Below are 237,157 nucleotides of genomic sequence, written 5' to 3'. Positions count from 1 at the left end.
GTGTCCCTGTGTAAGAATTTCCTCAACTAACCTATGCTTAGTCTAATACAGTGACAACTAAAAGATACCAAAAACAATTTAGTCCAATCAACGTAAGCTAAATATGATGTGGTTCCATGGTTCTGATTTCTGTGTGTGTGTGTGTGTGTGTGTGTGTGTGAGTGTGTATGTGTGTGCGTGTGTACATGCTTTCGTGCAAGTAGAAAAAAACATGTTGACTACCCCTACCTATAGAGAAACACTGATGCCATCCCCCTCTCTTTCATGTTGACAAAACAGTCTATGACTCTGTCATACAGTATACACTTTTATTTTTTGTTGTCCAAGGCTACCTGGCAAAAATGCTTGCTTGCTAGCCTAACTTCCTTTCATGGACAACATTAACTAGTTATTGGATCTGAATCGGCAGAATCGCCATTATAATCATTGGCCAGTACGGAGAATTAAGTAAAAGTCCAAATCCTTATCTCCATTTATGGTTAATTTAGGAAAGGGACAATTTTAGCTACCGGAGGACAACAACACAACGAGATGCAACAATTCAAGTTGTTTCTGTCAATTACATATTGCTCTCGATGTGATGTGATTGGAGTGAAGCCTAATCCAAACTGGCTTCCCTTGGCACTTTTCTTGTTGCGCCCGGACCATTCACAGTTGAGCTCACTCAGTTCACCTCAATTCTGATTGGCTATTATTTTATTTAAAAAATGTATCAAGGGAAGCCAAGTGCTTGCTGTGTTCCCTTGAATTCAATGCTACAGGCGGCAACAATGTCATAGTCTTTTTGACCAGACAGCATTAGATAGATATCACTCAGATGCTTTTTCCGGTAAGAAACATTCAGCCTTTTGCGAATTGAATTTCTTTTATAAAACACAGATAGAGGAAAAATGCATTATTTTCTATGTGTTTTCTTTTTTTTTCTTGTTAATTTCTTTGGCTTCCCTTGGCATCCATCAATACATGCCACTGACAATAAAATGTTTCAGTTTAATACAATACGCAAAAAAACAAGATAATAACAATATCAATAATGGCTGTTGATGCCGAAAAGTCTTTTGACCAACTTGAATGGCCTTTTCTATTCAAAACTTTGGAAACTTTCAACTTTACAGCTTAAATAATACATTTAATAAAAATATTGTATAAATGTCCTGAAGCAAAAATATTCACAAATAATACATTATCTGATGTAATTGCTTTAGAAAGGGGCACAAGACGGGGATGTCCCCTCTCTCCTCTCCTGATTGCAATGGCAATTGAACCGCTGGCAGAAAGAATTAGACAGGACCCAAAAGTAACAGGTATCAGTGTTGGTAAATATGAATGTAAACTAAACTTATTTGCAGATGATCTCCTGATATATTGAAAACTCAATTACCCCTTCACAAAAAAATTATTCAAAATGCAGGATATAAAACGAACATGAAATAAATAAATAATGGCTATAGGACGAAAAACAAATTACTCACAGCGATCCTTTAAGTGGACAACCATTTAATTTTTTTAATACTTAGAATGTTTAATAAGTGACAAAAAACAAATATAAAAAGATAACTTTATTCCATTACTCAACAAAATGTTAACAGATCTAATTAAATGGAATAATTTTCCCATAAATCTTACAGGTAGAATATAATTGTATTTTTTTTTGTGCTAGATCAGCTTAAATATTGCAGATAGAATATAGCTTCCATCAATGTAATTGTCTGCATAATTTCCAATCCCCCATATATTTTTGTAAATGTTTAATACTGTATATAAAATATCTTTAAAATATATTTTCCTTTATTATTTTCCTCTAACTCTACCACCCCTTCCCTAATTGGTGTACACTAATGGACAACAACACTTAGGCTTCTACTTCCAGCTTATAGAAACTCCATACATTTTATGAACACAATGTATTCTCTGAAGACTATGCATATATTTGCCATATATTTGTATCTGTTCTGTTTCACAAAAGTTCTGAACCTATATACATTTTACAGACACAGTATATTTTACATTAGTTATCTTGTTTTTTTTTGTCCCACGCTTCAGCTCCACTCAACCACTCCCATCTATCGCTTAACACCATTCATTTTTTATTTCTATTTGCCATATATTTTTTTTAAACTGTGCTGTGATGTTTCACAAAAGTTCTGAACCTTTCTATTCTCATAGTGTCACAGATTGGAAATTAAAGATAAACATTTTTGTTTAAAGCACCCCCCAAAGGTGTCCGGCCGCAAAACCTAAACCTATAGGGGAGGGTCTGGGTGGGTGTCTGTCCGCGGTGGCGTCTCTGGCGTGGGATGTGGACCCCACTCCACCATAGTCCTTCTCCGCCTCTTTACCCGCCTCCGTGGCCTCTTTAACGCGGCGACCATCGCCGCCAACCTCGGACTGGGGCCCCAAGCCACGGGTCCTGAATGGATGGGAGATTCCGGCAGCACCGGACAGGCGGGAGACTCCGGCAGCTCCGGACAGGCGGGAGACTCTGGCAGCGCCGGACAGGCGGGAGAACCTGGAGGAAGGAGACGGAGACACAGCCTGGTGCGGGGGGCTGCCACCGGAGGGCTGGTGCGTGGAGGTGGCACCGAATAGACCGGACCGTGAAGGCACACTGGAGGTCTCGAGCACCAAGCCTGCCCAACCCTACCTGGCTGGATGCTCCCCGTAGCCAGGCCAGTGCGGTGAGGTGGAATAGCCCGCACTGTGCTGTGCTGTTGAACTGGGGACACCATGCGTAGGGCTGGTGCCATGGCCTGAGGAGACGCACTGGAGACTGAGGTTCATGGAACCTGGCTCAATGCCCAACCTAGCCCGGCCGATATGAGTCGCTGCTATGTACCGCACCGGGCTATGCCTGCGCACCGGGGACAACGTGCGCCTCACGGCATAACACGGTACCTGCCCGGTCCCTCTCTCTCAAGGGTAAGCACGGGGAGTTGGCTAAGGTCTCCTACCTGACTTAGACACACTCCCTGTGTGCCAGCCCCCCAATACATTTTTAGGGCTGCCTCTCTGGCTTCCAACCGCACTGCCGTGCTGCCTCCTCATACCACCGCCTCTCGGCTTCCGCTGCCTCCAGCTCAGTCCCTTGCCGTCCAGAATCTCCTCCCATGTCCAGGAGTCCTGTGATCGCTGCTGCTGCTGCCCGTTACCACGCTGCTTGGTCCTTTGGTGGTGGGTGTTTCTGTAACGCTCATCCTCTTCTTCTGATGAGGAGTTGCAAGGATCGGACCAAAGCACAGCGTGGTACGTGTTCATGACGATATTTATTCAACTCAGAACACTAAAACAAAAATAACAACGAGAATGATACGAAACTAAACAATCCTGTCTGGTGACATACACAAAGACAGAAAATAAACACCCACGAAACACAAGTGGGAAAATGCTACCTAAATATGATTCTCAATCAGAGACAATGAATGACACCTGCCTCTGATTGAGAACCATACTAGGTCAAACACAGAAAAAGAACATGGACTACCCACCCCAACTCACGCCCTGACCAACCTAAAACAAAGACATAACAAAGGAACTAAGGTCAGAACTTGACACATAGTGGCAAAATGTCAATTTAGCAATTAAACACTGGAGTGATGGATGTGCAGAAGATGAATGTGCAAGTAGAGATACTGGGGTGCAAAGAAGAAGAAAAAATAGGGGGATGAGGTAGTTGGGTGGGCTATTTACAGATGGGCTATGATCTGTAAGCTGCTCTGACAGCCGATGCTTAAAGTTAGTGAGGGAGATATGAGTCTCCAGCTTCAGTGATTTTTGCAGTTTGTTCCAGTCATTGGCAGCAGAGAATTGGAAGGAAAGGCGACCAAATGAGGAATTGGCTTTGGGGTGACCAGTGAAATATACTTGCTGGAGCACATGCTACGGGTAGGTGCTGCCATGGTGACCAGTAAGCTGAGATAAGGCTGGGCTTTACCTAGATAAGACTTATAGATGACCTGGAGCCAGTGGGTTTGGCTACGAATATGAAGTGAGGGCCAACGAGAGCATACAGGTCGCAGTGGTGGGTTGTATATGGGGCTTTGGTGACAAAACGGATGGCACTGTGATAGACTGCATCAAATTTACTGAGTAGAGTGTTGGAGGCAATTTTGTAAACGACATTGCTGAAGTCAAGGATCAGTAGGATAATCAGTTTTAAGGAAGGTATGTTTGGCAGCATGAGTGAAGGATGCTTTGTTGCGAAATAGGAAGCCGATTCTAGATTTAACTTTGGATTAGAGATGCTTAATGTGAGTCTGGAAGGAGAGTTTACAGTCTAACCAGACACCTAGGGATTTGTAGTTGTCCACATATTCTATGTCAGAACCGTCCAGAGTAGTGATGCTAGACGGGCGAGCAGGTGTGGCAGCGATCGGTTGAAGAGCATGCATTTAGTTTTACTTGCATTTAAGAGCAGTTGGAGGCCACGGAAGGAGAGTTCTATGGCATTGAAACTTGTCTGGAGGTTTGTTAACACAGTGTCCAAAGAAGGGCCAGAAGTATACAAAATGGTGTCTTCTGCGTAGAGGTGGATCCGAGAATCACCAGCAGCAAGAGCGACATCATTGATGTATACAGAGAAAAGAGTCGGCCCGAGAATTGAACCCTGTGGCACCCCCATAGAGACTCCCAGAGGTCTGGACAACAGGCCCTCCAATTAGACACACTGAACTCTGTCTGAGAAGTAGTTGGTGAACCAGGTGAGGCAGTCATTTGAGAAACCAAGGCTGTTGAGTCTGCCGATAAGAATATGGTGATTGACAGTCGAAAGCCTTGGCCAGGTCGATGAATACAGCTGCACAGTATTGTCTCTTATCGATGGCGGTTATGATGTTGTTTAGGACCTTGAGCGTGGTTGAGGTGCACCCGTGACCAGCTCGGAAACCAGATTGCATAGCAGAGAAGATACGGTGGGTTTCGAAATGGTCAGTGATCTGTTTGTTAACTTGGCTTTCGAAGACCTTAGCAAGGCAGGTTAGGATAGATATTCTCTTCTCATCATTCATCTTGAAAAAATGTATACTAAAAACGTAGAAATCAATCATTCTGCCATCATTAAGACAATGGAAAAATCTAATGATTTATTATTCAAATATTTAAAGTGCGTGGGCTACGAGAGGAACAAAGTGGTCATGTGGAGGAAAGTGATGCAGGCCTAGAGATGGGTGTGTGTGCGTGTGGGTCTGGGTAGGTGTGATATAGTTGATGTTTGTATGATGTTGCCGTTTGTATGTGTATTTTTTGTATTATTTATAAAATATAAAAGAAAATCAGGGCTCTTTACTTTAACAATATTGTGTTTTGATATATTTCTAATACCTTCTAACACTTTTTCTGTTCGATGTTTTCTAAGACCCCTTTCCATGCCTTAATTGAAATAAAATATAGATTTAACTTTCATTTGAGTCCCAATTTGACATTCTCTTATTAACCTCAAATTGCTGCTCATGGGTCCTTTTACATGGAAATGACCTAGTCATGGTGCAATGAGATGGGCTTTGAAATCAGAGTATGCACATCATTCACTGAGTCAGGGCCATTCATATTCAACCCATAAGAGCTTTGGTCATCCACGAGTATATACGGCATTCCATGAATGGCATCCACAGATGAGTGGATGGAGAGGGAAATAGAGGATGCTACAGTGTATAACTAGACTACTACAGTGTTAACAAGACCACCACGATGATGATTAATTTAAAACCAGCCAGTTAACAATAAATAAGATGCTTGTAATAATTTCACTAGTTTGTTCTCATACAACACCAAGACAGCATCGCCCCTTATAATCCCAAAAGACACACTTCCTGCCTGCCTGCCCAGCCAATCAACACCTGCTCTGGCATTCACAGTCTGACCGTGTCTGTCTCTATGCAGCCCACAATCAATAAGGCCAACAGAAAACGTACATGGCATTTTCTCATCATCACTCGAGAGAGCAATGAACCGGACATTAAATCAATGAAAATGAAGGAGGCCACAGCACATCAGAATGAGAGATATGACAACTAGGCATCACACAATCACTAGTTCTCATTACAATAACTAATCTTCCCATCGAATTATTCAGCTCGCTGGGACCAGATAGTAGACTTGTGTTTGGAAAGTTTCCATAATTATCCCAATCTTTTATTAGCAATTTTGAACTCCTCTGTAATTGTTAAAATGGCAACGGAGAGGAAGGCAGATGTTTGACATGTCCCCAACCGATTGTGTTTTTTGTTCGTTTATTTGCGTTGTTTGTTACTTATTTTTTTACTTATTTTGTACATAATGTTGCCGCTACCTTCTCTTATAACTGAAATACCTTCTAGACATCAGGACTGCGATTAATCACCACGGACTAGCAGAAAATGTTTTTTTCTTTCACGAGTCTGACGAGCCCAATGCGAAGCATATACTGCTTTCTCGGGAACAGACCCAGATCCCCGGGATTTGTGTGAAGAGGAGGCGGAGAAAAAGGGTCCGAAGGGTGGGCTGACTTCTGAGAATTCGTAGGCGATCGAAGAAACCCCCACTTCCTTCCATGCTGCTAGCAAACATGCAATCTTTGGAGAATACAATCAATGACCTATGCGGAAGATTTAACTACCGAAGGGACATTAAAAACTGTAATATCTGAACAACGACACTATCAACTTACAGCTGGCTGGTTATACGCTGTACCAGCAGGATACAACAGTGGCGTCTGGTATGACAAGGGGCAACGGACTCTGTTTTTTTCCAAATAACAGCTGGTGCACAATATTGAAGGAAGTCTCGAGCTATTGCTCGCCTGAGGTAGAGTATCTCATGATAAGCTTTAGACCACACTATCTACCTAGAGAGTTTTCATCTGTGTTTTTCGTAGCTGTTTACATACCACCACAGTCAGAGGCTGGCACTAAGGCAGCATTGAATGAACTGTATTCCTCCATAAGCTGTAACGGCTTTCTTCTATCTCCTCCTCGGACGAGGAGGTGTAGCAAGGATCGGACCAAAATGCAGCGTGGCTATTGCAATCCATGTTTATTCAATAATAAAGAAACACGAACTATACAAAAACAATAAACGTAATGAGAAAACCGAAACAGTCCTATCTGGTGCAAACACAAAGACAGGAACAATCACCCACGAAAACACTCACAGAATATGGCTGCCTAAATATGGTTCCCAATCAGAGACAACGATAATCACCTGACTCTGATTGAGAACCGCCTCAGGCAGCCATAGACTACGTAGACACCCCACAAAACCCCTAAGACAAAAACACACCACAATAACCCATGTCACACCCTGGCCTGACCAAATAATTAAAGAAAACACAAAATACTAAGACCAAGGCGTGACAGAACCCCCCCCCCCTAAGGTGCGGACTCCCGGACGCACCTCAAAACCATAGGGAGGGTCCAGGTGGGCGTCTGTCCATGGTGGCGGCTCCGGCTCGGGACGTGGACCCCACTCCATAAATGTCATAGTTCCTCCCCCTCGCGTCCTGGGATAATCCACCCTCGCCGCTGACCATGGCCTAATAGTCCTCACCCAGAACCCCACTGGACTGAGGGGCAGCTCGGGACTGAGGGGCAGCTCGGGACTGAGGGGCAGCTCGGGACTGAGGCAGCTCGGGACTGAGGGGTAGCTCGGGACTGAGGGGCAGCTCAGCACTGAGGGGAAGCCCAGCACAGCTCTGGCTGCTCCATGCAGACTGACATCTCTGGCTGCTCCATGCAGACTGACATATCTGGCTGCTCCATGCAGACTGACATATCTGGCTGCTCCATGCAGACTGACAGCTCTGGCTGCTCCATGCAGACTGACAGCTCTGGCTGCTCCATGCAGACTGACAACTCTGGCTGCTCCATGCAGACTGGCATCTCTGGCTGCTCCATGCAGACTGACATCTCTGGCTGCTCCATGCAGACTGACAGCTCTGGCTGCTCCATGCAGACTGACAGCTCTGCCTGCTCCATGCAGACTGACAGCTCTGGCTGCTCCATGCAGACTGGAAGCTCTGGCTGCTCCATGCAGACTGGCAGCTCTGGCTGCTCCATGCAGACTGGCAGCTCTGGCTGCGCTGAACAGGCGGGAGACTCCGGCAGCGCAGGAGAGGAGAGAGGCTCCGACAGCGCTGGAGAGGCGGGAGACTCCGACAGCGCAGGAGAGGAGAAAGACTCCGACAGCGCTGGAGAGGCGAGGCGCACTGTAGGCCTGATGCGTGGTGCTGGTACTGGTGGTACTGAACCGAGAACACACACAGGAAGCCTGGTGCGGGGAGCTGCTACCGGAGGGCTGGGGTGTGAAGGTGGCACAGGATGGGCTAGACCGTGAAGGCGTACTGGAGATCTTGAGAGCAGTGCTGGCACAGGACGTGCAAGGCTAGGGATGTGCACAGGAGGCCTGGTGCGTGAGGCTGGCACCAACTTCACCAGCTGACTAACACGCACTCAGGTCTGACTCCTGACTCTGACACACTCTCCCTGAGCCCCCCCCCCCAATACGTTTTTGGGGCTGACTCTCAGGTTTCCTTCTGCGCCGTCGTGCTTGTCTCTCCAACTCCATTCTCCTATAACCTGCTTCGCACTGCTCCAGCGAATCCCAGGCGGGCTCCGGCACTCTCTCTGGGTCGACCGCCCACCTGTCTATTTCCTCCCAAGTAGTGTAGTCCCGATATTGTTGCTCCTGCTGCCGCTGGTGCTTCTCCTCATACCAGCGCCTCTCAGCTCTCGCCGCCTCCAGTTCTTCTTTGGGGCAGCGATATTCTCCAGGCTGATCCCAGGGTCCTTGTCCGAACAATTCATCCTCCCATGTCCGTTCCTCATTTCGCTGCTTCTGCTGTCGCTTTTGCCTGTTACCACGCCACTTGGTCCGGGTGTGGTGGGTGATTCTGTAACGGCTTTCTTCTATCTCCTCCTCGGACGAGGAGGTGTAGCAAGGATCGGACCAAAATGCAGCGTGGCTATTTGCAATCCATGTTTATTCAATAATAAAGAAACACGAACTGTACAAAAACAATAAACGTAATGTGAAAACCGAAACAGTCCTATCTGGTGCAAACACAAAGACAGGAACAATCACCCACGAAAACACTCACAGAATATGGCTGCCTAAATATGGTTCCCAATCAGAGACAACGATAATCACCTGACTCTGATTGAGAACCGCCTCAGGCAGCCATAGACTACGTAGACACCCCACAAAACCCCTAAGACAAAAACACACCACAATAACCCATGTCACACCCTGGCCTGACCAAATAATTAAAGAAAACACAAAATACTAAGACCAAGGCGTGACATAAGCAAACAAGAAAATGCTCACCCAGAGGTGGAGCTCCTAGTAGCCGGGGTCTTTAATGCAGGGAAACTTAAATCTGTTTTACCAAATTTTATTAGCATGTTAAATGTGCAACCAGAGGAAATACATTCTGGACCACCTCTACTCCACACACAGAGACGCATACAAAGCTCTCCCTCGCCCTCCATTTGGCAAATCTGACCATAATTCTATCCTCCTGATTCCTGCTTACAAGCTAAAATTAAAGCAGGAAGCACCAGTGACTAGATCAATAAAAAAATTCAGATGAAGCAGATGCTAAGCTACTGTTTGCTAGCACAGATTGAAATATATTCTGGGATTCCTCCGATGGCATTGAGGAGTACACCACATCAGTCATTGGCTTCATCAATAAGTCCATCGATGACGTCACCCCCATGGTGAGCGTACGTACTGCGGCATACAGCAGGTCAGCCACCAGGGGGAGACTCGTTGAGGCCTGGTGACAGACATGAGGCGATGGCTCCATCTGCTGGACGTGTCAGGTCTCGACGGGATCACCGGCCAGGACTAATTGGGGCTGATTGGGGATTGGTGAGTAATCAAGGGCTGATTGCTCACCAGCTATACAAGTCCCATAAAGCTGCCAGAAGGGCAGCACACAGGGGAGAGACTGGGGGAGGAAAGGACTCCTGTATAGTTGGGGACGGTACCAGAGGTAACAGGAGGGAGTACAGTTTTTGATCCCCACAGGATACAGCAAGACCCGAAGCCCAGAAGACGGTTTCCCGGAGAGGGTCTCTTGGGGGAGACCTATTATTTTCTTTTGCACTATTATTTTAATAAACACCTTTGAAACTGAGCTAATCCTACTCTGTCCGTGTCTGATCTGTGTAAACGTTTTGACCCAACCCCCTGGTCTGCCACAAGTGGTGGAGAATGCGGGCACTCTGACAACGTTGTCAGATCAGGGTTGACATTTACGCAGCATCAGCATGGACGAGTTGATAGCTCAGTTCATCCGGGCCCAACAAGCCCAACGGGCAGTGCAGGAAGGAACGCTGGAGGAACAGCAGCTACAAAACGTCCGCCTCATTGAGGAAATCAGGAAGCTACAAGGAGGAGCGTCTACTGAATCACATCCAAACCAGTTTTTAATCAAGCTAACAGAAGATGATGACATCAAAACCTACCTCTGTACTTTTGAACGGACAGCACTACAGGAAGAATGGCCAAAGCAGAAGTGGGAATACCCAAAAGACATATTGGGACCTGAACGATGAACAGGCGGCTAACTACAACGGATTCAAACGGGAGATACTCAGCCGCAATGGGTACAGCCTGGCACAACTGGTGGAATACTGGTGGAGGTTCGTAGCCGACGCATCCCCCCGAGCCCAGACCAGTGACCTACTATGCGTCAGCAGGGGATGGCTCCTAACTGACTTACCCACCCTCTCCATCCTACACAAAGTGGTCCTGAATCGCTTCCTATGGCACTACCCCACGACATGAAGAGGGCAGCGAGTCTATGTGCGCCCCAGACCTTGGAGGGCCTCCTGGAAGCAGTGGAGAGACGGCTGGGTTAGGGCCGACCCGCCACCGTCAACCCCAGGTAGATGGAGACCAAAGGAGGTGTTTTGAGTATGGCGCCCGGGGGCACATGGCCTGGAATTGCCCTGCTCGAGAGGAGTCATTGCCATCAGCAAGCCCTGGAAGCGAGATGGGTCACGCAGTGAACTACATCACCTCCTGTTGGGCACACCACAAATCAACTGCACCCATGGTCTCGGTGAAGGTTGACGGACACGACACAGAAGCTCTATTAGACTCCAGAGGTATGGTTACTCTCATAACCACGAGCCTGCTGAACCAGGAGACTGAACGGGGTAGGGAGATGTCCATTCCCTGTGTTCACAGGGACACCAACCGTATGGGCCAACATCATGACGCCACAAGGGAACTGCCAGATGATGGTGGGTGCAGTACCAGAGTTGCCAGTACCTCTCCTAGTGGGACGAGATTGTCCACTGTTCGCGGCCCTGTGGGAGCACGAGCTGAGGAAGGAGGTACGAGCCATCCGAAGACGAGAGCAAGGACAACCCATCGCCTGTGCGGCCCAGAATCAAACGGTTGACCAACCTGTATCTATGGGTCCGGAGTTGGAGGGGGTGCCGGAACCCGACCCCCCTGGGGAACCACAGGAGGAAGAGCCCAGTCTTCCCCTGCTAGATTTTGAAGGGCCAGTCGAGACACGCCCTGGGGGCCAACTGAGGGGACAATTTGAGACAGCCCAGTGGGAGGACCCTAACTTGAAAGCCGTCGCAGCCCAAGTGATAGTAGTGGATGGAGAGCTACTTCCGGGGGTGAGTGACTGGCGATATCCCCATTTCCAAATCAACAATAACCTTTTGTATCAGGTGTTGCGCCAACAGAGGGAACTTCGAGAGGTATTGTTCCTGCCCAGACAGTACGTGGGAACTGTTGTTCAGCTGGCCCACACCCACCTGTTGGAGGTGCATCTGGGAATGGAGAAGACCTGGGAACGGATCCCCGCCCAGTACCACTGGCCCGGGATGAGGAGGGCCGTGGAAGACTACTGTCGCAGCTGCCCGGAGGGTCAAATAACTGCCCCAAAGGCACACTTCCGAAACACACTGGTCCCCCTACCGATCATCGGGGTGCCCTTTGAACGCATGGCCATGGACATAGTGGGACCCCTGGTAAAAACAGCACGAGGACACCGGTACATCCTGGTAATCATAGACTATGCCACCCTGTATCCCGAGGCCATTCCCCTACGGGCAGCGATGTCCAAGGGAATCGCCCGGGAGCTGTTCCACCTCTTTAGCCGGGTGGGCATCCCGAACGGGATCCTGACAGACCAAGGTACTGAGTTTATGTCCCGTCTTTCACCCGCAGACAGATGGGCTCATCGAGCGGTTCAATACAACGCTCAAACAAACGCTGCAGGAAAATCATAAAGCAGGACAGGAAGAACTGGGACCAGCTACTACCCCACCTAATGTTCTCATTCCGAGAAGTACCCCAGTCCTCCACAGGGTTTTCCCCTTTTGAACTCCTCTATGGGAGGAGGCCACGCGGCCTACTGGACCTCGCCAAGGAGATGTGGGAAGCCCAACCGACCCTCTTACGCAGCGGGGTAGAGCACGTGGAGACGATGAGGGAGCGGATTACAGCCTTATGGCCAGTCATGAGGGAACAAATGGAGAAGGCCCAATGCGCCCAAGCCCAGGTCTACAATTGGGGAGCCCAGCCCCGAGAATTCCAGGTGGGAGACAGGGTGTTGGTCTTGATCCCCACGGCCGAAAGTAAGTTCCTGAAAACATGGCACGGGCCCTATGAGGTGATCGAGAAGCTGGGACCTGTAAATTACCGTGTACGGCATCCTGGGAGACAGAAACCACACAGATTTACCACGTGTTGAAGAAATGGCACGAGAGGACATCCTTGGCCATGTTATGGTCGGGACCCAGGACGCCAACGGTACCAGTGGTGGTCCCGAGCAATGAGGACCTCGACCTGGCCCAAAAGCAAGAGCTCAGGGAGCTAGTAGAACGGAAAACGGCGGTGTCCTCCGAGAAGCCTGGCCGCACGACTCTCATTGAACAACACATCCATACCCGGGCTGTGGAAACGGTACGAAAGAGGCCATATCGGATTCCGAAGGCCGTAAAACAGGAAGTGGAGGCTATGCTGAGGATGGGGGTCGTTGAAGAGTCTCACAGTGCATGGTGCAGCCCCATCGCATTTGTGCCCAAATCAGACGGTAGCCTGCGCTTCTGTAATGATTGGGAAAGGCCCGGTACATCAGCACCCTAGACCTGACCAAAGGATATCGGCAGATAACGTTGGCAGCCTCCTCCCGGGAGAAGACGGCGTTTTCGACAACAGACGAATTGTATCAGTACCAGGTGCTCCAGTCCTGTCTCCACAGAGCCCCACCCACATTCCAGCGATGTGATGAACAAAGTATTTTGACCACACCAGCATATTTGGATGATATCATCATCCACAGCCAAGGTTGGGAAGAGCACCTGACGTGCCTCCAGGATGTCCTGGATGCGCTCAGACAAGCCGGGTTGACCTCGGACCCCAAGAAATGCAAACTAGGGTTCGAGGAGGTGGAGTACCTGGGGTATTTGATCGGACGGGTAACCTCAAGCCCAGGAGAGGAAGGTTCACGCAATACGTAATTGGCCTGTTCCACGCACCAAGACACAACTGCAACTTTACAGGGAAGTTAGGAACCAATATACACAGGCAGTTAGGAAAGCTAAGGCTAGCTTTTTCAAGCAGAAATTTGCATCCTGTAGCACAAACTCAAAAAAGTTGAGGGACACTGTAAAGTCCATGGAAAATAAGAGCATCTCCTCCCAGCTGCCCACTGCACTGAGGCTAGAAAGCACTGTCACCACCACTAAATCCACTATAATTGAGAATTTCAACAAGCATTTTTCTACGGCTGGACATGCTTTCCACCTGGCTACCCCTACCCCGGTCAACAGCCCTGCGCTCCCCACAGCAACTCGCTCAAACCTCTCCTACCTGACTTTGCCACACTCCCCGTGTGCTACCCCCCCAGTAAATTGTTGGGGCTGCCCCTCGGGCTTCCAGCCGCGCTGCCATGCTGCCTCCTCATACCGCCGCCTCTCAGCTTTCGCTGCCTCCACTCTGCCTTGGGGCGGCGATATTCCCCAGCCTGTGCCCAGGGTCCTTTGCCTTCCAGGTTCTCCTCCCATGTCCAGGAGTCCTGAGATCGCTGCTGCTGCTGCGATCAATGATAAACAATGATAAACAGCTGCCTCTGATTGAGAACCATACCAGGCCAAACACAGAAATCCCAAAACATAGAAAAAGGAACATAGACAACCCATCCAACTCACGCCCTGACCATACTACAACAAAGACATAATAAAAGAACTAAGGTCAGAACGTGACACCCCCTCTATATAGTCTTGCTATTTTTGTTTTACTGCTGCTCTTAATTACTTGTTACTTTTATTTATTATTCTTATCCGTATTTTTTTAAACTGCATTGTTGGTTCGGGGCTCGTAAGTAAGCTTTACAATTTGATTTGACTTGATTTGAATTGGGTTCTGAGAATGTAATGTTGGCAAATACCTTTCTAGACCTATTATTATAACATCATGCATAATGCCTTACTCAGTACAGGCTGTGATTAGGCATAGACCGGTTTAGAATAAATTAGCATCTCTAAAACATTGGTCATATGCACGCTGTACTGTTTCTACAATATGAACAAAGGAAACATACTTATACTGAACAAAAATATAAACGCAACATGCAACAATTTCAATTATTTTACTGATTTACAGATCATATAAGGATATCAGTCAATTGAAAGAAATGAATTGGGCCCCAGTCTATGGACTTCACATGACTGGCCAGGGGTGCAGCCATGGTTGGGCCTGGGAGGGCACAGGGCCACCCACTTGGGAGCCAGGCACATCTACTGGGGTGCCAGGCCCGGCCAATCAGAATGAGTTTTTCCTTACAAAAGGGCTTTATTGCAGAATGAAATACTCCTCAGTTTCATCAGCTGTCCGGGTGGCTGGTCTCAGATGATCCCACAGGTGAAGAAGCCGGATGTGGTTGTCCTGGGCTGGCGTGGTTACATGTGGTCTGCGTTTCTGAGGCCGGTTGGACGTATTGTCAAATTTTCTAAAATGATGTTGGAGGCGACGTATGGTAGAGAAATGGAAATTCAGTTCTCTGGCAACAGCTCTGGTGGACATTCCTGCAGTCAGCATGCCAATTGCATGCTCCCTCAAAATTGAGACATCTGTGGCATTGTGTTGTGTGACAAAACTGCACATTTTAGAGTGGCCTTTCATTTTTTACAGTTGCACCTGTGTAATGATCATGCTATTTAATTAGCTTATTGATATGTAAACACATTTGTGCACAAATTCGAGAGAAATAAGCTTTTTGTGGAACATTTCTGGGATCTTTTATTTCAGCTCATGAAACATGGGACCAATACTTTACATGTTGCGTTAATATTTTTGTTCAGTATACATGGGAAAATCACCAGCTTAATTCAGTTAGGAAGCAATGTTTCCCCCGTCTATTGACAAACTTTCAGATTATTTAGATGTGCCATCATTATCTGAGGAAAATAATATTGAGATGTTTTTATCTCAAATATTGATCAGAGTATTTGAGTCTGGCAGTTTCATCATAACTTGGAAACATGGTAGATTCTGTTTGGTATCAGGGGATGCACTGTATGTGCAAATAAAGGGAGGGAATTAGTTTAATATTATCTCAATGAGCTGTCAAAAGGAAAATTCTAACTCCCAAAAACAATACTTCCTTTGTATAGTCTGGCACCTTTCCCAGTAGATGAAAGCACTACAGGGTGATTTGAATGAGGTCAAATAGAAAGAATTCTGATTGATTTTACCGTTGTTTTCTTCTGCACATTTCTTTAGTGTCTCAACACTTCAGCTGGAGCGCTCACTAAACAGTTCTGACGCTCTTCCTCTCTCTCTCTCTCTCTCTCTTCATCTCTCTCTCTCTTCATCTCTCTCACCCTCTCTCTCTCTTCCTCTCTCACCTGCTCTCTCTCTTTCTCTCTCTCTCTTCCTCTCTCTCTCTCTCTCTCTCTCCCTCTCTCTCTCTCTCTCTCTCTCTCTCTTCATCTCTCTCTTCCTCTCTCTCACCTGCTCTCTTCCTCTCTCTCACTCTTCCTCTCTCTCTCTCTCCCCTCTCACTTGCTCTCTCTCGCTCAGTTGTTCTTGATATGATTTTTGTACAAATATGAATTTGGACGAGTGATTTTTATGTTTCTGCACTTGCATCAGTGGAGGCTGTTAATAAACATCCGTTTTAGAGCCTCAATAGAGAGCCTCAACAAGAAAACCATGAATGACTATTATTGACCTGTTTCTTTACTCTCCTCTCTATTTTGTCTACCAAACGCAGCTAACTTCACACAGTTGACTGGGGCGTTGTGAAATATTTATCATCATCATGGTAACTACCCCTGCTGAGCTTGTCATCCCTTCACAGTGGAGAGGAGACATGTTTTATCTCTTTATCAGCAGTCTCATACACTGAATTGGAAACGGTTTACACACATACTTATAACAAATAAACAAGGCCAACAAACAACATACAGAATCTATCAAAATATTATTTACTAATCTGCAAATTGCTAAATTATTACAATGCAATGAAGCTCACTGAGATTCTGTGAAATTAGATGGCTGGTTTTGGCTGGTTATGTGTTCACCTTGATAACACGTTGCCTTCATTGCCTTCATTGCCTCTTCACGTCAACAGTGAAGAGGATTCTGGCCTTCTATGCAGAGTTCCTCTGTCCAGTGTCTGTGTTCTTTTGCCCATCTTAATCTTTACTTTTTATTGCCAGTCTGAGATATGGCTTTTTCTTTGCAACTCTGCCTAGAAGACCAGCATCCTGGAGTCGCCTCTTCACTGATGACATTGAGACTGATGTTTTGCGGGTACTATTTAATGAAGCTGCCAGTTGAGGACTTGTGAGGCGTCTGTTTCTCAAACTAGACACTCTAATGTACTTGTCCTCTTGCTGAGTTGTGCACCGGGGCCTCCCACTCCTCTTTCTATTCTTGTTAGCGCCAGTTTGCGCTGCTCTGTGAATGGATAGTACACATTGTTGTACGAGATCTTCAGGTTCTTGTCAATTTCTCACATGGAATAGCCTTCATTTCTCAGAACAAGAATAGATTGACCAGTTTCATTAGAAAGTTATTTGTTTCTGGCCATTTTGAGCCTGTAATCGAATCCACAAATGCTGATGCTCCAGACACTCAACTAGTCTCAACTAGTTTTTAATCAGCACAACAGTTTTCAGCTGTGCTAATATAATTGCAAAAGGGTTTTCTAATGATCAATTAGCTTTTTAAACTTGGATTAGCTAACACAGTGTGCCATTGGAACACAGGAGTGATGGTTGCTGATAATGGGCCTCTGTACGCCTATGTAGATATTCTATAAAAAATCTGCCGTTTCCAGCTACAATAGTCATTTACAACATTAACAATGTCAACACTGTATTTCTGATCAATTTGATGTTATTTTAAAGGACAAAAAGAAATGCTTTTCTTTCAAAAACAAGGACATTTCTAAGTGACCTCAAACTTTAGAACGGTAGTATAAGTATAACTCAACTCAAATAACTCAATAGGTCTGCTTCAATAGCATTCTCCAGATTGACCAACAACCCAATAGTGAGATATTCTCAATTGGTACTTGGCCATTTCAGAATGCATCTTTGAGAGGAAAACATTCCTGAGTGTCTGACTAGCTAGTTAATCCACAGGGACAAAGAATGACTTGCACCCCAAGGAAATGTTGATCTGTTGTAAGCTCTTGTATTAAGGGTCCACTGAGATTTTGCTTTCTAAAGTCATTATGTTTCTTCTTTGTATAAAATTGAACTCCACTCAACTGTGAGGCACAGAGCAAATTGACTGAAATATACACATTCAATCATAATGATAGATTGTGCAACACCACCTCCATTCTCAAATGGGAATTATAGTACACGTTCATTTTGGTTCCATTTTTAACATATCAATCCAAAAGCAAACTGTTTTTCTCAACATTGCTTGGTCCCTCCCTAGATCAAGTTATGGGAGTTGTTTCTTGTTCTGGTACTACTGGTGATTGCTTTTGAAAGGGGGTTGCCTCTCTCTGGGGTTTTTGTCTCTCTGTCACTCTGACAATGTGACAAAATTGTGAGACGTCTAAAACATGTCAAACTCAACACAATTTAAATTGAATTGAACATGTCCTTCCCTCCTCAGGGAAGTTTGATGAAATCAATCTTTAGCACCCATGCTATGGATGAATGTTAAGTTGGTGATGCGTCTTGCTTCATATTTCCCCAGTGAGATATCAGGTCCCAATGGAACATATTGATGAAGCCCCTATGCCCATCTCCCTCTCTATCCCTGTTCACGTGTGCGTGCAGCCATTGATGATTGATAAAGCAATTATAGTTCAATCTGAACGATCCATCTGCCATACAAAAAAATTAAGAATAATCTTTCCAAAAAAAAGTAATGTAAAGTCACACAAAAACATTCAAGTGTAACAGTCTGTGATATGTGCGCTGTGTTGGAAGTGGATGGATTGGACAGTAAATTATGCCAAATGCCTCTAACTTATCCTAAACATGAATGACCTCATCTACAGCTGATGCTATATGGCATAAACACAACAGTCACAGACACTAAGTATTAGGGTTGAATATTTTCCTGGTACAAATGTTCCGAGAACAAACCGATAGTGTCATTCAAAAGCATTATAAAGCATATACATGTCTGGATTTGACTAGAGCATTAAAACCTGCTGCTACCTGAGCCTGATGAGACCTATATCAAATACTGTTATGAGCCCTACATTAACAACATTTTATGAGTCCTACATTAACAACATTTTATGAGTCCTACATTAACATCATTTAATGAGTCCTACATTAACATAATTTAATGAGCCCAAGTCCAAAAAAGCCCAAATGATCGTGCTGTTATCCAATACATGTATGATATAGGCTACTGCACTTTACGCACTACAGAAAAACACAAGAGCAGAAGAGAACATGCGATTCTGTTGCAGCACATGCGGCATACATAGACGCAGCTAGCTTCAGTTGAAGTAGGAGGTTTATATACACCTTAGACAAATACATTAAACTCAGTTTTTCACAATTCCTAACATTTAATCCTAGTAAAAATTCCCTGTCTTAGGTCAGTTAGGATCACCACTTTATTTTAAGAATGTGAAATGTCAGAATAATAGTAGAGAGAATGATTTATTTCAGATTTGATTTCTTTCATCACATTCCCAGTGGGTCAGAAGTTTACATACACTCAATTAGTATTTTGTAACATTGCCTTTAAATTGTTTAACTTGGGTCAAAAACTTCAGGTAGCCTTCCACAAGCTTCCCAAAATAAGTTGGGTGAATTTTGGCCCATTCCTCCTGACAGAGCTGGTGTAACTGAGTCAGGTTTCTAGGCCTCCTTGCTCGCACAATCTTTATCAGTTCTGCCCACAAATTTTCTATTGGATTGAGGTCAGAGCTATGTGATGGCCACTCCAACACCTTGACTTTGTTGTCCTTAAGTAATTTTGCCACAACTTTGGAAGTATGCTTGGTGTCATTCTCCATTTTGAAGACCCATTTGCGACCAAGCTTTAACATCCTGACTGATGTCTGGAGATGTTGCTTCAATATATCCACATCATTTGTCTTTCTTCCTGAGCGGTATGACGGCTGCATGGTCCCAGGTGTTTATACTTGCGTACTATTGTTTGTACATATGAACGTGGTACCTTCAGGCGTTTGGAAATTGCTCCCAAAGAATGAACCAGACTTGTGGAGGTCTCCAATTTTTTTCTGAGGTCTTGGCTGATTTATTTTGATTTTCCCAAAGAGGCTCTGCGTTTGAAGGTAGGCCTTGAAATACATCCACAGGTACACCTCCAATTGACTCAAATGATGTCGATTAGCCTATCAGAAGCTTCTAAAGCCATGACATAATTTTCTGACATTTTCCAAGCTGTTTAAAGGCACAGTCAACTTAGTGTATGTAAACTTCTGACCCACTGGAATTGTGATACAGTGAATTATAAGTGAAATAATCTGTCTGTAAACAATTGTTGGAGAATTTACTTGTGTCATGCACAAAGTAGATGTCCTAACTGACTTGCCAAAACTATAGTTTGTTAACAAGACCTTTGTGGAGTGGTTGAAAAACAAGTTTTAATGACTCCAACCTATGTGTATGTAAACTTCTTACTTCAACTGTATATGCTCTCTTGGTTCAATAAATTAAACTTGCTCCAGTAGGCTTATCTTTTTGAGTGTATTACTGTACTGTATTGTATTATACTGTGTTATATGGGCTGGAATTACGCACATTGTTTAAACCATGATTAAGCAGAAGAGAACATGCGATTCTCCTGCAGCACATTCAACTTTAATTTCAAAATTTAATAGGGCCTATTTGTATATAAATTGTAGGTTGATGCATATATACCTTTCATAAAACTTCCCCTAATATTATTAGCCTCCGTTTCTCTCTGTATTGTTGCTTCATTCTTCCTCGCTTTCAACAGTTAAATAAAATACGCTTTGTTGTCCTTGTCTTAATCATTCTAATGACATCCTTGAAAAATATAGGACTAGAATTATATGAAGAAGGCTTTCACTTCTCCACGAAGATTGACTGGTTATGGGTCTGAATAAATAACTGCTATAGCCTACCACCATCGCACATTCACTCTCTTTCAAACTACCCATGAGTTCTATTGGCTGCTGGATTTAACATTCAGCAAAAAGAGCTTGCGTCCCGCTTCCAAAAGTTTACTGGTTTAACAAATGCAACAACAACAAAATGTCCAACAAGCTATTCTAGTCTAGCTTTTCCTGTATGGGACTCCAAGAGCTAAAGAGCGTTTTTTAAGGAGACACCAGCTGTGCACAGCACTCTTGCATATTGGGCAAGAGACAGAGGCTATAAATTAGAAGCTTATTATGCATAACCAGGGGCGCCACTTTGGCTTTAGAAGTGGAGGGGACATAATATATATATATTTTTTATCCAGTGAATATGTACAAAAAGTATTTCAGCAGATTTTGTGCATTTTTGTGTGGCATAATTCGTGTTAAAATATACACGTTTTGTGCTACTTAATTCGTAGAAAAATGCGTTTTTCAGGGGCAAACTTCGGAACAATCATTTCGAAAGTTATTGGTCAATGCATTTTGGGCAATGGTGTTCTACATTGTCTTTTTTTGTGTCACACATTTATTTATATAAAAACAAATGTGTTAACAACCCAATATTGTTAATCAACCAGGTTGTCACCGAAATACATAATATAATAATATAAATACTTAATATAATAGTAGCCTTAAGTTTTTATTTGTTATTATCAATGTCAATGCTGTTTTCTATGCTTGTTTTCGCGTAATATTTTGGAATACTGGTTCTATGTTGGATTTTATGAGGGTTGCAAGAGTGGAGTAAAAAGCTGTATTTGCCTGTTGTTTTTTTGTGGTATCAATGAAGGAATTTGACTGGAGAATGGGGATACATTTTCATGATGGCAAATTAATTCATCAATAAATGTGGGAAACAGAAGACTGTTTAAATTCCCCTGGTGCAACTGCATGGTATTTGCAACTATAACAAGTCTGGATTATGATCAATTAAGCCATATCAATGCAGTTAAACAGGTTCATATAAAATAATGAATTATGTTGGCTTACATTTATGGCACTTCCAAGGCCATTTCATGATAATTATTACGGTCATATCAATCATGTTATGTACTTAGGCTGTTGTAACAAGGCATATGCCAGCATTGTAGGCCTACTGCCTCTGCCCAGAGGCCGACTGGGCTTTCATGTCAATGGCCGTTAGAGCTCACTTTGCTACGTATGAGCTCTGGTTAGAGTCCCTGTTGCAGATTTCACTTTCTTCCGCTACATTGGTGGAAGTGTTGGGATCACGCCTAGCTCATGTCTAGTTATGTGATCTAGTGGTGGGAAGCGTTCTGTTTTTCAACATTGTGTTGGGTTTAATTACATTGATATATCTAGTGAACAATGGATAAGAAACAATGGGCATGACGGATAGAAGTAGTCACTACAGGTGTGATCAAGCCTTACATCAAAGTTGCCTGAAGCTGAATGGAAAGTGGTATGCCCTGACCAGTTATTCAGAAGAAAATCCTCTGTGATTGTCTAATTTACATAGTTAATTAACATACCAGCGTGGACCCAAAACAAACACATTCTACACATTTACAAACAATCTGTTTAAAGTGTTATTACAACCATGGTGTTCTTTTGTTACTGAAGCTTATACATCTAATAACCTGACAATGATCCACATCATATGGGTAGACAGATAATGTAAGTGTGTTACGCAGCAAAACACAACTAGCCTTTTTTTAGGATGCAAACCAGTAATATGTTGTTACACAAACATACAATCAAACAATCACCGGCAAGGACATGAGGGGAAACAGAGGGTTAAATACACAACATGTAATTGATGGGATTGGAACCAGGTGTGATGGAAGACAAGAAAAATGGATCAGTGATGGCTAGAAGATGGATGATGTCGACCCTCCTCCGAACACTGAAAAATGGGCCTTTCTGACTACAGGTGCACCGGTATCCCAAAGTATTAAGAGAAAACAAGCAAAGAAAACAAACATGGGACACAATAAAAAAGCCAGTGTGGCACACCATTGCTCGTTATGCATTGCTCTAATAACTTTCAAAACATTGTTCTGAAGTTTGACCCTAAAAACATTTTATTTTCCAACTAATTAAGTCGCACAAAAATGCGTATTTTCGCACGAATTAAGCCACACAAAAACGTTTGAAATCTGCTGAAATACTTTCTGCACAGATTTGCAGGAATTGAGTGTGAGATTGTGTTGTTGTGTGACAAAACATTTTAGAGTGGCCTTTTATTGTCCCCAGTGCAAGGTGCACCTGTATAATGATCATGCTGTTTAATCAGCTTCTTGCCACACCTGTCAAGTGGAGGGATTATTTTGGTAAAGGATTAATGCTCACTAACAGGGATATACAAAAATGTGTGCACAAAATTTGAGAAAAATAAGCTTTTTGTGTGAAAAGAACATTTCTGGGATTTTATATTTCGGCTCATGGGACCAACACTTTACATGTTGCGTTTATATTTTTGTTCTAAATATGAATATATTACCTGAAAGAAGTATGCTAGGAAATCTAGGCCTATATATAGGGCTATAGTTTATTGATTATCAATCTAGAACACGATTATCTATTCTGGATGCAATTTGAATGGAGATGATGGAGAGAGAGAAAGACTGCGAGAGAGTGCTCACACGTGCACTGATTTAAAGCAACCATATTCGAGTGATAGGCTGTTTTAAAACTCTACAGCTGCAAGGAAAAAATAATCTCTACAGTTAAAAAACAAGGTGACCCCCGAAAACCAGATGGAGGTGGATAAATTAGACGCGCATTCAGTCTTTATATTAATGCAGCATAGGCTATGCTGCATCAAATCTAACCTACTTGTCACAAGAAAAAAAGTTATCATGAGATGATAGGTCTACATACTGTACATTGTGAACTGCACGCTCCATACTGTGATGGGTCTGTCCCCACAAGTTTTGATTCATCATGCAGAGGCCATAGAGAAGCCAGATTTAGACATCGCATAAAAGCTGTTTTCGAATACTCATACTAACCGTACTATTTGTGACTTGAATTGCGTATACTGTATACTGTATGGATATTGTTAGTATGCCAAAAGTTCCCAGATGTTGTACTAAATTCGCCAAAATATGAAGTATACAGGCAGAGGACACTATTTCCATACTTTAGGGCCCATAATGCAATTCTTCAGGAAATGGGCAGGGTTCATAACGTTTTCAGATTTGAAGAAAATGGCAGAAAATATGCAGCTGAAGTACAACGAGAGCAGATACAAATTCATTGCTTTAACTAATAATGACAAATGTTAAGAAAATGTTGAACAATGTAATACAGTAATGACTTAAAATAAATTACCTTACACGTTATGTTGGCTGACAATTTGATAGCTACGCTGTCCTTACAAAGCACATAGCATATAATTACAGCAGTACCGGTATGTTAGCTAGCTACCTAATGTTAGTTGGCTACTTATACATCAAACTTGCCAGTATATTAACTATAGGCTATCTAATTACCCAATGTTTATCTTATCTTAGCTAAATTGTATAGTTGTTGTGCGTTCTCAATGGACATTCGGGTGCTTTTGTAAAGATCAGAATATTGAATTTACAGTGTGTCAACACCCGTTGAAAGAGGCCAGTGTCAGTAAATGATGGCAAAAAAAGCGAAATTAAATTGTTGCCATTAGCACAGTTACAGTCACCAACGCTCTGGATAACATAAAACTGCCTAACCAGCTCTGCTAGGGCGAGTAAAATGGTCAGAGTGGTCTCTTTTGTGTCTGGAAGTAGCTTGCAAGCTAGCCAACTTTAGCTTGGATGCTTGACTGCCGTTGTAAGGCCAGAACACTCAAATCATCCCTTCTCCTTGGCCCAAGTGTCCCGAGAGCGAAACTCTCTGAATTTACAAACGGACAATCTGACAATGCTCTGAATTTACAAGCTGCCTCTGGCACCCCACATTGAATTTAAGAACACACCCGAAGTTCTAAAATGTCTAGCTAGTAATTTGTTATGCTAACTAACTAGCAAGAGGTTGCATAGCAGCAGCATCAACTTCCGGTAGACAGGCGAAGAGATAGTACGCTCAACTGAAAGCATACTGTTCATTTATAGTATACTAAAATGAACTAATAGTATATGATATGTAGTATATACTCATGAAGTATGTAGTATACAGTATGTTAGTATGGGTATTCAAACATAGCTATAATTTAACAGTTCCATTTCACGCCATGCTGTTCGTATAAATCATTTATTATAATTGACAGGTTTCTTGCAGTTATTCATCCCGGGGAAAAGGGAGTTGTTTTGGGTAGTAAATCCTGGTACATATTGTTAACCGAGTTCCCGCCATTCAACCCTACTAAGCATACACAACCACACAATACTGAGTTACCATATTGCACCTGTAATTACATCCTTTGAGGCGCTACCATAGAGAGCTCCTTATAAAACAACATTATCAATTGATTTGACTTGAAGATAACCTTGAGCTGCTCTGTGGCTGTGGCAATGTTCCTTTACTTGAATGGAAATGTAGGGGAAGATTTCAGAAAGGGACAGGCATGCACCCCCTAGATAAAGGTGACCTCAATGTATTAACTAAATTAACTTATTATTATAAGTAAACTATTAATTAGAAACATGCTTTGCTTTAAGGTATGTAATTGTTGGCTGCCCAGACTCTATTCCCAATGGGAAGACAATAAAATGCATTTAAATGCAAATTAAATGCCTAAGTTAATCAGAGGTATCCATGGTTAAGACCAAAATAAGCTGCACATTTTTAATTGCAGTTTTTACAACTGGTGTTAAAACTTTAAAACATAAACCTACAGAAGATCAAAGCATTCTGAGTTTAGTCTTAACATTCTGATAACACAAATGTAACCTTTATTTCAGACTGATAATTGATTAATTATTTGTACAACAGATATATTAATCGGTTGAATTTCCAACCATCTTTATGTTGTTCTGGTTTACTAGTGTCCCACTTCTTATTGGGCTATATTTTCTCAGAATTTACTTGTCTATTATCCTAATAATTGTACAAGCCTTATTCTTTCATTTATCCATTATAAAGGTACTCACAGCAGATCTTAAGTATTATCATTCAATCTGAATAGCTAAATATTGACTAATATGAAACATCTTTATTAAAAACTGCACTGTCCCAAATGCCACCCTATTCGCTATGTAGTGCAGTACTTTGACCAGGGCCCTGGTCAAAAATAGTGCACTACATAGAGAATTGGGTGCCATTTGGGATGCAATCATGGATTTCTGTCAAATCTAGCATTTTTCCTTTCTCACCAGTCTCTTATTAAGTCTCTCTGTTAGAGTCTGTCACTCTTATCTCATACGAGACCAGAACTCAGTGATGGACAATACTGATAATGACACATCACAGGCCTCCTATGAGCCTCCTCAGTTGGTTTCAGCATATTCTCCATCCTTAATATCTGGATTCTTATCCGTAGGATAATGGTTTTGCCTGTATTATCCTGAATGGGATGAATCTGATGAGAACTGTCTGTTTGCAGCTCTGCTGATGTGTTGTTTAGTATACTCTCAGTCCCAGCCACTGATGAGAAGCTCTGCTCTACAGGTTATTGGACCACACAGGGATGAGAAGTACTTCACAGTCACATACTGTATATATCATTTATTTTTGTAAATAATTGAGAACATGGTCAAGGGAGAGATTGCCTTAATCACTCTCTTATTACACACTACCAGTTCAGCTAATTCTGTTACCGTACAGTTGCCACATGAGAATATGCCATTGCACTTCATCAGTATTTTACACCCATCGTTCTTCATCAATCTCTCTCTCTCCCATCTCTCTCTCTCCCCCATCTCTCTCTCTCTCTCTCTCTCTCTCTCTCTCTCTCTCTCTCTCTCTCTCTCTCTCTCTCTCTCTCTCTCTCACCTAAGAGCAAATATGCGCCCTTTAGTGTTCAATATGTTGAGGTTCAGTTTTTCTCAATTGCTAAAACACAATTTCTGAAACCTTGCTCCATTTCCTGAAAATGTTAAACACAAAACATCATTTTCAAGCACTATTTACATAACCTCTGACTCCTCTTGCAAAATTAAACATTTGCCTCAAAACAGTTTTACCTGTGTTCATAATCAAACACTGCTCTCAAATCATAAACAAAGTGATCAAAATGATATACACTCTCAAGCAGTCAGTAAACAATACACCGAAAAATAGAAAATACATTGCTCAAAACATACAATTCTCAGGGAGAAGTACATTTTTAATCTAAAAAAATATTCATATTTTTCCGTCATTGTCTTTTGATGAACGAAAACATGTTCTATCATAGTAGCTCAAAATTGATCAGAAATTACTAATCTGCTTTGCTCTTTGCAATTTTGTTTTTTGTTCTTCATCCTCCTTGTAACCCTATTTTTACAGTACTGTACCCTGCATCTCACAAACTTGTCCTTTGTCTCTGTGATACTGTAATTCTTGTTCTTTGTTGATATGAACCTGCAACCAGTCAAAATCTATTGAGCAGTCAGTACTGTTAATAAATGGAAAGCACAATGTTCAGGGCCATACAATCTGTCCATTGTACAGTATACAGTCTACAATGCACTGTACTACAGTATCCATTCTCAGACTTTCTCCTTCCCACCTTCAACAACCTGTTTGCTCTCTGAACTGGCTTATATTGTTTGTGTCGCATCATTTGAAACAGGTTAAATCCATTTTGAGTGGTTGTGTTCAATCAATGACATATGTTCTCTATTTGTATTTGATTGTTGCCACTTGTGTTTACCAGTATGGATGACATGTGCATTAGAGTGCAGAATGTGTTTTGAGAATGAGAATGTGTTTAGAGTTTTGCTGAGAAGTCTAAGTGAGATCTGCAAATTGTGTTTTACCATGTGAAATGGTTTAAGGTATTGACAACAGACTGCATAATTAGCCTAAATGAGTCCAGGCAACTGAGAACTTTGTTCAGCCAATGGGTTTTAGTGTTTTAGTAATTGAGAAAAACTGTAACAATATTGGGTTGTTAAAATATATTTTTATTTATTTATTTAAATGTGTGACACAAAAAAGACAGTGTAGAACACCATTGCCCATCATGCATTGCTCTAATAACTTTCAAAAGATTGTTCAGAACTTTGCCCCAGAAAAATGCATTTTCCTGTGAATGAAGTCACACAAAAATGTGTCTTTTCACACAAATTAAGCCACACTCCCTTATCCCAAATCAACTTGCAGTCATGTCATGAGTGAATACATTTTTTAAGACTGTGTGGTCCTGGGAATCAAACCCACTATCCTGACATTGCAAACGCCATGCTCTAACAACTGAGGTACTGAGGACCTGTGTGTGTGTGTGTGTGTGTGTGTGTGTGTGTGTGTGTGTGTGTGTGTGTGTGTGTGTGTGTGTGTGTGTGTGTGTGTGTGTGTGTGTGTGTGTGTGTGTGTGTGTGTGTGTGCTTGCATGCGTGCTTGCTTGCGTGTGAAAAGTTACATTGTTTCAAATGTGTTAACTTGAACAGAACCCCTACCTAATGTGTTATATTTTTATGTATTTTAGTTCATGCTGCATGATGACACATTAGCAACATCAGTGGCTGGATATTGGTTGGTCATGGGTAATTTCTCTGAAAGCATTGTCGAACACTAAAAGGAATTCATTATTTGGAGGCGAGCACTATGATCAAATCTCTTTGTTTGAAATGTTGAAACAGAGAGGTCAGTGAAATCAGTACCCATTTCAAAAGTATTAATATAAACTTGAAGTCAGAAAAAGACTGCTTTTCTTTTAAGTGATCCTGTAAGTATTTTATGTAATACTTGATTACGTTTCATTTCCCAGTGAATGGATATTGGACATGGACAAAGTACTTTATGTGTCACTTTGCTCTTGGAATGTCACATTCTGACCCTAGTTCTTGTGTTATTTGTTTGTTTTAGTTGGTCAGGGCTTGAGTTGGGTGGGCATTCTATGTTTTGTGTTTCTAGGTTGACTTTCTGTGTTCGGCCTAGTATGGTTCTCAATCAGAGGCAGGTGTCGTTAGTTGTCTCTGATTGAGAATCATACTTAGGTAGCCTGGGTTGCACCGTTGTTTTGTGGGTGATTGTTTCCGTGTCTGTGTTTGTTCGCCACATGGTACTCTTTCGGTTTTGTTCACGGTTATTGTCTTGTATTCATTGAGTGTTCAGTTTATGTTTTTAAATAAACAACCATGGACACTTACCACGCCGCATCTTGGTCCGATCCTCTTCAGACGAAGAGGAGGAAAACCCTTACATTGAAGTCAGCTAGCTACACCATCTTATGTCAGCATATCCACATCCTCATCATCCTCACATGCATTTTGTAATCCAATTGTTTTATTTTTGATCTTATCCTATCAGGTGTCTGCCTATACAAATATCGTCCTCTCCATATAGGCCTATAGCAAATGGATAAAAAATGTCAATCACCTCCATAACGAACAGTAATAATACAAACAAATCGCTGATGCTGTATTTTCTAATGAGAACTCATTGTCTTCTAGACCTAAGGTGTGTTCTAGAATTTAGCTCTGTCCCCATCAATTATGTCTATCCAGCCTTTCATGCTTTTTCTGAGAAATTCAATGATCATCACAGAATAAAAGACTAAACTATTTCTAATGTCCTGTCAGACAACTTCAATTACAGTTTTTTTGGATTGCTTACACACTAAAATTAAAAGTAGTACACTATTAGCAAAACCTTACACTCAAGAAGCAAAACATCAGCCCATATTTGCACAACTATAAGCACATTGTCAACCTCACACTTGTTGCAAAACTCTACACACAGTGATTTGCAAAACACTAAACACACTTAACATACATTACACACAAAAATCTATCATGAAGTCACATCCTTGCAATACCAAAGCACTGACTGTCAGATTACCACACCCTCCAACCTATTGGTTCAACACAGTCATCAGGTGTGCAAACACTTGTTTGCTTAATTGTAGACACACCAATCAGGTGTATTAGCACTATAAAAAGCAGCAGGTGAGTTCATCGGCCTTCAAGCACAATGGAAAGAGTCAGAGAAAGAGGAGGAGGAGGACGAGGAGGACGAGGAGAACGAGAAGGACGAGAAGGACGAGAAGGACGAGAAGGACGAGGAGGACGAGGAGGACGAGGAGAACGAGGAGAACGAGGAGGACGAGGAGGAGGAAGAGGAAGACAAGAATGTGCTCAAAGAGGACTGAATCTGACAAATGAGATCCGCGCAACACTGGTTGACCACGTTGTCAACCACGGCCTGACGCTGAGGGAGGCTGGACTGCGAGTACAGCCAAATCTAAGCCGATATACAGTGGCAAGTGTGATGAGAACATTTAGACTGGAAAATAGGTATTGTAAAAATATCATCATATCAAAAACATCTGCACGGTTTCAGTAACTGTTTACAGTACTGTATTCTATGCACTATCAGCACTTCTGTTACCTTTTCCTGGGAAATTACTGTACTATTGTATACAGTTTTTTTTCTACATAGGATTGAGGGTCAGGAACAACAAGGGGAAGGCCTCCTATGTTCACAGAACAGCAAGAGAGGGAGATAGTAAACATGGTTTTGGCCAACAATGCTATAACACTCAAGCAGCTCCAAGCTAACATTGTCAATAACCACGCCATTTTCAACGACATCCATCAGGTCTCAACATCAACACTGGCACGCATCCTAAAAAAAAAACATATTCAAATGAAGCAAATTTATCGAGTGCCTTTCGAGCGCAATTCCGAAAGGGTGAAACGACTGCGGCATGATTATGCAGAGCTATGTATTCACTTTAGCAGTGTGATCTTGCATACTGTCTCATAATCTTTTACTGTAATATAATATGTATACTAGATCTACACTGAAATACACAATTTTGCCTGACATTGTTTTTCAGAGAGTTTTACGAATGGATGGAGAGGAGATCCAGCATGAGTTCATTTACGTAGGTGAGGCTGGGTTCAACCTGACGAGAACACGAAGGAGGGGAAGAAACATCATTGGCCACAGGGCTATAGTCAATGTCCCAGGGCAACGTGGGGGTAATATAACACTCTGTGTAGCCATTACACAGAATGGGGTCCTCCACCGCCATGCCCATATGGGCCCTTACAACACAGCACTCATACTTACATTCTTGGACCAATTGCACAACATAACAGCAGCAAATCAAATCGATCATATGCAATACATTGTTGTCTGGGACAATGTGTCTTTCCACCGCTCTGGTCTGGTTCAGATCTGGTTTCAGCAACATCCACATTTCACCGTCCTATATCTTCCACCATACTCTCCATTCCTCAACCCTATAGAAGAGTTTTTCTCGGGATGGCGGTGGAAGGTATATGATCTCCATCTCCAGGCTGAGGTACCCCTCATCCAAGCCATGGAGGAGGCCTGTGACCAGATGGAGGTAGCAGCAATGCAAGGATGGATTTGTCATTCAAGACGTTTCTTTCCAAGGTGTCTTGCTAATGACAACATTGCCTGCGATGTTGATGAAATTCTCTGGCCAGATCCAGCTAGGCGAAGAGACAATGTCTAGTTGTTTAAAAAACATTTTTTTATCTTACAATACGTAAAGTGACGTTTGGTTACAGTATTATGAATCTCCATCGTTAACGTGTTGAGAAATAAATGAGTTTCTTCAGTCTGCAACATTGGTCTTGTGTAGTGTTTGGTGAATTGACATTATATTTGTACTTTGTTGATAGTAGCCTACTCTAATCATAGGGAAGTAGAAGTGCTAAAAGTGTTTTAGGTTTATCACAGCAGAGTGTAACTCGTGCAAACAGAGTATAGTAATGTGAAACGTGTGTGTTTCATATGGTAACAAAGTGTGGTTTTTAAAAAGAAGTGTATAGTTTTTACAAGAGTGTTTAATTTTGCAAAGGATCTGTAGTGTTTTGCTAATTGGTTGTGCTAATTGTGTGTAGTGTTTTGAAAACACGGGCCCTGTTTTGAAAATCGTGCTTAAGCAATCAAAAAAAACTGTAATCAACCAGGTTGTCACAGAATTACTTATAATGTAATAGTAGCCTTTTGTTAATGTCAATACGGTTTTCTATGCTTGTTAGTTTGAATACTTTTGGATACTAGTGCACTTGTAGTCACAAAGGCCCTTTTTTCATGTAGGCAACAGCAGGTCGACACGATTTTCTTCATAAACTATTTCATATTTCGTGGAGCCTACATTACACAATTTTCTTTATAATGCATTTAATATAAGGCTATGTCGAATTTTATGAGGGTTGACAGATTTTGTTTGGTATCGATGAAGGTATTTGATTGGGAAATGGGGATATATTTTTATGATGGGAAATTATAATACACACCATAATACACACATGCACACAAACACTTACACACATATTCACACACTCACTTTGTTTGTACTCATGTTATAGCCTACTCTTGACTTTTGTATGAATTCATTTTAATAAAACATTTGTATTTAGTTGTCATGTATTCATTATCTTCAAAAGGTGAAATGTTAGTAGTTTGCATGTTTCAGTAATGATTAACATGGTTAACATGGCTTTTGGTATATTTAGCACATTTAGCATTTTTATACATATTCTGTATTTCCACTGAAGAAAGCAATAATTTATCAATACACTACTGTAAAACAATTGACACTACCGGTTATAAAATGGAAATTTCTCTCTGTAAATAAATGGTGAGAAATTCTGTCTGTAGCCACTCGGCTATGTGTTTAACAGCCCTACAGTTGCGACTGTCACACCAGCCTGCACTTTGGCTCCCCCTCCTGTTCATGACTGAGGGTGATCTAGTTTATTTATTTATAAGTGGTGTTCTAGTTTATTTTCTATGTTGGTGATTTGTATGATTCCCAATTAAAGACAGCTGGTAATCGTTGTCTCTAATTGGGGATCATATTTAAGTAGCTGTTTTTCCCACCTGTGTTTGTGGGATATTGTTTATGTGTAGTTGCATGTTAGCACGTCATTGTCGTCACGGTTCGTTTAGTCTTTATTGTTTTGTTGTGTGGTTCACTTATATCTAAATAAAGATGTGGAACCCAGATCACTCTGCACGTTGGTCCGAGTATGCTTCCAACGAACGTGACACTGTCCAGCTCAGGCATTCCCCTCATAATTTAGCCTACTGTTCTGACTTGGTGGTGCACATGTAGCCTATAGCCTGTTTTAGAGAAACGGAATCATTGAATATTGTAAGAGCCTTCATTGTCTGCTTATATGCCCCCTTTATTTGTCCTACGGTTCTGGCTTGGTGTAAAGGGAGAATACTGTAAGAATGGCCCATGTTCTGAATTCTGTTGCTGTATATTTCAAAAGTGCTGAACAAATAATTATATTGATTACGTTGTTCTAGCTTGTTCATTAATGTCTTAATCGAAATTACAGCTTGCCTTTTATCCACTCGTCATCCCCTTATGCCATAGTTTGTACATCTCAATTGTCAGTAGATATCACATTTGTTTAAGCAAGTCAGCCATATCAGCTATGTTTTTTTTAAAGGCAGAAAATGAGGCTGAATGAACTGCTTCGCTGCCAGACAAGGCTCCGCTGATATCCAGGTATAGCAGTGGTAAGATGTTGGGACTGCTGTTGGGACTCTGCTGTTGGGACAGCTGTATGTAGGCCCTGACAGTTTGTGGGAACCGCTTGTCACCGTTATAGTCCAAATAATGTATTGTTTAGTACTGTGTTGTGTTGTATAGTGTCTTTGCTAGCATGCGTAAAATCGTGATTTAAAATGTTAAATCATCACTGCAGCCCTATAATAATTATACAAGTAGGAGAGTCTGAAATTAATTAAATACCTTAACCCTAAGCTATGTTCAATGTCAGCAGCAATTCCCAGTGAGAAATGCTCAGTCTGAAGCCATTTGGCTATGGGTTTCACAGCCCAATGATAATGATGCAAGTTCTATCACCTTATAAAAAGGGTTTTATTTATAACCTCTGGGGTATAACATGTTGGGCAAAGTGGTATAGGAGAGTCTGACATATAACCCCTAACCTGAGTTCAGTTTTAGCCAACCAAGAGGGGCCTAGCTTGGTCCTTTATGACTGGGAAAGAACTTGATTCTAGGCCATATAAAATCCTACATCCATCTCATTAGATCAGAACAGGATGGACCAACATATTACTGCATCCTAAAAAAAGGCTAGTTGTGTTTTGTTGCGTAACACACTTACATTATCTGTCTACCCATATGATGTGGATCATTGTCAGGTTATTAGATGTATAAGCTTCAGTAACAAAAGAACACCATGGTTGTAATAACACTTTAAACAGATTGTTTGTAAATGTGTAGAATGTGTTTGTTTTGGGTCCACGCTGGTATGTTAATCAACTATGTAAATTAGACAATCACAGAGGATTTTCTTCTGAATAACTGGTCAGGGCATATCACTTTCCATTCAGCTTCAGGCAACTTTGATGTAAAGCTTGATCACACCTGTAGTGACTACTTCTATCCGTCATGCCCATTGTTGCTTATCCATTGTTCACTAGATATATCAATGTAATTACACCCAACACAATGTTGAAAAACAGAATGCTTCCAACCACTAGATCACATAACTAGACATGAGCTAGGCGTGATCCCAACACTTCCACCAATGTAGCGGAAGAAAGTGAAAGCTGCAACAGGGACTCTAACCAGAGCTCATACGTAGCAAAGTGAGCTCTAACGGCCGTTGACATGAAAGCCCAGTCGGCCTCTGGGCAGAGGCAGTAGGCCTACAATGCTGTCATATGCCTTGTTACAACAGCCTAAGTACATAACATGATTGATATGACCGTAATAATCATCATGAAATGGCCTTGGAAGTGTCATAAATGTAAGCCAACATAATTCATTATTTTACATGAACCTGTTTAACTGCATTGATATGGCTTAATTGATCATAATCCAGACTCGTTATAGTTGCAAATACCATGCAGTTGTGCCTGGGGAATTTAAACCAAACAGATTGTTTTTCCAGGTCTTCTGTTTCCCCACATTTATTGAGGAATTAACTTCCCATCATGAAAATGTTTCCCATTCCCCAATCAAATACCGTAATCGATACCACAAAAAGACAGACAAATACAGGTTTTCAATACAATCTGGCAACCCCCATAAAATCCGACATAGCACGAGTATCCCAAAGTATTAAGTGAAACAAGCATAGAAAACAGCATTGGCATTAATAAAACAATTCTATAACGTAAATGTAATGGTTTTCTTCTATCTCCTCCTCTGACGAAGAGGTGTAGCAAGGATCGGACCAAAATGCAGCGTGATTGTTATTCATGATATTTAATGAAGAAAACTATACATGAATAAACTAACAAAAACAATAAATGTGAGAAAACCTAAACAGCCTATCTGGTGACAACAAAGACAGAAACAAGGACATAAGGACAATCACCCACAAAACACTCAAAGAATATGGCTGCCTAAATATGGTTCCCAATCAGAGACAACGATAAACACCTGCCTCTGATTGAGAACCACTCCAGACAGCCATAGACTATGCTAGATACCCCCACTAAGCCACAAACCCAAATACCTAACAAAAACCCCAAGACAAAACACACCACATAAATAACCCATGTCACACCCTGGCCTGACCAAATTAATAAAGAAAACACAAAATACTAAGACCAGGGCGTGACAGTAAAGCTACTATTATATAATAAGTATTTCGGTGACCACATGGTTGATTAACAATATAGTTTTTTTTTATAGAAATCCATGTGGAACACAATACAAGTCAGTGTGGGAAACCATTGCCCAAAATGCATTGCTCCAATAACTTTCAAAAGACTGTTCCAAGTTTGTCCCCCCAAAACGTTTTTTTCCTGTAGTTGCACAAAAATGTGTGTCTTTTCGTATGAATTAAGTCACACAAAAACATGCATATTTTCACATGAATTAAGCCACACAAAAACAAACACAAAAACAAATCTGCTGATCATTTTTGTACATATTTGCACAAATTGTGTGAGATTGCGATGCAATACTGCATCTGCTAAATAGAATATATTAACATATAACACACAAGATCATGGTATGCATTTATCAATAATGAAGGTATCAACCGGAGCCCGCATTCCCACACATAAATCCAGTCTGTCAGATTGTTTGAGTCATGTTAAACTTGGTTCGACTTTTGTTTATTGTGTTCTCACAAAATATTGCAGTAGTAGAAAAGCACAGAATTTTTTTTTTTTCAGAAGAAAGATGAGAATTGGAAAAAAGAAACAAATGATATTTTTACCTGCCCACAACATATCACACAATCAATGGAATTGAACAGAGGAAAAAAGAGGTCCCTTCAAAGTCTGGCTTATGCTGTTTGTAGCCTTTATTCTACTCTGAAGACTAGAGTTATGCCAGGGCACATGAATGAGTCATCACAAGCTTGTCTCTGACTTTTGAGTATGGGTATGGTTGAGCATGTATAACGTGTCTTCACATTCCCAGATGAGGCCTATCAGGGTTGGATTTGGTTGCTTTCTAAATGTAATACGTTACAGTTAATAGTTACCTGTCCAATGTTGTAATCAGTAATGTAACTTTTGTATAACCCAAACTCAGCAACGTAATCTGATTACATTCAGTTACTTTTGGTACCTTCCCCTTAAAGGAAAACTCCACCCAAAACTATATTTTGGTGTTGGTTTCCTTCGTCCATGACATAGTCCCAAAATATTTTGTTTGTCAGCAATCAAGTTTTCAAGATATGTTACTTTCAAAATACAGAACTCCTCCACATTTGATGCATTTTGCACGTTTGCGTCATATGATGCAAAATGGATGATGGATGATTTCTGTTGTTGATTTCTGTTGTTTTGAGGTTGAAATTTCAACCACAGAATTATGTCATAGTAACCAATTTTCAACATAGACAAACCTTGTATAAAATATGTTGAATTTGTACCTTTGAAACCACAAGGGGTTGGTGGCACCTTAATTGGGGAGGACGGGCTTGTGGTAACGGCTGGAGCCGAATTGGTGGAATGGTATCAAAAACATCAAACACATGGTTTCCAAGTGTTTGTGCCATTCCATTTGCTATGGCCATTATTATGAGCCTTCCTCCCCTCAGCAGCCTCCACTGTTTGAAACAACATCAGATCTTACCCATTATATCCACTATCAGAAAAAAAACAATAGGCTGGGCAGCACCTTCTACTGGAGAGTTGATCTATATACAGATATCCATTTGGTCTCCCATCCAGGGTTTTAACCAAGCGCAGACCTGCTATGATACTTGTCTTTGACTACTACCACTACCAATGTGCTATCGTGATAATCATTGCTGAGAGATCTCTTAATAACTAAATAGATTCACTGTTGCCATCAAATTCAAATCAAATCAAACTTTATTTGTCACGTGCCGAATACAACAAGTGTAGACTTTACTGTGAAATGCTTACTTACAAGCCCTTAACCAACAGTGCATTTCAAGAAGAAGAAAACATATACCAATTAGAATAAAATAAAAAGTAATAATAAAAAGTAACACAATAAGAATAACAATAACAAGACTATATACAGGGGGCACCGGTACCGAGTCAGTGTGTGAGGGTACAGGCTAGTTGAGGTAATCTGTACATGTAGGTGGGGGTGAAGTGACAATACATAAGTAACAAACAAACAGCGAGTAGCAGCAGTGTACAAAAGGGAGGGGGTGAGGGGGTCAATTGAAATTGTCCAGTGGCAATTTTATGAATTGTTCAGCAGTCTTATGGCTTGGGGATAGAAGATGTTGAGGAGCCTTTTGGTCCTAGACTTAGCACTCCGGCACCACTTGCCGTGCGGTAGCAGAGAAAACAGTCTATAACTTGGGTGACTGGAGTCTCTGACAATTTTATGGTCTTTCCTCTGACACTGCCTATTATATAGGTCCTGGATGGCAGGAAACTTGGCCCCAGTGATGTACTGGGCCGTTCGCACTACCCTCTGTAGCGCCTTGCGTTCAGATGCCGAGCAGTTGCCATATCAGGCGGTGATGCAACCGGTCAGTATGCTCTCGGTGGTGCAGCTTTAGAACCTTTTGAGGATTTTTATTTTATTTTTTTATTTCACCTTTATTTAACCAGGTAGGCTAGTTGAGAACAAGTTCTCATTTGCAACTGCGACCTGGCCAAGATAAAGCATAGCAGTGTGAGCATACAACAAAGAGTTACACATGGAGTAAACAATTAACAAGTCAATAACACAGTAGAAAACAAAGGGGGGGTCTATATACAATGTGTGCAAAAGGCATGAGGAGGTAGGCAAATAATTACAATTTTGCAGATTAACACTGGAGTGATAAAAGATCAGATGGTCATGTACAGGTAGAGATATTGGTGTGCAGAAGAGCAGAAAAGTAAATAAATAAAAACAGTATGGGGATGAGGTAGGTGAAAAGGGTGGGCTATTTACCAATAGACTATGTACAGCTGCAGCGATCGGTTAGCTGCTCAGATAGCTGATGTTTGAAGTTGGTGAGGGAGATAAAAGTCTCCAACTTCAGCGATTTTTGCAATTCGTTCCAGTCACAGGCAGCAGAGTACTGGAACGAAAGGCGGCCAAATGAGGTGTTGGCTTTAGGGATGATCAGTGAGATACACCTGCTGGAGCGCGTGCTACGGATGGGTGTTGCCATCGTGACCAGTGAGCTGAGATAAGGCGGAGCTTTACCTAGCATAGACTTGTAGATGACCTGGAGCCAGTGGGTCTGGCGACGAATATGTAGCGAGGGCCAGCCGACTAGAGCATACAAGTCGCAGTGGTGGGTGGTATAAGGTGCTTTAGTGACAAAACGGATGGCACTGTGATAGACTGCATCCAGTTTGCTGAGTAGAGTGTTGGAAGCCATTTTGTAGATGACATCGCCGAAGTCGAGGATCGGTAGGATAGTCAGTTTTACTAGGGTTAGCTTGGCGGCTTGAGTGAAGGAGGCTTTGTTGTGGAATAGAAAGCCGACTCTTGATTTGATTTTCGATTGGAGATGTTTGATATGAGTCTGGAAGGAGAGTTTGCAGTCTAGCCAGACACCTAGGTACTTATAGACGTCCACATATTCTAGGTCGGAACCATCCAGGGTGGTGATGCTAGTCGGGCATGCAGGTGCAGGCAGCGACCGGTTGAAAAGCATGCATTTGGTTTTACTAGCGTTTAAGAGCAGTTGGAGGCCACGGAAGGAGTGTTGTATGGCATTGAAGCTTGTTTGGAGGTTAGATAGCACAGTGTCCAAAGACGGGCCGAAGGTATATAGAATGGTGTCGTCTGCGTAGAGGTGGATCAGGGAATCGCCCGCAGCAAGAGCAACATCATTGATATACACAGAGAAAAGAGTCGGCCCGAGAATTGAACCCTGTGGCACCCCCATAGAGACTGCCAGAGGACCGGACTGCATGCCCTCCGATTTGACACACTGAACTCTGTCTGCAAAGTAATTGGTGAACCAGGCAAGGCAGTCATCCGAAAAACCGAGGCTACTGAGTCTGCCGATAAGAATATGGTGATTGACAGAGTCGAAAGCCTTGGCAAGGTCGATGAAGACGGCTGCACAGTACTGTCTTTTATCGATGGCGGTTATGATGTCGTTTAGTACCTTGAGTGTGGCTGAGGTGCACCCATGACCGGCTCGGAAACCAGATTGCACAGCGGAGAAGTTACGGTGGGATTCGAGATGGTCAGTGACCTGTTTGTTGACTTGGCTTTCGAAGACCTTAGATAGGCAGGGCAGGATGGATATAGGTCTGTAACAGTTTGGGTCCAGGGTGTCTCCCCCTTTGAAGAGGGGGATGACTGCGGCAGCTTTCCAATCCTTGGGGATCTCAGACGAGATGAAAGAGAGGTTGAACAGGCTGGTAATAGGGGTTGCGACAATGGTGGCAGATAGTTTCAGAAATAGAGGGTCCAGATTGTCAAGCCCAGCTGATTTGTACGGGTCCAGGTTTTGCAGCTCTTTCAGAACATCTGCTATCTGGATTTGGGTAAAGGAGAACCTGGAGAGGCTTGGGCGAGGAGCTGCGGGGGGGCGGAGCTGTTGGCCGAGGTTGAAGTAGCCAGGCGGAAGGCATGGCCAGCCGTTGAGAAATGCTTATTGAAGTTTTCGATAATCATGGATTTATCAGTGGTGACCGTGTTACCTAGCCTCAGTGCAGTGGGCAGCTGGGAGGAGGTGCTCTTGTTCTCCATGGACTTCACAGTGTCCCAGAACTTTTTGGAGTTGGAGCTACAGGATGCAAACTTCTGCCTGAAGAAGCTGGCCTTAGCTTTCCTGACTGACTGCGTGTATTGGTTCCGGACTTCCCTGAACAGTTGCATATCACGGGGACTATTCGATGCTATTGCAGTCCGCCACAGGATGTTTTTGTGCTGGTCGAGGGCAGTCAGGTCTGGGGTGAACCAAGGGCTGTATCTGTTCTTAGTTCTGCATTTTTTGAACGGAGCATGCTTATCTAAAATGGTGAGGAAGTTACTTTTAAAGAATGACCAGGCATCCTCAACTGACGGGATGAGGTCAATGTCCTTCCAGGATACCCGGGCCAGGTCGATTAGAAAGGCCTGCTCACAGAAGTGTTTTAGGGAGCGTTTGACAGTGATGAGGGGATCCATGCCAAATCTTTTCAGTCTCCTGGGGGGGAAAAGGTTTTGTCGTGCCCTCTTCACGACTGTATTGGTATGTTTTGACTTTGATAGTTCATTGGTGATGTGGACACCAAGGAACTTGAAACTCTCGACCCGCTCCTCTACAGCCCAGTCGATGTCAATGGGGGCCTGTTCGGCCCACCTTTTCCTGTAGTCCATGATCAGCTCCTTTGTCTTGCTTACATTAAGGGAGAGGTTGTTGTCCTGGCACCACACTGCCAGTTCTCTGACCTCCTCCCTATAGGCCGTCTCATCGTTGTCGGTGATCAGGCCTACCACTGTTGTGTCGTCAGCAAACTTAATGATGGTGTTGGAGTCGTGTTTGGCCACGCAGTCATGGGTGAACAGGGAATACAGGAGGGGACTAAGTACACACCCCCTGAGGGGCCCCAGTGTTAAGGATCAGCATAGCGGAAGTGTTGTTGCCTACCATCTGGGGGCGGCCCGTCAGGAAGTCCAGGATCCAGTTGCAGAGGGAGGTGTTTAGTCCCAGAGTCCTTAGCTTAGTGATGAGCTTCGAGGGCAATATGGTGTTGAACGCTGAGCTGTAGTCAATGAACAGCATTCTCACATAGGTATTCCTTTTGTCCAGGTGAGAAAGGGCAGTGTGGAGTGCGATTGAGATTGCATCATCTGTGGATCTGTTGGGGCGGTATGCGAATTGGAGTGAGTCTAATTGAAGTGTCCGGGAGGATGCTGTTGATGTGAGCCATGACCAGCCTTTTAAAGTACTTCACGGCTACCAACGTGAGTACCATGGGCGGTAATCATTTAGGCCTAAATAGCATTTGCGAAGTCATCACCAGCTGTTGTTTCAATTCATCCCAGGGTTCAACTAAAAATAGACAATACATTCATGCCTCGGGTTTCAAGCTTTGGTTGATGTCAAATGTAATCTTCAAGTTAATAACGAATATGTTGGATTCGCATCTTAATTGCAACCGAAAATCTAAGTTAAAGAACAGGACAAAATGAAATATAAACTTTATTTAAAGTGAATTTAAAGTTTGATCTGATTTGATTTAGTCCTAATAACCATGTATCTGGTCTAGGAACAGATTTACCTACTCTGCAATCCCATCTGCTATCTTATCCATAGAGATGAAATGTTGATACAGTGGTTGCTACAAATGTGAAAGGTTGCTTTAAGATTTTGGTAAATACAATTCAAGAGCAAGCATGTAGCTGTGCCCAAAGGCATCATGCCCATAGGGGGCAAAAGGGCACCCCCTCACATTTGTCCTGTTAAAGAATACATACAGTACCAGTCAAACGTTTGCACACACCTACTCATTCAAGGGTTTTTCTTTATTTTTTACTATTTTCTACATTGTAGAGTAATAGTGAAGACATCAACACGATGAAATAACACATATGGAATCATGAGGTAACCAAGAAAGTGTATTTTAGATCTTAGATTCTTCAAAGTAGCCACCCTTAGCCTTGATAACCATTTTGCACACTCTTGGCATTCTGTCTACCAGCTTCATGAGGAATGCTTTTCCAACAGTCTTGAAGGAGTTCCTACATTTGCTGAGCATTTGTTGGCTGCTATTCCTTCACTCTGTGGTCCAACTCATCTTTAAACATCTCAATTGGGTTGAGGTCGGGTGATTGTGGTCAAATACCCCTTACACAGCCTGAAGGTGTGTTTTGGGTCATTGTCCTGTTGAAAAACAAATGATAGTCCCACTAAGCGCAAACCAGATGTAATGGCGTATTGCTGTAGAATGCTGTGGTAGGCATGCTGGTTACGTGTGCCTTGAATTCTAAATCACAGACAGTGTCACCAGCAAAGCACTCCCACACCATCACACCTCCTCCTCCATGCTTCACAGTGGGAACCATACATGCAGAGTTCATCCGTTCACCTACTCTGCATCTCTGCGTTGGAACCAAAAAATCTCAAATTTGGACTCATCAGTCCACAGGGCAGATTTCCACAGGTCTAATGTCCATTGTTCGTGTTTCTTGGCCCAAGCAAGTGTCTTCTTCTTATTGGTGGCCTTTAGTAGTGTTTTTTTGCAGCAATTCAACCACGAAGGCCTGATTCACGCCGACTCTTCTGAACAGTTGATGTTGAGATGTGTCTGTTACTTGAACTCTGTGAAGCATTTATTTGGGCTGAAATCTGAGGCTGGTAACTCTAATGAACTTGTCCTCTGCAGCAGAGGTAACTCTGGGTCTTCATTTCCTGTGGCAGTCCTCATGAGAGCCAGTTTCATCATAGCGCTAGATGGTTTTTGTGACTGCACTTGAAGAAACTTTCAAAGTTCTTGAGATTTCCCATATTGACTGACCTTCATGTCTTAAAGTAATGATGGACTGTTGTTTCTCTTAGCTTATTTGAGCTCTTCTTGCCATAATATGGACTTTGTCTTTTACCAAATAGGGCTTCTGTATACCCCTCCCTAACTTTTCACAACACAACTGATCAAACACATTAGGAAGGAAAGAAATTCCACAAATTAACACATTTAACAAGGCCAACCTGTTAATTGAAATGCATTCCAGTTGACTACCTCATGAAGCTGGTTGAGATAATGCCAAGATTGTGCAAAGCTGTCATCAAGGCAAAGGGTACTCTGAAGAATCTGAAATATAAAATATATTTTGATTTTTTAACACTTTTTTCGGTTACTACATGATTCCATATGTGTTATTTCATAGTTTTGATGTCAATCAAGTTAGAATAGCTACCATAGTATGAATGTAAAATAGTGCAATAAGTGTACAAGCATGTAAAGTATTATTTGCACATGTAAAATATGAGTTGCACCTGTATAATCAGTTTTGTAGTTGCAAAAAAGATTTGCAAACATATATTTTCTTTTGAGAATAAATGCAACAACACTTGCAAGCACATAATGGGATGTGTGAAGAGGATGTGTGGACCAGGCAAAAGAAGATTCACAGAAGACGATTCACCAGTCACAAGTTTAGTAAATTAGTTGCATTCCTTCACAAATGTAGTTGCCTGCTTGTAAATCTTTCTGAACTCATTTACATATACACTTACATGTTTGCAAGTTACTTACATGTTTGCATTTATTCTCAAAAGATGATACATGTTTGCAAATATTTTTTGCAACTACAAACTGATTATACAGATGCAACTCATATTTTAAATGTGCAGACCATACTTTACATGCTTGTACACTTAAGGCACTATTTAACCTTCATAAGATATCTTAGCTGGCTTGCAATAAGTAAATGTATTGATATTCCTTTCAATCTTTTCCCCTATTTTACCAGAGATGCAGAGAAGCATATTTGATTTGTTTAAAGAAATAACCACCAGTCAGGAGGATACAGACAGCTCAAGAGGTATGCTTATAAATACAGTATGTTGAAAAATACTGTATATATATATTTTTAGATATAATTAAGCAATTGATTACAGCTCTAGACTGCAAGAAAAAGCTGTTTCATGTGTTTGAAAAATGCAAAATTCCCCAATTCACGCACTTAGTGCCCTCTCAGATTTTTGGGTGCATGACACACCTGGCTGTGTCTCAACGTTTGTGAATGAATTACCAGTATTTGCAATGTAAGAATAAGCAATCAGCAAACAAAAATACCTGCTGAGCATAAATCAACATGAGAAACATTAAAACAAAGAGATGAATTTAAATTAAGTGAGTGGCTTGTCATACATCAGGAATAAACTGACAATCCCAGACAACATTCTGGAGAGATTGAAGACGTGAAACAAACATAATGACATTGCACATTAGCTGTGAATACTGAGTACAAATACCATATTTCTGAGGACTGTCGCATCTCACCAAAAAAAAAGAAGATAAACTCCACTGCATTGTCCGTTAATCAATAATGTCTGTTATGTCCTTCATCCAGCTAGATCGGATCATTTGGATGCTTATGTTTTGACAGATGTACGATGCTAGACAGTTCTTCACCACCTGTTCAAACAACACAGCTGTGATGACGCCATTTTATGTCATTATCAGATTGTAATTTGGATCTGTATTTCAGTTTGTGTAATTTGGATTTATATTTCAGTTATCCATCACAATAATTGAGTGGCAAAGAATTACTTTTTTTTCTCCTCTGGTATGGCTGCTGCTGTGTGAGTGAGTGACTATGATTGTGTGGTAAGAGTGTTTGTGCTGTATGAGTGTGTTTGATTCAGAGGCACTCACAGTAAGTTGTCCTGTATGGCTCAGTTGGTAGAGCATGGTGCTTGCACTGCCAGGGTTTGATGTTCACTTCAAGCGGCCACCCATGTGTTAAAATGTCTGCTAAATTGCATATATCATTATGAGGATACTACATATGGAAACGTGAGAGAGAAATTAAGAAATTATTTTTTATATAATGACATTGTTCTTGTTGTAAGGGGACAATGCACTAAGTGTATTTTTGTATCAGAGAAACCTTGATATTGAATTGAATTGAATCTTGGCTACACTCTTGATAATCTGAGGTAGACTTGTCAACGAACAGCAGTTATGTCTCTTCATATTCCACTGATTAGTAATTGGATGAAAACAATGCACATTTTCATTAGCTTTTTAATTTATGGACCCTATGATGGTGTCATGCGTTTTATTGTTTTGTTTTCAGGCCAAATCAATGCTGCCAGTTAATTCAGTAGCACAGTCTCTCTCGCTCATTCATTTGTCACTCCAAAGTAATTATTTTTTGGTAAAGCACGATAAGATTGCAAGGTTGTTTCAAACAGAGTGTGTCATTTATTAAATGGAAAATAGAATGCATTATCAGAAGGTAAGCTTTTTAGTCTCTCTTATTTAGAGTGCCATTTTGTCTCTCACTCTCTCTCACGTGTGTGTGTGTGGGTGTCAGACAGAAGTGGATGTTCATGTTGTTGGGATTTTTCAGATCCAGGGGTAAAGTGTAGAACCAGAGATGAGATCAGACAACATGAAAGAAAGAGTAAAGATTTAATGCATGGTAATGGAGAAAGTACATGGAACCACTATCTTTCAAGACAGCAGGGCTGTTACAGTGGGTGGGTCTACAGTATATTTGTCTATGGATGTCTCTGTCTCAGGACTGCCCTAAATGTACCTTGTATTTATCATTGAAACCTATCCGTTTTCTATAATGAAAGTGTAGACAGCTGCTGCCCCCAAAAGACATCAAGGCAGCATTGCAGGAACATTGTAGATCCCTGCTGAATCCTATGGAAGCCCAGAGAGGACATAACAAAACAATTCCCTTGTTATGTCGAGATCACTAATTATTTATCTCACGGTCACTACATAACATGACAAAAGTTGTTTTGTCGAGCTCACAATATAAACTTTATTGGATGTACTGATGATAGATCGACAGTATGGCTGAGGCAGCTGAGACCACGGTAGATTAGCACATACGTTTTATTGATTGCTACACTAAGGGATGGTACATTTCATGTTAACATTAGGCATTCATTTGTATTTATCAGTTTATAAGTTAGAATGTTAGCAAGCTAAATGTCCCCTACCTTGAGCTAAGTGTTCATGGGACAGCTAAGCTCTTGTGGGGCATTTAACCCCTGACACTGCCTGACGGGCAAACCAGTCTCCCAGGCTGTGTGCCACCCCCAAGACCACTTCCAATCGCATGCAAGCAACAACTCAGCTAACTTGGTAAATCTTGTGAGTGAGCGAGCTAGCTAGTTCGTTATATAGTCTTGTTATCTATTCTGGCTGTTTGCTTGCTTCACTGATATGTGTATAATTTACAGTGGGTGAGCTCCATTCCTGACAGGCAGATCAGATTCAATAGCAGCCTCAGAGGCTGATAATTCACCATGCTGCCTTGTAGGATGTTTCATATGTAAAGCTCCTTGCATGCAGATTGGGACTCAGTGCATTATGTATATGATCAAGAGAGGGTGTGATCTATTCCTGGCAGATGGATCAGACTCAATAGCAGCCTCAGAGGTGGATAAATCAGGATGCTGCCTACTGCAAGGAGCTTTACCTATGAAACAGCCTAAAAGGCAGCATCCTGACATCAGCTTTTTGAGGCTGCTATTGAATTTGATCAGCCTTCCAGGAATAGAGTTTACCCCCTGGATCATATACACATCTGCCAATAAAGCACTCTGACAGCTAATCTGCCTGCAAGGAGCCTTACCTACGAAACAGCCTGCAAGCATCCTGAAATTGAAGGCTGAAATGTAATCTGATCATCCTGTCAGAAATGGAGCTCACCCACTGTGAATGCAAATATTATCCACAAAATACAAAGTGACACATATCAGTTATGCAAACAACCAGTATAGATTTCAAGCTAGCTTGCTAGCTAACTAGCCAACAAGACTACCTAGCTAGCTCACAATAGCTGCGATGTGCCTTGCATGTGATTGGCTGTGGTCTTGGTGGTGGCACACAGCCTTGGAAACAGGGTTGCCAGACAACGCTACAACCATTAGGCTGAACAAATGAATGGCGGATGACAACTTTTGTTATGTAGTGATCATGAGATAAATGGGTCATGATCTCGACATTACAAGGGTATCGTTTTGTTTATATGTCATCTCTGGACTTCCATAGAATCCGAGATTCTCGATATGTTTATTTTCTGCAACAACTTGTGTGGCATTATACTACCACTAGATGGTAGCAGCTACTCAAAATGATATCTAAGTTCTGTTGAGTCGAGTGAGATGCTGGCTCAATAGTAGTTCCTCGGTGCCTCTGTCCTCTGATTCTTCCTGTGCAAGGCCTGTCATATTTTTACGAGTTTTAATTAGGCTGAAACACAGAATTCAGACACAAACAAGAGAGTGGATGAAGGGGGATATAGTTTCAGTTGAATTGCCTTCAGATGTCTCATAGGTAGCTAGCTACATTGCTTTAAGATATTAAGATATTATATTAAGATATAACAAACAACAATGACAATCATAGCGGCAGTCTACTGTTTGGTGTAGCTTACAAAGTAGGGCACTGTATTTGGAGAAGGCCATAGGATGTCGGGACCATGGGCGTGATGAGGTCTCATTCATTGCATTATGCTATGGGCATATTAACACAGTACCAGAAAATAAACTAATACAAAGAAGCTCATAAAAACATGAGATGCTCAAAGCTGCTAAGAGAACAGGTAATCTAGGCACTGAAAGATCAACTTAATCATCTCTCTGTTTTGCCAGATTTGTTAAATGTTTCCCATATAGATTTCATGTAATGAAAACATGCGCAGGGCAGACCACACCAGTTGATGATTTCACATCGAAGTACCATAGGGTTATCAGTAAACTCTCAAAATAATATCCAAGCTACTTCACCAGTTCTGGATCGAACTGTAATGCATGCTTTTAACCTCTGCATTAACTGTGTCATGGGAGCCAAGCTTGTGTGCAAGTATTTTGGGCAACATTCATTATAAATGTAGGATAGAGCAGATTGGTTCCATAGAGGTCTATCTACAGCCTGTATTCAAATGTAAGAGTGCTGATCTAGGATCAGGTCTCCCCTGTCCATGTAATCTTATTCATCATGATCCAAAAGGCCAACTGATCCTAGATTAGCACTCATACTTACGGCGCTTTATGAATACGGGCCCTGGCACTGACCCTTTCACACAGCATCCATAAAGACAAACCCATGCTCTGTCTTCTAAGACGTCATCTTACCAACGGATACAATAGCTCTGGTAAGATGTAAAGCATTCACAGAATATCTGAACTGTTCTTTACACAACAACCCCAAACATGCTAGATAGTAGCAAAGGTGATGACATGTTTGGCATCATTATGGCTGACCAGTGAAACACTGGCCAACTATGTAGTGTAACGACTGGGGTGATAGCTCTGGTAAGGGTTATCAGTAGGTAGCTTCCACCCGGTTACGTAACCCTGCAGCTTAAAAGCTGCTACCCTATATACATAGACTTGTAATCACTAGCCACTTTAATAATGGAACATTAGACACTTTAACATGAAAATACATAGTATAACCTCTAATGACATAAACATATATAACTCCTTGAGCTAGATACGACATCTCTAATTTGATGGTAATAACAAGCCAGTTGCAGTGATACCAGCTTCTCATTTCCTTTAAAGACTTAGGAGAATTGCGTTTGTGTTTGTGTGTGCATGCACGTCAGTGTGTGTGTGTGTGTGTATGTGAGACACAAGCAGTCTCCTCCAGTTCTCTGCCTCACCAGATTAATATCAGGCCTGTACAAAGGGGCCCTCTATGCCCCGCAGGACGACTCCCAGGACAATGACTCCACTGTCTGACAACACCATCGCTAACTCCTGCTAACTGATACATGTGCCGATATCGCAGCTCTGAGATCACAGGGAATCTTATCCTTCAATTATACCTGTTCTTCCTGTGATACATAGTGATAACAAGGTTCATGATGATGGCGTGACCAAACCTTTCACTAGCGTATCAATTAATCAATTCGATTTGACAACAATACACGGAGCAAGTTGAATTATAGCACTTTGTGACATCTGCTGATGTAAAAGGGGCTTTATTAATACATTTGATTGATTGACTTTCTTTTTCATATGTATTACTGGTGCATTGTCTAGAAATATGAATTTTGAGGTGGAATAAGAGATGTATTCTGTTTTCTGTCAGAGATGTATTCTGTTTTCTGTCAGAGATGTATTCTGTTTTCTGTCAGAGATGTATTCTGTTTTCTGTCAGAGATGTATTCTGTTTTCTGTCAGAGATGTATTCTGTTTTCTGTCAGAGATGTATTCTGTTTTCTGTCAGAGATGTATTCTGTTTTCTGTCAGAGATGTATTCTGTTTTCTGTCAGAGATGTATTCTGTTTTCTGTCAGAGATGTATTCTGTTTTCTGTCAGAGATGTATTCTGTTTTCTGTCAGAGATCTATTCTGTTTTCTGTCAGAGATGACAAAGAGAAAGACTTTGACTTCACAGATGGAGATAAGATATGTCTATCTAACCATCTGATCTGCTTGAACTTCAGCTGCTGTATGTATGCCTGCTATGTTTAGGCTTTTACAGATGTTTTATTTTAATACAGCAGTCGTTCCCGAAATCAACAGTAGCTGTTGGAGAACGTGTGACAATCCTCCTTGTCTGCTCAGCAGCAGTAGCCTACACCTGCACACAAATATACAAGAAATAAAGTGCATGAACTCAGAAAGTGTCAGTCTAGATCTTCCCTCTGTTAGCATCATATCGCAGCTTTGTAGTTTGATTTGAAATGGATATTTTGAATACGTCAAAATGTTGAATAATGGAATGCTGATTCGAATAGACGTTTAGTTTATGTTCGACCTATTTTGAATAAAAATGTAAGGTCCACGGACTACTGCGCATAGCGCACTATTTTACAGCAAATCCTTGTGATTCAGATTGGGCGGATTAATTCATGTGTGTATGGAGGCAGTGGCTTTGTCACTCATTCGTTGAACAGTGTGTTGGCGCAGGTCTTCTGCCGTTACTACATCGATAATAAACTAGAAATACTACCAATTTGCCATACAAAAAAATAAATAGCTAGCAATATGGGAATGTATTGTTTTTGAAAACATCAAGAACAACCACATACTACAGGGACCACATTCTTTATTAAGCCATTTGCGTGGTCTAATCAAGGAGTTGCAATGATCCACGCGAAAGATATCATTTTAGCCTTCCTTCTCGTGGGCTCTACAGGTAAGATGGCTAAGCTAATGTTACTGTTTTTCCTAATGGCTGCTATTCAGGCCAGGTATTTGATAAAATACTCGAATCAGGAAAAAGGTGGACTGTGCGTCCATGACAATCCCCATCCATTGAAGGACTGTGTACAGTACATGTCCCTCCCTCGGCAGTAGCAGGTGGATGGATGAAGGAAGATTGTACAATACAACGTTTTTGAATGAGATGCTATTTTAATGTGAATTGGCTGGTTAGCTGCTGCCACGCAGTTAGGGATGTTGTTAACATATTCTGCCATGGTGTACACGATGAAACATTTTCTTAGTTAAGAATGCATGACTTTATTTGATATATAGCTGGTTGTTTTATCATATTCTTAGGACAAGTGTAATTTTCACAACTGTTAGCTAACTAGCAACCCATCAGCATTGCTCCTTCCAGCAAGGCATTTACATTCTGCTAAAACAATTTGGCATGCACGTGTGATAGGTTGAAGTTAATCTCATTACATTAGGGTTTATCTTTTATCGTCATATCACTGGTAATTGCATTGATATAGAATACAGTATGGATGTGTCTATTGGATGGATAGCGTTTAAGACACTGCTTACGTGCGTACATCAATGCATATGTTGCTACTCAGTAACTCTCCTCCTGGTCTTCTCTCCCAAACATCAGCATGACTCTGGTCCTCGAGCCTAGTATCCGTCCGTAGGCGGGAGAGCGACTGCACGCAAATTGAAATTTTGCCATCCTTGAAGGATTGTGTGAAATTGAGATTAAGCTACTGTCACAAGTGTGGCTACTTTCACTCGCTAACATTTTATCAGCATCCATTTAACCTATGGTCCAGATCCACACCGGTGTGGTCCAGCCCTATCAGCAGTTTTAACAACAATTTCAAAGATTTACAGTTCATATAAGGAAATCAGTCCATTTAAAATAAGTAATTAGGCCGTAATATATCGATTTCACATGACTTGGAATACAGTTATGCATCTGTTGGTCACAAATACCTTAAGGTAGGGGCATGGATCAGAAAACCAGTCAGTATCTGGTGTGACAACCATTTGCCTCATGCAGCCAGACACATCTAGTTCGCATAGAGTTGATCAGGCTGTTACCTGTGGCCTGTGGAATGTTGTACCACTCCCCTTCAATGGCTGTGCGAAGTTGCTGGATATTGGCGGGAACTGGAACACACTGTCCTACACCTCAATCAAGAGCATTCTAAACATGCTCAATGGGTGACATGTCTGGTGAGTATGCAGGCCATGGAAGAACTGGGACATTTTCATCTTCCAGGAATTGTGTACTTATCCTTGCGACATGGATGGGGCATTGCATTATCATGTTGAAACATGAGGTGATGGTGGCAGATGAATGGTACAACAATGGGCCTCAGGATTTTGTCATGGTATCTCTGTGCATTTAAATTGCCATCAATAAAATGCAATTGTGTTAGTTGTCCGTAGCTTATGCCTGCCTATACCATAACCCTACCGTCACCATGAGGCAAACAGCGCGCACAACACAACGCCATCTGCAGATGAGCATCCCTGAGACGGTTTCTGACAGTTTGTACAGAAATTCTTCGGTTGTGCAAAGCCACGGTTTCATCAGCTGTCTGGGTGGCTGGCCTCAGACGATCCCCCAGGTGAAGAAGCCGGATGTGAAATGATGTTGGAGGCAGCTTATGTTAGAGAAATGAACATTCAATTAAAAGGAAACAGCTCTAGTGGACATTGCACGCTACCTCAACTTGAGACATCTGTGACATTGTGTTTTGTGACAAAATAGCACAGTTTAGAGTGGCCATCTATTGTGCCCAGCTCAAGGTGCACCTGTGTAATGATCATGCTGTTTAATTAGCTTCTTGATATGCCACACCTATCAGGTGGATGGGATTATCTTGGCAAAGGAGAAATGCTCACTAACAGGGATGCAAGCATTTGAGAGAAATAATATTTTTGTGCGAATGGAACATTTCTGGGATCTTTTATTTCAGCTCATGAAACATGGTGCCACTTTATTTATTTATTTATTTTTATTTAACCTTTATTTAACCAGGTAGGCAAGTTGAGAACAAGTTCTCATTTACAATTGCGACCTGGCCAAGATAAAGCAAAGCAGTTCGACACATACAACGACACAGAGGTACACATGGAGTAAAACAAACATACAGTCAATAATACAGTATAAACAAGTCTATATACGATACTTTACATGTTACGTTTTATATTTTTGTTCAGTCTAGATTGTGAAGAAAAAAATTGTACTTCAATGGGTTGATATCACTCATGATGGTCAAGCAGAGATAACTCTTTCGATGTTACTGAGCTATGAATCCAGCAAGGCTTCTCATTCTCAACAAAGCAAAGCCCCTAAGATTATGATTAAGATCACTTAATAGGTCAATTGCACGCACACAAGGTCCAACAGAAATTTGACTTCAGCTTTTAACACACCCCCTCAGAAAGACACACATACTGTACACTACCGTTCAAAAGTTTGGGGTCAATTAGAATTGTCCTTGTATTTGAATGAAAAGCATATTTTTTGTCCATTAAAATAACATCAAATTGATCAGAAATACAGTGTAGACATTGTTACGGTTGTAAATGACTATTGTAGCTGGAAACGGCAGATTTTTAAATGGAATAACTACATAGGCGTACAGAGGCCCATTATCAGCAACCATCACTCCTGTGTTACAATGGCACGTTGAGTTAGCTAATCCAAGTTTATCATTTTAAAAGGCTAATTGATCATTAGAAATCCCATGTTTGAAAACTGTTGTTCTGATTAAAGAAGCAATAAAACTGGCCTTTAGACTAGTTTAGTATCTGGAGCATCAGCATTTGTGGGTTCGATTACAGGCTCAAAATGGCCAGAAACAAAGAACTTTCTTCTGAAACTTGGTAGTCTATTTTTGCCTTACAAGTCCTTAACTGGCAGCCTCATTAAATAGTACCCGCAAAACACCAGTCTCAACGTCATCAGAGAAGAGGCGACTCAGGGATGCTGGTCTTCATTCAGTGGGGTGAAAATCTGTTCAAGTTAGTATACAGACACCCTTGTATGTTTTTATAGCCTACCCAATCTATTGGTGGTGCATAGGTGCAGGAATCCAAGTATTTCCCTACTTAATTACAAAACATGGCCCCTATTGTCTTGTGTTATAATAAAACATAGGCCTATGTATCGATAAATAGGCTTCTTATCTTGGGAATCTGTGATTGCATCTCTCTTTGTGTCTCACTTTGGCTATAAAATCATGTTTATGATGGTCATATACATGTAGCTAGAAGTGTAATAAATGCTTAGTGAACATACTAGATCGTTACTGAAGGTTTCAGTGGTAATGCTCACTCAACAGTACACGCTGTGTGTGACTCATCTCTGTGATGTCACCTCCTGATATGGTGACAAGTTACGGTCCTCAAGATTTAGCTGGGATGGAGGCTGAGCCTGCTAATAATGCTGCATTCCTCCCAGGAGCAGAACACTGTGTTACTCCCCTGAGATTCTATAGTAGTGCGAGAAGGAGATGCTAATTGGAAATAGACCTTTGCTTATCATGTCAACAAGCAATGCTGTTGTTCCTCTCAACATATCCGCCATTTGAATATACATTTTGGCTAGAATATCCTCAAATGCTGTTAACTTTACTGTATCTTAAAAAAGTAGGCCTTTTGACGCTTTTCCACACCTGTCGATGGTTTTATATCAATCTAATCTCATAAACGTTGGAATTAGCTTTAATTGGATTTTTGAACGATGAATTATGCATGGTTACAGGGTTAATTCCATGTGGTTACAGGTAGGGATGCACGATATTTTTATTTTATTTTTTTATTTTACCTTTATTTAACCAGGTAGGCAAGTTGAGAACAAGTTCTCATTTACAATTGCGACCTGGCCAAGATAAAGCAAAGCAGTTCGACAGATAAAACGACACAGAGTTACACATGGAGTAAAAACAAACATACAGTCAATAATGCAGTATAAACAAGTCTATATACAATGTGAGGTGAGAAGGGAGGTAAAGGCAAAAAAGGCCATGATGGCAAAGTAAATACAATATAGCAAGTAAAATACTGGAATGGTAGTTTTGCAATGGAAGAATGTGCAAAGTAGAAATAAAAAATAATGGGGTGCAAAGGAGCAAAATAATTAAATAAATTAAAATTAAATACAGTTGGGAAAGAGGTAGTTGTTTGGGCTAAATTATAGGTGGGCTATGTACAGGTGCAGTAATCTGTGAGCTGCTCTGACAGTTGGTGCTTAAAGCTAGTGAGGGAGATAAGTGTTTCCAGTTTCAGAGATTTTTGTAGTTCGTTCCAGTCATTGGCAGCAGAGAACTGGAAGGAGAGGCGGCCAAAGAAAGAATTGGTTTTGGGGGTGACTAGAGAGATATACCTGCTGGAGCGTGTGCTACAGGTGGGAGATGCTATGGTGACCAGCGAGCTGAGATAAGGGGGGACTTTACCTAGCAGGGTCTTGTAGATGACATGGAGCCAGTGGGTTTGGCGACGAGTATGAAGCGAGGGCCAGCCAACGAGAGCGTACAGGTCGCAATGGTGGGTAGTATATGGGGCTTTGGTGATAAAACGGATTGCACTGTGATAGACTGCATCCAATTTGTTGAGTAGGGTATTGGAGGCTATTTTGTAAATGACATCGCCAAAGTCGAGGATTGGTAGGATGGTCAGTTTTACAAGGGTATGTTTGGCAGCATGAGTGAAGGATGCTTTGTTGCGAAATAGGAAGCCAATTCTAGATTTAACTTTGGATTGGAGATGTTTGATATGGGTCTGGAAGGAGAGTTTACAGTCTAACCAGACACCTAAGTATTTGTAGTTGTCCACGTATTCTAAGTCAGAGCCGTCCAGAGTAGTGATGTTGGACAGGCGGGTAGGTGCAGGTAGCGATCGGTTGAAGAGCATGCATTTAGTTTGACTTGTATTTAAGAGCAATTGGAGGCCACGGAAGGAGAGTTGTATGGCATTGAAGCTTGCCTGGAGGGTTGTTAACACAGTGTCCAAAGAAGGGCCGGAAGTATACAGAATGGTGTCGTCTGCGTAGAGGTGGATCAGGGACTCACCAGCAGCAAGAGCGACCTCATTGATGTATACAGAGAAGAGAGTCGGTCCAAGAATTGAACCCTGTGGCACCCCCATAGAGACTGCCAGAGGTCCGGACAGCAGACCCTCCGATTTGACACACTGAACTCTATCAGAGAAGTAGTTGGTGAACCAGGCGAGGCAATCATTTGAGAAACCAAGGCTGTCGAGTCTGCCGATGAGGATATGGTGATTGACAGAGTCGAAAGCCTTGGCCAGATCAATGAATACGGCTGCACAGTAATGTTTCTTATCGATGGCGGTTAAGATATCGTTTAGGACCTTGAGCGTGGCTGAGGTGCACCCATGACCAGCTCTGAAACCGGATTGCATAGCAGAGAAGGTATGGTGAGATTCGAAATGGCCGGTAATCTGTTTGTTGACTTGGCTTTCGAAGACCTTAGAAAGGCACGGTAGGATAGATATAGGTCTGTAGCAGTTTGGGTCAAGAGTGTCCCCCCCTTTGAAGAGGGGGATGACCGCAGCTGCTTTCCAATCTTTGGGAATCTCAGACGACACGAAAGAGAGGTTGAACAGGCTAGTAATAGGGGTGGCAACAATTTCGGCAGATAATTTTAGGAAGAAAGGGTCCAGATTGTCTAGCCCGGCTGATTTGTAGGGGTCCAGATTTTGCAGCTCTTTCAGAACATCAGCTGAATGGATTTGGGAGAAGGAGAAATGGGGAAGGATTGGGCGAGTTGCTGTTGGGGGTGCAGTGCTGTTGTCCGGGGTAGGAGTAGCCAGGTGGAAAGCATGGCCAGCCGTAGAAAAATGCTTATTGAAATTCTCAATTATGGTGGATTTATCAGTGGTGACAGTGTTTCCTATCTTCAGTGCAGTGGGCAGCTGGGAGGAGGTGTTCTTATTCTCCATGGACTTTACAGTGTCCCAGAACTTTTTTGAGTTAGTGTTGCAGGAAGCAAATTTCTGCTTGAAAAAGCTAGCCTTGGCTTTTCTAACTGCCTGTGTATAATGATTTCTAGCTTCCCTGAACAGCTGCATATCACGGGGGCTGTTCGATGCTAATGCAGAACGCCATAGGATGTTTTTGTGTTGGTTAAGGGCAGTCAGGTCTGGGGAGAACCAAGGGCTATATCTGTTCCTGGTTCTAAATTTCTTAAATGGGGCATGTTTATTTAAGATGGTTAGGAAGGCATTTAAAAAAAATATCCAGGCATCCTCTACTGACGGGATGAGATCAATATCCTTCCAGGATACCCCGGCCAGGTCGATTAGAAAGGCCTGCTCGCAGAAGTGTTTCAGGGAGCGTTTTACAGTGATGAGTGGAGGTCGTTTGACCGCTGACCCATTACGGATGCAGGCAATGAGGCAGTGATCGCTGAGATCTTGGTTGAAGACAGCAGAGGTGTATTTAGAGGGGAAGTTGGTTAGGATGATATCTATGAGGGTGCCCGTGTTTAAGGTTTTGGGGAGGTACCTGGTAGGTTCATTGATTATTTGTGTGAGATTGAGGGCATCAAGTTTAGATATATCGGTGAACATATCAGAAATGGCCAATATTAGCTAAAAATGCCAACATTGGTATCGGCCGATGTCTAGTTTAACGCCCCGATGTGCAAAACCGATGTCAAAGCCGACGTAAAATTTTGCTCTATATGTGCAACACAGCATTCCTAAACTAGGCCACAATGTCTGCTGTGTGGATCGAGCAGTCAACAAGTCAAGCAGTCATTTGAAAGAGTAAGAACGTTTCAGCGAGACAACTCAAAGGTGAAATCCGTTAAAGCCAAGATAATGGAATTCATTGCCCTTGACAATCAACCGTTCTCTGTCGTGGGTGATGTTGGCTTTCGCCGACTGGTCGAGCACCGGTACACACTACCAAGTGAGCTATTTTTCAGATGCTGCCCTACCGGAGTTACACAGTAATAGCGTCACTGCTATTAGCTTCACGACATACATACTATGGTACGCCATTTGTGTCTTTGCGTGTCAAAAAAGATACAGTAGCACTGTCAAAGCTGTACAAAAAAGTCTGCAAACAAGCAAACACCGGCCACGAATGATGTGTATACAATACCGCATTGGTAATAAAGCATCATTTGTTTGACCGCAACTTCTAGGGTAGCTAGTTTTAGCTTGGTACCTAGCTAGCACCAACACAACCAGCCTGAAAACAATGACCAGTGGAACCTGCAGTCATTTTCATTATACTTAGCAATGATTTAGGAATCTTCATGAGTAAGTACTCACAAAGTACTCACTTCAGTTCATGAAAATAAATAGCTAGTCAGCAACTTAACCCTGTTGCCCAAAGCTAACGTTATAAGCAGCCAGCTAGCTTCATCTGGCTAGTGAGGCTCGACCGCACTGGGTTTGTTGTTGTTGAAGTAAGCCACAATAAGGGTTAGCCACAATAGTGGTTTTTGCAGTTTGCCTTCAAAATAAAAGTATGACATTGACAGTGATGCAAATGAATACAAATTGTAGAATAATGCCATACTTTTATTTTGAAGGCTAACCACAAAGTCCACTATTGTGGCTAATCAAATAAGAACTGTCTTGTAAATTAGTAGCTATAGTTAGCTAGCTAACTATAGCTACTGAAACAGATGTTGTGTTATGTTGCATCTTTTTTGACATGCAAAGACCCAAACAGCGTTTGGGTCTGCATGCATGCAACTGAGGTGTGGATCTTGTGAGGCTGGCCAAATAATCCACAAGGAAATCCTGGTTGAGATTGAAACGACTGAACAAATGAACAACGAAACGACACACCAAGTAAGTGAAATAAATAGGTTTTGATTATGTTTTACTGGTAATCGGGACATACGTGAATGCCAACAAAATAACTTTTGGTGTGTGTGTAACCTTTATTTAACTTGTCAAGTCAGTTAAGAAAAAATTCTTACTTACAATTGATGGCCCGGACGACGCTGGGCCAATTGTGCGCCGCACTATGGGACTCCCAATCACGGTCGGATGTGATACAGCCTGGGTTCGAATCAGGGACTGTAGTGACACCTCTTGCACTGAGATGCAGTGCCTTAGACCGCTGAGTCCATGTGTGTGTTAACTATTTAACCGTACTAGAATGCTTAAAAGGCTGCTAAAATTGTAAATATCGGTAAATCGGCGAGGAAAATATTGGATATCGGTATCGGGCAAAAATGTCATATCGGTGCATCACTAGTTACAGGGTTAATTCCATGTGGTTGCAGGGTTAAAACAGAAACAACTCAAAAGGTTAAGTTTAGGTATTAATTCCAAGTGGTTAAGGTTAGGGCTGTGGTTTGGGAAAGGTTTAAAACAAAATAATTGTTTCCATTAAGTACCATCAAGTACTTTCCCTGCTTGCTAGGGAGAGTGACCATCGGGTTCTTGGTCACCTCCGTGACCAAGGCCATTCTCCCCCGCTTGCTCAGTTTGGCTGGGAAGAGCTCTAGGAAGAGTCTTGGGGGTTCCAAACTTCTTCTATTTAAGAATTATGGAGGCCACTGTGTTCTTGGGGACCTTCAATGCTGCAGACATTTTTTGGTACCCTTCCCCAGATCTGTGCCTCAACACAATCCTGTCTCAGAGCTTCTACGGACAATTTCTTCGACCTCATGGCTTGGTTTTTGCTCTGATATGCACTGTAAACTGTTGGACCTTATGTAGACAGGTGTGTGTCTTTCCAAATCATGTCCAATGAATTGAATTTACCACAAGTGAACTCCAATCAAGTTGTAGAAACTGCTCATGGATGATCAATGGATACAGGATACAGGATGCACCTGCGGTCAATTTCGGGCCTCATAACAAAGGGTCTGAATACTTGTGTAAATAAGGTATTTCTGTTTTTATTTTTTAATACATTTGGAAAAAAAATACCAAAACTTGTTTTGTCATTATGGGGTATTGTGTGTAGATTGACGAGGAAAAATGTTTACTTAATCCGTTTTAGAATAAGGCTGTAACGTAAACAAAATGTGGACAAGTCAAGGGGTCTGAACACTTTCCGATTGCACTGTAAGATGGAGAGAGGAGGTTGGAAATGACAGAAAGAGTCAATACGTAACCTGACTCATAATGCTTTTGGAGAAACATCTCCATTTCGAGGTTTGTGTTTAGATAAATCAGCGGTATGGAGGTTGATGATTACAGTCCTGAACTTGGTGATGCTGGTTAGCCTTCTCTCTATCCAAGAAAGAATATCCAAGAAGTAATATCTCAAAGTAGAATATTGGCAGAGGCAGACACAGACGTAGGCTATGCCTCATCTCTCCATGGACAATGTTAGTTCCTGCTGTGACTGTCTTATGAGTGGTGATTATGACAACAACAACACTACAGCCAATCATGTAGGCCTAGGTCTATGTTTGTATTTCTGCTGGCTCCTGTCATAGGATGGTGACGACCCCAGCCAATCATGTGAGTGGATGTTTTTCTCCAATCTCAGTTGCCAGGGAATCATAGGATAATCTTTATTCAGATCATAGCTGACCACTTACCAGCATTATCTACTAAAGCTGTGTTTGTTTGTAAACACACTGACATCAGGACGCAATGGCCAGTGCTCTTTCTTCATATTGAACAGCATGGACATACCTGCAGTGAGCTTTCACCCAGGGCTCCTCCATTACAACCTTCTCTGAGAGGAATAAGCATATGTACAGAACGTTATAACACACTTACTAGCCTACACTTAGTTGCTGGACTGCTATCTTTAGTTCAGCTGGTGTTTGAATAGCATGTGTTACTTAAGCTGTTTATGGCTGGGATCCCTCTCAGACCAGCTGGTTGGCACCTTGGAGCACTTAGCATGTACAGTGAAACCTCTCTTTCAATATGGCTTTTAAGTAACGTTTATTCATCCTATTTTATGGCTATATTATCAATATTCCTTAATAACTGTATATTTTATGTGTTGTGGACTAAGTTGTTGGATCAAGCCAAGATTCATATCTGCATTTTATCCTTAAAGTCCAGTTGGCATCTGCCTTTACTCATCCTCAACCCTGTATAGGCAGCTGTGAGTGTGTGTGTTTGTGCGTGCGTGTGTGCAACTGAGGTGTGGATCTTGTGAGGCTGGCCAAATAATCCACAAGGAAATATTTACCAGTACAAAATGATGATGATCTCAGATTGACGACCAGACCCAACTGGGATCATGGGGTGTTTGAATTCCTCTTGGATGGAGGAGCTACAGCAATGTATGGATATGGATGGAGGATCTAGGAGGACTGTATGGATGAAGGATTCATTAAAACCAGAGTATGCACTGTTTGATATTCTGGATATCCAGCAGAGCAGAGCCTCTCTCAGAGGGGTAGGAGAGGACTGCTGCAGCCTTCCTCAGCCTCCCCTTTGATGGTGAGTGGAGCAGACAGATCCGGGCCTCTGAGAGATGAGAGATGCTTGGCCCTAGGGGACTAAAAACATGACGTTACACATGCACACTAACTCAGTGTTCTGACTAACTCAGTGTTCTGACTACACACAAAACAACACTCACAGTGACTAGGGCTGTGATGGTCATTGGATTTTGGATGACAGTTATTGGTCAGTCAAATGATCGCGGTCACCGTTATAACCGTTAGAATAGCAAAGACGCACATTTTATCCTCTCCTTCGCTCCTGACTGCATATGCTGCTGCAGGGAGTTTTTTTTTGCCTAGGCAACCAAATACTCATTTGCTACAATACCTTGCTTGTTTCAGCAAGGAGCAACAAAGTTTCATCACGTTGTTAAGATTCCATGTCAGCTGTTTGTTTCACAAAACAATATATATATATATAATAGAGGTCGACCGATTAATCGGAATGGCCGATTAATTAGGGCCGATTTCAAGTTTTCATAACAATCGGTAATCGACTTTTTTGGACATCGATCATGGCCGATTACATTGCACTCCACGAGGAGACTGTGTGGCAGGCTGACTACATGTTATGCGAGTGCAGCAAGGAGCCAAGGTAAGGTGCTAACTAGCATCTTATATAAAACAATCAATCTTAACATAATCACTAGTTAACTACACATGGTTGATGAAATTACTAGTTTATCTAGCTTGTCCTGCATTGCATATAATCGATGCGGTGCCTGTTAATTTATCATTGAATCACAGCCTAATTCGCCAAACGGGTGATTAAACAAGCGCATTTGCAAAAAAAGCAGTGTCGTTGCACAAATGTGTACCTAACCATAAACATCAACGCCTTTCTTAAAATCAATACACAAGTATATATTTTTAAACCTGCATATTTAGTTATTATTGCCTGCTAACATGTATTTATTTTAACTAGGAAAATTGTGTCACTTCTCTTGCGTTCTGTGCAACAGAGTCAGGGTATATGGAGCAGTTCCTAACAAAGACAGCCAACTTCGCCAAATGGGGGATGATTTAACAAAAGCGGATTCGCAATCGTTGCACGAATCTACCTAACCATAAACATCAATGCCTTTCTTAAAATCAATACACAGAAGTATATTTTTTTAAACGTGCATATTTAGTTAAAAGAAATTCATGTTAGCAGGCAATATTAAACTAGGGAAATTGTGTCACTTCTCTTGCATTCATTGCACGCAGAGCCAGGGTATATGCAACAGTTTGGGCCACCTGGCTCGTTGCGAACTAATTTGCCAGAAGTTTACGTAATTATGACATAACATTGAAGGTTGTGCAATGTAACAGCAATATTTAGACTTATGGATGCCACCCGTTAGATAAAATACGGAACGGTTCCGTATTTCACTGAAAGAATAAACGTTTTGTTTTCTAAATGATAGTTTCCGGATTTGACCATATTAATGACCTAAAAGCTCGTATTTCTGTGTGTTATTATATTATAATTAAGTCTTTGATTTGATAGAGCAGTCTGACTGAGTGGTGGTAGGCAGCAGCAGGCTCGTAAGCATTCATTCAAACAGCACTTTACTGCGTTTGCCAGCAGCTCTTCGCAATGCTTCAAGCATTGCACTGTTTATGACTTCAAGCATATCAACTCCCGAGATTAGGCTGGCAATACTAAAGTACCTATTAGAACATCCAATAGTCAAAGGTATATGAAATACAAATGGTATCGAGAGAAATAGTCCTATAATAACTACAACCTATAACTTCTTACCTGGGAATATTGAAGACTGTTAAAAGGAACCACCAGCTATGTTCTCATGTTCTGAGCAAGAAACTTAAACTTTAGCTTTTTTACATGGCACATATTGCTCTTTTACTTTCTTCTCCAACACTTTGTTTTTGCATTATTTAAACCAAATTGAACATATTTCATTATTTATTTGAGACTAAATAGATTTTATTGATGTATTATATTAAGTTCAAATAAAATTGTTCATTGTTCATTCAGTATGGTTGTAATTGTCATTATTACAAGTATATATATAAAAATCGGCCGATTAATTGGTATCGGCTTTTTTTGGTCCTCCAATAATCGGTATCGGCGTTGAACAATCATAATCGGTCGACCTCTAATATATAATGGTTATGGCGGTTATTTTATTTTCATGATGGTTTTCATCCAAAGTCCTCGGTTACACTTTTATATGGTAATTGTGCCAGTCCTAACAGTGACCCTCTCAGTAGTGATGGGGGAAAATAATGGATTCTGTTACATATTGGGATATTATTTTTGATGATATATCATATCGTTTTGACAATACCACATAATAATGCTTGTGCTAATTGGCTGTACCGGCACCAAAACAGTATTTTTCCATCACAGCTTGTTCTCCATCTTCTTTAAGTAGGGAGCCAATTTGTTTTCAGCACTTTTATTTCCATGATTGACCAAAACTAGTTTTCTCAAGGGTCTCTCTTGTCCTTCTGCAGCAGATACAGTGCATTTGGAAAGTATTCAGACCCTTTGACATTTTTCACATTTTGTTACGTTACAGCCTTATTCTAAAATTGATTCAATTTAAAAAATCCTCATCAATCACACAATACCCCATAATGACAAAGAGAAAACAGGTATGATGTTTCGTTAGCAGAAATACCTTATTTACAGTGCCTAGCGAAAGTATTCGGCCCCCTTGAACTTTGCGACCTTTTGCCACATTTCAGGCTTCAAACATAAAGATATAAAACTGTATTTTTTTGTGAAGAATCAACAACAAGTGGGACACAATCATGAAGGGGAACGACATTTATTGGATATTTCAAACTTTTTTTAACAAATCAAAAACTGAAAAATTGGGCGTGCAAAATTATTCAGCCCCCTTAAGTTAATACTTTGTAGCGCCACCTTTTGCTGCGATTACAGCTGTAAGTCGCTTGGGGTATGTCTCTATCAGTTTTGCACATCGAGAGACTGACATTTTTTCCCATTCCTCCTTGCAAAACAGCTCGAGCTCAGTGAGGTTGGATGGAGAGCATTTGTGAACAGCAGTTTTCAGTTCTTTCCACAGATTCTCTATTGGATTCAGGTCTGGACTTTGACTTGGCCATTCTAACACCTGGATATGTTTATTTTTGAACCATTCCATTGTAGATTTTGCTTTATGTTTTGGATCATTGTCTTGTTGGAAGACAAATCTCCGTCCCAGTCTCAGGTCTTTTGCAGACTCCATCAGGTTTTCTTCCAGAATGGTCCTGTATTTGGCTCCATCCATCTTCCCATCAATTTTAACCATCTTCCCTGTCCCTGCTGAAGAAAAGCAGGCCCAAACCATGATGCTGCCACCACCATGTTTGACAGTGGGGATGGTGTGATCAGGGTGATGAGCTGTGTGGCTTTTACACCAAACATAACGTTTTGCATTGTTGCCAAAAAGTTCAATTTTGGTTTCATCTGACCAGAACACCTTCTTCCACATGTTTGGTGTGTCTCCCAGGTGGCTTGTGGCAAACTTTAAACGACACTTTTTATGGATATCTTTAAGAAATGGCTTTCTTCTTGCCACTCTTCCATAAAGGCCAGATTTGTGCAATATACGACTGATTGTTGTCCTATGGACAGAGTCTCCCACCTCAGCTGTAGATCTCTGCAGTTCATCCAGAGTGATCATGGGCCTCTTGGCTGCATCTCTGATCAGTCTTCTCCTTGTATGAGCTGAAAGTTTAGAGGGACGGCCAGGTCTTGGTAGATTTGCAGTGGTCTGATACTCCTTCCATTTCAATATTATCGCTTGCACAGTGCTCCTTGGGATGTTTAAAGCTTGGGAAATCTTTTTGTATCCAAATCCAGCTTTAAACTTCTTCACAACAGTATCTCGGACCTGCCTGGTGTGTTCCTTGTTCTTCATGATGCTCTCTGCGCTTTTAACGGACCTCTGAGACTATCACAGTGCAGGTGCATTGATACGGAGACTTGATTACACACAGGTGGATTGTATTTATCATCATTAGTCATTTAGGTCAACATTGGATCATTCAGAGATCCTCACTGAACTTCTGGAGAGAGTTTGCTGCACTGAAAGTAAAGGGGCTGAATAATTTTGCACGCCCAATTTTTCAGTTTTTGATTTGTTAAAAAAGTTTGAAATATCCAATAAATGTCGTTCCACTTCATGATTGTGTCCCACTTGTTGTTGATTCTTCACAAAAAAATACAGTTTTATATCTTTATGTTTGAAGCCTGAAATGTGGCAAAAGGTCGCAAAGTTCAAGGGGGCCGAATACTTTCGCAAGGCACTGTACATAAGGTCCCACAGTTGATAGTTCACGTCAGAGCAAAAACCAAGCCATGAGGTCAAAGGAATTCAAATCAAATCAAATCAAATTTATTTATATAGCCCTTCGTACATCAGCTGATATCTCAAAGTGCTGTACAGAAACCCAGCCTAAAACCCCAAACAGCAAGCAATGCAGTTGTAGAAGCAGGAATTGTCCATAGAGCTCCGAGACAGGATTATGGAAAAAGTCAAGTGGTCTGAATACTTTCCGAATGCACTGTATATGATGAGCAATATGTTTGAAACATCGAATCTCAATAAAATCACAGTATCGGCACTTAGGTATCGTGATAATATCATATTGTGAGGTCCCTGGCAATTCCCAGCCCTACCTCTCAGACACTATCAGAGGGATGACTTCTGACCCCCAGGGTTGCTGTGTGCTACACAGTGCCTGCTGCTTTTGTCACTGAATAGAATCAGAATAGTCTAATCAGTGACTAATCCCCTGTCATTTTCATTAATAATATTATAAGGGCTAGTTTTCCATTGATCAGCAGCTATTATAAATACAGTTTCTTGTTGTACTATTTTCTACCTTTCTACATAGTTGTCTTGTTTCACTGTTTGCCCTTCAGGCTGAAGGGAACATAAAGTATATAAAAGCTGTCTGACTTGGTCGATGTTTTGTCAAAGCAGCAGCTGGCTGCCGATATAGTCTAGTTGGAGCACAGATTGGGTTTTAGCGCTTCAGATAATACAATTAGACATAAACGTATAATGGTATTCGCCATTTCACAAGTAATGGTTACCTTGGTATTGGCAGATCATTTGGCATTAGATCAGGATTTCTAATCAGACTTGGCAATGGGGCGAAAACAACCTGTCTTTTCAGAATAGCCACTTTCTTATTACCTGTTTGAGCTGTTGATTAGATGGTATTCTTATCTGATGTCAACATAACTCATTGACGGTGTCAGTCAGATTGGTCATGTTCTTGAGCTTTGGGTTAGGGTCCACCACCAGCTCTGTCCTTTTGCGGCTTGTTTTGATGAGAGCATCCCATTAGTCCATAGTACATAATCGTATGATGATGGTTGTTATAGAGGAGCAATTAGAGAAGTATGGGCCATGATTAGGGCTGTTGCAGTGACCGGGTGGTGGTGACCGTATTACCGGTGCACCAGCAGTCATGAGTCATGACCTCAGTAAAATTCCACGTGACCATTGAGTCATGGTAATCTCCTTTTATGCACTCTGGACATGCTTTGGTAGTACACAACTAGCTAACTACCATCAGGTCCTAATGGCCTGCTACTCAGTTCTCTATTGTCCCTCTAACCACTCTGACATCAATGCAAATTAAATGGAAAATCACATCAAACACTTATCATCAAAACAGCAGGCCTATCAAACTCACCTCACTGTGTTGATCAATTTGAAGAAAGCAGTTCAAAAGCAGGTTTAAATGTTGTGGATGTATTTTCAAACCACAACCCAACGAAATGGACAACGCTTTCTAAGGTGATGATTATTTCAAAACACCCACACGCATATTAGAGCTTATGCATAGGCTTATGATCCCAAGCCCCCAAAAATGTCCCTGAATTAAAATTAGGATTGTGCCCTTTTACCATAAATAACCTGCCGCATATTGCGGATGGCAGAAAAACATAAAACAAAACTGATTTAAGAGGTATTTGGTACATAATTAGTCTAGCCTATACTCTAACATATTTTTGTTGTAGTAATTGCCTTTGAGTGTGGACTGTATTATTATGTACACTGGATGGACTGGTTACCTTAAGCTACACTCCAACATTTCTATCCATGAGTCTGGGAGAGAACGTATAGCCCTAAGCGATGCTGTTGGTTCAAATTTGTATTTGATTTTGAATAGCCTAGTAATAGGGATTTAAAAAAATATTTTAATAATTAATTGGGTGACACATTACCTTTAGCTATACAGAATATCTCAACACTGTGCATTTCCATCTCCTCTCTCTCCTTTATTTATATCCCCTGTCGGGCAGTGAGAGCATTCTCCTCAAACAGGAATATCCCCTGTCGGGCAGTGAGAGCATTCTCCTCAAACAGAAATATCCCCTGTCGGGCAGTGAGAGCATTCTCCTCAAACAGAAATATCCCCTGTCGGGCAGTGAGAGCATTCTACTCAAACAGGAATATCCCCTGTCGGGCAGTGAGAGCATTCTCCTCAAACAGAAATATCCCCTGTCGGGCAGTGAGAGCATTCTACTCAAACAGGAATATCCCCTGTCGGGCAGTGAGAGCATTCTCCTCAAACAGAAATATCCCCTGTCGGGCAGTGAGAGCATTCTCCTCAAACAGGAATATCCCCTGTCGGGCAGTGAGAGCATTCTCCTCAAACAGAAATATCCCCTGTCGGGCAGTGAGAGCATTCTCCTCAAACAGAAATATCCCCTGTCGGGCAGTGAGAGCATTCTCCTCAAACAGAAATATCCCCTGTCGGGCAGTGAGAGCATTCTCCTCAAACAGAAATATCCCCTGTCGGGCAGTGAGAGCATTCTCCTCAAACATAAATATCCCCTGTCGGGCAGTGAGAGCATTCTCCTCAAACATAAATATCCCCTGTCGGGCAGTGAGAGCATTCTACTCAAACAGGAATATCCCCTGCCGGGCAGTGAGAGCATTCTACTCAAACAGGAATATCCCCTGCCGGGCAGTGAGAGCATTCTACTCAAACAGGAATATCCCCTATCGGGCAGTGAGAGCATGCTCCTCAATCAGGAGTATTCCCTGTCGGGCAGTGAGAGATTTAAAATATAATTAGGCAAGCCAGTAAAGAACACATTCTTATTTACAATGATGGCCTACACTGGCCAAACCCAGACAACACCCTATGGGACTCCCAATCACAGCTGGTTGTGATACAGCCTGGATTTGAACCAGGGTGTCTGTAGTGACACCTCTAGTACTGAGATGCAGTGTCTTAGACTGCTGCGCCACTCGGGAGCCAAGCAGAGAGGAAGTCCAGTCCAAATCTCAAAGTTTTTCAATAAAAACTTCAGCGGCAGTCTCTCAGTTTCTCTCTGAGCTGACATAATAATGACTGTGTGTCTCATCTGAGCTAAAATAATCCAGTGGGCTAATCTCCAGGTTGATGATGAGTGTTATGCGTCATTTATGTGGTGCTAGGTAGGGCTGGGAATTGCCAGGGACCTAACGATACTTAGGTGCCGATTATGATAGTATTGCGACTCTCAAGATTCTATAAGTATTGCGATCAAAGTTCCCTCAAATTTATTTCGGCACTGAGCCTAATGTAGGCCTACCAGAGTGGCCTAACATCAAAAACAATGGAGAAAATGCATCCCATAACCTTTTAACATGGAAATAGCTGTTCTAGCCATTCAACCTACAGTAGCCATTCAACCTACAGTAGCAGCAAATGTGTGGTGCTCAATGTAGGCCTATATGCCATGAGACTTTGGAAAAAAACATGCAGGGCTTGACATTAATCTGTTCATCCCACGTGTCCTTCAGACAAGGAGGTGACAGAAAATGTAGTTGTTTGATACAAGAAACCAGTTTACAAAATAAAGTGCATTATTATTCCCATACCATTATTCCAGAGAATCAGACAAATTATGCTACTCTGCCTATTAAAAAACGTAGATTATTCAAGCCTGTCTCAAAATACAACACTGCCGCTTTATGACAGAAAAAAGCTTTTTTAACTGACTTGCTTTTCAAAGATGTCTAGAAATATACACGCTTTGTGCTGTAGTAGGAAGCAATCCCTCCCCAAATGATCTATAACTGGGATAATAACTCACTAACTAGCAAAAGATATGAAGAAATATTTGCACGTGGCTACATGAAGCTCTCGCTTTGATCTCAAAACAAGCGCATCTTCTCAAGATCACAGCTGTAAACACAGTCCAGTTCAAAGTAAATGGCACAGATCCATATATGTCAATGGTCTATTTGTATATAGGCCTACTAGGGTTGCCCATTTTGGGGAATATTCAGAGGTGGAAACTTTCCGTGGGAATTAACGGGAATATATGGGAATTAAATTGATTATATGGGAATTTACGTGAATATATTGGAAATAACGGAAATATATGTAAATGAATAATAATTCTATTGAAATGTTCATGTTTTTTTGCATTGGATATATTTACCATATCATATGAAGACAGAAACATAATTAATGATTAAATTCTTCCAATAGAAATTTTAAAAACAATTTAGTTACGAATTGAACTTCAATTAAATGAGTTGACTCTTCACAATGGATGATTTCACTGAACAACAAAATAAAATTAATATTGAATGATCCCCAATGATCCATCGCATCTCCCCCAAAAATGTTTTTAACATGAAAACTAAAATGAAACTAAAGAATCTGAAGCTTTGGTTGTCTTCCTCTCAGGCTTCCATGTCTTCTCCCTGGACCTCCTCAATGTCCACCTCTTGAACATCAGACTCTGAGGCCTCACCTTCACTGTCCCTTTCCAACCTTTTTGAGGATGGCTCGTTGTCATGCTCAAAAAGCCTCAAATTTGCACTGATGGCCACCAATTTTTCAACCCTTGTATTGGTCAGCCTATTGCGTGCTTTGGTGTGTGTGTTTCCAAACAAGGACCAGTTGCACTCCGAGGTGGCTGATGTTGGTGGGATTTGGAGGATGATGAAGGCAACAGGGGAAAGAGCCTCAGATCCAAAAAGTCTCTTCCACCAGGTGGCTGATGAGATATGTTGGCACGACTGCCATAATTGCATCTCCATCCCAAAGCCCTTGCTTGGAGGTGTACTTCGCCAGACTGCCAAGAACCTTGCCCTCATGCAAGCCAAAGTGGCGAGACATGGTAGTGATGACACCATAGGCCTTGTTGATCTCTGCACCAGACAGGATGCTCTTGCCAGCATACTTGGAGTCCAACATGTACGCTGCAGCATGTATGGGCTTTAGGCAGAAGTCTTCACGCTTTTTGATGTATTTCAGAACTGCAGTTTCCTCTGCTTGGAGCAACAATAAAGTGGGCAGGTCAGTACGGTTTCTTCTCTTACATCTGCAAGCAGAGTCTGAACATCAGACAGGAGGGCATTGTCTCCCTCAATCCTTGCAATGGCTACTGCTATAGGTTTCAGGACTGTCAAAAATGATGACAACGTCATTCTTCTCACTTTGCTTGGTGAGGTAGATTGCTGCTATAACTGGATGACCCTTCATATACCTAACCATTTCCTTGGCTCTCTTGTAGAGTGTATCCATTGTTTTTTGTTCCATGATGTCCTTGAGGAGCAGATTCAATGCATGAGCAGCACAGCCAATGGGTGTGATGTGAGGGTAGGACTCCTCCACTTCAGACCAAGCAGCCTTCATGTTCGCAGCATTGTCTGTCACCAGTGTAAATACCTTCTGTGGTCCAAGGTCATTGATGACTGCCTTTAGCTCATCTGCAATGTAGAGACCGGTGTGTCTGTTGTCCCTTGTGTCTGTGCTCTTGTAGAATACTGGTTGAGGGGTGGCGATGATGTAGTTAATTATTCCTTGCCCACGAACATTCGACCACCCATCAGAGATGATTGCAATACAGTCTGCGTTCTCTATGATTTGCTTGACCTTCACTTGAACTCTGAACTCTGCATCCAGCAAATTAGTAGATAAAGCATTTCTGGTTGGAGGGGTGTATGCTGGGCAAAGAACATTCAGAAATCTTTTCCAATACACATTGCCTGTGAGCATCAGAGGTGAGCCAGTAGCATGCACAGCTCGAGCAAGACATTCATCATCATTTCTCTGACTACGTTCCTCCATTTAGTAAAAAAACTTCTGATTCCAGGAGGACAATGAGCTGTAATTTTCACCTCGAATAGAAGTAGAGTGACTTTTTTCAGAGGTTGCTTGTTGTGAGCGCTGAGGGAACTTTTTTAAAACCCTAGAAGAACAAAACCAACCCTAGATGAACAAAACTAGAATACCCACTCTAGTCACACCCTGCCCTAACCAAAATATAAACAAAAAACATAAATATCTAAGGTCAGGGCATGACAGCGAGATCTTGAGAATCAGCTGTGCATGTGATGGAAGAGTGCACTGTGCATGCAGAGGGTTGCAATTCCATTGAATTGGGATAGTTTAACCAAAATATGCCACCAGACCTAGAATTGCCTTGTGTATCCCACAAAAAAAGGTTCACTGTTATAAGATAACTTTTTTGATGAATTTAAGCCGAATTCCCATAGAAAATGTCCATCTGATTGGTTATGCCGCACTGGTCTGTGTAGAATACGGGCTGAGTCGTGCACAAAATAATCCTACTCCGGTGTGTTCTGCCTACCACAAAATCTCTTGAAATGTTGTTTTGTTTTGGTACAGTGATTGCTCCACTAAATGTTTTGTGATTATGCTGCGGTACTTAGAGGTAATTTGTTGTTTAGTACGGTACCCTGCATCACCACTTCATTGCTCCAGACCAGCGCAAGGGGTAGTTAGAGCTCTGATTATGCTTTTGGGTCCTACTGTGTCTCTAACTGACAATGAATGGGTGACATAAACCTAAATGGAAACTGATAATTGTGCACGACTTCAGTATTACTTACTGAAACTGTTGTTACACTAAGGTTTTTTGTGTTTTTTTTTGTTAGGATTATTTTTCTCTTACTGTAGTACAGTAGCCCACTCCCGATGGGTCACGTTGTACAGCAGCATACCACCCTGCATACCACTGCTGGTTTGCTTCTGAAGCTAAGCAGGGTTGGTCCTGGTCAGTCCCTGGATGGGAGACCAGATGCCGCTGGAAGGCACTCTTTCCTCTGGTCTTAAAAAAAACAAAAACATATTCCAATTCCCCAGGGCGGTGATGCTGTGTAGGGTGCTGTCTTTCGGATGGGATGTTAAATGGGTGTCCTGACTCTCTGAGGTCAATAAATATCCCATGGCACTTATCGTAAGAGTAGGGGCGTTAACCCCGGTGTCCTGGCTAAATTCCCAATCTGGCCCTCGAACCATCACGGTCATCTAATAATCCCCAGTTAACAATTGGCTCATTCATCCCCTGTAACTATTCCCCAGGTCGTTGCTGAAAATGAGAACATGTTCTCAGTCAACTTACCTGGTAAAATAAGGGATAAATAAATAAACAGTGACAGAGGGTCACAATGGTCTAAGACACTGCAGAGTGGTACAAGCTGTGTTGCTACAGATGCTGGTTCAATACCTGTGCTGGCCTTGACTGGGAGACCCATGAGATGACTGGAGGGTTTTGGTTTCTCTCCCTCTAAAGACATAAATAAATTATTCTAAATAACAAACTGGTTTGATTTACAAATTAGAAACAATGTCTCACCCCATGTTCAAGAATGGCCTTTTTCTCGCTCATTTGACATTATTTGAAAACAAAATAATCTCCAAAATATGATTCTTATAAAAAAAAAACGATATTTATTATTATTGTTATTATTAATTTAGAATGATATAAAATCCCCTTGGATATTCTCACAGATATATTATTAACCCTGTTATTAGCATGATGGGAATGCCTTGCAGTTCTCCAGCTGTATCCAATGAAAGTGAGCAAGGATCAAGGTACAAGGGCAGGGGGCACGGGATGGGCCGCAGAGAAGACAGACTTAGCCCATGGGAAACGGAGGAGGAAGGGAGGGGGTGGACCCCCACCCTGCCACACTAGGTAGCACAGAGCAACACTTTAAGGGGCATTGCACTAATAATGGAGCTGACTAGGGAAACGTTCCCGCTGCTCTAGCAGGTAGCAGGACAATATGGTTGATTGATTGGGAGTCCCATAGGACGGCGCACAATTGGCAGAACAAAAATGTTTTGGCCTTTATTCAGATTACAATCGCTCACATTCATAAAAATTTTTAAAAAGTTTAAAAATACCTAACATTTTATTACAAAAGTAGTTTGAAATATTTTGGCAAAGTTTATAGGTAACTTTTGAAATATTTTGTAGTGACGTTGCGTTTTTGTAAGCTGTTTTTTTCTGGATTTATAAATGGACATTTTCAATATATATGGACGGAATTAATCGAACAAAAGGACCAATTGTGATGTTTATGGGACATATTGGAGTGCCAACAAAAGAAGCTCGTCAAAGGTAATGCATATTTTATATTTTATTTCAGCGTTTTGTGTAGTGCCTGCTATGCTAGCTCCTTTGTTTACTGCTGGTGTAGATGGCGCAGGCTATCAGATAATAGCTTCTTATTTTTTAAATCTGACATGTTGGCTGGATTCACAACGATTGTAGCTTTAATTGAGTATCTTACATGTGTGATTTAATGAAAGTTAGAATTTTATAGCATTTTATTTGAATCTGGCGCTCTGCACTTCCCCCAGCAATTGGCCAGTTGAGACGCTAGCGTCTCCCCTATCCATAAGAGGTTTTAAGAACAAAGTCTTATTTACAAGGACAGCCTACTCATTCCTCCCCATCAGGGAAATGAATCCCGGTCTCCCGCATGCCCACGTACGATACAGGGATTCTTTGGCTAAATAGCCCAGTACTGTGTAGCCTATCCCGACCGTCACGTTGTACAGCGCCATATTTTACGTTCCATCCTAACGGAAACCCAGAGAGTTTTTCGTTTTTCATGGAATAGAAACACCATAATATTAATCAAATGAATTAAGCAAAATGTCTTAAAATCAGTCCCCTTATACTATGTTCTTACAAAAAAGGTTTTAAATTCTCAAGTACAGCCACTACTGAAGGCTATCAAATGCTTCTCAAAGATGCCCTCTGATGGTCAAACTAGCACCAACGAGCATTAATGGTACCAGTGGTTGGCACTTAAATAACGTGCCATAGAATTCTGTGGCACCACGCAAGCTGTGCTGTGGTACGCTGCAATATTTAAAGGATGAAACACTGTATGTTGCATTGGAAGTGGCTAATATTGCTTTGATTCCTTCAAAACTGCCTCAGTAAAGGGAAACGTTTATAGTGTTAACTAACAGGGAAAACTCTAGAAAGTTAAGTGAAGTTCTATCTTGTGCTTCTCTCCATGGGCTGATATTTGTTCGGAGCTCTGCGGCAGTCCTCTGAGGGAGCTGCGTGGCTGTCTCTGGCTACTGTGCATGTGCAGCTTAGAGGGAACATTGATTGCGATTCGATACTGTGATTTTTTTGCGATTCGATGTTCCAAACGTATTGTTCACCATGTGTCTGCTGCTGAGGGACAAGAAAGATCCATGAGCAAATTGGCTCCCTATTTAAAAATAACATGGGAGAACAAATTATGAAGGAAAAATACTGGAGTTTTGGTGCAGGTACAGCCGACTACTGTCTTTTGTATTCATGCATCCATGCACAATACTGCTTTTCTGCATTTAATAATAAAACACTATAGAAGATAGTACTGCCAGCCCAGCTGCCTGTACACAGGAAACATGGAAAATAGGGATTGTTTCCCCTCAGGCAGTTACACAGCAACATCCTACCCATCATCCCAGAGCTAAGATTAAACCTTTAGTCATCCCTTGTCAATGTATATTTCCTGTATATATACTGTAAACTAGCCATCCTAAACATGTTCAGGATTTTGCAAAAGGCTTATGCTAAACCCTGAACATGTTTAGCATGACTAGTACAACATTAGAAAATCAGTGAAGCTGAAAGCGCATATTAACTAATGGAAAATAACAGTGTATGTGGGCGATGTTGGGCCCTAATAATTAGGGTTTATTAGAGCTGCTGGGGTCTGGGAAGGCCATTCTAGGTGTTGACAGACAGGGCATTATCTCCAGAGGAGCAATAGTGTAGAGACTCTGCCCATCATTAAACATTAAAACACAATTATCCTGGCACACTAGTCACTCCAGCTGAATCCTAAATGAGTGTAAAGCTTAATAAGAAATTGCATTAACATTAAGCCTGGTGTCTTGGAGAGACTTGGCAACTAATAATCCTGAAAATCTTAGCAGGTCAACTCCTGATTTAACTCAATAATAACAGTGAAATTAATGATTAGGCCCCCCAAAAAATGGCACAGTAATTTATTCACAGTTTAATTATCCACACGTTTCAGTAAAACATTCTTCAGCATTTGGTCAAACTTCATCATGACATAACACAGGGCCACCGTAGACCTTCAGGGTCCACTTTGCCCTTTTTCGTTTCTAAAACACAACCATGGCTGTTGTGTTCCCAATGAATAATGAATGACTAATGAAACGGTTGTGGTCCTTCTCTCTCTCACCACCACCACTGTTTGCCTCTGTGCTTGACCACTCTGCAATGCTCAGGAGAAATACTGCTGTCACACTGAAGCTGTACGAAAGCCCTGTTGTTACTCACTGCATGTTCATTTCTCATGCAAGCCAAGTGTGTGTATCAGCGTTTAATGCTCTTAGGAGAGTTGTGTAAAGCTAGGTGCCAGAGAATAACAAGGTCCCTAAAATAAACGGAACGTTACCTTGCGGCTGTACGCTGTGGCATTTCATATTTGTGCTACATCTGACCTTGCACACTCCATTAACAACATATGACATTGTTGAGGAGAAAGAATGGCTTTGAATAAATGAAACGAACAAATGGAAAAGTTACTTTTTTCCATCCGCCTGAAAATTGGATGTCCATGTGGAGGCTTTGTAGGGCTGATGAGGTGTTCATAGTTCTGCTCCACACACCCATGTTTGGCTGAGTCAACCTTTCATTTGGCAGCTGAACCTCATGAATTATGAAGTGATGCTGGAAGCTCATGGCAGCTAAATGAAAGGAGAGAGGGAGATGTGGGAGAGAGACATAAGGAGAGGGGATGCTCTCAGAGAAGGATAAGAAAGTGGTAAGCCCTACACTGGTAAACCAGCTAGCATGGAGTAGATAGATGGAAATCTTCTCCAATCCAATCTTCTCAGACTTCTGATATCTCAACCAACCGGAGGCTATTCTAAACTAGCATATTATGTTGTATATGCTTACAGTACTGTGGTTTGTGTGATACAGTACACAGCATTTATTTGACAGGAAAAGCATAGCATCTTTTAATGCCTTTTTAACTCTGAGAAATACTTGCTTAAACTCTGGAGCAGACATCCTCTACTTAACGTGGGTTCTGGGTTTTTGCTGTGTAGATGACAAACGCCTGCAGCATTCAAATCGCCGTGCAAGAAGTGGAATGTGATCTCTCATCTGAGTCATACAGGGCCAATAAATGCAGTATCATTGTCTTATCGCTAAATGCCAAACATCTAACTTAACCTTTACTTTCATGTGTATATTTATTGATTGAGTACAACTCCCCTGAGAGGTATTTTTAAGTTAATATATGCCAAGTCTAGAGTAGAGCATCAAAGCATCTTGTCTATTAGTTATTCATGTTAATAACACATCACACAATTTGGTTCCATGCAGGCTTGAATGAACTGTGGTCCCCCAAACTAGATTAAAAAAGCTTTATCATGATGACCAAACCGATGTAATATTCTCTATGAGGACTAGGTTCCATAGACTTGAACACCAGCAGCCCAGTGACTGAGATGATGTCTGAGAGGTTTTTAGTGAGACTGCTTGATGGGCATTAAAGTCAGTTTTTTTCTGCCTGATTATAGGATGATTCCATGTTTTTCATAATACTTAGTTCCCTATTTAGACTAAATAAATTCTTTGTTCAGCTGGCATGCCTCATCACCCCTCTTTTCCCGCTCTCTTCTCGCTCTCCTCTTGTCTTGCTCTCCTCTCGCTCTCCTCTCACTCTCCACTCCTCTTCTCTCCTCTTGCTCTCCTCTCGCTCGCCTCTTCTCTCCTGTCGCTCTCCTCTTGTCTTGCTCTCCTCTCACTCTCCACTCCTCTTCTCTCCTCTTGCTCTCCTCTCGCTCTCCTCTTCTCTCCTCCCGTTCTCCTCTTGCTCTCCTCTCACTCTCCTCTTCTCTGCTCTCGCTCTCCACTCCTCTTGCTCTCCACTCCTCTTGCTCTCCTCTTCTCTCCTCTCCTCTTGCTCCCCTCTTGCTCTCACTCTTCTCTCCTCTCCTCTTTCTCCTCTCGCTCTCCTCTTTTCTCCTCCCGCTCTCCTCTCCTCGCTCTCCTCTCCTCTTTTCTCCTCCCGCTCTCCTATTCTCTCCTCTCGCTCTCCTCTCTTCTTCTTTCCTCTTGCTCTACTCTTCTCTCCTATTTCTCTCCTCTTCTCTCCTCTCGCTCTCCTCTTGCTCTCCTCTCCTCTTGCTCTCCTCTTGCTCTCCTCTCGCTCTACTCTCGCTCTCCTCTCGCTCTCCTCATTTCTCCTCTCGCTCTCCTCTCACTTTCCTCTCACTCTCCTCTTTTCTCCTCCCGCTCTCCTCTCCTCGCTCTCCTCTCGCTCTCCTCTCCTCTCGCTCTCCTCTCTTCTTCTCTCCTCTTGCTCTACTCTTCTCTCCTATTGCTCTCCTCTTCTCTCCTCTCGCTCTCCTCTTGCTCTCCTCTCCTCTTGCTCTCCTCTTGCTCTCCTCTCCTCTCGCTCTACTCTCGCTCTCCTCTTCTCTCCTCTTGCTCTCCTCTCCTCTCGCTCTACTCTTCTCTCCTCTTCTCTCCTCTCACTCTCCTCTTCTCTCCTCTCACTCTCCTCTTGCTCTCCTCTACTCTTTCTCTCCTCTTGCTCTCCTCTCCTCTCGCTCTACTCTTCTCTCCTCTCACTCTCCTCTCGCCCTCCTCTTCTCTCGCTCTCCTCTCCCTCCCCTCTTCTCTTCTCTCCTCTCGCTCTCCCCTTGTTCTCGTTCTTCTGTTCTCCTGTTCTTCTGCTCTTCTGTTCTTCTCTCCTCTTGCTCTCCTCTTCTCTTCTCTCCTCTCACTCTCCTCTCGCCCTCCTCTTCTCTCGCTCTCCTCTCCTCTTTTCTCCTCCCGCTCTTCTCTCCTATCTCTCTCCTCTCCTCTTGCTCCCCTCTTGCTCTCACTCTTCTCTCCTCTCGCTCTCCTCTTTCTCCTCTCGCTCTCCTCTTTTCTCCTCCCGCTCTCCTCTCCTCGCTCTCCTCTCCTCTTTTCTCCTCCCGCTCTCCTATTCTCTCCTCTCGCTCTCCTCTCTTCTTCTTTCCTCTTGCTCTACTCTTCTCTCCTATTTCTCTCCTCTTCTCTCCTCTCGCTCTCCTCTCCTCTTGCTCTCCTCTTGCTCTCCTCTTGCTCTCCTCTCGCTCTACTCTCGCTCTCCTCTCGCTCTCCTCATTTCTCCTCTCGCTCTCCTCTCACTTTCCTCCCACTCTCCTCTTTTCTCCTCCCGCTCTCCTCTCCTTGCTCTCCTCTCGCTCTCCTCTCCTCTCCTCTCGCTCTCCTCTCCTCTTCTCTCCTCTTGCTCTACTCTTCTCTCCTATTGCTCTCCTCTTCTCTCCTCTCGCTCTCCTCTTGCTCTCCTCTTGCTCTCCTCTCCTCTCGCTCTACTCTCGCTCTCCTCTTCTCTCCTCTTGCTCTCCTCTCCTCTCGCTCTACTCTTCTCTCCTCTTCTCTCCTCTCACTCTCCTCTTCTCTCCTCTCGCTCTACTCTACTCTTCTCTCCTCTTCTCTCCTCTCGCTCTCCTCTCCTCTCACTCTCCTCTTGCTCTCCTCTACTCTTTCTCTCCTCTTGCTCTCCTCTCCTCTCGCTCTACTCTTCTCTCCTCTCACTCTCCTCTCGCCCTCCTCTTCTCTCGCTCTCCTCTCCCTCCCCTCTCCTCTCCTCTCGCTCTCCCCTTGTTCTCGTTCTTCTGTTCTCCTGTTCTTCTGCTCTTCTGTTCTTCTCTCCTCTTGCTCTCCTCTTCTCTTCTCTCCTCTCACTCTCCTCTCGCCCTCCTCTTCTCTCGCTCTCCTCTCCTCTTTTCTCCTCCCGCTCTTCTCTCCTATCTCTCCCCTCTTCTCTTCTCTCGCTCTCCCCTTGTTCTCGCTCCCCACTCCTCTTGCTCTCCTCTTCTCTCGCTCTCCTCTCACTCTCCTCTTCCTCGCTCTCCTCTCACTCTCTCGCTCTCTTCTCCTCTTCTCTCCTCTCGCTCCACTCTTCTCTCCTCTTGCTCTCCTCTCGCTCTCCTCTCACTCTACTCTTCTCTCCTCTCCTCTCGCTCTTCTCTTCTCCTCTCCTCTCGCTCTTCTCTCCTCTCACTCTTCTCTCCACTCCTCTCGCTCTCCTCTCACTCTACTCTTCTCTCCCCTTCTCTCCTCTCGCTCTCCTCCCACTCTCCTCTTTTCTCCTCTCGCTCTCTTCTCCCCTCCTCTTCTCTCCTCTTGCTCTCTTCTCCTCTCCTCTTCTCTCCTCTCACTCCACTCTTGCTCTCCTCTCACTCTCCTCTCACTCTACTCTTCTTTCCTCTTCTCTCCTCTTCTCTCCTCTCGCTCTCCTCTCGCTCTCCTCGCTCTCCTCTTCTCTCCTCTCGCACTTCTCTGTTCTCGCTCTCCTCTCGCTCTCACTCTCCTTTTTTTTCGCTCTCCTCTCACTCTCCTCTCGCTTTCCTCTTCTCTCCTCTCGCTCTCCTCTTGCTCTCTTGGCCAACATTAACCGGATGTGTCATGAACCCCATTGTTCTGCCTTTGCACAGATGCCATGGAGTGCAAGATAGGCTGATGACAGCTGACAGCCAGGGCCATCTGAGGAAAATCAAACTATCTTACAGACAGTCACAGATCAAGCGACCACTGAGAGATGCCAGGGTCACTGCCTTTTGTCTTAGACGAGTGGAGCTCAACACAGTGAGCCCTAGTGTTACTAAGGCACTCTGAGATATGCACTAAGTGGGAAAGTTTCCCACAAGTTTCCCTTTTTTTCTCCTCCTCACATCTTTTATTATGGAAGCGAGTTGGTTTGAGGGAGCTGTATGCGGCAGTCACAAATGTGCTTCTTGGTCTGCTGCCAGCGTAGTAGGAAGCCCTTCCATTTCTATGAATGGCCACCCGGAGGTCCCTACATCCGCTGCCACGAGAGGTTCCTTGGTTCATCAGGACCAACCCACATCCCCATCAAGAGGCAGAGGGACAGGAAGTACCCACGTCAGTCCCTTTCTGACCAGATCTAGTACAGCAGTCAGAGCACAGTGCTGTTCCTTCTGCCTCACTGCCCAGACTTTTGCACAGTGGAAACTTAATATAACTGAACAGGATCAACTTTATTTCTCCTTGACTAGAGTGTTGATGATGTAGACAAAATGTTGGGCATGGTTTATGCTACTGAAATGCTATGAATTCATATGGAGTAGGATGCATTGTGTCTGTAATGTGGCTATTTATAAGTCTAGATGCATTTGGTCATTAAACGCAATGACAAAACCCTGGCATCACAGCATGAATGCATTTGAGGCATATGCTTGAGACCAGAGCATATATGTATGGTTCTACTTAAGACTAGCTTCTGTTGTGACTATCCTGCTGGGTAGAATCTCTCATGTATATGGAATATTGTCTAGATATGGGACATTTTTCAGCTACCAGACCCATGTGACAACCACGACCCTCTGAAGGCGCCTCTCCTCTCCTGTATAGAATCTGCCTGTCTATGTAATGCAGTGCGGTCATTATACATGGCACCATACAGTCATGCCAAATGCCAGGATTTACTGTGGTACCATATAAGGACATTTCTGTACTGGTGCCCAGGTACAATGCTGTGCCAATGTGGGAAGGAATTGAAAAGGATTCTCTCTTTGTGGCCCAGACTCATGATAGTTGCTGGGGATTTTAGGTTGGTCTTAAAAGGGTCTGTGAGGTGATTGTAGACTGCAGTTTGTTTGATGTATGAGGACTCTGTATGAAACTTCAAAAGCAAAGCTTCACATCAAAGTCAAAATCAAGTAGCAACCAAGAGAAATTGGGGAGGAAAAACCTGTTTAAATGAATATCTTGCTACATGATGCGTTGGTTATTTGTTGTTTTTCACAGCTGAATATGGAAACAGGCTCTGAGATCCGTCGTTTGATCGAGGCAATTACAAAAATCACTTCTGAAATGGAACAGAACTTCAATTTCCAAACTTTGTGTTGTTGACTGATGCCTCCTCATGTTTCTTTACCTTCTGATGTTTTTTAACATGCAGCCCATGACTTTTTCCTTACCCACCTGCTTTTCCCTCTCGCTGTAATGAGCTCAGAATGTGTGTGTGTGTGCGCGCGTGTGCGCATGCATCCTGGCGTGCATATGATCTCTGCTGTGGGCATTGTGTAATCCTCCTTCTCAGGCACATCTTTTTCTTATTCTGTTTGATCAGTTTATATTGGCTAGCTCCTACAATAAGCAGAGCAGACCCATACTGCTGCTATGAATCCTAGCAGGCAGCAGTCTAATCCAGGGATAAAACCACCTCACAGACCTCCCCACTAAGACCTCCAATGTGTCAGTTGAGTCATCACGCTGCTCTGTAGTAGGCTCACTAGACTAGTCAGTCAGTATTAGACTGATGTGCAGCTCAAATGGCACCCTATTCCCTATGTAGTGTACTACTTTTGAACAGGGCCCACAGGGTTCTGGACAAAATAGTGCATATATACTGAAGAGTAGTGATGCACCGATATTATATTTTTGGCCGATACCGATATCCAATATTTTCCTTGCCAAAAAAAACGATACCGACATTTAACATTTTAGCGGCCTTTTAAGCATTCTGGTACAGTTAAATAGTTAACACACACATGGACGCAGTGGTCTAAGGCACTGCATCTCAGTGCAAGAGGTGTCACTACAGTCCCTGGTTCGAATCCAGGCTGTATAACATCCGGCTGTGATTGGGAGTCCCATAGTGCGGCACACAATTGGCCCAGCGTCGTCCGGGCCGCCATTGTAAATAATAATTTGTTCTTAACTGACTTGCCTAGTTAAATAAAGGTACACACACACGCACACAGACACACACACACACCACACTGACCAAAAAGTTATTTTGTTGGCATTTACGTACGTCCCCATTACCAGTAAAACATAATCAAAACCTATTTCTTTCACTTTCTTGCTGTGCTGTTTCGTTGTACATTTGCTCAGTCGTTTCATTCTCAACCAGGATTTCTATGGAACGCCGTTTGGGTCTTTGCGTATCAAAATAGATATCAAATAAGCTTGTTGACCAATCAGGACCTGAATATGACTGCACGTCACATAATAATTTGACGCGTTCATACATTTTTACGTAGTTATTACACATTGATTACACTATAACTCGTATTGTATATGTCACAGCGATTCATCGATACGTATGCTATGATGCTGGTAAAGTTGTCTCGCGCACCTACAGTGCTGGTCATAAAAAAGCTAGCTAGCTCATAGATGCAAACAATGTTCTTCCCCAAAAACATAGCAAAACTACATAATCTAGGTGTCGTCATCTAAAATAACCCTAATTTATAAGACAGTTCTTATTTGATTAATGGTGGCCGGACCCATCTATGTGAAGCTAGCCACAATAAGGATTAGCCACAATAGTGGACTTTGCGATTAGCCTTCAAAATAAAACTATGGCATAATTCTACTATATGTATTAATTTGCATCACTGTCAATTACATAGTTTTATTTTGAAGGCAAACTGAAAATTCCACTATTGTGCCTAATCCTTATTGTGGCTAGCTTCACAACACATAAACCGGTGCGGCCGAGCCTCACTAGCCAGATGAATCTAGCTGGCTGCTTATAATGTTAGCTTTGGGCAACAGAGTTCAGTAGCTGGCTAGCTATTATTTTCATGAACTGAAGTTCAATTTCAATAGTCGAACAACAAGTGGCAACCTAGCTAATACTTACTCACGAAGATTCCTAAATCATTGCTAAGAATAAATGAAAATGACTGCAGTTTCCTGGTCATTGTTTTCAGGCTGGTTGTGTTGGTGCTAGCTAGGTACCAAGCTAAAACTAGCTACCCTAGAAGTTGCGGTCAAACAAATGATGCTTTATTACCAATGTGGTATTGTAAACACATCATTCGTGGCCGGTGTTTGCTTGTTTGCAGACTTTTTTGTACAGCTTTGATAGTGCTACTGTATCTTTTTTGACACGCAAAGACACAAATGGCGTACCATAGTATGTATGTCGTGAAGCTAATAGCAGTGACGCTATTACTGTGTAACTCCGGTAGGGCAGCATCTGAAAAATAGCTCACTTGGTAGTGTGTACCGGTGCTCGACCAGTCGGCGAAAGCCAACATCACCCACGACAGAGAACGGTTGATTGTCAAGGGCAATGAATTCCATTATCTTGGCTTTAACGGATTTTGCCTTTGAGTTGTCTCGCTGAAACGTTCTTACTCTTTCAAATGACTGCTTGACTTGTTGACTGCTCGATCCACACAGCAGACATTGTGGCCTAGTTTAGGAATGCTGTGTTGCACGTCTAGCGCCAAATTTTACGTGGCATCATTATGTCATGTACCTACGTTATGTAGGCACGCACGATAGCTTTGACATCGGTTTTTACATTGGTGTTAAACTAGACATCGGGCCGATACCGATGTTGGAATTTTTTGCGAATATCGTACGATTCCGAAATGTTCACGATATATCGTGCATCCCTAGTGAATTTTATTTTTTTTATTTTTTATTTCACCTTATTTAACCAGGTAGGCCAGTTGAGAATACGTTCTCATTTACAACTGTAACCTGGCCAAGATAAAGCAAAGCAGTGCGACACGAATGACACACATGGGATAAACAAAACGTACAGTCAATAACACAATAGAAAAATCTATATACAGTGTGTGCAAATGTAGTAAGATTAGGGAGGTAAGGCAATAAATTGGCCATCGTGGCGAAATAATTACAGTTTAGCATTAACACTGGAGTGATAGATGTGCAGAAGATGAATGTGCAAGTAGAGATACTGGGGTGCAAAGGAGCAAAATAATAAATAACAAAATGGGAATAGGGTACAATTTGGGACGCACCCTCAGACTTTTTAGTCAGTGACTGGAGAGACAGTTGATGTAGATCTGACTACAGACACAAGCCCAGTGGGACCTAGAGTGTAGCCTACAACTCTCTGGAGGAAAGCCTTGTTCCCATTACAGACTATTTTTATCGCCCAGCTTCTGATTGGTCAGTAAGGTGTGTGTGGCTCATGTTGTGTGATGAGGTGCTTCTCTGCCATCTGTCGTCCTGCTCTCAGCCACACTGACAACAGACAACATGCCTAGTCAGTCAGTCTCAGGCCTGCAGGGAGGGCAGGGAATCTTTTTGGGTTTCCCTTGTTACTTGTTACAATCATTGTATTAAGAAGAGTGTAGAACAATTTAGTATTGTAACGCTCATGGCAAGGTGATGAATGTTACAACCCCATGTCACTCAATATCATGATATGTTTGGCTTGACAATAACAGCAATGGAGTAATCAAGAGCAGGAAAGATCTGGGACCAGGCTAAGGTTTAGCTGCTTATTATAAGCCAACCTGGGGTTTGTTTGGCAGTGACCTTATATTACAAAGTTACAGTAGATGTCTTACATTATACTACAGTATGTCTAATCCAGACAGGGACAAAGAAACCTCTTCTCAGTAGCACTGCATTGATCTTTAGGGTTGCAGATGAAGTGGAGGGCAAGGCAAGCCATCTGGTGCACTAACAACAGAGCAGCTCAATATGTTCCATCTGTAGCATGCTGCCATTTTGTACAAACAAAGGGATTAGAAACCTTAACCCCAGCATGACTTCACTGAATCTCTATCACAATGAAACTATTGTTGCATTCTAACCAGCAAAATAGATACACATGTTCTTATCCAGAGCGACTTACAGTAGCATTTAGGGTTAAGTGCTTTACTCAAGGGTACATTGACAGTGTAGGCCGTCATTGTAAATAAGAATTTGTTCTTAGGGCTGCAATCCCGTTAACGGGATTGATATGACAACAGCCAGTGAAAGTGCAGAGCGCCAAATTCAAACAACAGAAATCTCATAATTAAAATTCCTCAAACATACATGTATTTTATACCATTTTAAAGGTAATCTTGTTGTTAATCCCACCAAAGTGTCCGAACAAAGTGTCCCGCCAAAGCACCACAAACGATTATGTTAGGTCACCGCCAAGTCACAGAAAAAGTCAGCCATTTTTCCAGCCAAAGAGAGGAGTCACAAAAAGCACAAATAGAGATAAAATGAATCACTAACCTTTGATGATCTTCATCAGATGGCACTCATAAGACGTCATGTTACACAATACATATATGTTTTGTTCGATAAAGTGCATATTTATATAAAAAATCTCAGTATACATTGGCGTGTTACGTTCACTAGTTCCAAAAACATCCGGTGATATTGCAGAGATCCACATCATTTTACAGAAATACTCATAAATGTCGATGAAAATACAATTGTTAGACATGGAAATATAGATACACTTCTCCTTAATGCAACCACTGTGTCAGATTTCAAAATAACTTTACGGAAAAAGCAAACCATGCAATAATCTGAGTACAGCTTTCAGACGACAAAGCAGCCAAAAAGATATCCGCCATATTGGGTAGTCAACAGAAGTCAGAAATAGCATTATAAATATTCACTTACCTTTGATGATCTTCATCAGAATGCACTCCCAGGAATCCCAGTTCCACATTAAATGTTTGATTTAGTTCAATAATGTCCATCATTTATGTCCAAAGAGCTACTTTTGTTAGCACGTTTGGTAAACAAATCCAAAGTCATGAAGCGCGCTCCCAAGTTGCAGACGAAATGTCAAAAAGTTCCGTTACTGTCTGTAGAAACATGTCAAACGATGTATGGAATCAATCTTTAGGATGTTTTTAACATAAAACGTCAATAATGGTCCAACCAGAGAATTCCTTTGTCTGTAGAAAAGCAATGGAACGAGAGCTAACTCTCTCGTGACCTCGCCTCAGACCCTGTGGCAATCTGCCAGACACCTGACTCATTCCTCTCTCATCCGGTCCCACTTCACAGTAGAAGCCTGAAACAAGTTTCTAAAGACGGTTTACATCTAGTGGAAGCCTTAGGAAGTGCAACATAACCAATCCCACTGTGTATTCAATAGGGGCTGGGTTGAAAATCGACCAACCTCCGATTTCCCACTTCCTGTTTGGATTTCTTCTCAGGTTTTTGCCTGCCACATGAGTTCTGTTATACTCACAGACATCATTCAAACAGTTTTAGAAACTTCAGTGTGTTTTCTATCCAATACTAATAATAATATGCATATATTAGCAACTGGGACTGAGGAGCAGGCCATTTACTCTGGGCACCTCTGGGCAACTTTCATCCAAGCTACTCAATACTGCCCCTGCAGCCATAAGAAGTTTTAACTGACTTGCCTAGTTAAATATAATTTTTTATTTACAGATTTTTCACTTAGTTGGCTCAGGGATTCAAAACAGCGACCTTCTGTTTGCTGGCCAACCACTGTAACCGCTAAGCTACCTGATGCCCACACACAACACAGCAGCTCTGTTGACCCAAGCTACCTACGATTAAAGGGATATTTCAGGATTTTGACAATGAGGCCCTCTATCTACTTCCCCAGAGGCAGATGAACCATGTTTATGTATCTGTGTGCAATTTGAAAGAAGTTGCTAACTAGCTCTAGTGCAATTAGCAGATTAGCATACCCATGCCAAATATTTCCAGTCATTGCACTAACGCTAGTTAGCATTGACTCACAAACTACCTCTAACTTCCTTCATACTGGACACAGAGACAAAAATTGTATCCAGGAGTTCAGCTGACTCTGGGGAAGTAGATAAAGGGCCTCATTGCCAAAATCCCCAAGTATCCCTTGAAATGGGCAATCTGCAGTTGCCACGTCCATTATTCAAATCAAATCAAATTGTATTTGTCACATGCGGCGAATACCACAGGTATGGTATTCACTTTACAGTGAAATTCTTACATACGAGCCCCTAACCAACAATGCAGTTTTAAGAAAATACAAAAAAAGTACGAGATAAGCATAACAAATCATTAAAAAACAGTAGTAAATAACAATAGCGGGGCTATATACAAGGGGTACCGGTACAGAGTCAATGTCAATGTGCAGGGGCACTGGTTAGTCGAGGTAATTGCGGTAATATGTACATCTAGAGTAGAGTTATTAAAGTGACTATGCATAGATAATAACAGAGAGTAGTAACAGGTTCTGGGTGTGGGGGGGGCAATGAAAAGAGTCTGGGTATCCATTTGATTAACTGTTCAGGAGTCTTATGGCTTGGGGGTAGTATCTATTTAGGAGCCTCTTGGACCTAGACTTGGCCTTCCGGTTCTGCTTGCCGTGCGATAGCAGAGAGAACAGTCTATGACTAGGGTGGCTGGAGTATTTGACAATTTTTAGGGCTTTCCTCTGACATCGCCTGGTATTGAGGTCCTGGATGGCAGGAAGCTTGGCCCCGGTGATGTACTGGGCCATTCGCCCTACCCTCTGTAGTGCCTTGTGGTCGGAGGCCGAGCAGTTGCCATACCAGGCAGTGATGCAACCCGTCAGGATGCTCTCGATAGTGCAGCTGTACAACCTTTTGAGGATCTGAGGATCCATGCCAAATATTTTCAGTCTCCTGAGGGGGAATAGGTTTTCTCGTGCCCTCTTCATGACTGTCTTGGTGTGCTTGGACCATGATAGTTTGTTAGTGATTTGGACACCAAGGAGCTCTCAACCTGCTCCACTACAGTCCGGTTGATGAGAATGGGGCGTGCTCGGCCCTCCTTTTCCTGAAGTCCACAATCATCTACTTTGTCTTGATCACGTTGAGGGAGAGGTTGTTGTCCTTGCACCACACGGTCAGGTCTCTGACCTCCTCCCTATAGGCTGTCTCATTGTTGTCGGTGATCAGGCCTACCACTGTTGTGTCGTCAGCAAACTTAATGATGGTGTTGGAGTCGTGCCTGGCCGTGCAGTTTTGTACTTAAATTAGTGGTAGGGTTAGGGTTAGGGTTGGGCGGTATCTAGACCCTAGGGTTGGGCGGTATCTAGATTTTCATACCATCATACTGTTTCTGTACCATACTGGGGTATACAGTATTAAGGGAAGTGCACACAAGGGGCGCTATAAAAAAAACAGCACCATAATTTTTCTCCTAGTGTTAGGCAACAGGGATTTAGGCAACAGGGATCTTGATCCAGGAGGGGATTGAATGTCTCTGCTGTGACCAAGAAGATTCATCTTAACATTTACACACTTACTTAGCAAGTGGGCAAACCTGAGCTGGATATAATTTATTTGACACATTTGACTTTTCTTATAGTTATACTTAACTTATAGTTATAAGAAGTGGCGTAGTACTGTTTTTATAAATCAAATGTTATTGAAAATCATACCGTCTGTATTTACAAATACCTGGGTATACGGTAAAAATGGTATATGGCCCATGCCTAATGTACCCATTGCTAATGTACCCATTGATTCTTAAATAATCTATTTTACACTATAATATACACTGAGTATACAAAACATTAAGAACACCTGCTCTTTCCATCACATAGGTTGATCAGGTGAATCCAGGTGAAAGCTATGATCCCTTATTGATGTCCCTTCATTCAGTATAGATGAAGGTGAGGAGACATGTTAAAGAAGGATTTTTAAACCTTGAGACTATTGAGACATGGATTGTGTATGTGTCAGATGGTGAATGGGCAAGACAAAACATGTAAGTGCCTTTTGAAGGGGGTATGGTAGTAGGTGCCAGGTGCACCGGTTGTGTCAAGAACTGCAACGCAGCTGGGTTTTTCACGCTCAACAGTGATTGTACTGTATGTTTTTCAAGGTGACGCCAGTGTCACTGGTGGCTAATCAGTCCGAGCTCAACACATTTTTGAGGAGCATTGCAAAGTGGCCTAACAGCACACATGGCCTGCTGTTGGGGATTAGCATAATGAGATGTGGCGTGGATTAATGAGGGTTGTCAAGGACAGGCTCAATTAATCCAGTGCAGGCAGCAGGCTAAGGTAACATGCTAGCTACAGTGTCACTCCAGTAAAAGTACAACAACACTAGAAGACATAGACATTAGCTGATTCATAGCACAGAATAGTGTAGTAATCAGTTGGTGTTAGCAGCAGGCGAACATGCTACAGTAATAGGTTGCAACATGTATTACAGTACAACAACACTAGGGCTAACCCCAATTACTCAACTGGTCTATTGTTTGGTCGACCAATATTTATTTGGTCAAGCAGTAGCAAATATATTTATTTTTTTATGGCACTTGAGACACTTGTTTGAATCGTGTCCATCTCAGTCAACTAATCCATTGCGGAGACCGAGACGAATCCATTGCGGAGGCCGCTGGGATGGCACAGTCCAAGCAGAATGGGAGTGTGGCTAAGATGTACAATGCACGTCTCTCTCCAGAATGTGCTCTCTCCCGCTAATTTGTGCACATTCATTGTTTCATAACTTCATTGTGTGAAGTGTTTGCGTATTATTGTTAGTGTCTATTAATTCCCTGTTACATATATCACTAGCAGTACATCTATCATTCATTCCTATCATTTCTAATCTACAATGTTTGTTTGGTTACACAAATGTATGTTAATGCTTCAGTAAATTACTATTTCAGTCTTTTGCAGTTCTCATGGTCTGATTGGACATGTTGTTTTCAGAGTGCACAACCTATGCTTGTTGGAAACACGTTTTGGTTTATTTTATTCCATTTACTAGTTTTGTCCATTTAGTCATTGTCTTTTGTTTGGAGCGCTCCTGTCAAGGACGTGCATCTGATTACGCATAGAAGTAGGTATATAGGCTACCTGGCTACATGGCCATTTATAGGCTACCTGCCCATTTAGGGATCTGATAGTATTTCTGATTGGCTTAATGCACCACCACTAATGAGCTGTGGAGCACCTCAAAGTAATGTTTTCTTCACCTCAAACAGCAAGCAAACAAAGTCTGTTTTTACATCCATTGAGAATGACAATAGTTCCTCAATGTATTTAAAACATCTTTCAAGCTCTCTCCCTTTCGATAACCACTCAGCATGAATGTGAAAAACGTCATGCTCTGATCCAGTGGAAACGTCATAAAATAAACCTACCTTGATGACGTCTTATCCCTTGCGCAAATAGCCGAGAAACTCTGGCCCAGTCTAGACTTGACAGTTCATGCAGATTTTGTATTCTGATCATAGAGTTCTGATCATGGAATTCCGAATGAGTCATGCATCTTAACCTACATTTAAATCTGTCTACCATGTCCACAGTGTGTCCGGATTCCCCTTTTCCCGTGCTATGTTCATATGCATTCTACAAATGGTGGAATAGGCTAAATGTGATAATAACAACAACAACTGATAGCAGTAGCTAACTACTGTAGCTAACTAGCCAGCTAACCTCTGTAGCTCCAGCCAAACATTTTTTTTATTCAAAATCTTAGCTAGCTGGCTACCATTGTTTGAGGCCAGCAAACACTTTCCTCACACACTATGAACGTATTTCCACCAACATTATAATGGGACCTCTCGGTCCCAAACACACAAGTTTTCTGGAGACTTGTGGGAGGAGTGCTGATGATGTCATCCACTGTATACTCTTTCGGTAGTCTGAATGCGTCCAGACTGAGGATAAATCCATACACAATGCATCCCTGACCACCTCCTGAAGTTGTCAGCCAGATCTGAACACAATCAGACCACAAAGCGACTTCTGCGTGTATAGACCCGTCTTTTCAATGCGATCTTCATATTCTGATAGCAGAAGTCGCATGTAAGTGTAGACATGACCTCTGACTGAAGGCCCAGAATATTTCATACAATGTTACAAGTTTGCTAGTGCAAATTTCCAGCCAGGCCCAAGTTGATAATTGATACAATGTTTAAAGTTCATTGCAGGCAGGCCATGCGAAGCCAATGTGATTTATAGGATATATTTTTTTATCTGGATATTTTCTACCTGCGGGCTGCAATGTTTTTATTTGTTGGTTTTATGTCTGCTATTTTTTTTACATAGTTGTCAATGGCAATAGAAGTACTTTTTAGATTTGTATCATTTTAATTTAGATTTGGATCGAATTTTGATTAAAGGAAAGTTTCACACATTTTGAGTGTTATATTGTTTTTGTTCATCTCTGAGTGATGTTCTATCGATTCCCTGTTTCATTTCATGTTTTCATGTGTATCTGAGTTATTGTCGTTCAAAGCAGGCAGAAATCCGTCTGGTATGACTTAGCACTGTGATAACATCGCTCTCACTACACTGGAAGTTATTAGGTATATGACTTTTAGATCTTGAAAACGTCTTATCATACATGTCTTCTCTCGAATGAGCAATTGATCATATTTTTGTGATATTCTTACCTCGAGAAATGTGAAATTTAATGGAGAGTCTAGCACATTTTTCCTATTTGTCTGCCTCTTTAGTCCAGGATGCATTGCATGGTGCCATTGCCAGAGATATTATAGAAAGGAGATAGGAATCCAATGAATGAAGGAACTGATAACGCCCCACCCAGCAGACTGTCGACCGATTACGTTCACGTTGTCAAACTGCGTCACGCGGTTGCTAAGCTAATCGTCATGCAATCCCTTCTCAAAGTCAGTGTATACAGTGCCTTCAGAAAGTATTCAGACCCCTTGACTTTTTCCACATTTTGCCACAGCCTTATTCTAAAATGGATCTAGTAAAATCAAAAAACTCAGCAATCTACACACAATACCCTATAATGACAAAGCGAAAATGGTTTTTTATTTAGCAAATGTATTAAAAATAAAAAACTGAAATACCTTATTTACATAAGTATTCAGACCCTTTGCTTAGATGCATCCTGTTTCCTTTGAACATCCTTGAGATGTTTCTACAACTTGAGCACAACCAAGACATTGCAGGAGTGACTTCGGAACACGTCTCTGAATGTCCTTGAGTGGCCCAGCCAGAGCCCGGTCTTGAACCCGATCAAACATCTCTGGAGAGACCTGAAATTACCTGTGCAGCGACTCTAAAATCGCTGCCAAAGGTGCTTCACCATAGTATTGAGTAAAGGTTCTGAATACTTATTTAAATGTGATATTTCAGTTTTTTTATTTTTAAATACATTTGCCAAAAATTCGAAACTTTTTTTTGCTTTGTCATTATGGGGTATAGTGTGTAGATTGATGAAGGGAAAAAACGCTATAATAAATTTTAGAATAACGCTGTAATGTAACAATATTTGGAAAAAGTTAACTGAACACTTTCCGAATGCACTGTATGTCGAGAAAAGTGCCAATTTTTCTCAAAAGAAGCAATGTCACGATTCCAGAGCTGACCGATACTACAGACAGCAAGTTAATTGTCTCACATCTCGGAAAATATTTATAATGTTGTACTTCTAGTGGACGGAATTCGTACTAATGATGGAGTTTTGAGCTAGCAACCGATACTTCCATTCACTCCTTGAAGGAGAACACTCCTTGTCCTAGAATCGCCCAGAATGCACTGCACGACCCATTGACATAATATGGGCAACGTTAGACTCCACTTTGTGAGGCACATTGATCTCCAGGTGGAACATAGTGAGATTGTAGAATCCTAAATTGATAGTGCAGTTTGTTTAGGCAATTTTACAGCTTACTAACTTCATTACATGCTGATATTGTCTTTGATATTATTGTGTGTAGCAACATTTTCTAGCTAGCTAGCCAGGCAGCCCATAGAGAGAGCATTGCATTGTGGATGTTGTAGTCGACTTGAGCTGCAACAGATTTCCAAACCGATTTTTGCATAAACCACATGACAATGATTTTGAGATATGAAGACTGTTCCATGAAAATGTGCATATGAAAACCATAACTGGAATGCAGATTGGTAGAAATTGTAAGATAAATTGAGAAAGGTTGCCGACTCCTCGTGTAGCCTATTACCGGAAACTTCAGGAGCGTAACGGCAGAATCTGCAAAAGCCAGCAGGAGCGAGAGGAGCATGGTTGGGTCAAGTTACGTTTTTTTTCTTCCGGTTATCTTAATCTTTGGCTCCCTCTTCAGTCATTTGTGTCTTATTTCATCAAACAGTGCTTAAACCATCAAACAAGCTCAATACATATAGTTGATTTTATTAAAACACATAGGGTGTATCTATATATAGAAATCGGTTGGTCAAAAGAACAGACGACTTTCGGTCAACCAAGATTTTTTTAGTTGGGGACAGCCCTAAATAACACACAGAATTACAACACAGCATGTAGTAATCAATTGGTGTTATGCTCCATGTTTGCAACATTGTGTCACGCTCTGACCTTAGAGAGCCCTTGGTTCTCTATGGTGTAGTAGGTCAGGGCGTGACTAGGGGGTGATCTGGTATATCTATTTCTATGTTGGTGCTAATGTGGTTCCCAATTAGAGGCAGCTGTTTATCGTTGCCTCTGATTGGGGTTCATATTTAGGTAGCTATTTCCCCACCTGTGTTTTGTGGGATATTAATTGTTTGTTAGTGTGTTTGGGCACTACGTCCTCACGGTCTTTGTAAGTTTAGATATTTAGTTTTGTTAGTTTCACTTTAACTTCTTACGGCTGAAATTCTGTTAACGGGATCGTTTTGACAACAGCCAGTGAAAGTGGAGGGCGCGAAATTCAAATAACAGAAATCTCATAATTAAAATTCCTCAAACATACAAGTATTATACACCATTTTAAAGATAAACTTGTTGTTAATCCCACCACAGTGTCCGATTTCAAAAAGGCTTTACGACGAAAGCATACCATGCAATTATGTTAGGTCAGCGCCTAGTCACAAAAAACACAGCCATTTTCCAGCCAAAGAGAGGAGTCGCAGAAATAGAGATAAAATGAATCACTAACCTTTGATGATCTTTATCAGATGGCACTCATAGGACTTCATGTTACACAATACATGTATGTTTTGTTCGATAAAGTTCATATTTATATCCAAAACTCTCAGTTTACATTGGTGCATTATGTTCAGTAATGTTTTGCCTCCAAAACATCCGGTGATTTTGCAGAGAGCCACATCAATTTACAGGAATACTCATCATAAACATTGATGAAAGATACAAGTGTTATGCATAGAATTAAAGATATACTTCTCTTTAATGCAACCGCTGTCAGATTTCAAGAAAGCTTTACGGCAAAAGCACACCATGCAATAATCTGAGTACAGCGCTCAGTCACCATACAGATACCCGCCATGTTGTGGAGTCAACAAAAGTCAGAAATAGCATTATAAATATTCACTTCCCAGTTCCACAATAAATGTTTGTTTTGTTCGATAAAGTCCATCATTTATGTCCAAATACCTCCTTTTTGTTCGCACGTTTAGTCCAGTAATCCAAATGCACAAGGCGCGAGCACTAAGTCCAGACGAAAAGTCAAAAAAGTTATATTACGGTTTGTAGAAACATGTCAAACGATGTATAGAATCAATCTTTAGGATGTTTTTATAATGTTTCAACCGGACAATTCCTTTGTTTTTAGAAATGAAAAGGAACAGAGCTCGTGCTCACGGCCGTGTGCGTGACTAAACTCAAGGCTTTCTATCAGACCCCTGATTCAAACGGCTCTTATTCTCTCCCCCTTCACAGTAGAAGCCTGAAACAACGTTCTAAAGACTGTTGACATCTAGTGGAAGCCTTAGGAAGTGCAATCGTCCCAAATTTACACTGTATATTGGATAGGCAATCACTTGAAAAACTACAAACCTCAGATTTCCCACTTCCTGGTTGAATATTTCTCAGGTTTTTGCCTGCCTTATGAGTTCTGTTATACTCACAGACATCATTCAAACAGTTTTAGAAACTTCAGAGTGTTTTCCATCTAAATCTACTAATAATATGCATATCTTAGCTTCTGGGCCTGAGTAGCAGGCAGTTTACTCTGGGCACGCTTTTCATCCGAACGTGGAAATAGCGCCTCCCAGCCATAAGAGGTTAATAAATATGTGGAACTATACTCACGCTGCGCCTTGGTCCGCTCATTTCCAAGATCGTGACACATTGAATGATCTCTGTGACATTTACAGTATTACCCACATCATGTGCTACAGTACAAGTACAACAACACTAGGAGAAATTACACACAGCGGCACAAAACAGCATATAGGAATCAATTGGCGTTATGCTCCATGTGAGCAGAATAGAATGATCCCCTGTGACTACTATTTGTTCCATAACCTTGAGATGCTATAGCAAAGCCACAAGCCACCAGCAGTGTGTCATACTGTGTAGGCCCATACTGTATAGGGGCTATATAGAGTTTTTTCCTGGTTAGGTCATGTGTGTAGCCAGGAACAATTGAGACCCTGTACAATTCTGAGTGAAGTTATTACATGTACCGTACAGAACTGTCCTATTATTCCTGTGACTGCTCATATAACAGTTAGCTTTTCAATGTGTTTAAATCTAATGGATGTTCTGTTTTAATGGTGGAAGAGATGAGCCCCATTGGAGATGATCCGAGATCTGAGGGCCAGCGTACGGTACTGTGGTACAGTGAGACTCAGTCTGCCTCCCAAATGACACCCTATTCCCAATTCAGTGCACTATTTTTTACAAGGGCCCATAGGGCTCAATTCAAAAGTAATGCACTATATACGGAGTATAGTGCCATTTGGGACAGAACCTGAGAGGCATATTTCGAGGCTTATAGATCCAGAGATCATGAAGATGAATGGAGCTCATTAGAGAGGGACTCCACGACTCTGTAGAGATGGGGAGATTCTCTTCTCTGCTCTTCTCTGCTCTGCTCTGCCTGAGGTGAGACTATCATTGGCCTCAACTGCTGGCAGAGGAAATGCAGCATCTCTGCCTCAGAGACGGGGTGTCAAATCTAAAATCTATATCAAACATGAATCTCTAGCAGGGAAGCGAACAGAAACAACGCGTCACATTACCTCATATTGCGGGGGGTTTTGGAGAATTGATATTGCGGGGGGAATGAGGATTGATTACTGACTAAGTAGGATCGTACACTACTAGAGCTGTCAGGTTTTTTACTATGTTTGTCTTTTATCTCTCAAATTGCACCACAGAGAATTGACATGCCAGACATTGACATGCCTTTCGTCTAAAATTGAAACACGGCAGATGGTTCTCCCTTACATTTTGAATACCAATCTGTTCACCTCCATCAAAATCAATTGTTGCGTTTGCAGTGGATGAGTCACGGCATTAATAATACACATACACTGAGTGTACAAACATTAAGAACACCTGCTCTTTCCATGACAGACTGACCAGGTGAATCCAGGTGAAAGCCAGGATCCTTTATTGATGTCACTTGTTAAATCCACTTCAATCAGTGAAGATTAAGGAGAGGAGACAGGTTAAAGAAGGATTTTTAAGCCTTGAGACAATTGAGACATGAATTGTGTATTTGTGCCATTCAGAGGGTTAATTGGCAAGACAAAAGATTTAAGTGCATTGGAACAGGGTATGGTAGTAGGTGCCAGGCGCAACGGTTTGAGTGTGTCTAGAACTGCATTGCTGCTGGGTTTTTCACGCTCAACAGCTTCCCGTGTGTATCAAGAAATGAGGCTGTTCTGATGGAAAAATTGGACGCAACTCAATATTAGGAAGGTGTTCCTAAAGTTTTGTCCACTTTTGTGTGTATTTAGCAAGTGTGCTCTGCTCTGCTAGATCTGGCCTTTAAGATGGTTCTCTTCAGCGCTTCATGCTGCTTGAAAAAGGGATTCTGTTTGCTCTTCAGTTGGCTACCTAAGTGGCATTCAATGATTCACCAATGACTGCTCGCAGTCAATCATCTTTCATCACAATTGAAGCACTGTTTAGGACTAATATAAAAGTATGACTCAGGCAGAGAAGCAGCAGACTGTGAAACGTTGAACTGAACTGTTGTTCTAAGGCAGACTGTGATGTTGTTATTTTATTTTTTATTTTTTTCACCTTTATTTAACCAGGTAGGCTAGTTGAGAACAAGTTCTCATTTACAACTTTGACCTGGCCAAGATAAAGCATAGCAGTGTGAACAGACAACAACACAGAGTTACACAGGGAGTAAACAATAAACAAGTCAATAACATAGTAGAAAAAAATATCTATATACATTGTGTGCAAAAGGCATGAGGAGGTAGGCAATAAATAGGCCATAGGAGTGAATAATTACAATTTAGCAGATTAACACTGGAGTGATAAATGATCAGATGAACATGTGCAGGTAGAAATACTGGTGTGCAAAAGAGCAGAAAAGTGAATAAAATAAAAACAGTATGGGGATGAGGTAGGTAAATTGGGTGGGCTATATACCGATGGACTATGTACAGCTGCAGCGATCGGTTAGCTGCTCAGATAGCAGATGTTTAAAGTTGGTGAGGGAGATTAAAGTCTCCAATTTCAGAGATTTTTGCAATTTGTTCAAGTCGCAGGCAGCAGAGAACTGGAAGGAAAGGTCGGCCAAATGGGGTTTTGGCTTTAGGGATGATCAGTGAGATACACCTGCTGGAGCGCGTGCTACGGGTGGGTGTTGCCATCGTGACCAGTGAACTGAGATAAGGCGGAGCTCTACCTAGCATAGACTTGTAGATGACCTGGAGCCAGTGGGTCTGGCGACGAACATGTAGCGAGGGCCAGCCGACTAGAGCATACAGGTTGCAGTGGTGGGTTGTATAAGGTGCTTTAGTAACAAAACGGATGGCACTGTGATAAACTGCATCCAGTTTGATGAGTAGAGTATTGGAAGTTATTTTGTAGATGACATCGCCGAAGTCGAGGATCGGTAGGATAGTCAGTTTTACTAGGGTAAGTTATGCGGCGTGAGTGAAGGAGGCTTCGTTGCGAAATAGAAAGCCGACTTTAGAATTGATTTTGGATTGGAGATCTTTGATATGAGTCTGGAAGGAGAGTTTGCAGTCTAGCCAGACACCTAGGTACTTATAGATGTCCACATATTCTAGGTCGGAACCATCCATTTGGTTTTACTAGCGTTTAAGAGCAGTTGGAGGCCACGGAAGGAGTGTTGTATGGCATTGAAGCTCGTTTGGAGGTTAGATAGCACAGTGTCCAAGGAAGGGCCAGAAGTATACAGAATGGTGTCGTCTGCGTAGAGGTGAATCAGGGAATCGCCCGCAAAAAGAGCAACATCATTGATATATACAGAGAAAATAGTCAGCCCGAGAATTGAACCCTGTGGTACCCCCATAGAGACTGCCAGAGGACCGGACAACATGCCCTCCGATTTGACACACTGAACTCTGTCTGCAAAGTAGTTGGTGAACCAGGCAAGGCAGTCATTAGAAAAACCGAGGCTACTGAGTCTGCCGATAAGAATATGGTGATTGACAGAGTCTAAATCCTTGGCCAGGTCGATGAAGACGGCTGCACAATACTGTCTTTTATCGATGGTGGTTATGATATCGTTTAGTACCTTGAGCGTGGCTGAGGTGCACCCGTGACCAGCTCGGAAACCGGATTGCACAGCGGAGAAGGTACGGTTGGATTCGAGATGGTCAGTGATCTGTTTGTTGACTTGGCTTTGGAAGACCTTAGATAGATAGGCAGGGCAGGATGGATATACAGTAAGTCTGTAACAGTTTGGGTCCAGGGTGTCTCCCCCTTTGAAGAGGGGGATGACTGCAGCAGCTTTCCAATCCTTGGGGATCTCAGATGATACGAAGGAGAGGTTGAACAGGCTGGTAATAGGGGTTGCGAAAATGGCGGCGGACAGTTTCAGAAATAGAGGGTCCAGATTGTCAAGCCCAGCTGATTTGTATGGGTCCAGGTTTTGCAGCTCTTTCAGAACATCTTCTATCTGGATTTGGGCAAAGGAGAAGCTGGGGAGGCGTGGGGGGGTAGCTGCGGGGGGGCGGCGCTGTTCGCCGAGGTTCGAGTAGCCAGGAGGAAGGCATGGCCAGCCGTTGAGAAATGCTTGTTGAAGTTTTCAATTATCACGGATTTATCGGTGGTGACCGTGTTACCTAGCCTCAGTGCAGTGGGCAGCTGGGAGGAGGTGCTCTTGTTCTCCATGGACTTTACAGTGTCCAGAACTTTTTGGAGTTAGAGCTACAGGATGCAAATTTCGGGCTTGAAAAAGCTGGCCTTTGCTTTCCTGACTGATGTATTGGTTCCTGACTTCCCTGAACAGTTGCATATCGCGGGGACTATTCGATGCTATTGCAGTCCGCCACTGGATGTTTTTGTGCTGGTCGAGGGCAGGTCTGGAGTGAACCAAGGGCTATATCTGTTCTTAGTTCATTTTTTGAATGGAGCATGCTTGTCTAAGATGGTGAGGAAGTTCCTTTTAAAGAATAACCAGGCATCCTCAACTGACGGGATGAGGTCAATATCCTTCCAAGATACCCGGGCCAGGTCGATTAGAAAGGCCTGCTCGCAGAAGTATTTTAGGGAGCGTTTGACAGTGATGAGGGGTGGTCGTTTGACCCCGGACCCGTAGCGGATACAGGCAATGAGGCAGTGATCGCTGAGATCCTGATTGAAGACAGCAGAGGTGTATTTGGAGGGCAAGTTGGTCAGGATAATGTCAATTAGGGTGCCCGTGTTTACGCATTTAGGGTTGTACCTGGTGGGTTCCTTGATGATTTGTGTGAGATTGAGGGCAGTTCTAAGGCAGACTGTGATGTTGTTCTAAGGCAGACTGTTCTATTGTTCTAAGACAGACTGTAGACCGACTGTGATGTTGTTCTAAGACAGACTATGATGTTGTTCTAAGACAGACTGTGATGTTGTTCTAAGACAGACTGTGATGTTGTTCTAAGACAGACTGTGATGTTGTTCTAAGACAGACTGTGCTGTTGTTCTAAGGCAGACTATAGACAGACTGTGATGTTGTTCTAAGACAGACTGTGCTGTTGTTCTAAGTTGGGTTGCACGTTTTGAGGAATATTCAGAGGTGGAAACTTTCTGTGGGAATTAACAGTAATATATGGGAATTAACAGACAGATATGCAAATTAATATTAATAGGAGGTTGCTTGTGAGCCTGTGGCATTTTCTTGTAAAGATTACGGGAAAAATGTGTTTAAAAAAACCAAATACAATTCCATGTACAGATAAATATTTAAGCAGTTAGATTAAACAACTGCTTTGTAAGACAAATGTTTTAAAAGGAAACATGTATGGAAACAGGCGAATTAACTATCCTCAGATAGCGGGCTCAAGCAAGCTAAAACCCACATGGTAGCAGAAATTGTTAACAAGTTAGAAATGATTTAAACACACTTTGCTGTAGGCTACTATTTACTAGTTAACAACAAATCATGTATTTCGTATAAAATATATTCATCCCACTCAGTATTGTAATCAAAACTTACCAGAAAGTATGTGGTCCTAGGCTCAGACAGTAGTGTGGGCTCAATAGCATCTCAATGGTGTGCAAGATCTTGAGAATCAGCTGTATATGTGATGGAAGAATGCACTGTGCATATTTTAATTATAATAATAAAATAAAATAAATTACTTCCTTTTTTCTCTCCAATTTCATAGTATTAAATTGTTTTTAGTAGTTACTATCTTGCCTCATCGCTACAATTCCCGTACGGGCTCGGAAGAGACGAAGGTCGAGAGCCATGCGTCCTCCGAAACACAACCCAACCAAGCCCGCACTGCTTCTTAACACAGAGCGCATCCAACCCAGAAGCCAGCTGCACCAATGTGTCGGAGGAAACACCGTGCCCCTAGCGACCTGGTCAGCGTGCACTGCGCCTGGCCCGCCACAGGAGTCGCTAGTGTGCGATGAGACAAGGATATCCCTACCGGCCAAACCCTCCCTAACCCGGACGATGCTAGGCCAATTGTGCGTCACATGGACCTCCCGGTCGCGGCCGGCTGCGACAGAGCCTGGGCTCGAACCCAGAGTCTCTGGTGGCACAGCTGCGCCACCCTGGAGGCCATCACTGTGCATATTTTAACCAAAATATGCCACAAGACCTAGAATTTCCTTATGTGTATCCCACAAAAAAGGTTCACTGTTATAAGCTAACTTTTTTGATGAATTCCCCAAATTCCCGGGCTTAATTTACCATGGAAATTTACTGGAAAGTTTCTGACCCTTTGGGACACTAGTTTTTCTGTTGTTATAAGACTGGTCTGTTGTTCTAAGGCAGACAGGACTGTTGTTCTAAGACTGGTCTGTTGTTCTAAGGCAGACAGTTATGTTGTTCTAAGACTGGTCTGTTGTTCTAAGGCAGACAGTTCTGTTGTTCTAAGACTGGTCTGTTGTTCTAAGGCAGACAGTTCTGTTGTTCTAAGACTGGTCTGTTGTTCTAAGGCAGACAGTTCTGTTGTTCTAAGACAGACTGGTCTGTTGTTCTAAGACAGACAGTTCTGTTGTTCTAAGACTGGTCTGTTGTGCTAAGGCAGACTGGTCTGTTGTTCTAAGACAAACAGTTCTGTTGTTCCAAGACTGGTCTGTTGTTCTAAGGCAGACAGTTCTGTTGTTCTAAGGAAGCGTAGAGCATCAGCAGCAGCCAGAGGGGAGAGTGTGTCATGCTACACCCCATATTGAGTGCTCAAGTGCTCCACTGCATTCCCATGCCCTCCTCAGTTCCCTCCCTGCCCGCCTCCGTTCTCTCTCTCTCTGTCTGGCTACATCTGAATCAGTGCTTCCCCTCCTATTGATCCTCTCTCTGGTGGAGTCCCAGGCTGGCTTAGCCGACACGCCCCATCCTCCAGCTTCCCTGCCTGCACACGCAGAGAGCCATAAATGGTACCATGTTCCCTACATAGTGTAGGGACTAGGGTGCCATTTGGGAGTGGTCATTGTCCTTTCTCTCTCTCTCCCTGTCTCTCTGTGTTTTTGTTAGTCACCAGAGGTACAACAGAAATCTAAATGGCTACCTCGATGCTAGAGAGGACAGCTGCTGCGTGGGCTCATTGTTTTGCCCATGTGATGGTGTCGTGACTCATGAAGAGGGACACTTTGATTACATTTTGACAATGAAGAATCAGATGAACATTTTTATGTCTCTGCGTGCAATTTGAAGGAAGTTGCTAACTAGCGTTAGCGCAATGACTGAACGTCTATAGTAACTGCTAGCATGCTAGTAGATACCAAAGACTTCCAGTCATTTTGTTAACGCTAGTTAGCAACTTCGTTCAACTTCCTCTAACTTTCTTCGTACGGGATGCAGCGACATAAAAATAGTATCCATAAGTTTATTGGATTCTGGGGAAGTAGATAAAGAGCTTCATTGCCAATATACCGAAGTATCCCTGTAAACCTCAGAATGACTCATCTTCTATAGCCAGAACAGATTTGAGCCAGCAAGGTGAATAATGTGCTGTCCTACCCTAGAGCAAGGCAGTTAACCCCCAACAACAACTGCTCCCCGTGCGCCAATGACGTGGGTGTAGATTAAGGCAGCCCCCCACATCTCTCTGATTCAGAGGGGTTGGGTTAAATGTGGAAGAAACATTTCAGGTGAATGCATTCAGTTGTGCAACTGACTAGGTCTTTCCTTTCAGGAGCTCTATCTCTATAAGTGCCATCATGGCCTGTATTCAGCCTACTAAATGTTGTCTCATTACAGAAGAGCTCATCGTGCCATGATGGGCTACAGACACTCTGCTCTCTCCCTGCTCTCTCCCTCCTCTCTCCCTGCTCTGTCCCTGCTCTCTCTCTGCCTCCCTGGGCTTTTGTTGTGCTGTGCACAGCTGAGGCAGATGCTGAGGGGCACTCACACTAAATTGCCTGATTATTGGTGAATCTCATTGGCTACAAGCAGCAGCTCACAGGGCATTGTGTCACTGCTAATCTTCAACAATGAGGAGAAAAATAACCTTGCAATTATTCAGAGACTTCGAGGGGTATTGCTAGCTCTGATTTCTGTTAGTTTATTTGAACCTGGTCGGGCTCATGATACACTACACAGCCAAAGTATGTGGATTCGGCTATTTCAGCCACACCCGATGCAGACAGGTGTATAAAATCGAGCACACAGCCATACAATCTCAAAAGACAAACATTAGCAGTAGAATGGCCCGTACTGAAGAGCACAGTGACTTTCAACATGGCACCGTCATAGGATGCCACCTTTCCAACAAGTCAGTTCATCAAATATCTGCCCTGCTTGAGCTGCCCTGGTCAACTGTAAGTGCTGTTAACGTGAAGTGGAAACGTTTAGGAGCAACAACGGCTCAGCCGCAAAGTGGTAGGCCGCACAAGTTCACAGAACAGTAGCACGTAAAAATCGCCTGTCCTCGGTTGCAACACTCACTACTGGCTTCCAAATTGCCTCTGGAAGCAACATCAGCACAAGAACTGTTCATCAGGAGCTTCATGAAATGGGTTTACATGGTTGAGCAGCCGCATGCACACAAGCCTAAGATCACCATGCGCAGGGCCAAGCGTTGGCTGGAGTGGTGTAAAGCTTGCTGCCATTGGACTCTGGAGCAGTGGAAAGAGTGATTTATCTGGCAGTCCGACGGACAAATCTGTGTTTGGCGGATGCCAGGAGAATGCTACCTGCCCGAATACGTGGAGGAGGAATAATGTTTTTCATGGTTTGGGCTAGGCCCCTTAGTTCCAGTGAAGGGAAATCTTGAATCTTGAAGGCACTGCAGGAGGTTTATGATACAAGCGGATAAGGCTGGGAATTTCCAGGGACCTCACGATACGATATTATCACAATACTTAGGTGCAGATACGAAATGTATTATGATTCTCACGATTCTATATGTATTGCGATTTGATATTGCGATTCGATGTTCCAAACATATTGCTCACTATATGCCTCCTGTAGAGGGACAAGAGAAAATTAGTTTTGATCAGTAATGGAAAACAAAGTGCGGAAAACAAATTGTCTCTTAATTTTAAAAGAAAATTGAGAACAAGTTATGAAAGACATTGCTGGAATTTTGGTGCAGGTACAGCCGACTAGTGCAAAAATAACGTGTTTCATCCCTACATCCAGATCTACTGTTTATGCTCACCTTTTAGTGATGAGGTAAAAAGTCGATACAGTTACATTTCGGAATATTATTTTTAACAGTATATATTTCATTATATCGTTTTGACAACATTGCAATATTATTTTTGCACTAGTTGGCTGTACCTGCACCAAAATTCCAGTATTTGTCTTTCATAGCTTGTTCTCCATCTTCTTTTTAAATAGAGAGACAATTTGTTTTCAGCACTTTTATTACATTTTTTAGATTTGACTGAGAAGGAATGGCAATAGAAATCAAATAGACAATCCTACACAATGATAGGGCTCAAAATGGTCCACATTGGGGCAGAGCAGTGCTTGGTTTTGACCCTCTTCCTTATTCTAATGTGCACAGCTAGGTTACATAACCTATACATATGCTGCCCTGTTATGTCAACTGTTGTTTTTATGCTCTCTTTCACTTACAGTACATGCAACATCCAGCTGCTACTGCAAACAAGATTGGTTGTCTGCTGATGATTGTAGTAGAAAATAATCTCTCTGAATGTAGTATTTTCATGTGTAAATATGAAAGCTTTTTCATGATAATGTATTTACCGTTAACAAATAACGTGTTCCTGGAATGAGCAGGCTGGGAAGCCTCGGGCGGTTGCTTTTATCTGTAATGACATTAAAGAGATTTGTTCTCTGTGCAAAGCTGTCATCAAGGCAAAGGGTGGCTATTTGAAGAATCTCATATATAAAATAAATGTTGATTTGTTTAACACTTTTTTGGTTACTACATGACTCCATATGTGTTATTTCATAGTTTTAATGTCTTCACTATTATTTTACAATGTAGAAAGTAGTAGAAATACAGAAAAACCCTTGAATGAGTAGGTGTTCTAAAACCTTTGTATATATTATTATTATTTAAATGTTGTTTAAAGATTTTCTTCTCAGCTTCTGACTGCATGTGCTGCTGCAGTGACGGGGGCATTGCCTAGGGAACCAAAGTCTCAATTGCTACAACACCTTGCTTGTTTCAGCAAGGATCAACAAAGTTTCATTACGTTGTAGAGTCCATGTTACCGCAGAAACAGCCTCAACTGCACCAATGCCCGGCTGTTCCTTCTTTAGTCAGCTGTATGTTCCACACACAAAAAAAGAATGGTTATTTATTTTTTCGTTATTTTACCAGGTAAGATGACTGAGAACACATTCTCATTTGCAGCAACGACCTGGGGAATAGTTACAGGGGAGAGGAGGGGGATGAATGAGCCAATTGTAAACAGTTATTTTATGTTATGGCTGTCTTCATCCATAACTGTCGGTTACATGGCTATAGTTATAGAGTAATTGTCCCGGGCCTGTTAATGCCGCTCATATTAGAAACCCAGTTATATGTTCTATCCTGCTTTCTGTTGTGCCACTTCTGTTTTTGACTAAGAGTAAATGCACTAATTAAATGTCCTGGGTCTGTTTTCAGCCTGGTAGATATTGATGCCTGTGATTTCAACTGAAGGGCACAGTATGTATTGACAGCACCGGCTGAGCCTCAAATGATACGTAAAGTATTGTACTGAAATTTGTGACTTCAAAGCGCATCGCACCCAGATTACATGTTCTTCAGAGTAATGGACCAGTGTGTTTTCTCCTGATCAACTTGTTCAGACTTTGGACCATGAGACAACCCAATGCCCCATGATGTTGACCACATGAATGTGTGTTAGATACTGCACACATGAACACACACTATCTACTAACACCCTGGCCATGTCGATGTTAATCCACTTCCTTGGAGGCCGTGTCCTTGAATCAGACATGGCTGTGGAGTGAGAGGGAGGAGTGAAGGCGGATGAGAAGAGCGAGCTGGGAAACATGTTTCCATAGCAACTGGTAGCAGTGAGTATAACTGTGGTTGAGAAGCATGAGCAGCAAGCAAATTCCCATCCGCTGGCTCCCTCCCTAACCTAACCCTTTTAATACAGCCAACTAACTGCACTGTCAGATGAGCTTCGGGAGGCAAATGTTTACTTGAAACCTATGAGAGATCAGTGCAGTGGTTTTATTATTTTGTTAAACAAAACCTTTTGTAAAAGTCAGAGGAGTTTACTTCAAACAGTAACGATATTGCTTCTTTGCTGGTGTGCAGTGACAAATTGATGGTATTTTAGCCTATTTTACAAGTCAGTAGCTACAAGCTGATATAACACTGAATTATCTGCTTCACAGCTGAGTTGAAAATAATTGCCCCAAAAAGCTGTTGAGATTGGATGCCCACATCATCCACACTGTATTAATTGGTGTCTTGTAAATTGATTTGTTTGATGGGCCACCCACAGAGAGGTTCCATCCTCCTCTCCCTGCTGTTGTGTGACAATTTGTGTTCCAAATGGCACCCTATTCCCTATATAGTGCTCTACTTTTGACCAGTTCCCAATGGGCCCTGGTCAAAATAAGTGCACTATAAAGGGAATGGGGTGCCATTTGGAACATACCCATGGAGTTCTGTGGATTAGAGTCTGTTTGACAGACAGAGTTATGTGACCTGGCTGTGACAGTCAGCCTGTTACACGAAGGTTTAGTCCGGTGAATCTGGGTGTCCCTGTCCCTGACCTGTATGCCTGAAAGGAGGCAGTGAGGCACATAGATAATAATATTCATCCCAGCACACACAGATAGGGGAGCAAGACGGGAGGAGAGTTCAATGCAGAATCCTAATAACAACATAACTAGGGCCTGTATTCGTGAAGCGTCTCAGAGTAGTAGTGCTGAATCTGATCCGGGATCAGTTTAGCCTTTTATATTATAGTGAATTAGGGCTGACCCCATTTAGTTGACTGGTCGATTGTTTTGTTGATAGGCTGTTGGTCAACCAAGATGTCTTTAGTCAAGCAGTAGCAAAAATAAATAAATCACGCCTGTCTGAGTGGAGGCCATGGAGATGACACAGTCCATCAGTCTAAATCAAAGCCTTTTTTTCATTAGACCAGCCTCTCTTATCAGGAATCAAGGTAAGACCCAAGTGCAGGCTGTGTGAAGTAACAATGTTTATTGTAACAACAGGGGCAGGCAAACGACAGGTAAAGGCAGGCAGGGGTCGATAATCCAGAGGTGGACCAAAGGTACAGGACAGCAGGCAGGCTCAGGTCAGGTCAGGCAGAGGTCGGTAATCCAGAGGTGGAGCAAAGGTACAGGATGGCAGGCAGGCTCAGGTCAGGTCAGACAGAGGTCGGTAATCCAGAGGTGGACCAAAGGTACAGGACAGCAGGCAGGCTCAGGTCAGGTCAGGCAGAGGTCGGTAATCCAGAGGTGGAGCAAAGGTACAGGATGGCAGGCAGGCTCAGGTCAGGTCAGGCAGAGGTCGGTAATCCAGAGGTGGACCAAAGGTACAGGACGGCAGACAGGCTCAGGTCAGGTCAGGCAGAGGTCGGTAAACCAGAGGTGGACCAAAGGTACAGGACAGCAGGCAGGCTCAGGGTCAGAGACAAGCAGAGGTCGGTAATCCAGAGGTGGACCAAAGGTACAGGACAGCAGGCAGGCTCAGTGTCAGAGACAGGCAAAGGTCGAAAACCAGGAGGACGAGAAAAAGAGAGACTAGGGTCAAGTAACATCAATCCAAATATGGAGTTGATTTGAATAGATTTATGGTGATTGGATATTCTTTTTTAAAACATACTCACATGCCCCTATCACTTCCATTAATTGTTAGCTTGTGTGGCTAAAGTTAGCTGAAGTTTATAGTTGCTGTTTAAGGAAAACTGAACCATGCATTACAGTTTATCCTGGTCCATAGACTACGTTCTAACATCAAGTTGTAAAATAGTGAACTTCTCCTTTTAAGCTAATTTCCTGCAATTCTACATGTTTTGCCATGGAGCTGAAATCCTGCAATTCTACATGTTTTGCCCTGGAGCTGAAATCCTGCAATTCTACATGTTTTGCCATGGAGCTGAAATCCTGCAATTCTACATGTTTTGCCATGGAGCTGAAATCCTGCAATTCTACATGTTTTGCCATGGAGCTGAAATCCTGCAATTCTACATGTTTTGCCATGGAGCTGAAATCCTGCAATTCTACATGTTTTGCCATGGAGCTGAAATCCTGCAATTCTACATGTTTTGCCATGGAGCTGAAATCCTGCAATTCTACATGTTTTGCCATGGAGCTGAAATCCTGCAATTCTACATGTTTTGCCATGGAGCTGAAATCCTGCAATTCTATGCTTTTTGCAATACTTTGTTCTTATGCTTTGTTCTTATACTCAAACATAATCACAAAATCAATGGGGGCCTGACTGTCTAGCTTTTATTTAGTTTATTGTAAGTTCTCAAAGATCATAGGCTGTTATTTTAAATATATACAGGCCCTCCGTAATTATTGGGACAGTGAAGCATGTTTTCTTCTTTTGGTTCTATACTCCAAAATACTCCATTTGAAAATCAAACAATGACCATGAGGTTAAAGTGCGGACTGTGAGCTTACCTTTGAGGGTATTTTCATCCATATCGGGTGAACCATTTAGAAATTACAACACTTTTTTGTACATGATCCCACCATTTTAGGGACTCAAAAGTATTGTGACTAATTCACGTATACAGTGCCTTCGGAAAGTGTTCAGAACCCTTGACTTTTCCACATTTTGTTACATTACAGCCTTATTCTAAAATGTATTAAATAAATAAAAATCCTCAGCAATTTACACACAGTACCCCATAATGACAAAACAAAAGCAGGTTTTCAGATAATTGTTAACAGAAATATCTTATTTACATAAGTAGTCAGACCCTTCACTATGAGACTCGAAATTGAGCTCAAGTGCATCCTGTTTCCATTGATCATCCTTGAGATTATTCTACAACTTGGATTGGAGTCCACCTGTGGTAAATTCAATTGGGTGGGACATGATTTGGAAAGGCACACACCTGTCTATATAAGGTCCCACAGTTGACAGTGCATGTCAGAGCAAAAACCAAGCCATGAGGTCGAAGAAAGTGTCCGTAGAGCTCTGACACAGGATTGTGTCAAGGCACAGATTTGGGAAAGGGTACCAAAAAATGTATGCAACATTGAAGGTCCCCAAGAACACAGTGGCCTCTATAATTCTTAAATGGAAGAAGTTTGGAACCACCAAGACTCTTCCTACAGCTGGCCGCCCGGGCAAACTGAGCAATCGGGAGAAGGGCCTTGGTCAGGGAGGTGACAAAGAACCCGATGGTCTCTCTGACAGAGCTCTGGAGTTCCTCTGTGGAGATGGGAGAATCTTCCAGATGGACAACCATCTCTGACACACTCCACCAATTAGGTCTTTATGGTAGAGTGTCCAGACTGAATCCTCACCTCAGTAAAAGGCACTTGACAGCCCGCTTGGAGTTTCCAAATGTCACCTAAAGGACTCTGTCTGATGAAACCAAGATTGAACTCTTTGGCCTGAATGCCAAAGAGGAAGGAGGAAACCTGGCACCATTCCTATAGTGAAGCATGGTGGTGGCAGCATCAAGCTGTGGGGATGTTTTTCAGTGGCAAGGACTGGGAGACTAGTCAGGATCGAGGCAAAGATGAACGAAACAATGTATGTACAGAGAGATCCTTGATGAAAACCTGCTCCAGAGCGCTCAGGATCTCTGACTCGGGTGATGCTTCACCTTCCAACAGGACAACAAACCTAAGCACACAGCCAAGACATCGCAGGAGTGGCTTCGGGACAAGTCTCTGCATGTCCTTGAGTGGCCTAGACAGAGCCTGGACTTGAACCCAATCGAACATCTCTGGAGAGACCTGAAAATAGGTGTGCAGCGCCGCTCCCCATCCAACCTGAAGAGCTTGAGAAGATCTGCAGAGAAGAATAGGAAAAACTTCCCAAATACAGATGTCCCAAGCTTGTAATGTCATACCCAAGAAGACTCGAGGCTGAAATTGCTGCCACAGGTGCTTCAACAAAGTACTGAGAAAAGGGTCTTAATACTTACACTACCGTTCAAAAGTTTGGGGTCACTTCATCTGACTCTGGGGAAATAGATCAACCTCATTGCCAAAATCCCAAACTACCCCTTTAAGATTATGGTGCCACTTTATTTATTTATTTTATTTTATTTAACCTTTATTTAACCAGGTAGGCAAGTTGAGAACAAGTTCTCATTTACAATTGCGACCTGGCCAAGATAAAGCAAAGCAGTTCGACACATACAACAACACAGAGTTACACATGGAGTAAAACAAACATACAGTCAATAATACAGTATAAACAAGTCTATATACAATGTGAGCAAATGAGGTGAGATAAGGGAGGTAAAGGCAAAAAAAGGCCACGGTGGCAAAGTAAATACAATATAGCAAGTAAAACACTGGAATGGTAGATTTGCAGTGGAAGAATGTGGGGTGGGGTGCAAAGGAGCAAAATAAATAAAGTAGGGAAAGAGGTAGATGTTTGGGCTAAATTATAGGTCGGCTATGTACAGGTGCAGTAATCTGTGAGCTGCTCTGACAGCTGGTGCTTAAAGCTAGTGAGGGAGATAAGTGTTTCCAGTTTCAGAGATTTTTGTAGTTCGTTCCAGTCATTGGCAGCAGAGAACTGGAAGGAGAGGCGGCCAAAGAAAGAATTGGTTTTATATATATATATCCCTAAGCCTGCCTTTCCCTGATTAGTTCTCCTCTGTTGGCCATCTACTGCCTACGAGCAAGTTTTTCTATTTGCCCTCCAACTGGACTCTAGCTAGCTGGAGAGACTTTAATTTATTTTAAGTGAACTGTTGATAGGAGAACAATTAGTATGCCCTCCATTCATCACTGTCTATGCAGTGGAGCTACGGTGAACGGAGAACCAATTAGCGCTTGCAGTTTAGAAGTATTTAAAATCCCAACTCTGGGTAGACTACAGCAGGTGTGATGTTGTTTCTGTATGTTAGTGCAATGGGGAATTGGGGGTGGAGAGAAAATCTTCAGATACAATTTCTGTCATTGCCGTGTGTTTGACATGCAGTCCATACAGCAGGAGATGAAAAGTGTTACGAATGAATAATCTTAGAACATTTGTTAATAGATGAATAATGTTGAGGCGGAGGGCTAACATGTTGCTTCCATGTTGGCAGTTTGGCATCTCTGCTCCACTCCAGTGGTCTTTCTTTACAGTAGTGAGAGGGAGGGAAGAGCAGAGCTAGCGCCATGGGGGAGAATTTACTTGGCCAGCTGTTAATGGATTATTAAGCATGCACATAACCATTGACAGTAATTGTGAATGGGATGAATTCCTTCCAAGTGGACTTTTTGTTTAAGTTGTTAAGAGTTATTGTATCACACTTTAGGCTGACAGGCATCATTCATTGCCTGGAGCTGTAAAACACATCTTAAACATACTCCCTTCACAGAACAGTGCAAACTGGCTCTAACCAGAATAGAAAGAGAAGTGTGAGGCCCCGGTGCACAACTGAGCAAGAGGACAAGTACATTAGAATGTCTAGTTTAAAGGCCAGCATCCCGGAGTCACCTCTTCGCTGTTGACGTTGAGACTGGTGTTTTGCGGGTTCTATTTAATGAAGCTGCCAGTTGAGGACTTGTGAGGTGTCTGTTTCTCAAACTAGACACTAATATACTTGTCCTCTTGCTCAGTTGTGCACCGGGGCCTCCCACTCCTCTTTCTATTCTGGTTAGTGCCAGTTTGCGCTGTTCTGTGAAGGCAGTAGTACACAGCGTTGTACGAGATCTTCAGTTTCTTGGCAATTTCTCACATGGAATAGCCTTCATTTCCCAGAACAAGAATAGACTGACGAGTTTCAGAAGAAAGTTCTTTGTTTCTAGCCATTTTGAGCCTGTAATCGAACCCACAAATGCTGATGCTCCAGATACTCAACTAGTCTAAAGAAGGCCAGTTTTATTGCTTCTTTAATCATGACAACAGTCTTCAGCTGTGCTAACATAATTGCAAAATAGTTTTCTGATGATCAATTAGCCTTTTAAAATGATAAACTTGGATTAGCTAACACAACGTAACATTGGAACACAGGAGTGATGGTTGCTGATCATTTGCCTCTGTTCACCTATGTAGATATTCCATAAAAAATCTGCCATTTCCAGCTACAATAGTCATTTACAACATTTTGATGTTATTTTAATGGACAAAAAATGTGCTTTTCTTTCAATAACAAGGATATTTCTAAGTGACCTCTTTGATTTGTAGCGTTTGTACATTTGATATTTACATTTTTTATTTTTAATAAATTAGCAAACATTTCTAAAATCTTGTTTTTGCTTTGTCATTATAGTGTATTGTATGTAGATTGATGAGGAAATAAGGCTGGAGCCTACCAAAATGTGGAAAAAGTCAAGGGGTCTGAATACTTTCCGAAGGCACTGTATGTGGTCCTATAATCATAGTACTCAATGACTACATCAAGCTTGTGACTACACACATTTGTTGGAAGCATTTGGTGTTTGTTTTGTTTGTGTTTCAGATTATTTTGTGTCCAATACAAATTAATGGTAAATTATGTTTTGTGTCATTTTGGAGTCACTTTTGTTGTAAATAAGAATATAACATGTTTCTAAGCACTTGTACACAAATGTAGATGCTACCACTATTACGAATAATCCTGAATGAATAGTGAATAATGATGAGTGAGAAAGTTACAGACACACAAATGTCACACCCCCCGCCAAAATGCTGACCTCCCCTATTGTTGTACTGGTGAGAGATTAGCATGTCTTGGGGGTTTGATATTTTTGCATCTACAACTTTCTCACTCATCAATATTCACAATTAATTCAGGAATATCCGTAATCATGGTAGCATCCACATGCTTTCTATTTGGTTTTAGTCATTTAAGTTAACTCTGAAAGCATTTTTCAAAATATTATTAAATAATCATTCCATGACCCATGACAGGGGTTCAGGTGGGTCATGAACCCCTGTCACGACCCGCAAGTGGGTCCTAACCCACAGTTTGTAAGCCACTGGCCTAGACTTTCTTCCTAGTACTAAATACTGAATCTTATGGGCCTCTCAAAGAGGACAAACACCATGGTTATCATTAGTTCATTACCATACTCTATAGGCTACACACACACAGGGTGCCACCACTTAGTGGCTGCTAAGTAACAGAGGGATCCCAAAGGGAATGTGGGAGCTTGGAGCAGGGCATCGATGAACTTGTCCTTGTAAAATAGAAGGAAAGAAACCCTTGGGTTAAAATGTAGGCTACTTTACTCTCTCCTCTGTTCCTAGAATGGAGCAGGTACACTATGACAGTCAATTGATAAATTACTGCTGCAAAATTTATTTTACAATATAACAGGATACAAAGTAATATATTTAGTTATTTTCTGATGTAAACTAAGCCCTCCTCAATCCAATATTGGAATGGAAATGCATGTAGTGCCTATTCAGAATTCAGATGGAGATGCATGTAGTGCCTATTCAGAATTCAGATGGAGATGCATGTAGTGCCTATTCAGAATTCAGATGGAGATGCATGTAGTGCCTATTCAGAATTCAGATGGAGATGCATGTAGTGCCTATTCAGAATTCAGATGGAGATGCATGTAGTGCCTATTCAGAATTCAGATGGAGATGCATGTAGTGCCTATTCAGAATTCAGATGGAGATGCATGTAGTGCCTATTCAGAATTCAGATGGAGATGCATGTAGTGCCTATTCAGAATTCAGATGGAGATGCATGTAGTGCCTATTCAGAATTCAGATGGAAATGCATGTAGTGCCTATTCAGAATTCAGATGGAGATGCATGTAGTGCCTATTCAGAATTCAGATGGAGATGCATGTATTCATAGAACCCTGAATTATTACAGACCGCCAGCTGTCAAGTAGGGGTTGCATGATCTGGCTCCTCTCGTGTTGGGATTCTTCCTGTGTTACTGTTTTACAGTATCTCTCTTCTGTACCTACAAGAAGCTCTTTACTTTACTTTACTGTCCTTTGCCTAGATTTCTCTGAAGGCTATGAAGTTTTGCCTAGCCCTCACTGTTAACAATCTATCTCAATATTCTCAGTCTGTTAACATGGGTCAATAGAAAACAAGTCTTAATTTGTTCTTCAGGAGATCAGGACCAGAATTATTCATTTCTGTGTGGATGATAGGCTAGATCTCCTAAAATGTTCATGCTAACCACGGGTTTGTGTACTTATTTTTTAAATTTATTTCACCTTTATTTAACCAGGTACGCCAGTTGGGAACAAGTTCTCATTTGCAACTGCGACCTGGCCAAGATAAAGCAAAGCAGTTCGACACATACAACAACACAGAGTTACACATGGAATAAACAAACATACAATCAATAATACAGTAGAAAAAGTATATATACAATGTGTGCAAATGAGGTAAGATAAGGCAGGTAAGACAATAAATAGGCCATGGTGGCAAAGTAATTACAATATAGCTGTCACGTTCTGACCTTAGTTCCTTTGTTTTGTCTTTGTTTTAGTATGGTCAGGGCGTGAGTTGAGGTGAGCAGTCTATGTTCTTTTTTCTATGTTGGTTTCTATGTTCGGCCTAGTATGGTTCTCAATCAGAGGCAGGTGTCGTTAGTTGTCTCTGATTGAGAATCATACATAGGTGGCCTTTTCCCACCTGTGTTTCGTGGGTGTCTATTTTCTGTCTTTGTGTATGTCGCCAGACAGAACTGTTTTGGATTTCGTTCGTTCACTTTATTGTTTTTTAGTGTTCAGTTTTGATTCATGAAATATTACATCATGAACACTTACCACGCTGCAAATTGGTCCTCCGATCCTTCTCGCTACTCCTCCTCAGAAGAGGAGGACGAGATCCGTTACAATAGCAATTAAACACTGGAATGGTAGACGTGCAGAATGTATATACATGTATGCATATATGTATATGTATACAGTATGTATATATATATATATATATATATATATATATACATATATACATATATATATATATAATTAGCACTTGAAGTATTTAAAAAAAAAATATATATATATATATTAAATTTTTTATTTCACCTTTATTTAACCACCTTTATTTAACCAACTTCGACCTGGCCAAGATAAAGCAAAGCAGTGCGACAAAAACACAGAGTTACACATAAACAAACGTACAGTCAATAACACAATAGAAAAATCTATGTACGGTGATGGCAAATGTAGAAGATTAGGGAGGTAAGGCAATAAATAATTACAATTTAGCATCAACACTGGAGTGATAGATGTGCAGATGATTATGTGCAAGTAGAGATACTGGGGTGAAAAAGAGGAATAGATAAATAACAATATGGGGATGAGGTAGTTGGGTGGGCTATTTACAGATTGGCTATGTAAAGGTACAGTGATCGGTAAGCTGCTCTGACAGCTGATGCTTAAAGTTAGAGAGGGAGATATAAGTCTCCAGCTTCATTGATTTTTGCAATTCGTTCCAGTCATTGGCAGCAGAGAACTGGAAGGAAAGGCGGCCAAAGGAGGTGTTGGCTTTGGGGATGACCATTGAAATATACCTGCTGGAGCTCTGGTGACCAAAATCCCAACTCTGGGTAGACTAAAGCAGGTGTGATGTTGTTTCTATATGTTAGTGCAATGGGGAATTGGGGGTGGAAAGAAAATCTTCAGATACAATTTCTGTCATTGCCGTGTGTTTGACATGCAGTCCATACAGCAGGAGATGAAAAGTGTTACGAATGAATAATCTTAGAACATTTGTTAATAGATGAATAATGTTGAGGCGGAGGGCTAACATGTTGCTTCCATGTTGGCAGTTTGGCATCTCTGCTCCACTCCAGTGGTCTATCTTTACAGTAGTGAGAGGGAGGGAAGAGCAGAGCTAGCGCCATGGGGGAGAATTTACTTGGCCAGCTGTTAATGGATTATTAAGCATGCACATAACCATTGTCAGTAATTGTGAATGGGATGAATTCCTTCCAAGTGGACTTTTTGTTTAAGTCAGTAAGAGTTATTGTATCATACTTTAGGCTGACAGGAATTATTGATTTATTGGAGCTTTAAAACACATTTTACACCATGGGCTTGGGCTGTAAAACTCCAGTTGTTGCCATGGAGATGCCTTCTTTAGCCTAAATTCTGCTGTGTTGTTGAGCAGTTCTGATGGGCTGACCTTATTTCTGTATAAATACACTGCTAGCAAAATAGGGAGGAGATATGCTTGTCTGGGCATTGCTGAAGCAGCCATCTCTTTCTTGCTCTCGCTCTCTCACCCCCCCCCCCTCTCTCTTTCTCACCCCCGTCTCTCTCTCTCTCGCTTTCTCACCCCGTCTCTGTGTGTGTGTGTATGTGTTTGTGAGATAACATTTATCTGCTGGCCACTGTGCTCAGCCAGGGCTTGACTTCATATTGTATTTGGATCTTGTCTTTAAAGCCCCCTATCTACTGTAAACTATAAATTGCTCTCCTCTCTCAATCCAACACAATCTCACACTCAGTTCGTACCAAAAGTATTTCAGCAGATATTGTGTGTTTTTGTGTGGCTTAATTTGTGCGAAAATACTCATTTTGTGCAACTTAATTTGTAGGAAAATACACACATTTTTGTGCGACTTCATTCATAGGAAAACCATTTTCGGGGGGCAAACTTCGGAACAATCTTTTGAAAGTTATTAGAGCAATGCATGATGGCCAATGGTGATCTACACTGCCTTTTTTGTGTCCCAAATTTATTTACCAAAGCACTCACTTCTGTCATCATGAAGTGCTTTGAGAGACTAGTCAAGGATCATATCACCTCTACCTTACCTGACACCCTAGACCCAATAAAATTTCCTTACCACCCCATTAGATCTGCAGATGATGCAATCGCCATTGCACTGCACACTGCCCTATTCCATCTGGATAAGAGGAATACCTACGTAACAACGCTGTTCTTTGACTATAGCTCAGCCTTCAACACCATAGTACCCTCCAAGCTCATTATTTAACTTAGGGCCCTGGGTCTGAACCCCGCCCTGTGCAACTGGGTCCTGGACTTCCAGATGGGCCGCCCCCAAGTGGTGAAGGTAGGAAACAACACCTCCAATTTGCTAATCCTCAACACAGGGGCCCCACAAGGGTGCGTGCTCAGCCCCCTCCTGTACTCCGCACACCTCCAACTCAATCATCAAGTATGTAGACGACACAACAGTAGTAGGCCTGATTACCAACAATGACAAGACAGCCTACAGGGAGGAGGTGAGGGCCTTGGAAGAGTGGTACCAGGAAAACAACCTCAACGTCAACAAAACGAAGGAGCTGATCGTGAACTTCAGGAAACAGCAGAGGGAGCACGCCACTATCCATATCAACAGGACTGCAGTAGAGAAGGTGAAATGGTCCACCCACACAGACAGTGTGGTGAAGAAGGTGCTTTACTCATCTCATATGTACATACTGTATTCTATTCAACTGTATTTTAGTCAATGCCACTCCGACATTGCTTGTCCTAATATTTATATATTTCTTAATTCCATTATTTTACTTTTAGATTTGTGTGTATTGTTATGAATTGTTAGATACTACTGCACTATTGGAGCTAGGAACACAAGAATTGTGCGACACCGGCAATAGTATCTGCTACATATATGTATGTGACTAATACGATTTGATTTGATTTGAAAACAAACGTGTTAACAACCCAATATTGTTAATCAACCAGGTTGTCACCAAAATTATTCTAATATAATAGTAGCTTTAGATTGATAGTTTTTATTCAGAAATGCCCTTTTTTCTCCGACCATCGCCCCTGGTGAGACAAAACGCGACTTGTCAATGAAGAGCACTTTTTGTAAGTCCCGTCTGGTCCAGCGACATTGGGTTTTTGCCCATAGGCGACGTTGTTGCCGGTGATGTCTGGTGAGGACCTGCCTTACAACATGCCTACAAGCCCTCAGTCCAGCCTCTCTCAGCCTATTGCGGACAGTCTGAGCACTGATGGAGGGATTGTGCGTTCCTGGTGTAACCCGGGCAGTTGTTGCCATCCTGTACCTGTCCCGCAGGTGTGATGTTCTGATGTACCAATCCTGTGCAGGTGTTGTTACACGTGGTCTGCCACTGCGAGGACGATCAGCTGTCCATCCTGTCTCCCTGTAGCGCTGTCCTAGGCGTCTCACAGTACGGACATTGCAATTTATTGCCCTGGCCACATCTGCAGTCCTTATGCCTCCTTGCAGCATGCCTAAGGTACGTTCACTCAGATGAGCAGGGACCCTGGGCATCTTTCTTTTGGTGTTCTTCAGAGTCAGTAGAAAGGCCTCTTTAGTGTCCTAAGTTTTCATAGCTGTGACCTTAATTGCATACCGTCTGTAAGCTGTTAGTGTCTTAACGAACGTTCTACAGGTGCATGTTCATTAATTGTTTATGGTTCATAGAACAGGCATGGGAAACAGTGTTTAAACTCTTTACAATGAAGATTTGGATTTGGATTTTTACGAATTATCTTTGAAAGACAGGGTCCTGAAAAAGGGACGTTTCTTTTTTTGCTGAGTTTAGTTGTCATGTATTCATTGTCATAAACTGGTTAAAGTTTGTAGTTTGCATGTTTCAGTAATGATTAACATGGTCAAATAGTCGTAAATCTCTGCTTGATTTATCTTTTGGTATATTTGGCATTTTTATCCATATTCTGTATTTCCACTGAAGAAAAATAATAATTCATCAACATGCTACTGTAAATAAATGGACACTACCTGTTATAAAACGGAAATTGCTCTCCGTAAATGAATGGTGAGAAATGCTCAGTGTGAAGCCATTTGGCTATGGGTTTCACAGCCCTATAATAATTATACAAGTTCTATCACCTTATAAAAAGGGTTTATTTATAACCTCTGGGGTATAACATGTTGGGTAAAGTGGTATAGGAGAGTCTGACATATAACCCCTAACCTGAGTTCAGTTTTAGCCAACCAAGAGGGGCCTAGCTTGGTCCTTTATGACTGGGAAAGAACTTGATTCTAGGCCATATAAAATCATACATCCATCTCATTAGATCAGAACAGGATGGACCAACATATTACTGGTTTGCATCCTAAAAAAAGGCTAGTTGTGTTTTCCTGCGTAACACACTTACATTATCTGTCTACCCATATGATGTGGATCATTGTCAGGTTATTAGATGTATAAGCTTCAGTAACAAAAGAACACCATGGTTGTAATAACACTTTAAACAGATTGTTTGTAAATGTGTAGAATGTGTTTGTTTTGGGTCCACGCTGGTATGTTAATCAACTATGTAAATTAGACAATCACAGAGGATTTTCTTCTGAATAACTGGTCAGGGCATACCACTTTCCATTCAGCTTCAGGCAACTTTGATGTAAAGCTTGATCACACCTGTAGTGACTACTTCTATCCGTCATGCCCATTGTTGCTTATCCATTGTTCACTAGATATATCAATGTAATTACACCCAACACAATGTTGAAAAACAGAATGCTTCCAACCACTAGATCACATAACTAGACATGAGCTAGGCGTGATCCCAACACTTCCACCAATGTAGCGGAAGAAAGTGAAAGCTGCAACAGGGACTCTAACCAGAGCTCATACGTAGCAAAGTGAGCTCTAACGGCCATTGACATGAAAGCCCAGTCGGCCTCTGGGCAGAGGCAGTAGGCCTACAATGCTGGCATATGCCTTGTTACAACAGCCTAAGCATATAACATGATTGATATGACCGTAATAATCATCATGAAATGGCCTTGGAAGTGCCATAAGTGTAAGCCAACATAATTCATTATTTTATATGAACCTGTTTAACTGCATTGATATGGCTTAATTGATCATAATCCAGACTCGTTATAGTTGCAAATACCATGCAGTTGTGCCTGGGGAATTTAAACCAAACAGATTGTTTTTGCAGGTCTTCTGTTTCCCCACATTTATTGATGAATTAATTTCCCATCATGAACATTTATCCCCAATCAAATTCTTTCATCGATACCACCCCAAAAAAACAGACAAATACAGATCTGTATTCCAATCTGGCAACCCTCATAAAATCTGACATAGCATGAGTAGCATGAGTATCCCAAAGTATTATGCGAAAACAAGCAAAGAAAATAACATTGGCATTGAACAAATGTAAGGCTTCTATTATATCATATGTTTTTCAGTGACAACCTGGTTGATAAACAATATTGGGTTGTTAACACATTTGTTTGTTTTTTATTAATTAATAAATGTGGGACACAAAAAAAGGCAGTGTAGAACACCATTGCCCAAAATGCATTGCTCCAATAACTTTCAAAAGAATGTTCTGAAGTTTGCCCCCAAAGAATGTATTTTTCTATGAATGAAGTTGCACCAACATTTGTGTATTTTCTCATGAATAAGGCTACACAAAAACGCATGAAACACTTTTTGTGCTTATTTGCACGAATTGAGTGTGAGATTGAGTGACACAATCTTACATTGGTTTCAAGTTCCCGTGGCCAGAGCAGACTTTACGATAACTTACAGTATCTGGAGCCTATCTTCTCTCATGTATTAGAGGCTATCTCTCTCAGAAATCTGATCCTTCCCTTCCCTTGTGGGGTGCCTTAGTAAATTGACTTCCCTAATCCAGTCTACTGCAGCCTAGACAACCCGACAGCCAGATCCTTAATATCACCCATTTGGTAATAATGCCCTCTGCAATTAGACATATTTACATTTCAAAAGCAAGCTAATCTCGCATGCATAAATGGATATCGCCATGATACCTAGCTACCGTTGTTTTTGTTTTGATGGGACATTCCATGCTATGCGCTTATACTGGATGACAGAGTGAGAGAACCTAATCTTACTGAACATCTGTAGCTAATACTCTACTGGTCATCTGGAGCTTTGATGTTTGCACACAGAGATACAGTATGTATCACAGAGGCAAGGATTGCATGTCTCACTCTCCATCAGAAACCAACCGGACATGCATAGTTAATCTACTGCTTGGTACTTGATGTTAGTTTTGCTTGGCTTATGATGTTTCTGCTTGCCCTATATTGAAAATGACTACTTACTTGCTATTCTTGGTGGTGGAGACCCCATTATAGCTGTGTATCTTCCATACGGGCTGGCCCAGACAGAGGCTCCTCAGAGAAAACTAGCTAATTCAGGAGCCCTTTTGATAGGTCAGGGCTGAGTCCCAAATGGCAGCCTATTCCCTATATAGTGCACTACTGTTGACCAGGACCCATAGGGAATAGGGTGCTATTTGGGATGCAACCCCAGGTCTCATATTGGCCCTCTCACCAGGCTCCTCACAGCATCACTCTGGATAACCAGACAAAAGGCTGGTGAATGAGACGATAGCTGCCTGTCCTCGGAGGGATGTCTTCTCCAGTCAGAAGTTGGTGGTGCTTATGGTGTGTGGGAGAACGCTGAACGTATGAATCTACCCTGTTAAGTGGAATGGAGACAGACATTTGCTATGAGTTTATTTTCTGGTGTGATGTTGTTTATTTCCAAATGGCTCTATGTAAATTTGATATTGATGTGTCTTAATTTATTCTTCGAAGTGGACAAATATGTCATGGGATTTGTCATATTGAAAGCTGCAATATAAGTAAGGTGTTTTCCCCAAAGAATTGATATGAAATTGATTAGCACGAGGTTCTTCCAAGGGGCGGCTAATGAGTTTGTATAACCAGTTTGTTTTTATGCCGCTCGTTGTCTTCACGATTCCAGGATACTTGGAATGTCGTTGATGTTTTGGTCAGTTATAATTTTCCATACTCAGTGGACTATCCCAATCTGCTGATGTTTGGCTCTTAACTTCTATTTGGAGCTTTATAAATCTGATATCAGAGCTGTTGACAGTGTTATAAATTAGTAGTGCCATTTCCAGAATGTTATTTCTCTGGGTTGATGCATTTGGCTTATATGGATAGTAGATAACATCTCAAATCAATCACCTCTGATGCAATCAAATGTTTTATAGGAAATATCCAACAAATACAGATTGATATGCTGCAGGCCTTTAATACCGTGTGGCCTTCTCTTCTCAGCATATTACTATCAGATGGTTGATGTCTATTCCCTTGTCTTTAAAGCCTTGTTCACAGTGCAGGCCTTAATGCTCAAATTATTTTTGTTTTTCATCCGTTTTGGAATACTGACTTTCCAAACAGCAAGTTACGAGTGACCAGATCAGATATGTGTTCAGACTGACATGGCTACGCTAGTTGTCATAGTGATGTCAAGTGTGTGTGTTTGTGTGTGTGTTTGTGTGTGTGTGTGTGTGTGTACTCAAAAGTTGTAGTGTAGCAAGCTAAGGTGACAACAGTGCCTGCCACTGAAGTATCCCTGTTGCTTTGAATGTTTGAAATCATAGTGTAAGAGCAGTTTTAAAGCCTCAAAGGATAAGATGATGCAAATTTGTAAAAAATAAAATAAAATAAAAAAATTAAGTACCCTTTTTCGTCATATCCAATTGGTAGTTACAGTCTTGTCCCATCGCTGCAACTCCAGTATGGACTCGGGAGAGGCAAAAGTCGAGAGCCGTGCGTCCTCTGAAACACAACCCAGCCAAGCTGCACTGCTTCTTGACACAATGCCCGCTTAACCCGGAAGCCAGCCGCACAAATGTGTCAGAGGAAACACTGTGGACCTGGCAACTGTGTCAGCGTGCATTGCATCCCGCCAGCCACAGGAGTCTCTAGTGCACAATGGGACAAGAACATCCCTGCCGAACAAACCCTCCCCTAACCTGGACGATGCTGGGCCAATTGTACACTGCCCCATGGTCTCCCGGTTGTGGCCGGCTGTGACAGAGCCTGGACACGAACCAGGATCTCTAGTGGCACAGTGGGCACTGCAATGCCCACAGTGCCTTAGACCACTGTGCCACTCGGGAGGTCCAACTTTCAAAACATGTCACTTTTGGCTAGCCACAGCAGTCAACTAGCTAACTAGGTTGCTGTTTAGCCTGCTAGCACATTCTTTCATTGTTTGTAAACAATTAACAAGCTACCTCGTGTTCTTGTCAAACTGTCAACAGTGTAGCTAGCAAGCTACAAGGTATGCCAAATAACAGTACAAATCATTTAAGGGCAATTAAATCGGATTTGACCATTCAGACACAGGTGACATGGCCATGAAGGTGGTTTAAAATGTGGTTTGAAATATTTGATTCCATGTGCTTTTTGTCTGTTTAGACTGCAAAAATATGAGATTCAAATCAGATATGCAAAAGAAAATGTGTCACTTCCTACTGCCAGTGTGAACAGGGCTTTACTCTCTGCAGGTGTCAGCCAAGTGCATCGTCTTAACGTGGTCTTTCAATAAAGCAAAGCCTCAATCAATCTGCCAGAGGTGCTTCTCTGAGACATGAGCCATGGCTTGGAATAGATTTCTGTGTTGTGATTGAACTATTGATTTGGAAGGGGCATTTTTTCTCCCCCCTTGCCTGCTCCACTGTCAATAAGAGCAGTAGAATCTTACCTACCTCCCTGCTTGCTGCTATCAACACCACTGAGATGGAGGCTACTGTTTCACCTCAGGCATGGACACACCTCTTTCTCTCTCTACAGACAGTTTTCTCTTTGCTGTGTTTTGTTTACCATTTCCTTTTCTTCCTACTGGTTCACCCGAGCTTGGTTTACAGTAGGATATTGTTGCTGTGGAGGGGTCGAGGTCTGCGTCCCAAAATGAATTCTCCTATGGGGATAGCCGAAGAACCCTTTTGGAAGCCTTTTTTTCTAAGTGTAGTGCACTATATAGGGAATAGGGTGCCATTTGGAACTTAACCCAGGTGATGTACAGTAGACCCAGAGGAGTAGCCTATGCCCATGTGGTTGCAGTAATAAAGCCAACTAGCTTTCTATTTCGTCTGTCATGGTTTGCTGTGGCAGAACTGGAGGTTTCCATCAAATCAAATCAAATTAATCTATCAAGCCCTTTTTACAGCAGAACTCAAAGAGCAAGCAGTGCTTTCCATAATGACAGGCTGCTGTACTAGCAGAGAGGATAAGGAGACTACTGATAAGGAATGAATGAAGAACACTGGGAGACACAGGCACAGCGCCTGAATTATAAATTATAAGCAGCACTGCAGACATAAGCTTTAATATCACATGTCAATAATGAAATGTTGTTTCACTCTGTTCTCTATCATTCCCCCTCACACACGCGCATGCACGCACACACACACACACACACACACACACACACACACACACACACACACACACACACACACACACACACACACACACACACACACACACACACACACACACACACACACACACACACACACACACACACACAGCACACAGACACACACACACACACATACATAACATATTGCTTCCAAGTACTGCTCTGTCTAATCTGATATCTATTTTGTTCTGTTGTCAGTTTGTCTGGAAGTGGAGATCACCCCCACCCAGGGAGAGATCAGTGTCGGAGAGTCCAAGTTCTTTCTGTGTGAAGGTAAGCTTGCCCTTGTATCATTATACTGTAGTAGTCTACTGTCTCTTTGTAATGGTTTAGATCCCATTGTGCAGTACTGCATATACACTGACCTTTTGTGTCCTGTCCTGATATGCTGTGCGTAGACAACAGTTGTCAGGCCACTAGACAGGAACAAGGTAGCTGTAACCTTCTCTAGGATAACAGAGTACTATTTCCTATAAGGTGTATAGGTTGTTTCCTAGGTTGATACACTTCTTTGTGGCTCTTTATTTGTCTTGTAGAGCGACTCAACATTGTGATACCAATATGTGATCGTAATGATTTTCTAGTTAGATACAAAAACAAACACATTTAACCGTCTCTTGTCTCTGTGCAGTTGTTGGGGTAGCAAAGGAGATTGACTGGTATTCGCCGAGCGGGGAGAGGATAGAGCCCAACAAACCAGAGATCACCGTAACCCGAAACGACGAGTCCTCGTCCACACTCACGCTCTACAAGGCCGGGGTGGACAGCGCTGGGACCTACAAGTGTCTGGCCACCAACGGAGACCAGTCAGCAGAAGCCACCGTCAACGTCAAGTTCTACCGTAAACTGCTCCTCCTTCTTCATTCTCTAGGGATATGTCCAAAAGGGCATCCTAATCCCTCCCTATAATGTACACTATTCCCTATATATATCTACCCCCAATTTCGTAGTATCCAATTGTTAGTAGTTACCAACTTGTCTCATCGCTACAACTCCCGTACGGGCTCGGGAGAGACAATGGTCGAAAGCCATGCGTCCTCCGAAACACAACCCAACCAAGCCGCACTGCTTCTTAACACAGCACACATCCAACCCAGAAGCCAGCCGCACCAATATGTCGGAGGAAACACCGTAACATATTACACCTAGCGACCTGGTCAGCGTGCACTGCGCCCGGCCCGCCACAGGAGTCGCTAGTGCGTGATGAGACAAGGATATCCCTACCGGTCAAACCCTCCCTAACCCAGACGATGCTAGGCCAATTGTGCGTCGCCCCATGGACCTCCCAGTCGTGGCCGGCTGCGACAGAACCTGGGCTCGGACCCAGAGTCTCTGGTGGCACAGCTAGCACTGCGATGCGATGCCCTAGTCCACTGCGCTAGGCCTCTAGCGCACTACTTTTGACCAGAGTCCCATCGGAGTTCCGTGTACTATTTAGGGAATAGGGTGCCATTTGGGACGTAGGTTAGATGTCCTGTTCAAAACCAGTGTGTTTCCTTTATGAAATAGTATAATCTCAGGGGGATGTCCTGATCACAGAGCGTTAAATGGTTATATTAAGAACCCCAAGCTTTCTTTTAGGAGAATTAGATGATTACATTTCCTCAACCTTCAGTATAGTGTTGACGGAAAAGCTCGAACATTTTATTGAGGGCTTGAGGGCAAAATGTCTTTATTTTCTGTTTTTCAGCTGGAGATGGATTTTTCCATCAGTCAATAAACCCCTCCAAAGAACATTAAAACAGGGCCTAATGAACCTGTCTGTGGTGCATGTCTTCTGACTAATGGTTTCTATAGCTAGACGCTGCCAAGCATCAGAAGACGTCTATCATCTCAACCCTTTATGGTTTCCCACCAGGCACAACATGTTAATGTGATCAGAATGAAGGCAGTTAAGAGGCTGAGGTGTAGAGGAAAACAGTTAAATGAACCCATTCCTACATCTCTAATGGCACACTATTCCCTATGTAGTGCACCCTATGGGTCCTGGTCAAAACTAGTACACCATGTAGGGAATAGGGTGCCATGTGGGATACACCCATTATGTTCTTCATGGTTTTAAATGGTTGACTAACATTCTTGTATTTTGTCTTGTAGAAAGGATCACCTTCAAGAACGCCCCCTCCCCCCAAGAGTTCAATGAAGGGGACAACGCCAAAATTGTGTGTGACGTCATCAGCTCCCCTCCCCCCACCATCATCTGGAAACACAAAGGAGCTAAGATTCAGATGGAGAAGGATGGTGAGATATATGCTATTTAGCCAGGAGTAGGGTTGCACAATTCCAGTAACTTTCGCAAAATCTCCATGTTTTCCAGTTTGAAGGAATTAGGATTTCCTGCTTAAATCCAAAAGCAGGATTTGTGGAAAGTCTGGGAATTTGGGGAAAGTTATCAGAGTTGTGTAACCCTAAAGGGTACCTACATTTTTCCTGTTTCCACTTTTTTTTTGTCTTTGACTGTCAGTCTTGTCACCATTTTTTACTCAACCATGTCAGAAAGTCCCTCTACAGCTGTCAGACAGTGTTCCATTTGAGCGATTCTCTGACTAATATTATAACTGCTGGGTATGAATATGAAACTGTTTAAACACTTTAATTAAACAATTTACATAGAAAGGGAGATTTTCTGGTGTACAGGGATCTCTGTCTGAAAATCCCTTTTTCCCTCATCCATTACATATTCATTCTGATTTGATTCTCCTCTCAGTCCGCTTTAAGATCCTGCCCAACAACCACCTGCAGATCCGAGGCATCAAGAAGACAGATGAGGGGTCGTACACCTGCGAGGGCCGCCTCATGGCCCGGGGAGAGATCGACCTCAAGATCATCAGGGTCATCGTCAACGGTCAGCCTACTTCTTCCTCCCTCTCTTTTCCCTTGTCACTTTATTCATGGGTTTGCCAACATTTTGTGGTGTTAAGTCATCTATCAACATCCTAGACAGCAGACGACTGTGGGCTGGATTTCAGCAGTAGTAACTTTGCTGAAAGGGAGTCTTATGCATGGTCTCAGGTGTGATAATATGTCTCCCTCCCTCAGTGCTCCCTACCATCCGGGTGTGGCAGTCTGAGGTGAATGCCACAGCAGGCGTGGGCCAGTCTGCCATGTTGACCTGTGCAGCTGATGGATACCCAGAGCCAATGGTGACCTGGGCAAGGTAAACTGGAGCACATACTCTCTCTCTCTCACACACACTCACACACACACACACACACACACACACACACACACACACACACACACACACACACACACACACACACACACACACACACACACACACACACACACACTGGTAGACTGATATACCACTAACCACTGTTTTGCAGATATCCATCTGACCATGGAGCCCATAGGCTACCAACACCAATGCGAGTGATAGTCCCCTGCACTTGGTTTTCTGTTGGCAGTGTAGTGTGTTGTTCTCACCTTCTTAAAAGAGTTAGAGGAGCTGTTTCCCTTGTTGCTAGGTGATGGAAAGGACTGGTATGAACTCCATGTGACACTTGTCTTTGGGTTTGAGTCTTAGGTAAAGGGGGAGGATCTATTTTAACTCACCAGTCAAGGTGATAGGCTTTGCCCTCACTCTCACAATCTCTCTCTCCTGCTCAAGGTCCAAGAGACTACAATGTAATTATCTGTGGTCAAACCTTGACCTTAAGGGTCATTGTCATTGCCAAGAAGTAAATGGTTCTCTGTTGTAGACTCTGGAGAGATCATGATTGAAGACTGGAAGAAAAATATTCATTTGGAAAGAGCGATTCAATGTCACACTGAAACATTATTTTGATAAAACTGAATTGTGCTAATATGAATTAAGTCTGAGTTAATTCAAGGGGAAAAATAATTCAAAATAGTTTTGAAGTCTTTTATTATATTTATTTGATACAAATGATCATCAAGCGTAGTTAGCAACTTAGTTGTGTCATGAAGGTCGCTTCTCATCATTTCATTAAAGCTGATTGTAAATCAGAGTGTGTGTATGTGTGTGTTCCCCGTCTCTTCTCCCCCAGGGCCGGTGTTCTTCTGGAGTCAGGAGGCAAGTACAGCTTTAATGAGGACGGTTCAGAGATGACCATCATGGAGGTGGCCAAGCTGGATGAGGGAGAGTACACCTGCATCGCTAAGAACAAGGCTGGGGAGAGCGAACAGGAACTCAGCCTCAGGGTGTTTGGTGAGGGACTCCTCTCACTTGGTACTGACAGATGATTGACTGTGTGATGGGTTTCTGGTGGTTTATCAATGGTTTATCTATATTCACTTTGGGAGGATTTTAACAAGGGATATTTTGGGGGGGTTATGTTGTGCTTATAGCCATAGGTATTAAGTACTAGCATCAGATATGGCAGGTGCTGCTTGTAATGGGTGTGTGCACACTGTGAATGTAGCTCTACTGTAGGTCATACAGGTGAGTGTCACTGCAGGTTGGTTATAATGGCTCTGTGTGTGTCTGTCTTTGCTACAGTAAAACCTAAGATCACCTTCCTGCTGAACCAGAGCACATCTGAGATGGAGGAGCAGGTGACTCTGACCTGTGAGGCGTCAGGGGACCCCACCCCCACCATCAACTGGAGCTTCGGCCTACGCACCTTCACTGAGGGAGAACAGGTACAGTCAGCCCACAGAGAGAGGCCAGCCTGGGGCTGTGTCCCCACTGCAGAGGGACACTCAGAGGATGTGTTTCACTTAAACATGGCAAGGTTCCCATAGCCAGGTTCATCTCTACTGATTAAGTATGGCCCCAGAGCAGCAGCTAGCTAATGGAAGGTCACACAGTGAAGTTCATATTACTACCTCGTAGCAAACTAGTTACCATCCCACCTTAGACCTTGTCCCTATAGCACCTTAGACCTACACTACATGACCAAAAGTATGTGGACATCTGCTCGTTGAACATCTCATTCTAAAATCATGGGCATTCATATGGAGTTGGCCCCCCCTTTGCTGCTATAACAGCCTCCACTCTTCTTGGAAATGCGTTACACTAGATGTTGGAACGTTGCTGTGGGGACTTGCTTCCATTCAGCCTCAAAAGCACCAGTGAGGTTGGGCACTGATGTTGGGCGATTAGGCTTGGCTCGTGGTTGGCGTTCCAATTCATCCCAAAAGTGTTCGATGGGGTTGAGGTCAGGGCTCTGTGCAGGCCAATCAATTTCTTCCACACCGATCTCGACAAACCATTTCTGTATTCGCTTTGTGCAGAGGGGCATTGTCATACTGAAACTGCCAGATGGTGAAGAGTGATTTATCACTCCAGAGAATGCGTTTCCACTGCTCCAGAGTTCAATGGTGGCGAGCTTTACATCACTCCAGCCGACGCTTGCGTATGGTGATCTTAGGCTTGTGTGCGGGTGCTCGGCCATGGAAACCCATTTCCTGAAGCTCTCAAAAAACAGTTATTGTGCTGACGTTGCTTCTAGACACAGTGTTGCAACCGAGGACAGATGTTTTTTACACGCTATGCCCTTCAGTACTCGGCGGTCCCGTTCTGTGAGCTTGTGTTTCCTACTACTTCGCGGCTGAGCCGTTGTTGCTCCTAGACGTTTCGACTTCACAATAACAGCACTTACAGTTGGTGGGGCAGCTCTAGCAGGAAAGGTGGAAAGGTGGCATCCTATGACACTGCCACATTGATAGTCACTGAGTTCTTCAGTAAGGCCATTTTACTGACAATGTTTGGCTATGGAGATTGCATGGCTATGTGGTCGATTTTATACACCTGTCAGCAATGGGTGTGGCTGAAATAGCAGAATCCACAAATTTGAAGGGGTGTCCACATACTTTCGTGTATATATAGTATATGTTCCTGTAGCAGCCTCTGCTTGTCCCCTGCAGACTGCTCCATACAGTAATCTATGGATCTTATATTTTCATATAATGCCCCATTGTCCACATAGCTAGTTCCCTATAATACCAATGACCTCATCTAGTCCGATAGACAGGTAATGGTGGGGCCATTCCATCAGAGACAAGCTGTAGGTACCTGTGCACTATAGGGGGAGTGTAGATAGGCGGAGCCGCCAGGAAGGTCAGTTTACATCGCTACATTCTTTCCCCTGCAGGCACATCTTAACAGGATCTATCAGGTATGAAATCAGCGTGGCACAGAAATGGAACAAAATCAATTGATAGAACAAATGACGTATGGGGTATGAGATTCAACAAAAACCCTGATAGAATCAAATAAGTATTTTTATGGAATTTTCCTGTCTGCTCTTCAGTCAATATTCCTTGAAAATCCTCACGATATGATCTCATCAGGGTTTATGAAATTGATTCAAAGTTGCATGTTTTCCAAATATAGCCTGACTATTGCCTGACTGTTGCGTTGCAAGAAAGTGGTTCTGATTGGTTCAACTTTGGGGGTTTCCTCTGCCTTGTCTATTGAGGTCAGAAGAAAGCATGGTTACCGTAATGACATTTAAAAGAGGACCTCCTCATTTCTGTGTTGAATTCCTGGTCCGATCATCTCCGTCTCCTTCCATCCACCGGGGCAGCCTCATGCCCTACTGCTGCTCAGTCTATGTCCCTCTCTGTCCTCTCATGTAGACGATCTGTCTCACTGCATATCTGTCATCAATCATCAATCATTCTGTCAAGGTTGAAGCTAAAATCAAAATGCCTAAGTCTGTATCTGTATCTGGTCTGTGTTGTACTACTACAGCCGTCTCTCCACGGTGGTGGGTGAAGAAATTATTAGCAGCCGCCATTGAATTATCATTAGGAACAGGAGCTTTAAGGAATAGAAACCCCTTCACAGCGGTGGTCTGGCACTGTGGGTCTCGTGGACAATGATCCTGAGGTAATGTCTTTACTAGCGAGAAGCCAGGATAGTGTGATTTGGAAAACGGCTGCTAATTGTTTTTGAACCTGGCTGTGCCTCATCTGCCATGCTAGCAGCACTAATCATAGGACAGGCGAAAGGGTAAGCTAATGATCAACTCTCACATGAAATATGTGCCATAGTCTTCTATCTATCCAGCTACTATGGGGACTTGTTTATATGGGCCTATTATTTGAATCAGTGCTGTTGTTTTGGCTCATTGGCTATGAGCATGACAATTGCAGTTTTGTTTTCCCTGTGTGGAATTGGTGTTAAGGGATATTTGTGAGAATCGTGTCTGTGTTACAAGTGTGTGTGCATGTGCATGCTGTGGTGTGCTATTTCGCTAGTGTGTCATGCTACATATATCATTGCCACCTCTCTCAGTGCTTTAACACTCCTTTACATTCTCCAGTCTGCTGACTGTTGTACTCATAGAAATGAACGTATTCATAGTTCCTGCTGTAAAGAGGTGCTGGATTACCATTATCTCTGTTGACAGGGCTTTCCAGTGTATTATTCCATCAGCTATCTTCCACTCGTCTTCTGAGTCTGACTGTTGTCTGAGGAAATGTAGGCTATAGGCTGAAAGGTTTTATAAAGGATAGGGTTTCTTTTTTATTCAACACAGCATATTCTCACCCTATACGTTTACAATAGTGATGGCAGACAAATTAACCCTGTCACATATTTAGAACTACAGAGATATTGAGATGTCAACAGAGAGGATCAGATTGACAAAATGATTGAATCCATAGAATAGCCTAAATGTGGGTAACACATGCCATGGTAACATTGTGTTCCAAGAGGACACTATGCTTTAGCTATTACATAAACATGTTTAAACCAGCTTACTCTTCTATTCTAGTGCTCTCATACTCATATTTGTTTTTGAGGAAAGGTTTTTGTTTGCAAGGGTTGTCATTACATTGTTTTCTCAGCCCCCTTATTTGTTGTAACAATTCTTAATAGCTAAAATGTAAATGAAATGTGTATGCGTGCTTAGGACATTATCTCGCAAAATGAAAGGCTGGGTTATTTGAATATATATGAAATATTCTACTTGATTTACAAGGTTTGCAAGCTGCAATTATCTGAGAACATTCAGGCTCTGGAAAGGAGGAGCAAATGTGCTTGAAAATGGGTTTCTTCAAAGCTTATCAGAGCTCAAACGTGGTACAGATGACCAGATATTGAATTGTTCAGTTGACAGCATATGCTGTAGATTACTGTGTATTGAATCTTACTGGAGCTGCCTAATTTATGATAATGTGCTCCATTGAAGCACATTGAGATCGGTCTAGTATTCAGATAGTTGAGCGTAGGAAAGAGAGTAGGAAAGTAGCTATTAACTCTTGGGAATGAACATTTGAAGGTGAAGTGTTCTGAATGATCAGAGAGCTCAATCATGTGGTGCTGCTGGCTGCTGTTGGCTGCAGCACTATAATGTGATTGGTTCAGGGAGGGGTGTTGAAACAGAACAAGGCTTTCAATCCAAGGGCCTGCTTTACTAAACACTGGTAGAGTAGGGACCTACTATAGAGAGGCTCTTGTTCTCTAGCTACTGTTCCAACACAATGCTCTTCAACAGTGGGCTCCAAAATTACTGGCACTTCTGACTGGCAACGCACAAACAATACTTAAAAAAAATATAAACAATATAATTATAGAGATAAACTCAAAATACCAACATGTGAGAAATACTGTACTTTATTAATGTTTCAATGGAACCCACCAAAATAATAATTGATTTAATTAAAAATCCATTTCCTCCAAATCAAGATTTCACAATTAATTGCACCCTTACAGATTATTGTAAATAACATCTACCAAAATTAAACCAGGAATTAAATTCCACTTATTGAAGTGTATCTAAGTCTTAAGGAACTATATTGAGCCATTACATCACTTCCTGTTCCACTAAATGAGGTAACACGCGTGCAATATCCCTTTGTCATCCAACACCATGAAGAAAACAAAAGAACTGGCAGTTCAAAAGAGACAGATGGTCGTAGATCTTCATAAATCTGGTAATGGCTACAAGAAGATCCACAAACGATTGAATGTACCACTGAGCACTGTCAGGGCAATTTTATTTTTTTAATCCAAAGATATGGAACAGCTGAAAACCTCACGGGTAGAGGACGCAAATGCATTAAGCCCCCCAGGATAGGGAGGAGGATGGTGAGAGAAGCAACAAAATCCCCAAGAATCACTGTGAAATAATTGCAGGCCTTGATGGCGTCTTGGGGTCACCAGGTTTCAAAAAGCACCATCAGACGCCACCTCCACAACCACAGGCTCTTTGGAAGGGTTGCCAGAAGAAAGCCCTTTCTGACCCCAAGACACAGACGTCATTTAAAGTATGACTGGAAGAAGGTGCTCTGGTCAGATGAGACCAAAATTGAATGTTTTGGTCAGATACAGCATCGGCATGTTTGGCATGGAAAAAAGAGATGCATACAAGGAGAGGCACCTCATACCCACGGTAAAATGGTGGTGGGTCAGTGATGTTTTGGGGCTGTTTTAATTCCAGAGGTCCAGGGGCACTGGTTAAGAATGATGGCATAATGAATTCCAACAAGTATCAGGCAATTTTGGCTGACAATCTGGTTGCCTCTGCCAGAAGGCTGGGACTTGGCCGTAGGTGGACTTTCCAACAAGACAATGACCCAAAATATACCTCAAGATCCACACAGAAATGGCAAGTGACAACAAAATCAATGTTCTGCCTTGGCCATGTCAGTGGCTGGACCTCAATCCAATCAAAAACCTGTGGGTTGAGTTGAAGAGTGCAGTTGACATGCGCAAACCCAAGAATGTGAAGGATCTTGAAAGGATCTGTTAGAGGAATGGTCCAAAATCCCTCCAAATGTGTTCCTTAACCTTGTCAAGCATTACAGGAAAAACGCTGTTATCCTTGCCAGAGGTGGTTGCACTAAGTACTGAATGAGGAGTGCCAATAATTATGAAACCTTGATTTTGGTTAAATTTATTTTCTATTAAAAAATTGTGTGATTTTGGTTCGTTCCATTGAAACATTAATACAGTACAGTATTTCTCACATGTTGGTATTTTGAGTTTATCTCTATAATTATATTATTTATAATTTTTGAAGTATTGTTTGTGCATTGCCAGTCAGGGGTGCCAGTAATTTTGGAACCCACTGTATGTGCCTGTCTGGTCAGTGGTGGTACAATGTGGTTCTCTGGACATTGAATGGCAGTTTGTTCTCATGGTATGACAGTTGGAATGCTGCTAGCCAGGATAAATGATGGAGAGCTTCCTAACTGATCCTAGTCAGCGGTCATCAAAAAACACTTTCCAAGTCAGGTCCTGTAACCATACCCTGCTGTTGGGCTGTTTATGACTATAGAGAGGATGCCTTTTGTGTGGTGCCCGGGTGAGATAGTTATGTGAGTGTTTCTTCTGGAGAATCTCCTCTTCAACAGTGCATCTCTTCCTCTCCCCTCCATACCTTCATACTCTAGAGGGAGAGAGAGGATCGCTGCTCACTGCTTACCCAGGGATGAGGAGTGCTGCCTGGAAATTAGATTTGTCTGATGGGATGTTATTTAGTGCTGGTTGCACTAAACTGATTAGATGCATGGTGTTTACAGCTCTCACCATCATTTGCTTTTGGTCCACGTCCCATTGTTTAAACAAAAATAAAACATGGGTCTGACAGTGATGTGTCAACTCAATTGCATACCTCACAGTGCTGTGTCAGACCAGCCAGGACCAGGGGTGCTGTTAGTTATGCGTCCTGTAATAATGAGCAGCAGCTCCTCCTCTGCACTGTGGGTTCTGGTCCCTGACTGCTTTTCTGACATCAGGTGTTACATGTGCCTGTCTTGCTATGTGTGTCTCTCCTGTCTCGCCACACCCAGGTGGACCGTGAAGAATAGTGATATCATATGACCCGTCCAGGGAGGACACAACTCTTGTTGTTAATACATTCACTATCTACATTAGCTACATGCCATGGCTCAATATACAGTACACCCCTCCCTACTTAGGATGACTCTTCACTCAGGATCTTTTACTTGACATATTATTAGTTTGTTCTGTTAATGTGTGTGGTTCTGCCCTGCAGTGTGACTGAAGCTTTCCCAGTGTTAACTAGTCTCTTGAGAGATGTGTGTGTTGTGTTTCTGTGTGACAGGCAGTGAGTCTACAGTGGTATAGGTTAGCCCTTATTAAAGATAGAATCCAGATGAATTCACTCATTATTCACTCATCTGTGAGTGATTGGAAGGCGTCCAGCTCTAAACGAGAGAGGATGGTCTGGAAGGAATGTTGAGATTGACTGTATTAATAATGAATTGAGTTCTGGGCCTTTTTGCCTGCAGTACGTTTCAGCAGATGGGACACTTGGTTGTTTTCTGCATCTGATGGAAAGTTGTTTACCATTTTGCTTGTTGTCTGGCTTCCATACTCCATTCCATTCATCACTACGTCGTTGTCCATTATCAATGATCTCTCCTTCGTGCCTCTTGTTTCTCCTTAACATTAGGAAACCCATAAAGCTGCTTTTTATCATATGTATTATGGCAGAATTCAGAGGAAATAAATCCTCTGTAAGTAAATGTATTTCAGGTGGACAATCCTTTTTAAAATCACGTTTAATTATCTTTTGTTGGACTGAATTAAGTGTTAAATGTTGTGTTGATTATATAACTTCATATTAAATGTGGATTCATTATAATTCATAATCATGAAAACAATTCTGAATAATTTGATTTTGAAGATGATATATGGAGAAATGTTTCTATGATTTTTCTCTCTTTCAGCATCCCTCCATGCTAGCTAACTCCAATGTCTATTATTTGCACATGAACATGTACCCAGCAGGCTAAAGGGGTTGAAATGACGTCATTAAAACCTGTTTAGCTCGCTGGCTAGGCTATTTATAGGTTCATGCTGAGTAGTTTAATACCAGTGAGGAGCGTAAAGGTTGATGAGTCAAATTGTGTCAAAAACAATGGAATGGCGTGCTTGGGTTATAGTTTTAGCATTAGCCCATTTCACTGGACTACAGCAGCACGTTCTGTACAGGAGTGGGGAAGTGTTGTTCAGTTGCATGCTTGTGCAGTGTTGTTTGTTCCATCTGTGAGGTACTGGATAAGGATTCCTGTCCAAGGATTGCTTTGCTTTTTGTTGTTGTTCTATTCTGTCTGTGTCCTCTACAGGCCTCTTGGACTCGGCCCGAGCAACACAAGGTATAGCTTCTATAGTATACCCAATACCCATCACTATCTACCATATACCATGCCCATGCATCCTTTTTCACTCTATTGAATTCTCTTCAACACTGTTTTCTATGGTTGCTGTAGTCATGGAAACTGATGGAGAACCTCTTATCAGTCCTTTTTGGTTTGTTAGAGTGGCTTTGCTCTGTGAACCATCATGCTGAAAAATGATCCTTGAAACCTGAATGTTCTTTTTCCTAGCTCATCCATTTTGTAGCCAGGTATCAGACAACTGGTGAAGGATGTTTGTTCCCGTTCTTTCCAGGGAATAAGGTCTAGGGTGCACAAATGATCGAGCTAAGCAAAAATTGCTTGATGTTTCCAATAGGCACCACCACCCTGCATTATTAATAAACTCTCTGTTGTTGAAAAGCATAGTTCTGAAACTTTAATGAATCTATGTTCTCACGTTGCATATGAACAGAAGGAGATGCTCTTCCTCTGGACAGAATGAGATTGTATATCATGGTCTGGTCTGCCATGTGGTTGTCCAGTCTTTGGCCACGATGATGATTTGCAGTTGACCCTCTTTGACCTTACAATACAGACCAAAAACAGGGAACTGAATGTTCTATCTACACTACAACAAGTAGTATTAATGTGCCTGGTCTATATTTCTTCATCAAGAAACACAATAGGACCTGCCTGTACATAAGGGGTGGCATATGTGAGAGCAGCACAAGGCTGGCAGGACACTGTCACACTCTCTGGCCACCCTTTCAGCTCTGATGTAATTATCCCTGTCAGTGTTTGGAGAAGGTGGGGGGGTGGAGGGAGGAGGAAGATGGGGGTGGAATGAAAAAGGGACTGACTGCTGTGTCTGTGTTATGTAAGCGTTTCCTCAGGCATACTTAATGCCCCAGACATGCTGCTTCTGTTGAGTTTGAATACAGAACTAATGAGCGCTACTCCTCTCTTAGTTAGTTTCCCAAATCCCACCATATCCCCTTTGTAGTGCACTACTTTTGACCAGGGTCTATAGGGCTCTGGTCAAAAATAGTTCACTATGTAGGGAATAGGGTGCTATTTGAGCCACAGCCTTAGTTTGTCCCCCAGACTGGTCCCTACTGTAGCTAATTGAACAGCATGAGATGGTTCACTTGCAATGTGTGGGTGTTGAACTTCAAAGCCATGCAAAATAAAATGCAGAGGTCCCCAGAAGTTCAGCTCTTCTACGACACCTAACATGAGTTAACAGTGGTTTGGACTGGCGTGAGAGTAGCAGACCCAGACTGTTCGGTGTCAACAACAAGAGTAGCAGACCCAGACTGTTCGGTGTCAATAACAACATCAAGAGTAGCAGACCCAGACTGTTCAGTGTCAACAACAACAGCAAGAGTAGCAGACCCAGACTGTTCAGTGTCAACAACAACAGCAAGAGTAGCAGACCCAGACTGTTCAGTGTCAACAACAACAGCAAGAGTAGCAGACCCAGACTGTTCAGTGTCAACAACAACAGCAAGAGTAGCAGACCCAGACTGTTCAGTGTCAACAACAAGAGTAGCAGACCCAGACTGTTCAGTGTCAACAACAAGAGTAGCAGACCCAGACAGTTCAGTGTCAACAACAACAGCAAGAGTAGCAGACCCAGACTGTTCAGTGTCAACAACAAGAGTAGCAGACCCAGACTGTTCAGTGTCAACAACAAGAGTAGCAGACCCAGACTGTTCAGTGTCAACAACAACAAGAGTAGCAGACCCAGACTGTTCAGTGTCAACAACAAGAGTATCAGACCCAGACTGTTCAGTGTCAACAACAACAACAAGAGTAGCAGACCCAGACTGTTCAGTATCAACAACAACACCAAGAGTAGCAGACCCAGACTGTTCAGTGTCCACAACAACAACAAAAAGAGTAGCAGACCCAGACTGTTCAGTATCAACAACAACAACAACAAGAGTAGCAGACCCAGACTGTTCAGTATCAACAACAAGAGTAGCAGACCCAGACTGTTCAGTGTCAACACCAAGAGTAGCAGACCCAGACTGTTCAGTGTCAACAACAACACCAAGAGTAGCAGACCCAGACTGTTCAGTGTCCACAACAACAACAACAAGAGTAGCAGACCCAGACTGTTCAGTATCAACAACAACAACAAGAGTAGCAGACCCAGACTGTTCAGTGTCAACAACAACAACAAGAGTAGCCGACCCAGACAGTTCAGTGTCAACAACAACAACAACAAGAGTAGCAGACCCAGACTGTTCAGTATCAACAACAACAACAAGAGTAGCAGACCCAGACTGTTCAGTGTCCACAACAACAACAACAAGAGTAGCAGACCCAGACTGTTCAGTGTCAACAACAACAACAACAAGAGTAGCCGACCCAGACTGTTCAGTGTCAACAACAAGAGTAGCTGAGTTTGAATACAGAACTAATGAGCGCTACTCCTCTCTTAGTTAGTTTCCCAAATCCCACCATATCCCCTTTGTAGTGCACTACTTTTGACCAGGGTCTATAGGGCTCTGGTCAAAAATAGTTCACTATGTAGGGAATAGGGTGCTATTTGAGCCACAGCCTTAGTTTGTCCCCCAGACTGGTCCCTACTGTAGCTAATTGAACAGCATGAGATGGTTCACTTGCAATGTGTGGGTGTTGAACTTCAAAGCCATGCAAAATAAAATGCAGAGGTCCCCAGAAGTTCAGCTCTTCTACGACACCTAACATGAGTTAACAGTGGTTTGGACTGGCGTGAGAGTAGCAGACCCAGACTGTTCGGTGTCAACAACAACATCAAGAGTAGCAGACCCAGACTGTTCAGTGTCAACAACAAGAGTAGCAGACCCAGACTGTTCGGTGTCAACAACAACATCAAGAGTAGCAGACCCAGACTGTTCAGTGTCAACAACAACAGCAAGAGTAGCAGACCCAGACTGTTCAGTGTCAACAACAAGAGTAGCAGACCCAGACAGTTCAGTGTCAACAACAAGAGTAGCAGACCCAGACAGTTCAGTGTCAACAACAACAGCAAGAGTAGCAGACCCAGACTGTTCAGTGTCAACAACAAGAGTAGCAGACCCAGACTGTTCAGTGTCAACAACAACAACAAGAGTAGCAGACCCAGACTGTTCAGTGTCAACAACAACAACACCAAGAGTAGCAGACCCAGACTGTTCAGTGTCAACAACAAGAGTAGCAGACCCAGACTGTTCAGTGTCAACAACAACAACAAGAGTAGCAGACCCAGACTGTTCAGTGTCCACAACAACAACAAGAGTAGCAGACCCAGACTGTTCAGTGTCCACAACAACAAAAAGAGTAGCAGACCCAGACTGTTCAGTATCAACAACAACAACAAGAGTAGCAGACCCAGACTGTTCAGTGTCAACAACAACAACAACAAGAGTAGCAGACCCAGACTGTTCAGTGTCAACAACAAGAGTAGCAGACCCAGACTGTTCGGTGTCAACAACAACAACAAGAGTAGCAGACCCAGACTGTTCAGTGTCAACAACAACAACAAGAGTAGCCGACCCAGACTGTTCAGTGTCAACAACAGGAGTAGCCGACCCAGACTGTTCAGTGTCAACAACAAGAGTAGCCGACCCCGACACTAAAGGTTACGTACATTACTGTTTATTTAGACCTTGTGTATCTGGCGTTAATGAATTAAAGTAGTGTATTTTTAGACGAACATCAATTAGCCATTAGCAGGGTTTCTGCTCTAGTTTTAATTGGCAAGGACTTGAATGTATCGGCACGCTATGTTTTTGCCCTCTTCCCCATTCCACATGCTTTCGTTCTCCTTCTGAACCCTTATTGTTCTACTTCTGAGTCTTAACTCTTATTGAATTTAGTCAGCATGGTGTTGCTTTAGAGTTACAGAGACAGTGACAGTTTGCACTGCTCTGACTAGGTAGCTAGTTAATTCTGAGGAATAGAATCATTTTAGTGAGTTGACATTTCATGGATCAACCACGGGTTTTGTACAGTACTAGAATGCCTGCCCTATAATATGTATACAGTAGATGTATGAACTATACATCAGACAGTATGTTGCTGTTGGGAAACACAAATAATTCAACACTTAGTATGACAATATATTATTAATGTCTAGTTGAATTTGACACAATAAAGTGAACCACTCAGCAGGCTGTGTGTGTAAAAGTGCAAGCTAGGTATGTTATCCAGTCTACAGGAACCACTACTATAGACCAGTAGCGTTTAACAGGCTCAGACCTAAATAGCCTGCAGTATCTGATTTCAGCCACCTCACTCTACAGCCATTGTGTGAAAAGCTCTTGATGGCTCCATCCATACAGCCATCTTGAACCATTAGTGATGTGCTCTGCTACTGTACACATCTCTACTGTACAATACAGAGGGTTGTGATCTTTCTCTACAGTATCTCTGTCTCTCTCGTAAGGGCAGGCCATGTGTCGTGTCATCACCTTTTGATGTTACAGCCATAGGAAAAGCACTCAGTGCTACAATGGTTTGTCTCCAGGCTCAGAGTTCAATGATATAACTACAGAGTGTTATAATGTATTGGTTCTCAATAATGCATGGATCACAATGGGGTATGAGGTTAACATTGATGTACTGCAAACAGAGGTCCTTTGTTGCTTGCTACCCTGTGATTTCCTGCCCTATAGAGTCTGGATGGGAACGTTGTAGTGAGGAGTGATGCTCGTGTGTCCTCCCTCACGCTGAAGTACGCCAAGTTCACCGACGCTGGCCAGTACCTGTGCTCTGCACGCAACGCCATCGGAGTGGATTCTCAACCCGCCTACCTGGAAGTCCGCTGTAAGAGCTCTACATGTCACAGGGCTGCATCTGAAATGGCATCCTATTCCCTATAGTGCACTACTTTTGACCAGAGCCCTACACCCTATAGTGCAATACTTTTGCCAGGGCCCATAGGGTACCAAAAGTAGTATACTATATAGGGAATAAGGACGCAACCACTGTCTCTAGTGTTCAGTCTTCATCAGGCCTGGCATACTGCCTGCAGCTTCCAACATTTGAGCCAAAACCTACTCTTTTAAATATTTAAGACAAAAGACAGCAATCTCTTATTCACATTGCTGGTTCATTCCTCCATAGATGCCCCTAAGATCCAGGGCTCAGTGACAGTGTATACCTGGGAGGGGAATGCAGCTAACATCAGCTGTGAGGTCCTGGCCCACCCCAGTGACGTGTCCATGCTGTGGCTGAGGGACGGGTTTCAGCTTCCCAACGCTAACGTCACCAAAGCCAAGGTTTTCCAGAGCCCCACAGCCAGCTACCTGGAGGTAGATACCCACTCAAATACACACACACACTCGCATACACATAGGCATACTGCGCACACACACACGGATGCATGAGCACACACACATGCTTGAGCACACACACACACACATGAATACACACACAGAATTAAGAACACTCTACATGTCATAAAGATTTAATGTGTGACAGCTAGTATTTGCAGGGTTCTCCCCCAGTTCCATTGTGGGGAGACTGAGTGTGTTTTCATTATTCAGTAGAGGGAAGCACAGAGACAGAGGAATACAAACAGGCATCTCTAATGGACAAACAACAGTGGAACAAACTGACTCATGCATCTTAGTCACCTTGTGTTTGTAATGCTTTTCTGCCCACTTTCATGCATCGATTCTCTCCTCTGTTCCAGGTCACCCCAGAGTCTGAGAATGACTTTGGGAGCTACAACTGTACTGCTTCCAATGAGATGGGCACAGAATCCAAGGAGTTTCTCCTCATTCAGGCTGGTCAGTCACAATCACAATCTGTAGCTAATTATCCAAAATCGTCATGCTTCTATACTGTGAATCTAATATTTAATGCCGTCATCGAATTAAATGTACTGTAGTTCTCTAATGAGTACCTTTATGTGTGATTCCTCTCCTCTCTAGATGTCCCGTCAGCCCCGTCCCTCGGGGGGGTGGAGCCGTTCTCCAGCTCAGCCAGGGTGGAGTTCCAGGAGCCTGACGCCACCGGGGGTGTACCCGTCCTCCGGTACCGGGCTGAATGGAAGACTGTGGGCAGGGGCACCTGGGTGCAGAAGGTCTATGACGTCCAAGGAGGTGAGTACAGGGGCAGGACGGGGGTGCTACAAGGGTAAAGAGAGAGGGATGTGAGGGATAAAAAAAGGAAATGTGCTTCTTTATGTTTCTTTTTCTCATTCATTGGCCTTTTTTAAATGAAACATCCGTCCTATATAATCATTTATGCTTGTTGGATTTACCCTCTAATGAGGAAAAAAAGCAAATGTTTTTGTCTGTAATCATTGCATCCCTGTTACTTGTCAAATGGATATTTCTGTCTGAGTGCAGTTTGTTGTGGATTTGTCAGTAATTGTAATTCTCACTTGTATCCTCAGGAACTCTGAGTGAAGTTACCATCATAGGCCTGAAGCCTGAGACCAACTATGAGGTGAAGATGTTAGCCATCAACGGCAAGGGAGAGGGTGAAACTAGCCCCGCTCTGGTCTTCAAGACAGAGCCTGTCCGTAAGTCACACTTCACACCTCCCCAACAACCACCTTGCCACTGCCCATTGCACTTCCTCATTAGAATGAATCAATACATTCAGCTCTGTTGATACAGTCTGTTTGTCAGCTCCACCATAGACATATTGGTCAGAATATAGAACCTTCAGATCAAACATATTTGCCCTATGCTGTGCTTGTAAATCTAGGAAGAAGCTTTTACTGCACAACTGGCTTGATTTCTCACTGCTAGGATGATGAGACAACCCTTGTTCTCTCTCTCTCTCTCTCCCTCTCTCCCTCTTGCTCTTTCCTTACCCTTGATTGCCCCCTGTTGGTTGTAAATGTCACTGGAAGTAGAACGTCTGCCCACTCCTAACTCAGGAATATTATGCCATGCACTGCATATGTAGAGTTGAACTGATCGTTTGGTATCCGAGGACATTCTGATTGGTTGATGCTGCTATCATAAAGCCTTGATAGTTTATTTTCTTTCTTTTTTGTCACACTCTTGTTGTGTAGTTTTCTGTTTATTCATTTTCTCTCATCTGTTTTTCTGTTGGACCGCTCAGGTTATTCTTACACAAGTAAGTGCCTCATCATCATACACACTCACTCTGAGTATTAGTTTGAACTTTGGATAAACTTTCTAAGTGTTTGCCTAACAGTCTGTCTCCAGTTCTAAAACGGTCTAGTCTATTTATACAGTCAGTGGATTTCATGTGGCTTTCATTTGCCTCTGCATTTTCCATTGAGATTTGGCAGTCATGAAATATTGTTTCATGTTTCTTTTGCTTTCTGTTCTCTCAATTTCACCTAAATAGTTTAATACCTTTAATGTGCAGGAATATTATATTGCAGATAACAGATTTGTACGGACATACTAACAATTTGTATATATATATATGACTTCTTAGATGGCATTTTTCATTTTTTCACTGAGGACTCAGGTTTGTTATGCGGTTATTAGGGATTACGCCAAAGATCATAGTTATTATGAGTAGTTAGCATGTGACTTAGACTCTGTTATACCAAGACAAATAGCCTAGAACACCCCCTATTACCTGCTGCTCTTCTTACTGAACAGTACCTACAGTAAGAAGCTATGGTCATTTACTGATACAACTTAACTCTTCCCAAATATTCTTGTGTTGTCGTGTCATGTGTAGGTTGTACATGTACAACTGATACTACAATGTCCGTCAGTATTAGCAATACTAAGTAGTATTAGGAATACGTCTGTGTTTTTACATCAATGCTGCTGTTTTCTGTCAGTATTTCCAATATGTATGTCTTTGTTGGAAATACCGCAGCGTTTCCTCTGTTGTCAATCATTTTGTCTTGCAGGAGAAGGATGGTTTGGGATGTACCCTTTTCCATTTATTACCATATTTTGAAAGTTATTTTATTTGAAATGACTGTAAATCTAGAGCATTAGCCACAGTAGCTGAAGTCATCATTTCTCTCAGAGGAAAACCTGTCATTTGTCCCTGCTTGTGTTTTCAGTGTTGTCAAAAGTTCACTGTTGTTTTGTGTTAGTCTTCAGTCTCTGTTTTGTTTAATTTTGTCTTCAAGTCTTATATCTGTGTTTTTCCTGTCCATGTTTACGTTGTCTATTTTTATATCTTTCATGTTTCCACTTTCCTTTCAACCAATCACATGCGTGCGTTTCATGTGACTGTCATCATGTGGCTTGCATGGCGCTGATGATGTCATCACTCTGCAGAAGGTAACTTTTCGTTCCCAACTTTCATCAGAAGAATCTTAGTTTTACTGGAGAGTCATTCATAACATAAATACTAAATGTCCCAATTCAATAATGTCCCATTTATTTCCATTTATTTTCCATCATGTTAACCCATCATGTGTAGCCATTCAACTGTCGAGACTGATTGTAGCTCCCTGTAACTGTCAGTTATTTAGCAAGGAAGTGTTCCTACTGTAACTCCTCTCAGTACTGTGAATGATGTTCCTTGACTGACCTGCAGAGTTGTTAGCTCAGTGATATATTTTACTGGATTCTCTATCCACAATACTCATTTGTGTTAGCTACTGTATATATCTGCAGAAATCCCATGTATTTCATTTTGTGCCACTCCAAAAAAATCCTTCCTGCTTAGAACGAAGCAGGCCTTTTTTCAACTCGAACAAATACATTTAAAATATGAGCCTGTCTTAAATGATTTTATCCTAAGCAAGTTTGTGATCTCAGAAGTGCATGTCATCCTCTCCTATGAGCGTGGACTTTTCATCCAACTTGTCTAGCAGTAATTATTGACTTGCAAGGCATTTGTTGGCTTCTACACATTTTTTGGAATATCATTAGGCCACTGACTTAGATCTAAATGAAGTTCCCTGAAACTAGCTCTGATAGTCTTACATTTTGTCTCAATTAACTTCCTTGTTATGCGCCCCCCTATTCCCACTTTTCCTGTTTAGTGTGCTGGATGTTTGTTTCAGTGGCGATCACTGTCACAGATTGTAATGGGAGTTATTCATCCGAATAACGTATTCATTCATTCATTCAACAAACAAATACACCTTCTGATATAACTTTGAATTTATCCCAACAATTTCACAGATTTATCACATTGTAATAACTTTTTTGCACTAACCCTCATTTGTCCCTCTCAAGTAGTTTACAGTGTACAAACATCCCCCCTACTGGCTGTGTCCTGACCAATCATGTGTAATTGCTGTATAAATGCTACTTTCACTTTAGCACTCCACAGTAGTCTCACAGCTTGTTCATGAGCACTTTTAGTTGGAGAGGCAGACAAGTGCCTCTAGTAAAACAGTATGGAGGAAGGGTGCCATCTGGAGAAGACTAGGACAGAATATTAACAGCTTTCTTCACGTCTTTGAAACAGGTTTAGGAGAAACCAGTTAAGGGTTTAACAGCAGCTGCTGACCAGCTGTAATACATTCTACGTCTTCAGAATGACCACTTCAGCTCACCAACTAACCTTGATATCACTCATGTGTTTGTTTAGGGGAACCTGAACCACCTAAGCTGGAGGGAACACTTCAAACCAAAGGCAACTCCCTCAAAGTCAACTGGATCAAGCAGGACGATGGAGGCTCACCCATCACACACTACCTAGTCCGCTATAAACCAGTGAGTACTCACACTACCTAGTCCGCTAAACCAGTGAGTACTGCTACTACCTAGTCTGCTATGAACCGGTGAGTCCTGCTACTGCCTAGTCTGCTATAAACCGGTGAGTCCTGCTACTACCTAGTCTGCTATAAACCAGTAAGTACTCACACTACCTAGTCTGCTATAAACCAGTAAGTACTCACACTACCTAGTCTGCTATAAACCAGTGAGTACTCACACTACCTAGTCTGCTATAAACCAGTGAGTACTGCTACTACATAGTCCGCCATAAACTGGTGAGTACTCACAATACCTAGTCCGCTATAAAGCAGTGAGTACTCACAGTACCTAGTTCACTATAAACCAGTGAGTACTCATACTACCTAGTCCGCAATAAACCAGTGAGTACTGCTACTACCTAGTCTGCTATAAACCAGTGAGTACTCACACTACCTAGTCTGCTATAAACCAGTAAGTACTCACACTACCTAGTCTGCTATAAACCAGTGAGTACTCACACTACCTAGTCTGCTATAAACCAGTGAGTACTGCTACTACATAGTCCGCCATAAACTGGTGAGTACTCACAATACCTAGTCCGCTATAAAGCAGTGAGTACTCACAGTACCTAGTTCGCTATAAACCAGTGAGTACTCATACTACCTAGTCCGCAATAAACCAGCGAGTACTCACAATACTTAGTCAGCTATAAACCAGTGTGTACTCACACTACCTAGTCTGCTATAAACCAGTGAGTACTACCACTACTACCTAGTTCGCTATAAACCAGTGAGTACTCACAATACCTAGTCTGCTATAAACCAGTGAGTACTCACACTACCTAGTCTGCTATAAACCAGTGAGTACTGCTACTACCTAGTCTGCTATAAACCAGTGAGTACTCACACTACCTAGTCCGCTATAAACCAGTGAATACTCACAATACCTACAGTAGTCTGCTATAAACCAGTGGGTTTGGGGCACTGTACTAAGCACCATAGACAGTTGTAGACAATGTGCATTCTTATATGCAAAAAAATGATGCTTTTGTACCCATGTCCTTTCAAGGAATACATTCCTAAAAGAGGCTGTCAGGTACTGTATTGTATCATTAAGTTGACCATGGATTGTGTGTGTCCTTTAGAAGCATCAGGCTGACTGGAAGCCAGAGATCCGGCTGCCCAGTGGCAGTGAGTATGTGGTTCTGAGCGGACTGGAGTGGAACACAGAGTACGATGTGTTTGTGGTGGCAGAGAACCAGCAGGGGAAGTCCCAACCTGGAACCCTGACCTTCAGAACCTCTCCAGAACCCGCTGCCATCCCAGGTACCCACACCGTGCACAGGGCACTCACAATGGCACTGCCACACACAGCTGAGGCAGCAAACTCGATCATGTCCCAAACAGGAGCATTTTCTGTTCTCCCAACCACATAAATCTGACAGTACACTTAATAGGAATTAGACGTCTAGATGTTCTCAGCAGGCAAAATTAAGAAAATAGAAAAACAAGCCAGCTGTTGATCAGAGCTGTTCGTGGGTGTTCGCTGTGCAGCAGGAAATGTTCGAACTAGAACTCTCCACCGTTAGTCCTAGAGGGTATGTGAAGAAGGTATTGTCTGTCCCAGAGGGTATGTGAAGAAGGTATTTTTGTCTGCGAGGACCACCCAAACTAACACTTATTTTTGACCATGTCCAGAGTTTGTTTTTAACAGTTTATTTTTTGTGATGTTGGCATACATCGCACAATTTGTTTCTAATTTCCAATCTGTTAGATTTAAACTCCTTCACCGAAGTTGTGTGTGACACACTGTATGAGTTTGCCTTCTCAGTGTTACAACAGGCTGCCTCCGCTATGGACAAATGCTATCCTCCTACAGTGATGGGTACAGTATGTAGATGGATGGTCTATCCTGCTACAGTGATGGGTACAGTATGTAGATGGATGGTCTATCCTGCTACAGTGATGGGTACAGTATGTAGATGGATGGTCTATCCTGCTACTGTGATGGGTACAGTATGTAGATGGATGGTCTATCCTACTACAGTGATGGGTAGAGTATGTAGATGGATGGTCTATCCTGCTACAGTGATGGGTGCAGTATGTAGATGGATGGTCTATCCTGCTACAGTGATGGGTACAGTATGTAGATGGATGGTCTATCCTGCTACAGTGATGGGTACAGTATGTAGATGGATGGTCTATCCTGCTACTGTGATGGGTACAGTATGTAGATGGATGGTCTATCCTGCTACAGTGATGGGTACAGTATGTAGATGGATGGTCTATCCTACTACAGTGATGGGTACAGTATGTAGATGGATGGTCTATCCTGCTACAGTGATGGGTACAGTATGTAGATGGATGGTCTTAGTCCGTGTGTGTGGATGCAGTCTGCTTCTACATAGTTTGGCCTTAACTGATGCAGCAGCGTTCCTGTTCCATAGCAGGTCTTAGCTAGCTGAAACTGACTGCTGACACCCACAGACACCTGTGTTGCAACACTACACAGCTATGATGCAACAAATCCCTGCCAGGCCTCAGGCGATGCAGAGTGCTTTACTGAAACATAGCAGGACTTATCCCTCCTTCTCACTTCTCCTGTTTGTGCTTTCCTTTCTAACTCACCTCCCAGACAAACTCGCATCCCATTCACAACCGTTCAACCCCCAGTTTCCTTACTCATGGTTTGTGGCGTAGTCCTCTCTCACATGCTGTGCTTTTGCTTGAACTTGCTTTAAAGCTAGAATCCTTAGTTGCTACACAAATTTTTTTGACTTATAAATGAATGATATATACCCATTGATTCTTGACGAATATAACTTGCCTCATGAGCTTAGTTCAACAGTTGTAAACCATCAGAACCCAAAATATATATATATTTTTTACTATACGTTTGTAGACAACTTAAATGTGAAAACAGTGTTTTGCCTCAAAACATGGTTAAAACTATAATTTTGATATAATGGATGGTCAGGTCAGTCCTTGCATCCATAGCTCTGTCTATGAATTTAAGAGTGGTTGCTTTTCTCTAGGCCCATCCCTTCGATTTTTACCAAAACAGAGGCGGGGTGCCACAATGTTATTGTTTGCGGATTCCAGATTTAACTGCTTGTCAGTTTAAAACTACTTCTTTAACTTAAATTTTTTTCTTGATTCAGTTTTGTTTTCAAACTTGACATTTTCTCTTCTCTCCTCTCCTCCCTCGTCCCATTTTCTCGCCCTTCTGTCCATTTCCACTCCGTTTCCCTCTCTTCATTTCCCTCCCCTTCCCCCTCTCTCTTCCCTTGTCTCTTTATCTCTCCCTATGTCTCTGCACTCTTGCCTGGTTTTGGAAACTGGTGGACTTCACTACATGAACATTTTCCTCATTACGTATTCGTCTTTTCTGAATCTGTGTCGCTTCTTTCGGTTGGTTTTGACTATATTTGGTTTGAGCAGCGACTCAGGGCTGTTCGTCTGTGACATACACTCTGATCTCCCTCGTCATGTCCATCGTAGCTGTTTTGCTGCTCTCATAGCTAGTTACTTGAGGCGATGCTGGTCTCTCTCTCTCACACACACACATGGAAGAAAGAAAGCTAGCCTTTCTCTGCCCTGGCTGGCTGTCTCTCTGGATAGATGCCTAGACAGACATGTCTCTCAGTGGGTGGGGGAGTAACGACAGAACAAACCAGCCCGATTGGCTGAACTAAACCAAAGGCAGTGGTATCAGCTTAGCTTGGTTCCAGATCTGTTTGTGCTGTATAGCCAATTCCTATGGTCGCTGACGACAACCATAGGAGTTGGCTAAACAGGACAAACATATATGGGACTAGGCTGGTATCAGCTGTCTCTTACAGCTCAGTACAGTCCCACTCCGCTCAGCAACATAGCACAGCTAGTAGTAGCACTCCAGTTGACATTAATGAGCACTAGGGTATTGAATGAGTGGTAATGCTATTTTGAATACTGTGGTAGAGTACTGAGTGAATGGTGGTGAGTACCAGACACTTTACGTAAAGGTTGTGTGTTCTTTTTTCAATACATTGTATGTACTGTAAAGATTTGTAATAACATTCATTTTTACATGGACAAAAGTATAGTCATTTAATTAACAAATAACCAAATTATATATGCTAATATTAATATTGTTGTTTTTATGACACATTGTGTACATACATATAAGTGGTTTTGAAGCAGTTGGGAACTGCAGCAGTTGATTGTTGGTTATTGATTCCTGAACAACTACAAATGTCATTGAAAACTAGCAATTGATTTTTTAATCAAATGAAGTTGTGATTATTTTGTTCCACAACTGCATCATAAATAGACCCTGAGGTCATTATTGAATTGTTAATAGTATTTTTTTGTAAATGAAGCAGACTTTCCAGAGAGCTGACGTTCAGGTTGCTTTCTTTAGAATGGAAACTAGACAGATAATGCTAGAGATCATGTGTTGTGTGGGGTAGTGACTAGCTAGTAAATGGTTGTTTACAAAAGATCTCTTGAAGCACATATTATGTATTTTCTTCAGGTGTTTTTGGTTATGACTAATATCAAATAAAGTTGATTTATTGCATCTTAATGGGTTTGCATTTATTAGAGGGCAGGTGATTTAGATAGATGCCTTTACTGTTCCAAAGACAAGGTACAAGTCACATGTGATGCCTGTTGAGCCTTGTCAGGGAGACATTGATCTCCCAATTTGAGCACGTCAAGGTACCAGTATGCAATTAACATCTACAAAACATTCGATTAGATGCTGTGATATCTTGAAACTATGAAACTGTGCATGACAGGTGAGTTGTCTGTGTTTTATGAAACCATTATGTAGAAAACAAGAGATATTTCCATATTCTAACAGTATGTCCACATGTATTCAGCTGTCTAACTGTGGTGCTATATGTTCCTAGTGAGTCATGCTGTGTCTGTACTGTAGATATAGACGGGGAGTCTGCCCTCTCCACGGGCATCATGGCAGGGATCCTCATCTTGGCCTTCGTCCTGCTGCTCCTGGCTGTGGACATCACCTGCTACTTCACAAACAAGTGTGGCCTCATCATGTGTCTGTGTGGCAAGCCAGGCAGCGGGGCCAAGGGACACAACCTAGAACAGGGCAAGGCTGCATTCATGTGAGTGTCTATTGTCTCAATATGGCACCCTGTTCTCTATATAGTGCACTTCTTTGGACCAGGGCCCGTAGGGGCGGAAGGTAGCCTTGTGGTTAGAGCGTTGGACTAGTAACCGAAAGGTTGCAAGATTGAATCCCTGAGCCGACAAGGTAAAAACCTGTCGTTCTGCCCCTGAACAGGCAGTTAACCCACCGTTCCTAGGCCGTCATTGAAAATAAGAATTTGTTCTTAACTGACTTGCCGAGTTAAATAAATGTAAAAAATAAAAATAAAATAGGGAGTAAGGTGCATTTGGGATGCAGTAAGCTGAAAAAGGAGTCTGCACACTTCAATCAGATGCAATTTCACAGTTTTAATTTGCTGAACTTTGGGTCCGTAATGACCTTTGTCTAAGAGTTTTCTAATTGTGTCGTCCTCATTATGCAGTAGTTCTGTGTCATGGTGTCCATGTAATCATCCCAGAATCCTCTTTGGTCCACAGAAAGGATGAGTCCAAAGAGCCTATAGTGGAAGTGAGGACAGAGGATGAGTGCACAGCCAATCACAATGCAGGAGGACCCACAGAACCCAATGAGACCACACCCCTTACAGAGCCAGAGTGAGTAAAGCTTGACATACAGACACACATACACACGTGTGCGCACATACACACACACACATATATAACTGTTAGGCTAAATAATAGTTCACTCTTATAAAAATCACAATATTCTTGCACAATTTTGACTACATTGTAATGAATGTTTATGACTTTGTGAGCATAGGCAGTTGGTTTATACATATGTCTGTGATTCCTATAAGCATAGTGCACCGTCGTGTGCTCATGTGTTTATGCTTTTTGTTGAAATGTTTCTATAGTCACATTCACACTGCACTTAGCCCAGGGTTAACAAATGATTGAGTAAAAGGAGGGTTAGCTAACCCTAGGCTAGTTTTAACCCTGGTCTAACAACATGCAGTGTGAAAACCCTGTGTGTGTTGTTGTTTCCTCTGTGGTTGTTTTGGGGGGGGGGGGGGGGGGGGTGAAAGGGTTTTGCTGCCATAATACATTTTTCTCAGGAAATTTCTCAGGAGATTTAGCTTTTCGATATCATGGTTGAATCGCTACCAGTCAAAGACGACGTGGATAGATCCACTGTGCTTTTGTCCTCCTGTATATGGTGAACTTGATGAAACCAGTCTAAAAACTGAGACATTAAACACTGAAGTCACATGAGATGAGTGTCTGGTACTATTCAACCCTTCAGGTGGTTGTGTGTAGTGATCCTTTCCTTTAGAAAGACCTCTGTGTTTTCAGTTCATTAGACCCTATATGTTTTCCATGTTAGTCTGTGCATGGACAGTGTCCTTTGTTATTTGATGTGCCTCACTGCATGGAATCCCCTGGTGTGTCCTTTCTCTCTAGTTGATGTTGGCTGCTCTGTGTGTGTGATATCTAACTGCATGCCTCCCCTAACCCTAACGTCCTGCCTGCTCCTCATGTCCACCCCTTCTCCCCAGTCCCCACATCGGGTCCCAGTCACCTCAGTGTCTAGTGTGTGTGTCTCTGCTCTCTCCCTGCTCTCTCTCCCAGGCTGGCTGCCCTGGCTCTGGACACCCTCTCATCTGTAGCCACCATCTCTGACACAGCCAACACAATCTATGACCCCGCCCAGGACAGCCCCTCTAGCGAGAGCACCGCACTCACCTGTAGCCTGTCTGCTCCCTCTACTGACCCCCTGTCTACCCCCGTTACTGACCCCCTGCCTGCCGCTGCCCCCGCCCCGGCACCCACCTCAGAGTCCAACACAGCCCCCCCAGCCCCCCTCATCTCCACCTCTGACATCACAGCAACCCCCCTGTTAGACCTTCTAGAAGACAGCTCTCCTAGAGCAGAGGACAAAATGTCTGAAACTGCTGTTAGTGCCACAGATTGCCATAAATCTCTTAAAAAGTCCCCTATTCCAATACCACCTAGGCGTCGAAACTCTAACAGACCTGCTCCTTCTCCTCCCACTCCCAAGAGCCCCACACCTACCCACTCCACCACTGTGGCCTCCAGGAAATCTGCCCCAGACAGTCCCTCTCTTGCCCCCTCCACTGCCTCTCCTATCCAAAACACGAGGAAAGCTGCTCCCACTCCTGCTCCTATGGCGTTCACTTTCCCAGCCTCTGACACCTCCACTGATAAACCTGCACCTACTGCCACCAGCACTGTTACCCCTGTCCCTGGTACCCCTACTGTCCTGGGCTCTAGTACACCAGTCCCTGACCCTGACAAACCTGACTCTACTACCAAAGACACTCACACTCCTGCCCCTAATATAGACCCCACTACCACTCCCACATCTGTCCCTAATATAGACCCCACTACCACTCCCACATCTGTCCCTAATATCAACCGCACTACCACTCCCACATATGTCCCTAATATAGACCCCACTACCACTCCCACATCTGTCCCTAGTGCTCCTGCTACTGCCTTCAATGCTGATGTAACTGCTGCTATCGTTCATGAGGACACAACCAAATCTGCCCTTGTTTTCCCAGACATTCTCATTCCCACTCCTGCTCCCACAAGTGCCCCCACACCTGCCCCTAATGCTCCCACTGCTCCGAGCTTTGCCACACCTGCTGCCCCCACGGTCACTATCACACCTGCCTCTACTACCTACGACACCCCAACACCAACCCTGACCCCCCACATACCCATCATCACAGAGCCCCAAGCCCCAGAGATAGAGTTTGAGTTGACCAATGGGGTGGCGACTAAGAGCCCCTCCCTGCCCCCAGCAGGGTCCACTGGGTTTCAGAGTAGTCCCACTCCCTCCCCTGCCCCTGTCCCTTCCTCCTCCTCCTTCCAGGCTAACGGAGACGGGTTCGGGGCAGACCTCCAGGCCTCAGGCCCTCCTGCTCTGGAGGAGTTAGACAGTCTGGCCAAGGCTGCTCCACTCAACAACGAGTATGGCTCCCTCTAGAGGTTTATACGTGTCAATGTTTTTGTGTGCCCGTTTAACTTCTATTCTATTATCGCTCAGTCACCAACCTTCCATTTGTCCTGTGAAGTGAAATTGTAGTAGTCAATTGTGGTAACAGTGGTGATAATTGTTAATTAATGAGACTTGTGTAATGGTGACAGAAGTGCTGTAGTCATTGCCATGGTAGTGGTTGTGTGTAGGTAGCATCATGTGGAGTGTACAGTGCTGTGTAGTAGTATGGTACTCCTTGTAGAGTGTGTTGTGGAGGTTGTGCAGTAGCAGTGTTGTAATGACAGTGCCGGACATTATTACTGCTCTTAGGCTGGGGAAAGGGCCAAAGACTAGATCTGGCCTTTCACTCACCCAGACACTGCAACAGATGATCATTTGGTTATTATGTGGTCCTTAGTACTGCTCTATCGCTTTGACTCAGAGGTGCTCTGTAATTATATTACTTGTGCTGGTATCAATCGTCTAACAATTACTACCTATGGCTATTGTCCAAAAATATATTGGAAAAGTAGCGTTAAGAGAGTTGGGCCCGTAACCGAAAGGTCGCTGGTTTGAATCCCTGAGCCGACTAGGTGAACAATCTGTTGATGTGCCCTTGAGCAAGGCACTTAACCCTAATGTATCCTGTAAGTCTCTCTGCATAAGCGTCTGCTAGAATGTAAATGTGTATTTGGGGTGTTGTTTGTTTGAACGCAGCTGTTGTTGTCTCTATTACATTGCAGGTAGACTGTAATGACTGTTCATTTGTAATATTCTCTCCATTGCAGGAAGATATTTGGAGATGAGAAGAGTAAAGTGGAGGAGGTGAAGACAGCTCAGTCAGAGGTGACCACAGAACACAACGATGTCACACAGACAAGCGACAGCAAGGCATGATTGGGCAGCCTCAACCCACCCAAGATGGAGGCGGCAGCAACACTCATTACAGTCTGCAGCAGTTTTTCTTTCCAGTGCCCTTTCTGCAGTTTCAGAACAACAACATGCGTCTGTGCAATAGAGTCCATTAGAGCACAATCTGATTGTGCAAAAGTCAAATATTGTCACGTGTGATTTGTTTTGCTACACCCATTGAACACTAAAGAACACAATTTGAGTGATCTCAAGTGGTATAGGAAACAACATTTCTCAGAGTTATCATTTTTTTCATTGCGGTTGCAGATAAACAATGGATTATTCAGGAACATAACACTGAGTGCACAAAACATTAGGAACACCTTTCTAATATTGAGTTGCACCCCCCTTTGCCATCAGAACAGCCTCAGTTCTTCGGGGCATGGACTCTACAAGGTGTCGAAAGAATTCCACAGGGATGCTGGCCCATGTTGACTCCAATGCTTCTTACGGTTGTGTCAAGTTGGCTGGATGTCCTTTGGGTGGTGTACCATTCTTAATACACACGGGAAGCTGTTGAGTGTGAAAAACCCAGCAGCGTTGCAGTTCTTGACACACTCAAATCAGTGTGCCTGGTAAATTCTACCATACCCCATTCAAATGCACTTAAATATTTTGTCCTCCGCAGTCACCCTCCGAATAGCACACATACACAATCCATGATTCAATAGTCTCAAGACTTAAAAATCCTTCTTTAACCTGTCTCTTCACCTTCATCTACACTGATTGAAGTGGATTTAACAGATGACGTCAATAATAGCCTTCACCAGGATTCACCTGGTCGGTCTGTCATGGAAAGAGCAGGTGTTTCTAATGTGTTGTACACTCAATGTATAATATATATATATATGAAGATATTGACTATATAGACATTACTTTATTATTTCCATGTTACATTGTTCAAATGTTTGAGGGCTAGTCTCATCGAATAGTTTGTTTGCATGTCTGATTTGCAAATGGTTCTTAATGTTTTGTTTGAAACATTTGACTGTTTTACTCTTTATGTCTGTATTAGGGTGGGTTATCATACAGATTGTTTTCATGTTTCAAACAGAAGTTAATTGATGGAGACTGACCTGTAGCAGACCACAGTGCTGGGAATGCTCTGGTTTCAGAGAAACCGCGTATCAGGAGTTATCATATGAGATGTCTTCAACTCACTGTACCTGGGGGTTCATAAAATGAATACTATATTGTGCTAAATGGAGAAGTGCGTATTGAGCAGCTAATATTGTACCGTTATTCACAATGGAACACAAGATAGAACAGAGTGCAACAGATCCAGGGGTTCTCACAGAGAAAGGTTGTAGAGAAGAACTTTAAGTCATCTAAGTGAATGTCTCATCATGCCCCAAGCTTCACCACTTCCATGTTTTAACATCAACTATGATGAGTATCTTATCATATTCACAAGAAAACAAATCAAATGCCTGACTTTTATTGTTTAACATCGTGTTTTTGAAGCAAAAATCTTTAAAAGCCTTTTTGTACTCTCTAAATGGAAAGGTTTCTTTTCCACTCCTGACTGCGAGCTTGTGCACTGTGACTGTGTCAGTGGATTGTCTTGTCGTCACTTTCAATAATATCTACATAGCTTTGTCATGAAAGGTTTACCTATATATTCTTTTTAAAATGGTATCTATGAAAACAGTACAGCAAATGACTTAATATGGTCATTGTGACACATACAGTATATATACAGTTGTTGATCTCTCCCCGTCACACAACGGTCTACTGTGGCCTGTAACACAGCCTGGGGAGATATGTTGAGTTTTTTGGCATGATGAATTCAAACTGTACTTTATAAAATATGTGTAACAGAAACCCAAATAGACATACCTATATTTATTTAGGCAATGTGAGTTATGAGAGGGAGTTATCAGAATGAGGTCTGTTCGGGCCTATAAAACGCTTTATTTTAGTCCCCAGTTGTTGTTCAAGTGTTCTGTAATGTTGTCTTTGAATTGATTTTGTTTTTGTACAATAGCAGGCATCATGAGCTTGTTGCCTGTTGACTTTATAATGCCAGAGACAGAGGGCAGGTTGGTAATCTGACAACAGAAGAAAACAACACTCCAAAATGTTAATATGTTGTACTGCCACTTTCATGTAAACAATCATTCCCCTCAGTATTTCAGTGGCATAGAACAGTCATGCCAGAACCTGTACAATTACAACCCTCTGCTGTTGTCATCCTCCCACCCTGTCCCTTGTCTCTGGAGCCTCTTGTTCTTATTGGGTCAAACCCAGTGGACCGTTCTGCTCTCAGCGGTGTACAGTCTGAATACTAACCCGTTTACAAAATAAAACAAGGTTTTGGAACCTCACGCTGTTTACCATTGTTTTCATGGCAAATCCTTGTTTTATCTCATTATATTAGTCTGCCCTATTCCCCCATCTTGTTTGTGGATATAGTATACAAGTGTGAGCACTAGGTGGCATGAAATGACAATTTACAAGTGTAGTATTTTTTTGCCAGATTATATCAATGTCCTTGATGATAAAGTAATATGACTCCTTGATGAAGGTATTAAATTATTACATTCTAGATTAGGTGAAGAAATGGGAGAATGTTAGGTGGTAACAGAGTATAATAATGTGTTGCTTTTGCTGTATTCCCAGAGTCCCTGAGTTAGTGACTCCTGTTGCTCCTCTCTCTAGACTAGAGTGACTAATAGAATTGTAATGAGCCACGGTCAGATCCATATCACCCAGGCAGATCTACCAGTATTTTTTAAATCTGAATGTATACTATTTCAGTAAGTGATTAATAATGGTTAATTGAACTAATTGGTTTCAATTGCATCTGGATCTAAAGAATACTGACTTTTATTCACCCTGCCCAAAACCTAGGTTGTGAGGACTGTTGCCCTGTAGATGTCTCTCTTTCCAGCCTTGATAGAACCGGGAACAGAGAACAATCATTCAAAGCTGTGACGTCGCCTGGGTGATGATTTGCCTACTTGGAGTGTGGATGAGTTTGGAGCGGGTTCTGTGAATTGCCTTGCCATTATGTTGCCTGAATGATAAAGCAATCAATCGGCTCAGTGAGGACATAACAGGCCACTAAGGTAAGGGGAATTATAGTGAAAAATATTGCAAGAATACTGCCATTGCACAGGTGATTCGAAAATACTTTCTGAAATAGCTATTATTCAACCTATTTGCAATTCATGGACAATGTTAAATTATTAGTTGACATATTTACTAAATGGCATTCCCTTTGTGTTATTGTATACGTGTTCGCATTTCCGAAAATGTTATTGAGCCTAAAGTTTCTCCGCAGTTAGTGTAACAGGGATTTAAAAACTTGACTGCTTAGTATGCTCGCGGTACGATCAGACAGAGAGAGACGTGACTGAGCCGTGATGTGCGGTGCGCCCAGGCTATATGTTGTTCCTATACAGTTTAACATTATGGCGATAGTGAATTATTTCATGTTTAGAGATTTAGTAACTATATCATTTTAAATGCTGGTGTTTTGGGGTAGGAATTCGTGATTCCATCAAAGCTCAGTTTGCACCTGATGCGCTCTGTTGCTGAACTACCCAGGCTGAGTTTCAGCATTACCCATCAAGTGGATATGGGTCAGTGGTCACTGAAGGTCAGAAAATATAACCAATAATCATGTAACTATTTGTTGTAGCATTTATTTATATGAGCTATATTGGTTTAAGAGTGGCCACCCCTAAAAACAATACGCCTTGGTCACACCGACAGTGTCTGCGCAAAATGATACCATATCTCGATACACAGTACCAGTCAAAAGTTTGGACACACCTACTCATTCAAGGGCTTTACTTTATTTTTACTATTTTCTACATTGTAGAATAATAGTGAAGACATCAAAACTATGAAATAACACATGGAATCATGTAGTAACATAAACAGTGTTAAACAAATCAAAATAGATTTTATACTTGACATTCTTCAAAGTAGCCACCTTTTGCCTTGATGACAGCTTTGCAAACTCTTGGCATTCTCTCAACCAGCTTCATAAGATAGTTACACAGAATGCATTCCAACTAACATGTGTGCCTTGTTAAAAGTTAATTTGTTGAATTTCTTTCTTTAATGTATTTGAGCCAATCAGTTGTGTTGTGACAAGGTCGGGGTGGTATACAGAACATAGCCCTATTTGGTAAAAGACCAAGTTAATATTAGGTCAAGAACAGCACAAATAAGAAAAGAGAAACACCAGTACTTTAAGACATGAAGGTCAGTCAATCTGGAAAATGTCCAAAACTTTGAAAGTGTCTTCAAGTGTAGTTGCAAAAACTATCAAGCGCTATGATGAAACTGGCTCTCTGAGGACCGCCACAGGAAAGGAAGACCCAGAGTTACATCTGCCGCAGAGGATAAGTTCATTAGAAATAACTGCAACTCAGATTGCAGCCAAAATAAATGCTTCACAGAGTTCAAGTAACAGACACATCTCAACATCAACTGTTCAGAGGAGACTGCATGAATCAGACCTTCATGGTTGAATTGCTGCAAAGAAACCACTATTAAAGGACACCAATAAGAAGAAGAGACTTGATTTGGCCAAGAAACACGAGCAATGGACATTAGACTGGTGGTCTGATGTCAACATTTTGGTCTTTGGTCTGATGAGTCAAAATTTTGTTTCCAACCACCGTGTCTTTGTGAGACGCAGAGTAGGTGAACGGATGATCTCCACATGTGTGGTTCCCACCATGAAATATGGAGAAGGAGGTGTGATGGTGTGGAGGTGCTTTGCTGGTGACACTGTCTGTGATTTAATTAGAATTCAAGGCACAATTAACCAGCATGGCTACCACAGCATTCTGCTGGTTTGCGCTTAGTGGGACTATCATTTGTTTTTCAACAGGACAATGACCCAAAAAACACCTCCAAGCTGTGTAAGGGCTTTTTGTCCAAGAAGGAGAGTGACGGAGTGCTGCATCAGATGACCTGGCCTCCACAATCACCTGACCTCAACCCATTTGAGATGGTTTGGAATGAGTTGGACCGCAGAGTGAAGGAAAAGCAACCAACAAGTGGGAACTCCTTCAAGACTGTTGAAAAAGCATTCCTCGTGAAGCTGGTTGAGAGAATGCCAATAGTGTGCAAAGCTGTAATTAAGGCAAAGGGTGGCTACTTTAAAGAATCTAAAATAAATATATATTTAGATTTGTTTAACACTTTTTTGGTTACTACATGATTCCATATGTGTTATTTCATAGTTTTGATGTCTTCACTATTATTCTACAATGTAGAAAATAGTAAAAATATAGACAAACCCTTGAATGAGTAGGTGTGTCCAAACTTTGGACTGGTACTGTATATCAGCCAGCAGTGCTAATTTCTCGATCACACCGACAGGGTTTGCATTTCGGGAACACCAGAGTACATTCATTTCCAATGGAACGTTGCGTTTACCTTACAGCATTACGTTGCAGAGGCAGTTGCAGTGCATTCTGTTTGGTGCATACTTTCGACAGAAATGGTAGCAGAAGGTGAATGTTTAACTTTTGCATACTATTTTGCGCAATTAAGCTGTCGGTGTGATCGAGGCATAATACATTTACAGCACATGTAATAGTGCATGGCTCTGTCTGCTTGCAGCCTATGGCATGTAGGCATACGTAACCAGTCTCAAACAGACCTCATGGGGCATTGCTGGATTTGGGGAGCCTATAAATCCCCTGTGTTTGCATCCAGTGTATTTCCTTATAGTGACATATTACTATGCAATATCAACATTTTAGCCCCTGACATTTGGTCATCCAGTGCTAAAGTATTATTACTTTTCCCTCTACAATTGTTGAACATGCAAGATATTGACAACATAATTCTAATGTTTATACAAACACCATGGCAATCAACCAGACCATTCTTCATGGTCTGAGATGTAATATTTAATGTGGTTTCTCCTCTATCTAGACTTATAGACACACTGAAGGAAAGCAGGTGGGATAGAACACACCTCATGCGTGGGCTCAGAGAGGGTCCGAGGCTGTATGGATCATCTAACTAAGATGGGTGTTCTCCAGCTCCACAACCCCACCCTCCCCGCCACGCTCCTGCACAGGGCCAATCATATGCGTCTGTCGGGAACGCTGTGTGACGTAATCATCACGGTGGATGGCCAGGAGTTCCCGGCCCACCGCACCGTCCTGGCCTGCACCAGCAAGATGTTTGAGATTTTATTCCACCGCAGCAGCCTGCGCTACGCACTCGATTTCCTCTCCCCCAAGACCTTCCAGCAGATCCTGGAGTATGCCTACACGGCCTCCCTGCAGGCCACGGCCGAGGACCTGGATGACCTGCTGTACGCCGCTGAGATCCTGGAGATCGAGTACCTGGAGGAGCAGTGCCTCAAGGTCCTGGAGACCATCCAGTCAGAGGAGAAGCAGGACCACCTGAGTCTGAGTGGGAGGAACCACGGGTCTGGAGAGAGTGAACAAAGCAGGGCAAGGCACTGGAGGAACATGCTAATCTCCAAGAAGCATGCAATGCAGGAGGGTGGCATCAATCCCACCGCCCTGCACCACCTGGCACTGTACCACATGACTGACAGGAGTCCCTCTGGGCCAGGGGGACTACCTATGGGGCTCCCTGTAGCCAGCCCAACACAAGATGGAGGGGTTAGTCTGGAGGGCCTGGGTCAGTCTCCACTGCAGTACAGCCTCAATGGAGCCCAGGAGCCCTTCTTGCCTCTGGCTAAGAGGATAAAGACAGAGGACAATAACATGCAGGTGGATGAAGCCAATGGCCGGTCCAACAGCGGAGGGGAGGGGGGCTGTGAGTCGGACCAGCCAAGAGAAGAGGGCCCGGGGACCCCCCAAAGAGGCAGTGTCATCACATCTGCTAGAGAGCAGCACTCGGGCCAAGAGGAGGGGGGCATAGTGGGGAACAACTCTCCTCTGGACAGTTTCCCTGGGCTGGCTGAGAAACACCTGGCCTCCCTCTACTCCTCCATGCCCTCCAACCACATAGGGGAGGTGGGGCTGCCTATGCCCATGTCGGTGGCCCCTTCCCTGGCCATGTCCCTGGACCTGAGGGCCTATGGGGGGCTCCTGAACCAGGGCCTGCTGCACAGGGAGATCCTCAGCAGGCTGGGACAGTTTGCAGCAGGGATGAGGCGGGAGGGCCAGAGTCAGACTCAGAGCAGTGGGGACTGTGGTCTCCAGCTGCACGACAGAGAGGTCATGGAGCAACACAGGTAGAGCACAGAGTTTAGCTGACTGCATACACCACTCACTGTTATATCTCTAGGGGTATACAGGTATAATGGATATCTAGGTATTATTGAAGGAGGTATTTTGTTGGAGAGTGAAACAGCATTTATTTTAGCAGAATGCAAATTATCATAATGTTGTGATAATTTAGTAAATGTTGGTAATCAAAGTAAATTGCAATTCGCTTATGTCACCCCTTCACCCACAAAGTGTTCTGTCTGGTCACTATACACTAGGAGGTCTGTGAGAGACAGACGGAGGGATGCGGAGTGTGTATGTGTGTGTGTGGTGAGTCTGGAGTCGCCATGCTAAATGGTTAATTGTTTTGTTAGGATGTGAAGGAAGAGATAAATTGTAGTGTACAACTTCTAATTTAAAGGTTGCCGGGTTTTTTTGGTCTTAATGAACTTTTAACACATTAAAAGACTTCAAAGGAAAGAGCTGGGAGCAATGATATTAAATATGTTAAATATGTTTAAAAAGACACCTGCTCTTGTGCCTTGAATAGAAGGATTTCATAAGAGGTATGAAATAGGTCTTTGTTGGTAGCTTAGCAGACATGATGTGGCATAATGAAGCTGTTTACAAAGTTGCAAACATTTTCGCAATTCTGTAAGATTATTTTTTATTAGATGTGCCTCGTACTTAAAACTGTCTCTGAGTGCATTTGGTATGCATTCCTTTGCATTAGTGAGGAGGGAGGAAGGAGAGTAGCTTGCCTGTACAGAGATCTAAAGGCTTCTCAGCATGTGAAGGTAGACGCCACTGGTTGATGGTTTAACCAGTGGCTGAGGGTTTAAATAGGTTTGTGAGTCTGGACTAGTGTAACGGTTTTCTTCTTCCTCTGACGAGGAGTATGAAATATCGGACCAATGCGCAGCGTGGTAAGTGTCCATAATATATTTAATAAACTGAACACAGAATACAAAATACAAGAGAAATAAATTAAAACCAGAAACAGTTCTGTATGGAAAACACAGGTACAGAAAACAACTACCCACAACCCATAGTGGGGAAAACAGGCTGCCTAAGTATGGTTCTCAATCAGAGACAACGGTCGACAGCTGCCTCTGATTGGGAACCATACCAGGCCAAACACAGAAATACAAAACATAGAATGCCTACCCCAACTCACGCCATGACCAAACTTAAACAGAGACATAAACAAGGAACTAAGGTCAGGACGTGACAACTAGAGATGGGTGGGTTTAAACTAGAGCTTGGTGGGTTTAAACTAGAGGTTGGTTGGTTTAAAGAGGATGGTGATTTTAGACTAGAGGTTGGTGGATTTAAAGAGGTTGGTGTATTTAAAGAGGATGGTGTATTTAAAGAGGTTGGTGGGTTTTAAGAGTTTGGTGGGTTAGACTATAGATTAGTGGGTCTAAAGAGGTTGGGGATTTTAGACTAGAGGTTGGTGGGTTTGAAGAGGTTGGTGGATTTAAATAGGTTGGTGGGTTTAAAGATGTTGGTGCGTTAGACTATAGGTTGATCAGTTTAAAGAGGTTGGTGATTTTAGACTAGAGGTTAGAGGTTAGACTAGAGGTTAGACTAGAGGTTAGTGTGTTTAGACTAGAGGTTAGTGTGTTTAGACTAGAGGTTAGTGTGTTTCGACTAGAGGTTGTTGGGTTAAAGAGGTTGGTGGGTTTAGACTAGAGGTTGGTGGGTTTAGGAGGCTGGTGTATTTAAATAGGTTGGTGGGTTTAAAGATGTTGGTGGGTTAGACTATATGTTGGTCAGTTTAAATAGGTTGGTGTATTTAAAGAGGTTGGTGATTTTAGACTAGAGGTTGGTGGGTTAGACTATAGGTTGGTTAGTTTAAATAGGTTGGTGTATTTAAAGAGGTTGGTGTATTTAAAGAGGATGGTGATTTTAGACTAGAGGTTGGTGGGTTAAAGAGGATGGTGATTTTAGACTAGAGGTTGGTGGGTTAAAGAGGTTGGTGTATTTAAAGAGGTTGGTGGGTTTAAAGATGTTGGTGGGTTAGACTATAGGTTGGTCAGTTTAAATAGGTTGGTGTATTTAAAGAGGTTGGTGATTTTAGACTAGAAGTTGGTGGGTTTAAAGAGTTTGGTGGGTTTAAAGAGGTTGGTGGGTTTAGACTAGAGGTTAGTGCGTTTAGACTAGAGGTTGGTGGGTTTAAACTGGAGGTTGGTGGGTTTAGACTACAGGTTGATGGGTTTAGAATAGAGGTTGGTGGGTTTAAATTGTTTGGTGGGTTTAAACTAGATGTTGGTGGGTTTAAACTAGATGTTGGTGGATTTAAAGAGATTGGTGGGTTTAAAGAGGTTGGTGGGTTTAAAGAGGTTGGTGGGTTTAAAGAGGTTGGTGGGTTTAGACTAGAGGTTGGTGGGTTTAGACTAGAGGTTGGTGGGTGTAAACTAGAGGTTGGTGCGTTTATTGAGGTTGTTGGGTTTAGACCAGAGGTTGTGGATTTAAATAGGTTGGTAGGTTTAAACTAGAGGTTGGTGGGTTTAAACTAAAGGTTGGTGAGTTTAAAGAGGTTGGTGGGTTTAAAGAGGTTGGTGGGTTTAAAGAGGTTGGTGGGTTTAAAGAGGTTGATGGGTTTAGACTAGAGGTTGATGGGTTTAGAATAAAGGTTGGTGAGTTTAAAGAGGTTGGTGAGTTTAAAGAGGTTGGTGAGTTTAGACTAGAGGTTGATGGGTTTACACTAGAGGTTGGTTGGTTGGTTGGTTTAAAGAGGTTGGTGGGTTTAAACTAGAGGTTGGTTGGTTTAAAGGGGGGGGGGGTCCACAGGTCTACAGAAAGGTGCACAGGTCCCATAACTAAATCAATCAATCAAGCCATCATCAGTATCAGAGCACCAACCTCTACCCTTTCTCCTCCCACACAGACGGCATTTCAGGCCTGTACCACTCCGGGTTTTGAAAGAGCCTGATGACACAGAACATCCAGCAGTGTGTTAGCTAGCCAATGCTCAGTCATGGATATAGGCAGAGGGTTTGAAGGTTGGAGGAGTCAGTCCTTCTGGTGACTGCTGGTGTTGTAATGAAGCTAGTCCATGTCAGGAGACAGGTCACTGAGCATCATCCACCTCAGTCACATTGACATTTCTGAGTGGAGAGAACAGGGAGAGAGTTTGTTAAGGCATAGCACACCTTTTCAGAACTTTTAACTTCAGGCTTTGATTAAGTGAATTATCTAAAGGAGAAAGCTAGGAATTGTATGAGGTGTCTGGTTTATAGTGAATCTCTCTAGTTTTCTGTTGAAAATCCTCTTTTCTGTTTTCTATTTTGATGTGTGTGGGTGTTCTTGATTTAATTGAAGAGAGTTTTGTTGACATAATATTTTATTGGTACTATATATTAGATTATCTGTCCTTTGACTGTGGTCTGTTTATAACTGTCTAGAGGACTGCTGTCTGGACATTGTGCTGCAGAGGGGAATATTAGGATAATAGTGCAGATGATGCCTCGCATGACTGAACGTGTGTGATATGATATGATGGGGTTTGCTGCAGGCAGAGCGGCGAGTCCTTTTTTTGTACTTGTTATGAGAGGATTGCCTGTCTAGTTTGCATGTGTATATGTGTGTGTCTGTGTTTTTGTCTGTATGTGTATGTGGGTGTTTGTGTTTTTGTCTGGGTCTGTATGTGTATGTGGGTGTTTGTGTTTTTTGCACGTGGGTGTTTGTGTTTTTGTCTGTGTCTATGTGTATGTGTACGTGGGTGTTTGTGTTTTTGTCTGTATGTGTACGTGGGTGTTTGTGTTTTTGTCTGTATGTGTACGTGGGTGTTTGTGTTTTTGTCTGTGTGTGTCTACGTGGGTGTCAGCACGTTTATTTGTATTGTGCTTTCTAAAATGATCCCTGAAATTCCTATTGTCTGTTCTCCTTTTGCATTCGTACAGTGTGATACTGTGTGACTCACAACTCTTAGAGACCTCTCAACTCTAATGATGCAGCAGTACAAAGAGAGGGTTGCTTTCATGATGGAATGAAACATGCTTTTCTCTACAAGGACAATGATGCCTCTGCCTTTTGAAAACACTTCAGAGAAAAGCACCAAAACGTTTTAGAGCCCAATGTCGGCTATTTGTGTGACCTCAGTCATTGGTTCATCCCAGTCCTTTCTCCCCACAGGAAGCTGCACAGTGAAGGAGAGAAGGAACACGGCTGTGAGTTTTGTGGCAAACACTTCATGGACAGTGTACGGCTCAGGATGCACATGCTCTCTCACTCAGGTAACGCTGCCATGTAATGCCAATAATAGAGTACATTCCATTTACACCCATAACAGGACTGTACTGTTTTCACATGCACCTGTTCATGATGCCACACGTGTATTTGAAGAGTGAGGAACATGAGATATGTGTTAAAGGAAAGAGGCTTCTTCCTGTCTGTCGCCTGTCTGTATGTGTCAGTTCTTCAGGGTCTCTGTCTTCTCTTTGTCTTCTCTCTGTTGTATCTGTCTGTGTGTGTGTGTTTTCGGAGAGTCTGTCTGGCTCCTCGCCAGCTCTGTCCCTCTGAGTGATGACATCATCAGCTGCCGGCAGGCCTGGGTGTTCTGCCAGTGTTCCGAAGCGTGTGTGATGGCTCGCTCGCAGATGTGTGTCCAGGAACACACTGTACCCAAACTGCGACTTAATCAGACCTGACTGCTCTCCCAGCCACTTTATCCAAAATAGAGCAGGAGAAGGGGAGGGGAGAAGGCGGAGAGAGGGGCTAAAAATGAAACTAAAATATAAACAGAAACTCCACTCTGATGTTAGGAAGAATAGACACAAGGAATGCTATACCTCCCTGGCTTTCCTCTCCTCTGATATCTGTAAAAGTGTTAGGAGATGACAGACGGCTGACAGATGAGAGGTTCCCTTTCTCCAAACAGTGCTCATAAACTACCTGACCTCCTCACAGTAGACATATTTTAAATCCAGGTGTAGATTTAATGATGAGTTTGAAATTCCATGTTTGGAACTCCGTGATGGGAATACAATAGCTGCATCAGGTCTAGACACATTCTACTAGTTGGCTAACGGCTACTCTCCTTTGCTCATCCTGTCTGCATCGGTATGACCTGATGAGACATACTGGCTATAGTGTGTGTTATATAGGCCTGTTACACATCATTTAGATACTTTGATCTTTCATTACAAAATAGATTTCTGAAACCTTCTTTCATCTGGTTTGTATTCACACACAAAATATATAGCCTCTGTATTGTACAAAGAAAGAGAGTTTGATCTTATTTCATTGTCATTGTGTGTTGCCGTATAGCCCATAGCAGCCTTTAGATCCTCTGTTGGTTGCTAAGGAGCCAGTGCTCCACAGCTCTAATGGGCTGATTTGGTATTCAGCTCGATGCTGGCTCGTATTTTGGTATGCCAGACAAAGTGTTTTGATGGAGGGCTATTGCAGCCGCGTCTGGAGACAGTTTGATGGTTTATGGATGAGAGCACACTCCATGCCTTTGACGGCACAAGACAATGTTCTCTTCTTCCCTAATCACACACAATCTCCCAACAGCACAACATAACACACTGGACACACTGTCACAGAACGTAACACATTGGACACACTGTCACAGAACATAACAAACTGGACACACTATCATAGAACATAACACAGCCAAGGACAGCCCTGCAGTACATCACAATACATCTAGGTAAAGGCTACATAGTATGCTGAAATGTTTTGTTTTCACAAAAATGTTCAAGGATCTGAAATGAGGTGAAATCTGTGGATGAGGTGGTTGTAGCTAGCTACAGCACTGGGACTAGTGCAGCTGTACAGGGAGGTGGGGAGAGTTGAAAGAGGACTACATTTAGGCTGTAGCGCTCCCAGTTTCCAAAGCTTGTGGGCGTTTTAATGAGTCATTTTAACTTCATTTAAAGCCAGCTGAGCAGAAAATAGATCAGTGAATAAGCCCTGGGCCAGTATGGATCTGAAACCGATTTACATCTCACCGAGAGCCAGCCCACATCCAAACAGCTGGGAGTGTATATTCTGTGTGTGTGTGTGTGTGTGTGTGTGTGTGTGTGTGTGTGTGTGTGTGTGTGTGTGTGTGTGTGTGTGTGTGTGTGTGTGTGTGTGTGTGTGTGTGTGTGTGTGTGTGTGTGTGTGTGTGTGTGCATGTACTCACCCACTGTGTGCAGTATCACTATTTGTCAGAGCAACTGGCATCTCCTATAGCTGAGTGGTGTCATTGCCCTTGTCTCCTCTGATCTCTTCATAGGAACAGACAAGGGCATTCTAAAGGTGAGTAGGGTGCTGTGTGTTACTGAGGGATATGGCGAGGGAGTGTTGACTCTGGAGGGTTTCTGATAAAGGCCTATGCTGCGGGCTCAGAGCAGAGCATCTGCTGTGCACAGAACACCCAGTCCTTTTGTGGCAACTCAGGTAGACAGGCTGCACACTGTTCAGAGCATGATAACAGGGTAAATACAACTCTTCAGCTAAGCTCCTCACTGTGGAAGAGAGAGGCCACGGAACACTGTCTGGTGCCTTTGTTTGGCCAGAGTTGTGTTTTTTCCACTGGGTTTTGTTCTTTTGTACTGTGTGTGACTCCTTATGTAACTGTAAACAACCAAAAGTGTTTACAGAAGAGAATGGGTACTTAGGGACTTTTAAATAGAGCATTGCATTGGCTAAAGGTTTGATATGGATTTTAATCCAACAGCTTTCTCACCTATAAAAAAATGTGGTTTGATTCTGAAATAAAAGTGCATAGCCATCTGAGATTCAGATGTTGATTGATTGCCATAACCATACATTCAAATTCAGTTGCACCCTCTACAGCATGATTCAAATAATTTTGTACAAGTTGCTGGCTGTTTTCTCATACTGTATACTTGAATGTTTACATCTCACAAAATAATGTACACCAAATGTTGAGCGTTTGATGATGACACATGACTGTGATTTCCCCCTGCAGCTGGAGCTGAGGCCCTGGTGTGTGATCAGTGTGGAGCTACATTCTCTGCTGAAGATGCTCTGGAGGCCCACAGACAGACACACACAGGTACTGTCTTACACACACACACACACACACACACACACACACACACACACACACACACACACACACACACACACACACACACACACACACACACACACACACACACACACACACACACACACACACACACACACACACACACACAGGTAACACCCACAGACAAACATAGCTCACGGATGAAAACGTGCAGGTACCCAATGACTCACAGACACTCATTCACCGCCCTTATACAAGCAGGCTACAATTGACAGGATACTGTTTGAGGTCCGTATTTGTAATGTATTCTGTCTCTCCTGCTGCTCATTCAAAACACGTTTAATAAATATATGGCTATGGGGTTTAACATTCTTGTCATTGTGCTGGCAGGGTTAAACTGTCCCTGTCATGTTGCTCCATAATTGATCAGCGAGGACGGGAAGGCCCTATCAGATATCACCCACTTATATCTCCTGGCATCCCTCTGGGTGCGTGCCTATTTACCACAGGGCTGGCAAGCCTGACACACCAGGCACGCCTAGGCCACACTGCAAGTACATGATATTGTCATAGATATGCCATGCATCTAGGCTATGTGCGTGAGGAGCTGAGAGGGTATTTACTCTATTGCTCAGACTCACATCAACAACTTGAATCAACACATTTTGTTTGGGAATGATCTCATGGTGATAGACTCTGAGTATTTATCCTCTCCAGCTCAGAAGATAATGGACATCAGTGCCTGTGAACTATTCTGAAACACAATGGTTCTAAATAGCTAGACGCTCCTCTAATCAGCTGACTGAGTATCTCGTATTAAAGTTATACAAGTGAAGTTGAAGTCAAAGCTGCCTGTATATATTCCAAATATTCAGACCCTCTCCCAGTGCCTGAATCCTAATCATTATAGTATCTAAATCAAACTCTACATTTAATGATCTTAAACTAACCCTACAGTCGATCCACGCTGAGTGTCTGAATCCACAGCTTTGCTGCTACTGTCAGAGAAAGCTGATAACCTGCTCCGAAGCATTGGGATGTAGCTGTAACTCCAGGTGCCACACACAGTATGAATAGTTAATACCTGGAGACATGGCGGGGTGTTAACGAGTTTCTGCCTCCTCGCCCTCAGGTTGTAAACATCCAGGGCTCAGTCGTTGGCCTGGCAGCGTATCTAGTACAGGGTACAGGAGGGCATTACTCACTCATTTTGTCATCATCTCAGCTTGGTCTGGTGTGACACATGACCCTCTTAATGCTACTTTGTACTCACAGGCTGTGCTCTGACTGGAATAGTATGATTTATTTGAGCTGTTTGGTGGTTTTAGGGAATTCAGTTCCAGTGGGCATTCTCTTTTAGAATATGCATTCACTGTACATTATAATCCTTCAAGTGTTTTTATACTTTCAACTTCTGCACTCAAAAAGATGTTGCATAAAGCTTATTTCTTCAAATATATATATATATATTTTTATATTCTGACATTTCTGCTTATTTACCTTCTTCAGTGTGTAACCTATACACTGAAGAAGGATTCATGGGTTTTACAGACCAACCAAACTTTTGGGAGAGCGCTATGGTCCTCTTTTGATTATACTTTCAACACATCCTAGGTTTATAACCTTTGAGATCATTGGCTGAATGAATCTTGTTACCATGGTTTTGTATATCGCCATGTGACAGTATGCCAGTAAGCCAAACAAGTTTCCTCTTGGCACATTATCACAGGTCAGACCTTAGCAGCTGTAGCCCTTTAGTTTACTGATCCAGCCTCCTCAAGAAGGAAGACACCCCTACTTGACAAAGACCTTGTTGGCTCTCATATCGATCACACTACAGGGACTGCAATGCAGAACCTAGCTTATTTCCAGTGAGTGAGAGTGTGTTTGGCAATGTGAATGTCAGAGGCGAGTGGCCGTGGGTTGGCGTTATGGGAAGGGGGTGAGACCGTGTGGAAGGGGCTGGTTAAGGGGGAGTTCCTGAGGGCATTGGTTGCGAGGGTTGGTGGCATTGGATGCAAGGACTCCCAGGAAAACAACATCATGTGCTGCTGTTTACTCAGTCCCCACCACAGCCCTCTCTGTCACAGTCTCCGTTCGCTCTGCCTCTGACCTACTTGTGAGTGCCCAAAATAAAATAATGGAACCGTCTCAAAACCTCTCACCCAACAATGACTTTATTTCATCAGACCATGTTAGCAAAGTTCTATGTGGTGTCATCTTGTTTGAGCAGTTTTGGAAAAACCCAGGAATTTGAGCAAATCATAGAGCATAGAAATGGACTGGATATGGTGCAGAAGATAGTGGCTAGCCATTCTGCCAAAATGCCTGCAGGAGAAGGCCCTAAGAGTGCTGTCTTTGTGTGTTCTTACAAACAGCTGCCCTTAAACTACACGTTAACACTTCCTCTGCTGAATGTCTACAGTACACATAACCAGTGGCGATTTTAACATGGAAATCTTGGTGGGGCAAAAAAACAAATGTGGGATGCATGCCAGCAAAGCCACTACACAACACAACACAACACAACACTAAACAATACATTAATTGCACTATAACTGTGACAAACAGTGCCCACAAACTGTTAGGGTCCCTATAGCAGTCCCAACACAATACCACTGCTAAACCTGGCTTTCAGCGGAGCCTTATCTGTCAGAGAAACAGTTAATTCAGCATAATGCACTGCTTTAAAAAAAAACTGCTGATATGGCTTACTTGTTTAAACAAATGTGGTTTCTACTGACAAATGAGATGTACAAACTATGGCATAAGGGGACAACAAGCAGATAAGAGGCAATCTGTAATGTCAATTAAGACATTATTGAGTGAGCGACGACGGACGTAGTCAATATAACTATTTGTTCAGCACTTTTGAAATGTAGAGCGACAGAATTCAGAACATGGGCCATTCTTACAGTGTTCTCCCTGTACACAAGTCAGAACTGTAGGATAAATAAAGGGGGCAAATAAACAGACAGTGAAAGCTCTTACAATATTCAATGATTACATTTCTCTAAAACTGGTTATAGGCTACATGTGCACCACCAAGTTAGAACAGTAGGCGAAATTAAGAGGAGAAAATAGACCAAATTATTAGGGTGAGGCACATTGAACGCCGTTTGGGTCTTTGGGTGTCAAAAAAGATACACGTCATATAACAAACACCATTTGACCCATTAAATAAGCTTTTTTAAAATTTTACACGTCAAATAACACAATTCTATTATAGAATGTTGTGTGTGCTGAATTTGCACATGCAAGCCAAGCACCACCACTACTATCAGTAGCACTGTTAAAGCTGTACAAAAAAAGTTAGTAAACAAGCACACACCGGCCAGGAACGATGTGTTTACAATACCGCCTTGGTGAAAATAGACTAAATTATTAGGGTGAAGCACATGAGCTACTAGGTATTCACCCACTTGGCATTTTTCCTATTTTATTGCCTTACAACCTGAAATTAAAATAGATTTTTGGGGGGTTTGTATCATTTGATTTACACAACATGCCTTCCACTTTGAAGATGCATTTGTTAAACAAACAAGAAATAAGACAAAAAAAAACGGAAAACTTGAGCATGCGTATCTATCCCCCCCCCCCCCCCCCCCCCCCCAAAAGTCAGTACTTTGTAGAGCCCCCTGTTGCAGCAATTACAGCTGCAAGTCTCTTGGAGTATGTCTCTATAATCTTGGCACATCCAGCCACTGGGACTTTTTCCCATTCTTCAAGGCAAAACTTTTCCAGCTCCTTCATGTTAGATGGGTTCCGCTGGTGTACAGCAATCTTTAAGTCATAACACAGATTCTCAATTGGATTGGGATTTGACTAGGCCATTCCAAGACATTTAAATGTTTCCCCTTAAACCACTCTAGTGTTGCTTTAGCAGTATGCTTGGGGTCATTGTCCTACTGGAAGGTGAACCTTCATCCCAGTCTCAAATCTCTGGAAGACTGAGACAGGTTTCCCTCAAGAATGTCCCTGTATTTAGCTCCATCCATCATTCCTTCAATTCTGACCAGATTCCCAGTCCCTGCCAATGAAAAACATCCCGATGCTGCCACCACCATGCTTCACTGTGTGGATGGTGTTCTCGGGGTGATGAGAGGTGTTGGGTTTGCACCAGACATAGCATTTTATTTTATGGCTAAAAAGCTACATGTTAGTCTCATCTGACCAGAATACCTTCTTCCATATGTTTGGGGGAGTCTCCCACATGATATTTGCTGAACACCAAACGTGTTTGCTTATTTTTTTCTTTAAGCAATGGCTTTTTTATGGCTTAAAGTGGTCCTATGGACAGATACTCAAATCTCCGCTGTGGAGCGTTGCAGCTCCTTCAGGGTTATCTTTAGTCTCATTGTTGCCTCTCTCATTAATGCCCTCCTTGCCTGGTCCGTGAGTTTTGGTGGGCGACCCTCTCTTGGTAGATTTGTTGTGGTGCTATATTCTTTCAATTTTTTTATAATGGATTTAATAGTGCTCTGTGGGATGTTCAAAGTTTCTGATATTTTTTTATAACCCAACCCTAATCTGTTCTTTTCCACAACTTTGTCCCTGACCTGTTTGGAGAGCTCCTTTGTCTTCATGGTGCCGCTTGCTTGGTGGTGCCCATTGCTTAGAGGTGTTGCAGACTCTGGGGCCTTTCAGAACAGGTGCATATATACTGAGATCATGTGACAGATCATGTGACACTTAGATTGCACACAGGTGGACTTTATTTAACTAATTATGTGACTTCTGAAGGTAATTGGTTGCACCAGATCTTATTCAGGGGCATTGCAAAGGGAGTAAATACATATGCACACATCACTTTTCAGTTTTTTATTTTAATCTTTTTTTATAAACAAGTTGTTTTTTTCATTTCACCAATTTGGACTAATTTGTGTATGTCCATTACATGAAATCCAAATAAAAATCCAAAATAGGTAAAACACCAAGGGGGATGAATACTTTTGCAAGGCACTGTACACTTAGTATTACCTTCTTGGCTACAGTATACATATCTCCCTGGCATATTACATAATTTATGCAGCAGCGTACAGTACATTTTTGGATTCACGTTGTTGTGCTGTGCTTGAACAGGAAAGTGGCGAGGTGGTTCTTCCAGGGCAAATTTTGTCATTAAAGAGAAAGATGACAGATTTACAATTCTGAGTTGAATGACCGTTCAAAACATATTTTCCCAGTTTGAGCTCATTCCTGACTTCCCAGTTGCAATGCTTGCAGTTAGCCACTGTCACTGATTCCTTCCAAACCACTCATTGTTGAATTTGCAATCTCCAAACTTTTGTGATATGTTTATGTCCAATGGCCAATGATCACTGATACGTTTTATCTATATTTTCTCTTCATTATTTCTCTTCATATGACAAGGAATAAAAAGGATTTGCCAGTAGACTTGATTCATGATGATGACTGCTAGCTAAGATTGTGAAAGTAAGTCCAATCAAAGCTACTGTACATATAACGTGATTTGACTTGGCCAATGAACTTGAGCCTTCTTGGAAGAGCACTTGTAATATAGCTTTATTGCAGCACCCAAAGGGCTGAAATGTTGGATGTCTACCCTTTCTAAGGACTTAAGCCTGGGATTGAGTAAGGTCCCCATGAGTGACAGAACACTGAGCCAATTACGGCGCAATGCTCCTATTTTCTGCTGGCCCGCCCCACCACCACAGAAAGCACTGAGCTAGGCTGAAACACCTGTATTTGGAGCTGCCTTACTCAAGAAAACAAAAAAGAGACCATGTTTCTATGGGGCTTTGTTAACTCAATTATATATATATTTTTTACATTGTTTGCAAACTGATATGTGACACGTATTAATGCCAAAATAACATGCAAAACAGGCAAGCCCCCCCAATTTGTATATGTATACAAGTATATATATATATACTTTTTTAACAAAAAAAATTGTCTCTGCCCCACCTGCCCTGAGTGACAGGTCGCCACTGCACATAACCCCTATTATACAGAGAACACATTCTACTCCATCACACATTATTGTTTATTCAATACTGCCTCAGTGCATAATGAAATAGACCTCATCTAATTGCGCAATAATTATTGTGCAAGCTGCTTTCACAATAATGAATATGCAATCGGTTGAAATGTATACCCCTTATTCCACTTAGAATAGCTAATCAGTGGTACAGATCTTCATCTACTGAGTCATACTGTACTCTACTTACACCCCAGTCTATTTTGCTGGCCTCTAGCTATTTTGGGTTGTGTACACAGTACACACTGCCTAGTGCTGGCCTCTACTCTGTCTGGTGAATGCTATTGGGAAAATATGCAAAAAATGTTTGAATCCAAACTATAGGTTGGAGATAGCAGGTGACCTCAATGAAATGGGCCATGGAAGATGGAATGGTGGTTAAACACCAGCAACGTATCTCTTGTTGCATTAATTATTGAGCTGGTTGTTCCTCTCTCTGGTAGATTAGCAGTCTGCTGACCAGTGGCTGGCCTACTTGGAATCATCTGAGGTCCTGTATTTTTTTATTTTACCTTTATTTAACTAGGCAAGTCAGTTAAGAACAAATTCTTATTTTCAATGACGGCCTAGGAACAGTGGGTTAACTGCCTGTTCAGGGGCAGAACGACAGATTTGTACCTTGTCAGCTCGGGGATTTGAACTTGCAACCTTCCAGTTACAAGCCCAACGCTCTGTCTTTAGGCCTGTCATAACATTTAGCCTACGGGGACCCAGTCTGAACTAAGTGAGCAAAATTGGTTGTAAAACATCTTTCCTATGTCTTTTCAATGTCTTTTTTAAACACAAAGACATATTTCCAACATATTGAGCTCATAGGGAAGGCACTTGGTTTTCCCCCTGCAGGTCTGGTGCTCATTGCTCAGTGTAATGTACATAGTGTATATGTGTAACTGGGTCACAGGGGCAGCTAGTGAGTGAACATGCTCAGGCGAGCCATACTAGGAGTTTTACTCATAGCACCTTCATGTTGAGCCAATCAGTTATAGCTCCTTTCAGTGAATCTGACTTAATCCAATAAACATGCTCTTTGAAGAGTGTGACATAGTACTTACAACTCTTTCACCGTTCTTAAGAAAATTAGCTCTATAACCATTCACATCTTCTTTTGTATACTGGTTTAAAGGAGCAGTCCATGGTTGCTTTGTAGTGGAGTTATGGTGAGACCTGCACAGAAACGTGCTGTTAACACAGACCAATGAGATCAGATGGAGATCTGTGGTGAACTAAACCTAAAGACAGAGAACGTTGCATAGATCTGTATAAACATTATGCAATCCCTTGTTCATTTTGTACTGGGGTTACTGTAGGATTCTCAGGGTGGGGAAACTTGTGTTGGTCTTTAGAAAAGGAATAGGCTTTGCTTATTTGTGAATGGAGGGATTAGTTTGAACACTTCACCCCAAGGAGGACCATGATTCAATCTGGTTGCCTAGAGACATATTTTTGTCTGTTAAGCCACTTCGTCTGTGTTCCCTGCCTTAGTTGGACTATTGACTGGCTGTTAAATGCTCCCATGTCATGTTCTGATCTGATGTCTGATCTGATAAATGACTGACGTTTAATTAAACTACCAGGCTGATATTCTCTTCCCTTCTCCTAGCTAGACATTCTCCTGGCTCCTTTTTTTTCAGATTGGAACATAGGAACTCTGGAATTAGTTTAGTTCTGTGTACACTGTGTAAAGTTTACCGAGAGAAACTAAACTGAAGTTAAATAATCTTTCTCTGTGGAATGTCTGCAAGGTCCCTCCCCTGTGTGACTCAATAGTGAGGCACAATGCTCAGTCAGCCATCCAGCCTTTGAGGAATACCATTGATTACATGGTGTTTACCACATTGAGGACCTAGGGTCAAGAGGTCAGAACACCAAATCCCATTCTCTTTGTCTGGTTAAGGTTGAGAAAGCAGGGTGCAGTGGGGGCAGTGGGGGCAGTGGCATGCCTATTGGAGATTGTGTTTTCTTACAGAAGGGCTACTCTGCACTAAGGAGGAAAGCCTTCTGGAAAAGGCTGCTGTGAAAGCAAGTGTTTTTGTGTGAAAATGAACAGGGTGCACTGGTGCAGGTAGTCATCAAACTAATGAATGTCAGCATGTATTATTATATTATACATACTGTTTGTGCTGCACTTCTGACTCTGTCACTTTTATCTACGGTTTTTATTTAAGGGACTACATTGCCTTGCAAAAGTATTCATCTCGTTGGTGTTTTGCCTATTTTGTTGCATTACAACCTGTAATTTAAATGTATTTTTATTTGGACTTCCTGTAATGGACATGCACAAAATAGTCCAAATTGGTTAAGTGAAATGAAAAAAAAAAGACTTCTTTCAAAAAATTTAAAAAAATTAAAACTGAAAAGTGCTACGTGCATATGTATTCACCCTCTTTGCTATGAAGCCCCTAAATAAGATCTGGTGCAACCAATTACCTTCAGAAGTCACATAATTAGTTAAATAAAGGCCACCTGTGTGCAATCTAAGTGTCACATGATCTCAGTATATATTCACCTGTTCTGAAAGGCCCCAGAGTCTGCAACCCCACTAAGGAAGGGGTACCACCAAGCAAGCGGCACCATGAAGATGAAGGAGCTCTCCAAACAGGTCAGGGACAAAGTTGTGGAGAAATACAGATCAGGGTTGTGTTATAAAAAAATATCAGAAACTTTGAACATCCCACGGGGGACCATTAAATCCATTAAAAAATTGAAAGAATATGGCACCACAACAAAACTGCCAAGAGAGGGCCGCCCACCAAAACTCACGGACCAGGCAAGGAGGGCATTAATCAGAGAGGCAACAAAGAGACCAAAGAAGACATGTGGGAGACTCCCCAAACATATGGAAGAGGGTACTCTGGTCAGATGAGACTAAAATGTAGCTTTTGGCAATTAAGGAAAATTCTATGTCTGGCGCAAACCCAACACCTCTTATCACCCGAGAACACGATCCCCACAATGAACCATGGTGGTGGCAGCATCATGCTGTGGGGATATTTTTCAACGACAGGTACTGGGAAACTGGTCAGAATTGAAGGAATGAAGCATGGCGCTAATAACAGGGACATTTTCAGTCTTCCAGAGATTTGAGACTGGGACAGAGGTTCACCTTCCAGCAGGACAATGACCCTAAGCATACTGCTAAAGCAACACCAGAGTGGTTTAAGAGGAAACATTTTTAAATGTCTTGGAATGGCCAAGTCAAAGCCCAGACCTCAATCCAATTGAGAATCTGTGGTATGACTTAAAGATTGCTGTACACCAGCGGAACCCATCCAACTTGAAAGAGCTGGAGCAGTTTTGACTTGAAGTGGCTAGATGTGCCAAGCTTATAGAGACATATCCTAAAGAGACTTGCAGCTGTAATTGCTGCAAAAGGTGGCTCTACAAAGTATTGACTTTGGGGGGGTGAATAGTTATGCACGCTCAAGTTTTCAGTTCTTTTGTCTTATTTTTTGTTGTTGTTTCACAATAAAAAATATTTTCCATCTTCAAAGTGGAAGGCATGTTGTGTAAATCAAATGATACAACCCCCCCAAAAAATCTATTTTAATTCTTGTTTGCAAGGCAACAAAATAGTAAAAATGCCAAGGGGGGTGAATACTTTTGCAAGCCACTGTATTTGTATTGGTGCTTCTGTAATTGTCTTTCAATGAAGTTGAGTTGTTACTGGTAAATAGTGTATTATTCAAGGTGTTGTCACTGGATGTGGGACTGAGATCATTGTTAAGCGAGAGCATTTGTTTTGACAGTTTTACATTAATTTCATGGCAACGGGATGAGAGGGTATTGAATGAGCATCTGAGTGTCTAGAAGCAGGAAATGACAAGCAGAACAAGAATGAATCCAGACTGTTTAATGGTTTAGTTATCAAAATAGGCCGAACACAGACTTATGGGAATGGTCATTAAATTGACATTTTGAGAATGAAGGAATGAGAAGATTTGAGGAATGACAGCCCATGTCAGAATGTTGATACTGAGTGAGAAAATGTACTAAGGAAAACATTTGATCATACAGAAGTAACTGATGGTGCTGTATCACTTGGGGTCTCCTCCAGCATGTTGGAGAAGAGTAGAGAGCACTCCCCCTGCTGGCTGCATTGAGATTGTATGGCTTGACACGTGTCTTAGATTATTGTTCATGTTGTACCACCGGATAAAGCAGCACAGAATGGATTCAGTAATTCCTAAAGGTCTTTTTGCTTTTTAGGATACATCTCTATTTAGCCTAGACTTTTGGTGCATTCCAGTCAAGGCTCTTCTTCTTTAGAAATAATCAGAAACCAAAGAAAGTAGCTGGACAGTGAGACTTGACAGAGAAACATTCCTGTCTAGTTAGGGTTTGGGGCGGTACATGGAAGATCTTTTGTCCATCAGTAAAACATTGTGATCCGTGGATGAGAAAATCCCTGATCATTAGGCTTATACACAAAGCTTGGAAGTGTAGGAGTTGCATGAGGAGCCTATGACTAATGGGCCGAGCCATTGGGGGTCTGTACCACATTGTGTTTCTATTGTGAAGATAGATGGCCACTGGAATAAAGCTAGTGAACAGGTGCAGTGCATTCCAGTAGGCTCGCTTTCTGATGTATGGTGTGGAGTGGATAACATCTCTCATCTTCTCTCTTCTTTGTTAATGAGTAGAAATAATGCTAAATTCTCTTAGTGCCGTTTAGGGCAAACCACAGCAAGCTCATAGCCTACTATAATTCCATCAAGTCCTATGATCAATATCTAATAACGAGAGAGAAAAGAAAAATAACACAGATGCATGTAATCTTAGAAATATTCTGAATATTAGTAACACAATTCATCCTATAAATTAGGCCTGATGTAAGCTAGGCCTTTCACATTGTGTATTCCCAGTCATTTGTGAAGAGGACCACGTGTAATGTGAGGCACTAAGATACTGACTGACTCCTTCAGAGAAGGTTATGTAGTGATTCAATAAGTGAAGTGTATCGATGAATCATCATGACTAAAATAAAGGGAAAATGTTGGAGAATTTTTTTAAATGTATATTGCAGGAAATGGTAAACAATAGAGAGATAATATGATTTATTGCTGAAATTAAATGAATGATTGAATATAAATATCCTTGTCTGTTAACTTGATTGAACTCCAAACACTGTCTGAAAATCTCCTGTCTTAGTATGAGTGCGCTGTATCTCATTCCCTGCACTAATTCCAATTTAATTGCCAGTTGCCTCAAGGCACTTCAATAACAGTAACAAATGATTTGATTTAGTGGACCTCATCAGACTGCATTTTAAATGCAACTCAGCAACCCCACTTGAATTCCAATGAAACGCTGGCATAGCCTCCTGTTTACTAATGATCCACCGCTGGAGATGTCTGACTGAATCCTAGTCGTGAGCAATGGGACCTGCGTTGTAAATGATCCTCAACCCGAGCAGACAGAAATACCGACCTCATAACCTAACATTAACCACCTCTCTGCAAGACTCGTACATTATTATCAGTGGAATTGATTACTGATGATTCAGTCCTACCTCACATTTGAATTTTCATGAGCGGGATAAGCAAAGGGGTCATTGAATTGTGATAAGAAAAAGTAAGAACCCTGTATGTTGTGTGTGAGAATTTAATGGTGGTTCTTCACAGATCCTGTGTGAGTAAAACTAGCCTGTGTTTCCCTATCTGTATTCCGCTCCACTCTCAGCGCAACAGGAGAGCAGCCCCAAAGTGATGCCAGGTCACACACGGGATTAAAAGGATTGTGTTTTTCCTGCAGTCCTGCCTTTAATGGCTTGATATCGCTACTTAACATTCAGCACATAGCTCATAGTGTAGGCATCGTTCAGGGTGGAGCTGCTATCAGCCTCTCTCTGTGAACAGACACAGACGACTCCAGAGGCTGCTGGAGCACAGGCTTGATGGGGATTGAAAATAATAATTCCTCTTTTAACATCCCATAAGGAGAAGGCATTGATTATGTGATTGACAGTTCTAGCATCCTGTGTATTGCGTAAAAAATACATCTCTCAAAGACAATGACTTCCAAGTCAACGTCAATCAGAAAAGTGTATAAAGTCAAACTGAATGTATTTCACGCCTGTCAGGGGGGTTAGTTTAGGTAGAAACACGTTGCTCTTTGAAAGAAGTGTTCTCCTCAGAACACTCAGAGTCTCAGGCTCAGAGTTGAGTGACCCAGTTTCCCCACTGAGTGTATGTTTGGTCCTGAAATAACTGTGTCTGTGTCTCTGTGTGGTCTCCAGGGACAGACATGGCAGTGTTCTGTCTGCTCTGTGCCAAGCGGTTCCAGACCCAGAAGGCTCTGCAGCAGCACATGGAGGTTCATACAGGGATGCACAGCTACATCTGCAGCCACTGTGACCACCCCTTCCCCAGCCACACCACCCTCAAACGCCACCTGCGCTCACACACAGGTAAGGACTGCATCTGTGTCCATTGTCATCTTCATCATCCCAACTACTGTTTTCATCATCATCATCATCATCACTGTTTTCAACATCACCATTACCACTGTTCTCATCATCATCATCATCGTCACTGTTTTCATCATCATCATCATCATCATCACTGTAATCAACATCATCATCATCACTACTGTTCTCATCATCATCATCATCATCATTACTGTTTTCATCACAATCATCGTCATCACTGTCATATCCATCAACATCATCGCCTACTCTAACACAATCCAAAGCTGCAATGAGATTCCCATAAACCTCAAGCCTTTAATCCTTAAATACCTTGAACTACTACTTCTCTCTTGGCACTAGACTGAAGTAGCATAAGACCAGAGTTTTTCAATTACAGTCAGTTTCACTAATTTGATCATGTCTACATTCACTTAACGTTAATAAACTCCGCAATGATTCACTTTCCTGATGACAGCAATGCTCCAATATGGCCAGTATTATGTTTTAGGCTATTTTATCCGGTGGATGTTTTTAGGTTCTGAGACACAGCCTTCTAGGCCCCTGCGATTCATGTCTGTCATTTCTACTGCAGTTCACCCCAAATGACAGAGCAAACCGAAATAAATATCTAAAGAACAGCAAATGTCTGTGTTATTCTCTGAGAGTTAGTCAGTGGTGCCCTAAGGGTGGGGGAGAGAGAGGGGGAGGGGGAGGGGGAGGGACATTTTTACTGAAAGGTTGCCCCCTTCTTCAGATCCACGTCTATATTGAATAAAAGCATAATTGATATGAAGAGACAGAAGGGAATCGGAGTTTGCCCATCGTTGTGTGTCTTGTTTATACCACGGTCATCTTGGTAGTGTCATTGTGTAAATGTCATGTGTCTTGTAGCATGGGGGGTTTTGTGAAGCACCAGGCTATAATGAGCAGTGCAGTGTATTGTCCCACTTGGCTGTTGCTGTGGACACTGAGCTAATGAGACACATAGGTCATTGCAAATGACTCAAAGCCACAGCCTCAGAGAGAGATGGATTAACAATGGAGAGACCCACATGTCTGGAAGACTTCTATTAGCTGTCAGCAAGCAGCCAGATGGAGTGACATTATTATCATAACATTATTATATACAGTATATTATATTATATTATTATTATATATATCTGAAAGCACAATCTTTTTTTCAGCCTGATATGCAAAAAGGTTCTGTTTTTATAGACCTGTACAGCTACATCTATCATATGCAAGTAGTAGTCACGTTAAAATAAGTCTTTGATACTGTTTCTTTGCTGATGAGCGGAGGCCTACCTGAACTGTTTGATACTGTTTAGCATTATGACACCTGTGATGTGTGTCCAACCTTTACCCAACCTGTGTCTAACCTGTGTCTTCAGGTGACCACCCGTTTGAGTGTGAGTTCTGTGGGAGCTGTTTCCGGGACGATGGCATGTTGAGGGGACACAAACGTATCCACACGGGAGAGAAGCCTTACGAGTGTAACGGCTGTGGCAAAAGGTTCAGCCTCAAGCATCAGCTGGAGACCCACTACCGCGTGCACACAGGTTAGAGAGCAGTGTCTGGCCGTAATAAGACACACACTATCAAATCAGAACAGTGCATGGTCATAATAACAACACACTCACACGTCAGATTGTTTTGTGTTCATGACAGCAGACACACAGGTCAAACCAATGTGTGTCAGATAGTACCACTGGTTTTAGCATATAGTCAAGGAAAGGTTTCACGACTATGCCATTGTATTCCTATAGGCGAGAAACCATTTGAGTGCAAGATCTGTCACCAGCGATCCAGAGACTACTCTGCCATGATCAAGCACCTGCGCACCCACAACGGAGCATCGCCCTACCAGTGTACTATCTGCCAGGACTTCTGCCCCAGCCTGGCAGCCATGCAGAAACACATGAAGAGCCACAGACCCGAGGATGTGCCCCCGGACTGGAGGATAGAGAAGACCTACCTGTACGTATGCTACGTCTGAGCAGGTCTTAGACACTAAGACACACTATCCTAGGAGTGGACAGGTTTTTCATCGTATTCTTTCCTCTAAAGAAGAGTAAGTTGATCATTTCTGTGGTTTGATTGGTTTTATCACTGCATATGTGTTGAAGACTGAAAGAAGACTGGTCAGGTTACCACAGCAGTGAAAGTGTTATCTGTTATTACATCAAACCTGCGTATGTGTTGAAGACTGGAAGACGACTGGTCAGGTTACCACAGCAGTGAAAGTGTTATCTGTTATTACATCAAACCGGCGTATGTGTTGAAGACTGGAAGACGACTGGTCAGGTTACCACAGCAGTGAAAGTGTTATCTGTTATTACATCAAACCTGCGTATGTGTTGAAGACTGGAAGACGACTGGTCAGGTTACCACAGCAGTGAAAGTGTTGCACTAGAAGGGATATTGAGTTCTTTCTGCTGTGACTGTGATTGTGAGATGTAGAACCCAACTTCTCTGGTATAATTGCAATACTATACTACATAGATTGATTGAGATAAACAATCATTTCCTGGCTTATTATTTCCTGTTATAGATTTTTTGGGGGTGTTGTTTGTTTTCTGCATGTTTTACTTGAATGTTGTCCATATGCTTGATTTAATTTGTGTCTTATTTTTCAGTGCGCATATTACGCATATGATTTTCCTTACCTGTCAGTTAGTCTGTCTGCTCATGCTGATTGACAAGCATTAAGGTGCAACAGGTTTTGATATTTATGTCGTGCCTCGTTTTTGTTACCAAATAGGTGTTGGTTATTTTGACCCAAACTCAAGGCCGTTTATTTTGTTATTAGAATAAGTGCTACCTCTTCAATCTTCAACTTTTGCACAGAGGCAATAGCACATCTTAGAACTGGTGTTTTTCATCGTGTTTTCATCCATCATCTGTAGCTTTAACTTCAAATGTCCTTTTATATTGGCGAAGCGGCTTGAAATGTTCTGAGAATGAATTAATGGAATTGATTCGGACGGTTGCCTGTTGGGTGGAAAAAAATATTTGAAAGTCTTTAAAGTGACTTTTATGTGTATCATTTTTTATAAGTTGAATTATAGCAGTCTGTTAAATCACAGAATTCGATTTTTCTCTAAGTGATGAAAAAGACATCAAATCTGAATGAAAGTGTTGGCTTTTTTACTAAACGTGAAAAGATTATTCTGTAAAGTTAAATGGCTAAAAGCAGGTTATCGTCAGTTGTCTGTTGCTGTAAATGTGATTGTATCTATTTCTAGACGAGAGCCAGATGAGGGATTCTCTGATTTAAAGATGTTGTATTTTTGTATTACAGTGATCTGCAATTTGTTTACATTTGATTTGATTTAGGAAACATCTTTTCTTGTGTGTTTTGTAAGTCTCTGGAGTCTGATTTGAGTAAGAGCCCTCCCTGTGCCTCTTTTATAAATGGAGAATAGATGTGCTGAATACATGAACACAGTATATGTTTGTTGTATTGACCGTTGTTGTTCCTGGGTGTTTGTTTATTGTTGGTGAAGAACTGATTTTCACTGCCATGCCGTAGTAGACCCTATTGTCTAAACATTGTAATTTGAAACAAGATACTTCTAATGACTATGGTATTATATGCCCCAGGCACCTCATGCCTCAAAGCAACGAGTGAGATTTTCTTTCAAAATGTTCTGTCATGTCAAAGTAAAATTTGGATTGTGAATTCATCAAATGGGAAAAATGCACAGAAAACACAGAATACATAGTGGTATTGTTAATCATCTTTATAAAGCTAAACGTTGGGCATAATATGGGTCTAACACTATGGCCTTCTAGAACAAACAGCCAGCACTCAGTGCCATGAAAACTATTAAAAGTATCAACTCATCTTCACTGTACTGCTTCTATTCTATACTGAACAGAAATATAAACGCAACATGCAACAATTTGAATGATTTTACTGAGTTACAGGTCATAGAAGGAAATCAGTCAAATACATTCATTGGGCCCTAATCTATGGATTTCACATTGCTGGTCAGGGGCGCAGCCATGGGTGGGCCTGGGAAACCATATGCCCACCTACCTGGGAGCCAGGCCAAGCCAACCAGAGGTTTTTAACCACAGAAGGGCTTTATTACAGACAGAAATACTCCTCAGTTTCATCAGCTGTTCGGGTGGCTGGTCTCAGACGATTCCGTAGGTGAAGAAGTCGAATGTGGAGGTCCTGGGCTGGTGTGGTTACACGTGGCCTACGGTTGTGAGGCCGTTTGGAATTACTGCCAAATTCTCTAAAACGATGTTGGAGGCGGTTTATGGTAGAGAAATTAACATCCAATTCTCTGGCAACAGCTCTGGTGAACATTCCTGGAGTCAGCATGCCAATTGCATGCTCCCTCAAAACTTGAGACATCTGTGGCATTGTGTTGTGTGACTAAATGGAACATTTTAGAGTGGCCTTTTGTTGTCCCCAGCACAAGGTGTACCCGTGTAATGATCATGCTATATAATCAGCTTGTTGATATGTCACACCTGTCTGGTGGATGGATTATCTTGGCCAATGAGAAATGTGTAAATAACACGGATGTAAAACTATTTGTGCACAAAATTTGATAGAAATAAGCTTTTTTGTGCATATGGAAAATAGCTGGTGTCTTTAATTTCACCTGATGAAACATGGGACCAACACTTTACATGTTGCATTTATATTTTTGTTCAGTGTACATACACATGCACTATAAGGATCTTAGGATTTCCGTGGTGGACCAAAACTAACAGAGCACTTTGAAAAAAAGCTTTTCTTTGATCTTTCTATGTTGTAACAAAACGGAAGTTGTATTATTTGGTGTGTGTACTATAAGGATGTGATGATCATCATTTAGGTAGATATTATGTAAATGTTTGTCTACCTCAGCGCCAGTTCAGTCAGTGCTTGTCCTGGTGTCCAATCAGGGTTGTTCTTCTTGCCATGTGTGTTAAATCCTTTTGCATTACAGCTTTGTAACACTGTGTGTGCAAGTGTTTTCTCAGTGTGGTTTCAGGCACAGCTCTCTTTACGCATCAGTGTTCTGTAGCATGATGAAAAAATAATAAAACAATTTTACAATGCAGGTCTTTATTGTGTCATCAGTCAAGTAAAGTGAGTTCTTACTGTCTGTTTTCTTCTGCATACTATTCACATGCACTACAGGAAAATGAACATGACAATAAAAAAGGGTTGTGTTTTCCTGTCTCACTGTAGCATGCAGCTGAAGTCATGACAGGTGGTTTGGTGACCCTTAGTGGCACGATGCCAGACTAACAGCTGGGTGGGTTTGACTAGCTGCTACAGATGAGGGAAGGGATCAGTCGCTGCCTCCCTGCCCTCCCTCCCTCTGCTCTCCCACACACACTGTTGTGTCCAACACTAAGCAGAATGGCAGCCATACAGTAACTCAATCCAGTCAATAACAAGAGGGAATTCGTCATCACAGGTACTACCTTTGTTTATGTTCTTGTTTCTATGTTTATTTGTGGGTTTGGGATGTGGTGGTATAGACCATAGCAATGTCTATATATTTTAGAATGGAAACTCAGTAAAAATGTCATTCTAACTTACTGAATCGAAAAACCAGTGGTGTAAAGTCGTTTTTTGGGGTATCTGTACTTTACTTTACTATACTACTACATTCCTAAAGAAAATTATGTACTTTTTACTCCATACATTTTCCCTGACACCCAAAAGTACTGGTTACATTTTGAATGCAGGAAAATAGTCTAATTCAATGTTTATACTTTCACTTTTGATACTTAAGTACATTTTAGCAATTACATTTACTTTTGATACTTAAGTATATTTATAACCAAATACTTTCAGACTTTTACTCAAGTATTATTTTACTGGGTGACTTTCACTTTTACTTGAGTCATTTTCTATTTAAGTTACCTTTACTCTTACTCAAGTATGACAATTGGGTACTTTTTCCACCACTGCGAGAAACAAAATAAAAATGGTAACACAGCATTGCTATGGTCTATACCAACACATATACTTCCACCAGCAGAGATAAGTGACAAGACAACATGACTTGGATATAGTAAAGAAGCTCCTACTTTGTTTCCAATGATGGAAAAGTCCACTAGTGTATTATGATTGTGCTGACATAGAACTATCCTGTCCTGTTTATGTAGTTGATGAGCATGAGATCCACCAAATGTAATGGAGCCATTTTGAAAAGATGAAAGGTGGGCTAAATTTAGTTACACATGTGCAAAAAGGATTATCTCCTCTGTAATCTCATGAAATCCATGGTCATGCTCTGTAGACGAGCAGATTGATTAAGAGCTGGTGATAATGTAATCTCCTCTGTTTAATTAGTGTGAGCATGGTGGGCAGCTAAAGCAAACCACATTACACACCATCTGGACTGGAGACTGACTGGAGCAGCAGCCCTGCTCTTATCCACCCTCTCCATCGTTAGTTTTTACAACAAGACACAAACAAGGACATGTCAACGCTTGCTCTATGTTCTCAGACTGGATACAAGTGTCATCCTGCACACATCATTAAAAACTATTATTGTTAACAGGATCTTTGAACCTGCGCAGGTGATACACTTTTTTCTAGTTTGTCTTGTTGACGGTATAAACGGTGGACACTGCTGTCGGGTTGTCTCGGTTTCCAGCCATGTTCTCCACGGTGATCTCCAACAGCTGTGCACTCTATGGGGACTATGGCAACTATGGACCTCCCCCATACCCCAGGAAGAACATCAGACCCAGAGCTTCACTTCGACACAACCCATATAACCCATACAGGCCATACCTGAGGAGGGTCAGTATAACATCCCAATATTCACTGCAAAGATGACTGGTTTATTATTGTGTTATCAACATCTTCACTGTTCGATTTCAGATGACACCTTACTGTCTTGATGTCTTCATTGCAGGTGGACACAAGAGTATCTTTAGCCAATCCCAATAAAATCTCCAGGACCACCAGTAGGGGGCAGTATGTCACCATGCCTGTTCACGATCCAAAGCTGCATCCACTGCCGGTCAGTCAGAGGATCATCCAATCACAGCACAAAGCAAGACAGACCAGGAGTGCTGAGAGGTTCTCCAGTTATGATACAAGCTCCTGGATTGAGAAAGGCTCTAGTAAACCTAATAGAGGGAAGAAAACACAGAATAAGGCCACATCTTCTTCTTCCAAGAGTACAGGAGACATAAGACACAAGAGTTCCAGTTCTAATGGTCGCCAGCTCCATCGCTACTTCACCAAGGATGGCATGTGTCGTGGCTCATCATACAGTTCAAAGAACAAGATGTGTGACCTGATCGGCACCCTGGTGGATCTGAAGTACAGCTGGATCCTATTTGTCTTCACCCTGTGCTACATCGTCACCTGGGCAGCCTTCGCAGAGCTCTACTTCCTGGGTGCCTGGCTGCGTGGTGATATGGAACACATACAAGACCCGCAATGGCAGCCATGCTTTGAGAAACTGGACAGTTTCCATTCGGCCCTCTCTATCTCCATGGACAGCCAAATCATCAACGGCTACGGCTCTAGAGTGGCCTCAGCCAACTGCATGGACGGGCTGGTTCTCATGATGGCACAGTCCATCATTGAATCAGTGTTAGACACCCTGATGCTGGGCTGCATCCTGGCCAAGCTAGCCAGGCCTAAGGGGAGGCTGCCCACTCTGTTATTCAGTCAGCACTGTGTGGTCTCTGAGAGGGATGAGAGGCTGTGCCTGATGTTCAACGTCAAGACTCTGAAAGAAACACACATGCTGGTGGCAGAGATAAGAGCCAAGCTGATCAAATCTCACCATACCAAAGAGGGAGAGTTCATCCTGTTGGAGCAGAGAGAGCTGACTCTGGGGATGGGGCCAGATGGAGCCAGGCTGTTCACAGTGGAGCCCCAGACCGTGGAGCATGTCATTGATGAACAAAGTCCTCTCTGGGGCATCAGCGCTGACTCTTTAGAGTGGGATACCTTTGAAATTGTGGTCATGGTGGACGGAGCCGTTCAAGACGCAGGTTTGTGCTGAGAGGTGGGGAAATCTGGAGTTGGAATATAATAACTGTTTGGGCTATTTCAATCAGCGCAAAAAGGACACCTGTCATTTTTCAAATTAATGGTTGTGAGTTATTTATATGTTATCATTATCAAAACATGAATAAAGGGACCTACAGTATCCTTAATGCCTGGTTCGGACAGCAGATGTATATAATATCATATGTATTTCTTCTCAGGCACAGCCTTCCATGTGAGGACCTCCTACACAGAAGATGAGATTTTTTGGGGACAGCGCTTTAAGTCACACAAGCCACTAGAAAAGAGGGGGATTGGTTCCAATCACAAGACCTCTGATAAGAACTATAAGGTCCAGACTGCCACACAGAGTGACAGAGAGATGGCAGTGAGACAAAGACATGAGAGATCTCCTGGACACAACACAGACTCTGTCCCCTCCAACATGCCTACAAGGAAAGTACATTACCAGTATTTATCTGATCAAATGTTACTGTGCAACTCAGTCACTAATAACATTGGCACAGGAACTAGGAAACTTAGTAAGAATGAGTTCTTTATATAAATATTGACATTTGACATGTTGGCATAGAAGTGTTCATCAAAGTTTATGAAATCAAGCTACACTGTACATATCCATCAGAATGTTTATACAATGTAAATAAACAAATGCTGATGACCAATATCTAAAGCTGCCATTTATACATCTAATTGATCAAACTTTCTGAATACTAATTTGTAAACGTGAGAACAGCACTGTGTGATATACAGTTACAATTATGCTGATTGTATTAGTTCTTATTGGTCTCCTTACAGTATGAGAGAAATAACTAAAGGTATCTCACTGCCCATACATCAAGCTCTCCCAATTAAGATTGAAATGATGAGTGTCATTTAATGATTGTATTGCCATGTGCTGTGTCGATTTGATAAACGGACAAATGAATGTCAGTATTACTGTCTATTCACCAGCAAAGGAGATATCAAATTCACATACCATCATAGACTCTTGCCAAAGTTGATATTTATGTAAATTTACAGTATGTGTTACAATTCCCTTTAATGAATCCATTATGTTTTTTGATGTAAACCCACACTCATTCCCAGTCTGCATGTCAACACACAGTATTAGTCTGCCACATCCACCTCAGGTCACAGTATTCAGACAGACAGACGGACGGAGGGACGGACGTATTAGAGTGGGTTTGAATTGTACATCATTTCACCTGACAGTGATTCAGATGAACCAAAAAGATGCAGGCTGTTTCCGGGATGCTGCCTGGACAGTCCGAGTGTAAGGAATGTTTTCGCTGGCAGTTTTCCTCCTCACCTGGCTCTCCCCAGGCCTAATCCCATACCACGCCCATGGGAGACAGTGCATATCAAAGGTACCTTCTGCTGGCTGCCATTCTAGATGGCAGATTAATTCTAAAAAAAAAAATATTAGGAACACCTTGATGTTCTCAATTTATATAGATGAGACTGGATTAATTAAGCTTGCTGTAAGGTAGAAGATACACTTACCCATACTTAACTGTAAGGTAGAAGATACACTTACCCATACTTAACTGTAAGGTAGAAGATACACTTACCCATACTTAACTGTAAGGTAGAAGATACACTTACCCATACTTAACTGTAAGGTAGAAGATACACTTACCCATACTTAACTGTAAGGTAGAAGATACACTTACCCATACTTAACTGTAAGGTAGAAGATACACTTACCCATACTTAACTGTAAGGTAGAAGATACACTTACCCATACTTAACTGTAAGGTAGAAGATACACTTACCCATACTTAACTGTAAGGTAGAAGATACACTTACCCATACTTAACTGTAAGGTAGAAGATACACTTACCCATACTTAACTGTAAGGTAGAAGATACACTTACCCATACTTAACTGTAAGGTAGAAGATACACTTACCCATACTTAACTGTAAGGTAGAAGATACACTTACCCATACTTAACTGTAAGGTAGAAGATACACTTACCCATACTTAACTGTAAGGTAGAAGATACACTTACCCATACTTAACTGTAAGGTAGAAGATACACTTACCCATACTTAACTGTAAGGTAGAAGATACACTTACCCATACTTAACTGTAAGGTAGAAGATACACTTACCCATACTTAACTGTAAGGTAGAAGATACACTTACCCATACTTAACTGTAAGGTAGAAGATACACTTACCCATACTTAACTGTAAGGTAGAAGATACACTTACCCATACTTAACTGTAAGGTAGAAGATACACTTACCCATACTTAACTGTAAGGTAGAAGATACACTTACCCATACTTAACTGTAAGGTAGAAGATACACTTACCCATACTTAACTGTAAGGTAGAAGATACACTTACCCATACTTAACTGTAAGGTAGAAGATACACTTACCCATACTTAACTGTAAGGTAGAAGATACACTTACCCATACTTAACTGTAAGGTAGAAGATACACTTACCCATACTTAACTGTAAGGTAGAAGATACACTTACCCATACTTAACTGTAAGGTAGAAGATACACTTACCCATACTTAACTGTAAACAGATGAAAAAGTCCAAATTGTATCATGTTTTAATTAACATATTTATTTGTATATCCTTATCAAATAAAATATGATTCACTCAAAAAAAATGGCGTAGGTTGGTTATTTTTTGTACTGCACCTGATGCAGAGTAAATTGTATATACTGTAACAGGTATCCAGAAATAATAGTTTTTTAATAATTCATAACAAAAACTGTACAAATGCATTTATTTGTTCATTTTGAGAGAGAAACTGAAAATCTGTCACCTCACCAGCAGGCAGAACAGTGTTCATTTTGTTCTGGAGTGGCCTGGTGAGAGATGTGATACCTTTGGATTCCAAATGAGTCTGACTGGGATTGACGTGATATGAGGCTTTTCAACAATCTGTAATTATGACCTTTGCTCATGAAGCTACAACGTTCAGCCAATAATGTTCTGTCTGCCAAGTGGATGCTCTGTTGGCACAGGTAAGGGTGTTACTAAGCAACCTGTGCCTCTGCCTGCCCTATCAGTGGCTTGTGGGGTATCTCTGGAGATGTTCCCTCCTACAAATAACTGGTTGAGCCTGCCTCCATAGGCCCCATGACCCCCTTGGCAAAACAACAGGTTCATTCAACAGCGCAGAACCACTGCTGACCTCACTGTCTCTTTGTGAAGGGAAAATCCAGAGTTGCATTCTGTGAAATGGCAAATGGTCGACCAGCTGCGAGCGGAGTGCATCTCTGTCTCTAACCTAACACAGGCCTACAGATGAGCGCTGAAGAGCCCACTGCCACACTCTCCTCTGGACAACAGAACATACAAGGGAAACATGGTAAGACTCCAGGCATATATCTATGTCTCTCTCCTTACCCCTATTTACTTTCATTATCACCTTGATACCTTCTCTGTTGCCCTCTGTCTTTAGGCTATGGACTCACTCATTGAGTGTCAACATCACTGATAACAGATGTTGTTTTCATAATGCCTCTGTCTATTTCCTTTACATGTACTAGCTGTTGTGCGTGTTGTTTAACAACAACTATGATGATTTATTAATGGGTTTTAATAATCTATTGTCAATCCTCATAATGCATTTCAAGTACATGTACATTGTGTACTTTTTACTAATGTATTATCTACTAGACAGCTAGAGGATAACTTAAAGAGAAATATATGCATACAATTACAATGTTTAAGCATCATGTTGGAGTAGATGGTTTTTAGATGGGATTTGTAAATATATAATGCCATCCTATTTTCCCACAATATCTCATTGCTTGAGCTAGAAATACCCTGTAGTATTTAACATTTTTGGTTTTAATTATGTCTTGCAATAGAAAACAATTGTAGGTAGTCTGATTCACCTGCATGAGAAATACCTTCTGCATAGGTCTGGTACTGTGTAGAGTAAATTTGATTTATTTATTTAATTTAACCTTTATTTAGCTAGGCAAGTCAGTTAAGAACAAATCCTTATTTACATTGATAGCCTTTCCAGGCCAAACCCTAACCCGGATGACGCTGGGCCAATTGTGCGCCGCCCTATAGGACTCCCAATCACGGCCGGTTGTGATACAGCCTGGAATCTAACCAGAGTCGGTAGTGACGCTTCTAGCGCTGAGATGCAGTACCTTAGACCATTGCGCCACTCGGGAGCCCCAAATCCATATGTCTGCAGCACAAGTATGACACATTGGCTGGGATTCTCACATAAGGCTATGAATGATACATTGTGCTTCAGTTCACACACCTGGACACCTGTGACATTATCTACGCACCGTTACACACCTGGACACCTGTGACATTATCTACGCACCTTTACACACCTGGACACCTGTGACATTATCTACGCACCTTTACACACCTGGACACCTGTGACATTATCTACGCACCGTTACACACCTGACATTCAAATTCCATACACCTGGACAAACCCTCCGGAGATCTCAGTTTCACAGTCATCCTAATTAAATATGTTTGATAAAGGGGATGAATAAGGAGGCGCCCGTGTGTGTAGAAGGGGAGGGGTAGTCAGCCAGGAAGAATAGGTTATCTTCATATCCAGTGTTCCAGAAGACTGATGTGAATAGTGTGTGTTCTATTCATCACATCTGTTGCAGAATCTTGATGGAGATACATTATCTGTGATTGAGAATCCTGTGGCTGTCAGTCATTCTTTCCACCCAGAGAAGACAGGAGTGGGAGAGGCCCGAGGAGCTCAGAGTCAGAGCTGCCATGCCTGGCTGAGAGGAATCCATTCTACAAACCACAGTAAGGTCAATGCCTGGGTGGTGCACTGTCTAACAGGGCTGAAACCACAGGCTATCATTAGTTGACAACATTATCCAATTAGTACACAAACAAGGCATGCTATAGAAAGTCTTATCTAATTAGAGTATATAGCAGCATTAAGCTTTAGTACTTTAGTATCTCATGGTCTTAAGTTAAAGTTGTACAGTACACATCTACAACTCACAGCTGCCATGCAGACTTTATATACTGTAAATCAGTTGATTATGACACTGCCTGTGAAATGTTAAGCGTTCATCTTCGTCACTGGTCAAGTTCCCTACATGTGGAATGCTTTGTTCACATCCTTAGTTGTGTGCAAGTTGTAGACTGTGTAATGGCTGTTACATGCTGTGTCGCTATCTCTTCCACTCTATGTCAGTGTGACAGACAGCTAACATGCCTTTCATCAGTATACCCAGGCCAGTTGATATCTTATCAGTGTCTAATTCAGCTGTTCTCCAGTGTCAGCCAATAGACTGGTGAGAGTACTGGCTGCTGTGTGTGCAGTAGGACTTCTGGGAGGCTTAGCAGTCGGAGTGTGGTTCCTAGGTGAGACATCCTTCAAGTGTCAAATCATGGAGTATGAAGAGAATGATGACATGTTCAATGTTCTAATGTTTGTGCAATACAGATTCCTTGCTGTGGTGGATGAAAACAGAAGTAACCCCACATGTCAGAATATAGAACACTGTATTTGAATGTTATACAATGAGTCTGTTATAGCTGATTAGCTGATTAGTCTGTTATAGGCATGATAATCATGTCTCACACAATGACAGAGCTAGATTAAGAACATCTGTTTTACATCCACTACGATTATAATTCACTCTGCATGTTGTTGTTTTCCCTCTCACAGTCAGGTTGTTGTTGAGGCCTACCTCTTCCCAGAGCCCAGCTGGGCTAGGGGACACCAAGGAGACGTCCTTCTGTAACGTGACTGAGGACATCTCTGTGGCTGACCCCAGGAAAGGTCTGTGCCTCAAATAACAGCTTATTCCTATGTAGTGCCCCATAAGCTCCAGTCAAAAGTAATGCACTAAATAAGGTATACAGGGCATTCAGAAAGCATTCACACCCCTTCACTTTTTCCACAGTTTGTTGTGTTACAGCCTGAATTTAAAAGTGATTAAATGTAGATGGTTTTTGTCCCTGGCCTGCACACAATAGCCCATAAAGTCAAAGTAGAATTATGTTTTTCCCCAAAAATATATGTTTATTACAAATAAAAGCTGAAATGTCTTGAGTAAATATGTATTCAACCCCTTTGTTATGGCTAGCCTAAATAAGTTCACAGGTAAAATGTGCTTAACAAGTCACATAATAAGTTGCATGGACTCACTCTATGTGCTATGATAGTGTTAAAGATGATTTTTGAATGACTACGTCATCTCTATACTCCACACACATTTGTCCCTCAGTCGAGCAGTGAATTTCAAACACAGATACCACAAAGACAAAGACCAGAGAGGTTTTTCAATGCAGCGCAAAGAAGGGCACATATTTGTAGATGGGTAAAAATTAAATAGCAGAAATTGAATATCCCTTTGAGCATGGTCAAGTTATTAATTAGGCTTTGGATGGTGTATCAATAACCCAGTCACTACAAAGATACAGGTGTCCTTCCTAATTCAGTTGCCGGAGAAGAAGGAAACCGCTCAGTGATTAACGTTCCAGCAGGCTAAGCTCCAATTGTTGTCTGCATTGTGGAGCTGTAGGGCTTTACATAGCCACCTGTCCAGTAAAGAGACCTGAAGCCTTAGTAGGTACAAGTACTCTGGTGAGTCTGACTGGGAACCCTCTGTCCCATTACCTAAACTCCTTTATGTGAGCTTGCTGTTGGGAGACCAGTCTAAGTCTCTCCGGGAGCTTATTGACTCTGGGGCAGATGAGAGTTTCATGGACGCTACTCTGGTCTCAGAACTAAGTATCCCAACTCAACTCCTCTCTGTTCCCATGGATGCCAGGGCACTAGACGGCCGCTCCATTGGTAGAGTCACGCACAGCACAGTTCCCATTAATATGCGGGTATCTGGAAATCACAGTGAGTCAATTCGGCTCCTCCTCATTGAGTCCCCTCACATACTTGTTTTGGGTTTTTCTTGGCTCCAGAAGCACAACACAGATAATGACTGGACTAGGGGTTCCATCCTGGGTTGGAGCTCGTTCTGCCATTCACACTGCCGGGCACAGCCTTCTCCGAAACATCTGCCTCCAGGGTTAAGTACGTTCTCGGATCTTTCTGCTGTGCCCGCAGAGTATCATGACCTCATGGAGGTTTTCAGCAAGGCTCGTGCTACCTCCCTTCCTCCACATCGTCCTTACGATTGTGCTATTAACCTCCTTCCAGGCACCACACCGCCTCGAGGCCAGCTATATTCTCTTCTGGTCCTAAGACCAAGGCCATGGAGGAGTACATTGAGGACTCACTGGTTTTTGGGAGCATTCGCCCTTCTGCCTCTCCTGCCGGCGCAGGATTCTTCTTTATGGGGAAGAATGACAAGACCCTGCATCCATGTATTGATTACCGGGCCCTCAATGACATTATGATTAAAAATCGGTACCCTTTACCACTCCTCTACTCAGCTTTCGAACCTCTCTACTATCTTTTCCAAACTGGACCTTCGAAATGCCTACCACCTTGTGCGGATACGCAAACGAGACGAGTGGAAGACAGCTTTCAACACTACTAGTGGACACTATGAGTACCTGGTTATGCCGTTTGGATGGCATAACCAGGTACTCATAGTGCCCTGGTCAACTATGTGCTCCGGGACATGTTGAAACGTTTTGTTTTTGTCTACCTCGATGACATCCTGGTTTTCTCTCGTTCTGCCCAGGAACACATTCTCCATATTCGACAGGTCCTTCAGCATCTCCTGGAGAATCAGTTGTTTGTAAAGGCTGAGAAGTGTGAGTTCTACAGCTCCACCATCTCCTTTCTGGGATACATTATTGTTGAGGGGAATGTTCAGATGGATGAGCACGGTGCTGGATTGGCCCCAGCCCACATCCAGGGTGCAGCTACAACGGTTTATGGAATTTGCACATTTCTACCACAGTTTCATTCCGAGCAACAGCAACCTGGCAGTTCCCCTCTCTGCACTCACCTCTCCCAAGGTACCATTCATATAGTCTCCAGCAGCGGACAAGGCTTTTGGGGATCTAAAGCAACATTTTACTACTGCTGCCATCCTTTTGACGTGGGAGTAGGGCCGTTCTTTCTCAGCGATCCGTCCAGGACCAACATCTTCATCCCTGTGCCTTCATGTCCCATTGTCTCAACTCTGCAGAGAGGAACTAGGATGTTGGGAACTGAGAACTCCTAGCTGTTAAGATGGTTCTGGAGGAGTGGAGACACTGGCTGGAAGGGGCGGAACATCCATTTCTGGTATGGACGGGTCATAAGAATTTAGAATACCTCCTCACTGCCAAGCGTGTCAACCCAAGGCAAGCATGTTGGGCTATGTTATTTATCAGGTTAAATTTCACTTTCTCTCGCCCAGGGTCAAAAAACGTGAAGCAGGATGCTCTATCCCGTCTGTACAGTTCCACTGCCACTCCGTCTGAATCAGAGACCATCCTCCCTGCCTCTTGTTTGGAGGCTTCTGTTGTTTGGGAAATTGAGGCACAGTGTTCCCAGTCAGACCCTGGGGGGGTGCTAACCGGCTGTTTGTTCCTGATTGTCCAGTCTCAGGTCCTGGAATGGGATCACTCCTCCAGGCTTACCTGTCATCCTAGTACTCGTCGATCTCTGTCTTTCCTCCGTCAATGCTTCTGGTGGCCCACCATCGTTCCTGATGTCTCGGTCTTCATTGCCGCATGCATGGTGTGTGTGCAAAGCAAGAGTCCGCGGCAAGCTCCTTCTGGCCTCCTACAGCCAATCCCTGTCCCTCTTTGCCCCTGGTCCCATATTTTCCTGGATTTTGTCAATGGGATTCCTCCATCAGATGGCAACACCACCATCCTGACAGTGGTTGACAGATTCTCCAAGGCCGCCCATTTCATCCCTCTTCCGAAATTACCTTCAGGCAAGGAGACGGCCCAGCTTATGGTAAAGCACGTCTTCCAAATCTATGGACTCCCGGTTGACATTATCTAGGACTGGGGTCCTGAGTTTTCGTCCCAATTCTGGAAGGCGTTCTGCACTCTTATCGGGTCATCAGCCAGCCTGTCCTCTGGGTTTCATCCCCAATCTAACGACCAGTCGGCGCGAGCCAATCAAGATATGGAGATGGCACTCCGGTGTTGCCAGTAACCCCACCACCTGGAGTCAGAAACTGGCCTGGGTGGAATATGCCAGGAACATTCTCCCCTGCTCGGCTACAGCACTATCCCCCTTCGAATGCTCCATGCGGTATCAGCCCCGCTCTTCCCAGAGCAAGAAGTTGAGGTCAACATACCTTCAGCCCAGATGTTCGTCCGCCGCTGTCGGCATACCTGGAAAAGAGCTTGGGTGACTCTTCTCAAGACCACCTCCAGGTATCGTCGACAAGCGGACCGCCACCGGACTCTGGCTCCTCGCTGTTGGGCAAAGGGTATGGTTGTCCACTCGGGACCCACTCGGGAATCCTGTAAACTTTTCCCTCGTTTCATTGGTCCTTTCCCCATTCTAGAGTCATTAGTCCCACTGCTGTCCATCTGCTGTTGCCCCGTACCCTCCGTGTTCACCCGACCTTTCAAGTGTCCAGGATTAAGCCATTGTCTCACAGTCCTCTGTCTTCTGTTTCTAGGCCCTCCCTCCTGTCATTGATGGCAAGCCAGCGTATACGGTGAGAAGCCTCCTGAAGGTTCAACCACGGGGCAGGGATTTCAAGTACCTGGTTGACTGGGCGGGTTATGGCCTGGAGGAGAGGTGCTGGGTTTCTGCTAAAAACATCCTGGACCCGGCCCTCATTGCCGATCCCAGTCAGCCAGGTATGCATCCAGATCGGACGCCTATTGGCGTCCCTAGAGAGAGGGGGGGGGGGGGGGGGTAGATCTGATAGGTATGCACCCTGATAGGACGCCCTGATCTGTTTTACCTGTCCTTGTGACTGTCTCCACCCCCTCCAGGTGTCGCTTATTTTCCCTGGTGTATTTATCCCTGTGTTTCCTGTCTCTCTGTGCCAGCTCGTCTTGTATGTTCAAGTCAACCAGCATGTTTTTCCCATGCTCCTACTTTTTCTATTCTCCTTTTGCTAGTCCTCCCGGCTTTGACCCTGGCCTGTTTCTGGACTCTGTACCAGCCTGCCTTGACCTTGAGCCTGCCTGCCACTCTGGACTTTGAACTGGTTTTGACTTTTTGCCTGTCCATGACCATTCTCTTGCATACCCATTTGGATTATAATAAATATGAAAGACTCAACCCATCTGCCTCCCGTGTCTGCATCTGGGTCTCGCCTTGTGCCCTTATAGTTATGTTCGGCACAAATCCAATACCGCACATTACTGAGTGCCACTCTCCATATTTTGGTGGCTGTATCATGTTATGGGTATCATTAAGTTTTTCAGGATAAAAAATAAATGGAATGGGGCTGAGCACAGGCAAAACTCCTAGAGGAAAACCTGGTTCAGTCTGCGTTCCACCAGACACTGGGAGATTAATTCACCTTTCAGCAGGACAATAACCTAAAACAAGGCCACACCTACACTGGAGTTGCTTACAAAGAAGACAGTAAGTGTTCCTGAGTGGCCGCGTTACAGTTTTGACTTTAATCTACTTGAAGAATTTTGAAAAGAATAATGGGCAAATGTTGCACAATCCAGCCGTGGAAAGCTCTTAGAGATTTGCCCAGAAAGACTCACAGTTGTAATCGCTGCCAAAGGTGCTTCTATAAAGTATTGACTCAGGGGTGGGAATACTTATGTAAATTAGCATTTCAAAAAACATGTTTTCACTTTGTAATTATGGGGTAATTGTGTGTAGATGGGTGAGATTTTTTTTAAATTCATTTGGAATTCAGGCAGTAACACAGCAAAATGTGGAACAAGTCAAGGGGGTATGAATACTTTCTGAAGGTACTATAGGGTATGATTTGGGATGCACTTGATTGGTCAGGCAGAAAGCCCTTCCCAATAGTTTTATGGTTTATCACAACATTTGTTGTGATTTATTTCATTCAACCTTTATTTAACTAGGCAAGTCAGTTAAGAACAAATTCTTATTTACAATGATGGCCTAATCAAAGGCAAAAGGCCTCCTGCAGGGACAGGGCCTTGGATAAAAAGAAAAAGTAAATACAATAAAAATATAGGACAAAACACACATCACAACAAGAGAGACAACACAACGCTACATAAAGAGAGACCTAAGACAACAACATAGCATGGCAGCAACACATGAGAACACAGCATGGTAGTAACACAACATAACAACAACATGGTAGCAACACAATATGGCAGCAGCACAGGGTACAAACATTATTGGGCACAGACAACAGCACAAAGGGCAAAAAGTAGATAGTAGATACAACAATACATCACACAAAGCAGCCACAACTGTCAGTAAGAGTGTCCATGATTGAGTCTTTGAATGAAGAGATTGAGATAGAACTGTCCCGTTTGAGTGTTTGTTGCAGCCCGTCCAGTCCCTAGCTGCAGCGAACTGAAAAGATGAGCGATCCAGGGATGTGTGTGCCTTGGGGACTTTTAACAGAATGTGACTGGCAGAACAGGTGTTGTATGTAGAGGATGAGAGCTGCAGTAGATATCTCAGATAGGGGGAGTGAGGCCTAAGAGGCTTTTATAAATAAACATCAACCAGTGGGTCTTGCGAAGGGTATACAGAGATGACCAGTTTACAGAAGAGTATAGAGTGCAGTGATGTGTCCTATAAGGAGCATTGGTGGAAAATCTGATGGCCGAATGGTAAAGAACACCTAGCCGCTCGAAAGCGCACTTACCTGCCGATCTATAAATTATGTCTCCGTAATCTAGCATGGGTAGGATGGTCATCTGAATCAGGGTTAGTTTGGCAGCTAGGGTGAAAGAGGAGTGATTACGATAGAGGAAACCAAGACTAGATGTAACTTTAGCCTGCAGCTTTGATATGTGCTGAGAGAACGACACTGCACCATCTAGCCATACTCCCAAGTACTTGTATGAGGTACTTGTACTTCCTCAAGCTCTAAACCCTCAGAGGTAGTAATAACACCTGTGGGAAGAGGGGAATTCTTTTTACCAAACCAGATGACATTTGTTTTGGAGGTGTTCAGAACAAGGTTAAGGGTAGAGAAAGCTTGTTGGACACTAAGAAAGCTTTGTTGTAGAGCAATTAACACAAAATCCAGGGAGGGACCAGCTGAGTATAAGACTGTATCATCTGCATATAAATGGATGAGAGAGCTTCCTACTGCCTGAGCTATGTTGTTGATGTAAATTGAGAAAAGCGTGGGGCCTCGGATCGAGCCTTGGGGTACTCCCTTGGTGACGGGCAGTGGCTGAGACAGCAGATTTTCTGACTTTATAGACTGCACTTTTTGAGAGAGATAGTTAACAAACCAGGCCAAAGACCCCTCAGAGACACCGATACTCCTTAGCCAGCCCACAAGAATGGAACGGTCTACCATATCAAACGCTTTGGCCACGTTAATAAAAAATAGCAGCACAATATTGCTTAGAATCAAGGGTAATGGTGACATAAATGAGGACCTTTAAGGTTGCAGTCACACATCCATAACCTGAGCGGAAACCAAATTGCATACCTGAGAGAATACTATAGACATCAAGAAAGCCAGTCAGTTGATTATTTACAAGTTTTTCCAGCAGGAAACTTTTTCTAATGTTGGGGTCACTCTAGCAAAAGTCATCAGTCTCTGCTGTTAAACATAGTAGCGGGTCATGTTTTACCCTTAAGACAACACAAGAGGTAAAGTAACTAACTTTCTCCTTCAGGATAGCCTGAGTGCACTTATTTCTCATTTGCCTGAACGATAGCCAGTCAGCCTGAGTATGCGTGTGCCGAGCCTTTTGCCAAATGCAATTCTTGAGGTGGAGTAACTCGGCAAGATCACGGTCGAACCAGGGGCTGAACCTGTTTTTAATTCTCATTTTCTTTATGGTGGCGTGTTTGTTAAAAACACCACTGAAAATATCAAAAGAAGGTCCAAGTGTCTTTGACAGAGCTGATTCTATACCATTTTACAAAGGCCAGTTCATGAAGGAAGGCTTGCTCATTGAAGTGTTTTAGCAAGCATCTATGACAAATCAGTACAGGTTGTTTCACTGAGCAGCCATTATGAACACAGGCTGTAAAACAGTGATCACTAAGGTCATTACAGAAAACACCAGACTGATACCTATCAGGATTATTTGTGAGGATAACATCGAGGAGAGTAGCCTTTTCTGGGTGTTTGTGGTAATAATCTGAGAAAGATTTAGGTCCCATTGCTTTAGGACTTGGTCAGGTGTTATTTGTATGTCCCAGTTTAGGGAACATAGCAGGACAAATTCAACTTCAAATCAAAATCAAATCAAATGTTATTTGTCACATACACATGGTTAGCAGATGTTAATGCGAGTGTAGCGAAATGTTTGTATTTCTAGTTCCGACAATGCAGTAATAACCAACGAGTAATCTAACCTAACAATTTCACAACAACTACCTTATACACACAAGTGTAAAGGGATGAAGAATATGTACAAAAAGATACATGAATGAGTGATGGTACAGAACGGCATAGGCAAGACGCAGTAGATGGTATCGAGTACAGTATATACATATGAGATGAGTAATGTAGGGTATGTAAACATTTAAAAGTGGTATTGTTTAAAGTGGCTAGTGATACATGTATTACATAAAGATGGCACGATGCAGTAGATGGTATAGAGTACAGTATGTACATATGAGATGTAGGGTAATGTAGGGTATGTAAACATTATATTAAGTGGCATTGTTTAAAGTGGCTAGTGATACATTTTTTACATACATTTTTCCATTATTAAAGTGGCTGGAGTATGTTGGCAGCAGCCACTCAATGTCTAACAGTCTGGCTGTCTAACAGTCTGATGGCCTTGAGATAGAAGCTGTTTTTCAGTCTCTCGGTCACTGCTTTGATGCACCTGTACTGACCTCGCCTTCTGGATGATAACGGGGTGAACAGGCAGTGGCTCGGGTGGTTGTTGTCCTTGATGATCTTTATGGCCTTCCTGTGACATCGGGTGGTGTACGTGTCTTGGAGGGCAGGTAGTTTGCCCCCGGTGATGCGTTGTGCAGACCTCACTACCCTCTGGAGAGTCTTACGGTTGTGGGTGGAGCAGTTGCCGTACCAGGCGGTGATACAGCCCGACAGGATGCTCTCAATTGTGCATCTATAGAAGTTTGTGAGTGCTTTTGGTGACCAAATTTCTTCAGCCTCCTGAGGTTGAAGAGGCGCTGCTGCACCTTCTTCACCACGCTGTCTGTGTGGGTGGACCAATTCAGTTTGTCCGTGATGTGTACGCCGAGGAACTTAAAACTTACTACACTCTCCACTACTGTCCCGTCGATGTGGATAGGGGAGTGCTCCCTCTGCTGTTTCCTGAAGTCCACGATCATCTCCTTTGTTTTGTTGACGTTGAGTGTGAGGTTATTTTCCCGACACCACACTCTGAGGGCCCTCACCTCCTCCCTGTAGGCCGTCTCGTCGTTGTTGGTAATCAAGCCTACCACTGTAGTGTTGTCTGCAAACTTGATGATTGAGTTGGAGGCGTGCATGGCCACGCAGTCGTGGGTGAACAGGGAGTACAGGAGAGGGCTCAGAACGCACCCTTGTGGGGCCCCAGTGTTGAGGATCAGCGGGGTGGAGATGTTGTTACCTACCCTCACCACCTGGGGGCGGCCCGTCAGGAAGTCCAGTACCCAGTTACACATGGCGGGGTCCAGACCCAGGGTCTCGAGCTTGATGACGAGTTTGGAGGGTACTATGGTGTTAAATGCTGAGCTGTAGTCGATAAACAGCATTCTCACATGGGTATTCCTCTACATAAAACGGTCAATTGAATAATTTCTAGTCATCTCTCCTCCTTTCAGGGCGGCAGGGTGGCCTAGTGGTTAGAGCGTTGGACTAGTAACCGAAAGGTTGCAAGTTCAAATCCCCGAGCTGACAAGGTACAAATCTGTCATTCTGCCCCTGAACAGGCAGTTAACCCACTGTTCCTAGGCCATCATTGAAAATAAGAATTTGTTCTTAACTGACTTGCCTAGTAAAATTAAAAATTAAAATTAAAAAATTTCAGGCTTGTTCTTCTTTGGACTTTATATGGCGATTGGCATCTAACTTTCATAGTTACCACGATGACCAACCAAACTCAGTTCATCTTTCAATCACCCCCGGTGGGTATAACCAATAAGGAGATGGCAAGTGGATATCTGCTTCTATAAACCAATGAGGTGATGGGAGAGGCAGGACTTGCACCACGATCAGTGTCACAAATATAACTTATATTTTAGCCCATGGCAACGCAGACACTCGTTGGCGCGGGTGGCAGTGTGGGTGCAATAATTGAATAACGTTTGTTTAAATTTATTTTGCAACGCTCGACACATTAGCGGTGTGGTCAGCATGTTAGCCCTTGGCAACGCAGACGCTTGTTGGCATGTGTGAGCAGTGTGGGTGCAATAATTGAATAACATGTATGTTTAAATTTATTTTGCAACGCTCAGGCACGCGACACAAGCGGTGTGGTCAGCATGTCAGTAATGACCAACACATCTGGATTGGAGCTGTGTAATATAAACCATATGTGTTTATATAACAGCTAAAATTTTCTTTATAACAGTACATATGTTAATTCATAAATTCTTTAACAACTTATACATGGTCACAGTCAGTGGAAAGGAGTGGAGGCTGTCTATCGACCGACATCAAAACATGAAATAATGATCTGTTTATATTGACTACATTATTTATTGGATATAAGCTGCTTAACATTTCCCTCTCAAACAAGACCACAGTTCATTACTGTTGATCTAGTTGGTCTCTGGAGGGATTATTTTCTATCAATCAGGTTCAGTGTTTTACAGAATCAGCCCGGAGAACTCTCTCTTGGAGATCCAGCTAGAGAAGGTGCCCACCTGGCTGCCTGTGTGCTATGAGAGATGGAACTCTTCCCTGGGGACCCTGGTCTGCCGCCAGCTGGGATATCTAAGGCTAGTCTACTAAGACCATTTTCTTACTACATAGCCCAAGCATCTTGGAAACATACTAGGCTATTCACCTAACCATGAGGCTGATTGCTCCCAGTTAATGATGGATTATTTAATGCTCTGTTAATACCTCGTTTATAGGCTTGCCTTATGCCCCATAGATCAGACATTACTTTTTAAAAGGAACACTCCCATCTTGCCTGCTTTTATAGAAGATATAACTGATTTATTTTCTTTTCAGACTGACCAAGCAAAAGGGGGTGAACTTAACCGACATCGGACCAAACTACACAGATGGCTTTATACAGATTACCTCCGAACACAATAGCAGCCTGGAAAATATATGGCAGTTAAGGTATGGCAGCTGTCTGAGGAGATAATGCATTACCTAATGATGCAGAAAAAATGGATGTGCTATAACAAAGTTATCAAGGTTTTCTAATGTACCTACTTGTTTTTATTTAGGGGGAGTTGCGTCACAGGGAAGGTTATAGCTTTGAAATGTTTTGGTAAGTTTCTGCAGGGTACTAACAACACTAACATAATAGTGGATTAACTACATTGTACATTTGTGCATCTCACACACCGGTAGGACCCAATGACCTTCATATGACCTCTCAGTCATGACTTCATAGTGCTACACATTGGTAGGAAATCCTTCTCTTTCCATGACATAGACTGATCAGGTGAATCTAGATGAAAGCTATAATCCCTTATTAATGTCACTTGTTAAAAATCAGTGTAGATTAAAGGGAGGAGGGTTAAAGAAGGATTTTTATGCCTTGAGACAATTGAGACATGGATTGTGTATGTGGGTGAATGGGCAAGACAAAATATTTAAGTGCCTTTGAACAGGGTATGGTAGTAGGTGCCAGGCGCACGGGTTTGAGCATGTCAAGAACTGCAACACTGCTGGGTTTTTCACTCTCAACAGTTTCCCGTGTGTATCAAGAATGGTCCACCACCCAAAGGACATCCAGCCAACTTGACACAACAGAAGGAAGCATTGGAGTCAACATGGGCCAGCATCCCTGTGGAACACTTTCGACACTTTCGAGTCCATGCCCCGACGAATTGAGGCTGTTCTGATGGCAAAAGGGGGTGCAAGTCAATATTAAAAAGCTGCTCCTAATGTTTTGTACACTTAGTATATACTGTACGGTGATGAGTTATCTCAATACAATTTACGTAAAGTGATCTAGGTAAAAGATGTTCTTCACCATTCGGCTATCAGATTTGCCACCAATGCTCCTTACAAGACACATCACTGCAGTCTATACTCTTCTGTAAACTGGTCGCCTCTGTATACCCGTCGCAAGACCCACTGGTTGATGCTTATTTATAAAAGCCTCTTAGGCCTCACTCCCCCTATCTGAGATATCTACCGCAGCTCTCATCCTCTACATACAACACCTGTTCTGCCAGTCACATTCTGTTAAAAGTCCCCAAGGCACACACATCCCTGGATCGCTCATCTTTTCAGTTCGCTGCAGCTAGGGACTGGACGGGCTGCAACAAACACTCAAACGGAACAGTTTTATCTCAATCTCTTCATTCAAAGACTCAATCATGGACACTCTTACTGACAGTTGTGGCTGCTTTCTGTGATGTATTGGTGTCTCTACCTTTTTGCCCTTTGTGCTGTTGTCTGTGCCCAATAATGTTTGTACCCTGTGCTGCTGCCATATTGTGTTGCTACCATGTTGTTGTCATGTTGTGTTGCTACCATGCTGTGTTGTCATGTGTTGCTGCCATGCTATGTTGTTGTCTTAGGTCTCTCTTTATGTAGTGTTGTGTTGTCTCTCTTGTTGTGATGTGTGTTTTGTCCTATATTTTTATTTAATTTATTTTAAAGTTTTAATCCCAGCCCCTGTCCCTGCAGGAGGCCTTTTGCCTTTTGGTAGGCTGTCATTGTAAATAAGAATTTGTTCTTAACTGACTTGCCTAGTTAAATAAAGGTTCAATAAATATAATTTAAAAAATGCCTTCATGTTTGTTTCCTGTGCCTGTGTAGAGTGCGGGACCCGGGCTAAGCTGCCCAGGATAATTGGGGGAGTTGAGGCTACCTTGGGAAGGTGGCCCTGGCAAGTCAGTCTCTACTACAGCAACCGACACACCTGTGGAGGCACCATCATCACCAGCCAATGGGTGGTCACAGCAGCCCACTGTGTGCACAAGTAAGACCCCCAAGGACCCCTCGGGATAAGAGGTTAGATGTTTGAGGTCAAAGGTCACTGACTCATGACAGTGTAGTGACGACTAGGGACAGTAATAGCTCTCACTTTATTTTGCTCAAAGTCAGTTATACTTTATGCAATTGAGAATTGGAGAGCCATCTATTCGATATAAATTGCTTCGTGTCTTTTTTTCACATTCCAGCTATAGGCTACCACAGGTGTCCAGTTGGGTGGTCTACGCTGGTATTGTCACACGCAGTTCAGCTAAAATGTCTCAGTACATTGGATATCCAGTGGAAAAGATCCTCTACAACAAGAACTACAATCCCAGGAGCCACGACAATGACATTGCTCTGATGAAACTGCGAACCCCACTGAATTTTTCAGGTGACAGGGAACTTGATTGCTTCTGTTTTGAATGCACCACATAGTCCTTTGGCTGACTGGAACACTCAACTATATTATTACAGCAATCAGTTCCAAACCATGTTCCAATATTACTGAAGTTATCTTCAAAATTACCTACACTGTTTTCTAATATTCTTAATATTCTCTTAAATTGTATTTTTTAGATACCATCAGGCCTATTTGTCTGCCACAGTACGAGCGTGATCTACCAGGAGGAACACAGTGCTGGATCTCTGGCTGGGGCTACACTCAACCGGATGATGGTAGGACTATGTTAAATGAATAATAGAACTTAAATAGAATAATTTAATGTATCTCTATCAGTGGTTCAATGTTTTTTTCATAGCACAAAGTCAGTCACGTCCTAAAAATAAGAGGTATATTTACATTAGTTTGACTTTCTTTGACAGTTCTCATCCCTGCCACGCTAAAAGAAGCTCCGGTTCCACTGATAAGCACCAAGAAATGCAACAGTTCCTGCATGTACAATGGAGAGATCACCCCCCGCATGCTCTGTGCTGGATACACCGAGGGCAAAGTGGACGCATGTCAGGTTAGTTCATAAAACATACCTGAGTTCTTCCTCCTGTGGCTTGTTTTATGAAGAGATTTACCAAAAGTCAGAGAGTTGTTTCTTACAAAAGTAGAATTGGTTCTTGATAATGAGAATATTTTCCCCCAGGTGTCCCCATTACTGTTCTGAATTATCAAAGACAAATCTCATTAGGCATGCGGGCACACCAGCTTTATTCCTAGGCCCAACCGATCAAATTCAGTTGAGCTCAGGTTTCAGTATTTCACAATATCCCCTAAATCACTGCGACTTAACAATATCTCAAACCCTAGCAATCAGTGTGGTGGTCTGGTAACCAGTGTGATTGACAGCAGTGTGTATCTGCTCCTGTTCTCTTCCCAGGGGGACAGTGGGGGTCCTCTGGTCTGTCAAATTGACAATGTGTGGAGACTGGTGGGTGTGGTGAGCTGGGGTACAGGCTGCGCTGAGCCCAACCACCCCGGAGTCTACACCAAGGTGGCCGAGTTCCTCGGCTGGATCTACGACATGATTGAGGTAAACTTACACTAACTCTTCGTTGCATAGGCCTACGTGTTGATTTTCTACATATTAGGGACACATCTGCTGTGCACTTCTGTTTCTCCTCTTGAAATTGCATAATACTGTATGTTACATTTTATTTTTCCATCCGCAGAGCTACTGAGGAGGAAAAGGAATAAGACAATGGATGATCAGGGAGACTCATGTATGACCAGAACAGGCCTAGAGCAAACTGAAACATAAGATGCTCCTGACATTCTTCCTCCTGTACTATATCTGTCATTTTACCTCCTTATAATGGCCATGTTTATTGCAGAAATGCATACATTATTTAGTAAATAATTTTATACTATTTGTTTGTCATACATTTTATTTTTAGCACCTGAATGAGAACATATTTATATCATATATTTGTCTTGTAATGAAAATAAATTATGCTTCATATCTAAACATGTCATTTGTTTCCTCTGGTGTGATGAAACAGGTTTATGTGTCTGGGCCATCATGTCTGAAGGATGCAGACACTGTTCACCGCTGAGTGCAAAGTAGTAGCACCTCTCTCCTGTCAGAAGAGGGCGTGCATGCACCCCTATCATCTCTTTTCTATAGTAAAAGAGGACACTCGCGACAAAAGTTGAGTTTGTCAACATTTAGCTGTAACGTTAGAACAAGGGTCGCAAAAACTTGAAGCAAGTTTACTGTGAGTATTTCCATGTGTTTTGTGTTAAAAGGATAACTACTGTTCTCCATCTGATTCACAGCATTCGTACCAAATGGTTTGATTGTATTCAAGGCATTGCTGGCTGGTGTATTGGGGTAGCTATTTAGCTACACTACTGTAACGTTAGCTACCTAACATAAACGTTATTTAACCTAGCAAGGAATTATCTCCATGCTTGTTCATCTATAGCTAGCGTGCCTTGCCATACCATAATCAAATGCAAAACTCCAATGAGCTGTGTGTATACTGAACTAAATCCCTCAACATATTTTCAGAAATATGTCTTCATCCCTGGTAGTACAAATTACAAAGCAGGAAGTTTTGCAGCAGGTCAACCAGTTCTGGTCCATGTTAGACGACCTGTCACAGAATGACCCCCAAAGCTACCAGATGTTTATCGAGGAACAAATAAAACAGGGAGCTAATAATAATGCACTACCTCAGCCTGACTCCTACCTACTCACTGAAATGCTGGAACCACAAATGACCTGCTTTCTATGAGCAGCTACACCCACACTGTAGAGTTTATAGATTAAAAACACACATAGAACACTGGCCTACATAAAAAATAACATAACTAAGTGTGTTGATAAGAGAATACTGGTTCATTTGTTTGACTGTGCAATGCTGGCTAATAATATGGAGGTCTGAACTATAAAGAGGCTGAACAGTTGCTTTATTGTTTGTGTCTGGAGACAAAGAAAGGGTTGCTGTACATCAATGCGAGTGGCTGGAAGCACATCCCTAACCCTGGTGATGAGAACAAGCCTGTGCCTGTATGTGGAGGGAAACTGGAGACAGACATTCATGAAGGAGGAGGTACCAAGAGTCACTGTTGTCCTGCAGAACACAAACCTGTATTTCTGCATAATTACCTGGACTGTAATCTGTTTCATAAGAGGTGCAGGGAAAAAAAGATCACATTGTCCCCCCAAAATATCTACAGTTGAAGTCGGAGGTTTACATACACCTTAGCCAAATGAATTTAATCTCAGTTTTTCACAATTCCTGACATTTAGTCCTAGTAAAAATGATCTGTTTAAGGTCAGTTAGGTATACCACTTCATTTTAAGAATGTGAAATGTCAGAATAATAGTAGAGAGAATTATTTATTTAAGCTTTTATTTCTTTCATCACATTCCCAGTGGGTCAGAAGTTTACATACACTCAACATTATTTGGTAGCATTGCCTTTAAATAGTTTAACTTGGGTCAAACGTTTCAGGTAGCCTTCCACAAGCTTCCCACAATAAGTTGGGTGAATATTGGCCCATACCTCCTGACAGAGCTGGTGTAACTGAGTCAGGTTTGTAGGCCTCCTTGCTTGCACACACTTTTTCAGTTCTGCCCACACATTTTCTATAGGATTGAGGTCAGGGCATTGTGATGGCCACTCCAATACCTTGACTTTGTTGTCCTTAAGCCATTTTGCCACAACTTTAGAAATGTACTTGGGGTCATTGTCCATTTGGAAGACCCATTTGCGACCAAGCTTTAACTTGCTGACTGATGTCTTGAGATGTTGCTTTAATATATCCACATACTTTTCTTTCCTCATGATGCCATCTATTTTGTGAAGTGCACCAGTCCTTCCTGCAACAAAGCACCCCCACAACATCATGCTGCCAACCCCGTGCTTCACGGGTGGGATGGTGTTCTTCGGATTGCAAGCATCCCCCTTTTTCCTCCAAACATAACGATGGTCATTATGGCCAAACAGTTTTATTTTTGTTTCATCAGACCAGAGGACATTTCCCCAAAAAGTACGATCTTTGTCCCCATTTGCAGTTTCAAACCATAGCGTGGCTTTTTTATGCCAGTTTTGGAGCAGTGGCTTCTTCCTTGCTGAGCGGCCTTTCAGGTTATGTTGATATAGGACTTGATTTATTGTGGATATCGACACTTTTGTACCTGTTTCCTCCAGCATCTTCACAAGGTCCTTTGCTGTTGTTTTGGGATTGATTTGCACTTTTCGCACCAAGTACGTTCATCTCTAGGATACAGAACGCATCTCCTTCCTGAGTGGTATGACGGCTGCGTGGTCCCATGGTGTTTATACTTGCATACTATTGTTTGTACAGATGATCGTGGTACCTTCAGGCATTTGGAAATTACTCCCAACGATGAACCAGACTTGTGGAGGTCTACAATTTTTTTTCTGAGGTCTTGGCTGATTTCTTTTGATTTTCCCATGATGTCAAACAAAAAGGCACTGAGTTGGAAGGTAGGCCTTGAAATACATCCACAGGTACACCTCCAATTGACTCAAATTATGTCAATTAGCCGAACAGAAGCTTCTAAAGCGATGACATAATTTTATTGAATTTTCCAAGCTGTTTAAAGGCACAGTCAACTTAGTGTATGTAAACGTCTGACCCACTGGAATTGTGATAGGCTGAACAGGCTGAATTATAAGTGAAATAATCTGTCTGTAAACAGTTGTTGGAAGAATTACTTGTGTCATGCACAAAGTAGATGTCCTAACCGACTTGCCAAAACTATAGTTTGTTAACAAGAAATTTGTTGAGTGGTTGAAAAACAAGTTTTTAAATACTCCAACCTAAGTGTATGTATACTTCCGACTTCAACTGTATACGACAGCTGATGTTCTTGTCACTTTTTAATGGTTTTGATACCAATGTTATCTAACACTGTTTGACCTCAAAAGGTGTTTCATTGAAACAGTATTTTATTTATTTATTTGTATTTATTTTACCATTATTTAACCAGGTAGGCAAGTTGAGAACAAGTTCTCATTTACAGTTGCGACCTGGCCAAGATAAAGCAAAGCAGTTCGACACATACAACAACACAGAGTTACACATGGAGTAAAACAAACATACAGTCAATAATACAGTAGAAACAAGTTTATATACGATGTGAGCAAATGAGGTGAGATAAGGGAGGTAAAGGCAAATAAAAGGCCATGGTGGCAAAGTAAATACAATATAGCAAGTAAAACACTGGAATGGTAGATTTGCAGTGGAAGAATGTGCAAAGTAGAAATAAAAATAATGGGGTATGAAAATTTCATATCACGATTATAGTGACCAAAATTATTACGGTTATCAGTATTATTGCGGTATCGTTAAAATGTGCTGGAAATGTGCCCGCTAGCGCTGAACACTCTCTCTGTTGGCACGCTGGTTGCTTGGATGCACAAAAGCTTCCTGGCAACACTGGCAAGGTGAGGCAGCTCTGATTCAGGGCCCCTCCACCACACCAGTGGATCCTCTTCTGCTGGAATGGTTGGCAGAGACAGGTAGACCTTGATCTCTTATTTCACTCTGTCTTCTGGGGTGGTTGGAATCTGACCCTCTTCACCTCTCTGCTGCCTTGTTGAGGTAATGTTTCTCAGCAACCCAGCCAGGCCTTTCCCTTCCGATGCCGCTGTGGGTGTTGGTGGTGCTGCTGGTGCTTTGTGTTTCTTCCCTGACTTGTGCAGCTGCCAGCTTCAAGGCCTCCTGGACACAGCTGTCAGTGTCAACTTTTACAGCCTCAGGCTCATCTAAAAAGCGCCTTTTGAAGCGGAGGTCAATGAAACAAGCCATGTGCATGACTCTCTTTGCCTTCTCTGTGTATCTGTTGTTAACCTCTCTGCGCACCGAACCCGGGATTAAATTCGACAACATACGGTGATCACTACATAAATAGTCATATTAAACATTCATGACAATACAAGTGTCTCAGATGGGTCGAAAGCCTAGAATCTTGCTAATCCAACTGCGTTGTCAGATTTAAAAAAGGATTTACATGCGAAAGAATACGATGCGATTATCTGAGAACAAACTATTTCAACCAGCACAGGCGTAACAACATCACAAATTGCAATAAAATAAATTGTTTACCTTTGACGATCTTCCTCTGTTTGCAATCCCAATGCTCATTGTTACACAATGAATGGTATTTTGTTTGATAAAATCAATTTTTATAGCCTAACACGAAACATTTTGTGAACCGCTTGTGTCGTGAATTCCGTCTCATTCCATTTTCGACGACAAATTCGATGTAAAAACACACACTAAACGTGACTTTTCCAGTCATGTTTGGTTTCATTGCAATCAACTGGTTTGTTTGTAACACAACCAAACTTGATGGGTCATTTCGCGGGACGTATTGACTGAAAGAAACCGATTTTGAAGACAACAAGTAATGACATCATTGTGCACCAATGATATGACCGCTGTTTCGTTGATTGACTGTATTTTAACCCAATGACCACTGATCGTCTTGAAATCTAGCTGGGTAGATAGCCAATGAGCTGAGGTAAACAGCAATATGTAATGTTTATGTGTTGGAAGACCAACCCATGTAGTAAACTCCGGCGTAAAGAGGGTCATTCGCCATTGAAGTTTCATACCGGAAGGAGCCACGCATGTTACGCACAGCATTGTTTTGGTAAAGCGCATCTTCAGCTGTTTATAAATCAATCAGTATGGCGACTAAGTTAGGGAAAGCTAAATCTAAGTCTAGATATACAGATGTACACAAAAAAAAAAGTGAGACAGAGATTATTGGAGGACTATTCATTTAGCGATTCCCAAATTGAGGAATATTTTTTGAACGGAGAGGACATCGTTTTGGACTGGTAAGTTCTTCTCATGCTAATGCCTTTGTTTGAAATTAATAATGTAAAATATTATTTGTGATTTAATATTTTTTTAGTAGCAATATATAAAAAATTTATGAAATGTGTAAAGTACACGTTGGCTATACATTGTGGGTGGGGGTATGTTTGTATGTATGTTTATGACACATAGCCTATGTTTGTGTGTGTATATATACATATTGTGGATTAGAGGGAGCATGGCCAGGATGCGTGTGTCTACCGCTCCACCCCACCCCCGCATGAAATAGCCTATTTGAGGCTGTTGAGGGGAGGGCAGGCACACAACAATGGCCAAAGTGAAATGGAGACAGTAGATACAGCTGGTCTGTTGTAATATAATAAAGACAGTAAATCTAGCTGAAATGTCATAATATAAAATAGACAGTAGATCTAGCTGATCTCTCATAATAAAATTAGACAGTAGATCTAGCAGGTCAATAATAATATATTCAACCTTATGTTCCCTGTACTCTGTATATATATATGTTTATTATACCTGTTGATACAGGGCTCATATGTGAAACTATTCTAACTGAACATTTTCCACAGTGACACTGACTCCGTATGGGAGCCCCCAGTGCCAAGGTGTCCATCCCCCACTGAAGCTGGTTCATCCAGCTCCTGCCACAAGTGGTGTTCATCTGCCCAAATGTATTTCTGCAGGCATGGATGTGCCTGCAGGTTCAAAAGGGCACAGCATGGAGGCGTCGCTGTGTTCTTTGCTAAATGAAGTCCCCCATCACCTGCACCACATGCTTGGTGGCCATCTGCTTTACAGCAGAAAGAGACTGCTATGGCACCTGTCATCAGCAGCACAATATTGTGTAGAGGACTGAGGGTCTTCCAAATATTGAAAGTGTTATTTTGTAAATGTATATATTTTTTTTCTTAATGTTTTTTCTATAAAAAAAAATGTTTTGAGGGGGGGGGGGGGGGGGGGGGGTGTTAGAATACCATTTTGGTATTTTGTATATAGTTATTCCATTCAAAATGTTTAACTTCAATAATTTGGCCACTTGTGTGGGATACCTGGGTGACTTCATGATAAATGTCATGTAGCACACTCATTTTGGAAGTTATCATTCTGAAACTTTGCACAAGTACTGTTGCCCTGTTATGTTTTTCACTGAAATTCTCCCCATCATCCTATCTGAATGTTTGTTTTGTCTTGTTCATTTTAAAGATGATGATACAACAATAAAAATGAAAAAACATACGTTTTTTTCATTGTATTATCTAAACCAGATCTATTGTGTTATATTCTCCTACATTCAATTCACATTTACACAAACTTCAAAGTGTTTTCTTTCAAATGAAACCAAGAATATGCATATCCTTGGTCCTGGGCCATTACCCTTTTCATCTCCTTGGCCACCAGAACATCACAGGTGATGTGGTCTAGGACAGGCTTGATGGCTGACAGTGTCACTCTTGTCTCTGAGGCTAGTGCATCTGTAAACTTGCTCAGAGGTTCAAGGAGCTGGCACAGTTGCTCCATGACACTTATGTCGGCATCCTTGGGCATCAGATGCCATGTTCCTCTTTCTCCAGCCAGTGTCACTGGCTGCTGTTGGCTGAGGAAACGCTCAAGCGTCTTGTGTGTAGATCCCTATCGGGTCACCACATCATGGATCAGAGCCTTCTGTGGCATGTTGAGGGCAGCTTGCTTTTCTCTCAGTTCTCTCCTTCTCTTCCAGCTCCGTGAGAAGCCTTGGACCAGATGACTGCAGGCCTTGACTGCTGTGTCAACTCTCTGAATTTTCAGAGCCTTTGAGATGGCCAGGTTCACATTATGGCCAAAGCACCCAAGCCACAGATCTGGCAACTTTTCAAAAGCCTTGATCATGTTTGTTGCGTTGTCTGTGGTTATGCAGGCCAGGTCTTTCTTGTTGACCCCCCCCCCACTCTCCCAGCATATTCTCAAAACACTATTTGATGTTGTGAGCCGAGTGATCTTCTGGGAATAACTGTGTTTCCAGGCAGTTTGATTCCAGTTGCCAGTCTGGGGTGAGGTAATGGTTAGTGAAGCTAATGTAGGGTTGACCACCCCCAGCTTTCACTGGTCCAGAGGTCAGTAGTTGCAGCAAACCATGTGCCTTGAGTCAAACTTTTTCCAACATCAGCTTTAACCTGGTTGTACAGGTTTGGGATTTCAGGCTTGACAAAGAATGTTCGTGATGGCACTTCGTAGTGAGGCACGGCATCCTTCATCAGCCTCAGAAAGCCAGGCCTCTCAACAATTTGAAATGGCATCATGTCCTTTGCAATGTAGTATGAAAGGGCTGCAGTGAGGTCTTGAGCATGTTTTGATGTGGGTGCATAGGCAGCCTGTCTTTGAAATGCTTACTGGAGTGTAAACAAGGGAATAGCAAATGTATTCTTATTATTGGTGTTGTTACATTGTAATTATTATTACACACTCACCTCATTCTCACACACACACACACACACACACACACACACACACACACACACACACACACACACACACACACACACACCTCATTCTCACACACACACACACACACACACACACACACACACACACACACACACACACACACACACACACACACACACACACACACACACACACACATACATACATACAGGTCCAAACACTTAAAAGACACACCTATCCCCTCAGCCCTCAAATTAAGTGGACACTTCTGATGACGTATCATGACCTCTGACGAGTAAACAAGGGGTGGGGGAAGAAGGAATGATTTTTAAATGGACACCCTTCATCCCGCAACGATTGTGTTTTCAGCCTCCAGTAGCTTGTGGGTGCTTTATATGCGCTACAGTCAATTATGAGTGCATGTCTACTTATATTAAATATATAATTATTAATATACGCCTACTGTATGATAGCTAGAAAATGAATTAGCTAACTAACGTCAGCCTGCCTAGAAGGAACTTCTGAATATTTTTTTTTTATTTCTACAAAAACATATTTACTTTTTACGAGACGTGTTTGTGCCATCATGTGCATTAGTAGCACAATTTCTAACTTATTTGCATTCATTTTCACTTACACTTGTATGTTGACTTCTCCATTGATGTTGTTTTTAAGTTTTCGCTGACTTTTCTTAGAGGATGTGAACATAATTGTACACTGGCAAAGCCGAGTAAAAATGAGTGCTGAGGGGCTTACATTGCAAACTTCCTTTGCTTGGCTAATCATTTGGACCATCCTCCAAGATGGCGACGGGGATTCCCCCAAGGGCATAAGGCGAGGGTGAGTGGACGAGGGTGTGTCTTAAGTGTTTGGAACGCAGCCCCTGTCTGTCTTCTGTGTTGCATTGGAGTATATGCAATGACCCCATGCTCAATTTACAGAAATACTCATGTGTTTTAAGAAGACAGTTATAGTAATTGCAATGAGCCCAACAATTGACATAAATATAGGAGTATATAGTGTTTTCCTGTTAGAACACTTTTACAACCAAGTCGACGACTGACAGATTTTAAATGAACAAAATATGTTGGTTGGGTGACTAAACTACATAACGTGTTATCGTGTGCAATGGGTGAATAGAGTCTGCAGACACACAACGCATACAGCAGCAGAACAACGAGGAGTCTTTTTACAAGAGTAGGAAACACTGAAAGCTTCAGTTTACATTATTGACAAGCTATTAGCAAGTTAGACAGACAAACCATGACATTTTCCTCCATTCCAAAGTCCCCACATCATGCATTGAGCTAAAAGTTAACTTACCTTGCATTCGCTATAAAGTAGTGTGTGGTGGTCACGAAGATGACTCAAGAGATTTGAAGTGTTGCTCCTTTTCGCAGCAATTTTCTTTTGCTTGTTCTGCAGACACGGTGACCATCTTCGATTAAGTTTCCCTCAGCACTTTAGTAAAACCCAAAAAACGACCACACTTCAGATTTGGTCCTCTTAGAAGGCTGAAAAATCTCCCGAGCGCTGTCACTGCCTTCCTCCATGTTTTTACCCAGAACAAAACCCACGTTGCATTCTGCGCCTGCGTCAGACTGTTGCTAACTTTGGTTGATGCTGGACAGGATTTACCCTGAGTTTTTCAAACCGTGTTTTAATGATAATTCAAATTTGAACTGGTAATACTAACCGTTGGGAATTTTACCATGGTTTATCGTGAAACCGGTAACCGTTTCATCCCTTACTGCAACTTGTCTTCCCTGTACTTAGACGACTACAGTAAGGTGGATGTGGCGTTCAGTCCTGCAGTGCAGCAGCAGGCTCAGAAGGACAAGAGGGAGAAGGACCAGGTCCACCTGTTAGCCCTGAGTTTCACCCAGCAGCAGCATGGCCTGCGTCTGGCCCAGCAGTACAATGTCAGCAGCAGTAAGCTAAAGGGCAGCCTAGAGGACAAGCAGTGCCGCCTGGGTTCTCTAAAACAGTCCAGCCACCAACACAGGTAAGGCCTCTACATAATCATTCCTTGGTTCAAGGGAACAGTTTTATTTTTTATTAAGGTGACACCATCAAGATAAAGGCGAGATTATTTATCCACAATGTATTGAGCAATACCTACTAACTATGTAGTATGAATATTCTTTTTAAGGTGTACTGTAGCTAAAGATGAATGTTTGGACATTCATTTCCCAGCCTCCCAGACCCCAGCTTCCCTGTTCCAGCAGATCTCCTTCTGCGTGAAGGGCAGACCGAGGACAGTACACCTGTGCAGCTCATCACATCTGTCCAGCTATCATCTGGGCCAGGGGACCAAAGCAACAAGACCAAGAACCCGATCCAGGTGATCTCTAGCTCAGTGACAGCCCAGCCTCAGCAGCCACAGAACCAGCTCACTGTTAACTCTGACCCCAGGGACCTCTCTAGAATCCTGGAGCTGACTGTGGAGCTACCAAATGTTCACTCCATCACAGAGTGCCATCTCATCATTTCCTAGGTCAGGGACCTCTCTAGAATCCTGGAGCTGACTGTGGAGCTACCAAATGTTCACTCCATCACAGAGTGCCATCTCATAATTTCCTAGGTCAGGGACCTCTCTAGAATCCTGGAGCTGACTGTGGAGCTACCAAATGTTCACTCCATCACATAGTGCCATCTCATCATTTCCTAGGTCAGGGACCTCTCTGTTTCCCCTTTCCCTTGTGCTATGAATAAGGCCCTGTGACAGATTAACAAAAATTATGTTGATTTTGCTTAAGCGCTTCCTATGTTGACATAATAGCCTATGTTACATTATAAGTTATCCTTTCTGTTGTCTTGTTGGTCTAAAAGTTTGGGTGTATTTCTCTATAATAATGATATACTACTAGAAGTGGAGGAAATCAATCCATCTACACCTGGAGCTGCCTGAGACTGTGAATGAGGAGTCGGCCTCTGCCACGTTCAACAAGAAACGGACATTAACTTTGCAAGTGTCTATACTCTAGTGCCGTTACTGCAGACACTAAAAGCACACACGTTAATAGACAAAAAAACAAAACACTGTCTGCTCTGGCATGTCACACTTACACCCAGTAGGTGATTTGTCTCTATGAAGGGACACGGCACTTTGGAAATATAAGAAGGCCATTAGAGAAGGCAGTAACTTCAGTTACCTCAAAGCAAATGGACCAAAATAAATGTAATTTCTCCTATGCATCCTAGAAGCTGTGGGTCTGAACCTTTGTAGTAGTAAACAGTACCTCAGTAAAGTCATTCATAGCAACAATAATGACTCAAGTGAAGTTATAGTCCTCCATGATCATGAGTTACATTAACTGCATGTCTAGGAAATAGTTCACAAATAGTCAATATTCATGCAGTAATCCATGTTTATTAAAACGTAAAAATTGTATTCATTCATATTTGGCAACTAGAACTTGTACTTCAAACAATTACTGTAAGTCAAATGTCCATAGGAAAGAGACATTTTTGAAAGTATGATTTCATCTCGAAACAGTAATAAATAGATTGATCCCAATTGTTATAATAGCTACCTCTTCAGGGCTGCTGTGAATACTGAGAGGGTGTTATGGCATCATAGTCCAGTGGTCACAGTTTGAGGCTAGTGGTTCCCTCTATGGTTGGTTGGTTCCCACTTCTACCGTCTCTCTCCATGGTCCTCCTCCACCCAGGCCACTATCTTCCCCTCCCAGCCAGGCACCAGCGCTCCATCCTGGAACACCTGAGAACACCAACCAGAACCAGACAGGCATGCTCTTATAATATAAACTGTGACATATACAGGCACAGACAGTCTCTAAACACATACACTACATGACCAAAAGTATGTGAACACCTGCTCGTCGAACATCTCATTCCAAAATCATGGGCATTAATATGGGGTTGGTCCCCCCTTTTCTGCCAAAACAGCCTCCACTCTTCTGGGAAGGCTTTCCACTAGATGTTGAAACATTGCTGCAAGGACTTCCATTCAGCCACAAGGTCGGGCACTGATGTTGGGCGATTAGGCCTGGCTCGCAGTTGGTGTTCCAATTCATCCCAAAGGTGTTCGATGGGGTTGAGTTCAGGGCTCTGTGCAGGCAAATCAAGGTCTTCCACACCGATCTCGACAAACTATTTCTATACGGACCTCTTTGTGCACAGGAGCATTGTCATCCTGAAACAGGAAAGGGCCTTCCCCAAACTGTTGCCACAAAGTTGGAAGCACAGAATGGTATAGAATGTCATTGTACGCTGTAGCGTTAAGATTCCCCTTCGCTGTACCTAAGGAGCCTACCCCGAAGCATTATTCCTCCTCCAACAAACTTTACAGTTGGCACTATATACAGTGGGGCAAAAAAGTATTTAGTCAGCCACCAATTGTGCAAGTTCTCCCACTTAAAAAGACGAGAGAGGCCTGTAATTTTCATCATAGGTACACTTCAGCTATGACAGACAAAATGAAGAAAAAAAATCCCAAAATCACATTGTAGGATTTTTTATGAATTTATTTGCAAATTATGGTGGAAATAAGTATTTGGTCAATAACAAAAGTTTATCTCAATACTTTGTTATATACCCTTTGTTGGCAATGACAGAGGTCAAACGTTTTCTGTAAGTCTTCACAAGGTTTTCACACACTGTTGCTGGTATTTTAGCCCATTCCTCCATGCAGATCTCCTCTAGAGCAGTGATGTTTTGGGGCTGTTGCTGGGCAACACAGACTTTCAACTCCCTCCAAAGATGTTCTATGGGGTTGAGATCTGGAGACTGGCTAGGCCACTCCAGGACCTTGAAATGCTTCTTACGAAGCCAGTCCTTCATTGCCCGGGCGGTGTGTTTGGGATCATTGTCATGCTGAAAGACCCAGCCACGTTTCATCTTCAATGCCCTTGCTGATGGAAGGAGGTTTTCACTCAAAATCTCACGATACATGGCCTCATTCATTCTTTCCTTTACACGGATCAGTCGTCCTGGTCCCTTTGCAGAAAAACAGCCCCAAAGCATGATGTTTCCACCCCCATGCTTCACAGTAGGTATGGTGTTCTTTGGATGCAACTCAGCATTCTTTGTGCTCCAAACACTACGAGTTGAGTTTTTACCAAAAAGTTATATTTTGGTTTCATCTGACCATATGACATTCTCCCAATCTTCTTCTGGATCATCCAAATGCTCTCTAGCAAACTTCAGACGGGCCTGGACATGTACTGGCTTAAGCAGGGGGACACGTCTGGCACTGCAGGATTTGAGTCCCTGGCGGCGTAGTGTGTTACTGATGGCAGGCTTTGTTACTTTGGTCCCAGCTCTCTGCAGGTCATTCACTAGGTCCCCCCGTGTGGTTCTGGGATTTTTGCTCACCGTTCTTGTGATCATTTTGACCCCACGGGGTGAGATCTTGCGTGGAGCCCCAGATCGAGGGAGATTATCAGTGGTCTTGCATGTCTTCCATTTCCTAATAATTGCTCCCACAGTTGATTTCTTCAAACCAAGCTGCTTACCTATTGTAGATTCAGTCTTCCCAGCCTGGTGCAGGTCTACAATTTTGTTTCTGGTGTCCTTTGACAGCTCTTTGGTCTTGGCCATAGTGGAGTTTGGAGTGTGACTGTTTGAGGTTGTGGACCGGTGTATTTTATACTGATAACAAGTTCAAACAGGTGCCATTAAAACAGGTAACGAGTGGAGGACATAGGAGCCTCTTAAAGAAGACGTGACAGGTCTGTGAGAGCCAGACATCTTGCTTGTTTGTAGGTGACCAAATACTTATTTTCCACCATCATTTTCAAAGAAATTCATTAAAAATCCTACAATGTGATTTTCTGGATGTTTTTTCCTCATTTTGTCTGTCATAGTTGAAGTGTACCTATGTTGAAAATTACAGGCCTCTCTCATCTTTTTAAGTGGGAGAACTTGCACAATTGGTTGCTGACTAACTACTTCTTTGCCCCACTGTATTTATATATTCGTCAAGTAGCGTTCTCCTGGCATCTGCCAAACCAAAATTCATCCTTCAGACAGCCAGATGGTGAAGCGTGATTCATCACTCCAGAGAACGTGTTTCCACTTCTCCAGAGTCCAATGGCGGTGAGCTTTACACCAGTCCAGCTGACGTTTGGCATTGCGCATGGTGATCTTAGGCTTGTGTGCGGCTGCTCGTCCATGGAAAACCATTTCATGAAGCTCCCGACAAACAGTTATTGTGCTGAGGTTGCTTCCAGAGGCAGTTTGGAACTCAGTACTGAGTGTTGCAACCGAGGGCAGATGATTTTACACGCTACGCGCTGCAGCACTTGGTGGTCCCATTCTGTGAGGTGTGGCCTACCACTTCGCGGCTGAGCCGTTGTTGCTCTTAGATGTTTCCACTTCACATTAACAGCACTTACAGTTGACTGGGGCAGCTCTAACATGGCAGAAATTTGACCAACTGACCTGTTGGAAAGGTGGCATTCTATGACCGTGTCATGTTGAAAGTCACTGAGCTCTTCAGTAAGGCCATTCTACTGCCAATGTTTGTCTATGGAGATTGCATAGATGTGTGCTCAATTTTATACACCTGTCAGCAACGGATGTGGCTGAAATAGCCGAATCCACTAATTTGAAGCTGTGTCCACACACTCTTGTATATATACAGTTGAAGTCGGAAGTTTAGAAATCAATCCAGAACAACAGCAAAGGACCATGTGAAGATGCTGGAGGAAACAGGTACAAAAGTATCTATATCCACAGTAAAACGAGTCCTATATCAACATAACCTGAAAGGCTGCTCAGCAAGGAAGAAGCCACTGCTCCAAAACCGGCATAAAAAAGCCAGACTACGGTTTGCAACTGCACATGGGGACAAACATCAGACTTTTTGGAGAAATGTCCTCTGGTCTGATGAAACTTAAATAGAACTGTTTGGCCATAATGACCATCGTTATATTTGGAGGAAAAAGGGGGATGCTTGCAAGCCGAAGAACACTATCCCAACCGTGAAGCACGGGGGTGGAATCATGTTGTGGCGGTGCTTTGCTGCAGGAGGGACTGGTGCACTTCACAAAATAGATGGCATCATGAGGAAAGAAAAGTATGTGGATATATTGAAGCAACATCTCAAGACAGTTAAAGCTTGGTCGCAAATGGATCTTCCAAATGGACAATGACCCCAAGCATACTTCCAAAGTTGTGGCAAAATGGCTTAAGGACAACAAAGTCAAGGTATTGGAGTGGCCATCACAAAGCCCTGACCTCAATCCTATAGAACATTAGTGGGCAAAACTGAAAAAGGTGCAAGCAAGGAGGCCTAGAAACCTGACTCAGTTACACCAGCTCTGTCAGGAGGAATGGGCCAAAATTCACCCAACGTATTGTGGGAAGCTTGTGGAAGGCTACCTGAAACGTTTGACCCAAGTTAAACTATTTAAAGGCAATGCTACCAAATACTGTTGAGTGTATGTAAACTTCTGACCGACTGGGAATGTGATGAAAAAAATAAAAGCTGAAATAAATCGTTCTCTCAACTATTATTCTGACATTTCACATTCTTAAAATAAAGTGGTGATCCTAACTGACCTTAAACAGGGAATTTTTAATAGGATTAAATGTCAGGAATTGTGAAAAACTGAGTTGAAATGTATTTGGCTAAGGTGTATGTAAACCTCCGATTTCAACTGTTGTTTATCAACTATAGAGAATCCTCGTCTCTATGATCTATTGCCAATTCCATGTGTTTTATCTTTTCATTTTGGTCATTGTCATTTCTGCCTCAGTGGTTGACCCTATCTTAATGTAACCCCAAAGCTGTAATCCAAAACATGCCTACCTCCTCCTTCACAGTCCCAAACTCTGGGTCGAGGGCTTTGAAGTGGTACCTGAAGCTACCCTGGCGGTCCACCGCTGCCTTGAAGTCTCTCAGAGTCACCTCACCCAGCCTAACAGCACAGCACAGTCCCACTGTCAGATGGCATCATGGTACATTGATCTGTGCAGAGACACAGACATGCACATTCCCTCACAACGCTACGGCACATAGACACACAACACACACACCAATGACACACATGCATGCATTCAATACCCTAAAAATATACATGTGTACTAACATATACATTAACATCCAGGCAGCACGCAACCATACAACACAAAGATACACATGCAATGGACATCTTCAAGACCCAACAAGGGATTCTAGATTCGTACCTTTTGGAGATGTTGACCAGGAAAGGAGTGAGTGAGCGATCAGTGAAGTAGAGGACTTTAGTGGAGACTGTGGAGTCCAGGCCAGGGCTACTGTGGGAGTGAGCTATTTCTGAAAACAAAAACATATTGGTCGGCTTACTGGCTACAGCTTAAAGACAGGATTGATTGATTTAATTTGCCAATGAAAAAACATACACATAGTACATATATGAAAATAAAAATGACAGGGCCGTCACAAGAAAGTCATACTTATTTCCATGGTGCTAAAACAGTATATTACATAGATACAGACACGTGACATAGATACAGACACATGACATAGATACAGACACATGACATAGATAGACTCATGACATAGATACAGACACATGACATAGATACAGACACATGACATAGATACAGACACATGACATAGACACAGACACATGACATAGATAGACACATGACATAGATACAGACACATGACATAGATAGACACATGACATAGATACAGACACATGACATGGATACAGACACATGACATAGATAGACACATGACATAGATACAGACACATGACATAGATAGACACATGACATAGATACAGACACGTGACATAGATACAGACACATGACATAGATACAGACACATGACATAGATAGACTCATGACATAGATACAGACACATGACATAGATAGACACATGACATAGATACAGACACATGACATAGATAGACACATGACATAGATACAGACACATGACATAGACACATTTTTTATTTCTGTTTCTATTGCTCGATCATTAGCCAGCGTAAGATCCTTTTTAAATGAAGTTGTGATTTTGATTTGATTTATTAGGATCCCCCATTAGCCGACACCGATGGCGACAGCTAGCCTTACTGAGGTCCGACACATTACGAAACAGACAATACAGGCAAAAGACCTTACAATTTGCATGCATTTAAAAACATTAACATGTAGTGTGTGCATTGAATTAGTTAAACATACATGTCAGTACATACACACAACAAGTAGGTCACATGGGGAGAGGCGTTGTGCCTTGAAGTGTTGCTTTATTTGTTTTTTGAAACCAGGTTTGCTGTTTACTTGTGCTATATAAGATGGAAGGGAGTTCCATGCACTCATGGCTCTGCATAATACTGTACGTTTGCTTGAATTTGTTCTGGCCCTGGGGACTGTGAAAACACCCCTGGTGGCATGTCTGTTGGGGTAAGTGTGTGTGTAAGTTGACTATGCAAACCATTTGGAATTTCCAACACAAGAAGTGACACAGTCAGTCTTTCCTCAACTCTTAGCCAAGAGAGACTGGCATGTATAGTATTAATATTATCTTTCTGATTACAACAAGAGCAAGATGTGTCGCTCTGTTCTGGGTCAGCTGCAGCTTAACTAGGTCTTTCTTTGTAGCACTTGACCATATGACTGGACAATAATCAAGATAAGATAAAACTAGAGCCTGCAGGATTTGCTTTGTGGAGTGTGGTGTCAAAAAAGCAGAGCATCTCTTTATTACAGACAGACCTCTCCCCATCTTTACAACCATTGAATCTATATTTTTTGACCATGACAGTTTACAATCTAAGGTTACAACAAGTAATTTAGTCTCCTCAACTATGGTCGGCATGGCTTTGAGTTGCTGTGATAGTTTGTTCCACTCAACAGCGTCAGTATATAAAAAGGTGTTCTTACCAGATAGACTATTACATTTAAAACGGGCAATATCAGGGTCTATTGCTCTGGTGTTGTATTGGTGGAAATCTCTAATATAAGTCAAATAATTTGAGAGGTACCTGGAGGCTGAGTCTTCAATAATTTTGTGGACCAGACCAAGTTGGATTAATATGACCCTTTTCTCTACAGATAGCCAGCCTAGCTAATTAAAATCCTCAATAGCTCCTAACATGTGCTCAATGTAATTGAATTACACAATTATATAAAGTTGCATGAAGAGAATTAGCAAGGTTGTTGAGAACGGCAAAACAAACGGTACATCTTACTTGAGCTGGGTGGCCATGAGTCCCTGTCTGTGGGGTTGGCTCTTCGTCCTGGTGACTTGTACTGACCCTACAAGAAGACAGAGTCTCAGTTACTAAGAGAAATGCCAATTCAATCAGTCACGATGTGCACACGATAAACACGATTATCACATCAGGTGCATAATATCACGCTAACAACACACACACAGCACCCTTCTCTGTGGTCCTCTGTGTGTATTGCTGTGTGTGTGTGTATGTACCCCTCTGTCCTGCTGCCTGCGGCGTGTGTCGAGTGTGTATAGGCGGTCCATGAGACTGGCCACCCCTTGCTCCAGTGTGTCCAGGGTGTGATGCTGAGGGTCGTGACCTGAGAAGCCATCCCTCAGACTACGCAAGGCCTCCCTTACCAGCTGCAGTTCCTCCCCCTGCTAACACACACACAAACGCACACACACACATAATGACATAAAGGCACATTTGAAGGTTGTTGATCAAAGAAACAGCTATAATGATGACATGAAACATATTTAAAACACACATTTAATGAATCACCCCCTCCCTCCAACCAACATGTAAACACATGTAGGAAATGTTCATAGGTGTGCATGACTCACCGCTGTGTGTTGGAAGGCCGGACCAGGGGGTGGGCCCACAGAGTTACTGTACCCACTCTTTTCACTCCTAGATGACTGAAGAAAAACAGATGTAATATATCTTACCAACTTCACAAGCTACAATGAATACATGTCATTTACTGTAAGTGACGTGGAAGCAGTTTGATTATGGTACCATACCCTATGGCTTCCTTCATTAGAGTTGTGCCGAGCATCGTCCAGTTTCAATTGCTGTTGCTGAAGTAGTCTATCCTTTTTTCCAAGTTTCTGCTGGTTTTATAGACATATCACTGTGATATCTGTGATACTTTGATTCATTTCAACCACATAATCATATCCAAATGTTAAAGTATGTTAAAATTGAAAATGTTCTGATCTTACCTCATATTCACTGAGCAGTTTGTTCCGATCGCTCAACTTCCGTTTGAGCTCTGCCTACAAATATACAAATATATACTTATATTTGTAATGTGGATGAACAAAACATTTTGTGAATATTTGAATACATAAATAGATAGAGCCATTGAATATAAAGGTCAAATATTCATTCTAAATGTCAACGTATGTATTATCATATAATTTGACTCACGTTCTCCCCCTCCAGTTGCTCTTTGTCCATACTGCACCTCAGTAGCTCCTGCTTCAGCTGCAGTACCGCAGCCTCCTGTACAGACATACGCTGCTGAAGAGCATCCTAATGAGGAAAGGCAGATCAAAGACAACGCTAGAGAGGCTGGCTTGCCTACCAAAGAGTAAGGACCCACGAATATGGATCATTATGAAGCCTTAAACAGAGCACACAACTCTTCTGTAAAGGAACAGTGGAGGCTAAAAGGTTCTGTTTCTCTACCCAGAGCTGGCATGAGAACTGAATAAAAGCCACTCATCTATGTAACAATCCAAACAAACTGAAGGGTTTGACTGGCAGGTTTTTACCTTAATGGCCTGAAGGTGGCGTGCCTCCTGCTTGTGCCTCAGAAGCTCCCTCTGAGATGACAGAGAGACAGACAGACTCAGAGACATTTCATTAGGGGAAGGTATGTGCTCTGAAAGCAGCTCATCCACATTAAGCCCAATGACTTTTGCTTACTGTACCTTCAGATCAAGAGCCTCCTCCATGCTTTGGTCCAGACGACTGCGGATTAGAACCTTCAAAGCGAGGGGATGAGAGGCATTATGTGAAAATAGAGAAATGCCAGAGCTTATAAAGAGACGGTGGCCTGGCATGAAAGCAGGCTAAGCAGATAACGGACTCATTCACACTTCTACAGTATCTGCGTCTTTTCTGGACTCTAGAGTGACAGTAAAAACATTATAGCGTGCCAGAGTCTGACACTGCTACATCACAGTGAGTGGATGAACATGCCATACTATCTAAAGTGAATGTAGAGAGAGGATGGGGGCGGACACAGTACCAGCTGCTGCTCAGAGTTAGCCCTGCTATCCCCGAAGCCCATGGAGACATCCTGCTCGTCCTCAGGGAGAGAGCCGTGCAGCAGTAGAGCCTGGAGAGAGAAGAGAGGGATGGACACATACTGTACACATAAGATAAAGCCTACACACCCAGAATACATTTCACAGTATAAACACACACCAGAGAGAAATAAAGCCTGTTGACCACATCACATGCATGCATAAAAACATGTCAGACACACACACACACCGATATGGATGTACGACCTCACATACACCACAAGGCTGCCAACCTGAACTGGACAGTGAACATAGAGCAAATGCTTGGCTTGGACATGATCACACTTTCATGTGATCATCCGAAGTTGGGCAGGGTGGGGTAGAGGTGGGGGGGGGGGGTGATTTTTATACCTGACAGGATAGATTAGATTGTGCTAGATTAAGAGCACTCAGATCCTTGATACCAGATTATGTTTGGATGATCACAATCTCATTGTATACTTACCTTAGCTGGAGTCTTGGAGGGATACATCTTATACATACTAAAGATGTTCACATAAAGCTATGTTTGTATGTCTGACAGTGTATCTATCTGTGTGTACAGTATCTGTATGAGTGTGTGTGTTAAGGTTATTATAGTTTTGTGTTTTTATATTTGTTTTTCTTCTATTAGTTTAAACATTTTCATTTGAAATCAGTTTAGTTTCAGTTAGTTTTCAGTTCCATTTTACTCATTTTCATTTAGTTATTGTATCATAAAAACATTTCAATTTAGTTTTTATATTATATCGTTTTAGTGTTAGGGACAGAACGAAGCCTATGCGTGGGAGGCTAGGAGCCATTTATGTGTTGCAAAGTGTTTGGGTTTTTTGGGAGGTCACTTCTTGACCCTGTGCGGCAGTAATGCATAAGGTGCTGGGTCAGGTCATAGGTTAGGATAGGTTTGAAGGTAGACTCAGCGAGATGACGTAGATGCACCAAGTAACAGTAGTAGTGGGTCAATTTCTGCAACAACCAGGAGCGCTGAAGCGCGAGGCTAAACTTCTCAGCTGATTCTTATCAGATGCACCTCCCCTACTTCACTCCTCGACTTTCGTCTACAGACGGTTGGTTTAGCCTTACCATTCAAACGCACACAATATCTGTGGTGCTGCTCGTGGCAAAGTCATCTCACTGAGTCTATCTTTAAATGATTAAGTAAATGTCTAACCCACCAGATTCAGAAGCTTGAAAACCCCATTAGAAAAAAAGCTTGTAAATTCTAAAACTGAACATACAGTGCATTTGGAAAGTATTCAGACCACTTGACTTTTTCCATATTTTGTTACATTACAGCCTTATTCTAAAATTGATTAAATACATGTTTCCCTCTCAATCATAAATCTACACACACATAATGACATAGCGAAAACAGGTTTTTTGAATACTTATTTGCATAAGTATTCAGGCCCTTTGCTATGAGACTTGAAATTGAGCCCAGGTGCATCCTGTTTCCATTAATCACCCTTGAGATGTTTCTACAACTTCATTGGAGTCCACCTGTGGTGAATGCAATTGACTGGACATGATTTGGAAAGGCACACACCTGTCTACATAAGTTCCCACAGTTGACAGTGCATGTCAGAGCAAAAACCAAGCCATGAGGTCGAAGGAATTGTACGTAGAGCTCCGAGACAGGATTGTGTCGAGGCACAGATCTGGGGAAGGGTCCAAAAATAATTCTGCAGCATTGAAGGTCCCCAAGAAAACAGTGGCCTCCATCATTCTTAAATGGAAGAAGTTTTGAACCACCATGACACCATTCCTAGAGCTGGCCACCCGACGAAATATAGCAATCGGGAGAGAAGGGCCTTGGTCAGGGAGGTGACCAAGAACCTGATGGTCACTCCTCTGTGGAGAACCTTACAGAAGGACAACCATCTCTGCAGCACTCCACTAATTAGGCCTTTATGTGGCCAGAGAGAAGCTACTCCTCAGTAAAAGGCACATGACAGCACGCTTGGAGTTCAGGACTCTCAGACCATGATTAACATCTGGTCTGATGAAACCAAGATTGAACTCTTTGGCCTGAATGCCACATCTGGAGGAAACCTGGCACCATCCCTACGGTGAAGCATGGTGGTGGTAGCATCATGCTGTGGGGATGTTTTTCAGCAGTAGGGAGTGGGTGATAAGTCAGGATTGAGGGAAAGATTAATGGAAAAAAGAGATCCTTGATGAAAACCTGCTTCAGAGCGCTCATGACCTCAGACTTGGGTGAAGGTTCACCTTCCAACAGGACAACGACCGTAAGCACACAGCCAAGACAACACAGAACACAGGAGTGGCTTCGGGACAAGTCTCTGAATGACATTGAGTGGCCCAGCCAGAGCCAGGACTTGAACCCGATCGAACATCTCTGGAGAGACCTGAAAATAGCTGTGCAGCGACGCTCCACATCCAACCTAACAGAGTTTGAGAAGATCTGCAGAGAAAAGTGGGAGAAACTCTCCAAATACATGTGTGCCAAGCTTGTAGCGTCATACCCAAGAAGACTCCAGGCTGTAATCACTGCAAACGGTGCTTCAACAAAGTACTGAGTTAAGGGTCTGAACACTTTTTGCTTTGTCATTATGGGGTATTGTGTGTGGATTGATGAGGGGGGGAAACAATTTAATCAATTTTAGAATGAGGCTGTAACTTAACAAAATGTGGAAACAGTCAAGAGGCCTGAATACTTTCCGAATGCAATGTAATTCATGATGGTTTTTATTTATTATTTATTTTAGTTCGTTTTATAGCCAAATACAATAGTTTCAGTATAATTTGAGTTTTTGAAACAGGTTTGTTAATTATTTTATTTCAGGTACCTAATTGTTTTAGTTTTAGTTTACTACAATATTGCGTGTGTGTGTGTGTGTGTGTGTGTGTGTGTGTGTGTGTGTGTGTGTGTGTGTGTGTGTGTGTGTGTGAGGAGTCTTTAGTTACCTGTAGACGGAACACCATCCTCCTGGCCTCCTGCATCTCTTTTTCCAGCTGCTCCTGGTGACACTCCAGCTGCTCCTCCCATGATCTCTCCTCCTCTGGCCCACTATGCCCCGGGGTCGGACACAGGCCACAGAGAGACAACACCTCTTCTGGAGGGCAGACACACAGACGGACAGCCGGACAAACAGACAGAGGGAGAGATGGAGGCATGGACAGATAAACAGAGACAGACCGGGCATGATAAAACGTCAGTTTTGTAGCAGATAAATCAAATGGAAACAGATTTCAGGAACGAGCAAATTAATGTGCAGCCAACCTGTATCAGATTTCCTTTCCGTCAACTCTGATTTGTCATCTCCAGGCTCGGCGTGGTCTTCAGATTGAGCTGAGATAAATACTTCTTTAGGAGTGTCTGTGGACTGAGCGATGATGTACTCTTCTTTAGGGGAGTGTGCAGGGCTGGCTGAACTGAGGCTGCAACAGTTTGTGGGAAAGACAAGAATAAGGAATGAGTTTGTTTGCTGCTGAGCCAAATTAAATTAAATAAATACATATTCATGGAAGACATTCTTCTTGAAATGACATATACTGTAAATGCCATCTAGACTAAGCAATATTTCAACAGAATGATACACTGAACAACACTCCCTCTGTATTCATTTGGACAGTGAAGCTAAAACTTTTAATATGGCTCTATACTCCAGCATTTTGGATTTGAGATCAAATGTTTCACATGCGACAGACATTATGTTTTAAAATACACTCAAATAAGAGATGACATTCTGTATAGTGACCGAATAGTGGCCCAAAATGCTGGAATATAGAGCCAAATTAAAAGTTTCACTGTCCATCAACCAATCAAATCAAATGTTATCGCCGAATATAGCAGGTGTCGACAGTGAAATGCTTACTTACAAGCCCTAAACCAACAATGCAGTTTTAAGAAAAATAAGTATTTAGAAAGTATTTACTAAAATAAACAGAAGTAAAATAGAAAAATAAGAAAAATAACAAATAATTGAGCAATAATAAAATAACATTAGCGAGGCTATATACAGGGGGTACCGATACAGAGTCAATGTGCGGGGGCAAAGGTTAGTCCAGGTAATTGAGATAATATGTTAATGTAGGTAGAGTTAAAGTGACAACGCATAGATAATAAACAGAGTAGTAGCATTTTTTGGGCCTTCAAATACGGAGGGGGGTGTAAGTAAACACATAGATGGAATTTGTTTGTTCATTTATTCATTCATTCGTTCAACTTAATTGACACAAACATAAGTGACTGTCCAAAATATTAAGTTTTACTTAAATTAAAATGCACTTTACAGGCAACTTCAGACAAATGGGACACATTTGAGTCAAACAACTAACTATTTCCTTTTTCAAACAGCCAGATAGGGGCGGGATTTAGAAACATGCTGTTTTAGTTTTTGTAACAACGCATTCTTAGGATTGTTTTTTCCTCCGGAGACATCAGTTCAAAACTGGCAATGATTTCAATGTCTCTGAGAGGATGAGTTCCTCTTTCAGAATGTCCTGAGTCTGTTATGTACTCAGTCTGTATGTTATGATGATCTTTGGCTGTTCTGAGTACATTCCAAGCACCCTGAGGTCTGGGCCTCTTGTCATGTTCCCTCATGTGTTTTTTAGAAATGGGATCCAGCCACATGTGGTCTATAACCCCAGGCATTAGATATGGCTCCCAGAGGGGGGATTCCGTGATCCCTTTCTTCATATCTGTGGGAAAACAACCATGCTTCTGTCTGTGTGGACCAAATTGACCACCATTTGGAGATGGGCAGTACTTCTGTTACATGTATTTGAAATGTATTTTGCATATTTTTTCATTTGTATTTCACTGGCCTAGACTACAGTCCAATGTATTTTCTAACAAGATACTTCAGAGAGCTGCATTTTGTATTATTAAAATACTTTTCAACAGTCCTGCAAGAGAATTATATAGAGCATATTTCTTACAAAATAAGTTGAAATTTCAAAAAGGTTGTGTTCACACATGTATTTGTTTGATTTACAACTGCACAGGACATTTGACTGAAATAGTCTATGATTCCTTTTGTGTTTTTTGCCTACTTTAAATGTATTTTTTGACTGACTTTTCTGTATTGTTGATAATAGTATTTCTTATTTTATTTTCATACATTCTTTTGGGTATTTTATAACAAGATACATTTCAATGTATTTTTGCCTATCTCTACAGTCATTCATATTTTTATTCAAATGTGATCTCGTTCGGGGGTGGAGCTCATTAGAATAATAATATTTAGCATGCTTTGCAAGTGTGTCACACCCTGATCTGTTTCACCTGTCCTTGTGCTTGTCTCCACCCCCCTCCAGGTGTCACCCATCTTCCCCATTATCCCCTGTGTATTTATACATGTGTTCTCTTGTCTGTTGCCAGTTCGTCAGGTCTTACCAGCATGCTTTCCCGTCTTCCTTTTGCTCAAGTTCTGTTTCCTAGTTTTCTGGGTTCTGACTATTCTGCCTGTACTGACCCCGAGCCTGCCTGCCATCCTGTACCTGCCTGACTCTGACTTGATCACGAACCCTGCCCTTTGCCTGCCCCGTGTGTACAATAACTCATCTGAGATCTGTACTATCTGCCTCCTGTGTCTGTATCCGAGTCATATCCTGAGTCGTGATAAAGTGTTTATTTTTACATCTACATTAGCATTTGTTATTTAGCATCGATAGCAACTTACAGTCAGTGCATTCAATCATAGTAGAAACAACCACATTATCACTGTCATAGCATGTAAAATGCTTTTGTTACCATTACTGAAAATGTTGTTACGGTTAAGTGTGTACTTGCAAATTTATTTTGTATTTGAAAATACAAGATACTTGTATTTTAATTCAGTACAATACTTTGCAAAAGTATTATGTATGTTATTTTGATACATTGGTTTTTAGGGTATTTTGTAATTAATTGTATTTTGTATTTGTATTTTATAATTGTTGCCAGTTTCTGCCACTATTAAACCTAAAACCCTTAGACATTACATGTTGAAAAGGGGAAAGAGACTATGTTCAAATCTTTCTTAAGAGAAATGCAAGATGGGTGGATTATGATGGATTGCATTTATGTAACCATATGTTAATTAGTGTGAAGCGTAATGTTGACATGAGTAATTAGACTCACATTACAGTCTGTGTGAGATTAATGTCTGGTTTAATGTAGTTAGGAAGGCATCCGTCTTCTTTAAACAAACCATACAACTCTATGCACAAGGACTACTTTTAAAAATGTCTACTGAAAATATATATATAAAAAACACCTTTATTGAAGAACAGAATGAATGTTTGTATCGTCATTCTGTTCCCAAACTTTGCATCTGCACTATTCTTCAAGTAAAGGTGTTTTTGTAAAATGTTCAGTGGAAATTGTTAAAAGTAGTCCTTGTGCATATAGTTATATGGTTTGTTAACTTTGCAATCACTGGTTTTTTGTTTGACATACATTTTAAAGTGAAACATCTGAGTCTCAGCATCACTCTGTTTCAATGGAATTACCCTTTATCCACCCTTTATCCATTCACTAACACTGTGAACAGAGGGGGATTAATTAGGGTTAATTGGGCCCCAGGAGGGTCTGTATGTGCTCTCTTACTGTGCCTCAGCTGTAAATGATTAATACTGTATGTGGAGGCAGGTACCATATGATGCTTGCTTGGATTGATATGTAATTGAGTTGGTAGGGATGTATGGTAGATACAGTATTATGACTTCAATAGAGTTGTGACAATTAGGTTATATACCATTTACATATCATATTCAGGAAGTTTGGGACGTTTTCTGTCATAAGGGGCCTACTTTGTTGATTCTACTGAACTGCTGAGAAACAGGGACAGTAGGTTCCATAAGCAGAGCCTCTGTGGTCTGGTGGCCATCTTATCTGATTCACCTGAAGTGGTTATGCCTAAGTACTCACCATTGATAAACAATGCAAATCATTTCAAATAATCTTGTAATAAGAACTACAGGCAAAGGATGAAGGACATGCCAACCAATGTTCTGTGTAAATCTCTCATCGTGGCACCGCCCTTCCTTTGTCCTGGGTAGTTTTATCGCTACATATTCTACTTTCTGTGGATTTCCCTTAAAAGATGTACCCTGCTGATCTGTTGTGCCAACTGAAACACAACATACAGTAGAGATACATAGATTAGCAAGAGATTAGCATTTGAATGTCTTTTTTAATCCCTTTATATCAAATCAAGTAAATCTTCTTGAAATAACATGTTTTTAATTCAAATATGTCTTCAATTTAACTGAATGAGCATTGATTTAACTTTTCAATTGTATATCTGAAAGAGGATCACATGCACCTGTGGCCTATTTTACACTATAATGTCATTTGTGTATTTACTGTAAATATATTTTGGGTTGGAAATAAAACCTCCACTATGGTGGGCAAATATTAAACATAAATGATCCTAATCTCTGGAACTAAATACTGTATAACACTAAAACACCATGTGAGATTGGACAAGCCCATATACAGCGTGATGCTAATCAGTCTGATCAAAGTAAATCTGAGATGTAAGCCGATCTGCAAATGGAAATCACAGCAATGCCAAACACTGTAGTTATCCGTTGCTAGGCAATATCACTCATTCAGCTCACATAGACTATATATTCTGTTCCAGACAAACAACTACACGGACGCACAGTATCCATACCAGAGAGGCACGCCCACACCTACATTCAGACAAAAGCCGAAAATGATGTGAACTACTCCATTTCTACGAGCTATCACACTATGATTAGTTTCTCTAAAACGTGTTACATAAATGTATAGTGTAGGAACATAGGATAATATTGATTAGACAAATAAATGACATCTTCTAAATGACATAGTGCTTGCACTGTATCGAGGTGTCATAACCACTCCCCTCACTGTAAAGGTAGCACCATACTGTCAAGGCACATGTAGAGGCACTGGTCAATGAATAAACACTGCATTTCTATATTACAACCACTGATTGTAACAACGAGAAGGAGAGAGACAGGTATGTTTTGTAAATCAAGAGATAATGCAAATCATTTGTGAAATCCAACTCTTACCATTTCATCTGTTTGGCTCCCATGCTGGTTAGTTGCACTCTTTACCTCCCATTCAGCCTCTGCCCTGCATGTGGGTGATGCTGCCCTAGTCAGTCAGAAACATAGCCCCCAAACAACCCCAGCAGCAGGGGTGGGTGCAGCACTGCCAACACTAACCAGCAGACTGAGCCTCCACGTCGCAGACACTACTGTGTGCAATTTGCAATAACAGCGAACAGCATACTCAAATCCTCTCCAGCATATTCCCTACATAAAGCTACAAATCCTAATCAACAGCCCTGGACTCTTCTCTAAATCACTCCCTGGAAGAACCCAATGGAAATCCTGTCTCAATCCCTCCCAGCCTGTGGCAGAAGGGAGAGGATTGGTGTTCAGGCTCACCAGCGGCTGAATTCTGCCTGGTTTTTCAGAACACACTCCCCCTGTGGCTGAGCTCTCCTCCTCCATATATTTTCTCAATTTTTTTCTCTCACCCTCACGCTATATCTTCCTTCCTCCGCCTCACAGTATTTCTAGTGCTCAGCCACACAGACTTTTTTCTCTGTCCCTTGTTCTTTCAGTGAGCAGTAAGGCTGTCATACATAACTCTGTCGGAGTGTTTACCCTCCCCCTCCCACACTCTCTTTCATACATCCCCCTCCCACACTCTTCCCCTCTCACTAGAGGAGGGGGTTTGCATGTGCTGCTACTGTAGCTGAAATGGGACATATCTCCTTTGCATTGGGCTGTTAATCTACAGTATATTCTAGGCTAACACTGTGTGGTTTGTGGTTTCCAACTGAACCATGGCTGATTCTAAATCACAGGTTTGCATGGAGCCACATCAAACAAGTTGAAGCATGTGTGAGTGGGTAATGATATATTATCTTAGAGTGAGTACCTCAAACAACCAGATCGAGGATACTGGGACATATAATGCTTAAGCATGGATAATAATAGTATTTTAAAGCTATAATCATAGCATGTGACATTAACTATATGATTTGGATAAATAAGCATCCGTTTTCTATTAAATCAAATACTCACAACCTGAGTTTAAATTCATTTTTTGTTGATTGGAGACAGATATAGCACTTGCACAACACAGTATTATCAGCCTGACCAAAACTGTGGGAAATTTGGATCATCTTGGTTTGAATAAGGGAGGCAATGAAGACAAAAGGCTTTGTTTGACATGGAATGCTAATGGTAGGTGTTTACTCTTTTGGGCCCTAGCAGCATCAGCAGGGGAAAGTGATTGAGTTGTATGATATTTACCCCATTAAATCAAATCACATTTTTATTTGTCACATGCTTCGTAAACAACAGGTGAGACTAAGAGTGAAATGCTTACTTACGGGTC

The 237,157-nt window shown here is 42.3% G+C and overlaps 6 protein-coding genes across 26 annotated transcripts; 5 read left to right on the top strand and 1 right to left on the bottom strand.

Annotated features, from left to right (window-relative positions):
• The first annotated feature begins 49,516 nt into the window (after positions 1-49,516).
• On the top strand, positions 49,517-156,099 carry ncam1b (neural cell adhesion molecule 1b). 16 transcript variants are annotated; one of them, XM_031790873.1, is made up of 24 exons: positions 49,534-49,803; positions 123,387-123,461; positions 123,820-124,029; positions 125,286-125,429; positions 125,896-126,033; positions 126,228-126,345; positions 127,202-127,362; positions 127,654-127,796; positions 129,251-129,274; positions 135,204-135,233; positions 139,862-140,012; positions 140,313-140,500; positions 140,884-140,980; positions 141,125-141,295; positions 141,592-141,720; positions 142,272-142,286; positions 142,617-142,649; positions 143,426-143,428; positions 144,693-144,817; positions 145,944-146,124; positions 149,720-149,912; positions 150,394-150,510; positions 151,486-152,853; positions 153,649-156,099. In XM_031790873.1, exons 1-24 carry the CDS (start codon positions 49,752-49,754, stop codon positions 153,755-153,757), a joined length of 3,975 nt encoding a protein of 1,324 aa, XP_031646733.1. In that variant the 5' UTR covers positions 49,534-49,751; the 3' UTR covers positions 153,758-156,099. The 16 variants fall into 16 exon arrangements, with proteins under 16 accessions (XP_031646747.1, XP_031646733.1, XP_031646734.1 ...); XM_031790874.1 differs by lacking the exon at positions 129,251-129,274; XM_031790875.1 differs by lacking the exon at positions 142,617-142,649.
• Positions 156,100-156,729: 630 nt separating this feature from the next.
• LOC109906088 (zinc finger and BTB domain-containing protein 16-A-like) lies at positions 156,730-185,402 on the top strand. Its single transcript, XM_020503750.2, has 7 exons — positions 156,730-156,843; positions 159,680-160,961; positions 165,076-165,176; positions 167,867-167,953; positions 180,166-180,336; positions 181,728-181,895; positions 182,103-185,402. The coding sequence occupies exons 2-7, from the start codon at positions 159,757-159,759 to the stop codon at positions 182,330-182,332; spliced, it is 1,962 nt and encodes a 653-aa protein (XP_020359339.1). The 5' UTR covers positions 156,730-156,843; positions 159,680-159,756; the 3' UTR covers positions 182,333-185,402.
• Positions 185,403-186,229: 827 nt separating this feature from the next.
• Positions 186,230-188,996, top strand: LOC116353641 (G protein-activated inward rectifier potassium channel 3-like). Its single transcript, XM_031790872.1, has 3 exons — positions 186,230-187,105; positions 187,221-188,316; positions 188,533-188,996. The coding sequence occupies exons 1-3, from the start codon at positions 186,959-186,961 to the stop codon at positions 188,874-188,876; spliced, it is 1,587 nt and encodes a 528-aa protein (XP_031646732.1). The 5' UTR covers positions 186,230-186,958; the 3' UTR covers positions 188,877-188,996.
• Positions 188,997-191,461: 2,465 nt separating this feature from the next.
• On the top strand, positions 191,462-208,196 carry tmprss5 (transmembrane serine protease 5). The gene is made up of 13 exons (XM_020503278.2): positions 191,462-191,670; positions 192,959-193,109; positions 193,593-193,679; positions 193,987-194,100; positions 204,102-204,237; positions 204,476-204,589; positions 204,700-204,743; positions 206,249-206,411; positions 206,614-206,798; positions 206,984-207,082; positions 207,230-207,372; positions 207,736-207,888; positions 208,028-208,196. The coding sequence occupies exons 1-13, from the start codon at positions 191,668-191,670 to the stop codon at positions 208,034-208,036; spliced, it is 1,401 nt and encodes a 466-aa protein (XP_020358867.1). The 5' UTR covers positions 191,462-191,667; the 3' UTR covers positions 208,037-208,196.
• On the top strand, positions 208,057-218,806 carry LOC109904857 (PIH1 domain-containing protein 2-like). Its single transcript, XM_031791429.1, has 4 exons — positions 208,057-208,078; positions 209,240-209,413; positions 217,380-217,608; positions 217,800-218,806. Exons 1-4 carry the CDS (start codon positions 208,057-208,059, stop codon positions 218,098-218,100), a joined length of 726 nt encoding a protein of 241 aa, XP_031647289.1. The 3' UTR covers positions 218,101-218,806.
• Positions 218,807-218,956: 150 nt separating this feature from the next.
• Positions 218,957-236,436, bottom strand: LOC109905734 (dixin-A-like). Of its 6 annotated transcripts, none has more exons than XM_031790871.1 (15): positions 235,816-236,436; positions 231,044-231,201; positions 230,728-230,876; positions 227,763-227,852; positions 227,443-227,496; positions 227,284-227,334; positions 226,937-227,041; positions 226,729-226,782; positions 226,528-226,614; positions 226,348-226,422; positions 225,994-226,158; positions 225,755-225,821; positions 223,761-223,869; positions 223,384-223,492; positions 218,957-219,327 (listed from the first exon to the last, which is right to left on the bottom strand). In XM_031790871.1, the coding sequence occupies exons 1-15, from the start codon at positions 235,836-235,838 to the stop codon at positions 219,244-219,246; spliced, it is 1,380 nt and encodes a 459-aa protein (XP_031646731.1). In that variant the 5' UTR covers positions 235,839-236,436; the 3' UTR covers positions 218,957-219,243. The 6 variants fall into 6 exon arrangements, with proteins under 6 accessions (XP_031646731.1, XP_031646730.1, XP_020358863.1 ...); XM_031790870.1 differs by having other exon boundaries at positions 225,994-226,161; positions 226,528-226,617; positions 230,728-230,873; positions 235,816-236,417; XM_020503274.2 differs by having other exon boundaries at positions 225,994-226,161; positions 226,528-226,617; positions 235,816-236,416.
• Between the last annotated feature and the right edge of the window lie 721 nt (positions 236,437-237,157).

Source organism: Oncorhynchus kisutch, linkage group LG15 (assembly GCF_002021735.2).
Source record: "Oncorhynchus kisutch isolate 150728-3 linkage group LG15, Okis_V2, whole genome shotgun sequence".
NCBI classification, from domain to species: domain Eukaryota; kingdom Metazoa; phylum Chordata; class Actinopteri; order Salmoniformes; family Salmonidae; genus Oncorhynchus; species Oncorhynchus kisutch.
Note: the sequence above shows the minus strand (reverse complement) of the source record. Positions and strands in the feature narration are given on the sequence as shown.

What these genes read in the sequence shown, in the direction of transcription:
- ncam1b (XM_031790873.1), top strand. Translation starts at nt 49,752, where the DNA reads ATGATCCACGCGAAAGATATCATTTTAGCCTTCCTTCTCGTGGGCTCT. An exon ending in CAAGTTCTTTCTGTGTGAAG is followed by an intron (nt 123,462 to 123,819) that starts GTAAGCTTGCCC and finishes GTCTCTGTGCAG; the next exon opens with TTGTTGGGGTAGCAAAGGAG. An exon ending in GGTCTATGACGTCCAAGGAG is followed by an intron (nt 141,296 to 141,591) that starts GTGAGTACAGGG and finishes TTGTATCCTCAG; the next exon opens with GAACTCTGAGTGAAGTTACC.
- LOC109906088 (XM_020503750.2), top strand. Translation starts at nt 159,757, where the DNA reads ATGGATCATCTAACTAAGATGGGTGTTCTCCAGCTCCACAACCCCACC. An exon ending in GAGGTCATGGAGCAACACAG is followed by an intron (nt 160,962 to 165,075) that starts GTAGAGCACAGA and finishes TTCTCCCCACAG; the next exon opens with GAAGCTGCACAGTGAAGGAG. An exon ending in GCACATGCTCTCTCACTCAG is followed by an intron (nt 165,177 to 167,866) that starts GTAACGCTGCCA and finishes TTCCCCCTGCAG; the next exon opens with CTGGAGCTGAGGCCCTGGTG.
- LOC116353641 (XM_031790872.1), top strand. Translation starts at nt 186,959, where the DNA reads ATGTTCTCCACGGTGATCTCCAACAGCTGTGCACTCTATGGGGACTAT. An exon ending in ACAGGCCATACCTGAGGAGG is followed by an intron (nt 187,106 to 187,220) that starts GTCAGTATAACA and finishes TCTTCATTGCAG; the next exon opens with GTGGACACAAGAGTATCTTT. An exon ending in CGGAGCCGTTCAAGACGCAG is followed by an intron (nt 188,317 to 188,532) that starts GTTTGTGCTGAG and finishes ATTTCTTCTCAG; the next exon opens with GCACAGCCTTCCATGTGAGG.
- tmprss5 (XM_020503278.2), top strand. An exon ending in AGTCGGAGTGTGGTTCCTAG is followed by an intron (nt 193,680 to 193,986) that starts GTGAGACATCCT and finishes TCCCTCTCACAG; the next exon opens with TCAGGTTGTTGTTGAGGCCT. An exon ending in AACCCCACTGAATTTTTCAG is followed by an intron (nt 206,799 to 206,983) that starts GTGACAGGGAAC and finishes TGTATTTTTTAG; the next exon opens with ATACCATCAGGCCTATTTGT.
- LOC109904857 (XM_031791429.1), top strand. Translation starts at nt 208,057, where the DNA reads ATGGATGATCAGGGAGACTCAT. An exon ending in GGATGATCAGGGAGACTCAT is followed by an intron (nt 208,079 to 209,239) that starts GTATGACCAGAA and finishes AATAATATGGAG; the next exon opens with GTCTGAACTATAAAGAGGCT. An exon ending in CAGTCCAGCCACCAACACAG is followed by an intron (nt 217,609 to 217,799) that starts GTAAGGCCTCTA and finishes TTCATTTCCCAG; the next exon opens with CCTCCCAGACCCCAGCTTCC.
- LOC109905734 (XM_020503274.2), bottom strand. Translation starts at nt 235,838, where the DNA reads ATGGGAGCCAAACAGATGAAATG. An exon ending in GCCACCTTCAGGCCATTAAG is followed by an intron (nt 227,042 to 227,283) that starts GTAAAAACCTGC and finishes TTTCCTCATTAG; the next exon opens with GATGCTCTTCAGCAGCGTAT. An exon ending in CTAATGAAGGAAGCCATAGG is followed by an intron (nt 226,423 to 226,527) that starts GTATGGTACCAT and finishes GTTTTTCTTCAG; the next exon opens with TCATCTAGGAGTGAAAAGAG.